Source organism: Elgaria multicarinata, chromosome 6, assembly GCF_023053635.1.
Source record: "Elgaria multicarinata webbii isolate HBS135686 ecotype San Diego chromosome 6, rElgMul1.1.pri, whole genome shotgun sequence".
Lineage (NCBI taxonomy): Eukaryota > Metazoa > Chordata > Lepidosauria > Squamata > Anguidae > Elgaria > Elgaria multicarinata.
In genome coordinates, this window is record NC_086176.1 from 98,473,291 (window position 1) to 98,761,648 (window position 288,358).

The 288,358-nt window shown below is 41.7% G+C and overlaps 3 protein-coding genes across 5 annotated transcripts; 2 read left to right on the forward strand and 1 right to left on the reverse strand.

The window, feature by feature from the left end:
* The first annotated feature begins 5,667 nt into the window (after positions 1-5,667).
* On the forward strand, positions 5,668-66,440 carry FYB1 (FYN binding protein 1). Its single transcript, XM_063128131.1, has 19 exons — positions 5,668-5,696; positions 17,569-18,778; positions 28,379-28,511; positions 31,454-31,503; positions 32,968-32,987; positions 35,013-35,059; positions 36,140-36,257; positions 38,125-38,281; positions 41,462-41,606; positions 42,513-42,535; positions 46,547-46,619; positions 48,114-48,251; positions 49,324-49,352; positions 51,124-51,193; positions 51,701-51,809; positions 56,039-56,201; positions 62,179-62,212; positions 63,639-63,670; positions 63,796-66,440. The coding sequence occupies exons 1-19, from the start codon at positions 5,694-5,696 to the stop codon at positions 63,813-63,815; spliced, it is 2,574 nt and encodes an 857-aa protein (XP_062984201.1). The 5' UTR covers positions 5,668-5,693; the 3' UTR covers positions 63,816-66,440.
* A 6,549-nt stretch (positions 66,441-72,989) lies between these two features.
* On the forward strand, positions 72,990-157,444 carry RICTOR (RPTOR independent companion of MTOR complex 2). Of its 3 annotated transcripts, none has more exons than XM_063128132.1 (39): positions 72,990-73,055; positions 73,239-73,286; positions 92,087-92,184; positions 100,511-100,575; positions 103,087-103,218; positions 104,904-104,967; positions 109,914-110,040; positions 111,863-112,032; positions 113,050-113,117; positions 113,329-113,396; positions 116,673-116,755; positions 117,580-117,667; positions 119,448-119,538; positions 119,990-120,056; positions 120,147-120,227; positions 122,681-122,781; positions 124,269-124,431; positions 124,769-124,870; positions 125,518-125,564; positions 127,071-127,206; positions 128,629-128,676; positions 129,365-129,567; positions 130,213-130,339; positions 131,095-131,259; positions 131,805-131,881; positions 131,986-132,064; positions 133,943-134,052; positions 134,166-134,253; positions 136,436-136,528; positions 137,741-137,847; positions 139,377-139,606; positions 141,633-142,662; positions 144,977-145,157; positions 145,477-145,561; positions 146,595-146,828; positions 147,257-147,415; positions 148,002-148,125; positions 150,228-150,366; positions 150,713-157,444. In XM_063128132.1, the coding sequence occupies exons 1-39, from the start codon at positions 73,007-73,009 to the stop codon at positions 150,785-150,787; spliced, it is 5,202 nt and encodes a 1,733-aa protein (XP_062984202.1). In that variant the 5' UTR covers positions 72,990-73,006; the 3' UTR covers positions 150,788-157,444. The 3 variants fall into 3 exon arrangements, with proteins under 3 accessions (XP_062984202.1, XP_062984203.1, XP_062984205.1); XM_063128133.1 differs by having other exon boundaries at positions 129,368-129,567; XM_063128135.1 differs by lacking the exon at positions 128,629-128,676 and having other exon boundaries at positions 129,368-129,567.
* A 7,439-nt stretch (positions 157,445-164,883) lies between these two features.
* On the reverse strand, positions 164,884-197,129 carry OSMR (oncostatin M receptor). The gene is made up of 17 exons (XM_063128791.1): positions 197,060-197,129; positions 194,885-195,054; positions 192,655-192,814; positions 190,372-190,638; positions 187,725-187,860; positions 185,895-186,049; positions 183,163-183,305; positions 179,515-179,677; positions 176,800-176,876; positions 175,625-175,847; positions 174,454-174,639; positions 172,945-173,046; positions 170,866-171,039; positions 169,570-169,734; positions 168,567-168,654; positions 166,803-166,860; positions 164,884-165,364 (listed from the first exon to the last, which is right to left on the reverse strand). The coding sequence occupies exons 1-17, from the start codon at positions 197,127-197,129 to the stop codon at positions 164,957-164,959; spliced, it is 2,745 nt and encodes a 914-aa protein (XP_062984861.1). The 3' UTR covers positions 164,884-164,956.
* Between the last annotated feature and the right edge of the window lie 91,229 nt (positions 197,130-288,358).

Below are 288,358 nucleotides of genomic sequence, written 5' to 3' on the forward strand. Positions count from 1 at the left end.
GGGGCATCCAGATAGGATTGCACCCTATGTCTGGATCTAATCCAATCTGTCTAGCAATATGTATTTAAATGTGAATATTTGTATGGAATTTAAATACACAGAGAGAGAGAGAGAGAGAGAGAGAGAGAGAGAGGTTGATTAATGTAGCAATGGGAAGAGCAGTCTAGGATGTGAACACTTCTGAAAATGACAAGGACCAAAAATCGTCTCACCCATCCCTGGCAGTGCCAACAGGGCAGAACTTGGGGTAGAAGTCCAGGGCCCCACTTAGCAGAATGAACAGGAAGGGGCCCCAAGGTTAGCATGATTGGCTGACCACATTTACCATCTAAAGAGGTGTGTGTGAAAGCGTGCTCTATAGGGCCATTATTTCCAGAGTCTAACATTACTTAACTGCACCATTGGTTTCAACCCCTCCGGGGGCTTCTGCCCTTTTCTGCTATTCCAGTTCTGGTGCCCCATCGCTGTTCCTTGAGGCAACCCTCTTCCAGAGCTTGAACATGCTCTCTCCTGATCTTCCACCTGCAGATTAGCAAGACATAGGGAGGCAAGGGACCCAGGGGCACTGCCACTGGAAGGACGGAGCGGAGGGACGCTACAGATGCTAAACTGAAAAAGCAGAAGCTTTTACCAGGAAAAAACCCACGCCCATAAACACTCATCCTGGGAGGTATTTGAGATGTGGTTGCGGTTTGGAGAGGAAATGGGAGGGGAAAGGGAGTTGCTGTCAAGAAACAGCAGCAGCAGCTCTGGTGCAGGCTGGGCATCATCATCATCAACAACATCATCATCATCATCATCATCATCATCATCATCATTATCATCATTTTCAGAGCATGTGCATTTTTGATCCAGGATGCATATTAGGGGTTGGATCCAGACTTAATCATGTTTAAAATATATTCATTGCAATCACTGGGACAGAAGGTGGCCAGGTGGCCTCTTTTGCAGAAGGCAGTCCTCTACTTGAAGGGGTGTCCATGGACAGTCCTCTGTTTAAAGGCATCCTCTATTTGAAGGGCTGGCCAACCCAAGTCCAGTTTAAGGTTAAGGATCCAGAAGAAGGGAGAACAGAGACCACAGTTAACCTGTGGCCAGCAGACTGAGCATGTACAGAGCCCACCTAGTCACATTTCTTCCCTACAATGGTGAGATGTATTGTATTTCCATTTAATTTAAAATCTGGCAATTCTTTTCTAAATGTGCATCTCTATCTATAAATGAACACATGCCAATTTGATGCAAATCACTGTCCTCTTTTCTCCTCATTTTCAGTGATGGAATTCCTCTTTTTTTCTTTTTTCTTTTTGGCAATATGTCAGTAGCCACACTATTGGTACTTAAGCTAATCATGACTAAACTTGTCCCATCAATTTCAGTGGGTCTCTTCTAAGCATTCCTTAGACTGTAGTCCTATGCAAGTTTTAGGCAAACAACGAATTTCAGCAGGTGTCATGTGTACGCATGCAGCACCAGGCCGCCAGGTTAAGACTTTCCTCTTTGCCCGGGCATATGGCGGTACATCTTAATCACCCACATGTTTAGTTTTTTTAATGGTTTTTAATGCTTTATGTGTGTATGTCCTGTGTTTTAAAATTTTAAATTTTGTATACTTGTTTTTATCCCAATTTTAGAATTTCTGTAAACCGCCCAGAGAGCTCTGGCTATGGGGGCGGTATATAAGTGTAATAAATAAATAAACAAACAAACAACAACACTGTCCTACATGCTGGGTGGGAATTTTAGGACTGTTTTCTGCCTAAACATGCATAGGATTGTGTAGGGTGACCATATGAAAAGGACAACAGGGCTCCTGTAGCTTCAACAGTTGTATTGAAAGGGGAATTTCAGCAGGTATCATGTGTATGCATGCAGCACCTGGTAAAATTTCATTTATTTATTTATTATTGCATTTATATCCCGCCTTTTTCTCTCTAAGGAACCCAAGGCGGTGTACATAATCCTCCTCCTCCACTCCATTTTATCCTCACAACAACAACCCTCTGAGGTAGGTTGGGCTGAGAGTCCGTGACTGGCCCAAAGTCACCCAGTGGGTTTTCATGGCTGGGTGAAGACTAGAACCTGGATCTCCCAACTCACAGTCCAACACTTTAGCCACTACACCACACATTCCCTCTTCATTACAACTGTTAAAGCTGCAGGAGCTATACTAGAGTGACAAGATACAAAAGAGGGCAGGGCTCCTGCAGTTTAAACTGTTAAGATGGAGAGGGCATTTCACTAGTTGCTGCATGCATACAAATGACACCTGCTGAAATTCCCTCTTCATCACAACTGTTAAAGATGCAGGAGCCCTGACCAGGAACTAGGGTTCCTGGTCAACAGTTGGTTGGCCACTGTGTGAACAGAATGTAGGACTAGATGGAACCATGGCCTGATCCAGTATGGCTCTTCTTACCTTCTTATGTAGGGAACAATATATTGTTGCTGGGAAAATCGCAAAAAAACCCTCCCCAAGCTACTATGAGGATTTGGATTGCAGCTAATCTCAGAGGAAACAAGGAATTCTGAGGAGAGTAACAGATGATATCAGTGTCACTGCTAATAAAAACGTGCTGGAGGTGCATCCCTATGAGCTCTGTCTCCAGTACACCACTGGTCAGGCTGTAGTCCTGTCCTATGACATCATACAGTCCGCAGAGAGCCTGGTGGAGGGTCATTCACCCCCCACCCAGAAGACATTCCCTACCCCTGCTTTACAAGTTATATTTGTCTGTGCCAAAGAACTGGAGATCATCTTGAGATCATCTTTGGAGGAGATGAGGGGGGCTGTGTGCCCCGGATCATAGCAATGTGTTCCCCCGCCGTCCATCCTTTGCCTGCCTTCCCTAATCATCTGTTTCCTTGGTCATGGTGGACAATTCTGGCAGGACAGCAAAGAGGATATAAGATGGTTATATCCTGTTGTTAGATTATAACAGTCAGGTTATATCCTGACTGTTAGAGCAGTGCGACGGTGGAATCAGTTACCTAGGGAGGTTGTGGGCTCTCCCACACTAGAGGCATTCAAGAGGCAGCTGGACAAGCATCTGTCAGGGATGCTTTAGGGTGGATTCCTGCATTGAGCAGGGGGTTGGACTCGATGCCCTTGTAGGCCCCTTCCAACTCTGCTATTCCATGATTCTATGGTAATGCTGCACAGATGGTGCTGACTGGGCACATGTCTGTCCCCTTGTGTGAGGTCAACATGGTCTCCATCCCCTTTTTTAAACTGTGCCTGAACCTCTTCTGCAACCTGGCGTCTTGCAGCGAGGCACAGAAAGGGGACAGGAGATTCTGAGAACGGATGGCTTGCGCCATCTCTGGGCAGACTCCACTGCTTGTTTGGATAAGGAAGAAGAGGGAGGTTTTGTCTGGATCAGGAGGAGGGGGAGATTTGTACATGGTACATTTGGCCACATTGTGCACTGCGAGTGGCCAACTGAAAGACTTTAGCAAAAGCTCCTTTATTGGCCTGGAAATACCTTTCTCTCTCTCCATTTCTTTCCTCTCATTCTGGCTACATTTACCTACCATTATAGCTGTCATACAATTTGATGGGCTTGCAATATTTATTTACCCACATACCTAGCAGTTTCCTCGCTGGAAGGACACAGACTGGCTTCATTAGAAGTCCTTAAAATATCATATCCCAGTTTTAAGACCAGAGATCTTGGGTGCTTCCAGATGACACTGTTGTGGCACCATCACCCTGACACATACACAAACTTTTACAGACTGAGGGGGTGGGAGGAAGCGGTCCAGACGCCACTGTCTTCTACTTATGACCCTCCCATGTTTTCTGACCACTGCAGAAAAGGAGAACATGATGGAACAACTTCTGATTACTAGATCTAGTAGGGCCTCCACCTGGAAGGCCCCCTTGACTACATAAGGGGAAGTTGGTTTTGTGTTTCTTAAAGAGTAGCACCACCCCCATTCCAATGCCGCATGGCAAAATGCTGTTGAAACTGGAAAGAATTTTAAAAACCATGTGTGGCATGACATGAGGCTCTGGCCGTAGCTAGACCTAAGGTTTATCCCAGGATTGTCCTGGGGTCAAACCTATTCATCTAAGTGCCACACAGGGCATCCAGCGCTCAGGCAGGGGCAAACCCAGGATGATCCTGGGATAAACCTTAGGTCTAGCTACGGCCTCTGATTTTCAAGGAAAGGCAAAATCATCATTATCATCATCAATCATCCAATGGGCATGCCCATACTTTGGATGTGCCTAAAGGTAGCTCTTTGTAGAATAGCAGGTTGCTGTTTCCTGAGACAGGACCTCTTTGGCTGTGGCACCCAAATGTGAAAGAAACCCCCCAAGAGAGGTCCACCTGTCTCACTACTGCTCAATTTTAGAATGGCAACAAAGGCAGTTTTATTCCAGCAAGCTTTTTCAGGAAAAATCTAAGCCGACTTTTATGCTGATATTGTCTTTTAGTCAATAATTTAATATCAGCACCATTCAATCCATTTTAAAATTATGTTATTTTCTGTGCAGTGAATGGCAGTAGCTCCCTAGGGATTCAGGCAGGAGTTCTTCTCAGCCCTGCCCAGAGAAATGTCAAGGGCAGAACCTGGGGGGGTCTTCTTCAGTGTGCAAAGCATCTGGTTTACTGCAGAGCTAGAGCCCTTCTCTGTGGATAAATTTGTTGTTTTATTATCCTGGGTTGCTTTTATATCGATTGTAAGCCACCATGACTATTTTAGTGCTCCTGGGTGGGAAGCTCTGAGCGTTACCGATTGCAAGACGTTGTGGAGCCCTTCCGTCTGTACCTCTTTCACTGACTTTCTGTGGTAAGGAAAACAGATGGGAGAATGCGGGAGGGTGGCCAGTGGAAGACATTGTCATCTGATCCGTCTACAATTCCATCAGCGAGGCAGGGCAATTGCAAGTAAAAGGCTCATCTGGAGGCAGCCTCTGTTGGGAAGGCAGGAAGCTTTTCCAGATGAGGCTGTTAATCTGCTATATCTACTGCTGGTTTCATCTCAAAATTGAGATATGAGCACATGAAATGTGTCTCCTTTCCCACTTTCCTGCAGAATAACCTCTAGGTGTCACTGTGGTACAGTGGAATAGCACAAGTGGGAAACATGTCCCCCCCCCCGCCCGCAAATAATGCTGCATTTTCCCTGCAATAAAAAAACTTGCCAAAAGTTCTGTTTAAAAACAGAAGTGAAACTGGAGGGTCACATCGTCATCTAAAGATCCTGTAAACAACCATGTGTAGGGAATGATGAGAGCACAATAAATACCTTGTGTAGAAAAGCTCAGGATATAAAAATGCTGAAGAAAAAATAAAAATAAACTACAAATGCAAGGGGGGATTAGAAATTAAAAATTAAAATATTAATGAAAAAAGAGTGCATTGTGTTTATTAACATAGTGCTCTTCATCTAGAGACTGTATAGCCATTTGTGTACATATTTTCACAGTCCCTTAACTTCCTAGACTTACAGTCCTGCAGTTTATTTTCAAGTTGCTGCTACAAACCCTGTTCAATGCCACATCATAAATAATATGCAAACTATGGATGGTACTGTTAGGTTTTCCCTACGAAGGCTGGATAAAAACCGCTTGACACTTTCAAAATAGGAAGTTCTGGGCGAAGGACAAAGAAAATGTTCCTCTTGTGACACTACATCTTTGAGCAGGCATGAAAGCACACGCCAAGGAGAGTTCATCAGCCATGGTAAGTCCCAGAATTTTATGATTGTTTCCATTGCTTTCACTGAATGAGATATAAAAACTGAAATGATAAGACTGTCATGAGCGTTTTGCAAACTGTTCATGAGTGACCGACAGTGCCTGAATTTCATTTCCATATCTTTGAAAAGCCAGCTGTCTGGTGTACTAAGCAACCACGCTCGGCTTCTTTCTTTGTTTCTTTCTTTTTCCCCACAATACCAGCTCATCAAGCTATACTGTTTTGGAGCCACCAGGCCAAATGCTTTCCCACCAGCCATGTACTCTGGACTGGTAGGTGCTTCCTGGGTGACAACATTGGTGTTTCTGCATTTCCAAGCAGGCTCCAGAAACATGTTTCTCAAGACCCTGGTGGACCACCAGACATTGGTGGACTGCATTTGACTTGATAGGTCACACTTTGTAGTGAAGACTGAGAGCAGGGCTGGATTAAGGCCAGCTGATGCCCTAAGCAAAGCCCAATAATGGTGCCCCCTTGGCCCTTCCATTGCTTAGCTCGTTGGTTTCTGTTCACCACTCTGCTGCTAAGATCATCTTCTTGGCTCGCCGCTCTGACCAAGTAACTCCACTTCTGAAATCTCTTCATTGGCTTCCAATTCACTTCAGAATCCAATATAAACTTCTCTTGTTAACCTACAAAGCTTTTCACTGTCTAGCTCCTTCCTATCTTTCCTCTCTCATCTCACACTATTGCCCCGCTCGTGCTGTTCGCTCCACTAATGCCATGTTTCTCACCTGCCCAAGGGTCTCTACTTCCCTTGCTCAGCTTCATCCATTTTCTTCCGCTGCCCCTTATGCCTGGAACGCTCTTCCAGAACATTTGAGAACTACAAGTTCAATCGCAGCTTTTAAAGCTCAGCTAAAAACTTTACTTTTTTCTAAAGCTTTTAAAACTTGATTTTGCTCAGACTTTTATACTGCCTGTTTGGTGCATTCTCTTCTGCTCCTTATTGTTTTATTATGATTTTATTAGAATGTAAGCCTATGCAGCAGGGTTTTGCTATTTTATTGTTTTACCCTGTACAGCACCATGTACACTGATGGTGCTATATAAATAAATAATAATAATAATAATCTGGCAAGACATTAAGACTCAATAAGTGCTGAAGGTGAAATAAGACAAACTCAGTTTTCTTCAAGGCCATCCCCCATGCCAGAATACACAACTATATTAAATATAAACTTTTTTTTAAATCATATTTACTTAACAATAAATAGCAGCAAGCAATCTAAGCCAATTACTTACTTATAACTAGGGCAACGGGGGGGGGGGATTCAAATTTTCATCACTGTTTTATGCATTTTTTTTAACAAAACTGTTATAAGGTAAAATGCAAATGCAAAAATTTATTGAAAACTATTTTTAATCTGGAATTCCTTAAAATTAGATGGCTACAGCTATGGTACCGGTACTCTGTGGTGCCCCCTTCCCTTGGTGCCCTAAACACGTGCTTATATTGCTTAAAGGTTAATCCAGAGCTGACTGAGAGCTAGAGATGTGTGTTCTAGGTAATCTAGATGTATTGTAGATGAATTTATTTTGCGTTTTGCATTGTTGATGGATTTAAGGAAACGTCTTGCATGTGTGAAATGCCTTCACAGTGGTTGTGGCCGAAAAGGGATGGGGTGTGTGAAGAAATGGATGGTGGTTTTTCTGCTCTTATCATCAGTGTCCACCATAGTCTGTGGTTAGCAGGGTATGACAGAACACGGTGAACTGTGAAATGTTGAATCAGCATGATGGAAACATGACTGCAACTCGGGCAGGCATCTTGTTCATGGCCACACTAGACTTCGTAGAGGAGATGGACAAACAGTCCCCTCATGGCTTATTTTCCACTGAAGCTGCAATCTTGGGCAAAGAATGGCCGGAGGAGACACTGGGCCAAATCCGACTCTCTGAGGGATAGCATGGCCATTTATCAATTGCCAAAAAAGCAAAAAGAGAGGAATTGCATCACCAAAAAAACCAAAACAAAACAAACCCCAAGTATAAAATGACACCAATTTGCATAACGTTGGCAAGGACTAATTTACGAAGAGTTATGAAAATTTAGAAAGAATGGCAACAAATCATTTATATAAGAATATGGTAATGTAAGGCTTATTACTAGAGATCTCCCAGACCAGTATTCTTTTTTAAAAAAATTGAGGCTTGAGCAGTGTAGACATGCAGCAAATTTTGAAATTGCAAGAAAGTTCAAAGCTTGAGCTTTAATAGCAAAACACTACGTTTCTTGGCTCCATGGCAAACACAGAAATCTCACAATACCCTTTGCATTCCCATCACTGTCACTGCTGCCACCCATAGCCAACATGGCAGTCCTGCTAAGGCTTGCCCAGACTTCCCTCCTGCCTGGGATAACACAGCACTTGGAAGGAGCAGGGTGCACCCACTTATGAGGAGCCCTGTCTACTTGCTGCCCTTGTTCATGCAGGCACATGAACAAGGAAAATGGGTGGGAGGGTGCTGTTGCACCGTGTCCTGCTTGTGGGTTCCTGGTCAACAGTTGATCGGCCACTGTGTGAACAAAATGCAAGATTAGATGAACCCTTGATCTGATCCACCATGGATCTTCTGATGTTCTTATGAACCCGATATGCAGTGGAGTTTTTTGCAGACTTTTCTGAAGGAGGAAAAAATCCTATTCTGTCATTGAGTGGACAACAGAATGAAAGATACCTGACAATCTGCAAAACACACATGGAATGGAAACATCCTCCAGCTACAACTCCCATCATCCCTGAACATTGGCCATGCTGGCTGGGACTGGTGGGGGTTGAAGTTCAAGAACATCTGGATGGGCACATGTTCCCCACCACAGTCATAGGGAAATGGTTTGATGTGGCATTTAATAAATAAACAAATATTTTCTTTTGAAATACTTATTTAAATGTGTATCTTAACCTGTTTAAACTGTGGCATTGCCACTTTCAGAAAAGGGCACAAGCTATGTTTGATCTATGCATTCATCTGAGAGATGCAGATCAGGTCCTTCATGGAGCAATTTGCAAGGTTCAGATTCCTCAAGTTTCCCCATGAGCCACTAAAGCCACAGACCAAAGTCTCATAATGTCTCAGAAATTAGGCCTTTCAATAGGGGTGCATTCAGCTATAAGCCACTGCGTGTGTATGAACTAGCCCTTTGGTTGGTCTGCAGCAGCAATTGTGTACAGACACTTACTCACTACTCCACAGTAGAGAGGAAGAAAGCCTGGATGCTACTGCAACTTAAAAAAAATGTGGGGAGAAAGATATCTTGTGGGGAGGTAATTTTAATGCCTTGGATGTCAAACTATTTAAGGCTCAAGAGGTGAAGAACCTATGCCTCCCCCCCCCCGACGTTATTAGACTTCAATTACCATCAGTTCTAACTGGCATGGCCAATGGTTGGGGATTATGGGAGTTGTAGTCCAACATTTGAAGGGCCACAGGTTCTTTACCTGTGTTGTTGTGGTCCCATCAGCCAGGTGATGTGCTGTGCTATAAAAGTTCCCCATTTCCCAATGGTAATTATGGAGGCCTTCATGATCCCAATGTATTTAAATCTACTTTGCATTTGGTTAGGGCAGGAAAAAGGATTAGTTATGTGTGCGTGCATGATAATGGGCAAATGAATGGCCGATACCAAAGTACAAGTGATTTACATGTGCAAATTTAAGAAGGTGTAGAATCTTGTTATTCTTCTGAGGCAAATGGACTTCTCTCCTTAGGCAGGGTTACAACCAGAGGTCAATGGAGTAATGATGGTAATATTTAATATCTATGTGGCACTTGAAAACAATTCACATTGACGTTACCTCAAGAATCATTACAAAACAATTTGGTAATTGTCTGGAGCTGTTAAGATCTGTTTGCTGCTGCCCCAAGTGGGGAACTATTGAAATGCAGGTGGCCGCTTCTCGGTACTTTCAGGCCCTGGACTGACCCTGCCCACCCAGGATGGCCGTTAGATTCTCCTGGACAGGAAAGAGTATAAAAAAGGCTTCCTGTTCCAGCCTCACTTCACTTCAGCAACAAGTTCTGGTGTATTTCTATACACTTGGTTAGTATTTTGACCTTCCTCCTGCCTTACTGTTTAATCCTGACTATTGACATCTCCCATAGTTCCTGGCTCACCTCAGACCTTGACTACAACCCAGCCCTGACAGTAATGTAGGCCAGCATTGTTTCTCCTGGATTACAGATGATGGAAGCTAAGTCTACACTACTGTTTTATAGCAGAATTGGAAGTGCACTGATAACTGTTGGGGCACAATCCACGTTCCATATACAGCTTCGTAGTGTTATACCTTGCTTCTTATTCCACATTTGTAATGATTTAACACAAGGTGTAGATCTAGCCAGACTGAAGCCAAAGTATGCAAACAGGGTCGTTCTTCTTTGCTGTTTTTCCCCAAGTGTGTAAGAGTGCAGATTCAGCATCCAACATGTGTTGTCTCGCCTTGTCAATTTCCTTGTATGTTTCATCTGTAAAAGGGAGCACTGAAGTGGAATAGTAACATAGAAGGAAACTGATAAAGCGAGATTGCATATAGGCTAATTTGTGCACAGTTGCAAAGGATGGGGGGAAATGATACTAAAAGAAAGTAGGAACCCACGTTAGTGCACCAAAGGGGGTGAGAGACAATAGGCAATGTAATCTTATCACTATTATGGCCTCCACCTCACACCTTCAACACTTCCCTGAGTTTCCAGCAAGTCCAGAAATGGAAGTTATTGTCCCCATTTTTTTCTGGCTCCTTCTTGGAACAGTTTCTGCAATTGCACTTTTTCTTTTTCTTTTGAAGTGTTTCTGAATTGCGCAAATAGGTTCCTACTTTCTCTTAGTATTATTTTCCCCTGTCCTTCGCAACTCTGTGCAAATTAGCCTATGTTCAGTCTCATCTTCTAAATTTTCTTGTACATTACCTACTCAACCTCAGCCATTTGACAGATGAAACCTACAAGGAAATCAACAAGGCAAGATTATACATCTGACAGCCAATTCTGCAATGTTGTGCACTTGTGAAAGAACAGCGGGGCAAGTACGACGCTATTTGCATAATTCTGACACACTTATTATTATTTTTAAGAAGGTGGCGAATGAAGTAAGTGCTCTGGAAAGGAGTCGTGGTTGAAGTGGGGAGCGGTCCAGGATAAGGAGACAAGGCAGGGTGGGCTGCAAAGGACACTGGGATACGTGCAGAGAGTGGGCTGGAGGACTGAGAGGGAAACAAGCCAGGATGAGGCACTACATGCCGGATAATCTTTTGGGAGTAATGTGGTTTGATATGCAAACAACCAATCCAGAATGGCTTATCTTCCAGGTTGGGTTAGTGTTACATTAGCATGAGTGTCCAGGGATACCACCCAGTATTTATGGGTTTACCTTGGTTATTAGCTGCCTTGAGCTCTTCTGAGGCAAGGCAGTATATAAATATTTTAAACAGATAAACAAATGTTGTGGTATACAACTTTTTATGCATAGCAACATGCAAGTTGGGCTGTAGGTTCACCAATACTATACAAAAAGTTCCACTGAACACAGTGAGATCTGCTTTGAGTGGAGGCTGTTGACCCCAATGTCATTGGGGTGGTGAATCTGCCCTGGTTTTCAGTCAGAACCAGTCAGAACTCTAAGGGAGTTATCCAAAAAGCACCTTGGGATAACTCCTTTAGAATTCTGACTGGTTCTGACTGGAACCCAGAGCAGATTCACTGCTCCATTGTCATCAGAGCCACCAGCCTCCACTGTCTACTTCTGAGTAAAGAAGGCTACAAATTAGACATGTATTGCAGCCAACTGTCATCTGCTTATGTTTGAATGAAACCGGGAAGTATGCTTTGGATGGCCTCATCTGAAGAATGGAGTCCTGAATCACAAGCTTGTGGTATTACAAGGGTTGTCCCCAGAACTTTAGCTGGTATGAATCAACGTAACGCTAGTGATACTAGCTGGACTATCCCATGGACTGTGTAACTGACGACACACAATGAATACTCTTGCATATTCTTCTTCTGTGGCAGTAAAGCAGATGGAGAGAGGGAGAAGTTCAGTGGTGTTGGTTAATCCTGTGTCTTCCTCTTTCCCCTGCCCCTTCCTTCCCCTCTTCTTTGGGTCAGCTGACATGGGGACCTGAGGGGAAATAACAGTATGTGAAAATCTTTCATTTGATTAGGAGGGACGAAAACAAAGAGGTTGCAACAGCTTTTTTGTTCTCAGAAGGATGAAATGATCAAGGGATTGCCATATTTGTTTTCTGAGGGGACCCAACAAGAAAATGTTGACTTTCAGCTTTATCATCTAATCAAGGACAAGCAGCATAAGATTCTAGTCCCTTTCCCCCCCCCCTCCCCAAAGAAAGGAAACATATGCCGTAAAGGGTGCACTGAACTTCCCGTTCCTCAAGGAAGTGGGAGTGTGAAATAGTATAATTTTACTTTTAAAATGTCCAAATGTGTATGTTGCAAACCTCAAATATTAACCAATTAATGTGCCAGTGTGGTATAATGCCTAAGTATGAGAACTAGGGCCAGAACAGGCAGGATAAATGTGTGACTGGGTTTAACAGGTCTTTTCTTTTACAATAGCAGGCATTGAGAGTGAACTGAATTATTACCTTTATTATTAAATTTATATCACACCTTTTTTCCTCTTGCAAGGAACTCAGATGTCTTACATTGTCCTCCTCCTCCTCTCCATTTTATCCTCACAACAACCCTGTGAGGTAGGTTAGGCTGAGAGTCAGTGACTGACCCAAAGTCACCCAATGAGCTTTATAGCTGAGTGGGGACTAGAACCCGGATCTCCCAAGTCCCAGTCCAACACACTCTGGCTGTAGGAAGGAAGATACATTTCTTTAAAGTTCACTCATCAAAGTTCCATGGGGGGATCTACACTACTGCTTTTAAAGCGCTTTAAAGTGCTTTGAAAACATTTTGAAACCTGTATATGCAGTGTGTCCTGGGCCCCAACAGTTGTCAAAACTGTTATAAAACACTTTAAAGCAGTAGTGTCGATCCCCCCCATGTCTCTACATAGCAAGTTGTGTGTTTGAAAAGTGAACATGGAAACTCACCTTCCTACAACACTCTGGTCTATAGCTTTCAGGGATCTATGCTGATGCAGCTTTCCATTGATCCGAATCATATGAAAAACACCTTAAAACCCTACTTTAAAAAAAAACACCTGCGAACAGCCCTCTTTTCCTTTACCCGGCTCTCATCTGCCGAATAATGATACTGTATGCAAAACCTAGCAGCAAGACAATGGCGTATTGTTTTAGCTGTAAAGCAAGGTGAGGCATGCAAAATACTAGAATGGCAACAGGTAAGAAAATTCCTGCACTTAGTTGTTAGCCTTGACAGATGTCATGTGACTGAAAAGGGAAGAAAGAGCCTGCAAATAGCTGCTATTTATGGCATTTATGTCCCTACCCTCCTCTAAGGAGATCAGGGTGGCATCCATGTGTGTGTCCGGTTCAGGGCTGGAATCAAGGGTGGGTAGGGTTGGGCACCTCCCAAGGGCCCACACCTCAGCAGGGGCCCACTGACAAACTCCCCACCCCCAGAGTTGCTTCTCCTCTTCAGCATTGCAGTGTGCTTGTTCAGCTGCCTCTCACTCAGGCCCAGACAGTGGTGGTAGGGAGGAAGAGAAGAGGAGGAGGAGATGCTACCGCCTACTTGATCCCTGGCTCTCTGCCTGTCATGCAAACAAGTGGTGACATTGATGCGAAAAAGAATGAGGAGCAACAGCAGCTGGTGAAACGGCAGTGAGAAGGTAGAGGCTGTTTGGCACTATCACCCTGCCCCCCGCCCCGCCCCCCCACCATGGCTTATTTAAGCCAAGGTCAGTTGTGGTGTATGTCTGTGACCACTTTGAATATTCAAGCCGCAAGTGAGGCTTGTGTTGCCCGAACGTGGCAGAGGTGGGTTCCCAGAAGAGCTTCTTATATAAAAAGCCTCACGTCCTTACTTGACGCTTTATCTGCAACTTCTCCCTGGCTCAAGAAAGTTTTCATAGAGATTCCCCCCATAACATCACTTCCATCCATGTAGCTGACACTTCTTTAGATGAGCTAACCACTTGGATGAGGCCATAGCTAGACGGGGCGATATCCCAGGGATCACCCTGGGATCATCCCTGTGCATCTACATGACACAAAGGGGATAATCTGTGTGTGTGTTTTCCCCTGTTTTGTTTTTACTTTTTGAATTAAAAGCCAACGTCAATCTTAAGTTGGAGCAGAGGAAGAATGCTTAACATCTCCACCTCCCCAAGCTACTTTCTCACTTATGGGGATGGGAGTGGGGGAGGGGGGAAATTCTGTAACTTTTCTCCATTACAGGAAAATTCTGTCTGCTTTGTGGCTTGACGTGCCAATGTAAAAGCAATTATACGCAACTTCCTAAACAGTTGCTTACCCCTCCTGGCGGTGGGGGTGCATGGGGGGGGGGAAGTCCCTCATCGCCCTGAAATGCTGCAGCACAACTCCCTTGCCTCCTAAAAAATAATTTAAAGAAATAAGCAAATCGGAAAAGAAATAAATCCTGGGACCTAGCCCTAAATATATAAAGTAAATGGAGAACTGGAAGAGCTGCAGCTTTTTCGTCTCTCAGAAATCACATGGGCCTGGCAGTTTCTTCCCAAAGACAGCCCAGGCCATCTGAATCGACAACATTTTACTTCCTTATTCTACCACCCCCCGCCCCACAACACACACATATCTTACCCAATACATGGCAAGCATTATAAGAAGAGAGACTTCCTTATCTAATTGGAGTATAGGGAAGTTCTCCTGCTACAGATCTCTGCCTGGAGGAGACAAAGATGCAGTTCTTCTGTAGGCTGTAGGTGAAATTTGAGGACACCCACACAGGTAATAATAATAATAATAATAATAATAATAATAATAATAATAGACATAGCTCTAGATTTTTGCATGCTGCCCACTTTTAAAAGGGCAAGGAGGTCCAGGATTGGCACTATCAGGGTTAGTTTCCTTTCCTTTGGATGAGAGAGCCTCAACATGGCATTTTTGCTGTATTCACAAATACATAAGTAGAATGTAAGTGGAGGCAAACTGCAGGGCAGCCCTACAGGGCAGCAGGTCCACTACCCCCACATCAGAGTTTTCATTTCACGAGGGAAACTGGTCTTTTGGGCAGAGGTTCCAAAGAACCTTCGGGGATGGGGGGCGCAAAGTCTATAAACATGGCTTGCAAAACCTTGGGCTTGGGGGCTATATCCAGCCCACTTAAGAGCCCAACCCAGCCTTCCAGGTTTCCCATAAGGCCATGTCCAGTTGTTTGGTAGTTTCCTGGCTTGTGTTTAGTTTCCCCCCCTCCATTCTAAAAGTCTGAAATGCCTTTCTGAAGGCTTAGGCCCTGACTTCACGTCGCCACGTTTTCTCCACTTTGGTGGAGTTTTCCAGTTTATAATCTGCTTTGAACTGTGAAGTACTCCCATGCATCCTGCTTTAATTGTGCTATAAAGACAAAAGACCCGACCTATTTTGATACTCCTTTAAGAGCGAATCATTTGTTGTTTTCCAAACGGCCACTGGGGGCGCAGGAGGAGGATTTGATAGGTTTAAACTACCAATTCAACAAATGCTTATATCTGGGTAAGTTTTAAAGATGAAAACATCAAAATTGGCACAGTAATAGATATTAAGGAGAGCTTTAAGCATACCAAATTTGAATCGGATTGGGTCATCCATTGATTTTTTACATTTCTCTCCCTTAACCCCTTTCCTGGTATGCAAAGGATCTTAGCTGCCACCCGGGGTGTGATTTAGCTAGCAGCAGCAGCAACAACAACAACAGCGTTACGCTGTAAGGGATAATTCGAGGGAAACAGGTACGTGGGCTGAAGTTAATAGAGAGATGCAAATTCAGAAAGAATTGCTGTATTTTAGATTGAAATGCAATACATCTCACCAATAGCAGGCAAGAACTGTGACCGGGTGAGTTGTGTGCTGGCTCAGTCTGCTGTCCAGGTGCCTGCTGTGGATGGACAACTTCAAGGGCGCCTGCTGCTCTCTCTTCTTAAGGTTCTTTATCTTTAAATCAGAGTTAGACTGGACATCCTTCAGATGGGGGACCCCTTTAAACAGAGGACTGTCCTTGGACAGCCCTTCAGAGGATTGTCCTCTGTAAAATAGGCCACATGGCCTATGATTGACCCCTCCAACTTATCAATCTAGAGGTAAGACTAGAGTGGTGGAAGTGATATTCCTGGCAAGATAATATTACTAGGAGTGTGCACGGACCCCCCACTCCGCTTCACTTTCAGATCCGCCATTTTTGGATCGGGCCGCTCCGCACCGCCCCCACTCTGCCTGTGCCCACTCCGCTCCGCTTGGAGCTCCGGATCCGGATCGGAGCTCCGTTTCCCCCCCCCATAGGGGGGGTTACCGGGCCCTGCCGCCATCGCCGCCCATGCGGCGACGGCGGCAGAGCCCGGTAAGGGACCAAGGGAGAGGGGGACCTTACCTGCCTCCGTCCGTGGTCCGTCGCCGTCTTCAATTGAGCCCACGGTTCCACCAGGAAGTCTGGGCCGCAAGCAGCCCAGACTTCCTGCTGGAACCACGGGCTCAATTGAAGACGCTGACGGACCGCGGACGGAGGCAGGTAAGGGAAAGGAGGGCAGGGGGACAGCGGCAGGGCCCAGTAAACCCCACTTACCTTTCCGGCGGAGCTCCGGATCGAGGCGAAGGATCCGCCTTCACCTCGATCCTCTTCGCCACGCTCCGCCGGCCCCCCAATCCTCTTTGCCTCCGCCTTAAGGGCAGGCGAAGCCCCCCGCTCCGTTCCTGCTTCTACAGTCCGATTAGAAGCGGAGCACATCCCTAAATACTACGTTTATGCAAACCCATGCCCTCTTTTTTTCTTTTTTCTTTTGGTGATGTGCAAGTCGCCACTCTCATCCCTACTCCTGTACCATTCATGTCAAGAGTTTGGCCCGTAGCTACTGCTAAGCGTTTGAATACCTTGCAACCCCAAGTCTGGTCAAAGGCTCATGTACTGCTCCAGCTGTGCACATTTTGCATGGAACATAAGGCAGTCAGGTGGACGCTGCAAGAAATAATGCTCAGTTGCCATGGCCCATTTCTTTCAGATTAAGGGGGCAATTGAGGGTGCTTTGCCCAAACACCTCCCTTCCTCCACACATCCTGGAACTCTACCTCCATATTTGGCCAGGCAAAATTCTTTCTTTGAACCTTCCTGTGGAAAACGTCTGTCAAAGCAAAACTGAGGTTGAAATCCTCATTTTTCATAGAATCATAGAATAGTAGAGTTGGAAGGGTTCTAAAAGGCCATTTAGTCCAACCCCCTGCTCAATGCAGGAATCCACCCTAAAGCATCCCTGACAGATAGTTGTCCAGCTGCCTCTTGAATGCCTCTAGTGTGGGAGAGCCCACAACCTCCCTAGGTAACTCAGGATACACATGCACACCAACAAATAGAGTATTGCAAGCGTATAGGACTGCAGAGTTTTAGTTTATAGGCCTGTCGTTTAGTGCATACATTTTTGGTAACCAAGAGTTTAAAATACACTTCCATGTTCCGCAAATATAAGGGGAAGAGAGAGGGAGAGAAATTATAGCACTCAAAGCAAGGACAGATCCAGTCAGCAAAAGTGCTCTTGTCTGCAATAAACGGCTTGAAATATGCATTAACCACAACGAGTATGTAGCAAAATGTTGAAGATCTTTAGCCATACAGGAAGCTAAATGCTGAGGTATCTCTAACCAATCAAGAGCGACATAAGCCTCAAACCAGAAGAGCCCTTCAAAGTACAGTATATGTGAACATTGCAGTGAAAGACTTCTCAGCCTGCTTTCTTTTTTATCTTCTTTATGTGTTGCAGGATGGCAAGACAAATGTGAAGACCATCATGGCGAAGTTTAGCAACAACGCAGCTGAGGAGGTTCCCAGCCGGCCAATCAAGGTTGCGGGGCAGCCTTCGTTGGCCACAAACTCTGCATTTGGGAAATTTGCTCAAATGGAAAATGCTGGTGTGCTTGCCAAACCCAGCAGCTTTGCCAAACCTCCGCCTCTTAGGCCCCCTTTGGAGACGAAGCCTTCTCTTCAGAGCTCACTGAACAAGGACCTGAAGCCACCCTCTTTGAAGGGCAGCCCTGTGTCCAGCAAAGTGGCTGCATTGTCACTGGCAGTTAGCAAAGAAGCTAAAGAAAGACCTCCGTTCCCTAGGCCTTTGGGCCCCAAATCAACGGAAGGACTAAAAGAAGAACCCAAGCCACTGTTCCCAAAGCCTCCTGAGAACAGGTTGCCTAGTTTATTGGGCCCCAAATCGACGGAAGGACTAAAAGAAGAACCCAAGCCACTGTTCCCAAAGCCTCCTGAGAACAGGTTGCCTAGTTTGATACCTCCAAAAAATGAACTGAAGCCTCATACAGGACTTAAGCCAAGCGTTAAGGCTGAAACCCAAGAAAGTACGGAAAAGCCTGTGTTTCCAAAGGTAGCTGGAGTGAAAGAAAAATTCCTCGTTGCCTCACAGGACAATTCCACCAGACCTCTTACAAAGCCAGCTCCTAAACCCAAACCAGGCCTACATCCCAACCGCCATGAAGAGGACTCACACATAAATCCCTTTTTGAATCGGGTGACTCCAGGCAGTGGAGCCCTCAAACCCAAAATCAGCACTTTTGGATCAAACAAAGATAACGAGGAAAAGAGCATTAATGGGACTAATTCTGCTTCCTGCCCTTTTCCACCTTCGAAACATGCCAGTAACCAGAGCAACCTGTCTCAAGTTCTCGCAAAATCTTTGGGGCAGCAGAAAGAAGAAGCCAAGCCAAGTGTGGCCAATAATATTTTCAGAGCGAATCAAGAGAATTCTGGGTCAGCTTCTGGTCCATCCCCTCTTAAATTCACCGGTCCATCCAGAGTGGTTACGACAGGACCTTGGGCAAATAATTCTGAAAAAGAAGAGAAAGACAAGACTTTGCCAAAACGAAAGGCAGTGCCTCCACCATTCAAATTAGGCCCAGCACCGCAAAAACCCAACAGACCTCCAGTGGTTAACCTGGAAAGATTCCGAAAAAATAATGGAGAAAGTGAGTAGTTCCTCCCCTATTTACTGTTTATTTTAGAGAAGGCAGAAGCCCCTCTGTGTTAGTATAACACAGGCCTCCCCAACCTCTAGATGTGCTGCCATGCTGAGTGGGTGGTGGTGGTGGTGATGGGTCCCATCTAGAAAGGCCAAGTTGGGTAGGGCTGCAATAACACGATACACATCTTGGATTTCATCGTGTTCTATTGAATAGTAGGGAAAACTTTGTAGTATTGATGAGCATTCTGTTTGCTAACTGGACAAAACTGGCCATTGTACACATATGTGTGCAATATTACCCTGGGTGCACTTTTTAAACAGGAAAGGATGCTTCTTTGATTGTGATCCTCAAAGTAGGGAGAGTGAGGAGGGTTGCCTCACCCTTTCCCCACTGGCCATTTTCTTGCTCCAAATCCCCTCAGGGCTTTCCCTTCTCTAGAATTCCCAGTGTGTATTTGCATGCATTTGGGACGCTACAGAGGAAGCAATTTTGAGGAAATAATGGGACAGAAAAAGGGTTAAGCACATCCCCTCCTGCTCTGCTTCACTGATGCCCCATCATCACTCTGCAAACTGCTGTTTAGAAGGGGCTGTTTGGGTGATGATACATGGGTCTGTGGTGCAATGTCTACTTCGGAGCACAGGCAGGGACTCCAGGTGCAGGGGTGGGGTTATTTATCCCATTGCAAGAGCCAGTGTGGTGTAATGGTTAGAGCGTTGGCCTGGGAGTCAGGAGGTCTGGGTTCTAGTACCCACTCAACCTTGGAAGGTCACTGGATGAATTTGGGCCAGTCACAGACTCTCAGCCCAACTTTCCTCACAGGATTGTTGTTGTGAAGATAAAATGGAGACGAGAAAGATTATGTATACCGCCTTGGGTTCCTTGGAGGAAAATGGCGGGATATAAATGCAAATAAATAAAATAAATTGGAAGATGCCATATTTTGCTCACATTTTTCCTTTTTGATGGTGATGAAAAATGCAAAAGCAGTATTGGTATAGATAGTAAGAAGACATGAGTGAAATGGTATTGGTATAGATAGTAAGAAGAGATGAGTGAAAATACTGAAATTCTCTCTTAATTTTAACTTAAATTTAAATTTTACTGTTCTAACTCTGTATTTTAATCTTATATCAATTTTGCTGCGTGGTTTTATCCTAGTTGTGCTTTTTATATACTGTATTTTGTAATTGTGCTTTTAACCTGTTGGTTGTTTTATTGTGGTTTTAATTTTTGTGAACCGCCCAGAGAGCTTCGGCTATTGGGCGGTATAAAAATGTAAGAAATAAATAAATAAATAAAATGCCCAGCTGGTGTTGAAAGTATTTTTCAACATGTTGAGAAAACGGGAGGTGGTTCAGCCTTTCTGAATGTGTAGCTGGGTCCTAACTTGCTGTTTTCAAACCTCTGAAATACTTGAGCCTTTGGTGGCCAAAAAAATAGAGCTGCTACCTTTTTTCTTGGAAGTGCTCCTATACCTGTAATAGGTGCAAGAAAGGTAGAAATTCAGCTGGTTCAGCATTCCCCCAAAATTGTACCCCCTTATCAGGAAAAGTTACACCTGTTGGGTTTTTTCTTTTTATACTTAAAAAGTGCTATATCAGTGATCTTAGCCAAAAGGCCAAGATTATGTAACTAATCAAGTAGCCTTATTTGCAGTGGCTGCTAAAAGGATTAGAGCAAGGCTCCTGAAACCTGTCGCTGTAAATTGTGCACATGATGAACTGATTTGAGTGGCCTGTTCAACTTTTTTCTTCTTCTCTGTGATGGTTTTTCTTTTGTTGCTGTTGCACCAAGATTGTAAAAACCTATGGTTGTATACAATAACATTGGACTGGCTATATCAATGTAAAGTATTCGTTATGGTAATGATGATTTTATTTATTTATTTATTTATTTATTTATTTATTACATTTCTATACCGCCCAATAGCCAAAGCTCTCTGGGTGGTTCACAAAAAGCTTTGGGCGGTTCATTTAACGCTTTGCACTATTTTATCTTGGAGCATTATCTCAGATTCAATATGCAGACTTTGTTGTAATTCAACTTTTCTTTCTTTTTTTCTTTTAGCACACATTACTGTACTTATTAAGGGTTGTTGGACCTCTTTCTATAAGATTCCTAACATTTCTTCATTTTTACCTACTGAGATAATGGGAAACATGTGATTGAATCTTTTTGTGTTTTAAAACAACAAAATCCACACTGGTCCTTATCCAGAGTGGGCTCATGGCATGGGTGGGGTTCATAGAATCATAGAATCATAGAATAGCAGAGTTGGAAGGGGCCTACAAGGCCATCGAGTCCAACCCCCTGCTCAGTGCAGGAATCCACCCTAAAGCATCCCTGACAGATGCTTGTCCAGCTGCCTCTTGAAGGCCTCTAGTGTGGGAGAGCCCACAACCTCACCAGGCAACTGATTCCATTGTCGTACTGCTCTAACAGTCAGGAAGTTTTTCCTGATGTCCAGCTGGAATCTGGCTTCCTTTAACTTGAGCCCGTTATTCCGTGTCCTGCACTCTGGGAGCATCGAGAAGAGATCCTGGCCCTCCTCTGTGTGACAACCTTTTAAGTATTTGAAGAGTGCTATCATGTCTCCCCTCAATCTTATCTTCTCCAGGCTAAACATGCCCAGTTCTTTCAGTCTCTCTTCATAGGGCTTTGTTTCCAGACCCCTGATCATCCTGGTTGGGGTGAGGGTGAGGATTAACCTCCCCCCACCACACACACACTCTTTTCCCCAGTCATCCCTGCCCCAAGATGATGATGATGATGATGATGATGATGATGATGATAATAATAATAATAATAAAAATTTCTTGATTATTCCATCTTGATCAAGGCAGGGAACAACAATAAGCGATAAAATACATAAAACTGAATTAAAACATAATATACGTTGTTAAAAACATCCTAAAAAACATCCTAAAACATTCTAAAAACATCTTAAAATTCCACTGGATAGACCTTTCCTCTTATTAGCCCTAAGTGGAAAAGCGTATGGGCACTATTGTTTGAAAAAGTTGAAAATTAAGAAATGAAATGACACATTCCCAACATTTCTAGTTTGGCCCTGATTCTATTAAACATTCTAAATTCTCATTCCACGTGAATTATTGTAAGGTTTTGCTTTTCTTTCTATCTCTTATTATCTTCTTGTCTCTTTTCCTGTCTCTCTCTCTTCCGGTCTCTCTTATTATCTGTACTCTGAGCTCTTCTGCTCTCTTCATTTTAATCTTAATTTTTCTTTTGCTTAATGATAAACCTCATGATCACAGATTGATAACGAATAAACTAATGACAATAAACTAATGACAGTGTATGGTTATGGACATGGAATATGATGTCACAGTACGAGGTCGTGGTCATTACCTTAGATGTCTTTAAAAGGGAATTAGGCAATTCATGGAGGATAAGTCTACCGCATATACTAATAGTTGACTGAGCTGGTGTGTTCTGACAAGGCCACTAAGAAACGAGGGGGGAAGTGTCAACATGCTTGGGGGAACAGCAAGGTTTATAGAAGTACAGAAAATATTTAGGGGTAAAAACCCTAGAGGTCAGGGGAACCCTAAAACAACTCCATGGTGACTCACCCTGTGCACGGCCACAGAATGCGGACTGACTGTTGCAGGGCAAAACATAGACAACGGTGGAGGAGAGGGAATGTAATGGAGGATCCAAAAATAGGGCATGGCTGGCTGGAACCCTGAACAGAAGCATTTTGTTTTAGGTCCTCATTATCGAACATAATAGTTAAATGGAATGTCCAGGTTCAGAGGACCTATGCTACTGAATGCCAGTTCTTTAAGGCAACAGCAGGGGTAAGATTATTGCCCTCATGTCCTGCTTGTGGGCTTCTCAGAGGCACGTGACTGGGTAATTGTGGAAAGCAGGATGCTGGACTGGATGAATCTTTGGTTTGATCCAGCCAAGCAGTTCTTATGGGTTTGTGTGTATGTTGATCATAGTACACCTCTATGGATGGAGGGTGCTCAACATTCTGGATGGGGTTGCAGTCCCCGTGAAGGAACAGGTTTGTAGCTTAGGGGTTCGCCTGGAGTCAACTCTGCCACTTCAGGCTCAGGTGACCTCGGTGGCACAGACCGCCTTCTTCCAGCTTCCGCTGGTGGCTCAGCTACAGCCCTATCTGGATACCCCATATCTGGTTTCAGTAATCTATGTTCTTGTAAACTCCAAGTTAGATGACTGCAAAGCACTCTAGATGGGGCTGCACTTGAAAACTGTTCAGCTTGTGCAAAATTCAGCAGCCAGATTAATAACTGGGACCAGAAGGTCTGAACATATAACATCAATTCTGGCCTGCTTGAATTTGGCTGCCTGTATGTTACCGAGTCCCATTCAAGATGTTGGTTTATTTATTTATATTTATTTATTGCATTTCTATGCCACCCAATAGCCGAAGCTCCCTGGGCGGTTCACAAAAACTAAAACCATTCAAAGTAAAAAACAAACAGTATAAAAACATGATATAAAATACACATTAAAAAGTGATTAAAAACATACCACGCATGATTAAAACATCCTTAAAACATTCTAAAAATGTTTAACCTATAAAGCCTTACACAGCTTGGGACTGCAATACCTGACAGAGTGCCTCTCCCAACCTGAACCTACCCAGACACTACGATCAACATTTAAGGTTTTCCTCCAAGTGCCAGCAACAAGGGAGAGGGCCGTTTTAGTGGTAGCCCCCAACTATGGAATGATCTCCCCATTGAGGCCCACCTGGAGCCTTCACTGTCATCTTTTTGGCATCAGGTTAAGTCTGCCCCATTCTCCCAGGCATTTGATGGGACATTTATGTCAGCTATCTTAACAGGTATAGTATTTTATTGAATTTGTTTTTAGTTGCTTAAATTGTTTAAAATTTTGTATATTGAAATTTTATGCTGTATTTTATTATCTTCTGAATTGTTGTGAACCACCCAGAGAGCTTTGGCTATTGGGTGGTATAGAAATTAAATTACTACTACTACTACTACTGCTACTACTACTACTACTACTACTACTAATAATAATAATAATAATAATAATAATATAGTTCACACATAACATTAAGCCATGGTGTGGTTTTTTGAAATCTAGCTTGTTGTTGCGTCTGAAACCATCCCCACAAATAAACCATGGATTGTTAACCAACTATAAACTACAAATAGAAGACATGGTTTCTTGTTGGCTTATGAAGTCTGGCTTGTTTAATCCATGGCTTATTCAAAACTCAGAATCTTGATTTATTCCTGGCTTATTTGCACTGCTGTCTGCCCTGAAAGAGAAGCAGAATGGTGAACAATGCAGACAGGATAAAAGAATTAAAACACCATGTTAAAATAATTATGATTTTTTAAAAAGAAACACAGTTCTGATAAAAGTACAGGCGGTCACTCAAGGAAGGTTTCCTGTATAACAATGTTTTGAGGAGGCGCTGGAAGCAATACACAGTGTTGGTGTCTGCTTGACTTCCAAAGGCAGGGAATTCCATAGGAAGGGGGCCATCACACTGAACGATCTTCTCTGGGTGGACTCCAGTCAGGTCATAGGTCCATGGAGCATGCGCTCTGATGACCTTAGTGACTGGGCAGGTTGGTAAGGGAGAAGGCGCTCTCCCAGGTATTGTGTTTCCAATTTGTTTAGGACTTTGTACACTAGTACTAGAACCTTAATAAACCTGGCCTGATAGGCAGCCAGTGCAGTTCCCTCAGCAAAGGAGTTTCATGTTAATAATAATAATAATTTATTTCTTACCCCCCCTCTCCGATTGAAAAAGGACAGCTCCTGACAACAGCCAAGCTGCTGCATTGTACACTAGCTCCAGTTTCCGCAACAGCCTTAAGGGCAGCTCCACATAGAACACAATGCAGCAATCCAGCCTTGAGGTTACTAGAGCCTATACCACTGTGGCCAAACTATCCCTATCTGGGAGAAGCCATTGCTGGTGAACCAGCCAAACTGGTAAAAGGTACTCCAACCCGCCGCAGTCATTTGGGCCTCCAAGGAAAGTGATGGACCCAGGAATATCCCTAGACTATGAACCTGATCTTTCAAGAGGAGTGCAACCCCATCCGAAATAGGGCGACCAAGTTTGATTCAGTCCTATAACCAGATCGAAACTGAGACTGGAACGGGTGTTTTAACCAGGCCAATTGCAGGTATTCTAAAACAAAAAGGCATGATTAACCGACACACACACATATTATGTAAAAGACACAATAGACGTGTGTTTCTTACTTAGGTGTCAAAACTGAAAGACATACATCTTGTAAGAAGTGAAGCGTTGGCATCAAAATGCAGCCGTCTGTCTCCTAAGTAACGTGCAAGACAAAGGAAACTTCGTCAAAGACAGCCATCTGCTGAATGCAGATAAATAGGAAATGAATGTTGTCATTTAAGCAACATTAGGGAGCATTTAAAAAAAAAATCTGGTGTGCAAACATACAACTTCTAAATTGTTTGGTCAAGTGTCTGAAAAAAAATTCCTCCAGAAGTGAACAAAAGGAGAAGGGGAAAAAAGAGGAATTAAATGTCATTAATGAATGCCCTGCTACTTCGCTGTCACATCCACTGTTATCAGCCAGAGCTCAAGAGTACATCATAAATAGGAACAACCCTAGTCCAGTCCCAAGAGATTTGGGTGAAATAAAGAGATTTACATTCAAACAGCATCTCTCCTTACCCTGTCTTCATGGGGAAATCCATGCATACATTGGTATCCTTTAATGGAGCTATAAATCAGCTGCCTGAGAGCCCAGGGCTAAACTGCAGGCTGCCTTAGATCTGTAGCATGCAGCTGGTCCTCATCAGGGATTTTTTGGCAACAATGGATGCCCATTGGCACCATTAGTGGTTTTGTTTTCCCTTTATTTTAGCCCCTGCGTGTGCTAGTGGGGGAGGGAGGAGGGAATTTTGAAGGGGGGCAACGTGGGGATCGCTAGCATGTAATGTATTTAATGTAGTGTTTGTTTCTGAGATAAGGAGTATACAGATTTTGTAAAATCTGTTCCATCTCTGTTTCGCAGATTGTCAGGGTCCTTTCGTTTCATCATCCGCTCATTGCTGGAATTGGATTTTTCCAATTCCCTGAATTTGCGCACTTGCGCCAATCCCCCCCCCCCCCCCACAAATGCACATTTTTATGCTTTAGTCTATGGGAGAAATGTGCATTATTGGCCAGTTTTGTTTTGTTTTAATGTATTTTTCTTCAACTAAAGTTGTGTAAAATTCCAAAAAGACAAAACCTAGTCCACAGGAACCTATGTGACTTGGGATAAAGCCAGTCCGCTGTGGAATCCGTGGGTTGGATTCACAGAAATCAACTCATTTGATCCCATTGCGTGTTTCTCCAACATCGCTACCCAAGATTAAAAGCAGAATAATTTATCTGAAGGAAGGGGCCAGGTTTGGAAGTGCTCATATCTCCAATAGGATTACCCTTCTGAGGAAGAAGCTATATAAGCTTGTATTCCTAAAATAGCAGTGGGGACTTCCAGCCAATGGGGTTAATCCTGCCCATGGAGGTTCCCAATCTCACTCATAGAGGATTAGGTACGTTCTGTGAGCTCCTCTCCCCAAGACCTGGCCTAGAAGCTCCCGGGGGCTTGGGAAGGAAGTCTCCAGGTTATCTCTGATTCATGATCTAGGACATCAAACATGTTTTCCAGTTCACATGTGTGCAGGGGCACTGGCAGGTATTTTCAAAGAGAATCGACCTTGGCTGGGGAATGCTTAAACCTTTATGTTTCCATCAGTTGTTTCCAGCAAATCCCATCCCCCAGCCAGTTTTCCCTGTACACAGCCAAACAAGTATGGAATATGCTGGGGATAATTAGTGATATTTAGAGCTTTTCTACACGAGGCTGTTAATTGTTGTGTCTACTTTCAGTTTTGTTGTAGAATTGAGATCCGAGCTCTCCACAAAGAGCTTTTCCTTTCCTGTTTTTCTGCTACATAACCTCTAGGTGGAGCTGTGCTATAGTGGAAATGCACAAGTAGAAACGGCGCTTTCAGAAATAATACCTTTATTTCCCCATTCTAAAAAAAACCTGGGAAAGCGCTCTGGAAAAACAGAAGCGAAACTGAAGGATCATGACATTGTCTAAAGAACCCATAAACAACCAGGAGTAAGGAGTCACGAGTGCACGATAAATGCCTCATGTAGAAAAGCCTCATGTAGAAAATAAGTAAGCTTTCCCTTATTTATTTATTTATTTATTTATCATATTTTTACTTTGTTCCTCAGCCAAAAAAAATGCTCCCAGAGCAGCTTGCAATTAATCAGCAAAGAAGGCAGTCCTTGCTCTCAGGCTCACAATCTAAAAAAAGACATGACACACAAGGAAAAGGAGAAGGGGAGGGAAGAGGGGGGGAAAGAGAGAGAGAAATTAAGGTGAACTGCAGGAGGGCTGGTGGAATGGTCCTGCTCTCTCCTCTCATCTCCCAAAGGAGGGCAGATCAACTAGAGCAGGCAATGCTGTTCCTTCTTCCTGCTCCTGTCCCGCCTCTTCTTCTTCCCCACACAGCCACGATATCAGTTAGCCTGGTGTGTGTGTGTGTGTGTGTGTAGTCCAACTGGAGCAGGTCCTGATGTTCCCTCTGCCTGCATCTGTCTCGCTCACTTCTTCTTCCCCACCCTGCCTTCTGAACTGATGATTCTCCCCAAAATCTGCTACTTGTGCCCTTGCATTAGTATTATAGGGCAAAAATGAAATCACCATTTGCTTTGTAATGTTCACCCTGAAAACAATGGTTCCACAATGTTTTCAGCAAGAACCAGCTATGAACAGTGCCAATTGGCTAGTGACTGTGATACCGCCTTAGCACTGGAGCGAATTTGCCCAAATGTTTAAACGTATTTCTTTCTTTCTTTTTCCCCTTGAATAAGGCAAAGGATTTACATACACATGGTGCTTTAAAAAGAAATAATTAAAAGGTGGCCAGCCTACCTAAAGCAGAGGTGATGGGCAAGGATGATGTGTGTCTCAGCATTTGACTTGATAAAAGTATGTCTGTCAGGCAGATTGCAAAGCTAAAAGCTTCATCCCACATACCTGCTTCTCTCAGATTATCCCCGTAGTGCTAAGCTTTCGTGGTGGTGGTGGTTTTTGCTACTGGGTGACAGCAATCCTTTGCATACCAGGAAGTGAGTTTAAGGGGGGAAATGTAAAAAATCATTAAAAAAAAATCAACGGATGACCCAATCCAATTCAAATCTGGTATGCTTAAAGCTCTTCCTAATATCTATTACTGTGCCAATTTTGGTGTCTTTATCTTTAAAGCTTACGCAGATGTAAGCATTTCTTTAAAATCCTGCCCCTGCGGTGGCTCGGAAGATACGCTCAAAAAGTAGGGGCTAAATACGGCGAATCGTTTGGCTTTATTGCACAATTAAGGCAGGATGCGTGGGAGTACTTCACAATCAAAGCAGATTATAAGGTGGAAAACGTCTGAGTCCTTTGCATGCAATTTGCATTGATTGCACGGTGGTGTGATAAAGCTCCACGTTCAGGCTGTGGGTGAAGAACTCACTGTGACTTCTCCTTAAACATCATGTCGGTCTGCCCTCACTCCATTTTGTTTTTGTTTCAGGCTCTGACAAAAGTGTCCCCCCTCCACTTCCACCAGCTCTTACCCCACAGCCGCCACTGCCTCCGCCACTGCCTCCTCCGGGTTCCCATCCGTCAAATCAAGCGCCAAGTCTTCCCCGAAGAACCAAGCTCAGGTCTGAATGTGAACTCTGCTTCTGTTTACAGTCTTCACGTGATTTAGCGGGAAAGAGGGGAAATCTCTGATCTCATCTCTGTTGAACCATCGTCTGCATATACTCATATTAAAGTACCCTATCTTTGGCATTCACCAATAAGGTTGCTATCCTTGAACCTCGGAAAATGTATGGAAGTCAAACTAGGGGCTTGTCTATATGCGCTGGAATAATAATAATAATAATAATAATAATAATAATAATAGATTTTTTTCTTACCCGTCTCTCCATTCTGATCGAGACGGGGAACAACAGTAAATATAAAATATGTATAGCTGAATTAAAACATAATATACATTGTTAAAACATCCTAAAATCGTTTTAAAAGCATCCTAAAATTCCAATGGATAGACCTGCTGGAAGAGATCAGTCTTAATTTTATTTATTTATTTATTTATTTATTGAATTTATATACTGCCTCATAGCCGAAGCTCTCTGGGCGGTTTACAAAAATGCATGTAGTTCCTTTTTGAGAAACAAAGGAGTTTCCTTTAACACCAGTGGCAGATAGGGAGGCAGTTCAGCAGTCAAGACAATTGGCTGCCACCACAAGGAGAATGAATGGGCAGTGGAATTCCCACTCTTGCATGAATACCAGTCTTCCTCCATCCTCTGGTGCCCCCTGGGGTGGAGGAGATGGGAAGTCCAACCCCTCTGGAGAAAACCAGGTTGGGGAAGGCTGCTGTATACCCTGGGTGCAATGGTGGAGGTACCAGTCAGCACCATACAAGCAGATTACAGGCCATTGCTGTTAGTGAGAGAACACCGATCCAGTCAGCTACTGCACCTCCACCAGCAGCTCCTGGAATTCCTGTCCTCTTATCTGTTATTGCCCTTTCACCATACTCACAGGCCTTAGCTAGACCTACCTTTTATCCCACGACGGAGGAGGGAAGATCCTGCGATGTGTTTATCGCGAGATCCCTCCTCTGTCTACACGTGACACGCGACAACCTCAGCAGGAGAGGCATCGCGTCCGCCATTTTTTTATTTTTTAAAGAGGAAGGAGTGCACGAACGCTCATGTGCTAAAGGTAAGTGGGTTTTTTTAAAAAAATTAAATTCCCGCTCCCCCCACCCTACCCCTGATGGGCGCAGCGCTCGGCTCCACATAGAGCCGGGTCAACCCGCGGCAACAGGACACACATTCCATGGTCGCGGGCTCAGCCCGGGATCATGAAAAAAATGGGGCCAAAGTGTAGGGCGAGATCCCGGGGCAAGGGAGGGAACATCCCTCCCTGATCCCGGGGTTTGCCCCGGGATAAAGCCCCGTCTAGCTAAGACCACACTCAGTGGCAGCTGGAGGTAACACTATGCAACTCTTACAAACCAATTATCAATTGGCTTGCTGTACCCGAAAATTGCTTTCTTGCATAATGGAAACATTTTGGTCCAAATTTTGAGTATCAAAATGACAGTATCTAGTGATCAAATTTTACATGTTTACTTCAGAAAAACCAGTTTCAGGGGTAAGCATGGCAAACCTGCAACTCTCCAAGGTCTTTACTGTACCCCACATCCTGGATGTTCTGATGCCCCCCAACTGCTCCTAATTTCACCCCCGCGCCTGTTAGAGATTTGAAGGCATGGAACAAAATGAGAAAAATTGGGGGGAGGCTTTGGTTTTGTTTTTTACTCCCTCCCCCACCCCCGAAGTCTGGATTATTATTTTTTCCTGAGAAATTGGAAGAATTGAACAGCTTTGGGTTAAGAAATAATTTCTTTTAGAATTTAAGACAAAGTGTTTCTATATTGTTACCAGTTTTTACTCCCCCCAAAATGATTTCTAAAAACTATGTAATAAGAACACTTTTATAGAAGGACTAGAGAGGTAAAATTTCTGGGGGGAAATGAAGCCATAGGGGAAAATGTATTTTAATTGTCTCTGTAAGATTCCCAGCATATTTCTTTCTTTCATTACTTATTAAAATTATTGATCTAAAGCATATTGTACTGCTAGACATTTATGCTCAGTTTCCGAACATGTGAGTAGAGTCACCATTGTGCAATTTTTGACAGTTTGGGGTTTGTTCTATAGAGTCCTGTGTTTCTGATGCTGTAGCAGTCATTTAATGTAGCTCTAATCTATTCAGATAATAATTTCACATTTACTGAGTTTACTTTTAAACATTTTTAAGTATAATGATTAATTTTATGAGCAAACTGAGTTATACATAAAAAGAACTTTAGGAACAGAAGTTTCTAAATTTCTGCCCTCCAGATGTTTTGGACTACAATACCCAGCATTTCCAGCCATTGGCCATGTTGCCTGAGGCTGATGGGAGCTGAAGTCCAAAATATCTGGAAGACACCAGATTGGGGAAGGGTGTCTTAAAGAAACAAATTGACTTTAGAACTGTAAGTAGTGCTACGAAATGAGTATTGGTTATTTTTCCATTTCCCCCCAAATTTCCATTTTTTCCCCTGGAAAAAGAAAAGCTTTTTTCCCCCACCGCCTCAAAATTTCTGGAGATTTTACGTCTCTACTACCTGAACCTCTCCACTCCCTCCTACAGAGATCCTCATACAGACCGTTTTCCCTCTGCCACTGCTAGTAGTGAGGAAGAGCATTCTGGATCAGCGTTGTGGGACTGCTGTGCCTTTAATGGCTGCAGTGGCAGGCAGAATTTCAATAGGGATAGCGTTTCCAAGCATGGAAGTGCAATGATGCGAAAATGCTCCTTGTTGAATTTCTGCCTGTCAGTGTAGCTGTTAAAAACATAGAAACCCTGTCAGAAACAGGTGTCAAGTTCAGCCTTATTATAAATAGGCTCCAGAATCCTTAACAATGGTTTCCTCATTTGGTACTACTGCTTAGGGTGGGCTAACACTCAAAAGAGCATAATGGGAATTTCGACTGCCTATTTTTCTTTTTTAACATGTCTACTTTTTCCATTTTTGCAGAGTCCAAGAAAATGAAGAAAACTATGACGATGTTGATTTTGCTCCAGAAGGTAAGTCGAATCCTATTTAATTCACTTTGGGAAATAGAACATTATTGGGCAGGACCTGCAACAAAATGTTGCAGTGTGAAGTGATCCTGTTCAAAGTTCAGCCAACCCCTCTTACAGGATACTTCTCCATTCCCTTCCCTCTCCCTTCCCTGATTTTCCGGCTCCTCTTCACCCATAGCAGCCAGCATTCATTTGGGCTGTCTTGGGTCTCCTCACTCCACCTTAGGGTTTTTTTCTAAAGATTTTTTGTACTTCTGCCAACCTTGGGGTTCCCTCAAGCCTGCTGATACTTCCCTTTCAAGTGTGGTTATATAAGAATAGCCAGTTCTTATACACACACACACACACACAGAGAGAGAGAGAGAGAGAGAGAGAGAGAGAGAGAGAGAGGCTGGCTTCACACATAATGCTAAGCCTCAATGGTTGCTAACCACTATGCATAGTAGGTTATACAAACAGCCCACTATGCTCATTCTGCAGAGTGTGGGTTTTCGGGGTGGGGTGTTTGGCAGATTAACTAATCGTGTGTGGCAGAAGCATCCCACAGAAGACACACAAATCCATCAATGGTTCCATCAGAAAATAAACCATCATGGTTTACCATGTTCTGCGAACCCAGTCACAGTCTGAGATTGCACATCACGCTAACCCACACTCAGTGGTTAAGTGTGGGTTGTTTGTTGAACCATTGATTGTTTGTTGAACTGTGGGTTAGCATTCTGTCTGAATCCAGGACATCTTCCACAGGGTGGCTTCTTAACCATGCAGTGTAGCTTATTTTTCTCGAAGAAGCTACCTAGCGAACCCAGGTTTCCTGTTGGGTCGTTCAGGGTGGTTAACACCCCAGTGATCCCAGGCCAGATCACTGTTCCCCACAGTTGTTCAGCTGGGCTGTGGGGAATAGTGGGAGGGGCACTCAAGTCTCCTTGAGCCATGGATTGCCCAGATGTGATTTACACTATATCTATTAAGAGGTGGTTCTTGTATGCTCAGTAAGGTACAAGCATTAAAGTCAAGATTTTGGGATTTGAAATGTATACTATATAAGATAAGCAGCTGTCACAGTTCATATTCATCTGCTGCAGTTTCATATTCTATAGAGCCCAGTATTTTCAATTAGATCAAAATTCATGCATATAGAAATACTCATCTTTGTTCAAATCTAGAGAGGGCAAAGGCACATTATGCTGGGAGTTGCTATGCTGTAATTATAGCCGGACATTATTACCCTTTTTCTTCGATTCTAAGACGCACTTTTTTCCCCATATAAACATCTCTAAAAATGGGGTGCGTCTTAGAATCGCGGGTGTCTCTTAGGGGTTTTTATTCTGTTGGTGGTACTGAAATTAGTGTGCGTCTTACAATCGATGGCGTCTTACAATCAAAGAAATACGGTAAATTATGTAGCAAAACTTCCCTGCAAAAGAAAGTTAACCAACACTTTTTGCCTTTTTGATTCCTCAGGAACTGGAAATCTAGATGAGGTAGGTATTACCTTTCATAACATGTAAATGTACTGCAACATTTGGGGCCTTCTCTGTGGTTAACACTCTCATTATAAAATATCCTCTCTAGAGATATTCACTTGGTGACTATCCTCCAAGTTAAAACCAGTATATTCTTTTGAGCTTTTGGTGAGTAATATCATGATTTTTAAACAAATCTTGATATTTTTTGTTGAGTAATAGTGCCATTAACTTATTTTGTAACTGGAGCTTCTGTTACTGGTGTGTGTGAGAGGGGGGGGGGCTTTCATACATGTAAGTTTTAATCTGCCACTTTACTGAGGCTTTTGTTTCTGGATTCTTTCTTGGATTAAGATTGGATCCTTTACACACCTTTTTTCCTGGGGTTTTCTTCCTCTGCCCTTCTATATGTTCCATTACGCAACCACTAGCTGGCACTATGATATAGCAAAATTGTGCAAATACACCAAGATTTCATGCTACCATTCACCGAAATACCAGCCTTTCCTCATTAGAAGAAAACCTGCTATACTGGTTGCAAAGAATGGGAGAAGCCCTGGAAAATGACAACATCATGTAAAGCACCCTCAAACTACCATGAGTGAGGAATCAGGAGTGCACAGTAAATGCCTCGCATATATGGCTGAGAGAGAGAGAGAGAGATGCAAAATTGCACAACAGCAAAGCAACATGAAGGCTGTAGATCCACTATGGATGTAGTCAGTTTTAAGTTAAAATATTTAAGAAAGATATTGAAAGAAAGATTGTTTCAGTTTAAATGGTTTTCAAATGGCATGAGGTTAGATCCAGGTTTAGTCATGCAATTAAAGCAGGCTCAATGAAATCGATGGGATTTCTGTTAGTCATGACTAACTTGTCCAATTTATTTCAGTGGGTCTATTGTAAACATGACTAAGTTTGTATCTAATCTTATGGTATATTTTGTATTGTAAGAAGTCTTGAAGAACTTGCAATGAATCATAAGAACATAAGAAGAGCCATGCTGGATCAGACCAAGGGTCCATCTAGTCCAGCACTCTGTTCATACAGTGGCCAACCAGCTGTCAACCTGGGATTCACCAGCAGGACAGGGTGCAAAAGCACCCTCACACCCATGTTCCCCAGCAATTAGTGTATATAGACTTACTGCCTCTGATACTGGAGGTAGCACATAGCCATCAGGACTAGTAGTGAAGGTACAAATGTTTTAAATAAATAATGAATGGTAAAGACATAGATTTGTAATAGGATGAATGCATCCTAATTTGTCTTAGTCCGGGCCTGCACAACTTGTGTCCCATAAAGCCCACAGACCATGCTTTATGATCTATGATAGAATGGGGCAACTTGTGGCACCCTTGGCCTTTTTACACACACACACACACACACACACACACACACACACACACACACAGATTTGCTGCCAAAATTCGGTGGTGTGGCAGCAAAAAAGATCTGATTTTCCTTATTTTGAGAAACACAACAGCAAAAAAGGGCAGGGGCAGTGGTGTGGCACCTGTGGCGTCCGGAGGGGAAATTGGACCCTGGACATACAAATATTACCAACCCCAGGTCTGCAAGGGGCTTGGCAACCCCCCCACACTTTGTATTTACAATCCCCAATAGGACTGAGGAGAATGGAGTATGAAAGCAGGGAGTGGGGTGGGAAGAGGCAGTGAATGAATAAACGATTGAATGAATGAAAGAGGGCAGAACAAAGGGGTGTGAGGGGTGGGTACGCCCCAGCAGAACCCATCTCACAACATATAGGCATTTATTTTTTCCTGGGCGATATTTGACATATTTGAGTATATGAAAATAATAATCAAGTACTAAGTAAGAGCTCATTTGAACATCATTGTCTCTGAAATGATCAAATAACCCCTATATTACTCATTGAACTTTACCTGCTAAGTCTTTTAACATTTAATGTTTTTTTTTTTAATTTGACACACCTGAACTGGATTTTCTTCTTCTTCCTAATTCAAGTATATTTTGTATCAGTGAAGACTGAAATATCTATTTTTCCACCTTTTGATATAGAGTCAAAACAGCGAAGGGGAGATGTATGAAGACATAAATGACATGAGGTATGAAATATGCAGCTCTACAGATAGAGCGGGTCCCTGTTTATCAAAATCCCACAACTAAAACTAGAGGGAGACTAAGGGGCTGTCTGTACGCGACGAAAGCCCCGGGGTGGGTGCGCAGCAGCGCAGCGTTGATTATACGATGCAGAAGCCACCGCACAGGCATCCTGGGGCTTCCTCCTGAAGCTCCAAAGGAAAAACGTCAGGGAATTGTAAGTAGCCTAGCTACAGTTATCCATGCTCTGTTAACCTCTCGTTCGGATTACTGCAATGCGTTATACGTGGGGCTGCCTTTGAAAAAGGTCTGGAAGCTTCAGCTGGTACAAAATAGGGCAGCGTGTTTACTAACAGGGATTGGCCAGCAAGACCACATCACGCCAGTCCTTTTACAACTTCATTGGCTGCCAGTCCAGGTCCGGGCCCGATTCAAAGTGCTGGTATTGACATTTAAAGCCCTAAACAGTTTGGGGCCAGGTTATTTGAAGGAACGCCTCCTCCCATATGTACCTGCCCAGACCTTAAGATCATCTACAGAGGCCCTTCTCTGTGAGCCTCTGCCAAAGGAAGTGAGGCAGGTGGCTACTAGAAGGAGGGCTTTCTCCGCTGTGGCACCCCGGCTGTAAAACGAGCTCCCCAGAGAGGTCCATCTGGCGCCTACACTGTACTCCTTCTGTCGCCAGCTGAAGACATTTTTATTTTCTCAGTATTTTAACACCTAATTTAACTTAAATTTAAACTTTGCTGATTTAATTCCGTATTTTAACCTCTATCAATTTCTGCTGTGTGGTTTTACCCTGGTTGTGCTTTTTATATTGTATTTTGTATTTGTGTTTTTAGATTGTTGGTTGTTTTACTATGCTCTTCATGGTTTTAATTTTTGTGAACCCCCCAGAGAGCTTCAGCTATTGGGCAGTATAAAAATGTAATAAATAAATAAATAAGTGTACATGTCCTGAAAATTGTAACTCTCACCCCTGAAAAATATGTCATATCCACCACATAAATACATACATACACACACTATCACAGACTGAAGAAGGACCTGTTGTTGTTATTATTATCATTATTATTATTATGCAGACCTACACCTCGAGACGATGAAAGGAAAAAGAAGGAGGAAAAGAAAAGGTCTGATCAAGAGAAGAAAGAACAAAAGGAAAAAGAGAAAAAAGAGCAGGACATCAGGAAGAAGTTCAAAGTAAGGGCCTTCTTGTTGCAGGTTCTGCAAATAATAACTTGAAGAAGAATACATGATATATGCCACGGTGGAACATGGGAGAGAGCTTTCTGTGTTGTGGCACCCTGGCTGTGGAATGCCCTCCCCCTGGAGGCCTGACTGGCACCAGCACTGGTTTCATTTCAGCACCCGGTTAAGGCATGGCTTTTTAACAAAGCCTTTGATGGCTAAATCCACCATTCTGCACACTGTCTTGTTTTAATTGGATTTTACTGTTTTAAAACTTCATACTGGTTTTAACATATTAATGGTTTAATTTGTTTTAGAACTGTATATTTATTGTTCTATTTTATATGTATAGTTTTATCTGTACGCCGCCCTGACATCCTTGTGATGTAGGGCGGGATATAAATCTTTTAATAAATAATAAATAAATTAGGCATTTTTAATCTCTGCAAAACTTACGGTACCATCCTGTGCATGGCTACTGGGAAGTAAATCCCATGGAATCCAGTGGGACGCATTCTCAGGAAAGTGTGTACAGGATTGCAGCCTGCATAATCAAATAGTTAGTTTTCACCGTCTGAATAAATTTTATTTATTTATTATTTATTAAATTTATATACCGCCCCATAGCCGAAGCTCTCTAGGCAGTTTACAAAAGTTAAAAACAGTGGACATTAAAAAAAAAAAGTATACAAAATTTAAAACCATCAAAAAATATATAAAAACAACAGTATAAAACAGTATCCATTTTAAACAACAACAGTTCTGGGGTCCATTAAAAAACAAACAAACTTAACATATATTGTTAAATGCTGTTAAATACCTGGGAGAAGAGAAAGGTCTTGACCTGGCACCGAAAAGATAACAATGTTGGTGCCAGGCGAGCCTCATCGGTGAGATCATTCCACAATTGGGGGCCACCACTGAAAAGGCCCTCTCCCTTGTTGCCACCCTCCGAGCTTCCCTCGTAGTAGGCACTTGGAGGAGGACCTTAGATGTTGAGCTCAGTGCACGGGTAGGTTCATGTCGGGAGAGGCGTTCCATCAGGTATTGTGGTCCAAAGCTGCGTAAGGCTTTATAGGTTAAAACCAGCACCTTGAATTGGGAGCTGAGCATATCTGCCAGGAGACTTAAAATGGGATGATGACGATATTTGGAACTTCCAGTACCGACATACAGGTTCGTTTCAGTAGAACTCAGGCTGAAGTTGTTGCATGTGAAGGCACACAGCTTGCACTTATGCTGGCTGCAGTTATGAATCAGCCTGGGGGAGAAACTGTAGTTAGCGAAAACAAGCCAGCTCTATAAACTATGTTTTGAAGCTAGGTTCCTTCTACCAGTGCCAGCTCCGGGCTTTTGAGGGCCCTTGGCTACTTTCCACCAGCATTGTCTTTGGGTATTCTCGCTCCTCATCCTTTTCCTCATCATTGCCGCCACTTGCTGGTTGATTGCAGGTGAACAAGCAGGTTGCAATGATGAAGAGAAGGAGCAACACCAAGGGGCTCTTGTCAGTGGGCCCTGGGCATTTGGCAAGTGCCCGACCATACCTACCCTTGACGCTGGCCCAGCTTTCTATTAACCATAGTTAAGATTAACGGCAGTGTGTCCAGATATGTTACAGCAAGCTCTGATTAATCAAGACAGGACAGAAAGCTTCTAAACTCCTTATGGCCAGACTAGAGGCGCTGCAGGGGATGCAGGAGCCCAGGGGGAAGGGGGGGGCTAGGCTCATTCTCAAAACAAACTATGGTTTAGCATTACATCTGAATCAGTCCAATCTTTTCATGGTGGTTTGCCTGAATCTCTCCCTCTACTGAAGTATTAAACCTAACCACATGCCTAATGCTTGTTTACACCCCTATTTTATGCTCCTTTTGTGTAGCTAGTGGGTCCCATTGAAGTCATTCACCAGGCACGAGCTCGCCAAGACTTCAAAGGAGGGAAGAGTGATCTGACAATCAAACAAGGGGATCCAGTTGAAATAATCCGCATCACAGACAATCCGGAGGGGAAATGGCTGGGAAGGACCAGAGGCTCCTGTAGGTCTAAAGTACAGAAATTAAGTGAATTTATGCTAATATGTTTAATTAATTCCTTCTGAACACAAAAGCTGAATTCACTCAATCGCTCGCTCACTCACTCTGGATAATCTGAAATGTCCCTAGGAAAGCGTTGTAGGCTCATGAATATTTATTTGTTTATTCTAGGGGTGTGCACGGACCCCCCGCTATGCCCCGCGGGCCGATCCGAAAATTTCGGATCGGCCCGCTCCGCGCCGCTCCGCCCATAGTCCGCTCCTCTTCACCAAGGAGCTCCGGCTCCAAATTGGAGCTCCGCAGTGGAGGGGAGTGGGGCCAGGTAAGGCCCCCCTCTGTCCTCTCCCTTACCTGCAGAGACCAAGGGGGAGGGGGGCCTTACCTGCGTCCATCTGCGGTCCCTCGGCTTCTTCAATTGAGCCCGTGGCTCAACCAGGAAGTCTGGGCCGTGCGGCCTAGACTTCCTGGTTGAGCCACGGGCTCAATTGAAGAAGCCGAGGGACCACGGACGGACGCAGGTAAGGGAGAGGAGGGGGGGTTTACCAGGCCCTGCCGACAGCGGCAGGGCCCGGTAAACCCCACTTACCTTTCTTGTGGACCTCCGGATCGAGGCGAAGGATCCGCCTTCACCTCGATCCGCTCCGCAACGCTCCGCCGGCCCCCCAATCCTCTCCGCCTTTAGGGTAGGCGAAGCCCCCGCTCCGCTCCTGCTTCTCCGGTTCGAGGAGAAGCAGAGCACATCCCTAGTTTATTCATTAAAATCTGCACACTCCCCTTCTGCGTACAGTAAGGCATTCCAGGGGTGCAGTGCTTAACCAGGTTTAGTTCCTTTGGGTGGAGGTCACGGCAGGCTTGTTGGCATTTTGCAATATTTGGTGTTGTAAATATTGGTAAACAGACAAGTTGAGCGTAGGTGGAAGCACAGCTTAAACAATCCAACACAGAGCCAAAGTCCATGGCTCCCATGTCAGCACCCTAAAGATGCTGCCTTCACACAGAGTCACCTAGATAACAACATCCTTAGCTGGGATGAGAGAAGGCCCAGCTTGGTCTCCCTTCAGGTAATTCCCAGCGAGCGAAACTGCTTCCTTGGGACTTTCTATGCAGTACATCTTCTAAACCCCATAGTGGCTGTGCAGTGTGGCTGTGTTGGTTATACAATGCAGCCGCCGACTCGCAGCACCGTGGGGCTTTTACATGAAGCTGCGCTTTAAAAAAAAGTCAAGGACTGACCCTGACTTTTTTCTTCAAAGCGAGGTCACCATGGCCCTTCCGTCGTGTGACCTCACTCTGATGTTCAGGGGCAAATGGTGACCCCCAGATTGGTTGCCAGAAGCTGGACAGAGAGCAAGGGGGCAGGCCCAGTGAGCTGAATGGCCACCAGAAAGCCCATGCTGCCTCCTGCCATCAGAATTACCCACTGCCAACCCATTGCAGCGAAACTGCGGGGTTCAGCAGCAACGTAGTGCCGTGAAGGCAGGGCCAAGATGAGGCCTTTATTGGGCAATCAAACTGCCTCAATCATGAGAACTTACCTGAGATCCAGATGTCATTATCTTCCATTTGCAAACCCCCCCCCCCCCGGGTTTTCCTTAAAATACGCTCTGGAAAGACAAGGCGGATTCACTGCACAGTGCCTTCTGAGTGCTGTCTGGAAGCACGCTCAGAAAACTTGAGGAATCCCCAAGGTTTGTGTTTTTGTTTTCCTGCAGACACGGAAGGGCTCTGTGTTTTCTAGCAATAGTGGCTCTGAGGAAGCAGGGTTTAACCATTTACCCTGCATCGTTTCCGATCTAAATCTCTCTTCAGGTATTCACTTCTGAACACGTGAAAAGGCCTTTGGGAGTGCAGGGGGCTGGCAACTGCATTAAAGTACACACAAAAAGCTAGATCTCCTGCATAATGGGTATTTTAGCCCTCACTGAAGTTGTAAATTTGTTTTTAGGCAGCCTTGCTTTAGGCTGCACGTGAGCACTCACATGACTCAATAATTCCCTATAATATTTTTTTAAAAAACTTCGCATTTTTTTTAAAGCTAGGATGTCTGCAAGTAGGGTTCTAGCCTCCCTGACAGGCTGCCTTTTTATATTCAGGGTTTTCTTATTTCTGTTTTTTGTATGGAAGAGCATTTGATCACATGAGCCCCACCTACAATCTGTGGTACAGCCCAGACACATGTACCACTTTCGTGAGAATGAATCGTCTGCAAAACCAGGGCAATCACTTTTCCTATTTACATAATTTATTCTGCTTGTATTGAATTAGCAGAAATTCACTTTCCTTATAAATAGAGTTTTGGTTTTGGACTTGCCATTAGGAATTGCCTGCAGGACACTATGAGACGACTATTATTATTATTATTATTATTATTATTATTATTATTATTATTATTTATGATGATAATAATAATAGCTCTCTGGGCAAAGCACTACAATTCACAAAATAAATAAATACAAATTACAACATTATAAACCATTACATAACATTACTTGAAAGGTTGTCACACAGAGGAGGGCCAGGACCTCTTCTCGATCATCCCAGAGTGCAGGACACGGAATAACGGGCTCAAGTTAAAGGAAGCCAGATTCCAGCTGGACATCAGGAAAAACTTCCTGACTGTTAGAGCAGTATGACAATGGAACCAGTTACCTGGGGAGGTTGTGAGCTTTCCCACACTGGAGGCATTCAAGTGGCAGCTGGACAACCATCTGTCAGGGATGCTTTAAGGTGGACTCCTGCATTAAGCAGGGGGTTGGACTCGATGGCCTTATAGGCCCATTCCAACTCTACTTTTCTATGATTATAATAAAACATAGTCTAAAAAATTTTAACATGCAAAACTATTTCTACATCGTGATGCAGCTATCTGCAGTATTCAAGGCAGTAAGCCTGTGTGCCCCAGTTGCTAGGGTACATGGGTGGGAGGGTGCTGATGCACCATGTCCTGCTTGTGGGTCCCTGGTTGACAGCTGGTCGACCACTGTGTGAAGAGAGTGCTGGACTAGATTGACCCTCAGTCTGATCCATCATGGCCCTTCTTATGTTCTTAACTTACTTTCTGCTTTTGGGTTCTCTGGTGTATTTGTTTGTTTAATGCAGATCTTATCCTGACTCACTGTGAAGTTCTAAAATTAATCAACTACATTGTGGTCACCAAGTGTTCTGTGGGTTTTTGCTTTTTAGATGGCTACATTAAAACGACCATGGTGGAAATTGACTACGATTCCTTAAGAAGAAAGCCACGGCCCTTCATCAGCGTTCCGCTGAAGCAGCCAGACAGTGACCAAGAAGTGTATGACGATGTTGGAGACCAGGACAGCATGAGCAGGTATGTCAGAGAATTATGAACCTAGATGAATGGATGCTGTGTGGTCATGCTACAGTTGCTGACACTAGTGTGACTTGTAGTGCTGTCCAGCTTCTTTATTAAATTAGTACTCCACCTCCTCCAAAAATCTCTGGGTGCTGGGTATTATTCTCCGGCCTTTTATCCCTACAGTAACACTGTGAGGTAGGTTAGGGTGAAACAGAAAGAGAGACTGACCAAAGGCACCCAGTGACCCAGTGTTGTGATTTGGACTTGGGGGTCGCTGGTCTATCTTCAATGATCTCTCCACCACACCACACTGACTTTCATTTATCGCCTTTCTATCCAAGGACATTCATAGCAAATATACTATAACATTAAGATGTAAGAAAATTAAAAATAAGTATGAAGAAAGATGAACAAATCTAAACAAAAACAGAGGCCATCTGTCAAGAGAGAGAGAGAGAGAGAAAGAGAGAGGTAGAACAATAGTACTACCCACAAAAGCTCCAGCTGAATTGCAAGAACAATTTTAAAGACATTTAATAGTGCATCTGGGGCTCAGCAATGAAAAGGCCTGATGCACTTCCTTAGGGAAGGTATTCAACAGTAGAGGTGCCACCACCAAGAAAGCCACCTCCCAGGCGCCTTTAAATCTTACCTCTCAGAAAGAAGTCACCTGGGACAAGGCCTCCCCAAACGTATTGAAAGGTTCATACAGAAGGACATGATAATTATGAACCTGGCTATGAGTACAGAAAAGTCATGTGCAATCCTATGTGTGTTAACTCAGAAGTAAGCCCAACTGTGTGCAGTGACACTTACTCCCTAGCAAATGTGTTTAGGATTGCAACTTTTTGTGTGTTTTCAAGGATGTGTTTCTTCGCCTTCAACCATTTTTTCCCATTTTTGTTTTTATGCTCAAAGTGGAGGTCAAAGTGCCACAGGAGGTAAGTTCTACTTTTATTGCCATGTTTTGATGTGAGAAACGAAATCGATTGATTTGTCTGTCTGGCAGCCAGTTCCCAAGATACCAGCACAATCTAGCATGACCGAGAAATGGAACTCAAGATGCAGTTATGACCCAAGGTCACAATGAAAATCAGCAATTAGCAAGCCAGCTATCTACATTACAAAATAAATCCCCAGACCAGCCTTCCCTAAGCTGGTGCTCTCCAGATGTGTTGGACTACAACTCCCAGCATCCCCCAGCCAACCATGCTGGGAGTTGGGTGGTCTTACACATCTGGAGATCACCAGCTTGGGAAAGGTTGCCTCAGACCTTCCTAATACTTCCTTCAGTATCCATTTCTAAAACTGCCTTTTTAACACCAAATAAATGCCACTTTCAAGATGAGGAAGTTGAAGTTACATTTACCTGAGAAAACAAGGCCACAATTATTGATATACCTGCTCTGTATGTAGTTTGGTTCTTCCAAGTGAAATGCATGATGGGATTGGAATGATGTACGTGCCTGAATGTGCTGTATTGCTAGAACTGCTATAACAGGAAGGAAATGCTTAATTGGAATTTCTAACTGTCAAGACCTCTTGACATAGTAGAAGACAAATAAGCTAGCTTGATAAGGAGGACTGACCATCCAGGTCAATCTGACATTGCCAGAAGAGTTATGGGCCATCTGTTGATAAAGTGTAATGAAAAGTTTTCTTTGATCTGTCTTGGTTTTGCTTTAGAACTTTGCTAACTGCTAATTGGTTAAGATGCCACTATGTATAAATATACCCGCTTTTCACACTTCCAGTTGAGAAGTTCTTTGTCTGTAGGACTTTCTCCATACAGCTGTATTACGCTCAATAAAACAGAGTTGCCTTACAACCAAAGTGGATTTTATCTTTAACATACCTCAGACTCTCTTCCCCCTTCAGCACCATGCTGATCCAAAAAATCTTGCCCTGTTCAAGGTGTAGACATGAATAGCTTTATTCTTCAAAGGGAAATAAAAGGAAAGACCCAGCCAGGTTGTAAAGCTGAAGTTACAGGCTTTAACTGTCTCCTTAAAAAAAAATACCTCAGATCTGGTGATAACAACTGAACAGGAGAGTTATGTTATCATTTGATCAGGTTTTCCCCCAAACTTTTGCTGTTCTTTTTGTTTCCCCCTCCATTTTCACATAGCATGACTAATATACTTCACCTGTATATTCATGCCCACTTATACCGACTTTGCAGCCATGGGCCTGAGGTTGTCGAACAACTCCCCTCAGGAATTGTTCCTCTTAGCTTTCATTCCAGAAAAGCTATAAAAACCTGCCTTTTTGTTTCCTTCCTGGGATGGCTTTTCCGAATGGCTTGTTATTCACGGTGTTTAAATTCTGTTCTTATTGATGCTATGTGATTATAGCTTTTCTTTTCTTTCTAGTTCAATGTTCTAAGTCACTTTGTTTGCACACATGGTGGAAAAGTGGGATATAAGTATTAGCAATAAACAATTGTATTAGGTTGGAGTGGCATTTCTAGTCAAGTTCTAAGGTCATATACAGGGCTGTAGATACAGGGGCCTTTGGAGGCCTGGCCGTCTGGGGGATATTGCAGGCTCTCTTCCTGAATGTGTTTAGCATTTTTACATAGCATGACTCATATTTCACCTGTATATTCATGCCCACTTATACCTACTTTGGAGTTATAGCCTTGAGGTGCATTTTAGGGCACAATTCTATGCATGTTTAGACAAAAAAAAAAGTCCTTCAACTCCCAGCATGCTGGCTGGGGCATATTGGGAGTTGTAGGACCTTTTTCTGTCTAAACATGCATAGGATTGCGCCCTTATTTCTGGAGATATAAGGTAAAGTGTGTAGGCTTTTCCTTCTCTAATACCTAATTGCTCCTTAAGGATTGCAATTTAGGTTGCAAACCTATATCCACTTAACTGGGAGTAAGCCCCATGAGGGTGACCATTTATGTGTGTCCAAAAAAGAGAAGAAATACATCACATGCACCCCAGAAAAAGGGCACAGGTTTGTATAATATTTGCATATGCTATTTTTTGTGCATATACCTACAATACTTGCTATAATTTAAATAGAAATACAATACAGTGGGGAAGACTGTGTCCAATCTACCTGTGTGTGTGTTCAATCTGCCCAGCTGTTCATTGCTGTTGGGTACCTTCAAGGCAGCTGCTCAGCTGTCATTATTATTATTATTATTATTATTATTATCATCATAATCATCATCATCTTTAAACCTAATTTGGACCAGACAGCCTTTCAAATAGAGGACTGTCTTCTGTAAAGTAGGACACATGGCTACCTTACGTAGGGACTCTCTTTTGAGTAGACCTGTATAGGAATACACTATATGTAGTCTGTTTTTATGGTTTTAAATTTTGAAAATTGGTTTTTAAATGTTCAATATTTTTAATCTTTGTAAACTGCCCAGAGAGCTTCAGCTATGGGGCGGTATATAAATGTAATAGATAACAACAACAACAACAACTTTAAATAACTTCTGCAAACTGGGCTGTGAATCCGTTCTCCGTTTCAGTCAGAACTAACCAGAATGCTAAAGGAGCTCTCCAAGGCTCTGAATCCTAGTTCAGTACCTTGGATAGCTCCTTTAGAATTCTGGCAGTTCTGACTGAAACCCAGAATGGGTTCACAGCCTCACTGAAACTGGAGCCAGCAGCCTACACTGCCTTGGGGTTCTCCAGAGCATGCTTATGGCTCCCTCTTGAGCATGGATGCCTCACCTCAGGCCCCTGCTCTAGTTGAACTGTCCTCTCCCCACCCCAGGGACATTATTACCATCTGCCTTATGGGAAGGTCCCCAGAAAAGAGAGTTAGGCAGGCAGGTGACAATCACCTCAGGCCTCTGCTCTGACTGGACTGGCCTTGCCTTGCCTTGCCTTTCCCCACAGGGCTTTCTACCATCTGATTGGACAAATGCCTGGAGGAGAAGGCTATCAATGGCTACTATTCCTGAAGGTTACGTGCTACCTCCAGTATCAGAGGCAGTAAGCCTGTATACAACGGTTGATGGGGAACATGGGAGGGAAGGTGCCACAGGCAGCTGGTTGGCCACTGTGTAAACAGAGTGCTGGGCTAGATGAACCCTTGGTCTGATCCAGCATGGCTCTTTTTATGTTCTTATCAATTGCCTTTTGAGACAGATCCTTATGAGTTGAAATTTTTAATATTGTTTTATACTGGTTTTTATTCATGTATTGTTGTTTTACTTGTAAGGCATCTTGGTAAGTTTTATTGATTGATTGATTTTTTATTACATTTCTATACCGCTCCATAGCTGAAGCTCTCTGGGTGGTTCACAAAAATTAAAACCTCAAGGTACAGCATAAAATTAAAACCTCAATACAGAATTTCATCTTGAAAGGTGGTATATAATAATTCTAATCTTTAAAAATAGATAGCTTACCTGTATTTATATGTTGGCTGTTCTGCAGTTTCTGACATGGTTCATACAATGCAGAAAGTTCACTGTGGGTTGTTTAACCCATGCTGGGTGTGTGCACCTGCCATTACGAATATGCAACCCCAAATGGGTTTGTGGAGTGTTGTCCAAACCAAACCACCCTCAGTTATTTGGGGTTTAAACAACCCTTCCATAACCCTTGGTTTGTAGTAGGGTTATGTGGGGGTTGTTTAACCCTTGAATATCCTTGGGTAGCCAGGTTCGAATGACACAACCCAACCCCACTGGGCATTGCATATCCATAAACCGCCCAGAGAGCTTTGGCTATGGGGCGGTATATAAATGTAATAAATGATAGTAATAATTATTATAATGATAATAATGGCAGCTGCACATACCTGGCAAGTGCTGTGGATCATCATGGGTTAACCAACCCCCAGTGAGCCCAGCATGGTGTATCTTGTGAACCGGCTCATTCCTTGCTCCCTCACTGCAAATTTCTGGCTACAGGAATAATTTATTTTATAGAAGCTAAGCCCTGGTTTTCTCCCTTTTTTCTCCCAATTTAAAGTAGGATTCCCACCTCCTCCTCCAGCTGATGACATTTATGATGGAGTTGAGGATGATGACGATATTCCAACAAGGTAAGTATGAAAAGCCAATAACATAACAAAAGCAACTTCAGAATTCTACCCATCTTGAGTGAACTTGGTGGTGGGGTGGGGGGAAGTTAAGGTAGCTGTTAATTGAGCGGGGGGGGTGAATTTTAAAAGGCTGTGACAATAATAGTTGTACATGTGCTTGATTTGATCATAGAATTCATTTCTTTGGTTGCATTTTTTGTTTAAATAAATTCTTATTGCAGCCAATGGCTATGCTGGCTAGAGAGGATGGGAATTGTAATCCAAACACATCTGGAAGGCACAAGGTTGAGGAAGACAGTCTTACTGTTTTCAGCTGCTTTACATCTGTTTGCACTTTGGGGCTGCATTCAGGTGTTATATTTTACAGCTTCTCTTTTATTGAAAGCAGAAATCAAGAAGTCAGAATCTCAGGTTGGCTTTCAGCTCATTAGCACAGCATGGACAGATGTTTGTGTGGCACAAAAGCAGCTACAGATCTGAGTCTCTAATTAAGATTATCCATACATTATGTATTCTTCCCTCATAGATATTCACGTTGATGCCAATTTAACCAACTACATGAACAGCATAGTGTCTGTAGGATCTGTGTATTTAGTAGCCATTGGCCCTTTCTGTAACTCTGGCTTTAAAATTATCATTTCCTTTTTAACTGCATTTCTTGAAAATAATTTAGACCATATCCCAGGTGAAGTTCAGCATGACTGGGATTTCAGCTGCACTTCAATGAGGAGTGAACAGCAATTAAAAAGTGCTTATCTTTCACTGGATAACAGTCTAAGCTGCAATCCTATGTACACTTACTTGCAAGTAAGTCCTACTGAACTCAGTCCTATGAACATTTCCTTGGGAGTAAGTCTCATTGAATTCAGTGGTACTTACTTCTGATTATACAAGTTGAGGATTGTGCTGCAAATTGTTTTTTAAGGAATGCAGTACAACTACAAGAATACTTTTTAAACCAGGGTCACTTTCCTTTGCCACTTAGAACTGTTTTACACATTACACAGTGACAAATCCCAGTTGCTACCAAGAGCACACTCAGGAGCGAGCCACATGCATTTTTCACAAGTATCTCTGTATATCTTCCAAATCTGCATGTGTTGCTTTCACACATTGCATTTTTAGTTGCACTACATTTATACTTCACTTAGCAAACCCAATTCTGGCTATATATACTGTTGTTATACAAGGGTTACCCACAGCAAACACATAAGGTATGAATGTCAAACACAAAAACCCATGTACAAATGTCTGGGGATGTATCATGTCCACCCTTCACAGATTTTGTGGCAGGAAAAACCAGTCTACCCACTGCAGTTGGGCTTTCAGTGTTATGTGCGGAGCTGTCTTGATGTGTATTCCTGAGGACTTATGGCTCTGAGGAATGTGAGGACTTTTTTTTTAACTACTGCGTGTTAAATGCACTAGGCAAAAGTCCTTTCAAACGTTTTGCATTTCATTCTTCAATGTGATAATTGCATGCATACTCCAAAGGTCTATGTCGCAGGGTGAAGATAGGACTGACTCCTGGCCCCGAGGGCTTTTGAAGATTTTAAAGGGAAAAGATTACCAAAAGAAAAGTGTACGAGAGACAACTAAAGACAATGTGACAGAAGATAATGGAGGTTCCCCGTAAGAGACTGCTGTGAAAAAAAACAAAAAAAAAACACTTCACTAAAACTAATAGCTAATATTCTTGTTGATCATGTGCTACTAACAACTTCTCACAGCAGTCTAACCAGCCACATATCAAACCATAGATCAGATAACCCAAGCTATGGAAACATCACTCACCTCTGAACTTTGGGCCATGTTCTAGCCTTGACTACCTCTTGGCTTATGTCATACTTCTGTATCAGTTGAGGCACCATGAGGGAAGACAAGATGTTTGCCTCAAATTGCATTATGGGTGCCATTGGAATTGGAAGCAGACAGATCTGACCATTGGAGCACAATCCCCTGGTCACACTAAACGAGTTATCATATCGTCTGAACCCAGGAAAATGCCCTGGGTTCAGACAATATGCTAACCCACGGTTCAATAAGCAGCCCACACTCAACCACGTTTCACCTTTGACTTCCTTTCACTCTGTCCATAGGGCATCCTGTATTTGAAAACAGGTTCGTTACCCCCTGCAGGGTATGTGGATTCTCAGCTTTTTGCTCCTCAACCTGTGGCCTAGATTCAAGCTGGAGTACACATAACATGGATGACCTGTTTTATATAATAAACAATAATAATACATATATCTTTGGAAGTATTGAAAACCAAGGTACTTCATACTAGAAGAGTTTAGAGAGAAATAAGTCCTACAACTCCCAGTATTCCTCAGCCATCATAGCTGGCTAGGGAATGTTGGGATTCGTAGAACCTATTTCTGTGAAAACATGCATAGGATTGTGCCTTTATAAACCGCAATGTGAAACAAGGACCCAGGGAATTAGGTGATGGCAAATGGCAAAGCAACCTTACTGCAGTTAAGCTGGATTGGGAGGTTGTCTAAGAACACTATGTGCACTGCCCAGAGCTCACGTCAGAAAGCAGGCCTAATGGGAGCAAAGCAATCACGCCAACAAGTGACTAACAGATAAGAAATCCTGCTGCCATAATGATGTGCTTAGCCATATCGTGTGATTGTTTGTAGCCTGAAAGAAGAAATGATGGTGATTAATGAAGGTTGTTTGTTTGTTTCATTTCGAGCAGAACTTCTTCCACAAGGCAAACAGGGAAGGGTACGTAGTAATATCAAAGTGTTCATCTATTTTTAGATTGTGACTGAGCTCCTCTAACCAGGGTGGGCTGCCCCCTCCTGCCCCCAAGTCACTGAATTGTGGACCCCATGTAAATGCAAATTCAAAATCCCTGGGGCTTCTGGGAGAAGAATTATATATTAAAATGTGGTGTGCGCTCCTAGAAATTGCTGCCCCCTCCTGCCCCTGTGTCATCACTGCTGAATTGTGGGCCCCGTTTTAATACTCCCAGAAATTGGCCCCCAATTCCTCTGAAGTTTCCTATCCCAACAAACAACACCTTAGAGAAGCTGGAGAAACCCACAATGGTTTCAAATGAGTTTGGATTTCTATGAATCTGACCTCTGGTTTCCACAGCAGCCCCACTGTTTCTGTGTTGCACAGTTCCGTAGACCTTTTTTTTTTTTTACTTGGGGGTGGGCTTTGCGCGAATGCGCACTAGCACAAGTGCAAATTATCATGAATGCACGTTAGCACAGGTGGAATGAAATTCTCTACATCGCTTAGAAATCCTGACTCCATCGATGAGTGGACAGCAGAATGAACGATGCCAGAAAATTCACAAAATGGACAGAACAGATTTAACAAAATCCATACACTGAAGTTTTCTTCTGTATGGGACCGCTATCCCTTCTCCTTCTTGTCCTCCTCCCTCCTGCTCTTGTCTGGTTATCAGAAAATTCTGTTTGCCCTCCTAGCTGCTGATTAGCATCAGAGGGAAACTTCCATTAGCACCCATGGGAGCTTCCCACATGAGCCAATGAGCAGCTTGTGGGGGAATGGTATTCCTTGGGGCTGCACCATTAGAGGGAAAGGATAACCCAGCCATCCAGCCATGGCCAGGATCCTGGTTGTCCAAGCCTGCTGGTTCCAGTTATAAAAAGAAAGATCAGGGCTGGACCTTATCGTTAGGCAGAATGAGGCAGATTCCTCAGGCAGAAGATGCTGGTGGGAAGAGGGTCTCCCAGGCATTCTTCTTGTGCTGCCTTAGCTGTTCCCTTCTGTTGGAGGACAGAGCTGTGTGTGCCATGTGGCTTGCCCTGCACCCTTTCAGCTAATCTCCTGCCTCCTAGTATGGTGGAGGATGCTGTCCCATCGCCAGTGTTGAAGTAAGATTCAACTGCCAGGCCAGTCAGCTTCTGTGTATGGAATTGTGGAGAGGGCACCGTCTTGTCCACAGCTTCAAGCAGCCAAATATCTTGGGTCAGCCCCAAACACAACTCCAAGGGAAGTGATTAGCGTTGAGTCTAGTTCTGCCCAGAGACGGTCAGGAGGGAGGCTTTTGAAAGTGTGCATTGACCGGCTTAATTTTAACATTCAAAGGCAGAAAATGGCAGCAAATAGCAACATGACTGCGTAATATTCAACAAATTCTTCAAATTCATTTCCCAGCCTCCTCTTGTTTTAGGCTTTGACATGATGAGCTTATCAACATCTACTAATGCCCCTTGGCAGACACACAGGCCACGATTCAACCCAGAGTTATACACACACCATAAGCCAATGGTGGTCCTGAATTCAGACAGTTAAGGCTTAGTTGATGGAGGCAGCAAGTGAACCTGGGATGATTTTTAATAGACGCTTGCCTCTTTAGATTCCGAAGCCATTAATATTAGAAAAATCATATAACATACTGGTTTATCATTGTCATGGCATGCCATAATAAGAGAAACCGCTGCTACAAAACATTACCAGATACACAATGGATGGTTATATATTTATTCTTGATGCTTAAGAACACTTTCTGTTTTAGATTCTGGAGACAGTGATGTCTACGATGATGTGGAAACAACTGACTTCCCTCCACCACCAAAAGAACTTAGGTGAGGGAACTTAGATAAAAAGGATTCTTTGGGGTTGTGGGTGGGGAGCTGGTTGAATTGCTGTAAAGTACACCTGTCCTTTAGCCAGGCTTTAGTTGACAAAGGCACAAATAATGTTTTAGGGGTGTTGGATACTGCAGTAGAACAGCTTTTTCTGGGTTGTGTGGATTCTGCAGGCTTGCTGAACAGTTTTTTTTTTAATTTTGGGGTGGATTTGCAGCACATTAGTACTAATGTGCACATGCACTAAGGGACATTAGCACTAATTCGCGCAAGTGCTAATGCACTTTAATTTGCACATTCGGAAATTGAACGAGATTCATGTACATCCCTAAAAAAAATTGGATTCCATCGAGGAGCAGACAGTGGAACGAAAGACGGAATGGATTTAACAGAATTTGTACATTCCTATAATGTTTCAGAACTGCCTGCAAAGTTATCAAGTCTACATACTGATGATCTTGGGGTGTTTTTGTTTGTTTGTTTCTTTGAAATTTGTTACTTTAGTTCAAGAACAAAGTCCCTGAGCTTTGTGAAAGCCAAATCTGATGACCGTGATTCACAGAAACTTAAGAAGTTGGAAAAAGAAGAGAGAGATTTCCGGAAAAAGTTTAAAGTAAGTGTTTGTTTGTGAGCTGCCTTTTGGTTGATAGACCCTTCAGGTAGCTAACACAAAACAGGGCACTGAAACCATTCTAAATACTAAAACAGCATAAAATGCCAACCCGGACATCTAATTTTTCACAAATCACATAATCAGCCTTAAGAATATAAGAAGAACCATGCTAGAGCAGGCCAAGGGTCCATCTAGTTCAGCATCCTGTTCACACAGTGGCCAACCAGATGCCCATGGGAAGCCGACAAGCAGGACACGAGTGCAACAGCACCCTCCCATCCACACTCCGCAGCAACTGATGTACATAGGCGTATCGGCTCGATACTATGGACAAGGCTTTCAAGAGGAGGCCCAGCTCCATCCAATGCAGACACAACTTCCATCCCCGAATCAGCAGAACCCTTAACCAACAGCAGAACTTCCAATCATATCTGGATTACACAGGTGTTGCACATGGCTTCCAGCTTCCCCCAAACAGATTACTCATTTCTTCATGATGACTCCAAACCAGCAGCCTTTGAGTTTTGTAATATGCAAACCGCTGAACTCCTTCCCTAAATACTGGAGTAAGTTGTGCAGAGCAATCTGAAACATGTTTACATGGAACAGGGGCGCACAACCTTTTGGCTCCGAGAGCCTCATTCAATGTCAGTTGTGGGCAGAGGGGCCAGGTATATGTGTGTGTGTACACATGCACAGACCTTCTGCACCTGCACACGCACACACACACTTCTCTACCTACACACACAGTTTTCACACACACTTAGAAGATCTTCTCTTCTGCTGCTCCCAGACTGTGGAATGGCCTGCCAGAGGAGACTCGTCAACTTAACAGTCTACTAGCATTCAAGAAAGCTCTAAATACTGATCTCTTCCAGCAGGCCTATCCAGTGGAATTTTAAGGTGTTTTTGAAATGTCTTTAGGGTGTTTTTTAGGATGTTTTTAACAATGTATATTATGTTTTAATTGAGTATTATGTATTTTATCATTTATTGTTGTTCCCCGCCTCGATCAGAATGGAGAGGCGGGTAAGACATAAATTTATTATTATTATTATTATTATTATTATTATTATTATTATTATTATTATCACCATCATCCCTCTGAGGTTAATGGGACTAGCTAGAGGGCAAGTTGTTTTGACATTGGTGGGATTTCTAAGCAGACTTACTTTTGAGCATGCAGTTATGCTTAACAATCTACTTACTTGGAAAAATATCCCACTGAAATAAATAGGACTTAAGATTAGACTTCTGAGGTCAGGTTGCTGTCATCAAAGCCTACTAGTATGTGTCCGATTGAACTCAGTGAAATTTATTTCCTAGTGGCCACATCTAGGATTAGACTGTTGATTTAAAACGTTGCATGATGTAAACTGACTACAAAGCTTTCTTTTTTTAAAAAAAAAAAAAAAAACTGTCTCAGAGAATAAACATTTATCTTTATTTCCCCTGGGGAAAAATATGTGAAAGTGGAACATTTCCCTATTCTAAATACTGAAAATCAAGCTCATGTTGTGACTACAAGGGGATGTTCTTTGGCTGTCTCAGGAGAGTTTGAGGGCTTGATCCAGAGGAAGTGCAAATCCAATGATTAAGATAGCCTACATTATTTATGTAGCACTTTTCGGTCAGCAAAACAGTGTGCAGTTCTTGAAAGTACTGTGTGCCTTCCCTGTGTGCCTGCCCACTTGCACCTGCCCACCCACTGGGTGACCACAGGTGGGCTCAAAACGGGATGTATGTGCTTCATTTTATGCCCACATGTAGTCACCCAGTTAATCAACCACACACAGAAGAACAGACGCATCTCCAAAATGCAAAACCACATTTCTCTCCTCCAACACTCATTTCACAGAAAGCAAACTGCTGAGACTGGGAGACGTTGCACCCAGAAGCGTTCTTAGAAGTAAGGATGCTTCTGGAAATGGGTGCTTCCCTTTGCAGTGAGCTCGCCTCCCACATAATTTGTATAATTAAACCAAAAATAAATTTAAAAAAAATCCGGAGGGGACAGGGAGCCTGTTGGGTGCCAAGAGAGGTGTCAACTGACACATTGGTGTCCACACTGGAGCTCCTGGCTCTCAGCTCTCTAGTCTAAGCCACAAGGCTTTTCCCTGGCTCCTCTCTGCCTAGCCCATCATTGCCTGGAGATCCAAGATTTTTGGAATTAAGCAGCAACAACTCGCAACCCAAGGAACAAGCAAACATAAGACTTTTGTTTTAAGGTCTTTCATTCCACGGTCTACCTGGAACATCAAACAGGCTAAGAATATAAGAAGATCAGGCCAAGGGTCCATCTAGTCCAGCGCTTTGTTCACATAGTGGCCAACTAGTAGTCAACTAGGGACCCACAAGCAGGATACGGTGCAACAGCACCCTCCCGCCGTGTTCCCCAGCAACTGGTGTACTTAGGCTTATTGTCTGAGATACTGGAAGTAGCACATAGCCATCAGGACTAGTAGCCACTGATAGCCTTCTCCAGGAATTTATCCAACTCTCTTTCAAAGCCATCCAAATTGGTGGCCATCACTACATTGTGTGGTAGTGAATGCCATAGTTTAACTATGCACTGTGTGAAGAAATACATCCTTTTATCTGTTATGAATCTCCCACCAATCAGTTTCATGAGATGACCCCAGGTTCTAGTATTATGGGAGAGGAAGAAAAATGTCTCCCTATCCACATTCTCCGTTGTTGTTTATTCGTTCAGTCGCTTCCGACTCTTCGTGACTTCATGGACCAGCCCACGCCAGAGCTTTCTGTCGGCTGTCGCCACCCCTAGCTCCCCCAAGGTCGAGTCTGTCACCTCCAGAATATCATCCATCCATCTTGCCCTTGGTCGGCCCCTCTTCCTTTTGCCTTCCACTTTCCCTAGCATCAGCCTCTTCTCCAGGGTATCCTGTCTTCTCATTATGTGGCCAAAGTACTTCAGTTTTGCCTTTAATACCATTCCCTCAAGTGAGCAGTCTGGCTTTATTTCCTGGAGTATGGACTGGTTTGATCTTCTTGCAGTCCAAGGCACTCTCAGAATTTTCCTCCAACACCACAGTTCAAAAGTATCTATCTTCCTTCGCTCAGCTTTCCTTATGGTCCAGCTCTCGCAGCCATAGGTTACTACGGGGAATACCATTGCTTTAACTATGCGGACCTTTGTTGTCAGTGTGGTGTCTCTGCTCTTAACTATTTTATCAAGATTTGTCATTGCTCTCCTCCCAAGAAGTAAACGTCTTCTGATTTCCTGGCTGCAGTCAGCGTCTGCAGTAATCTTTGCGCCCAGAAATACAAAGTCTGTCACTGCCTCCACGTTTTCTCCCTCTATTTGCCAGTTATCAATCAAGCTGGTTGCCATAATCTTGGTTTTTTTGAGGTTTAACTGCAACCCAGCTTTTGCACTTTCTTCCTTCACCTTTGTCATAAGTCTCCTCAGCTCCTCCTCGCTTTCAGCCATCAAAGTGGTGTCATCTGCATATCTGAGATTGTTAATGTTTCTTCCTGCAATTTTAACTCCAGCCTTGGATTCGTCAAGCCCAGCACGTCGCATGATGTGTTCTGCATACAAGTTGAATAGGTAAGGTGAGAGTATACAACCCTGCCATACTCTTTTCCCAATCTTAAACCAGTCCGTTGTTCCGTGGTCTGTTCTTACCGTTGCTACTTGTTCGTTATACGGATTCTTCAGGAGGCAGACAAGATGACTTGGTATCCCCATGCCACCAAGAACTTGCCACAGTTTGTTATGATCCACACAGTCAAAGGCTTTAGAATAGTCAATAAAACAGAAATAGATGTTTTTCTGGAACTCCCTGGCTTTCTCCATTATCTAGCGGATATTGGTAACTTGGTCTCTAGTTCCTCTGCCTTTTCTAAACCCAGCTTGTACATCTGGCAATTCTCACTCCATGAATTGCTGGAGTCTACCTTGCAGGATCTTGAGCATTACCTTGCTGGCATGTGAAATAAGTGCCACTGTCCGATAGTTTGAACATTCTCCACACCATGCATAATTCTGAACAACTCTATCAGGTCTCCCCTTAGCCTCCTTTTTTCCAAGCCAAACAATCCCGTCTGTTGTAACCTTCCCTCAAAGGTATTGATAGTACCTTAAGTGTAGGGTATCTTGAAATGTTTGTAAGAAGGAAGGGAAAAAACGTGAAGTGGTGATTTTAATTTTATCTGGTGTATAATTTTTGTGTGTGCGCCATCAATCGTTGCTTTGTGTTTCACAGTATGAAGGCGATATTCGAGTTCTGTTTACTACAACCATAGCTCGAGCGCCATCTCCAAAGAAAAGAGGCGCCAAAGACTTGCAAGTGAAGCCAGGAGAATCTGTTGAGGTTATTAAAAATGTGGATGATACTAAAGTCTTGTGTAGAAATGAAGAAGGAAAATGTAAGTACAAAAATACACCTTCAGGCCTCTCCCTTGCTCTGTGGTCCATGGATAACAAGATGTTGACAGGTTCTTTGTGCATCCGAGATCAGTGGGAGCCAGACTGGCATTACTAATGATGGCCCAGATCACATCCAGATCAATCATAGAACATATTCTGACCAACTGCTTCAGGTCCCTAATGTTTCTATAATTTTATGTATCCTTGCTAGGGTCCATATTCTATTGTTGATTTTGTATCCGGGACATACCTTTTAAAGCAGGGTTTAGGAACTCACTGAGGAGTGAATGAAAACACGACTTGTTAAAAGTAAAACCACAAAATGCTTTTCAGTGTACTTTAGTGCTATGTATTTAACTCAGATCCACTTGGAACAAAGCCATGGATTCTTAAGTGAGATGTGAATAGTTTCAGAGGCTGCATAAGTAACAGCAGAATAGAGAATTAGAAGATGATGCTACAGACATGATAGTTGAGGGGGAAAGCAAAAGGAACAGATATAAGCTTTCTATAATTGGAGTGAGTGTTCTGTTATGCAGTTTTGGGCCACAAAATTGGAAAATTATTGGAATGCAGAGGTTGTGATAATTGTGTTAACGATAATAGCTACATTGCTGCCTTGATCATATCCAGGATTGAACAAGCAGTAAAGACAGATCAACAACATCTATGCATGTATAAAAGCCAGTTTCCAACATTCTGGCTCATTCTAGCATGACCAAGACATGGACATAAGAATAAGACTGTGCATATTACATAAGAACATAAGAAGACCCATGCTGGATCAGACCAAGGGTCCATTTGATACTGGAGGTAGTACATAACCATCAGGGCTAGTAGCCACTGATAGCCTTCTCCTCCAGGAATTTATCTAACCCGCTTTTAAAGCCATCCAAATTGGTGGCCATCACCATATCTTGTGGTAGTGAATTCCATAGTTTAATTATGCACTGTGTGAAGAAGTCCTTCCTTTTATCTGTCCTGTAACTCCCACCAATCAGCTTCATAGGACGACCCCGAGTTCTAGTATTATGAGATATGGAGAAAAATGTCACCCGTTCCACGCTCTCCTCACCATGCATAATTTTGTACACCTCCATCATATCTCCCCCCTTCTTTCCATGCTAAACAATCCTCCCCTTCCCTCACTGGGGAGATGCTCCAGCCCCTTGATCATTTTACTTGCCCTTTTCTGCATGTTAAAGGAGCAGGGCTACCGATAAAGGTTTATGTTTGATTTTGAATGAACATGAGCACTAGAGGCAAGGAACAGCCTCCAGTCTTCCTGAGTTCACCTGCCATTCTTTGCAGTGGAGAAAATAAAGTGTTGATCTTCAACGCCACTTCTGCAGCGAAGGAAAACTCTGCAGATTATCCTTGTCAGTTGTGGTCCGTCTCCATGGACAGGGACCCACAGTAGGATGAAATTCATATTTCATTTCTCCAGGGCCCCTGAAATATATGCACCCTACGTGCAGACACATCCCCCTCACTGAAGTGCTAGACATGCTGCTAGGTAGGTCATTTTTTCTATAGATACCAGCTGTCAATATTGTAGGGGAATGTTGCACCCTGACCGATGTGGGTGAATTAATTCTATCTTAATTGCTCTAGTTAAGAGAGCTTTCTTCAGTCTGATGCGTTCTAGAGGTTTTGGACTACAACTCCTATCATCCCTGACTATTGGCAATGCTGGCTGAGACCGGTGGGAGTTGTGGTGCAAAGCATTCTGGAGAGCACCAGGTTGGTGGAAGGCTGAATTAAAAGGCCACTGGACGGCCCTTGCTATTGACTGCCTTTATTCAACATCTGTGCTGAGTGGAGGGTGATTTTAGCCTGGTTTTCCGAAGTGCCCCCCCCCCCCCCCCCAGTCCTGCATTTGTAAGCCTGTTTGTTATCTGTCTCTGTCCCCTGTAGGGGTTTGGGTTTTGGAATGATAGGAATGTTGAGCGGGGCTTGTGACCTTTCACTTGATTTGTCTACAAAGCTCCAGGAGTAGGCAGTTTTCCCTGGGCTGCCGCCGCTTCTGCCTTTAGCTTTCGGCTACAAGCCTTTAAGTCACAGAAGTCTTTTCCCAGGGAGAGATGCTGACCCTCTCCCCACCTTACGAGCTGCTTTGGGAAATCTTTACCAGTGTGAAACTTGTGAGGAAGCTGGATGGATAAGGAGGACAGTCTTCTATTTGAAAGGCTCTCAGAGGACAGTCCTCTATTTGAAGGTGTCCTCTATTTCAGCCTAAAAGACCATAACCACAAGATTTGTTATCCATCCACACTTAGCACCTGGACAGCAGACTGAAGAGGCAGGCACACAGATCACCTCTTCACAGCCTCCCAAAGTATTGCATTTCTATTTAAAGTATAATAATTACTTCTGAATTTGCATTTATACAAATGTATCAAGTAGCCTATGCAAATGTTGGCACATCACTGTCCTCTGTTAACCTCTCTTTTGGCAATGCATAAGGAGCCACCCTACTTTCTCCTTTCACACAACACGCTAAACAATAATGGTTTGTGTTTTCTGGAACAATCCATGATGGGTTAGCGTGTTGTCTGTGGGATGTTTCCTCTACCCAAGAGTGAGTTATTTCCCCCAAATAAGCCACCCTGAGAACCCACAGTCTGCAGTAAGGGTTATTTTACTAGGGTGGGTTAGTGTGTTGTCTGACACACAGCGTGAGTTTTGGAGATTGCCTACAGAGCTGGTTAGCAACAGCGGCCGAAAATGCTGCTGCCGCTCTTCTCTTCTCAAGAGATCTCTATTTCTGCTGCAAAGGAAGCTGGGATACCTGCCTGGCTGAGAGGACTACAGGAGGAGCAAAGGAGTGAAATAAACTAGCTTGTTTGCCTGATTGTCTGACAGCAGCACAGTAGGTTGTTTGCATAACCACCTATTTATTTATTTAAAACATTTCTTGGCCACCCTTCAGGGCAGAGGCCCTCACAAGGCAGCTTACAACAATAAAATATATAAAATGCTATGGGTTAGTGTGATGTGTGAACCCAACTATTTTGACCTGGTTTACATGATCGCAGAGTGGTTAATAACCCACAGTAGCTTGTTAATCACCCTGAGTTTGCATGCTGGCCGGATTTACATAATTACCCTCACCATCACAGCTTGTGACATCTGAACCCAGTGAAGGTGGGCGATTGGGGTTGTTAACAAACCACCCAAAACCCAACCACCTGGGTTCGGATGCCCCAATAAGCTGTCCTGGCGAGGGTAATTATGTAAATCCAGCCAGTGTGCAGCTGACATGCACCAGGTGGTTAATAAGCCACCATGACTATCATGTAAAGCCATAATGACTGTCATGTTTACATGATAGCCACCTGCTATCATGTAAACTGGCCCAGTATCTTCCTGGACAAGGTTTCTTCCAATCCAGGTCATTGGGATGGTCAAAGGGGCAAATTACTCAATATATGCACACAAAATTTGAAACCTCAAATGACACATGTTTCAGTGGGTTTAGCTCCACCTTCTCCAATGTGGTGCCCTCCACTACACCCCCCATCATCCCCAGACAACATGGCAGCCACACTGGCTGGAAAAGGTGGGTGTTGTAGTCCACTACATATGAAGTGTGCCAGGTTGGAGAAAGTTAGTTTAGCTTTTGGTGTTTGAACAATATTGCAATAACTGCTTCGCTTCCCTTCTCAAAAACTAACACAAAAACTAAAAACATGGGTTGTCTTTAAGGAAATTGTGTACTACCCCTCGAGAAGAGTTCACTCTAAACAATACTCTGTGTGTGTGTGTGTGTCTGTATGAGAGAGAGAGCTTAATACTGAAAATCAATAATTTTCTCTAAAAGGCTTGCTAATGGCAAAGATTATCATTATGCGAGACAGGAAAGGGGATTAGAATACACTAGATATGAGCTCATTTCCCCAAGGGAGTTGTAGTAAAGTTGTGGTATTGTCCCTCTTTTAAGGGGAAGTCTTCCCTGTCTTGAAATGAATGACAGGAACTCAGGTTTCAAAGGCCACCGAGGGAGCTGTATTATCAGGTTCAGAATGTTTGCCTTGCAGTTTTTAAATGCAACTGCACGGAAGGAAAGTGCTATTCATTACTCTTGTTTTTTTCAGATGGAAAACTGAGTCACAAAGGCTGTAACACATAAGCCAAGTGTAGTCCTTTTAAAAGTCAGTTTGCATGTTTTGGAGAAAATTGAGTTTGGGGTCAATGGAAACACTGAAGTGTATGAGAGAGCAACTGACAAGTATCAGGTTCAAGCCCTAATATAGTGAGATGATAAAATTGACAAGTGGGATTTTAACACATACAGAGGTGATATTTATTTATTTATTGCATTTGTATACCGCCCAATAGCCGAAGCTCTCTGTACTGATATTGATCTGTACTGCTGAAGAAAGTTAATGGCGGACCAGCGAATGGGCGCAATTGCACACTTGCAAGCAACAGAAAAAATAAAATTGGGGGGGGGGGACCCAAACAAACCCATTCGCATATTTCCAAAGCACCGGGAGGGGAGGGGGAAGGTTGCGAATGGAAGCACTGCCGTGAAAAGGGGTAGCAGTCAGAGAGGGGTGGGAAGCTAGAAACGTTTCCCTCCATGGCGCCAAGGATACAAGAGGTGTTGTGACACAAAGTCAACATTCAGGGAGCAGGCTGGAGGACTAAGGGGGACTAACTGACTCTGGCCTATTTTCAGGGTGGCTTATCATGAAGTGCAAATCAGCCTCTAATGTTTGTATCTGCTGACATCCTCTCTCACACAATGGGCTGGATCTAGATTTCATCATGCTTAGGGTATACCCATTTAAATAAATGGGACTTAAGCTAGTAATAAGTAATGTGCCTTTGATTACAATGCATCTATTCTAAGCATGACTGAGACTGGGTCTGCGCACTCAAACAATGCACGTTTAACAAGCCAGGAGTAGTTTGTGAACAGGTGAGAACAGGTGAGCACCCTGGCTCCTGCCTGCACCCACTTTGCTAAAGAACTGAGGAACACCCTGTTCCTGGGTTGTTGTTGTGATGTGTGAACCTGGAACTCTGGGTTCTTTAGGGTTAAACAACCCAGTTTTAACACATGGTTAACCCTAAGAAACCCAGAGTGCTGGGTTCATGTTATCACAATAACCCAGGAATGAGCCATTGTGGATTACATTTGAGTAAAAGCAGAAGTGATGAGCACACAGGAGGCAGCTCACTTGCTGCCATGTAGCCCACCCATTCCTGGGTTAAACAACCCAGAAATTGGCATGATGTGCGAACTGGGTAAAGGCATGGATCCAACCCACGTTTTTTAATTCTATTTATTGATTTTTCTATCTTCACAAAGTGGAACACAGAGATAGCAGCAGCAGCAGCAAATGATTTTAAGCACTAAATGCAGACTGGAATAAATGAGTCGTCTGTTTTTTTTGTTGTTTTTTTAATGCAGTAGCGATATGTATCTCTCTGGGGAGGGAGTTTCGAAGGTGTGGTGCCACCACCGAGAAAGTCCTATTCCTTAGTGTTGGCCAATGTAATGGTGCTTGCTGGAGGCCCAGAGAATAGGGTCTAGAAGATTAATCATAATGCTTAGGCAAGCTGTTCATATGCAGAGCTGTGAGAGAGTTACATAAGTCATCAAGTGATGCGCATAAAATATCAGAAACAATCCATTTCCTGATTTCTAGACATTACATGTAGAAATAAAATTCTGAATCCATGAAGGTGAGGTATTAACTGATTTTTATTCCACAAATGAACAGTTTATATATCCTATTAGCATCTAAGATCTTCCATCAAGCTACTGTTGGTTATTAACCAGTCACTTTCAGTTCCAGCTAAATTCCAACACATCTCGTAGGGTCAGGATGAAATCCAAGGATAACACATGACATTTTTATGTTATAATTTTCTTCTCCTGGTCTCAAGGTTTTCACATAACTGAGAAGAGAGATGTCAGCTTAACACTGAAAATAATTATGTACATATAATTTAATTTTACAGATGGCTATGTTCGAAGAAGTTGCATAGTTGACGAGTAAGTGCAATGTATTCATCTTGAAACTTACTATGAGACAGAATTGTCAAAGAGTAATGAAAACAATAGTTGTGGTTGTTTTTCTTAAGTGTTAGAGAAAATGAATACTTTTGTGTACAAATGCTGATAAATAACTGCTTTATTTAAATACACAGAAACAAATGCATTTTTCAAAGTCTAAAGCCAAGTGTTTTTCCTGATGTCTTTTAATAAGGACACTTTCATATTTTATTGACATATTATATCGGGAAATATCCACTGAGAAATTTACATCATTGAAATGAATGGCAACTGTGCAAGTTTTATTTCATTTCTATCCTGCCTTTCCTCCAAGGAACTCAAGGCAGCATGAATGGTTCCTCCTACCCTCCATTCTATGTTCACATAAAAGTAGGTTATACCAGGAGATAGTGTCCCTGTTTCCCTGGAATGGTAGCAAATTATGGACTATTTATTTATTACATTTCTAAACTGCCTAATGGCCTAATCTCTCTGGGTGGTTCACAACAATTAATTAACCCACAATTTGATGTGGTGCATGCCCAGTGTGCTGAGCACATTGTTAGCTGCAACCTACAACTGAATGGAGGTTAACTTTGAGGTTTTTAACCCAAAATTAACTCGTAGTGTCTGGGTTCTCACATTACAAAGTAATCAGAGGTTGCATAATCAGAATGAAGGTGGCACGTTACCCTGGCAAATTGTGGGTTAATTAATTAACCCGTGGTTTGCCATCATTACATGCAAACCAGGCCAGTGACTGGCCCACAGTTACCAGTGAGCTTCATGGCTGATCAGGGATTTTAACCCGGGCTTTTCTGGTCCTAGTCTGACACTGACCATGGCACCATATTCTTGCCCTTCTTTCAGTCATTTCAACATGGTGTGCCTAGGAGAATATCTCATTAGCTGTTGCCCAGTGTCTTCTTTCCCAGATGTTTAATCTTCAGAAACATCCCTTCAAATATTTAAATTGTTTCTAAACAAAATAATTCCCTTTTTGATGTGTGCTGAATTATAGTGGGATTTAATTCCAAGTAAACATCTATAGGGGTGTGCTTAATTTCATTTTACCAAATTTGAAAGCTTAGTGCTTTTGAAGAGCCGTAATTCAGTGGTAGACCACATGCTATGCATGCAGAAGAGGGGGACAATTTTGGGAAACAAGCAGCTGAAGGAGAAATGTTTAAATTTTCTTTTGTGGGGCACAGTGATTGATCCAGACCATTTGCACTTACTCAAAAGTAAGTAACACATTGAGGGGGCAGCACACTACATGATTAATGTAATATTTGACTCTTGGTCAGTGTAATTAGAAAATACTGAGCTAGATAGATTCAGTATAAGGCAATTTCCTATGCTCTCAAATATATATGAAATAATTAAATGATTTTGATTTTTTCCCTTCTTTCTCTTAAATTGACAGAGATGATGAAATCTATGATGATATTGCTGATGGTACGTTGCACATGTCAAAGAAAATTCTAATAATTTGGGAACAAGTCAATTTTCTTTTTCTTTTTATTCACAAAGCTAGGTAGTTTTTAGACAAAACTGACATTTTCATTTTTCCCCTCCCGCAGGCTGCATATATGACGATTAGCTCCAGACCTCTTCTCAGCGTGAGCTTCTGGATCTCCAACTGGTTGATATAAGCATGAAATGTATTACTTGTACTGGTTGCTGTACAGGCACAAAAATATTTGGTTAAGCTATTCCACCAGTTCCTGGACTATGAAGTAGATCTCACAATAGAAGCTGCTGCTGGGAAACTCCAACTTTATTTGACTGGCACCACTTCCTCCTCGGTATGATGCAGAAGACTGTTAAATCATTGGAGCAAACATCCACTTCTATTTTTGCCACTTTTTTGTTTTGTTCCACAAAAGCATACTCTCTTTAATATTTCAAAGATGAAATCAGGGACACTCTGGTGTACTTGTAACACCCCTGTTCCCATGCCAAGGATCGCTACCTGAAGTGCCCAGGGCCCATTACAGATTTTCTTTCCCTGTGGTACATTGTGTTCATTTACTCTTCAGTTAGTTCTGCACTCGTTTCACAGCATCATCAGATGAGCATTTTGTGGCACACATGCGACCGGCCACTCGCTGATCTTCGCGGGACATTTTGACGATGCTGCAATCCTCCCATGCGTTTCCCGCTCCTTCTGTCGTTTTTCTCGCTTCAAAATACCACCTGAAAAAGCCGATTCTTCTGGCTTTAATGCTAATTGGCACTATTTCCTGCTGTGTGCAGGAGGTGTTGTGGCATAAAAACACCCCCTGAATGCTTGCTTCCTCTTCCTTCCCCATGTGAAGAAAGAGGAAGCTGTTCATCCCTATTATGGGACAGAAGCAGGAGGCAAAGTAATGGTAGGAAAATGTGATTTCTGCCCCCACCCCCGATGATGACGTCAGAATGAAGAAGGTGCATCAGCAAACTGACCACAACAGATTTATTTGTAAAAAGAATGTTAACGATGTGTCATCTCACGAAGGGTCTGGTGGTATGTATCACCCAACAGCGTCAGTTCAAAAACACATTCAACACATTCCCACCTTGGGAATGTTTTATACAAAGGCAGATTAATGCTTTTTTACACTAAGAAAAATAAATCAACTTTTACTAGAGAGGTCATGGGCCTGGCTTTGTGGAATGAAGCAACCTGTTCGCATTTTCCTTCCGCGTGCATTTTGCATGCAGGCGCATTAGATGCATGCATGTTAATATTTATGTTGCACACACACAAACCAGTTTGCCTGCTCAGTCCTCAGAAATTTAATGTTTAGAGATAGGGATTGAAACTTGAAGAATTCTACAGCACGTGAGTTTAAACTAATAACAATTTTAAAAGGCATCCCCAGTACATCTCCCCAAACAGGAAAATGGAGACAAAGGGAAGACAGATAGCAGAGAACAGGGACTGGACCTGATAACAGATAAAGTGGCAATTTATCCCCGCATAGCTCCACTCCCTCTTTTCCTTTGATTTGCCTCTCTTTCCTAGGTAAGAAAAATAGTGAACACTTTTAGGAGATCCATTAGCTTTTTTAAAACTTCAGATCCACTTGGGGGAGAATTGTAACAATTTTGCCTTAGTCTACTGCAGCAAAAACAATGAAGAGTCTTATGGCCCCGTAAAGACTAAGTGTGTCATCAGAAGAGCTTTTCATCACATGCTCATTACTGCCTATTCACGGTTTTTACGCATCCTTTTCATGACGTCTGTCTCCCGCTCCTGGTCTTTTCCCCGCAACAAAATAGACCCTGGTAAATCCAATGTAATTTTTTAAAAGCGAAACTTTTAAAAAGTTTGCATGTATAGTTCCTCTCCATAGGAATACACATATGGAAGCCTCTAGCTGGGTTGTGCTACCCTCACAAATAATAATAATAATAATAATAATAATAATAATAATAATAATAATTTTAAAAAATTAGTTCTTACCTGGCTCTCCATTTTGATCGAAGCGAGGAACAACAGTAAGTATAAAATACATAAAATACTGATTAAAAACATAGTATACATTATTAAAACATCTTTTTAAAAAATCCTAAAAGCATCCTAAAATTCCACTGGATAGGCCTGCCAGAAGAGATCAGTCTTTATAGCTTTCTTAAATGCTAAAAGACTGTTAAGTTGACGAATCTCCTCCAGCAGGCCATTCCACAGTCTGGGAGCAGCAGAAGCGAAGGTCCTCTGGGTAATACCTGTCAGCCCAGTTTTGGTTGGCTGAAGGAAATTCTTCCCAGAGGATCTGAGTGTGTAGGGTGGATTGTATGGAAGAAGGAGATCCCACAGGTAGCCTGGACCCAAACCATATAGGGCTTTAAAGGTGATAACCAACACTTTATACTTCACCCGGAAAGTAATTGGCAGCCAGTGAAGAGATTTTAAAACTGGTGTAATGTGGTCCTCCCTAGGTGTACCATTGACCAGCCTGGGATAGTTTTGGTAAAGATGTAGTAGCCATTGCTTGTGTTTTTAATTGAACAATAATGAATGTAATTTAAGTATTTGTTTTTCTAATTATGTTTTCTTTTGTGCTGCATACTGAGATTCTAGCATGGAACTGTTGACTTAACATAGCAACATGCTGTTATAATTATCTAAGAAACCTGTGTGTGTTTTTGGTGTGTGTGTGTTATTAATTGTATGCTATTCTGTAGATTTTTGTTCTTTTTATGATTTGGAAAACATTAAAGCATTTCTGGGTTTTCTAAACTGCAGACTATTAAAACTGTATCTCTTCACTCGCCAACATTCTACAAACGAGAAGGATCTTGGAATTGTTGTAGATCACAAGCTGAATATGACCCAACAGTGCGATATGGCTGCAAGAAAGGCCAATGCTATTTTGGGCTGCATTAATAGAAGTATAGCTTCCAAATCACGTGAGGTACTGGTTCCTCTCTATTCAGCCCTGGGTAGGCCTCATCTAGAGTATTGCATCCAGTTCTGGGCTCCACAATTCAAGAAGGACGCAGACAAGCTGGAGCGTGTTCAGAGGAGGGCAACCAGGATGATCAGGGGTCTGGAAACAAAGCCCTATGAAGAGAGACTGAAAGAACTGGGCATGTTTAGCCTGGAGAAGAGAAGATTGAGGGGAGACATGATAGCACTCTTCAAATACTTAAAAGGTTGTCACACAGAGGAGGGTCAGGATCTCTTCTCGATCCTCCCAGAGTGCAGGACACGGAATAACGGGCTCAAGTTAAAGGAAGCCAGATTCCAGCTGGACATCAGGAAAAACTTCCTGACTGTTAGAGCAGTATGGCAATGGAACCAGTTACTTAGGGAGGTCATGGGCTCTCCCACACTAGAGGCCTTCAAGAGGCAGCTGGACAACCATATGTCAGGGATGCTTTAGGGTGGATTCCTGCATTGAGCAGGAGGTTGGACTCGATGGCCTTGTAGGCCCCTTCCAACTCTGCTATTCTATGATTCTATGTTAACCAGTAGACAGGCATCATAGCCACTGCTTTTAGAATGCGTGCTAAAGCCTGCTTGAAAAGGGCTGGGGAAAGTAGAAGCAGAGTAGGCCTGGTATGGTTATCAGGCAATGGGGCAGGCAAAACTCCGAATTGGCTCCGAATGACAAACCTTGGCAAATCGGAATGCTCACCTCGAATCCAAGCCCAACTTGATTACGTTGCCCTCTGCTGCATTCAGACTGTAATCTGAGCCAGAGAAAAACTCCTCCTTCCCTTCCACCAAGGTGTTGAACATTTTTAGCCTGAAGTCCGAATTCAGTTTTGGAGAAGCCCTTGGGAGCCACACTCCAGAGTTGGGTGGAGCCGAAGGCAAAGGGGTTCAGAGCCAAAAAATACCAGCATATTGTATCGTAAAACTCTTACTGCCAGTAAGTATGCCTTAAGAAAGGAATTTCAACCATTTTAGGATGGGGGAAAAACTGCCCAAAAAGCCAGGAAACCACCAAACGATCAGTAGCTGGGTCAGGGAAAGGGGGCATGGCCATTAGAGAAACCCAAGTGGGCTGAATTGGTACTGAGGTAGGCAGGATTTGGTCCCTGGGCCCAAGTTTCTACACCCTTGCCTTCCACCAAGAACTCACTCATCTCCCACCCTCAAGCATCCATTTAACACTTTCTTCCTCCTCCCCTTTCCCTTACTTGGCTGTGGTGATGGAGAAGCAGCAGGAGATCCCTTCGTCTCTCTGCCTGGTGCATGGGTTACTGTTATTGCATTAGGGTGTATGTCTCTGATGCAGAGAGCGCTCTGCCTGTCACAGGTGCCATAACCTCAGCAGGCAGATAAGGAAAGTTGGGGTGGGTGAGGAGAGAGACTTACTGCTGCTGCCTCAATAGGGGCACTCAAGCTGGGGTCTCCCCAGGGATTGGGGGCATGTATTTGGACCCTGTTATGTCATTGGAGTACAACAGCATCCAAAATGGACTCATATTTGGGCTTGTAAGGAACAGTGAAATTTTGCAGCTGTTAGCCGAACCCAATCCCAAATCAAAGAGAGGTGAACCCATCACTAGGCATAGTCACACTGCACACGGGTGCTACTTGCAGCCAAATGTGTGTTAAAAATTTCCATGGTCAATACAACAGGAATTCCCTTCTAAAACCAGGACTATGGGACATCACACATGCTGCATTTTCAAAACTGGAAATTAATGTCTGGTTGAGAGATAGCGAAGAATGGGCTCCAACAGAAGGCCAGCAAGAGAAACAATGTCCATTTTCCCCAGGGGGTGTCTATACGAGGGGAAAGCCCCGGGCTGGCTCCACAGTGGCGCTGTGTCATTTATATGGTGCAGCAGCCATTGCAGAGCCATCCCAGGGCTTTTCCCCAAAGATCCGATATAAAAAAGTCGGGGACTTTTTCCTGTGGAGCAAGGCGACGTCGGTTCATCTGCGTCTGTCGCCCTGCTCCAAAGTTGCAGTGGAGGTGTAGCCAGCTGATGGTGAGCCCTGACTGATCGCCAATGGACCAGACAGGGGGGAGGGGAGCAGCGAGCTGAAAGGCTGCTGGAACATCTCCATGCTTCTTTGGCATGGGCAGAAGGATGCTCACACCAGAAAAGTGGGTAAAGGTAAAAAAAAGAAGTTTAAATAAGGTTTTTTTTAAAAAAAACGTGGGGGACACACGGATGGGCCATGGCACCCGTGTAGTGATTGATACACAGTTGTGCAGTGGTGCATGGGCACGGCGGTACACAGGACAGCGGTGGCAGTTCCTTTAGATGCAAACCCTGCACTTGCTCCTTAACATAGGAACAACCCACAGGAGCACAAGTGCAGGGTTTTGAGGGATCGTGGTGTCAATATGCTGTCGTCAAGATGACTACCAGGAAACCATCACATTAGCCAAGGCCTAGGTATAAAGCCTCCAAGAAAGAAGCAGTACTAGCCTGCAGTTCATCAGCCAAAGTCTTAGTAAACTGAAAGCTTAGAAAGGGTTTTAGATAAAACAAAATCAGGCTATAATCTGATGGAAGATATTCTAATTGAGTCATCATGAGTTTAGTATGAGTCATCATATGTTATTTAATCAAATTAGCATATGAGTTGTTTAATCTGAGTACATGAAAGTGCTTTCCACAGTTGTTTACACCAGAGAGGACAGAAGGTAGATCTTCAGTTGTTTTATTTATTAAATTTATATACCGCCCCATAGCCGAAGCTCTCTGGGCAGTTTTGAACATCAACTCCCAGCATTTTTGACCATTAGCCACACAGGCAGGGGTACATGGGAGTAGAAGTCCAAAACATCTGGAAATCTACCTTCTGCACACACCCTGTTTACACAAACTGCACATGGCAACCTATGGGCCACTTATATTCTACAGTGAATGCCCAACATTTGGTGGACATTATTAACCTTAGGTGGATTTTGTGAATGCTTGAAAATTGGGGGTTTATTTGATTGATTAAAGCTTTATTTGATTGATTAAATCTACTTATTAACATGCATGAATTTGCACATGTGCAAAAGCTGTATTTATGAAGCAAAACATATACTTCCTTGGTGTTTACAAGATGTTGTTGGTGGAGAAAAGGTGCAAGCAAGCAAAGAGGGTTCAGTAAAGAATCAAGGAAAATGTTCAAGCCCTCTGGAGTGCTACAAGATGAATTTGGCTTACCTCTCACAGTGGCCTGGCAATATCTACAACTCCAGCATAGTATCAACAACATATTAAGCCCAGATGCATTAGCTGTCTCAGATGCTCCAGACCTACTTCAAATGGCATAGGTTGTGACAGACTTGGGGTGCAATCCTACTGGATTGCCACCCACTAGACAGAATCCTCTTATCTCAGAGGCTTCCAAGAATCCTGTGCCCTGCTCGGCTGCTGTTAGCAGGACGGGAAGAGCGAAGGGGGTGATTTTCGTATCGCTGTCCTCCTTTTCAACAGTTTTCATTAGATAGTCCTCTCAGCCCGTCTAGTGGAGTTGTGCTGCCAGGACCAGAGCTTGAGAAGCTTTAGGATCCTGCAGATCCACCCCTTTATTGCTCTCTCTCCACACTGGTTTTGATCATGCAAACCACCCCGTTGCCCAGGGGCCATAGGACTGCTCCATTAAGAAATTCCTGTATGGCTTGGTTCGAGATATCCTATATGGGATTGAAGGGAATGCAGAGTTAGAAATTTAACTAAAGTCCTCCTGTTGGAAAGCAGCCTTGAAATATGTCAAATCATCTAACATAGATCCCAGGCTGCAGCTTATACAGCGAAAGACATTATACAGGGCACATTGGACCCCTGAACGATTCAAACACCTGGGCATCTCTAGTGCATATGTTATAGAGTTGCCCAATAGTGATATCCTTCTGGCTTGAGGTCCTAATTAGGATCAACATGGTCCTGGAAACTTCACTCAATGTAAAAGATGCCCATGCCTTAGTACATACTGGACAACTGGGACTTGTAAGAGAGGCATGCTGCATGGTTTAGTAGGGCCACACTAACAGTTAAGTGTATTACTCTACAACACGGGAAAGTAAAGAAAACCCTGAATATACACAATTGGATTCAAGATCTATTGACCTTAGCTGCCCATGAAAAGGCATATTACAGCAAATTGCTAAAAGAAAATACATTCCAATTAATGTGGGGAAATGTAATTATATGCAAAGTAATGTGATTTGTTGCAATACCAGTGCAGGGCAGTAAAAAGATGTGCTTGATAAAACTCTTTTATTTTGAAGTTATATTTTTATGTAACTATTAATTTAGCCAACTTTTGCTTAATGATTTTATTTATAGACCTGAAGTCTTTACTCTTTAAATAAGGATTATGTGAAGGAGAGAGGGGGAAAGGGGAGGGAATGGAGGTGGGAGGCAGAGTTTAATGGTTGCATTTTATTAGAAAATGAAAAAAAAATCTATCCAGTCGTTAACAACAACAAGGGATCGTAATAAGGGTGGGGAAAAGCCAAGATTTATCTGTATAAGAAAAAAAACGTGCATTGTCTTTTTAAGGTACAACAGCATGAAACCTATGCCACCATGGTCAAGCAGGGGCATGTCTACATGAAGGGTTTGCCCCAGGGTGACTTCACAGTAGCGGCACGTCATCTACATGATGCAGCCGCCATTGCGAAGCCATCCGGTAGCAAACCCTAGAAACTCTGATCCAAAAAAGTCAGGCACTTACCCCGACATTTTTGGCAGCGGAGGCTTGTCACAGCCCATGGTGTCCCCTGATTGGTTGCCATGGGCTGGACAGGGAAGGGGGGAGGCCCAGCACCTTTGAAAAAGTAAAAGAAAATATGGGGGGAGAGGAACAGGGCTGTTTTCCCCCCCCTTTTTAATTTTATTATCTGTAGCTGTGCAGCTGCGCAACTACAGATAATAAAATAAAAAAATGAGGAATGGGCAGTGGTTTCTGGCTGCCATGTTCCTCCCCACCCCCATTTTTACTTTTTTTTTACTTTTACAGAGTGGGAAAGTTTGCACTTGCGTTCCTTCCCGTGCAGATGCCGGGAAGGAATGCAAGTGCGGGAGCCAAAGTGCCACCGTCAAGACGGGGCCCAGAATTCTGTAGGTTTTTGAAACATTATTTTAAAAGCCCAAACCTTGTTCACCAGTAACAAAGATGGCAGGAGCAGTGTTCCCTCTTTCCAACTGCTTTTAGCTCTTCAGGGAACTATACTACAAATCTATTTTATCTGTCTTGACTCTGTGCATTAGAAAGTATGTTCCATTAGTGCAGTCAACACAGAATTATGCTGAGTGTAAACAGGAAGCATTTGACATTTTTCAAAGAAAAACCAGTCACTTTTCAGAGTAAAACCGCACCCTGAGAAGTGTGAAACGTATCAGATACTATTACATGTCAAAGTTGTGTACTGGATTTGGTGGCTTTTATCGTTCTTTTTTTTTTAGACACCATTTGTACAACACAAAGGGCACATTCTACATTTCACAGTCTTCTTCTCTCTCTGTATAACGCAGGACAACCATTTCAAGTATGGTTGCACTATCGAGTTGTGTAAGGGGAGTAAGATATTGTCAGTTTTATTTTCAGTTCCTGTTCTAAGTATACCTAACATGGAATTTGCCTTTTTCGCAGCAGCTGCACAATAGGTTGACATTTTCATCGCGCTGCCCACCACAACCCCAAGATCTCTTTTCTGGTCATTCACCGCTAGCTCAGATCCCATCCGCGTGTAGAGGAAGTGAAGACTTCCTTCCCCCAAGGGGCATGGCTTTATTTATTTATTTATTTATTTATTACATTTCTATACCGCCCAATAGCCGGAGCTCTCTGGGCGGTTCACAGGAGCTCTCTGGGCGGTTTACCAACACCGAACCATATTTGCCATTTCGGTGCCCATTCTCCCCGTTTGGACAGAGCCCCTTTGGAGCTCCTGGCAATCCCGTCACGTTTTAGCCATCCAAAATAATTGGGTGTCATCAGCAAACGTGGCCACCTCACTGCTCCCCCCTAATCCTAGATCATGTATGAACAAGTTGGAAAGCGCTGGTCCCAACACAGATCCCTGTGGGACCCCACTGTTTACAGTCTTCTTCCTCCTCCTCATAGCCGCCCTACACACACGGTGGCTCGGCCGCCCCTCCCGCCTCCATAACGGGCGAGCTCCTTATTCGCCGCCCAACACCGGGTGTCGTCGTCTTCGCCGCCGCCCGCCGGCCCCTCTTTCCCCCTCAGCATCCGCTCCGAGAGCCCTTTTCGGCTCTCCTGAGGGAGGCGAGGCGAGGCGGGCCTCGAGCGAGTAACTAAGCAAGCGGCTTCCTCCCCGCTCTCGCGAGATCGGGCGAGGTTTCCGGTGTTGTGACTGCGGGTCTGTAAACATGGCGGTGAGTCTCCGCGCCCGCTCGCTGAGGCACCTCCGTATCCGAGGTGAGGAGAACCTGGGCTCGGCTTAGGGCCGGGAAGGGAAGGGAAGGGCGGGGAAGGCGGCGGCGGGTCTCCCGGTGGCCTCACTCCCGCCTCAGCCGGCCGCTCCACGGCCAGCCCTCGACTCGGCTCTCTCCTCCCATCTCTAACCAAATCTCCTTTTCTTTTCTCACATTCCCCGCACAGGCCGGAACGACAGCGGCGAGGAGAACGTCCCCCTCGATCTCACCCGAGGTAATGGAGGGGCCCCGGGAGGGAACGGGGTGGGGGCCGCATAGCGAGCGCCTCCCTTGCCGCCCTCCTCCGCCGTGTCTGTTTCCTTCCCCCAAATCCTAATGTGTGATTTCAGAATGGGAGTAAATGGAGCCTGGGAGTCGAGGATGGGGTGGGAGGGAGGGAGAGGGGGCGCCTTTCTGGGAATCCTTCCTTGATTTTAGAGGGAGGGGAGAGCTAAGGAAGGCGTCCACGTATCTCTGTGGCAGCAGCCACCCCGTGTCTTAAAAATACGGAATGGGGAACACTCCACATACCCAAAGGCTAAGAGCCCATGCACACTGCTCTGGGGAAAAGCCCCATTGAGCACGCTGGGTCCTACTTCTGAGTAAACATGGGCAGGATCAGTGCTGCAATCACTGGGGGAGTCAGCCCTGTTCCATTCAGTGAGTCTTCTGGGATAAAGATGTAAGGATTTGCCTGCCAGATTAATTCTTTTCCTCCCTGCAAGGGCCTTTCCCCCCCTTCCTGGGTTAGTGCTTTGCTCCTCTTTCCAGCTCTGTAAATGAATCGGTGGCTGACAAAGCAGGATCCAACCGCTACAGTGTTTCTCTCTGCCCTCCCCCTCCCGCCTAGGTTTATCACTTATCCATGGAGATGGGCGTTATTACCCTTCTAAATTGAAATAATTTGGCGTTAGCTTTGAATGGTGAAAAGAATAGCAGGGAATGGAGCCTGGTAAAAAAATGATAAAAAGCAAGCAGGCAGTGTAAGGAAACCACAGGCTCCACTATAGAAGCGCTGGAGTCATGTTGTTGTTATTGTATGGGAAAAGGAGAACTCGTAAGGCTCATGGGGGTGGGGGTGGCGGCTCTGGTGAGCTGTTTCCTGAGGCAGTCTTGACACATGGGGGAAAGGGAGAGGGGGGCATAAGAACAACAAGCAGCTGATGGATTATTGGCAGGTATGTTGCTCTCTCCACCCCCTAGACTTGTTTTGTACAGCTTACCCTGCTGCAGGTTCATTATTTACCGTCTGCTGGCTGCAGATGGGGCTGTTAACAGCATTTGAGCTTTGTGCGTTGATATAGCTAGCAATATGTAAATTCCAGCAGTCTTCCCAAAGGCATCCTGTTCCCTCCTACTCTCTGCTTGCAAATTGATTCTGTGTTGTCAGTGATCTGCTTAGAAATAGTCCATCACTGCCTGAGCTTGTTGCCTGCCTGTCCCTATAGGCAAACTGACTTCAAATATGACTGAATGTAGTCCTTAAGATAAAGTGGTGGTTATAATTCTCATCATAGTGACAGTTTTGAGCGACCTTTGGATGCTTCCTATAGTTGTCATAGAAGATGTTTCATAATTCAGTTACAGGCATTTCTTTTTTGTGTACAGGAGAAATGAAAATATACAAGCTTGTATCAAAATATGCTGTATATGAATTGTTGATCTGTTGTGTAAATATAGAACAATTAGCTAGTATACAGTAGAGCAATTATTTCATTGCTTGGTTTTACTTTGTTGTTTATTTACTTAGAACATTTATATTCTGCCTTTCAATCAAATAATCCCAAGGCATAATACACAGAGAGATCAAAATAATATATACGTACATACAGAAGGCAGAGGTCAGAGTGCTTCTCTTCAGCTCTGCAGTCCTTGGGCATCTAGTTGGAACAGAGTGTTCTTTCTGGGTGGAAGTGGGAAGACAAGCTCTCTACAGCTGTGCCTTCTTTGGCCAGTGGATGGGGCCAAGCCAGTCTCCCCTTTGCCATGATATTTTTCCTCTTGAGGCAAGAAATGAAACCTCTTACTAGCCTGTAGTCCCCTTACCAGTGATAGAGGCCAGAATGTGCTTCCCTTCAGTTCTGCATTCCCAGGGCAATTTTACAATGATCTATTAATATGTTAACAGTGTTTACATTTTAGATACAACACCGAGTGGGTATATTTAATAGGATTAAGAGTGCTGCATGTTATGGCTGCCAAATCCTTTGTATGGCAAATACTTAGGTATTTTATCTTAATGGCAGAATACTTGGGATACATACATTAAAATGATCTGTTTTCACAAGAGAATAAGATAATGCTGAATAAACTGGCCAAATAGTATGCAATACAAAGGATAACTGAATACCAAGGTGAAAGCCTATTATAGAATTCACTTTGCTTTCAGTCTAGCATTCAGTTCTGATTGTTGGCCAGATGATATCCATGTTATTCACCCTATGCATGTAGTTCTTCTGGACATTACTGGAGCAATGTAGGACTGGATCACAGGAAACCAGTTCCTATGCTACTGTAGCAACATCTCAGTTGGGACTAAGGCCATTTCTACACCTGCCTTCACCCCCCCCCCCCCCCCCGGGATCGTCCCACTGCACCCAAATGACACACAGGGGATCCCAGGAGCAGGCAGAGACGATCCCTCCATTTTCCTAGGTATAGAAAAGGCCAAAGTTGCATTATTTATTTATTTATTATTTATTTAAAACATTTGTATCCCGCCCTATATCATTAAGATCTCAGGGCAGCATACAGATAAAAGCATACAGTATAAAACAATAAATATACACAGCTAAAAACAAATTAAACCATGAACCAAGTTAAAACAATGTATAATTTAAAAGCAGTAAAACAGTTAAAACAATGTGCCATCTTAGTGCATTAGAAGATGGAGGGGCTGCCTAGATGATCTGAAAGCCCCGTGGTGGGTGCACGGTGGCGCTGTGAGTTAAAAAAAGTCAGGGCCTTTTTAAATTGCCATCTAACCTTGCATCACAGCGGAGGTGTTCTTGGGTGGATAGAACCTCAGATTGGTTGCCATCTCCCAGGGCATGGGGCAGGCCTGGCGGGCTGAATGGCCACTGGAAACCCCACGCTTTCTCTGTGTCAGGATTATCTTCTGCCACCCCACAGCAGAGGAAGTGTGCAGTGTCTTTAAACGTGGTGGCAACCCGGCGCCATCTAGGCAGCCCTTGAGTCTAATGTAGACTCCTAATACTGAAGTTCAGGGTTCCAATTAAAAGGAGATAGACCATTCTTGAGAAATACATAGCAGTATCCAGTTTTTGTATTATTTCGACTTGCTGATTGGGAAAATGAAGCTTGTGCCATCTGCATGCTGTGGTTGATAGTTTGGGGAGTCACTGAGAATTCCTTACTTATTAAGGAGTTTTTATTTATCTTGTGCCCATGTGAGCCTGCTTGCTCTCATGTTGTTTTAGGACTGCTGTTACCACAACAAATAGCTACATCACTTTAAGAATATGTGACATTCTGTTGTCCCATCTATTTTTCTAAATTTGCATCAGTAGATTAGCCTGTATATGCATTTTCTGTGAAATATATTAATTTACCTCTTCTGTTTGTGTTGTCATAACTTTTCTAAAACTAACCTAGGACTAACTAGCCTTAATGCCTGTCTCTTGATATCTTAAAAAGAGCACTGCTATCTTTATGTTTGTACAGTGATCCTTGGATAATAGCCCCTAAATGCATTCCCAGCCTCTGATCTGTTTTTACTTTCAAGAGGTGAATGGGAGGTTGAAAAAAACTGAATATGATTCAGCAGCATGTGGCAGGATGGAAAGCTTTCCTCCTCTTTATAATCCCTGGATAAGTAATCCATGTAAACAATAGCAGAGTTATATCTCAATAGAACTCTTGCATTGCTTCACACATGATGTGAGAATTGTGGTAGAGTACCTGCTAGTGACTTGTACACTTTGCTTTGCTTCTATGGCTTTATGCTAAGAAGGAATATAAACATCTTTGCTCTTGGCACGTGGGTGTCTTCCTCCTACTTCAGGTCTTTCTTCAGTTTAGGTCCCAAAAGCAGAGAAAAAAGATGTTAGTTACTTGCACATTCCCCCATTATTCCATGTCATGTGCAACATTACCCACAATTCCTTCAAGCAAGCCGACATAAAATATGACCACGTTGAATGCAACCCATCACCCATGCATTGTGGCCTTCCAGATGCACAGAAATCAAGGTTTATTGAACTGCTGTTCAGCAGACATGCCTGGCAGGTGGGCTGCAATTAGCATGACGGAACAAAAGTTTTACAGCCCTTTCTGAGAAAAACACAGGAACCTGTGAATGGCAGAGAAATACTAAAGAAAAAGTGGCTGAAAGAACCTGCAATTCCTTGTTCCTGTAGAGTAAAGTAAATTCAACCTCTGAATATTAAATGTGTAAACTAGCTTTGAGCTGCTTGTTTTTATTTAGCCCTGGAGAGATTTACATTGGTTTCTTTAAAAAGAACCAAGAAGTCCTGTTTTATTTTATTTCTTTAATTTCTATACTGCCCAGTAGCCAAAGCATCACAGTATAAGTTAGGTTAATTGTATCAACTAACGTTTTTAACATGAATGTAGAAGATTGATTGATAAGGGGTCATGCAGGAAGCTACAGTTTTGTTGTCAAGATTTGTTTATCTAAATCTGATCACCTGGATATCTGTCACATCAAGACCTTGGTAGTTACCTTGCCCAAAAAGTGAACATAAATATCTTGTCCAAAATATGAACGTAAATTACTTCATAGGTTAAAAATATACCAATCTGTTTATTTCAGTGTGAGTACTATGACTCCTAAGTCTCTTAAGGTTTGAAATTTGCATGATGAGCCCTGAAGACTTTGATATGCTCCAAATGAGTGATCATTGTTTTATATTGTGAAGTGTCCTATCAGGAACTATGGACAGGATTTTAAAAATGTGGTTGAAATCAGTGTCCAGGAATCTCTTCCTGACAATCTCATTTGTGGACAAGGAGAATGTAAGGAACTTCTCACTCAAATTATCTGTGCTTCGCCGACAACTGGGTGAAGAAGGATGGGTGGGTGTCTTGCTCATTTCAGGCAGGCGCGGGGAGAAATCCCTCCCCTCTCTGGAGTTCTAAGTGTGTGTGTTTCAGGACTCAGGGAAGGCTCATACGGTAGCTAGCTAAAATATGTGGACTGATGACTATTATTATTGTGAGTTTCTTACTGGACCAAGAACCCAGAAAGTCATCATAGGCACTAGGCTCTATATCGGCCATTCGCAACCAGGTGCCTCCGTATGTGTTGGACTACAATTCTCAGAATCCACTAGAATTGTATTCCAAAACATCTGGAGGGGGCCAGGTTGGGAAAGGCTGGTCTAGGAGATGCTATCCTGTGGCAGCATTCAGACAACACATTCTCACACCATATTTTGGAAGATATGGAATGACTTACGTGTGTGCGCGCTCCTTACTTCTTTTGTGCTTTTGGCTTCATATAACACTTCTTGGTTTGTTAAATCACAATCTGCTGTGGGATCTGAACTAGTAGTAGTTTATATAATGTTTTCAGAACATTGGTTTCTTCAGTGGAAGCTGATGTCCCCAGAATAAAACACACTTTTACCTCCCTGTTGTTTACCAAGACAAAAGTGGCAAATAATTTTGTTGTAGGTATTGTGTGGTCAGATGCTTCTCAGATTTATCTAAAGCATTTCAAAATATATGCATTATACTGTGAGTTGATAATAGAACAGTTCCTAGGTATGCGATGAAAGGAAGAAGTCTTTTTCTGACCTCGTATCTCTTCCATGTTGTTCAGAAAAGGATACTGAGTTTGAAATCAGGTGAAATTTGTTTTGTCATGTTTGTTTGCAAACAAAATAACAATTCAGAATGTTTTGTCCAATGTTTCCTGTTTTCCTCTTTGCTTTTCTTCTTTGGCCTAGGACTCAAAGCTTCATTGCATGCCATAAATGCATATGGCTGTTTTGTTCAGTGTGTGTGCTTATTGTTTTGCTAGGCAAGAAGATCAGGAGTTAAGTTCTGTACCCTACGTAGATGCTATCTCAAGAAGCAGAATCAGTAATTGAACTGCAGTATATGCTTTATTATTATTATTATTATTTATTTATATAGCACCATCAATGTACATGGTGCTGTACAGAGTAATTCTTGTTTCTTCAGTTCAGGGCATGACTAAATGCTTCTTAAATGTTGCTTATTGCATTTATTAAATCTAAAACAATAAAAAGTGACTAGAATTTGTGGATTATCTGTGAGATGCCTTATTGCAGCTCCAGTGGTGACCTTGCAAATCTTTAGCATGGGAGAGCATGTTTGGGAGCACATTAAAGAGTTCTGTTAGGGCTTAGAATATATTTAAAATGTTACTATCTCTGATCAGTTTTGTAGATCCCAGCCATACATGGACTTATTTATTTATTTATTTAGAATATTTATATACCGCTCCCCATTGAAAAATTTCGGAGCGGTGTACAAGGTAAAATGAAAATAAAAACAGAATAAAACAGTTAAAACAAAATTTAAAAGAAGCAAAAACAGAAATCCAAGGCTGCATGTTAAAGAAAGGCTTCTTGGAATAAAGATGTTTTCAGAAAGGAGTACAAGATTGGCGCCTGCCTGACCTCCAGAGGCAGGGAATTCCACAGGAGGGGCGCCACCACGCTGAAGGCTCTTCCCCTGGTGGATTCCAATCGGAGGATGGATCTAGGTGGAACTACCAGGAGCAGGCCCTTGGATAACCTCAGTGACCGGGCAGGTTGGTAAGGGAGAAGGCGCTCTCTCAGGTATCCTAGTCCCAAGTTGTTTAGGACTTTGTACACAAGTACAAGAACCTTAAACCTGGCCCGGTAGCGAATAGGCAGCCAGTACAGTTCCCTCAGCGGAGGAATTACATGTTGGAAAGGGGCAGCGCCAGACAACAGCCGAGCTGCAGCATTCTGCACTAGCTCCAGCTTCCGGAGCAGCTTCAAGGGCAGCCCCACATAGAGCACGTTGCAGTAATCCAATCTTGAGGTTACCAATGCCTGTACCACCGTGGTCAAGCTATCGCTGTCCAGGAGAGGCCATAGTTGGACTTGAGAGAACATTTCATGTTTCTGGGCACTATAGTGACCAGGAATCTTTTTCCAGGTCTTGACTGTTTCAGTGGTAAGAGAGACAAATTCTAAATGTGTGTTCCTGATGAAAACTCTGTAAAAACCAAATGTGGCCTGATATAATGCCAGCTGACATGAAAGTCTGCTTTAAAATTAATAGGCTGAGCAATGCACAGTAGAGGGCCTCAGGACTTTTTAGAACTCAAACAGCTGAATCTATATGCTATAATTCCAGTTTTAAAAGATTCTTCATGCAGTCCATACAGTCTAGCCAAATATGCCCTTTTGTTGGTGTAAATAAAATGGTTGTACGGTCATGCTTATCTTTGAAGAGAGAAATTGTGGGATTTATATTTTGTATAGATGAAAGTTAAAAGCAATTAAATTTTATATGGCTTAAGAACTAACTTTCATGTAGTGTTACGGTTTTTAATCTATTTTATCTTGCTTTTCCACCTGAATGGTCAAAGATGACTTACAATGAAATACTAAAAACTATTGTGAAAACAGTTGAGGTCTATTAAATTATTGTTTAAAAGGATAACCAAAGGAAAAAACCCATAGAGATCGAAAGTATTCCACCAAGGAATATTGTTAAAACAAAATGATAATAAGCTGCTTTGAAGAGAGTGTTTAAGAGAGATATTAGATACAAGAGATGCCACTAGTGGATGCCAACATCTTATTCACCTGGAAGATAACTATAGCAAGGCCCCATCTCGAGATCTTAATAGCAAGTGAGGCTAGTAAAAGTGTTTTCTAAGATATTCCACACCCAGGCTGTTGGGGCTTTAAAGGTCAAAACTGCTATGAATTCAGTCCCCAAGTGAATCAGCAGCTAGAGAAGCACTCAACTCTGGAAGAATACGGTATCAGTGACTAACCCCAGTTAGACATTATGCTGCCATTTCTTGACTAATTCTGAACTGTCACTAAGGGCTGCTCCATGTAGATATCATTAAAATAATGCAATCTAGTAATTACCAAGGCATGTACAGCTGTGGCACGGTGCCGGTCTCTCAGGAAAGGGTGCTGTCAGTAAGCCAGCTGAAAATGGTAAAAAGCACTTTGAATGACTACTGCCTCCTGGAAATCCAAGACTGTTTCCCCAAATGGCATACCTGATCCTTAAAGGAGAGTTTGTCCTCATCCAACACAGGTGATACATAATATCTCCTGATCACACAGACCACCTACTTACCATAAACATCTGCCGTATCTGGGTTGAAATTCAGTTTGTTTACTCTTTCGGTCAGTCACTGGTTTTAGGAAGTCATTCGAGGAATTAATTGCCATACCTGAATCAGGTCAAAAAGATGCAGAAGTGGATGTCATTAGCATTCTGATGACACCTCAAGCCAGTCTCCAAATAATTGCACCCAGCAGTTTCATGTAGTTTAGCAAGGGAAAGAACCCAAACCTTATGGAATGCCTTAGAATATATCCAATGAAGAGGAGCAGCAGTCTCTTACTATGACCTCCTTGTGTCTTCCTCAGAGGTATGAGTGGAACCAATGTAGTGCCTCAAGCCCACAAAAGCAGTTCAGAAATGATATGATATGTTGATATGATCAAAGGCCACAGAAAGATTCAAGAGAACGAATGGTCACATTTTTCCTGGCAAATGTTTTTGTTTGCTTCTTTTATTACATTTATATCTTCCCTTTCCATTATGAAGAGCGCTTAACTGGCTAAGAATAATAAAATACAGGGTAGAACACAAAATTAGAATAAAAACAAAAGCAAATAAATTAAAACACACCCATAAGCAAGGAATACAACACCCACCAGTTAAACATACTTCAGGAAACAAGTTGGCTTGAAAGCCAAAAGACTGTCTGAATAAAAACATATTTGCCTGCCAGTCAAAGGACAACAAGGATGGAGCTAGCCTTGCCCACACCCTTGGCAGGGAGTTCTAAAGTCAGAGAACAACCATCAAGAGGGTTGTTTCCTTGAATTTCTGCCAAATGTGCCTTTGATGGTGGTGGGACAAAAAGAAGAATCTCCCCCAATGATCTTAAAACTTGGTCAGGCTTATATGCAAGAATGTGATCTTTCAGATAGTCTGGACCCAAGTCATGTAGGATTTTAGTTATAACTAATACTTTGAATTATGCTTGGAAATGGACTGGTAGCATGTGAAGCTCTTGGCAGTTATATTGTAACTGGTCCTGGTCAATAGTCTGAGTGCAGTATTCTGGACTAGCTGAAGTTTACAAATATTTTTCAAAGGCAGCCCCATGTGGAATGCATTATAATAGTTCAAATGGAATGTAACTAAGGCCTGTGACAATTGTGGATGGATCTGCCAACTCCAGGAACAGATAGAGTTGATCCATTCATCTTCGGTATGCAAACACATTCCTGGCCGCTGCTAAAAGTTGGATATTCAGGTTCAGGATTAAGTCCAGGAGTACATCCAAAGTGAGCCTGATTATTCAAGGAGGCTAAGTCCATCCAAGACAGCTTGAGACCTTATTACCTGATCTACCTTTTGACCAAACAGGAATACCTCTTTCTTGTCTGGATTAAGCTTCCATTTATTTGACCTCATCCAGTCCATTACCAACATTAGGCACTGATTTAGAACTTGAAGTTTCCTTGGATTTAGATGGAAATGAGCAAGAGAGATGGGCATAATTGCCATACTGGTGGCATCAAACCTTGAAATTCTGGATGACTTTTCGTAGTGGATCTGTGAATATGTTAAATAGCATGGGGGACAAGATAGAACTGCAAGGCACACCATAGGCCAATATCAATGGTGTTGAGAGGTCCTCCAACATTACCATCTGAAATCGGCCCTCCAAGAAGAACAGAGCTTCCATAAAATTGTGCCTTCAAGTTCTGTCCAAGAAGGATACCATGGTTGATGTTATTGAAAGCTGGAGAAAAGTCCAGCAGAACCAACAGGGACATGTTCCCCTACCCTAACCCTAGTGTACATTGTACACCATGGTGACGAAAGCAGTCTCTGTAACCAATGCCAACTATGACAGCCTTTCCGAAGCTGGTGCCTTTTAGATGCTTTGTACTACAACTCCCGAGGTTTCCGACTATTGGCCATGCTGGCTGGAGCTAAAGAGATTGTAATCCAAAACGTCTGGAGGGCAACAGTTTGGGGAAGGCTGAACTATGGCATCCACATCAGCATGGTTACCAGCAATTTTATCTACAAAGTGTCATGGAAATTGGTCACAATAGGTGATTGAGTGATTGCATTTTCTTTTTGTGGGTCAGAATAGATTAATATTTTTATTAGAGGATATTTGAATTTACAAGTTAAAAGATAGACAGTGAAGCAGAATATATCAGGTGTTTGGTAGGTAGCAATAACAACTTGTCTATAATATGCCATGCATGCCCTTTCCATTGTGAAAGAATGAGAGCTCTAAGGATCCTGGCCAGGAGCCTTTGACTCCCTGAAGAAAAACCTCAGGTGATTCAAATGAGTTCTAGCCAGTGTTCAGTCAGGGTTATATTCTCTCTCTCTCTCTCTCTCTCTCTCTCTCTCTCTCTCTCTCTCTCTCCCTCTCCCTCTCTCTCTCTCTCTCTGCATATCATATTCAACTGAATTCATGATTTATTTTTATTTGTTTTTAAACTGTATAAACTAGCTTTCATTCACAAGGGAACCTAGGGCAGTGTGCATAATATTATAAGATGACAACTGCAGTATGATAACAGCAATAAAATTATATGAGAGGCATAAAAACTATTCAACCAGCAAACAAAGCAACAAATGATTTTAAAAATGATTTTTATTTTTAAAAACATCATTATTTAAAATGTCTGGGTAAAAAATGAATGTTTTCATGTGGTGCTGAAAAGAAAATATATCTCCTTCCAGAGGGCATTCCACAGTTGAGGCACCATCATGTATTTCTTTTCACTGATGGTGCTCGGAGTAGGGTCTCTGAAGATCTTAATGTACAGACATGATGATACAGGAAGAGGTGTTTCTTCAGATATTTGGAGCCCAAGATATTTGTAGCACATTGAATTGAGCTCAGTAGTGAAATGAGATGGGGGTGAGTGGGAATGTAATTCCATGAGAATTAGTGCAGCATTTCTTCAGATTCTTGGTCAACTAGTCAGAATGCTAGCAGCTGAATTCTTGATGTGTTGAAGTTTCTGAACCATTCCGAGGGGCAGACCCACTTATAACACATTACAATAACTCAATGAGGAAGTTACCAGAACGTGGATCACAGTGGCAAGATTATCTTTATCCAGGAAGTGATGTCATGTTATTTAAATATGACTGTTTATTTCTTAGTGTCTATAATTGCTAGTTACGTAAAATTCAGTTGGTGCTACTTTTACCAATCCAAGAAAAAATGAGCATGCAATTTTATATTAACTTGAAGCAATTTGCAGATAAATGCTCCTTTGACCCATTTCTCATTTTTATAAAATTTTGCCTTGTTTAAAATCTAGGCATATTTAATTTGAAAGCTTATTTAAAATTCAGGTGGCAGTTTGCATAATTGATACAGTAATGGATTTAATACATATCCTATTTTTTCAAGCTCCTTTTCACATCTTTGTGTTTTCACACAGTACAAATTGTGGTATACCCAAACTGATAATCTAATGAGGTTAAACAGGCATGCCAATATGTAATACTATGCAACACTTCTAAATTGAGAATCTTAGCTCTCTTGGTTGTTGAAGTACTCTGAATTTAAGACCTTGTGGAGAAAACATTGGAAATATGACTACAATCTAAATATATGATTACATTCTTTTCTGTACAATTTTTGAAATTCAACTAGTGTGCTTTTCAGGATTCTTTGCAATCAGAAACTAATGATAGTTCTTAATATTAAATACTATGAGATGTAAATTACAGAGAAGAGTGAAAAGCAGTTTATGGTGAAGACCTTGATTATCCACAGGGTTATTTGCTAACATAGGTATGTTAATGTGGCCAGTCCTGGCTCAGTAGAACCTGAAACTGTTAGTATATATCCATTTCCCAACAACCTTCAAGATTGAATACACACTTTCTTTCCCCTTATATATAAATCCTCAACTACACACTGATACGTATTATACACATGCACTGCAATCTGGGGATGGATAGGTACTGAAGTCGGAGAGAGCACTAATGAGAAAGTATTAACTCCTAACGAGTTTCTGGATGGAGGAGACTTCAGAGCAACCAGCAGAGTGGGGGAACTAGGGGAGGATACTGTGAAGTTTGCGGAGGGGATGGGAGAAGGACATTTGTGTTGATGGGAAATTAAGAGGGGCTGTACTAACGCAACACATTTTTAAAAGTTTAGTGTGAATGTGAAAGCTTTTCTACAAATCTTCAAGGACAGTATGCAAGAAAATTGCTTTAATGGTTTTGATTGAGGAAATTGCTTCAAGTTACATGTTCATTGCAAAATGTAACTGTAAAGCATGCACAATGTTCTGATATTTTTTCAATGACTCTGTAGGATGCCATTACAATTTATTAGGCTTTACAAGATTAAATTGTGCAACATAGAACTAGGGATGGGTGAGAAATTTATTTAATTGAGGGTATGTGATTTTTTTTTAAAGATTTCCCAAACCAAACACAGAAACGAACATAATTTATGGACAGAAATCTGTAAATTTTCGGTCCTGCAGTGCATTCCATGAGAGAGAAAAGCACATATTTGAAAACTGTGCAAAAATTCAATGTATACATTTCTAAAATGAAAGTAAAGATGCTCTAGTTAATGAAGGAATGTGCCCATTCATGAAAGATGTGCACAAAAATAAGTATAGATCCCCCCATAAACTCCCCTCACATAAAACTTCAGATGGAACCAGCACAGAACAGATGTGGAGGTAGAAAAAGGAGGAACTCTATGGAAATGGTCTTAACAGAACTGCTGATCCCTATATAAAACTGGAAATACTCTAAAATTTCTCTCAATTTTATGTAGTTTGAAAGGTGACTTAGCTGCAACACCTGTTAATTGGGATGATTGCCCATTTGTTTATTTAAAGTACTTTTTGTAATGGTTTTCCCTTGCTCAAAACAGTTCACAGAAAACCAAACCAATTTACATGAGTAACATTGTGAGAAGAAGAAATTGGACCAGTTTGTATGTCACAGTGGCAAATTGTGGGTTATTTAAGCCATGATTTGCAGAGATGCATTGCTGTGCACGAGCTGTATCCACTTTCTGTAAACTAACTCCAGTGCAAACCTTGGACCGCCTGGATTATTTAGCCCCTAAACAACCCAATGGTATAGGTTTGTGTGTCAAGCTAACAACCTCTGATTGCGTTGATTGGAGGTTGCTTACAGAAAGTGGTCACAACTTACACATGGTGGATATCCTGCATCCCTGCAAATAATGGTTAAATAACCCATGGTTTCCTACCATGATGTGCGAACCAGATCAATCAGTTCTGGCTTTGGACCTTTTCCTTCTGAATTTTTTTTTTTCTAAAATGTGTAATATGAGATAAAGTTCTTGGATTTTTTTTAATTTCTCTTTTGGGTCAGATTATAGGACTGTTAGAAATTTCCAAATTTGCACTTGCATGCATATGTTGCTTTGTACCAAAGACTGGCAAATGGTCCCCAGAACTCACAATGGAATTTCAGCCATTTTTTGATTGACCCCCACCCCCCCAGGCATCCATGTTGTAAAAGCACCTTCTACAGCTGCAAAATTCAAAATGTGCTCATCAACCTAAAAAGGTTGGGAGGGGGGGCTGATATAGCTTGAAGATTTTTTTAGTTAAAATTGTGTCTAGCATTAAAGAATGATAGTTTCTGTGTATACTGTAAAGTTCAATATTTTCAGTGCTATGAAAGTTAATTTGATATCCAAATGTGCTTCAATTGTACTGAATGAGACTGTTTCTGCCTAAATAATACTTTATTTTGTTTATTATAAAATTTGTGGGTTCTATTTTCAGGCTCCCCCCCCCCCCACTTCTCATATGGCAATAACTAAGATATTGAGCTGAGGTAGGATAAGGTGTAGAGGTTTGTAGCTATTTCTGATATTGGGTATATTCACATATTTGCTTGTATAGAACTAAGGCTTTTAAGGTTGCAATCCAATGCATGCCTAGTACAGAATAGAACAATGAGACTGCTTACTGGGACTGGCCATTTTGAACATATTACTCTAGTAAGTTTCACTGGTTGCCAGTCAGTTTCCGGGCTGGATTTAAAGTGTTGGTGGTGACCTTTAAATCCTTAAGCAGCTTAGGACCAGTCTACTGAAGGAGTGCCTTTACCGGTATGTTCCTGCTAAAATTATCTTTAGATTATTTTCTGTCGGTGCCTCCTCCCACAGTAGTGCGATGATTGCCTTTGAGGAAAGAGCCTTCTGTGTAGTGCCCCTCCCCCCCATGGAGTACCCTTCCCAGGGAGATCTACCTGAGGTCTTCACATTATATATTTAGACGCCCACAGGCATTAAACTCCTAATCTGTTGCTCTGATTATTAACTTTATTGCTTGCTCTTTAATATGTTGAATGTTTCACTATTTTGATATTTTCATTGTTGTATTTATTGTTTGGGTTATTTTATTGTTTGGGGTTTTTTTTATCAGTGAAAATCTTCCCAGGGGAATTTTCCAATTGGGCAGTATGTAAATTTAATAAATAAAGGACACAAATGCGCCACTAAGCAGAGTAGATCTTACATCTAAGTATACACGCATAGGATGTTTTCTTTAATGTATACTACCTCGGGATGGTATTTTACCCTAAAACAGGGATGCATAAACTTTTCAGCTCTTGAGGGCCACATCCAGCCCTGAGGGCCACATCCATTGGTGAGAGGCTGCACATGTACCAAAATAATTCCATATTGCCCTGGTTATTAGAGATCTCAATATCAGTTTTCATTGTTTTCATTTCCTCAAACATGCCCTCCCCTATGCCTCCAATATCATTTCATTAAAATTTCATTAAAAGTAATTAAAGTAAATTTATTTAATCTTTATTTTATTTCAGTGGAATAGATTTGATTTGTTTAAACATCATGTGCCACCAGTTCCTCATTTTAGTTTAATTCCCCTCCACCTGCGTCATCAATCTCATTTTGTATTCACTTATTAAAATATAGTTCACTCCAGTCTGCAGCAGCAGCAACAGCACTGACACTTAGAGGGTCATAGAGACCTTGCACAGCAGCTACTAGAGCATCTCTTAGAAGGCACTCTGGTCTCCAGCATTCAGAGGACTACTAGCCTTCTGAGACTGGCTTGCTAGAACAGCTCTAGCAATAACAACAGCAACAAAAACTAGTGTGATGTAGTGACTAAAGTGTTGGACTGTTATCGTGTTGAAGAATGGTACAAGGAGATTTGGGATATTGCCATTAATGATAAATTGACATGTAATATAAAAGTAAGAAGAGGCATAACAAATAGAATGAATTTGAGGGAATTTGGAAACAGTTCCTAGTATATGTGTTCTCTAAGGGAAGTGGAAAACCACCACCAGAAGAAGTAATGAGATTTTGGAAGCAGGAATAGATCCCAAAGGGTGAAGGGGAGCAACTGTATTGTATTGTATTGTTTTATTATGAACAGACAAATTACAAATGTTAATAGATAACATAGATAACATCCTCCTCCCTCCCAATCCCTTTTCCTTTTGTGTCATGTCTTTTAGATTGTAAGCCTGTGGGCAGGGACTGTCAAGAAATACTTTTGTAAGCCGCCGTGAGAGCCTTTTTTGGCTGAATGGCGGCATAAAAATCCTTAAATAAATAAATAAAGATAAGCTTTGTTTTATTTTTTGTTTTTCTAAGCTTGTTTTGATTGATTGTTTATGTTGATGTATTTTAATTTGTGTTAATAAAAATTATATATATATAAAAGTGTTGGACTGGGAGTCGGGAGATCTGGTTTCTAGTCCCCACTTGGCCATGGAAACCCACTGGGTGACTTTGGGCCAGTCACAGACTCTCAACCCCACCTACCTCACAGGGTTGTTGTTGTGAGGATAAAATGAAGAGGAGGAGGATTATGTATGCCGCCTTGGGTTCCTTGGAGAAAAATGGTGGGATATAAATGCAATAATAAATAAAGAAATAACAAAAACCAGTGGTGAATTCATCAGTGGGACTTGTGTGAGGGAATGGGTTGCTCTAAATGTGGCCTCAAAATGTTTAAATTTTAAAAATGCTCTAATTTTCAGAAATGCCAAATAATACAATTATATATGCTAAGTTATAATTAATGCATTTGTGTTGTAAAATCAGTAAATGTTCAAATTTGGTAAGAAAATAAATATTATATATATTTCTATTAACCCCCCCCCCCAAAAAAATGGGGGGGGTGTTTCTGGAGGGGGAAAAACCTGGCAAAGAAGTTTATTTTTCATGACATCAAAATATTCAGAAACTGAACATCTCTAGTTATGCTTGCAACATGTTCTGTTTATTAAAGGTTCTACTCTGTAATGTAGTTTTGTTTAGTAGAGTAGTCTTTGTACATACAAGCAGGGAAAGGGACCAGAGATACCTGGAGAAAAGATCCAGATGTCTTGAGCATTCTTTATAAAATGAAATGCTGTGTGGAGAGGGCTTTTGAAGAAATGTACCCCATCCAACGTTATAAGAAGCTGACTTATACCTGATCAGATTATTTGTCCCTCTAGTCCAGTATTATCTATTCTTAACTGCCAGAGGCTCTCTGTGACCTCAGGCAGAGGTTTTCCCCATCCTGCTACAGACCTGAACCTTTTAATTAGAGATGCCAAGGACTAAACCTGGGATCTTTTCCATATAAACTATATGCTCTGCCACTGAGTTACAGTCCCATCTGAATTGTGTTATGTCTTCTAGCCATGACAAAGGATATTTTGCTTGCACATGTAGGGAGGAAGTTGTTTTTCTCCAGGATGTGATGATGGGGAGGGGTGAGGATATGTTTTTTTTGTGATTAGGCTTTTTGTTTTGTTTGTAAATGCTTTGGGGCCAGACTTCATTAGGGAGGCATGCGAAACCTCACCATAACATGCCATATATATGTTTTTTCAGTGATTGTTAAGGTCTCTGAAGAGGGTTTTTTTACTTACCCAGAGAAGAAAAAACATCATTAACTTTTGCTTGACAAACTCATTTGACCAAGTTAAAATGTTTTGCTTTTGAGGAGCTCCATCGAGGAAGCATCTTGTTTTTTGTTCATAAAAGCAATGAAATGAATTGTTCTTCTTCGTGGTCTCTGTGCATCACACATTATGGGCTCTGCGCCTGCACAGAGCTTCATTTGGAATCTTCCAAAGCTGAGGAATGTATTTGGCGGGAACCCTCCCTCCCACCGTCCTCTGCACATGTGTAGTTGGGTTCCCGCCTTCCCCTCAGTTCTCTTTCTACCAACTAGCAGTTAGGTTTTTTTCAGGACTTCACTCCGTGTCTTGAATAACTTCAAATCACTTCCATAGTCAAACTCTTTGAAAGCGAGGGTAGCTCTTGCCAGTATTATGCTGAAAGCACAAAACAAAAGAATAAGAAATTATATTTCCAGTGATGCTAAATTATAGGGAAGCAACTTTTCCCATCTATTATATACCCTTGAAATTAAGGGTTATAACAAACAGTTAGTGGTACTTATATACCAACACCGTTCTCTTTAATCTTCCTTTGCTTGTGGCTTGTACTACTTGCTCTTTAACTGGACAAAATGTTCTTTAGAAAGGTGCTTTTCCCTGTACTAATCCTGAACTTTTTGAATCCTATATGGTAACAATCTCTTCCTTGTCCAAAGAATGATTCCCCCAAATTCTGGTATGATGTGAAAGGAATTTCAACCACAATAGTGATGTTTAATGGTTTTTCGTACATTGCTGATTGTTGAATACTTACACTGCCACTGCCTCATAACAGTTGGCTACAGGCGTGAATTAACATAAAATATAAGTTGGTGATTGTTTTGCAGTCTTTTAATTTGGTTAGAATTGTTATTTGGCCCTTTTGGAGCAAAACCCAAAAGAACCAAATCTGTAAAGTTATAAAATTAAAGCATAACGTTCTCTTCCCCACCTCCATAATGGAGTGAACTTATTTATTCAAATTGACAACAAAGCTTCACAAAGTTGGATTTAGAAGCAGTTTGTTGAATAACACTGGGATCTGTTTTCTGGATCCCTATGCAAGGTAGACACCTGAGAAATGGTGGGGGGGAGGTTGTAGGGAGCATACATGAGGAAAAAAGATTCTACATTGCAGAAATTGGAGAGTGATGGGGATGCCAATGGAAGGGTAGAATTGCCATGCTCATCCTTGCTCCCCCTCCCCACCTCCACCTCCCCACACATGAAGTTCTTACATGTAAGTGAAAAACTGAAAAAAGGCTAGGGAAATTCCTCAGTTCTTTCCTGTGAGTCTCAACTAAGGACTAGAAACCTTTTGTGAAGTAGATTAGAATGGTTCCTGATTTGGAGCTGGGAGGGGTAGTCTTTGGAAAAGATACACCCTCACTGGCAGGTGCTTTATTACATGACAAGTATGTAACCACATCAGAAGTTTTGAACTATTATGATTGCCTTGTTTCTGAATCTATCCTTTGCTTATGAATATACTGCAGTCACAATCTTGTATGCATTTCGCATATTTAAATTTCAAACGTAATTTATGGCTCTTTAGTCTTGAGACAGTTATGACTCATTGAGGTTTTGTATTGAATAAACATACTTCTTGTTTGAGCAAGGGGATCATTCTCTTCCTTGTCTTGGAGCTATTGTCCTGCTACGAGGACATAGGCGGCTTTCTTAGAAACGTAATATAGTTTAAGGGCACAATTTGGTTGATGCATGCTGGGAATTGTAGGATTTTCTGTCTAAACGTGCATAGGATTGTGCGCTATGTCAAGAAAGACTGTTTCAGTCAACTGTCACTTGGAGGAGGTTCCATAGATAAAGTTTCCATAAATTGTGCCTACCAAAGCCATTTTTTTTCTTTTGCAGACCCCTCTGATAACCTGAGAGAGATACTCCAAAATGTGGCCAAATTGCAAGGGGTTTCAAATATGAGAAAGCTAGGCCACTTGAATAATTTTACTAAGGTAAGAATTTTGATAATTGTTTAAGCATTTGTATTTTTGTTTGCATCAAGTTTATAAAATGAATCAAAGAACAAAATTCATGTTATGAAAATCTGTTGTGGATTAATGATGTATTAATGAGATGATAAAGTGATCAGCGTTAGTTAAGGATCAATGCACCATTTCATGAATGCTAGCTGGCTACCTTCTAATTACTTGGTCATTCATGAGCTTAAGCAAGAATTTGAATGAATGAACCATATTGAATCATCTTGGACAGAAAAGGTGAGTTCATATTTTTGGGGGAAACATTAGCATAATTCATGGATTATCATTTCAGATATTGATGGAAATAGGGTGGTTGTAAGACTTTATCAAAAGGACAGAAATACTGAGCATGTCATATAAAGATATTGGCATACTAGAAATACTTAAGCATGTTACTTTGGATAAAGATATGTATGAGCAACATGAATTACCACTGACACCCATGAGTGTCAGTGGCAATTATTTAGAATGAAGTGTAACCCTTCATTCTAAATAATAATAATAATTGGTTGTAATAAGGAATAAATAAGTTTCCCATCACACTGCAGTTTATAGGGCACTGTTATATAAACTATTAATAAAGAACCTGACTACAAAATTTGTTGGACAAGTTTCGATTGGAAAGCATGCAGGATTTCTTCAGTCATAAATATATTGATAAATCACCATGGGTTGTTTGGAAGCAAGAGTGCTAGGCCCTGCCTCCTTGTCCACTTCCACTGTGCAAAGCAATTCAGGTATACCACATCTCTAGGTTGTTCTCCATGATGTGCAAACCTAGAACTCTTGAGTTGTTAAGGGAGAAATAACCCAGAGTTTGAAACTGTGGTTTGCTCTTAGTTTAAAACTCAGGATTGTCTCTCTCTCAACAACCCCAGAGTTCTGAGTTTTCATGTCAAAGAGAACAAGCCAGGGACAAGTGTCCCTGGGTTATTTAGTGCAGTGGAAGTGGGCAAGCAGGTGTGGGCCAACTCACTCCCTTGCTCTCTTGTGTTCCCGAATAAAATATGGTTAATCGTGGGTTTAATCATAGGTTGCTCATTATGTGCAAAGCAGGTCAGTGTTTTGGGTATAATTCAGTTGAATTTTTTTTTCAATAGGGGTTTGCCTCTCTTTAAAGGCTAAAGTTAATCTCTAATATTATTTTATTGTATTTTAATTTTCTGTGTTTTGAATGGGGATTTTCCTGTTGTAAAAACATTTATTTATATTTTGATTTGGAATTATTCTATACAAGTGAGACCTGCACCCCCACCCACAAGAGGAGTGCTCCTTTTCAGGACATTTGGAACAGGAGTCTTGATATTCAGACCTCTCAGGGTAGGGGAAATTTCAGGAGGGCGGAAGTGGAAAAGTACATCTTCCCCCCTTTTATATCCCCACTGAAGCTCAAATATTCAGCTTCTGTCTTGCTATTTACTGTGTAATCTGTACAGCACCATGTACATTGATGGTGCTATATAAATAAATAAATAATAATAATAATAATAATAATGCACTTGCACATCAAGTAGGGTTTCTTTTCTTAGAGATACATATTATATCACCCCTTTGAATAAATGTAAGGGATTCTCTCATTTATGTAATTCTCTGTATATCTCTGTACTTCCATCTCCCCCCCCCCCCCCCCCCCCGCGGAATCATTATGATGCCAAGTATAAGAACTATTCATTGAAGGTGGCCTCTTAACTATGGAAAATACTTGAACAATTTCTGGCTTAGCTGAATAATTATGATATCGTTTAAAATATGTAAGCTTATGTTTTGTCACTGCTTATATAGGTGTAGGTAGCCACAATCAATCTCATTTCACTGGTCTATTTATCTGTATTATATGGTTTTGGGATCACATGTTGTAGCATACTTTTTTTAAAAAAAAATTGTTCACTTAAAAAATCAAATTTGTGAACTACAGCAAGATCCAGACTAAGGATATGTATGTTGGGCACTTCTGTGAAATCTTGCTAGCTGCATTTTGGGAAATTATGTATAACATGGAAATAGGGGGTGTGGGGGTGGGCAGCGGGAAAGCACTTTGAACTTTTATTCTTTTTATCCTGTGTTATCCTCAGACAGCTTTCATTGAATACAGGCTAATAGCTTTTCAGAGCTCTTGTGTGATGGAATTCTTTGAAGTATATACCAAGAACTAAATCTTCTATTTAGGGGAAAGACAGAGGGAACTAGTGATGTGATCTCTCAAACATGTGAGTGTCACACAGTTGTGTCTCTCACTTGACATGATTTCACTATATTAAGTAACAAGCATAGCTGACTGCTGACCATCAGAAACATAAATATATTTGTAGAATTGTTTTAGCCCATTTTTATGACTAACAAGCAATTGTATACCTTTTTTAAAATTGTACTAATTCCTTAGATAATGTTTAAGCAAATACAACTAATATTATGAGTCATTTCACATAGACAGTTACTTGTATGCTAGAAAAGTGCAAAACAGCTAGAGCATGTATGCAATTAGATTTTGAGTCTTTTTGATACCAGAGGGCAAAATCCAACATGCATATGTCAAGAAAACTGATTTATAGCTTGTGTATCACTTCCTTTTCTGAATCAGTTTAGTCTCATCATTTGTGAGATAAGTATTCTTCAGACCCCTGTAGTGACATAATCTCTGTCATGAAAGTTGTTGGTGTGTCTGACAGACCTACTTTAAAAGACTTTTAAAAGACTTTAAAAGACAGCCAAATTCAGTTCCTAAACTATAAATACCCTCCTCTTTGAATTGCTCTCCTCATGGTCTTATTTCTGATATAAAGGCAACAACTTTAGTGATTTTCCGGAAATTATATTGCCAAACAAGAAATCAAGCAATTTTTGAAAAGTCGAAACCACATGCAGTATTTCATATCATTAAATAGAACTTCTGCCTTATGCAAACTAGTGATGTTCTGTGAAGTTGTTATTGATGTCACAGTTGCTTCACTTGAAATAGAGCAATATACAGGAACCTTTTCTACACCCTAGCAAGGCTATTTCAGCCAAAAAAGGGCTCCTAGCGTGGCTTATTTGTTTATTACATTTCTATACTGCCCACTAGCTGAAGCTCTCTGAACAGTTCACAACAATTAAAACCCTAAAATACCACATGATACAATATGTTAAAACTACAGTATAAAATAAAAGTTAAAACTAAAATAAAACATAGCAGCAATCTAAAGATTTTAAATAAAGTAACAGATTTAAAACAACAAACTGAAAGACTAAAACACCTAGGAAAATAAAAAGGTGTTCACCTGGTGCCAGAAACAGCACAATGTAGCCTAGCTACAGTTATCCATGCTCTGATAACCTCTCGTTTGGATTACTGCAATGTGTTATACGTGTGGCTGCCTTTGAAAATGGTCCGGAAACTTCAGCTGGTACAAAACAGGGCAGCCCATTTACTAACAGGGACTGGCTGGCGAGATCACATTATGCCAGTCCTTTTACAACTTCATTGGCTGCCAGTCCAGGTCCGGGCCCGATTCAAAGTGCTGGTATTGACATTTAAAGCCCTAAACAGTTTGGGGCCAGGTTATTTGAAGGAACGCTTCCTCCCATATGTACCTGCCCAGACCTTAAGATCATCTACAGGGGCCCTTCTCCATGAGCCCCTGCCAAAGGAAGTGAGGCAGGTGGCTACTAGAAGAAGGGCTTTCTCTGCTGTGGCACCCCGGTTGTGGAATGAGCTCCCCAGAGAGGTCCGCCTGGCGCCTACACTGTACTGCTTTCGTCACCAGCTGAAGACCTTTTTATTCTCTCAGTATTTTAACACTTAATTTTAACTTAAATTTAAATTTTACTGTTCTAACTCTGTATTTTAATCTTATATCAATTTTGTTGCATGGTTTTATCCTGGTTGTGCTTTTTATATTGTATTTTGTAATTGTGCTTTTAACATGTTGGTTGTTTTGTTATGGTTTTAACTTTTGTGAACCGCCCAGAGAGCTTCGGCTATTGGGCGGTATAAAAATGTAATAAACAAATAAATAAATAATAAATAAACAATGTAGCTGCCAGGCGAGCCTCTCTGGGAAGCTCATTTCACAACTGAGTATCACAGCAGAAAAGGCTGATTCTTAGTAGCCATACAATCACTTCCTTTGGCAGGGGATCCTAAAAAAAGAGAGCTGAAGTTGATCTTAGGGTCTGGGCCGGTATATATAGGAGGAGACAATCCTTCAGGTAACAATGGCCCCAATCAGCTTTGATTTGGGCCTGGAAATGGACTGGCAGCCAGCGTAATAGGATCACATTGGCCAGTCCCCGTTAACAATCTCTCTGTCCTATTTTGGACCATCTGAAGTTTCCTGATAATTTTCAAAGGCAGCCCCACATATAATGCATTGCAATAATCCAGACTAGACGTTATCAGACAATGGATAACTGTAGCCAGGCTATCTCTATCAAGATAAGGACAGAGAAGGATAAGTTGGTATATGAGCCTAAGATGATAAAAGTGCTCCAGGCCACCAAATCCACCTAGTGACAATATGGGATTATCTTATTTTATTAGGAAATTTAATATTATTATGATTATGTACATTTATATACCGCCCCATAGCCGAAGCTCTCTGGGCAGTTTACAAAAGTTAAAAACAGTGAACATTCAAAAGAAATATACAAAATTTAAAAACATAAAAGCATAAAATACATACAACAAACAGAGAATATCCATTTTAAATATAATCCATTTAATAATCCTTTCCACAATTTAACATATTTACAGTGCCCAATTTGCAAATGAATGTTGATTCCCCCCCCCCCAGGGTATTATAAGATCTAAACACTATTGGTAAGCATGAAAGCCAGTTTGGAGGAAAAGTTTTGATGTATTGATGGAGCAGGTGACATTGACTAGGTTCAGATGACACATTAACCCATTTATTTATTTAAAATATTTATATCCTGCTCTATATCACTAAGATCTCAGGGCGGCATACAGATAAAAACATACAGTATAAAACAATAAATATGCACAGTTGAAAACAAATTAAACCATAATCCAAGTTAAAACAATATATAATTTGAAATTTATATTCTGAAATCTCTTCATTGGCTCCCAATTCATTCCAGAATCCAATATAAACTTCTCCTGTTGACCTTCAAAGCTTTTCACGGTCTAGCTCCTGCCTATCTCTCCTCTCTCATCTCACACTATTGCCCCGCTCGTGCTCTTCGCTCCTCTGATGCCATGCTTCTTGCCTGCCCAAGGGTCTCTACTTCCCTTGCTCGGCTTCGTCCATTTTCCTCTGCTGCCCCTCATGCCTGGAATGCTCTTCCAGAACACCTGAGAACTACCAACTCAATCACAGCTTTTAAAACACAGCTAAAAACTTTTCTTTTCCCTATAGCTTTTAAACTTTGAGTTTGTTCTGACTCTATACTGTTAGCTTCACCCTTCCCGGTGCCTGTTTACACTTCCCTGTGCCTGTTTGCATTCTCCTTCCCTTCTTATTGTTTACTACAACTTTATTAGATTGTAAGCCTATGCGGCAGGGTCTTGCTATTTACTGTGTTATCTGTACAGCACCATGTACATCGATGGTGCTATATAAATAAATAATAATAATAATAATAATAATTTAAAAGCAATAGATGCAGTTAAAACAGTTAAAACAATGTGCCAGTGAGTTTAACCATCAAAGGCTTTGTTAAAAAGCGATGTTTTTACTTGGCGTCGAACCCATCTAACCCATGATAGGTTAGATAAACTATGATGGTTTATTTGACCCATGATGGCATAGTGTGTGGTCTTTGAGCTCCCCCCCACACACCACACCAATAAGCCACCCTGGGAACCTATAGGTTTCAGTAAGGATTATTTTAGCTATTGTGGGTTAGCATGTTGTCTGTCATGATGGCATGGGTTACAGAGATTGCCTACAGAGCCGCTCAGTAAGAGCGGCCAAAAATGCTTGGAAATCTGCAGAGGAAGCTGGGATACCAACCAGGCAGGCAGGAGGACTACAGGGGGAAGAGGGGTGAGCAGGAAAAAAGAAAATAAACTACGCTCTGAAGATTATTCATCCAGTCGTTTGTTGGAGCATATTATTTTTTATAAGCAACCATGGGATAACATGACATGTGAGCCAGCTGATTGGTTGCGTTTAGTTGCTTCAGTTAAGTGGCTCATGTGCTTCCTCCTTCCTGTCTCTTTTTCTGGTGCAGCCACATGGAAATCAGGAGCTTCCACTTCCATTTTAGTTTAGCATGTTTCCAAACCCTAAATTGTTAAATTTAAACTATGATTAACTAAAACAAACTAACTTCATAAGCTTGTTTGAAGTACTTCTTCTACCTAAACACAATTAAAATGAACCAGAATTTGTTTGGGTTTTGGCAATGTGACAAGCTGCAATTAATCCCAAATGGAAGTAAAAGATTTTGACCTTGTGGCTGTGCTGGAGGGTAACAGGTGAGTGAGAAAGGTTGAGGTTCCATGTAGCTCATTCTTGTAATGCTAAAGTATGGTTGGCATTGCATCTGAGCCAGTCTGTTGGGCTATGCATGACTGAAGGCTGATTAAAACAGTACAAAAGAATAGCCAAAAAGTTGGGGCAAATCTAAGGACAAGAGCTCCAATCCTGAATTTTTTTTTATGAATGCAGGAATTTGGCAGCATCCAAAGAGCTGTATCCAAGTTTCATTGAATGCCAGGAATTCTTTTAGAGGATTGTCATTCCCCTAGGAGTCTCAGTTTTATGGTGGGTTCAAAAGGAGAATAAGACTTATGAAGGAATTTTATTCCGGTGGCCAGTATTCTAGAAATCCTGTGAATCAAACCAGTTAAAACTACTGTACTTTTTACCTAGAAGCCTCCAACTAGAGTTCTTAATATTGTTTTTAGAAATCTAGCTTCAACAAGAAGTGACCTATACATTTCCATGGACAGTGAAATCTGGGGGGAACTTGAAAAGTGGCTTCTTATGCAGTCTGAGGAGCTGCTGATAGAAGCAAAAGCCCTGGGGAAATGTATGTGGCCAAAGGGGCTTTGGGATCATGCTATATGATGCTGAAACAGTCACCTCCTGGAACTTGCCCTTCTGTGAGTGAACAGTGAAATAAAGAAGACAGTTCAACATATCAGAAACCAACCTTTTAGCACCACATAGATTTGTAAGGTCCCACATTGTTATTGTTTTACTGGTCAACTGTAAACATTGCTGTAAACCAACATCCCGTTTCCCCTTTTCAAAGTGTTTATACTAATTTGACACAGTTTTTCTCCCCAGTGAAAATGTTCATAAATTAATCTTTGATATATAACCTTAACTCTCTTGTGCAGTGCTGAAAAAATGCCTTTCACAATTTCCACCCTTTATGTGAAAACGAGAGCTACTTTTCTATGCTTTTAATAGTTGAATCATTTTGAAACAAATGTTACCCATTTTGCCAACCTGTATTTACAGACATGTAAACAAAAGTGGCAGCAGTCACTCTTGCTTTTAAATATAAATGTTTAGAAAAGCAGTAGTGGCCACAGGCACTCCAGAATGAGTGTTACAGACATGATTGGATAAGGATGTGAAACTATTGTCATGAAACTCAGACAGTGGTAGGCTTCGCATGATCATGGTGGTAAAAGAAGCCATGCGTGTGGCTGCCATTTGCATAATTACCTGTGATGCAGCATCAAAACCTAGTGGATGGCAGGCGTAGCTTCTTACCAACTCTACAAACCATGACTAGCAGGTTAGAGGGTGGGTACAAAGCTAACCCACCATGCACCTGGTTTGGACAACATGGCAACCCATGCTGCATCGTGGGTAATTATGCAAATAGGGTCTGCATGAAGGAAGACAAGCCACGATGGCTTCTTTTACCCCTGTGATCATCTAAATTCAGTCTGTTTGTGATTTCTGTCCTTAGAGACGAAGAAGAAAAATAAAGTAAGCGTTGTATTATTTTTAAATTCTGTGTCTAAACTTGACAAGCTTGTAACAGTTGGCCATTCATTTTAAGGTAATTAAAGAATGCAAGATACATCAGAAAAGGGGTATCTTTAAGCAAATTTTCAATAATTCTAATTATCAGTTGGCTAGCCTCTTTCTGAAAGATTTTTATTATTATTTTAAAGGTGACTAAAATAGGATAAGGGTACTTACTGCCACTTGGTCATTTCTTTCTCTGTTTGTGATATTTTGAAAAATGCTCAGGTTCATAAATTTATTAGGAATTTACCAGGAAGACAGAGAAATTTGAGCAGTGAGAGTTTTCATTGTTAAGCAGTGTTTTCCTTTTTAAGGAATAGACTACTGCCAAAAGAGGTTAAAATATACACTTTTATTTGCAGCTTCTTTGTAATGCTGGTCATACTGAAGAAAAATTAGGTTTTACTTATGAAGACATCATCATATGGTAAGAACTCATTTTTTTTATTTTTGATCATTGTTTGGAACATTCATAAATGATAACTTAATAGTTTTAAAGTAACATGTATTTTAATCAGCATTTTGAAGGTTGATACAGTTAAATTATGGTTCAAGAAGAGATGAATCAGTAAGCCATCCATCTGACCAAAGCCCTGCCAACATGAGCCAGTCAGTGTGGGAGGAACACCGGAGGTGATTTGGCCCCCTGTTAGTTCTGAAAAAAGCAGTTTCAGTTAGATGGGCCTCTCAGCCTGTTCTGCTGACTTAGCAGCAATGGGCAGGGTTGGCGACAGAGAGGCTGTGGGATCCTTCAGATCCACGTCTCTCTCCTCTCTGCCCATTGCCTTGTTACTCCCCCTCCGCAAACTTACTGTTGCAACCTCAGAAGAGCAACTGCCACAGTGTTTTTCACAGAGGTTGTGAATGTGTGGGTGGGGTGGGCTGTGGGTGGGGAAACTGATCTCTGATTCCCCTTCCTGAGGTTGTAGCCATATCTACAGCCTCAGGAGAAGGTATCTGCCATATGCTATGGTCCCTGGGATGCTCTCCTCTGCAGAGTACTTATTTCCTAGGGCTGTGTATCAGAAATATCTCAGCCATGATCAACTCTCAGGATTTGGTGGGAGACGCAGTCAGGGGCCCCTGGCCTAGATTTAGGCTGGATGCCTTTTCCCTCATTTCCTGCTACTCGTGTCCAACCCAACTCTGACTGGCAGAGAGGCCTAATCTGACTTTGACTCGTGTCTCAACTGTGCACATGCAGGATGTTCCATGCCAGGTGTTCCCATCAAACAGTTATCTGTTGTACAGCAAACATGTCTGCAGTTACTTGACTGAAAAGTCAATTTTAATAAATTGATTTCTGAAAGATAACCCTTATGTTAAAAAAAATCATTGAAGAAATACATGTTTTATTTAAAAACCATAACCAGACAATAAATGTGGTGAAACTGACTAGCTAATTACTGCAAAAATATGCTATGATCCTATCATATGCCCACAAAAAGAAATATATTGATAATATTTTATAGATGCAAAGATAAAAGGTTCTTCTGTAATAATAGAAGAAAAGGTCTGGAAAAAACCCTCCTCACATGTTCTCTGAAAAGCCTTAATACTCATGCTCTATAAATTTGCTGGTCGGAAGAAATTCCTAATTTTCTTTCCTTTTACTACTAATGTGGACTAACGTTCACAACTCATTTCCTGCTAGTTTCAATAGTGCTACTTCAAAATCAATGAGAATTTAGCTATTGTTACTTATAGCTGTTAAGTGCTATTGTGTACACAAATAAAAATAGTGGTGTCTTATTCACATGGACAATGAAACCAGCACAAAATGTATCTAGCTGACCTCAGTTGGATCACTTGAATGTTTTAATATTTCCATTACATTGTTCCAATGTTTTTGTCTTTTTGTGTTGTGGGCATTCAATGGGAGTTTAATATGGAGGAGGATTATAAGACATGACAGCAGATTTAACTCTTTGTTTTCATTTTTGTCACAAGAACAATGAGTCCAGACAATAGAAACACGCACCTTCTATAAAATCGAATGTAATGATTAAAGAATAATTCCATTAGCAGATAGCTAGAAGTATTATCTGTTTCTGAACTCCCCCTCCCCAGCCATAAAAAAGAATGAACTCCACAGTCAGAGCCAAAGGGCCTAAGGCTGAAATAGCTACTGAGGTAAGCAAAAAACCCTAAACCCCTCTAAGCAGTGAGTGCAGAGGGAAATATCCTCCCTAACCCTGAAAGAGGTGAACAATTGGCCTCTGTTTGTGCAAGCAGGACCATCCAGCTGAGCCTTTGAGAAGTTTAAGCACTTAGCACTGAATTTTTCTCACTAAAGAAGTTTAGAAAACAGGAAGTATTGGGCCACACACATTTTAAACCCCCCCCTCCTACCCCAATTCAAATAATGACATCACAGGTTGGGATGGTAAGTGTTGTTTAATGTTCTCTGAACTGTTGGTTGAATTTTACAAATTGGCATTGGTGGAAGAAGCCAGACAGCTTTGAAGTGCAAACCAAATTACTTGTTAATCTGTTTAAAACTTTGTGGGTTTGGAACTGTATAACTCTTTAAAAGGAGGGCAGCTATTTCTTTGCTACTCTCTTTGTGGCAGGAGGCAGTCTAACTTGCTTTCAACATTAACATTTTGAACAAGGAGTAAACAGTTATTTTATATCTTGTTCTTTCTGTGTGGTTCTTTTTGCTACCTTTAGTTTAACTATGTTTATTACCTTGATTATGTGTTTGTTTATTGGATTTTTATCATATTTAACAGATTCATATGTTTTTTATATATTCTAAATTGCTTTGTGAAGGCCTTGAAAACCATGATATTTATATATATATATGAAGGAGAGAGTGGCTAGCTATGTATTCAAAGCACCTAAAATGAGGTGGAGAAGGTGTAATCTGTTTTAGCAAATGGGACACACTTGCATATTTAAAGCCTGAGTGATCTTCTCATCGTTTACATTATAGTTTGCGGTTAGCTTTACTGAATGAAGCAAAAGAGGTGCGAGCAGCCGGGCTACGAGCCCTTCGATATCTTATCCGAGATTCCAGTACTTTGCAGAAGGTGTTAAAATTAAAAGTGGATTACTTGATAGCCAGGTAACAAAAAAATAATATTAATTGGAATTACTCTACGTTTTCATGATTTGGATAATGTCCTGTCATTTATGTCTCTCTTGAACAGAGCCCAAGCATCATTTTGGGCTTGACCTAATGAAGGCATTGTTTTGTTGCTGTTTTGATTTTTGATTCTCATGGACAGACATGGTTGTAAACATTTTGGGCAGTACTGCCACTGTGCTCCTGCTCAAACATTTGTGCAAGCAGGATGCTTGTTTCCAGATCAGTATAGGTCAACAAAGCTTTCTTCTGCAAGCTCTGTTGACTTGTCCCCACTTAGGAAATGAGCATTTTCTGTTGCTTCTAGCTGCTCCTGGAACCACTAGCTTTCCATTGCCCTAGCTCTGTATCCCACTAGTCAGTGAAAAGATTGGATACTGCCCTTTCATAAATTAAACATCACTTTAAGGGTTTATGTTGATTTTTTTCTGATTATTATGTGCCTTGACCCTCCCATCAGCTGTCCCTCCCTCCTGCCTATGATTAAGGAACTCTAGGACTCATATTTCTTGAGCGAGTCACATATTGGCAAGCACACATCTCTTTGTCTCTCAAATAGCAAGCCCTAATTTAATTGTCCAAGTACACTTCCTCTCTTCTAGGGAAGAGTCTGGGCCAGCAATTCACTGTTGAGAATATTACTTGTTCTGCTCTATATTGCTTCTCTGACTCCAGCAAATCTCACAAGATCTGGGTAATAGATTTATAAATACAAAGGGGAAAACTTTCCATGTATATCCCCAAGTATGGTCTACAATTTAGCCTCACTTTCTCCTGCATGATAATAGGATTGCGACCTGGGCTGTCCTGCACCCGCCTCCAGGATTTTGACATTCTGGTGAAGTGTACCCCTCCCCCCATGGTTGGGGCCTGCTCTTAAGCCTTTCATTTGATCACATCTGGACCTGTTAATCAATTAAATTGTGCATTAGCACCCAAGGAGCCCTGCCTTGTGTAACCCAAAACAATTAGTGTTTATCTTTCCAAAATAACCTTATTTTAGTTAGGAATTGGAAAAGCAAGGCTGATTACTAAATATTTATTGTACAGCCTGGTTCTGTTGCTGAAAGACAACTAGCTGAATGAAGGATTGCATCTGGGCTTAGGTGTCTATACAGGGTCATAGCATCTAAATGAGAGACTGAGAATTGGGAGATTGAATGAGAAGAGATCTGATGCAACTAGCTGTTCACACTATTTTGCATCTGTCTCTAAAACTTGAATCTCACCATTGCATTCTCTAAAATAATTATGACTTGTTTCCATTGGCAAAAGCAGTGGAGTTCTGCTCAGGTCACTTTGGGAGGAATGGATGGTGGTTATCCAATTTCCTCCTCCCCTCTTCAACCCCCAGTGCATATTCCTCAGGACTGCCAACCCTACAGAGCAGGTATTCAGGTGGTTTAGAAGACTGCAGGGGGAGGAATTGGTGATAAACATCTCTTCCACCGCTTCACCAGCTGAAATGCTCTGTTGGATCAGAAGCCTTCTGTGGGAAGAAGGAACCTTTTTGTCCATGGGAGTCAAATTCTGGACCCAAGCCAATGAATATTTCTAGGAAATGATTTCTACATGATAACTTTTCAATAACGTGTATTTTACCCTCTGAATCCTAATTTAAAGAAATTAATGTATTTAATAAACATTTTTGAAAATCGTTTTAGGTGCATTGACATACAGCAGAGTAATGAAGTTGAAAGGACACAGGCACTTCGTTTAGTCAGAAAGGTACGTAAATACATGGCAGTATAGTGAAATTTTACACTAAATTGCCCCTTACCAAATTACGTATGATTGTAGAAGAAGTGGTAGAATGTTACAAGCACCTTGCTGCTTTAATGTGTGAAAAGGCCCTCAGACATGCTAAACTACAGTTGATATGTTGCAAACATGGTTATAAATATGGAAGCAGAATGTAGAAATAAGCCCAACAATTTAATTGTATCCAAAATTTATATGAGCAGAAGGCTGCTTGTTCAGTGAGGTTTTCCTGTCTCTCTTCCCTTTGTCCTCTCCCAGAGCATCTTGTAGGAATCTGGCCCCCCTCAAGGAAAGCTTGAGACATGGGAGGTGGGAATTAAAATCTGGTGGAGGCAGCTTGTGAAAGTGGAAAGCACTCCATAACATTTGGGTTCAACCTATTGTATTTAATAAAGCAAACTATTTTGGATTGGGGAATTAAAAACTCTCTTGTGTTCAAACTCTTGTCAGCTTGATATCCCTGACTCTTCCAATCATCCTAATAATGTCTTGAGCTACTAACAAAGTATTGAAATATATATTTCAGTTCAGTTATCAATTTGAAGCAGTAAGCCAAATCACTTAAAAAATCATTCCAGCCCATCCGCTAAAGCAGGGGTAAGCAACACACAGCCTTCATCCTCTTGTACGGTGCCCAATTAAAAACAAAACAGAGAGGCCAAATCTAGCATGGTTTTAAGCTAAATTTGGCCTTTCTAAGGTTCCATAATGGTTTGCTGCCAAATTTTTGGTGCCAAACTGTTGATTTGTTTTGCCACCACTGTACCACTGAGTTCAGCAGCAGTAAGTGTATACTACTTCATAGGTATACTTACTTGAACCTTAAGTTCTTCTTCTTTGTCCCCACCAAACTGAGGCAAGATGGGTGGCTGCTAGAGAGAGGGCCATTTCAGTGGTGGCATCTCTGATGTGGCAGAGTCTCCTCATAAACATCTGCCTGGTAGCATTTTCAAGATTTTCTTTTTTTAAAAAAAAAATTTTACCCAGATTTTAAAATATCTGGGCTCTCACTGTTTTAACTTGTAAACTGAGCTTTTATTTGCAAATTATGATTTATCTAATGGCCTGTGATGGGGCATTTATTTCATTTATTCTTGTCAGGTCCAGTATCTTATTGTAATTATTTTAAATTTTAAATGTTTGAGATTTTATATTATGCTTTTATTATCTTGTATGTGTGTCTCTTTTTGTGAACCACGCAGAGAGCTTTGGCTGTTGGGTGGTATAGAAATGAAATGAAATAAATAATCACGATAATTATTATCTTAATGCTGCATTTTATTGTTTGTTTGTTTGTTTTTAATTAGCTTTTTAATTAGCTTCACTTTTAGTACTTGCCTGGTAAACCAGTCAGGGAACATGCATTGCTGGGTGGTCATGTAAGTGTAGTAGTATTCATATAAATCTTAGTAGTAGTGATAATAAAAGCACTAAAACCTTTAAAACTTACAAGATAAAGAAGCAAGCTCAAGGTGTAGCAATTTTTAAAAAAAAGCATTTTTCAATTAAGGGCGATATTAAAAAAGCTTCTTAATTTGTATGTTGCACTGTGTTCTGCCGTTCATTTGTGATTCTATTCCCCTAGTATCCTACCCATCTTCTCAGAAGGAGTAAGTTGTAAAGGTTGTTTTAAAGCAGTTAATTATTAAAAAATTAGTTGGAATTTCCCCAGGGCCTACTCTTCAAAGTCCTGAATATCTGGAAATTAGGACACTGTACAACAGGAGTGCAGAAGCAATTTCAGCCCATGGGCCAAATTCGGTTTTGGGGAAGCTCTCCAGAGGTGCATACAAGTGGTGGGCGGGGGAATAGAGATGGGACGAAAATGCAGAAGATATTGGCATATTTTAGCTTAAACTCTTACCGCCAGTAACTGAGGCTTAGGAGAGGCATTTCAACTTTTTAGGAAACACACTGTGCTAAAGCCAAGAAACCACCAAATAATTGGCCGTCAGGGGATGGGTGAGTGGCCCTCTGGTGAACCCTAGAGAGCCTGAGCTCCGCCACCCCTTGGTGGACAAGGTGCTTCAGAGTACATTTGAAAAGAGACGGAGCTAATTATGCAATGGGAGTTTGGCTTTTACCATTTTTTAACATATCAGATTATAGATGGTAAGCCCAAAGGAAATATTCTATTTCTAAAAACGTAAAGCAGAGAAAACCTGGTAGCAAAAGAGCCCTAGCTATAAGTAGTTGTTTGTTTGTATTTTCTTGCCACCCATGATGAGCTTAAGCTTGTTCATGCCTTCCATTCAAGAACATAAGGCCTTGTTTCTGTGAAAGAGATTAGTATACCTACTCTGTGTCTAGCGTAATGGTACAAAATAACAAGAATTGATTAAATTAAAGGTTCTCTCATTGTAGGTGGCGAATAGTGTGGGTTTTTCTTTGAAGTTCAGTCTGAAGGAGCTTCCTGTTCTGTGGGTAGCAGATCATGATTTACAATGCAACAGTTTCTCAAAAACATTCTTATAAATAAACCTTACATTTCAATGTTGTGCTAATCATCTCATATAGACTTAGTATTGAAAGGTGATCTCCAAATGCAACAAAATTGCTCCCTCCTTCCTTACTTCCTGCATTTAGCACCTTAGAGAGAGATTTTAATTGCTTCAAAACACATCTGAGTGAGTTACTTTCTCAGGACCAAATTAGAACTGAAATTAGATGCTTCTTTATATGAACATAAGAAGAGCCATGCTGGATCAGACCAAGGGTCTATCTAGTCCAGTACTCTGTTCACAGCTGTCAACAAGTAACCCACAAGAAGGACATGGGTGCAACAGCACCCTCCTGCCCATGTTCCCCAGCAATTGGTGTATATAGGCTTACTGCCTCAGATACTGGAGGTAGCACATAGCCGTCAGGACTAGTAGCCACTGATAGCCTCCTCCAGGAATTTATCCAATCCCCCTTTAAAACCATCCAAATTGCTGGTTGTCACTACATCTTTGCACTTAACATGCATGTTTTAAACAATGCAAATGCCATGCACACCCTCCCAGCAGCTGCTAATTTTGGGGATTGCAGCAGGTGGGGAAGACAAGTTCAACCCTTTTCTCACCTCTCACAGTACTGACACAAATCACTGTTTTGAAACTCCCTTGGGCACCAGTGAATCCCTGCCCTCTGGACTACTATTTGCATTTTTAGAAAACACATACACATTACATGCAAAGGCAATTAATGCTATTCTGGTTTGACCCTCAGGCCGGATCTAAACCAAGCAGGATATCACACTTTAAAAATGTTTTGAAAACTGTATATGCAGTGCATCCTGGGCCCCAACAGTTGTCACTACTGTTTTAAACCATTTTAAAGCAGTAGTGTAGATCCTGCCTCAGTATAGTAAAGAAAAGAAGAAATTTAATGCATCACTTTTGTTTATAGCTTCCATATAAGCTGTTCTGTTGTGTCATATTTACTGCTTAATATTTCTCATAATTGAGATTTCTTTGCTTGAGTAAAATATATATATAAAGTTTATATTAACATTCCCTAATTTAGAGAGGTGGGAAAACAATTATAGCAGCCAGGATTACTTAGGCCTAATCTACACGAAGCAGGATATTGCACTATGAAAGTGGTATATGATATGTGTCAATGGGCCCCAACAGTTGTGAGTGCACTTCAATACTGCTATAAAGCAGTAGTGTGGCTCCTGCCTTTTATATACCACTTTCATAGTGGTATATCCATCTTGGTGTAGATTAGGCCTTAGTCTCAAATTTTTGGAGGGTTTGCTGGGCAGATGATCAAACAAAGCATGATTTGTTTTCTCAATCCCTGGGTTGTTTTCTTCTTCCTTTACCCCTTCCCTCTTGGTATCCCACATGCTTTTGCAGCGCTGTTGTACTGGCATATAGAACAGCTGATGGTTGTTGTGGTGGCTTACTCAGGGGAGGACAGAAGGTAGCTTTGGATTTACTGGTAGATGTCTGGGTGATTTGCAAGAGTAGCTAATGCCTATTAAGAACTAATGAAACTGCGAGCTCAGTTGGTTCTCAGAACAAATTCCTGGGCTGAGTTTGTGCCCAGCAATACCCTGTTCCTTAATTGTAACTGGCCCCTAAGATGCTATTTTTTCATTTGATTCTGGTTGGTGGGACTTGGGCTTCTATCAAAAACCAATGGAGAACTTTTAAGCGTGCAGTGTGCCCACCTCGCTCTTGCCTAACGTTCTTACACTGAATGTATTTGCATAGGAGTGCAGTCTGCATACTCTGATTTTTGTGGTGTACAGATTGTAGGGATCAGGCCTTTGTCCATTGTGTTATAAGTGCATAGGCATCCATTGTGCAAATGTCATGCAGGGTAGAATGGAGAAACATAATCCTTCTCCCTCTCCTATGTATAGAATTATATAGAGCTTGTGTGAGAACTGTGGTGATATGCTTATCTTAGAAAATGCATGACTCCTGGGAACACTTTGCGAGCTCTGTGCTATTCTCATGTACTCAACTTTGTCATACAATTCACTCTCTTTCTGAACATTTCAGGAAAAGAGGCTCCACTCTTGGTGGCATCGTTTAACTCTGCTTTAGAAGCAGCTTGTGAGTTCATATCTGCTACTACTCAGTTTCTATGAATAAATGGAAAAAGAAGGCCTTAAGACATTCTGTATGGTCTTGGAATAGCTCTTTTTTCTGACAATGGCTTCTTCCCCTTTATAGGCTACAGTATAAGGCCATCTATACCTTTGTAGAAAGAAATTATTGAACAAGAATGTACAGCTAGAAGAGCAGAATTCTGAGCAAAAAAAAATTCAAGTGGGGGGTGAGGTAGAAAGAAGAGTACAAGCAGGTAACAGAACCATGAGAGTTGTTCCATAATCCTAATGTACATGCAGTATGTGAATTCCTATAAGTCCAGTGAGAAACTCAACCACTCTTTTCCTTCACATTTCTTTGCAGATGATCACTGTGAATGCATCATTATTTCCTAGTTCAGTTACCAATTCCTTGATAGCAGTTGGAAATGATGGCCTTCAGGAGAGGGACAGAATGGTTCGAGCCTGTATTGCTATAATCTGTGAACTAGGTAAGAATCTCGAAAGGCTTTGTAGTTAAGTATCATATGTCAACCCATGGCAATCTTATTTATGATATCTAAACTAGTGCTTGTATAATCCAAGTGTCATGTAAGAAACATTAGGCATTCTGTGGAGTGGGGGTGGGGGGGGGTGGGAATAGGAATTCGGAAATAGCAGATGAATGTAAGAGCATAGAAATGATCTTGCTCAGTGAAACCAACAGTTCACCTGTTCCAGCTTTCTGTTTTCAGGAGTGGCCAACCAATGGGGTGCTCAGAATAGGAGAGGATTGAGATTGAGAGGACTGATTAACATTTTCTGGTAATCAGCAGTCTAGTGTTTCTAAACATAGAGGTTCCTTCCAAGGTTGGAGCATCATCTCCAACCTCAGAGGGGAAAATCTGAGCCATCCTTTGGTCTCTGGGCCGCTCACCTGTGGACCATAGGCCTGCTCTCTTTGGCTCAGTTTGGATTACATGTTAGTCCAACAGTGGACTATTTAAGCATCTGTCGGGCAAAGAATAACCAACGGAGATAAACAACAGTTTGCAGAGTTGACTACCTGCACAACCATTGGTCATCACGTTGTGTGGCATGTTCCGTTGATTATTTCCCTTGCCAACAGAGTTGTGAGGCAAGAGCAGAAGAAACCCCAGCCGCTTTAGCCCAGCAGGGCTCCATCAGCAGGGAAAATAACCCTGTGCCGGCAAGCACTTGGGGAGCCTTGCTTGTGCCATCCCTGGGTGCACGTCCCTTGCCACCATCCTCCGCCACCCTGATCCATCTGGAGATAGGCTCAAGGGAATAGAAGGAGCCCCTTCCATCCCCTCAATCCGATCCCCAAATGGATCGCGGGGTGGGGGGCGTGAAGGATGCCTCTGCAGCTGGGTGTGAAACGTCCAACTGCAGGAGAAATTCATCCACTGGTTTTGAGGCTGGGGCTGTGATGAGCAGGACGGATTCTTCCACATCCCATTTCGTCCCCATTCACAAGAACAGAAGGGCAATCCTTTGCTGAGGCAGGAGGGATGGGGAATTGGACGTGCAAGTGGGCGTAGCGACAGTCAGCAGGTGCGTCACCTCCAATGACGGGAGACATGGCGCGCCCATTGCTGATTGATGGTGGATCATTCCCACCTCCTGTCAAGAGGAGAGATGGCTCTGTCGGGGCTTCTTTCTCAGACGACAGCCACTGTGAAAGACACGCCATGGCCGTCGCCGGAAAAAGAAGCCCCGGCGGAGCCATCTCTCCTCTTGACAGGAGGTGGTAATGATCAGCCGTTGCAGCTGTTGCTCGGCAACGGGTGCGCCAAGTCTCCATACGGTGCACCTCTCCTCCCCCTCCGCTCCTTTCCACGGTATGGTGGAGCCCCAGTAAGGTAAGCAGTAACCAGCACTGCCATTTGGTGGGGAGGGATGACAATTCAATGGAGTGGAAATAGTCCACTCCATGGAGCATCAGAGCAGCACTTCCATGTCGGCCAAGAGTGCCCTGCAAATAACCATCCGTGGAGCGGACTGTTTCCACTCCGTGGACTAAAGTGTCGTCCAAACGCACCATTTGTATGTGTAACCAGTCTCTTGTCCTGCATATGCGGTGAAATGACTATATAGCTTAGAAACATTTAGGAAATTTAGATTATCTATTTCATCTTTAAAAAATGAATTCACAGTATACTTAAATTTTAAATAGAGTTTTAAGCTAAACTGTTACCTTATTGTTATTGGTATGAAACTTAATATATAAATCTGAATTAGATTTTAGTGTTTCTGTAAATGTAGATGGTGATGTTAAATATTTGCATTAATTGATTAATTCTCCTCTTTCAGCAATTCAGAATCCAGAAGTAGTTGCTCTTCGGGGTGGTCTAAGTACCATTTTGAAAAATGTGATCGATTGTCAGTTAAGCCGTATAAACGAAGCTCTCATAACGACAGTCTTACATCTTCTCAATCATCCAAAGACTCGACAGTATGTGCGAGCAGATGTAGAATTAGAGGTAGGAACTTCATTTTCTTCAAAGCAAAGTACTCTTGCTTTCTCATTTTGAGTCGTGAAGAAATTTTTCATGAATTTGACTCCTGTAAAATACTAGCATATACGTAACATCATACTACCTGATTAGCATTATGCCTAATAGAGAAACTTGTTTAAGGAAATAGTTTGTACAAATATTTATAGGGAAAGAAATATCTGCACAAGAGAATTTTTGAACTTTACGCTGTACAGCACCATGTACATAGATGGTGCTATATAAATAAATAATAATAATAATAATAAGATATGGCTTTTTAACACTTAATCACTATACTTGATTCATATTCGCATATACAGACCTGTCCATGTCTTGTTTATAAATATGCAGCTATTTGCATAAACTTAAGTCAGGAGGCAAAATGGTTCATAACACAAATGAAAGAATAATACAACTTCCAGCAGAGGATGGCTTAGATGGATATTCCTATGATGATAATGTGAATCTACTCTTTATCTCTGTCATTAGTTTTCTGATGGGAGTGCTTGTCTACTAAAATGTACTATGGCTAAAAGTGGCAGCTTGATCCAAGATTGTCAGTTTGGTGTATATCAGTTGACAATTGGACTGACAGAGTTTGCTCAGAGGCCAGAGATACACAGTCCAGTATTATTCCCTTTCTGTGATTTTCCCTTTGCCCAAAATGAATAAGCAGCTAGGTGGATGGGTTAAATGTAAGGAAACCATGCTGGTATGTTATAGCTGGACAGCAACATGCTTCAAAACTGGACAGAGTAAGTGCATTATGCTCTCCATATTGTTTATATCATGCATGTTTTCATGTTAGTCCAACACATCCTTCTAAAGGCCCTAGATTGGCTGTATTTTGTGCCAGTTCTGTTAACAAGTGCTGATGGGCAAAAAATGCAGACCCTCAATAGGAAGAGACAGTATTTTCCCCAAAAAACTTTAAAGTGGATAACAGTAAGGATGGAATGATGGTACTGGAAATTACTCCAATCTTTTGCTTCCTTATTGTAGCGGATTTTAGCCCCATATACCGACTTTCACTACAGGCATAATCCAGACACTGCAGAAGGACAGATGAAGTAAGTATAATCATCATTGGTTGCAACTTAGTAACAATGAGGTTTAAAATGCTTATTCTGTTCTTGACGAGGGCTTTTATAAATTCCACTGTTCCCAGACTTGTAAATTTGGGAGTGTGCTCTCAACAGTAATACATTTTTTAATGGACAGTAAAACATGACTAACACAGTCTAACTTCAGTATCTTTTTATAATATTGTTTTTATTACAGAGAGGACCGAGAAGCACGGCTTTCTGCTAGTAAAATGGGAATTGTTGCGGCATTTCGATCATGGGCAGGTAAAGCCTTTGTTCTGACTTTGATGTGTATGTTAATAAGTGTTATAATTCTATACTTTGGAAGGTTGAAAAAGGACAATTTGCTACTGGATACAAAAAAAACCATCTTAGATAACTCTGTCTCTCCTTTGTTTAAAAGGAAATCTGTAGCTTTTATAGCTGCAAAGATAGGCTTCAAAGTGTATGCGTAATGCCTGGTGAAGCCTCTAAGGGAGCAGTCCTATGGACTTCGCTCTTGCTACTCAGAAGCCCCAATACTTGGAGGCTTCTGAGATTCTTATGACCTGCCGGGCTGAAGCCAAGCAAACGGGAAGAGCAGAGGAGGTGATATTTACTTCCCTGTTCTTCATTCTTTGCTTATTTTGCTAGGCAGACATTTTTCTGTAAATGAGGACTCTTCGAGGGGGAGGTAAGGAAGCTGGAGGAGGCTCAGGATAAATCGAATCCTGGCCTCTTTAGTCTCCTCCCCTCTTTGCTAATCAGAATGCCCCCCTCTCCCCTTCTCCAACGTTGGTTTTCCAGCCTCGCAGAGGCAGCTGGTGTGGTTCTTTCCGTGCCGGAGTCGGGGGAGGATCTCTAACTCCCTCTTCCTAGGTCGGAGTGGATAATCTATCTCATCCTATGGTCCTGGAGATGCTCACCCAGGGGCCATAGGATTACTCTCTAAAACCAGAGGCCAAGAACGTCTTTTAATGAAATTAAAGGTGAGCTCAGCATGAAATACTAAATTTCAGGGTGCAATACTACCACCATGAATAATGGTGGGGATCACATGGTCTTTGTGGGTGTCATATGTGACCAGGACCCAAGCATATTTTTATGGGTGGAACAGTACATACTTGTAACATTGCCCCCCTTCCCGACACACATACATACTACAATCTCATCCTATGCATACAATCACTGGAGTCATGACAGAAAAGTTCCTGTTCTATTCTGAATTTGATTTTCTACATTTCTGAAATTACACCATGGACAACACTGAGCCTATGAAGTCTGTTGACCTGTCACCACGTGCCTAATGTCAGAAGGTGAGGAACCTTTGGTAGCTTTTTTTTTGTGTCAGACCAGACAAAACTGGGGAACATTTGAAATAACCCAATGGAAAAGAGAGAACAACTCTCAGAATGTAGAAAATATAGTTTTATTCTTCAAAGTAGCCCAATATGTCTCTTTCCTAGGGCACATATTTTTCAGATCTCTGAAAAAAGATGTCTCAACCAGTCACAGGATTTATTCTTCAGGACATCTTTTCAGAGATCTTTGCAGGCTATTTATATATTTTAACCCCTCAAGAAGGCCGAGGGGTTAGGCTGCTTTGTAGCTATTTTAGTTCTTGGGCAAATGTATGTGGAAGAATGCTGTAGATTGCTGAAATTTTCCTTCTTGCTGGAGGAAGGTGATCAGTGTAATACCTATTTTTTTTAAAAAAGATCTACCGTAGATGGAGACAGGAAATTAGAGTCTGTTAGCCTATCTTCTGTTCTGGATAAATGGATGAAAAGCTTTATTAAAGCTATGATTATTAAATATGCAGAAGACAAGAAAATAAAGTGAAGAATTGGTATCAAACATGGGTGCCACCTCACCAGTCTTTTAGAATTCTTTGACAGTTGACACATGCACATCAATGGCACACACACTCATCATTAAGCCAATAAACAAGTGGAGTTTTTAAAAAATGACAAAAAAGCAGGTAAAATATTAGCAACGTAAAGTGTACCAAAAGTATAAAAACAAGATCAGGCAAGTCTCCATGGAGACTTGAAGGCTTGCCAAAACAGGAAGGTTTTCATACAGCAATAAAAAGTCATCAGTTGGGTAAGGGAAAGAATTCCACACTTTGGGGGCAGCCTTGGAAAAACCCTCTTCACTCCCACCAAATGCAAATCTGAAATTGAAAGGTCTCACAAGAGAGACTCTCAAATACTTTGGAGGAGAAGGTAAAGATTTTGGAACTTTCTAGTATACAAATAGACGACGAAGAGAGATACGACAGAGATTTATGAAATACCCACTTCATACATCTCATAATTTTGCAGTTCATTGTCACAAGGTATGGTTATGGCCATTTGCTTAAGTGCCTTTGAAAAAGGATTAGTCACGTTCATGGAAGATCCAGGCCTATCAACTGCTGCAAGCGATGATATTGAAAGGGCACTTTCATATTCAGAGGCAGTGTATCTCTGAATATAATATGCTGGGAGTTGACAACAGCGGAGGGCTGCTCATGACTGGTTTGTAAGCTACCCAGTAGCATCTATTGAATTCCTCTCTATTCAGCCCTGGTTAGGCCTCATCTAGAGTATTGCGTCCAGTTCTGGGCTCCACAATTCAAGAAGGACGCAGACAAGCTGGAGCGTGTTCAGAGGAGGGCAACCAGGATGATCAGGGGTCTGGAAACAAAGCCCTATGAAGAGAGACTGAAAGAACTGGGCATGTTTAGCCTGGAGAAGAGAAGATTGAGGGGAGACATGATAGCACTCTTCAAATACTTAAAAGGTTGTCACACAGAGGAGGGCCAGGATCTCTTCTCGATCCTCCCAGAGTGCAGGACACAGAATAACGGGCTCAAGTTAAAGGAAGCCAGATTCCAGCTGGACATCAGGAAAAACTTCCTGACTGTTAGAGCAGTGCGACAATGGAATCAGTTACCTAGGGAGGTTGTGGGCTCTCCCACACTAGAGGCCTTCAAGAGGCAGCTGGACAAGCATCTTTCGGGGATGCTTTAGGGTGGATTCCTGCATTGAGCAGGGGGTTGGACTCGATGGCCTTGTAGGCCCCTTCCAACTCTGCTATTCTATGATTCTATGATCTAGCTGGCCACTGTGAAAAAATAGCATGCTGGACTAGACAGACGCTTCCTCTGTTCCATTATCTTCAACTATTGGGTGCTATAGAAATGCAATAAATAAATAAATAAATAAATAAATAGTCTAGTGGAGATTCCCACATAATTCATGATCTCACCATGGCCAAGATTATTTTGGGTTTGAATTTTATAACCTCCAGTCAGAGAGCCTCTTGCTCTGGGCTATACCATTCTACTGTTCCCACAATAAAGGAACCCATTTTTACAGGTCAAACAAATCCTGTAACCTTGGTGCTGGATTATTTTGGGACCGTTCCATGTGTCATTAACTATCAGTTCCAGAAGTTTCCCATTTAATAATGTCAGTGTGACTAGGAGCAAAGCCACATGATCAGTGGGTATTGGCATACTAGTAAATCCCTCATGTTACCATTATGTAATTTTGCATTTTGTTTTGGTTTTAGGCATCATTAGTTTATGCAAGCCTGGGAATTCTGGGATCCAATCTCTTATCGGGGTGCTGTGCATACCTAACATGGAAATACGGGTATGTGTTTTACTTTTACAGGAAGAATTGTGAGACTTGTATGCTCCTTCATGGGTGGTACTCGGTTCATGTGCTACTGTTAATATAGGTGCATTTATATTGTGTGAAAGAGTGTCAGAGGGTGGGACCGCTTGGCCCTCTGGGGACTCTATTTCATTTTTTATAAATCACTTTTGGTTTTAACTATTCTTATAATGAATTTGAAACTTTAGATGCAACCTTCTCTAGTGTGGGCATGTTGCCTGCATACAGAAGAATCACCCTCACATTCAATAAAGCCTGGTTCCACTCTTTCATCTCTTTGACATGTATCTGCTGAGCACACCAGGCCCTCATGGGGATTGGGAAGTTCACCATCTTCCCATCCGTTGCTCCCCTGAGCCTTGTGCAAGATATTTGAAGCTGGAGCTTATAACTTGCACACACATCCATATTCCTCTAATGGCCTGTTGTGCTAAAATATGTGCATGTACTGAGAAGAAAAATGGATCGGTTAAGCACATTGATGTTCTTCCCACATAGGCACTGTATCTGCAGAAGAATGGGCAACAGCTTTTGTTTTATTTAAGAAAAATCTTAAATAGAGCCTAAAACCTAACTCTTCCATAAAAATTTTAATTGCTCTAAACATTTTTTTAAAATAAAATATTTCTGAAGATTTGAGGTTTGTGATGGAAGTTGAGCAATCCTAAAAGTTGTGCCCATTTTTTTCTTTTAGTATTTTAGATGTTTTCACTTACTTTTAAAATGTGACTGCTAAGTTCAATACTCATTCTTACATTTCTGCTGATGCTTGGAATCCTATTTTTTTTTTATGTTTATAGCGAGGACTGCTTGAAGTACTTTATGATATATTTCGCCTCCCTCTTCCTGTTGTGACAGAAGAATTTATAGAAGCACTTCTCAGTGTAGGTCAGTATTGAGCTTTCAAGGGGAAAGTGTTTTATTTTATTCCCTGAGATAACTTATCAGGTGCATTTCTATGCCCACTTCTTCAGATCATAATGGGGCTTGTGCCTGAACATCTGGCTGCTGAATTGCAGCAGTTAGAAGCTATTTCTCAGTGTGACCTTGAAGGATGGTTTTAAATGGATAGACCTATGACACATGCATATGTAATATAAATGGAGTCCTCTACTTTTTACACCTTGCTTATTTTGCTTCTAATCATTATTGTTACATCCCCTACCCCTCTTTCACAGTGGGCAGTATCCAAGGGGTTGCTGTCCACTTGCCAATTCTGTTTGGGAAGTGGAAGACAGAGATTTAGCACTTCCAGGAGCAACTGGAAAAGAGTGGAACGCTTGCTTCTGGAACAGGGCTCGTCAGCAAAGTTTGCGTAAACTGAGCTCTGCCGACTTGTCACAATCCCCAAAAATGAGCATTTCCACTCATTTCGGGAGTTTTCTATAGGAAGTGTTAAGTCTCAGTTGTGCAAGTGGTGGGTCCTGCTTGCCCAACAGGATGCTTGGGCAATGGCCTTGTTGGATATTGCCCAGAAAACTTCTAAGAATGTTTGTAGTTCTAAAAGTTATTTTTCTTTGAGTGTTAGTACATTTTGGGTGGGTGGGTGGGGGAAATGCCTTTAAATTTCTGTTAACATTAAAAACTTTTCAAAACTTTAGAATCATAAAAATGTTTAGCAGACTTTATTTTATAGAGTTCCTCTTCTTACTAAGTTTTTAAATTGCTAGTTTCCTTTGACAGAAGTCTGTAGTGACTTTGAAAATGTAGTGTGTGTTTTTAAATTCCCAATGTTTTATTCTTAGTCCAAATTTATCTGCCATCGTTTTTCTCTGTTCTCATTCTGCACAAGTGCAGAGGCACAAATGTGCACTCTGTATTTTTCCCTGCAACTGAATTGTAGCTGAGCAGAATGCAAGTATAACCCCCTTTCCCACTAGCTGCATTCCCTCACATTGCCCCTGTGCAACCTCAGTTACCATTTCTTGTCACCAGAATCATTCATTTGTGCATGTACAGTGTAACAAGATTTCCCTTCTTTTGTACGGTTTTTGCTCCCAAATTCACAAGAAGATTTCTCCTCCCAATTATCAGGGATCTGCTCCTGCCCTCTCCAAAATCTACTTTGATACCTAGGGAGTCTGTATTTAAGACATCCACTTCAGAACAGAGGAAGTAATATGTACTGCAGGCACATAAAACTGTTATACATCCACAGAAGAGAACTGAGAATAAAATTAAAATCGGATATCTCAAGGATTCTGGTTTCAGGTGCAAACAGTTTTGTAGACATCTTGGCATTAACGTAATCATTTAAACCTAAAGGTGTCTTTCATTTAATTTTATTTTCCTTGTATTTCTTATGTCCTTATAGTATATTTCTGTTTGTGACATTTTGTGTATCTGCTGTGCATGTGTATGAGTGAGCACGGAAGGAACGGTCAGTGAGCAAGAAAATCAGGGGACATCATAAAGGCCGAGCAGCAGTTTGAAGTGCTTACTTTTCCCCCCTGTCCTACAGTGTTCACTTTCACAGGTGCACCGCATAGGTGTACTGTAGATGTGCAAATTGCAACAGTGAAACAGAGAATAATAAAAATAATAAATAATAGTTAAATAATAGTTAAATTAATAAATAATAATAAATAATAGTTCAATTAAATGAAAGTTCACATGGAGCAGTGGTGCAAACGAGCCCTAATATTTTCACTTGGTCGCTTTCTTGTAGATCCAAGCAGGTTTCAAGACAGTTGGAGACTTTCTGATGGCTTTGTAGCTGCGGAAGCTAAAGTTATATTACCTCACCGAGCCAGATCCAGGTACTGATTTATCACCAAAAGAGTAAACCAAAACAAAAAATGACAACCAGTTTATACATTTATAGATTTATTTTTTAAAACTAAAGATTTAAGTGTGTGTGTATAAATATAAACAAGCAGATTTTAAAATGTGAAAGCTATATATGAAATAGTTTATACCAAAACATTTCAAATTTGAAATCTGTTTGTTTATGTATTTATAAAACATTACTTTTCAAAATTTAAATCTATAAATGTATAAACTGGATGTGCTACTGGTGATAATTTCTTTTGTTTTGGAGTGTTGTATCATAGATTATTGATCTATGATACAACACGGTTATTGAGCGGTATAGAAATGCAATAAATAAATAAATGGCCTGCATCTTGGTTGGTTCAAAAGTGGGTGGTAACATGAAAGAAAGAGAGAGTGAAAATGTTGATCTTGTTTTTTTCTTACACATTTATCTAGGCCTGACCTCATGGACAATTACTTGGCACTGGTTCTCTCTGCTTTCATTAGAAATGGACTCTTGGAAGTAAGTTCAGATTTTAATTTAAATGCTGAATAGTTAACCTGTACATCTGTGAGATGGCTATAATAGAATTTTACTTCTTATTTACTCTAGGGTCTAGTTGAGGTAATCACAAGCAGTGATGACCATGTATCTGTCAGAGCAACAATATTACTGGGAGAACTTTTACATATGGTAAGAGACTTCATTTCATTTATTTGTTGTTCTTTCCCTCAAGTCATTAGACCTAGACTTCCTCTCCCAGGATGGGAGACGAGAAAATAATTTTAAAAGGACTGTTTTGTCTAGGGGAGAATGCAGGTGTCCAATATATGCAATTTCCTGGATCTTTGCAATGTGCTTTTGAATTAGTAAAAGAGGCAGCAGGTTATCAAATGAGCTTTCAGCTCCTCCTTTCTGTTATGACCAAAAGCTGTTTCCTGGCTTGGAACTACGTGATGGTCTTACGTAATTTGCGTAAGGATGGTTTCTCCACAGTCCTACCCTCTGTAGACTTGCCTTCAGTGCATTGCTGGAGAATCCTGGATGGCTATCTAATGTGACAGCCTGAGGGAACATAGTCGAATCTTGTAGTGGCTTAAGAACTCTCTGTACTAGAATAACAAGGTAACCCCTTAATCATTCAGCAGAATATTAATTTTGTATCCTTAGAATTGACAGCTATAAAGTTCATGGCGCAAATAGTGTGCTGTCTCCTTTAATTAACAGAACAATTTTTTTGGAATTGATTTTCTCAGAGAATTGTTAGAAGTATTGTCTACAAGGCTCGCCTGGCACCAGCATGGTTATCTTTTCGGTGCAAGGTCAAGACTTTTCTCTTCTTCCAGGCATTTAACAGCATATGCTGAATTTTTTAACTGACCAAAGAATAGTTGTTTTAAACGGATATTGTCTGTTTTTGTTTGTTTTTTATGGTTTTAAAATTTGTATATTTGTTTTTAATGTTCACTGTTTTTAACTTTTGTAAACTGCTCAGAGAGCTTTGGCTATGGGGCGGTATATAAATGTAATAATAATAATAATAATAATAATATGCTTACAATAAGCGCAAGCAATTAGAAAAGGAAATGCTTTTATTTCTTTAATTAATCAACTTCTTAGCTGCAGTTCAAAACAATAGTCTTTCCAAGGCAGCTTACAGTATAAAAACAATACAATTCAACAAACAATACAGTTCAACAAACATTAAGAAAATATAAATAATTTTAAATAAAACCAGTTACAATAAAATAGTTTCCAGATATCCACCTGCAGCAAATACCATTAAAAATTTAATTTAAAGCCTGGAAGAACAGATATGTTTTAAAACCCTCTTAAAACACAGCCACAAATGGGGCCAAACATATATCTTGGGAGGGAATTTCATAGGGCAGGGGCCATCTCTCAAAAGGCCCTATATCTAGTGCCCAATGACTTTACTGAGCTTGGAGTCCAGCCAGCGAATAGGGTCTCTGAAGACATGGGCAGTTTCATATGGTGCAGGCAGTCATTCAAATTGCTTCTCTGTAGTTACACCCACCCTCTGGAAAACCCTCCCTCGAGTGGTTTGGGAGGCGGAAAATGTAACATCTTTTAAGCGCCTCCTGGAAACATATCTTTTTAGAAAGGCTTTCCCTGGACTATATCTTATTCTGGTTTTATATGATATTTTCACATTTTTAAAGTTTTAAATCTTGACTTGTTATATGTTATGGTTTTAATTTTAAACTGCCCAGAGAGCCTTGGCTATTGGGCAGTATAAAAATGTAACAAGTAAATAAATAAAAATATTTATTTATTTATTTATACAAAATAATTTTAGGCCATTGTTAAGGGTAGAACTTCTCAATGTGGCATGCAGGTTAGAAAAAACATATAAAAATATACAAATTGGCAATAAGTAATTATACAATAAAATACTATAAAACATTATAAAAACAGATTACAGCAATAAAACCTGCAGCCCATAGATCATAGAAAGACACCCAAAGTAGATGGATTGTCCGACCAACAGGGTCACACTACTCCTATCCATTTACCAGCATAAGTTACCTGGGGTGACTAAGCCAGGCCTGATCCCAGATTGGAATGGATAAATAACCTGGACCCAAACTGTGTAGGTTTGGAAAGGACAAAGGCAGCACTTTGAATTGGGCCAGAAACACGTTTGCAACCAATACAGCTAGTACGGGATCTGTCTGTCTAACCCACACAAGGATTCAGCTGGCCATATGCTGTATTAGCTTAAGTTTCTGAGATTCCTTCAAAGGCAGCTCCACATAGAGCATCTTAAAGTAGTCCAGTCTGGATGTAACTAGGACATTTATGACTGAAACCAGGTCTGAATTTCTTGGATAGGATTGCAGCTGAGAAACAAAATTGATAAAAGGAACCCCTTTCTACTCCTGTCTGCTTCTGCAGAGAGCAGTGAGTCCAGAAGGACCCCTAAGTTATGAATTTTCCTTATAGCTGTTTTCAAATGCAGTATTTACTCTTTAATAAGATTTTGTATTAGCTGAGTTGCATGTGAAAAGTCATTTGATTTTTTCAGAGCTGTATTTGTACCCCATTAAAGGGAAATAAGGTTTTCACTGGGTGTAGGGACCTGGTTCTGTTGCAGAGTCTGTGAATCTTCTTCTCTTTTTCAGGCAAACACCATCCTTCCGCATTGTCACAGCCATCACTTACACTGCTTACCAACATTAATGAATATGGCAGCTTCTTTTGACATTGTAAAGGAGAAGAGACAGTAAGCATAATTTTTGGTAAAATGCTGAAGATAATGTTAAGTCATGAGTGTCCATTCAGTATAGCTGTAAGCTATGTCATATTACAATATGTTACTTATTCAAATGGATGTCCTTAAAGGTTTTATATATTTGGAATTATAGCTCCCATTATCCCATGAATATGGAGCAGTGAAAACCATAGTATAAATACTTTTGAAGGAACACCATATCTGAAAAACTCTCGGTGTAACATAGAAACTGGAGGAAAAGTAGGGGAAAACAAAAGAAAAGATAAAAACAGAAGTGCAAGGTTTCTCTTTCTGGTCAGGTAAACTAAACTGTCCTGTACTGACCCTATCTGCATCCAGTTTGCTTCCCATACAAGTGGGTAGATCCAAAGAATTTCCTTTCACATAGTATCTGTCACAGCAAGTAACTCATTCCCCAATTCAGAGAGTGAAGCCTCAAAAAGCCCCATTGTACCTGAGAAGATGGGTAGAAAAAGGAGTAACAAAGCCATAGTAAATCTTCAAGCTTTGTCCCAAACAGTTGCAGTATACACAGTACTTGCAGTGTACAGATAGTGAAGTTGCCATGCCTAGACGTTGAAAGTAAATTGACGTAGCATTGAACGGATTTTTATATGCCTAAATTCTGTTATTCATGTCTGGGTTTCTAATTGGGAATTGTATCAACTTTCTAAGCCTGTGTTCTCTGAATTGCAGATGATTTCACTGCCATGTTTATTGTTTTAGATTTAGTAATATGTGTGTTGACTTAGGTTTCTTTGATGCTTTAAAACAAACATGTCCTTTGCAAGCTTTCCCTAAAAATATTAACATTTGTCAGTTCTGTGGAAAAGGTCCTCAATCCTGAGCAGTTATAATCAGTGGGAGGTTTACCATTGATTTCTAAAGTAAGATTGAGCCCAGAATTACTAGCTGAAGAATTAGGGTTGTAAGCAATTGACAGAAGACTCCTTGAACCAGCCAAGACTTTTGTTAGCAGAACAGGGAGGAAAGCGATTTTTGGTGATTCCCCCGCTCTCCTGCACCAACTCCTGCACTGTTCCGAAGGGCCCTGCAACTCTCCCGAGTGGATTTGGGAGGGTTGTGGAAATAATTGAAAGTCGCTTCCCTTCCTGTTCTGCTGATGGAAGCCTTTGCTGGATTCAAGAGCATTCGGTCAGTGGAAATACACCAATTATGGATCTGTAACCAGTAATATGGGTTTTCCAGAAAAAATTGATTTGGAAAATTTTCTAATGCAGGTTAGGTCCTTTTGCATAGGAAAAGTTTCATCCTAATGCCCTAGAGCTGGAGTGAGAAACTTGCAACAGAGGATGCTGCTGCTAATGCCTTCATTAAGCCTTTAAGAAATGTGTTGCCACAAAGATCTTTGAGAAATATACAGTGTCTGGGCTTTTAGATCATTACTAAGGGCAGTAATGTTACAAAAAAAATATTGTCTGATAAATTTTGATTATATGAACATTTTCCCTTGGTAGGCGAGCCAGTGCTGCACTAAATTGCTTAAAACGCTTTCACGAAATGAAGAAACGAGGACCTAAACCTTACAGCCTTCATCTAGATCACATTGTTCAGAAAGCCATGTCAACACATCAGCGAAGGGATCAATATCATGTGCAGAAAGATATCTTTAGTCTGAAGGTAGAGTAATTTTACTGAAATGTCGGTTCTCAGAAATGTGACTTTCCATGTTTTGTGTACAATGCTTTGAATTGCAGTTATTGTTTTAACCTGGATTTTCCAATCTCGATTGCTATGAATTCTGTATCTAAATGAATATCTCTCTGGGGTGTTGAGCAGGTGGGGAGTCTATTTCGCTAGAATTTCGCCCTTCTGCTTGGTTGTGTTTTTTAAATAATCAACTGTGGACATACAGTTACAGCTTGGTAAAATGAAATACTTTACATTGCCTACTAATGTGAAGGTAATCTTGCAGTAAAAAGAACTTCCACTTCTCCCCTTTCTTCTGCTGTAAAAGGACACAGAGGAAGCATTGTTGATGAATCTGAAAGATAGCCAGGTTCTTCATCACAAAGAGAATCTTGAGTGGAACTGGAATCTGATAGGGACCATACTTAAGGTAAGCTGTGAAATGAAGTTCTAATTAACTTTTAAGGGAAGCATTTAAATAATGGAATTGGTATGGGAGCCAGTGTGGTGTAGTGGTTGGGGTTTAGGACCGCAACTCAAGAGTTCTGGGTTCTAGTTCCCATTCGGCCATGAAGCCAATCATGACCTGGCTCACATAACAGGACAGCCCACCACAGCTTAATTTATCTACGAGGCTGTTACGTTATGCCATGCACATGCAAGCTTGCTGCAGCTTGTCATGTTCTGCGAACCCAGGCAATAGGAGTTGTTTGAGAGTTAGACAGCACTCAAACAACCCATAATTTGTTTATTTTTTGTCTAACCCTCAAACGACCCCTGCTCTCTGGGTCTACATGACACTACAAGCCATGGCAAGCTGGGTGCCTGTGGGCACCCAAGCACAATGCAACAGTCCCTGCAGGTAAATTAAGCCACAATGGGCTGTCATGTCATGTGAACCAGGTCACTGACTTTCAGCCTCACCTACTTCACAGGATTGTTGTGAGGCTAAAATGGAGAGGAGGAGGACATTTAAGCTGCCTTGGGTTCCTTGGAAGAGAAAAAAGGGTGGGATATAAATGTAATAATAAATAAATTTGCAATTCTTATAATGACGTTTTATCTTTTGTTTTCTAGTGGCCAAATATTAACTTAAAGGTTAACAAAGACGAACAGTTGCACAGGTATGTAACTACTGTGTGGAGAAAAATCAGATCCAGAAACATTTTCAATATGTCTTGGAAATAGCATGTTCCTAAACTGTAAAAATACAAAGATAGCTTTTTTTCTTTTTTCTTTTGCTGGTCTGTGACTGTAATAAATAACAATGAATGAAAAGATAGCTTTTTAGCTAGTAATGGCTACATTGGAATAAATGTAAAAACAATTGTGTACTCATGTCGCTCCAAAATGTATTTACGATTGGGCAATATTCTGTTGTAGAAAGTGTTTGATTAATCAGCAGCTTCCCCATTGAAAATTCCCTGCGAATGAAAGTGTTCATTGAGTTGATACAAGATCTCATTTTGAAAGAATATGTGCAATAAACTTATTTTTTCATTTCACCTACTCTTGATAAAATATGATTTGCAGACAATGCATTTTAGATTCAGAAAGCAACGCATCAGTCCAGTCTGACACATAAGAATTAACAGATGTAGACTGAGAAAAAAGAACAATAGGCTGTGAATAAATAGGTCATGTATCAGAAATGAATCCCAAATGTGGGCCACTAGAATTCTGGTAGTTGGTTTAGGACAGTGTAATAAGTACGGGTTTAATAGGTAGGGAGTTTGAAGTGATAGATGAATTCTGAAGGCAAAATGTAATGTCTTTGTAGGATGCTGCTCAGTGCAAATACTGGACTAAATGGACCCCTGGTTTGATCCTGCAAGGCAGTTCTTACTGGCTCTGGCAACAATCAAAATTGTCCACATGTATATCCACAGGGCAAAATAAAAAATCAAGAATCAACCCATTCGTTTGTAGCTTAGTTAATTTCAGTGACTTGGAGTCATTAATGCCTATTATTATTATTATTATTATTATTATTATTATTATTATTATTATTATTATTATTTTATCCATTTGATCATCAACCCTCTTGTGGGATCAGGACAGGAATGACTGAACGTAATTATTTTTATTAATTTATTAGGACGTGTATATCCTATCCTTCCAGTACATTTGTACAACTTAGTGTAATAATCAATGAACCAATGCAGTCACAAAATCAACATATAACTTACAAACAGATAAAATTACGACAGATGCGGTGGGTAAAAACAACTAAAACAAGGGTTTGCCAGGTGACAGTAATCAACCTGGCACGTCAAATATACTACTGGGATATTATTATTTTTTTAAAAAAGGTTTAACCATGTGACAGGAAGCAGAGGTAAACCAAACTAATCTCAGACACGATGCTCAACAAGCTAAGTGCACCTACAGAGAGGGCTCCCTCTCTTTTCCCAATAAGACATGCCTTGGTGAAACACAGGGAAAACCCTCACAGCAGATCTCAGGGAGATGGAGAACTGTGAGGAGAACTTAATAAAACTGCGGCATTTGAATGGATGAAACTATTTGGCTGTATTATAGATAAAACACTGTAAACAGGCAGTAATGTACACGTTTGTCTGAAACCTGCAACGATTTTTTCAGCACCTCATTCTTCTGTTTGATACTAGGTTTGTACGACGATTGATGTATTTTTACAAGCCTAGCAGCAAGTTGTATGCCAACCTGGATCTAGATTATGCAAAGTCCAAACAGCTTACAGTTGTGGGTTGCCAGTTTACTGAGTTTCTTCTTGAATCTGAAGAGGTAAGTTTGGTGTTGTTTAGGCATAACTAACAATTGGTAGCATCTTGTACTCAAACATTACTTTGGGAAAGGATTTTTCATATTCTAAAAAAAATCTTGGAAGGTGTTTCATTAGATTGTGTCTTCCAAGTGTCATGAAAGTGCATTAGGAATATTTATTTCTGAACCCTAAGATTCAGGCCAGGAAATATGGGTTTACTGGCTTAAATATTAGGGTAGGTGTGGAGTTTATAAAGTTTATTGTTTATCCACAGGTTATAATAGTAAGTAATATGAAATGTATTGGTAAAAGCCCCAAAACATTAAAATACATCAATAAAAATCGGAGCAAGTTCTTTAGATAGTCTTTAACCTTCCCTTTATTCTTACACCCCAGGAGTTAACCAGATAAGCTACATCAAGTGGGTGTCTAGTTACCCTAGCTTTTCCATTGGGGTTGAACTCACTCTGGCTATTGAAGCACTAGCTGCTGCCACCTACCAAATAAATGGAGCAGTAGGTCTATTTCAGTTTTATATGGGGAGAGATCTCACCTCCAGTTTCCAAACTCTGTCCATCCATCTCCCTAGAGCAGGGGTTCAGAATCTCTGGCCCTCCCAGAATCCCAATCTGGCTTGCTGGTTTTTCCTACATGGCAACTTCCCCTGGCCCTATCCCCAAACCATCAATCTTAGTTACTGGCAGTAAGAACTTTAAGCTACAGTATGCTGGTATTTTTCCCTCCTTGCCTTTGCCCCACCCTGTTTTCCCTTCGACCCCATCCACAACTGGAATGCAGCCTCCAAAATTGAATTCAGTACTTGGGCTGAAAGAGGTTTGACACCCCTGACCGAGCTGGTATTTGGGATGGGGGAGAAGTTTGTTCAGTTCACATTTTAATGCTAATGTACCTAATTTGTACAGTATAACTAACTTGCACACAGTTATAATTCAATACCCACCGTTTTCAAAATACTGTGATGCATTTTGCCAATCAATAGATTCATACAAAAATGTGTGAACTAGTGAAAATAGTACACAGAAGCAAATTTTAGAGGAATTGCTTGAAAGACAATGCAGAGCTGATGTGGACAGGAGACAAAACAAACTAACGACTGAAAAATGGGAAACTGAGCAAAACCAAAATTGGGAGATTCATCTGTCCCTAACTGGTATAATAGGCTCATAGTTATCACTTCCATTCTGTAGAAGATTCATTTTAAGAGACAGTAGTGCACTCAGGAATCTCTCTACACTTCTGACAAAGCAGCATGGACATCAGGAAGCACGGTTAGTTAACTTTGTTTGATGACACTCAACCAAAAGGCTAGGTTTTATATTTATACAATCTTGCCTGCAAAAATGACTCACTAGCCTGACTTGCTTCAGAATATTGGGTGGGGGTGATACACAGGTCAATCAACATGCACTTTTGCCCCTCAGGAAGCAAGACAGGAAGGAAAGAAGGAAGGAAGGCAGGTGCAACAAAAGGTAGATACAGACTTAAAATTATCTAAAATTTCTATAGTCTATTCCATTGCAGCTCTGATTCTCTGTGTCATGCAAAGGATAACAAATCAGCATTTTTCTTTTTACTCTCCCACGGTTTTTTTGGCTTTGTTTTGTTTGACAAAACGCAGAACTTGATGGGAGAGGAAAGTCCTGAGGGTGCAAGGACACTTTTGTAGAAATATGTTTGTGAATTGCATCACTCTTCACTTGCCACTGCTAACTCTTAGAAAGCTTGGACAACCTGGGGGTTGTTTACTGTTGTGACTGCCGTAATCCCCGCAGCAATGGCTTTCAGTTTATGTCAAGATCATCTGAGGGCACTATCACAGCTGACTCTCAGTTCTTATATTGGAGGAATTCTAAACCCAAGTCAAAGACTTCTTTAAAACAAAAACAAACAAAAACATTTTCCAAGCACTGTTGCATTTAGGCTTCTTTACTGCATATCCTTTATCTTACTCTTAAAGCATAGCATTTTTTTTAATAGTCCACATATATTCCAATGTTTTCACAATAAAGTTTTTCCTCTGGTCTTAATTTGCTTGGTACTGGTCTATTTGACATTTCCTTGCTTTGTGTCAAGAGAGATAAATGTTTCTTTTTTTCAATGAGGGAAAAAAAATCCTGCAAAAGAACTGAAGTACTTCTGTTTTTTTCCATGTCAAAGCAGGAGGGACATGGCTACCTTGAAGAGTTAGTGAAAGATATTGTACACTGGCTTAATTCTTCTTCTGGAATGAAACCAGAACGCAGTCTCCAGAACAATGGGTTACTTAACACTCTTAGTCAGCACTACTTTTTGTTTTTTGGTACGCTCTCCTGTCATCCCCATGGAGTGAAAATGCTTGAAAAGTGTAACGTGTTTCAATGGTAAGCATTGTCTTCAGTTATAAAAATGTTTTGAAGTTCTTGGGTTCTGGAATCTTAAAATTTATGAATTGTCTTGCAGTACTCTAAATTTCTCAAGGATGGAGTGTATTAAACTATAGCTGGAAGTGGGTTGTTTACATTAATTTTTATATATTGGGGATAAAGATGGTGTTAGATTTGACATTTAAACACTGAGAGTGCAAACGAACTATCAAGAATATAGTAATATATATTGACTCTACACATTTATAAAGTTTAATCTATAGATCATGCATAGTGTCATTTTTCAGGTAAAAAACTTTCCATGGTGAAAATAATGTATTATTGACTCCCTCTTCTTCAATTCCATAATAATAATTCGCATCAGCCTATCAGGCCATATTTCTCGCATTTTAGGATATACTAAGCAACAGCAATAAAAAATGCCCCTCGCTCAAGGAACTAAAATTTGACTGTGGAAGATGTAACCAATGGAGAGGCAGGGAAGGAAAGATGAAGGGATTTTTAAAACTCAGTCCAATTCTCTCTCATAGACTGACATTCTCAGGAACTCACTTTCCAGGTTACTACTTTAGATACCTGTAGATGTGCATATCTTAAAAGGATTCCATCCATCTCTGTTCAAATGTTTCCTTGTTTTTTCAGTCTCCTTAATCTTTGCTCCTTGAAGAACCAAGATCACTTACTCAAATTGACAGTTTCTAGTTTGGACTACAGCAGAGATGGATTAGCGAGAGTCATCCTTTCTAAAATCCTAACTGCATCTACAGACGTAAGTGACATGCAACTCTTCTAAATAGCTATGCTCTGGACAATATATAAATTTGGTTTGGTTTGTCCTTGTTTTCACAGGTTGGTATAGTAGATAGAACGTCGGGTTTGGATCAGAAACGCCTAGGTTCAGATCCTTCCTCAAAGGCTTTCCCTTGAAGCTAACTTTGTGACTTTGTGCCAGTCGCTTTCTCTCAGCCTATCCTACCTCCCAGGATTGTTGTGATAATAAATGTGAGGAGGGTGGGGCTTGGAGGAAGGGAGAGATAAAAATATGAATAATGGGCAGTATCCAGTGGTGACTGCCTGTGAACAGCCAGCCCCACCGATTTTGTTAACAGTGGAGATTTAGCGCGTCTGGGGGAAAGCCCCAAAATGAGCAGAAATGCTCATTTTGGAAGGGGCAGGTCAGTGGAACTCCCTTATGCAATGCTGGCTGCTTGCAGAATGGAACTGGTGGTAGGCCCAGTTGGATACTGCCCAGTGTTACATATAAATCTAGGAAACATGAAGTACAGATTGAGCTCTTTCTCTATATATTTTATAAGTATGTGTGTGCATGCTTTGACTATAAAGAATTGTGCTCCAGAATGTCATGTCTTTTTATAATTTGGATTTGGCATTAACTTTAATGGTATGCTGATTACAGCCATATAAAAATGAGACAAATTGTCTGGGTTTGTATATACAAAATCTGCTTTTTGCTACCATGTTTCTCTTGCTGGTTTTCCATTATTCTGTTTTTTTCCTTTGTAGAGCTGCAGGTTGTATGCCACAAAACACCTGCGAGTACTGCTCAGGGCTAATGTAGAATTCTTCAGTAATTGGGGAATCGAATTACTAGTCACCCAGCTTCATGACAAATATAAAGCTATCTCTTCTGAAGCACTTGATATCCTCGATGAAGCATGTGAAGATAAGGTGGGAATCCTTTGCCCCTTTCCTCACTCTCTATGAATGCATGTATCAGTTCATTAAGAAATAAACAACTAAATTTTCTACAGTGATTTTTCTTTGCATGATGTAAAAATTGAATGTTGCTTATAAAAATGAACTAATGTGTTATGTTGACTTGCTCCAAATGTGATTGCAAAAAGAATGAAAACTAGGAGGAAACTATGAGTATGTTCATAGATTTTTCAAGGGCTGACTAAGGGCTAAAACCAAAGTTATGTGAACAGATTCCTTGAGCAATGGCAGTTTCTTTCCCCTCTTCCCACCCACATGCACCCCCCCCCCCAAGATCTTCCCCAGAGGAGTAATTCGGTCCGCTGGTGAAAGGACACTGTTGGATACAACCCTGTCTCTCAGAATAGGAGAATAAGCACAAATTCCTAAGGAGTACAATTTACTGTTGACCGTTTGCTGCTACCCTCTCACTGATGAGAGTGAGTTCCAGTGTTACCATAAATGAAGTGCAAATTGCCTTCCTCGAAACCATAATTCTACCCACCCCTCTCTTTTAGGCAAACCTTCATGCTCTCATTCAGATGAAACCAGCCCTCTCTCATCTCGGAGACAAGGGTTTGCTTCTGCTCTTAAGGTAAACATTAAATATGTTACTCTGGATGAAACAAGCTATTTAATTTGCATTTTGATAATATGTGAAAATATTTACAAATGCTGTATCATGGCATTTTTTTTCAGATTTCTGTCAATTCCAAAAGGGTTTTCCTATTTAAATGAACGAGGCTACGTGACAAAACAAATGGAGAAATGGCAGAAGGTACCGCTTCACAAATCCAAATCATTCTCTGGGTTTTGTAATTTGAAATGTATCCTTTTCCTACGCTGACATTTTGCTTTGCTAAAGCCAGCCCTGCAGTGACAAATATTTAGGAGCAAAATCAAACTAAAGTTGAGTGCTTCAAAGTCTTATTGATCTTCATAGGAAAAACTTTACACTCATGTTCAACTCTCCCAGGTCTTTAAATGGTTATATTTGGGTGGATTGTGCTGTAGATTTGTTCTGTGTGTGCTAATTGTCTGCCCTAGATACTCATTTAGAAGGAAAGCTGCTTATAACATTTTTAATGTAAAGTTTTACACATTTTAAGTGCCTGGTCCTGAGAGGATAAACTTGTAAGCATGCTTAGCTTACAAGTTGCCCTATATTTCCTAGGCAGAGATTTTGCTGCATGCTATATGTAGTTGCATTAATTAACCTTAATGCTTACTGAAGGTCTTAAATGTTTTGTATTTACTTTCCTAGAATGTAAGCCTCTGGACCGTCATCCTCATGACAGGGCAGCTTCTACCCCCTTCATCTGAATAGTGAATTATTTATTTTATTTAAAACATTTCTTGGCCACCTTTCAGGGCAGAAGCCCTTGCAAGATGGATTCCAACAATAACATACATAAAAATGGTTAAAATATTAAAAGCATTAAAACCATAAACGCAATAAAACCAGCAACAGCAACAGCAATGGCAATAGCAGCAAAAAAAGTCGTCATGTCACAAGAAGGCCACAGTAAAATAATATGTTTTCAAAGCCTTCTTAAAAGACTGCAATGATGGAGCGTGGTGGACTTCCCATGGGCACTTGTTCTAAAGATGTAGGGCCACTGCAGAGGAGGCCCTCTCACATGTGATCTCCCACCTAATTGCTGTCATGGATGGGCAAATGAGAAGGCTTCTCTTAAAGTGTGGGCAGGCTGATATGGGTGAAGGCAGTTCTTTAAGTAATTCAGTCCCAAACTATTTTAAGGGCAAAACCAGCACTTTGAATTAATTAATACCAAGCAGCCACATAACTGATCGGTTTGCCCCTTCCTATCTTCACCTAGTAGTTTTTTCTGCCTTCAGAAGATGGGATAGGGACTTGGAGTGCTCTCAGATCTATGATGATATTGGGCGGGGTTAGAGTTTCTGAATTTAAGCATGTTCTTAACGTTCTTCTGAGCATTATGAGATGCTGCTTTTATGTGCCTCAGCATATAAACCACTGGTCTGTGATAACTTAAGTGTTAGATCTGCAGATATTGGAATTGTGTTTTTCCCTCCTTTGAAGATGGCTACAGGGGAGGAACAGCAGACAGGAAACAGTTAAGCATCCCCTCTCATTCCTTATGACAAACTGCTTCCATCCAAAGCTGCTATCCCATAGAAATATGAGCAAAAATGGTCACCATGCAACATGTAGTTTTGCCCTTTCGAAAGAGACAGTCTGGGCCAAGAATGGAAAGGTTGATCCTTTGGCTGCATGGCATGACGCTTGCATCACTTCACTTACTGAAAGGGGGTAGAGATTAACCCATCCTGGAAGGCAACTGTTGAAATGCTATGGAAAGGAAATTCACAAGAAAGTCCCACATTTCTCACTTTTATAGAATAACAGAGCTTATTCTATACAACTGTGACGCAGATAATACTCTACGAAATAGATCTGAAACAAAAGTCTTTACATTGTAAAGAAAGTAACTTGTGACAAGAAATATTTTGATTCTGAAATTCTTTTTGCATTTTTAATGAAAAGCACTTTTAAAATCTGCAGTATTTCCTTTGTGACTTTTCTCACTTGGATCTTGACATAATATTGTACTATAAATATGAACATTTGCTCTTTCTGCTGAACTCTGGTTTTTTTTTTTTATCACCGTAGGAGTACAATTTAAAATATGTCGAGTTGATAGAAGAACAACTTAATGAAGCGCTTACCACCTATCGCAAACCTGTTGATGGCGATAATTATGTTCGTCGAAGCAACCAAAGGTAAGCTAATTTACAAAGAATCTGGATTGGCTTCTTAAAAGAATGGCTATGTGGTTCATTTTGAAAATGTCATAATTAATCCTATGCAAACAGACCATTTTTCTTTCTACCAGATTACAGCGGCCACATGTCTATCTGCCAGTTCACCTTTACGGCCAACTGGTACACCACAAAACAGGCTGCCATTTGTTGGAAGCTCAGGTGAGGAAATTTAATATAACTGATTCAAAATAAAGGTAACATTGTATTATGTATATTACAAATGTCTTACAATGGTTTGTTGTTGTTGTTGTTTTGCATTTACTTGGCTATTACTGGTTCAGAGTTGTGCAGCATATGCTATCCTATCAAGGCAATTTTTCTTAGCTTTGTAGTTAGAACCATAACAAGTCAAGGGAATCAGGAATTCCTAGGTCATGCATGCATACTTGCTCTATGAAATAAACACTTGCCAGCACTTGCCACGTTAACTTTTCTCCCTCGGGAGTGTGTGTATTTTCTGCCTTTTTTAACTAATGGAAATAATAGTGGTTGAGAATGTATAGAGTTCACTTAGAGGACGGAACGAAAGTACCTCTGTTTCTTGCTATCTGGCTCCTGGAACACAACAACGTAGGGACTTGCCTTATACTGAGTCAGACAATTGGTCCATCTAGTATTGTCAGCACTGACTGACAGCAGGTCTCCAGGGTTTCCAGCAAGATTTTTTTCAGCCCTGCCTGAAGATGCCAAAGGATTGGACCTGGTACCCTGTGCTTGGAAAGCATGTGCTCTGCCACTAAACCATGGCCCTTCCATGGTAATCCAAGCCCAGAGGTTATTTGACCCACAGAAACGTGGAAGTCATCTCCTGCAGTGGAACTGCTTTGCTTCTCTGATGCTCCTGTTGCCTTGTAGCCTTCCCGTCTCTGTTTCTTACAGGCTGTGAATGTATCCTTCCTGTGTGGTGTTTATCTTTTAGATAAAACTAGTTATAGGATCATTCTTTGATGTACCATCAATATAAGGCACCAGTCCTTCAAAATGTTTATATTTTCCAAATTGATACATTTCACAGTTACAAGTTCTTAAGGCGGAATAAATTCTTATTTCTTCAATATTGCACTTGGCTTTAGTAAGTAACCTCATGACTGCATACAGTTTTATCTGCAATTTAATATATATTAAAATTATGAGATTTTTGCAGTTCACTCTCTTCATGGGATGATGTGGGAGCCCAACTTAGAACTTCATATAAAAAGTGCAGAAATAGGGAGTGCTCTGTTTTTGTCCTGTCCCCCCCCCCCCCCATGAATGTGTTTTTCATATCCATCCAATCATCTTCTTGTTTCCCCATGTATGGCCTTCTGGGGTAAGGCATAAGAAACAAATTTGCAACTTCTGTAAAAACAGTAGCTCAGTTCAGACAACACGTTTCTCAGTGGTGGTTTTAGAACTCCATGGTGGAGTTTTTACACAACCGTAGAGAAATGTGTCGTCTGGCAGGAAAACTCAACACAACAGCAGAGGGTTTTTTGGAAAATACTCCATGCAGAATATCCATGCTGTGCAGAAGAGAGTTCCTGCACAACTGTTGTGTTGCATGTTGTGTGGTGGGCTCCGTGGAGTGTTGCAATGCATTGAGCTAAGTTGGCTACAGAGTTCTCTGGCAAGAGCAGTGAAAGGAGGGAGTGCCGCTCTAGGAGAGCTGCTGGGATTGTTTTTTCAAAGCAATGGCTGATGGGATACTATCGGGAGCACCGCAGGAGGAGGGAGGGAGAAGGAACTGTCAATCAAACTTCACAATGGATTTTACCCAACTCCACAGTAGCCCACAGTCACACAACAGTGGAGTTAGAATATCTTGTGTGGGGAGTACCTCCTAAAAAACTCAACCATTGAGTGGAGTTTTCACACTGCATTGACTAATGTGTTGTCTGAACTGAGCCATTATCAACAAGTTCTGAGATGCAACAGCAAAAGTAGCTGATTGGTTCCAAACTGCGCAAGTTAGTGCTGCTCTTTCCTTTATATGATGCAGTTCTCAGCTGTGTTAATTTTTCCGCAATGTTAATTCAAAGCCACTCTCAGTTGAAGGAAAAGAGAATACTGACGAGCCTTTACACCATTTGAGCTATATGTCTTTTACAAAGAAAAATGAAACAGCGGCTTATTTACTGACTATAGTTGTTTTAATTGTTCCAGACATATTTATTCAGTTTGACTTATATACTAGTACTCTCATTTAAATGATTAGTTTTTATGTAACATTACAAAATGTCTAACCTATTTTTATTTTGCTTTGAGCACTTAGGTAAGCTGGAAAAGCAATTCAGCAATTGCTAAACAAATTAAACGTGATCTATTGAAACTCCTTTGTATTTTTTCTTCTTATTCTTTATAGAGTATTGTTCCTGACCTGAGTTACACTGTTCGTTCTCCCATGCTGGATAAATGGGAAGGGATTAAGCAGTTGAAAGCAGCTGTCTGGGCACTGGTTAGTTATATATTTCCATCATGGGTTTTTCTATATTTCTGCATCAATAAATGTCAGTAAGGAGCACCTACTTGAATTGTTAAAGTTCTGGGGTATTATGTATAGATGGGTAAAAGAGCATTAGATTACTTAATGTATTTAATGCATGTTCTGTCTTTCCACTACAAATAACTCTCAAGGCAGCTAACAATAATAAAATATAAGGGGAAAAATCAAAATTTAATTAAAACATATACACGAACGATTAAAAACACAAATAAAGAAATAAACTGCACCTACCACTTAAAAGCTACTTCAGAAAACAAATTCATTTTAAATCTGAAGTTTTTCTGAATAAAAACATCTGCTTGCTAGCATGACAACAAAAATGTAGCTAGCCCAGCTTCCCTTGGCATTGAGATCTAAGGACAGGGAGCGACCACCAAGAAGGCCCTTTCTCATGTTCCCGCCAAATGGACTTCAAATGATGGATCTTAAAATCTGGGCTCACATGAGAATGCTAAGCACTTAATAAACATTCTTTGCCTAAATTATAGTTTTGTCTTGGCTGCTAGTAGTGTAGCATTTCTTTTCAATCCAAGAAAGCACCTGGGATGCCAATATCAAAAGGTAAAGGGTTGAGAGTGTTAGTGTATTCCCTCATTGTCTATGATGGCCTTTGCCAACCTGATACCCTCCAGTTTTAGACTACAACTCCCAGCATTTTTTACCATTTGCTGTACTGGTCGGGGCCGAAGGGACATGAAGTCCAAAACATGTGGAGTTCAACAGGTTTGGGAAGATTGCTCTATGAGTTGGAGCCAAAAGTTGCCTTCCTCTATTGGAAGAAGACTCCTCCTCCAATAGCAGAGGGAACCTTTGGATCCAACCCTATAATCCTAGCCAGATTAGCCGTAATTTGTGTTTTGGTAAGAGTGTGATAATGAGTCAAATAAAAGTATGCTAAGGTGATTTAAAGGGCATTTCTGTATTCATTGGAAAGTTGGGAGAGTAGGTAGACTGTTACATGGTGCAGAACATGCTTGATTCTAAGTTGGCACCTGTGAAATATTCATCACAGGTGTAGCTAGAGAAGGTATGGCTTTTATATAAAATACCTTCTTTATAAATCAAGCACTAGCTCAATATCTCTTCATCATATTTTATTGTGTCATCCATTTTTGGTGTCTGAACCAATAGCGACTTTGAGCATAAATTATATTTACATTTCAGGGTAATATTGGATCTTCCAATTGGGGTCTGAATTTGCTTCAAGAAGAAAATGTGATTCCTGATATAATGGCACTTGCCCAGCATTGTGAGGTTTTATCTATTAGAGGGTAGGTATATCTTGAAAGCCGCCTTTTAAAACATCTACAGGCTTTTTTGTTTTGTCTGGGAATCATTAAAACAATTAGATCTTCAGTCTGTAGTTTCATTTTTCACAAATGGCCCATTATTTTAGGAGAAAAAAGGTACATCATAGTGAGAAGGTCTGGAATGTATATTTTAAATTATACTCATCTTTTAATTAACATTTTAATTAAAAACAAAACGAAGTTAAAAGATAAGAATCTGTTATTTTACGTTTTGCATTCTAATTTGAAAATGAATGGTCTGTATGTTGCAATAGTAATATTGGTCATTGATTTTGCACTTTCGCTGTCTTTCTGGTGTACCACATACCATTGTTTCCAACAACCATCTTAAACATTGTACTTCTATTCCTTCAAATAGAAAAATAAGGTTAACTTGCTTGGCACCCCCCTCGCAATATAATGGTGGCAAACAACGGGTTAATTAATTAATCCACAATTTGACACAGCGTGTACCGCTGCCATGTTTAATATTCAACCACTGTTCGGAGTCAGAGATTATTCCTTGACATACAAACCCAGGCAATATGGATTAATTGTGGATTAAACAACCCACAACTAACCTAAGAACAATTTGTAGGTTAACTGTGGGTTACTTAACCCACAATTAACCCATAGTGTCTGGGTTCGCATGTCAAGGAATAATCTCTTATTGGATCATTTGAAGGCATGCAACCCTGGCAAATTGTGGGTTGATTAACCTATGGTTTGCCGCCATTTCATGTGAACTGGGTCAGCGTCAGAAAACAAAGACTTTGCTCATATTAAATTTCTGGTTCTTGTCTGTATCCACTTTAATGAATGAGACACCTCAGAGCTACTAGTTGTATGTGAACCTGTTGACCTGAATTCCAATGAACAGTTTGGCATGCTTCAAGCCTATTGATTTCAGTGGACTTAAGCATGCCTAACTCGGTGTTGGATTTAGGCCATTGAGTTTTACAGCCTACATTTTCCAGACCGGCTAACTCAAAGAATTGGTTCTCTACATTTCACAAATAATTATTTACATGGCCAAAAAAAGTCCTTATTTTCAGGGGGAAAATACAAAAATGGATTTTCTATAACCTAACTACAACTAACTAAAATTAATAATAGAAAACAAATAAAGGGTTTCGTGTGGCGCAGAGTGGTAAGTGGCAGTTACTGCAGCCGAAACTCTCCCCATGGCCTGAGTTCAATCCCAGCAGAAGCTGGTTCTCAGGCAGCCGGCTCAGGTCGACTCAGCCTTCCATCCTTCCGAGGTCAGTAAAATGAGTACCCAGCTAGCTGGGGGAAAGGTAACTGCGACTGGGGAAGGCAATGGCAAACCACCCCTCTACAAAGTCTGCCAAGAAAACGTCAGCGAAAGCAGGCGTCCCTCTAGGAGTCAGCAATGACTCAAGTGCTTGCATGAGAGGTTCCTTTCCTTTCCAACTACAACTTGTGGCCTGTTGAACTTAAAATATACGCCTGTTTAAATTGGATTTCTGTTTGTTTGTTTTTAAATATAGAACGTGTGTCTACGTGCTTGGCCTAATAGCCAAAACGAAACAAGGTTGTGACATTCTGAAGCATCACAACTGGGACGCAGTGAGACACAGCCGTAGGCAGCCTTGGCCAGTAGTCCCTGATGACATGGAGCAACTCTGCAATGAACTCTCCTCTATTCCCAGCACACTTAGTTTGAACTCTGAATCTACCAGTTCGAGGCACAATAGTGAAAGTGAATCTGCACCATCAAGTAAGAATCAGCACCGTTAATAAACCTCTTCCTCCTTCAGATAAAATATACAAATTTTGGTTGTGATCTCTGTATAGAAAACCAATGACTGCATTCACACATCACTTTAAACCAGGAATCCTGGCTTTTTGAACCTGTTACGAACAATCTGGGTAGTAGTACACTCAACTCTTTCATTCCTGCTTTGCTCCTTCTCAAGTGAGTGATTGAACGAGCAAAGCTTGTATAGCTTAGTATGATGCCCAAACTCAAGATTATGGTTTATTGTGTCCAAACAAAGATTTGTAAATCAATAGTAAACCTTGGTTTAAAGACTGCTTATATCCCAGGTTCAGGTTACACCCTATCAATACCTCTCATATGAGCAAGAGGAGGTGACACCCCGGTTGTGGAATACTCCCCACTTGGAAGCCCAACTGCCGCCGATGCTGGCTTCATTTCGCCGCCAAGTTAAAACATGGCTTTTTATTAAAGCCATTGAAGGCTAAAATTATCCAAGGTTGCACATAGTTTAAATTGTTTTAATTGTTCTTATTGCTTTTAAACTTTTCCACTGGTTTTAGTTTGTTAACGATTTGATACATTTTTAGCTGTGTATATTTACTGTTTTACGTTGTTCTGATTTTATCTCTATGCTGCCCTGAAATCCCAGTGAGATAGGGCGGGATAGAAATGTTTGAATAAATAATTAAATAAATAAACTCTGAATCCACTAACTGGAACAATGCTCAAAATAATGACTCAGGTGAGCATACTCTAACAATTAAGAAACAAGGTCTCTATGAGCAAATGCTTAGTGCCGAATTTATTATTTATTTATATATTGGTATTTGGGTTCAGGGCCAGAACCAAGGCCAAAAGGCCTTTCATATAAAAATCCCCTCCTGTCCTGCTTGAAACAATATCTTTAGAAGTCCAGGGTGTTTTTGATTGGAAGAACAGCCAAGCATGCACTCCCCCAGCTGCACTGATATTTCTGAAAGTGTTGTTTGGCTTTTCCAAGGATCTGAGGGCCAAACTGGACAATTCATGCAGTTCGCAATTGTTTTTAAAAAGCAAATTGCTGGTGTAGGCAGGGCATGCATGTGATCTTGATCAGGACCCTGGTATGAGAGGCATTTTAATCCATGCCACTGTCCCTATCCACATCAGTGTACTTCAAAACAACCATTATCGCAATGGCTAATGGTGTGCATGGAATCTCATCTAGTTTGATCCTGAAACGCATTTTAAGATGAGAATAATATCCAAGTCTTTCAGCTGCTGTTTAAATCTGTCTTTTAAATCTCTTTGTTGCTGCTAGGTTTTATTCTGGTTATACCTTTATATTGTGGTTTTAAGCTTCCATATTTTATATTTTAAGTTGTACCTTGTGGTTTTATTTTTTGTGAGCTTCCCAGGGAGCTTCGACTGTCTTAAGAAATATTTTTGTAAGCCTCCTTGATAGCCTTTTTGGCTAAAGGGCGGGATAAAGGTGCTATAATAAATAAATAAAATAAACTATTGGGTGGTATAGAAATGAAATTAATTAATTAAATAAAATCCTGTGGGGTGCTATACATGAAAGTTTGGATTGCTGAAGAAAATCTCATACATAACTGCTATTGAAATATCACCAAATGTTGTTCAGTGCTGTTGCTGAGATGGGATCTAGGATTGCAAGTTGCCAATATTTTGGTGCTTAAGTTTTTTAAAAAAATATCTTGTTCCAGGTTGTATTTTTATCTTAAAGAAATATACAGTATCCTTATAAAGTAAAAGGATACTTTTAAGTATTTCCCTCCAGTGGTAAGAACTGTATTATCCTTGTGATTTTTAAATTATTTTAAGAAATGTGGGTTAGATCCAGACTTGGTGGTCTTTAGAGTAGACCCATTGAAATCGAAGGGACAAGTCATGGCTAAACTTGTCTCATTGATTCCAGTGGGTCTACTATAAACATGTGAGTAAGTCTGAGACCAGCCTAGTGTGTTTGGTTTCCCCTTTCATAGATCAAAAGCAATGCAAGTCTTTCTTTTGGTTTCAGGCATGTTCATTATGGAAGATGACAGGGTTGGCAGCACCTCTACTAGCACGTTTTTCTTAGATATCTCTGAAGATGCGGAACAGAATCCCTATGACCGAGCTGGGTCCTTGAAGGATAAGGATCGCAATCCCTTCCCCTTTTTTTCTTCCAGCAGGCTTGTGAAGAATCGCATCTTAAATTCCCTTACCTTACCCAATAAAAAGCATAGGAGTAGCAGTGATCCTAAAGGTGGCAAGCTATCTTCCTCAGAGAGCAAGATGGGCTTGAGGCGAAATCGTACCGTAACTGAGCCTTCCAGCAGCATGGATTTTACCCGGGGGGAAGACTTTATCCCAATATTTCGTGTGCCTAAAATTCACACTCTGAAACTAGAAACTTCGTTTGTCGGGAGTAGGCACAGCGAAGATGCAGATAGCACCCCAAGTATTGGCGAAAATGACCTCAAGCTCCCAAAAAGCTTTGTCCATGAAAACCACAGGGAAAACAGCAGCCGAGAGAGGCTCATAGGAGAGGTTTCCACACAGACGAACTTCAAAAGTCGTAGCTTGAGTTTCAACACGGATACCACAACCAGTGGCATAAGCTCAATGAGTTCAAGCCCTTCAAGGGAAACGGTGGGAGTGGACACTACAAATATAGACACGGACTGTGGAAGTTTAAGTACTGTGGTGAGCGCCAAGACAGTTAAAACAATGCAGTGTTCAAACCCACAGTCTAACCACCTTCCTCTCTCAAAATCGAATTCTGTCTCCCTGGTACCACCTGGGTCCTCGCACACACTTCCTCGGAGAGCACAGTCACTAAAAGCCCCGTCTCTTGCAACTATAAAAAGCCTGGCTGACTATAACTTTAGCTACACGAGTTCCCGAGACGCCTTTGGATACGCAACGCTGAAACGCTTGCAGCAGCAAAGGATGCATCCGTCTTTGTCTCATTCGGAAGCCCTGGCTTCTCCAGCAAAGGACGTTCTCTTCACAGACACAATTACTATGAAGTCTGGTAGTCTAGACTCTCGACTAACACCAAACAGGTAATGCTTATTTCATCAGTTTTTCTACAAAACATAGCTAGGATTTGTTCTCATGGAATAATGAAGGGGTGAAAACATATCTCATGAATCCAGCTGACAGGGGCAGTGGCAGCTGGTCCTATTGGGGATTGGTAGGGCAGAGGGCAGGACAGCTATCCAGAAGTGCAATCAGGAAATCACTGTAAGCAGAATGGGGGAGGGGGTTTGCCCTTTATTACAAATAAAGGGCAAACACATACATTTAACTTCAAGTTTATTAATTCAAAGGAAAGGATTGCAGGCAGGCGGGTCTCCGACCCATACAGCTACACAGAAGAACTCCTTGAGCTCACATGTCTTTGCTTCATTAGGAACGCACTGCACAGAAGAATGTAAACTGCATCAAGTAATTTCAAGTTCATAGGTGCAACTCAGAAGATGGGGAAGGAGCGACCCACCCAACAACACAATGAAACACTCCTTTGAACCCATTTTTTATTATTATTTGTTTGCTCCACCAGCAAACAGTTACACTGAAAAAGGCAAATTGAGGCAAGAAACTTCAAGATCATGAATGCAAAGCAATCAGAAAAATAGAGGGGGGGGGAGAGAGAAATGCAGTGATTAGGTAAAATAAAGTAGTGTTGGGAACTCTCATGAGACCACACAATTGCTTCCACTCTCCTAGGGTCCTGGTTAAAGAAAGAAAGAAAGAAAGAAAGAAAGAAAGAAAGAAAGAAAAGAAGAATGGGGAAAAGTAGAAGAAATAAGCAAAAGCCCTAGCACTTACCATTTCTTATCAGTTTTAATGTTAGGTGCCACTTAGTTTTCTTTATAAAAATGCTCAGAATTCAATTTTTACTAATATGAATTAATAAAAAGACAAGGGATTTTGCTAGCCTAAGTCCATATTTCATGATGTCGCATGTGACAGTGTTGGAGAAGTGCTGTGGAAGATTTCCATTGATGTTCCTTATGACAGTGTTTTGACTTTAAAGGCAGCCAAAAATAGTTTTAGATAGATAGATAGATAGATAGATAGATAGATAGATAGATAGATCAAAACACACAGCCCTTTAAATTACTGGTCTTCTCAATCAAATATTTAAATTGAATAAAGCATCTACATGACTTGCCTTGAATTGAGACATTAGTGCATCACCAGTTTATATGCACAGATCAGAAGGCTTCTTCTGGTCTTCCAACTTTCTTGTAAGACAGTTCCTTGTTACTTGTTATCTGATCCATATAACAAGCGAGATTTACCTTGGTGCCAACTAGTAAGATAAAATTCTCTGGGAATCAGACAGCACCAAATATAATTCAGGGAAGACTTTCTCAGTGAACTAGAACTGAACCCTAGCCTACAATCTAAGTTGTAGAACTGTATAAGAAACAACCCCTACCCACTCAAAGCATCAGTCATAGAATCATAGAATAGCAGAGTTGGAAGGGGCCTATAAGGCCATCGAGTCCAACGCCCTGCTCAATGCAGGAATCCACCCTAAAGCATCTCCGACAATTGCTTGTCCAGCTGCCTCTTGAAGGCCTCTAGTGTGGGAGAGCCCACAACCTCCCTAGGTAACTGATTCCATTGTCGCACTGCTCTAACATTCAGGAAGTTTTTCCTGATGTCCAGCTGGAATCCGGCTTCCTTTAACTTGAGTCCAAAGTAATGATTTAAATCAGGTTGTCAGGAAATTTGGTGGGATGTGTCTGAACTGGTAGTTGAAAGGGTCATCTAAAGTACTTCCTAAAGTTAGCATTAGAACTGAAACAGAGCCAGAGAGATAAGAAATACAGATGAGCCTGAACCAGAGTTGTACCTCTTGAAAATTGGGATAACTTCAGAATAGCACCCACTTTAAATCAATAATCCATGCATAGCCGCATGTGTTTCTCTTGCTCTAAACAATATTTCCTTGAAGCATTTTTAAGTAGATAATATACTAAGAGCAGTATCCAATGCTGCCTGTGCAGTTAGGTGACCCACTGCTAATGCAACAGGAAACTAGCGCTTCATAAAGCACCTGGGAAGACCAGAAACACTTGTTTCTGGAAAGGGCAGTTTAGCGGGGCTTGCAGAAGGCAGTTCCACTGACCTGTCCCATTTCAGAAACGAGCGTTTGTTTCTGGGGTTGCTTTCAGAAATGCTAGTTCCCATTATACTCATGGTATGTCTCGTGGGTGTGACAAAAGTGGAGGTATTGGATACCGCCCTCAGAGGCAAATAGTTTATGCACTAAAATTGGCCATATTTGAACAATACTGTGCTCATTATTAGAGATGTAATTTTCAAAGTGTATATTGGCTAGTTCATTGTATTTTGTTACAGGTTCATGAGAGCTTTAAGTTATGCATCATCTCTCGATAAAGAAGATTTATTAAGTCCTATTAACCAAAACACACTTCAGCGTTCTTCTTCTGTTCGTTCCATGGTGTCCAATGCTACTTATGGCAGCTCAGATGATTACATTGGGCTTGCTCTTCCAGTTGATATCAATGAAATATTTCAGGTATGCAAACAATGTTTTTATCTTAGATGATTGCATGTTTATATGAGGGAATTTGGTATGTACGATTCATTGTTCTGATGCAATTCTGCATGCAACTCATTTTACTTCCTTTGCAACATCTACGGCATGGTGCTGTGAAGGAGTGAGAATGATGCAATTTGCTGAACTTACAGATATATTGATTGACTTTAATAACATTTTAAAAAATCCCTTAAATTGTTAGCTGCAGTTCCTAAATTCACAAATTGACCAGTAGTAAAAGGGACTTGTTAAATTCCTAAAAACTCATCCGCATAATTTTTTATTTGAAATGTTTCAGGTAAAGGAAACTCCTTATTTCCAGAAAAAAACTATACCTTCATTTGATGACCGAGGTGCTCGAGCCTTAGCCCAAGATGCTGGAGGTACCCTTTCTTCTTTTCCAGTCTCTCTTGGGTAACATCAGCCTTCCCCAGCCTGGTGCCCTCCAGATGTTTTGGACCCCAACTCTGAGCTTTTTATTTTTAAGATGTTATCCCTGACTGTGGGTTTTTGAAACATATGATTTGGAGTGTGATTCGCAATGACTCTTACTTGCACAGATGTCTTCAAAACGTGCTGTTGATTGTGCCAGAAAAATAATTGAAAATGAAATGAATCAAAGTGTCATACAAATAACATGAAATATGGGGAAGTAATAGAACTGTGCTATGGTATGGCATTTCTACACAAGTTTACTAAGCAAGCAGTCCTATGACCCCCTAGGCAGGGTCTGGGGCCCATAGAATAGTTTGGATTGCTAGATCCGAGGTCAGAGACAGCAGTCCGACCTTGCAGCCAGGAGTCTGAGCTCCCATCCCAAACAGTGCAGAGAGAACAGGGCCACCTGCCTCTCCGAGGTCACAAAAGCAATTGCGGAGGGAAATTAAAGGGGGTGTTCCTGTGGGTGAGGAAGGGAAGGAGGCTGCCGAGGCTAGAGGATTCCTGGTAAGCTGGCCTCCCCAGTCTGTCTAGCTGAAAGGCAGAACGGGAGGAGTGCAGAGATAATCACCTCTGTTCATTGGATGCTGTAAGCTTCCAAATTGGGAGGCTTACAGTCACCCCACAGGATTATGCCCTAAGTTTTTTCCCCCTTTTTCTTAGATTTGCACACTACACACCAATATTGGGTCAGTAATTTTGATAGGTCCAGAATTGCTTCTTTTTTGGTGGTGGAAGTGGAGAAGACGTTGAAAATTTGAAATTGAAACTCCTCATTGATTGTTATTAATTTATATTTAACTGTTTATTTGGCCACAGTTTAGTTCTGTTGGATAAGTGAATATTTTAAAGATGTGAGCTTTATTTTATGCAGTACTAATCAGTAATGTCACTCTTCACAGAAGTTGTGTATTTTGCTACAAACTGGTATTCGTCATTCATTTCCTTTTTCTATTGCTTGACTTCATGTATCTCCAGCTTTGCCATCTGGTTCTACCGAGATTGTAAAGAGTCCCTTCCAGATGCTTCGTCAGCAGATCAGTCTTACGGAGATTATGAACACAAGCCGTTCAGATGCCTCTCAGTTCCTAGAAAACATGGAAGACACTGGGCTCCAAGAGCACACTGAAGATAATTGTCTTTATTGCGTCTGCACATACATCCTGGGCTATCAGCATAACAACAAAGAGAACTCTGCATATAGTCGCACAGGTTAGTACCGCTAGATCTCCTTCAGTCAGACATGTAGTAATTTCTCTTCACCTGTCTTCCAGCTCATCTTCGTGTATAATGGCATGTAGACTGGAGGGCTGATGGAGCCTGCTTCTGGCTTCTGATGCTTCATCAAACAAATGCCCAGACTATGTTTCATAGCTATGAAATCGAGACACCTACATTGAAATTAAATGATGGCTAACATTCTCTGCTGATGCTGTCAATGTACATAGTACCCACATCGTGAATTAATTAAATTAAAATTATTTCTTTGACTAGCCATGTTCATGGGAACAATAGTCTGCATTTGCTTGAATCTTCTTTGTTTTCACCCATTATAATTTCTAATTATGTGAGCTATACTTTTTCTTCTACATAAACCATTCAATATGTCTTGTATCTATTTATTTTTTTATTTTTTTTAGAATTTTCAGACATTCCTTATTCTGACTGGTGTGGAAAGTCCATGCATAATCACTTGGATGTGGTTTCCCATTCCTCAAAGTTTTCTGGGATTTCGGGATGTAGTGATGTTGCATCCCATGGATCAGCTAGTAGCACCAAGAGTACAGATCTTGTCATAGGTAGTAATTGTATTATATGTTGCACTTCTAATTCTCTGATTATTGTCAGGAAGTTGGATACTATCACCAGAGTAGAAGATACTTGCACTCTGATTTTGCACATTTGATATGGAAGTATTATTACATCAGTTGAACATGCTCCTCCCCTTACTCTGCTTAGGATTGCTACCTTATAAAATGTTGCCAAAATAATATTTCTGCCACACATAATTTGTGTTCTCTTGGGGGACCATTCAGACATTACACATTCTCTGACCTTTTCCTTCTTCTCATCTCCTCCTCCTTTCTATGCCTGGTGAGATCAGGAGTGGAGCTTTGGGCTCTCATAGGTTATTCACTGCCTATGGTCACTATCATGTGGAAAAATGCACACCCAAACCGGTAGAATCAGAGTTCTCCCTTCACCCTAGATATTGAACCCATTACATAGGGATGAGGAGCAGTAACAAAGAGAAGTAACTCTTTGGCCTGTATTTTTAAAAGAAAATATGTCAAGCGTTGAAATGTTGTGCAGCGATTTTCATGTAACCATACAGATGTGGTCACCTTATCAGGTTTACGTATTGCCAAATTTATTTTTCTCAAGGCGTAAAGTCCATCCCAGATGATACCCCAGTATGTCGCATACTACTGAGAAAAGAAGTCTTGCGATTAGTGATCAACTTGAGTAGTTCAGTGGGAACTAAAGGTCACGAAACAGGTCTCTTGACGTAAGTAACACTGTCTTCTTGCTACATCTCTAGCTCCCTACAAGGAGTTAGTGTACCTGGCAGTACTGGATGAGAGAGGCAGGAGAAAGTGCAGAAGAAGAAGAAGCTGCCACAGGCACCACACTGATTAGTTTCCGAAGGAGCTGGGAAAGAGCTGGGAAAGAGCTGGGTGATCTGGCATTGTCAGATCTTCAGCTGTTTAGCTGTATGCCCAAAGAGGAAGCAATGGGAATGTGATAGAAATCGCATAACTCAAAGACTCGTATTAAGAGCATAGTGTTGTTTTTTGCCATATTTTGCCTTGAAGGAGTCTGGAGTTCTGGACTTTTCTCACTTGTGAATCCAAAGTCATTAACAGGTTTGAAGGGCTTAGCAACTGGGGGAAACACTCCCTTTGGGACTATATTAGAGCCATAGCTCATCAGCCAATTTTCACCCCTTTCCCCAAGTGGCAACCCAGAAAAGTTTGTTGCTACCGAGGATTCTAGAGTTGAACAGTAAAATCGTTTTTCAGTCATGGCTTCAGTAGTTGAATCCTATCTTAGGGCTTTGTCATACATGAACCTTGAATGTGAGGTTGCTGTCAGCAACTGCAAAGTTCCAACTGTGGCAGTCTGTGGTAAGATTAGAGATGTGAATGTCCAGGAGGCAGAATAGCGGGGAGAAAAGTTTTTTTTCTTCCCAATTACCTTCCCCCCCCCTTTTTTTTCCCCCTGAAAAATTGAACCATTTTGGGTATTCTTTTAGAATGATGAATCAAATGTTTAGGACAGGGTTTTCGTATATTGCTACCCAACCTTTTACTGATAGCCAGTCAGGGAAGCTTGCAGTTCCCAACATGTGGCTGGAGTTACTATATTGTAATTTGTGAAGAAAATGTGCATTCTTAACAGTTTTGGCATTGTTCTATATGGTCCTGTGTATCTGGGCTTGTTCTGGATAGATAGAAGAGTTGAAGAATGTAGTTCTAAAACCCATCTGTGAGAGAAACGCTATGTTCTCCTGCCCCTGTTGTCACATGCAATCGAATGATGTGAGGCTTGGATCTATGAGACTCACTGCCACTTTTTAATAGTCTCCAATCAGGCATCACTGTAAGGGAATGCTGCCTCCTCAGCTGTAAATATTTTAACTGCTTCCACCAAAATTAAAACCCATGATACCAGAAAGAAACTCAGTAGCTTGGTTCCTGTAGCACTAGAGACAACCATAAAGGTTAAATTAAATATGGCTCGATACCATTCCTCATAGGTAGGAGAGTCACCCCAAGCTAACTAAGCTCTCAATATCTTTTTCTTCAGAGCAGATTTCCCTAAACTTCATCCCAATTAATTCTTCACAAACAGGAACAGATGCTGTGCACCATCTCCCCCCCTCCCACCTGCATCTTCCTGCATCTTCTGGCTTTAGATGTTTCAGGAACTACTTGCTAAAGGACGAAGATGTATTATATAAAAACTGATTTTTCTCATAAAATTATCATGTTAGGTATATTAAATGTAAAGTATAGTATATTCAGACAATAATTGCAAATTGACTGAGTTACTTTAAACGTTTTTAACATTAATGATAATTTTATGAGAAAACCAAATTATATGTAATAGACGGTATGTTCCTAAAGTAACAAAATGACTTTAGTTCTGCACTAAACGAATAAATAGTGCAGATTTTTTTCAATTTCCCCTGACGTTTCTGGTTTTTTTCCCAACCCCACCTACCCAAAACTTTTTGTCTCCATGGCTTCAAAACTTTTGGAAAGGTTACAGATCTATCTTGCACGTTAAGTTAATTCCAGATCAGCTTTTGTCCCAGCATTGCCAATGTATGACAGACATTTGGGCTATCACATGCTGCAGTGGTGGTGAGAATATACCCGTTGATGTTTAGGTTAGATTCCTTCAAGGCATTTCAGTTTTGTATTTGTCTGTCCATTCTGTATTATTTTTCTTTCCCTTGTACTTCAAATGGTTATCTCCTGAGGCTTCATCGTGGAACATCAGAGACATGTATCCACTTCCTTCCAGGCTTACGCTGTAATATTTTGATGAAATATTTCTTTAAATGTATCATGGGAAATAAGTTGCTTTCTTCTTTCTGATTAGAATAAAAGAGAAGTTTCCCCAAGCATTTGATGACATATGCCTTTACTCTGAAGTGTCCTACTTGCTAGCTCATTGCACGTTTCGATTACCATCTCGACGGTTCATACAAGAGCTCTTTCAAGATGTACAGTTTTTACAGGTGAGTAGCAGTGAATTTGAGTTAACTCTGTGATTGGATTGTTTTCCAAGTATAAATTGTCTTGAGCGCTCTGTGCTAAGGGTTTTGGAGAAATCTGCAATAGATTCAAATGAATACAGATTTCTGTGAATCTGACCTATGGATTCTGCAGCGGACCAGGTTTTTCCAAGTCATACAGATTTTCCAGATGAGTGAACCATTTTTATTTCTTTGGGGCGGATTTGGGCAGATGTGTATAATCAGATACTGTCAGATGTGCAGACAAAGGAATGAAAAACGCCCGACAGTCCACAAAACCTAGACAGAACAGATTTAATGAAATCCACACAACTCTTATTTCTTCTAGATGCATGAAGAAGCAGAAGCTGTTCTAGCAGCACCAGCAAATCAACAAACAGTTAACCCATCAACGGAATCCTGACCATTTGTTTTCTGTGGTTTTCTAAATATGAAGTTGCTGGTAGCCTTGGGTAACTTCTCATTGACTGGGCAATGACGAGAGAAGCATTATCTTCTGAATTGTTCCAGGAGTTCAGGGTACATGTAATTGGAGTGTGGACTACAGAACAAGTAATTGGAGTGTGGGCTACAGAACTTGGTTCCCCAGCTATCTGAGCCCTATGGGGAATTGTTAAAACAATGAAACTAACAATTACCAAGATATGCAAGAAGAACCAAGCACCGAACACTTGCACAGGTTTTCATTTCACTTATTTTAAATGCAACGTCATAATAATAGAGGACAAGTGTGCAGGGCCATGTTTTTACATGGTTGGCTTTTGACTTCCATTCTGGACAAAGAGTGATGCCTTGCTTGTTTATCCTGAACCTCGGAGTCAGGGTATCTTAGGCTGTACCCCATTGTCGTCAGTGGAGCATGCTCTAACCGTGGACATCAGGGGATTAACTACAGGCCTTCCGTGATAGTTTTCTTAATTTTTGTGAAACACTACTTGGGAAATTTCTGATCTTGGAGACAGAGAATCCTCAGTAATTTGGGGCAGTCTTAAATTATTTTATTGTTATAATAGCAAACATACTTGTTAGCAGTTTTGTTGCAGTTACATGTAACGATGTGTTAACTAAACCAATTAAGGAATTTCACTACAGTTTGATTTTAAAAGAACAAGTCACTTATCAATCCCCTGGAATCAGATTTTTTCCTGTACATATAATGCATGTTGTTTTGGTGGGGTTTTCTACATTAATGCTCATCCAGTATGTAAATTGGTTGTCTAGATGTATAACAAGCATGACTTCTGTCAGATAAGGGTGCATACTTTATCTAGTAAAATTAGAAAATATATACCTATTGCTGCTTTTCATCAGGAAAGATACGAAACAATTTCCACATTCCATGGCTTTAACTTTTCTATCATTTTGCTTCAGTCATACACATGGAAGGTTAATTGCAGGATAATACCAATAATTGTAGTGGAAAGCCTTAAACATGTAATATTAAATTGACTGCTATTTTGCTTTAATCCAGAGTCCTTTCAGAGATCTTTTGCACAAATTATGTGATGGTGATAATGCATAGGCCAGTTCTCTCCACACCCTTAGTGAGATTCCTAAATTTCTATAAGTGCAGACTTGAAACAAATGCATCTTGACCCCAATACTAAAAGCCTCCACTAGTATGAAATATATGCAAACTTGTACATATAAATGACCAATCACTTTCATTGCAAAGGCTGTAGTCGGCTGGTGGTTACTCTATAACTTCTTGTGTATGAAAATAGTTCAGCTGGACTGTACTGGGAAGACTGTGTCCATCTACTTTTACCTCCCCTCTTGCTTAAAAGGAATTAATGCAAGGATTTGCTTGTCGTTGTGGAATATTTCAATTTTGCATATACCTTATCTGAGCTCTCAGTACATGTGCTAATAGGTATTTTTTGTGGTAGGAATTTGTTCTTAGAGGCATGTAATGTAATATGAAAACTAACACTGTCTGGGTTTTCTCTGCTGCCACACCTAAAATGGTTTTGCTCCATTTCCAGTTGAGGGAAAGAAGGTAGACTGATGTAAAATAAATAAAGGGAATGCCATCGCTAGGTTCCTATTTGCCTCAGCAGAAGACTGGCAAACATTTGAAGCAGACCTCTTTTTTTTCAAACGGCTTCTTTTTGTGGTTTCTCCTGAGTGCCTTTTTTGCCTGGACTCCCCACCCTTTCTTTTCCTGTCGGGTTGAAGAATGAGTGCTTTCTACGCCAAGTTGTTCCTGACATCTGAAACGCTTGGATGTACAGTGACTGAATCTGTGCTGGTTTTTCTCCTCCCCCAGTTCCCATCTTTGGCTGCCAAGTAGTTCATTCCCTGTTCTTTTTTACCATCTCACCTCTAAGCCAATCTGAGAGAGCTCTAGAAAGAGTTTAGTTCCAAATCAGACATTTGGCTCTACTCATGACTAAGCTCCCCCGCAGCCAAAAAATCAGCCAGTTGACAGTTTTCTCGGAAAGAAATTCAGGCAGGGCGGCTCTCCCCACCTTACGCAAATGGCCAGAGATGAGGCCTTGAGGTTCTTCTTATGTAACTAGCAGGAAACATGGCAATCTTCTGATACGTTTCCCTGTATGGAGTGTCTCCTGAGCCATCTTTGAAGAATACTTATTCTCACCTCATTTGACTTGGTGATCACTTAGGACCTAAGAGGAGTGGGCACAGATTGGAGAGATATTGAGACCTTCCTTCCCATATTACGATGTCTTGTTACTTGTTTTTTAATGCCTTTTTTATTTTATTTTTAATAAAATCTTGTTTTTTTCTAGTTTGGTACTTTTTGAACATTTCAACTAGGAGGCTGCAGGAGGGAACTAAATGCAGTTTTCCCCATTTCCCCAACTGTGACTCTTTTCCTTGAGCTATGGAACAAAGCCCTTTATATGGAGTGGCAGCAGCAGCAATGCAGCAAGACAAACTTGCAAGTAAGGACCCACTTGGCTGTTTCTTCCTTTCCTACAGTATTACTTGGCAAAAATGCTTTCATCGCTCCTTCACAAGAACTCGCTGTAACTTAATTTATGTAATATCTGGAAGGCCAGGACTGGAGGTCCCAGCAAGATTTAGCTCTTGATTCCCCCCCCCCCCATTTCCACCGGGAGCATCTTAGATATTTGTGGGGGAGGGGAGGTAGCAGGAGGGGCTTCAGCTGCTTTAAGGTCCACCTTTTAACCATATGAAATTCATTCGTATCCAACAGTATTTACAGAGAGATCTTTTGGTCTTAAATGCAACTGCTTTGCAAAACCAAAATACCAGCCACAGTAGACCAGATAGTGGTATAAACGCCAAAGGACTAATGTACTCCCAGCAAAAACAGAAAAGCTGATCAACACTACCTCAATTAGGATAATAGAGTAATAAGGTATTTAGATTGTTAACTCTAGGTAGAGTTAATCCATTAACTCTGTATTTTGTATTTTGCTTTCATGGCAAAAGCAGATGTGGGTGTATATCTTTTTTTTTAATGTATATCTAATAAAAGAAAATCTCCAGATTGTTAAGATTTCTGACTACAGCTTTTAGTAAAGAGAAAATTAAAAAGAAAACTCAGCAATGTGTTTATGCATCCACTCAAATAGCAATGCATAGATAACCAAAATGATCTGCCACTCTTTTTAAACACCAAGCACTTTGGCTTCCATCCAAAATATGGCACCAGAAGGGCTGACCTTAAGTGTGTGGACAGCAGCAGCATCACCCAGAAAACTGCAAAGTGATGCCAAGTAAATTTTACAAATGCATAACAATCTCATCAGATCTCCAAATGTTTAGAGCAGGAGGTGGACAACTTCAAAGAGTCTGGGGATCTATTCCCACCTCCCACCGCAGGATCCATACCCCACTCCTGCCAAATTGTTGTGGCGTCAAAAAAGCCAGAAACCCCGGAAGAGCATGATTGCCATTAAGATAAGGTGTGTGCCCACTGTGTGCCTTGTTTTAAACAGGCTGTGGGGAGGGGGACACACACGTGTAGAGGAGATAATAATCAGAACTGAATGGCTTTCATATGGCATTTTATACTTAATTTAATGCACTGGATCAAATATACTCTGGAACTTGACATTTGGGCGTTTGTATGTTTTGTATTGAGCATACTCATTGGTTAAGTTCCACTTAAAGTCAGTCACTAGCATCTCTTTCAATCACCACTCCTGTACCATTTTTGACCCATGAAGGCAAATTCGGCTGAACATCCCTTTATTTATTTATTTTACTGGAGAGCCTCCTGCGTTCTTAGAGTCCCAAGGCAGGCAGAACAAACAGAATGATCAAGGATCCCCTCGTTGGCTGCTGTGTGTGTGTGAGGGGGATCCGTTTGGCCTAGAGTGTCACACATTGTACAGGCCTCACTCGGGTGCTTTGTAGAGGAATATCTCCATGAGCACCAAGCCCAAAAGCTCAAGGCATGTTCCCCAAAAAGTAAGACGTGGGCCACGTACGGGAGCTCTGCGCTTTCATCACACCTTGGATTTATGTGGGCAGTGCAGAATGTGCTTCTCCCATTTTAGTTCCCTGCTGCCAGTCAGATGGGCGCAGGACTTTGGGCTTGACTCAAAAGTACGTCTGGTTTGCATTAGAGATACCGGTGCCTCCTGTCTTTGCAGAAACCCCTGTGTGAATGACCCCTGTTGACATAGCGAAGTACATTCACAATCTTAATGCTTCAGAAGCAATCCTTACGCTGTGCAGCATGTGACTAGATCTTAGGGGTGGGGTGGGATATTTGGACTGTGTGTGATAGAGGGGGTTATTTGAACATTAAATCTTTGCAGAGGCCCTCTCCAAATTCTATTTTTAATTTTTTGGGGTGAAGGTGTGGTGGATAACCAGTGTCCCAAACGGCTGCAAATGACAAAATTATTTGTAATTGACAACCTTTCCTGTCTTTGTTCAATGCAATCCAAATATAAGTTTTCTATGACAGAGAATTTAGTGAGAAAAATAGGTATTGTGCTATAGCCTTGCTGATAGATGAGTTCCTCAAGTTCATTATTGCCGTCTCTATCAATATATACATAGCAGTAACCTGATTTCAAGAGAGGCTTAGAAAACCTTTAACTCTAAGTCTTTCAGAGGTGAAATAAGCAGACAATGAATTGTCAGTCCCCTAGGAAAATGGACTTGGATCCTTTGTGAGGGCATCAAACGTGTAGAGAGCTGGATGTATTTGTGTGTTCAGCCCACCCCCAACATTATATGAGCACTGGGTCCACCCACTCCAGTCGGGAAGGCTCACTGTGGTCAAGAATGGAGGGGGTGGAGCCAGCACAGGCAGAGAAGTTAGGGGCCTGTACAGTGCATGCCCAGAGCCCTGCATGCCCTGTGCTTCACGTATTCAGACTGAATAGGGCTGTTCAGAATTTGCTTTCCCAGATATTCTAAAATACTTGCAACAGAAAATGCCCTTCAGGTATCATAATTGCTATCAGCAGTGCTTTCCAGTAACCGTCCACAACCTCATGCCCTTCAGATGTATTGGATTTCAACACCCACCATCCCCAGCTCTATCTGGAGGGCATCAAGTTGAAGAGGGCTGCTTTACAGTATAAGTGAAAAATAGGAATATTTGGAGGTTATTTGATGATGACCCTATCAATGATCAGCTGCTTCTGTTTCCAGCAGCCTACTTAAGTTAATGGGCCCGTTCGCATGTCACTACAAGACACCGTGGGTTAATTAAGCCTTGGGTTGTTCTAGGGTTATGCGAAGGTTGCTTAATCACATAACCCGTGACGCCTGGGTTTGCACGACACAACAAGCCAGAGTGCCCGCCCACTGGGCTTGCATATTCAAAATGGTGAGCTGCAGTGATCATGCAAACTGGGTCACTGTACAGTGGTGTCCCACTTGTAAAGTGAATGTAAATTTCAGAGAAAGAGGGCGTGATTCAACCAAAGTGAGTCACTTTTAAGTCAAAGAGGTGCTTAACTTTAGCTGAATCTTCCCTTAAACTTGTTAACCCTTTTTTATATTGTTATGGGGAAAGAAACTTATTTTGAGATTATCTCCTGCAATAACTCGTTATCTAACCCTCCTGCTTGCCCTCTTGTACAGAAAAACATGACACCGTAGACGGGCAGCATGTGTTTTGCAATCTTTTTCAGTTACCGTACTTTAATATTATGTGATGACTAAAGGTATGCTAGTGATGATGGGAACATGGTAGAAATCCTTCTTAGCAATTCTTTTCTAGAAATCATAAGTGCACTCTTGATTTTAGGTTAATTATTTAGATTTATCTTCTTAAAACTCCAGACATATTTTTAACTTTTTTTTAAAAAAAAACACCAGTAAAAGGTAAAGAACGTGGTTTTTCTTTTGACCATTTTTGTAAAATAAGTGGATAGCAATGCCACACAGCATGCAAAAATTGCACTTTTTTTTTTTTGCTTGACTTGCTTGTAAAATAGACACTATTTAATTCGAAGAGAAAATTAATTTATGCCAAAAAAAAAAAGAAAAAAAGTAACTTGCCATTTTTTGACTGCGTAGGTTAGACTAGCACAAAATGCAAGAACTTGGGCTGGGAGGGGGGAAGAGGACAGGATTTTGTAGGCATATTTGGGGAGTGGGGGAGAGATGTGCTTCGAATAGTGGCTGCCAATTATCCAAATTATGCGTTATTGCAGATTATGTAAATTAATTCTGAGGAGGGGAAGAGATTATGAAACTTCAAGACTCATTGTCCCTGCCCCTGTGTGGTCATATTTTCTTTTTTATATATTTTAGTTGACGAGCTGCTACATATTTCGAAGTTCTATTGTTTGTAGGTCACTGAATGGACATTGGAATCTGATTTATATTGTATACCTGTAACATAGAAAGAAAAAAAAGTATTTATATATTTTCTGTATGAATATTTCATTGAGCTGTGTATAATTTTAAAGAGGCTTTGTCCCAAAATGGTTCTGTTCAACTTGATTCTTTTTTTGTTGTTTCTTTTTCTTTCTTTTTTTGGTTTGGATTTTTGTTTTGTATAGTGTGTACAGTTCATGCCTATGAACATTAAAAGCCTCCTGAAGCATTATCTTATCAAAGGGATGCATTGTTAATAAAATGGACTTAAACTGCATACAGTTGTCTTGTTGTCTTAAAAATGAATGTCAACGTGTCCAAAGCCCCTTCATGTAACATGGTTTTCCTGAACACCCAACCTTGCTGGGAACATGGGTGGGAGGGTACTGTTGCACCGTGTCCTGCTTGTGGGCTCCTGGTTGACAGCTGGCTAGCTACTGTGTGAACAGAGTGCTGGACTAGACAGACCCTTGGTCTGATCCAGCATGGCCCTTCTTATGTTCTTATGGCAGATTTGAGCAACAAAGTCTTAGGGCAGTATACAAGGCTGCCACTGCGCTTCCGCTGAGTATGTTGTACCAGTGGGGACCACTACCAGCACAACAGGGAGCAACCCCAGAAACGAACCAAAACCATCAACAGGCTAGGTCAACAGAAATCCCTTCTGATACCTCCATTTTAAATGGTCTTAACTTTGGCCCTTCATTCACTATGGCTATATATACACACACACTGGCTGAGTTCGGACGGAACGGTTGTTTCCAATTCTGTTCCTATTACCCCCTGTCTCTTTATTCCCCAAAACATTTTATGTTTAAAAACTGTCCTGGAGTTTTCTTTCTCTCCGCTAGGTGGCAATGCAATATAATACCATATTTCTTTGATTCTAAGACACACTTTTTCCCCATATAAACATCACTAAAAACGGGGTGCATCTTAGAATCGTGGGTGTGTTTATTATTTCTTAGAATCAAAGCTTTTTTCTGTTGGTGGTACTGAAATTAGTGTGCGTCTTACAATCGATGGCGTCTTAGAATCGAAGAAATACAGTAGTACCACTTGAGCTGGTAAAATAATGATTTAATACAATCAAAAATTTTCAGCATTAAGGTTTTTATCAGAATCTAGTCCCAAAAGCTTTCAGTGGTATATAAATTCTAAGTCTCTACACCAGGAGTGGGCAACCTAGTGCCTTCCAGAAGTTTTGGATGAAAATTCCCAGCCAGCATGGCCAATGCCTGATCTGGTCTAGACTATAGAGGGGTGTGTGGAAGCTTTTCTCAGCCTATGGGGCCAGGTTGCCACACTGGAAACTGCCCAAGGGCTGCACGCCGTTAGTGGGTTAGGCCAGGACCCAAAGTGGGCATAGGCACCCCACTCTCAACATTCAAACAGGCATGTTTGGACACACCAGCTTCCCCTCAACTGATCTATGCTGAGATGGGGAAGGGGGATTTCTCTGCTCACTGCTGAGCAGGGGAAAGATCTCATCTCGGATCAGCAGGTGATCAGAAATGAGACCTTTTGCCTAGGGAGAGAAAGTGGGGCCCAGAGAAGATGCTGATGGGCAGGATGGGTTTCTCCATGCCTGCTCTAGACAGAAACCCCCTTTCCCTTGAAGGCTGCTGATCAAGGACAGCTGCCAAGAAATCAGCTTGCTATTTTAGAATAAAGAATTCAGCCATGGATTCTGGAGTCAAAGGGTGTTGAACGTTATTAGCGGTGGTGGTGGTGGTACTGTGCTTCAAATAAACTAAGGAGTTCACAGGGCTCACAATCTACATATTAATCAGATATAAAACAAAGGGACAGAAATAATCATGATTAGAATATGCAAAGGTAATGCAAAACTGATAGCAATTAAGTCTTTGTCTCCTTCTTGCCTTTCCACCCAGAAAAGGGGCCCTTAGGAGAGCAACCCAGTAATAAAATCCTTTAAATGGTTTAAAAATTCCATTAAAACTTGAAAAGCTGTTGAAGGAAAAAGTGCACCAAGCAGAATTAAAGGGCCTTTGAAGCAAAATAGTCATAATCTGCTCTCGGAAAACCCACAGAGGAAGAGCATTCCATGTATGACGTGAAACATCTGTATACTCCTTCCCATGTATGGAGATCAAGGGGTCCTAGAATGGGTATCTTTGCTGCCTGATGTTAGGGATGAGAGAGAAATTCATCTCTTTTGTATTTTAATGCAAGCTTAATTTGCATTTCCCAAAGCAATACATGAACCTGAATCTATCTATCTATCTATCTATCTATCTATCTATCTATCTATCTATCTATCTATCTCCTTTAGAGTTCTGACTAAAACCCAGAATGGAATCACTGCTCCACAGAAACTAGAGGCCAGCCTCCATTGCTTCCTTCCCTAATTATATGGAACTGATTGCACACTGTATTCTTATTGTGTCGTAGCTTTATTTGTTAATGCGTAGTATTCTGTGAGCTGCTTAGTTAACATGGTTCTTCTTTTGTAATTTAGTTTACAGTTTAAAAAGTAGGAATGAAATAGCTTGAGCTGTTCCAAATTGGATCAACTCTCTGTGTGTGAATATGGGTTTTTCATAGTCAAAGTAATGGCATTTAAGAGCTAAATCTGTAATTAAGGCTATAATCTTACTCAAACTTTTCCTGAAAGTAATTCTCACTGAATTCAGTGGTACTTCCTTCTGAGTGGACATGCAGATTGTGCTGTAAGAATCTGGTCCCAATTCAGCCAGAGACGGTCATGTGGCTTCTGTGGATGTTCATCTGAATGCCAAAGTTCATGAACACCTCTTTTTTCAGTGCTGGAAACGTCACATTCTCCTCCATTCCACATTACATTCTTGTGTTTTACCTTGTTCTGATCACAAACTAACACTGATGTTTGTTTTCTGACATTCTTGATACTTGCATTTCTGAAATTTGTTAATATTGCTGTACATGTGCAGTCTGCACTTTTTCCATTTCTTCTCTTTTCCTCTCTGCCCATCCTGGAGTAGTTTGCACATAAACCATTGTTTAAAAATCGATGGGTGTTGGGGATGTGCAAACGTACTGCCTGCTGCACACCTGCCTCTTCCGCTTTACCCCACAAACCACCATCAGCTCCTGCTGTTTTAGACATTTAAACCGAGACCCCAGTGGTTAATACAACAACAACAACAACAACAGAAATCATAGGTTAATTGTTGGGTTGTTCAGCCCCTAAACAATCCAACACTCTGGGTTTGGACATTATGCTCAGCAGGCACTGGGTTGCTGAGCTAACGTGGAAAAGGCAGGCAGGACGCACACTTTCTCCCACCCGTGCACCACACTCAATCACTCAGTGTGGGTTAGCATGTTGTGACCAGTCCCAAAGGCAGAAGCAGGTGCTATAGCTCCTCGGGGGTTAATTAACCTATAATGGGCTACTGTGTTGGGCAAATCAGGTTAGTATGTTCTTTTCCAAGTCCCCTTCGAGCTTGCTGATCTAGTTCCCCATTTGAAACCATCTCCAGCTTGCTATGCGTCATTGTTGCTTCTCACTACTATAGCCAAGTAAGCTGATCAGAGCTTTCAGGGGAAACTGAATGATTACGCAACATCTCAGCCATCTTGAATGGTCAGAACAATCTCTTCTCTTTTTTTTACAAAGGGAAGGATGTGACACATATGTGCATTATGCAAGACTTCTGAGCAGTACTGGTGGGAATCTACACTGGTGTTATTCTAACGTTTTGAATGGGTTACTGTGACGCACAGCGTCACGTGACCCTGGGTCTCCAATGTTGTAAATGAGTCGTACTTACAGGTTCTATTTCTTAGTTCCAGCGTGGCTACAGATTCATGTGCCTCGTTCTACCGGTAATTTTCCTCTCCCAACCCAGAGCTGCTGGGTTTGCTCCGCCCACTTCCTGTTCTCCTTCCTTCGCCCCGTTTGCTATCTTATTTGCTACAGCAGAGAAATCACACCAGCGTTATACTGACAATTGCATTCAAAGGACTCAGAAGTTTCCCACCTTAGAATCTGCTTTTATTGTGAAGTACTCCCATGCATCCTGCCTTAAAATTTGAATCAAATTGGGTCATCGGTTGATTTTTTATGATTTTTTTTTAACATTTCCCCCCTCTTTGCAAAGGAGCTGAGGAGCACTCAAAGGGTTGCTGTAGCTCCGTTCAGGAAAATTAACAAGGGTCTCTTGGTCCCAGTCCAAAACTCATGACCAGCGGGGCTTAAATGCAGCTGCTGCTAAAACTTTTCAATTTGGTCTCCCATCCAAACCCTGACCAGACCCAACCCTGCTTAGCTTCAGCAAAGTGGCTGGCTCCTCTGCACTCAGGCTATTCCCTAGGACCTGCATTAAGATGTTTTGGGAGGGGGTTTGTGTGTGTGCTTATGACTATTGCCCTGCACTGCTGGCTAGGAATGAGGCAGGCAGTGGGCGGAGCCAACCCAGCAACTCTGCTACGCTCAGAGGGAGGGAAGAACAACGAAAGGATTTAACAATGTGCCCTGCAGTAATGTTACAGCTAAACGTAAGTAACGCTAGTGTGCCCCGTGATACAGAGAACCGATACAGAGAACCACGTTAGAAAGGGACACTAGCAACGTTATAAGACTAGTGTAGATCCGGCCCTGGTCTCATCCTAAGAATATGCAGTATAGATGAAGTGGTCTGCCAGAGTCTCTCTTTCTTTGTAGCATTCAGTGCTGTCCATCTGCCAGCAGAATGCAAACTACTGATGGAACTTATTCCCCTTCTCCCCCTGCAGCACCTACATGACTCACTTAGGGCACGTGTGAGTGCAGGGGAGAATGGAGCAAAGAGAAGTCCCTTTGTGTGAATGGAAGCATGCTTGTTCTAATCTCCCAGTCTTATTTCAATTTAATGTTGTCAATTAAGGGAGCAACCTTTTGCATGTTTAGATAGAAAAAAGGTGTAGATCTCCCAGTACTGGGAGCTGTAGGCCTATTTTCAGTCTAAACATGCAAAATATTGTACTGGTTCATCTCTATTCGGCCCTTGTTAGGCCTCATCTTGAGTATTGTGTCCAGTTCTGGGCACCACACTTCAAGAAGGATGCAGACAAGCTGGAGCGTGTTCAGAGGAGGGCAACCAGGATGATCAGGAGTCTGGAAACAAAGTCCTATGAGGAGAACCTGAAAGAACTGGACATTTTTAGCCTGGAGAAAAGAAGATTGAGGGGAGACATGATAGCACTCTTCTAATACTTAAAAGGTTGTCACACAGAGGAGGACCAGGATCTCTTCTCGATCATCCCAGACTGCAGGACAAGGAATAATGGGCTCAAGTTACAGGAAGCCAGATTCTGGCGACATTAGGAAAAACTTCCTGACTGTTAGAGCAGTACCACAATGGAACTAGTTACCTAGGGAGGTTGTGAGCTCTCCCACACTAGAGGCATTCAAGAGGCAGCTGGACAACCATCTGTCAGGGATGCTTTAGGGTGGATTCCTGCATCGAGCAGGGGGTTGGACTCAATAGCCTTATAGGCCCCTTCCAACTCTACTATTCTATGACTCTTGAAGTCTTAAACTTCATTTAATGTAGTTTTACCAAAACCTGCCATTCCCCACCCCACAAACAACAATAACACACAAATTACAAATCCTAAAATCCAAACTCAACTCTAAAAACATTTTCAAAGCCATCAACACCTATGCAATACTCATCCTCACATACTCATTCAGAATCGTACACTGGTCACACACTGAACTCGAAGAAATAAATAGACTCAATCACACCAAACACCGCATACTCCATCCCATTTCATGCATTGAAAGAATAACAATCAGCAGGAAAGGAGGAAGAAGTTTGCTGGACATTGACACAATTCATGCTAAACAGATAAAATCGCTCAGAGAATTCTTTCACACTAAAACACCCTCATTCATTAACCCACAGTGGCCTGGTTCAGACAACACACTAAACCATGCTGCTTAACCACAAAATGTTTAATCCCCTTAACCATTTTGTGGTTAAGCAGCATGGTTTTTTAGCATGTTGTCTGAACCAGGCCAGTAAAAGCAGATAACTTAGCACTCCACAACTTACATATCCCTCTTCATTATCCAAAGTTACATGGGATACATGAGTCAACCACTGGCAAATGTACCTTGCTTTGACCTGCAACAGACACAATGGACCCATTCAGAAGACACCTTAAACCATGGCTTTAAGTACAGTGGTTAACCCAGAAAGCCAGGCCATGTTCAGAAGACACTTTAAACCTGGGCTTTAACCACGGTGTATAAGGCTTTTTTCTTTATTCACCATGGTTAAAGCCATGGTTTAAGGTGACTTCTGAAAGGGGCCACTTCTGCTGCACTCTAAGACTTGCTTGGTAGTGGGGCGGGGTGGGGCAGGGAGATGGGACATATGGAAGACATGGAAAGCTCTGACCAGAGTCAAGTGTACATGCACCAGTTTATAGCAAAAGTTATAGCAAGCAGGGCCTGCAGTGGTACACTTGCAGGGTCCCCACAAGTCATGTTTATTTCAGCACAATGTGTTGTTGATGGCCAACTCAAATATTGGCTCTTTGGTTGCGCATAAATTTGGCTGATTAGTTTTCATCTGACTGCATTTCCCCATTTCTGTTCAAGATGAATGTTTCAGGAATATCCCATATGATTTAAGATTCCTTAATTTGTAGCGTGGCGATGTGGAAGATGTTTCCCATTACTTCTTTCAAGGCTCGATTTATAAGGCAGCAAGGGTTAACTTTGTTGTTGTTTCAGCTTTCTCCTTATTGTATCTTCCAATCAAATCAGCAGAAAATAGAGTTCTTGATTCCCAAAGGAAAGGCGGATCCATTGCTCTTGCAGCAGAAAGATAGAGGCAAATCTTAACTTATTCATGTGTTAGACATGCTGTTGTTCTTTGCATTGATGTTTTGTTATAATCTGTAGTGAAGTTAATCCATTGCTGCAGCTCATGAGGATATACTATGAAATAAAGGTGTAAGAAGGTACTGATGGGTGTTACTTTTAGTGTCACCAGGCACTGCCCAGAATATTGAATTCACATGAATTCACATTCCTACCCACAGGGAACAGAGTTTAAGAACTCATTATGTTGTAACAGATTCTGACAGTCCATTCACACATGCAACACCATAAACAGTGTGGCTGTATCACCTGTAGCAAAGTGCTCTTTAAAAACGTGGTCATTCTTATACCTGCCACCCATCAATATGTGACAAGTAACTAAGTTATGTACATGTACGACAATTACGCTTGCTTTAGGATTTCTTTTGCCACGTCTGTGTGTGTTTTGGTTTTTACTGTACAGTTGCACTTAATTGATTGCTTGAATCTCCACCTGATTTAGAGGACTGTAACACATGAACGCTTATGGCATAATACATTTGCTCATCTTTAAGGTGCCACAAACCTCTTTTGCTGTTTTTTGCTGCAGAAAACGCTAACATAGCTGCCTTCCAAGAAACTGTTTTAATCTTGAGCATCTCATTGGGTGCTTAGCTTTTGAGTGGAAAGGTTACTTAGAACTATTTTAAATAAAGAAATGTGTGAACCGATCGTCAGACAGAAAAGGGACCATCCCTTTCCTAGCCTAATAAATTTGTACATTCTATTATTGTGGCTTTTTTTTTCTCCCCTTCTAATAACAAAAGGAGTAATGGTTCAGTTTAAAAAAAAGATGAAGAACAAAGAAGTCAAGCCATATAAATAGCACCTTCTCCATTTTTGTTTTCCCCCCACACTTGTATTGTATGGGTTCAGATATTTAAAATGTCCAGCTAGAACATTTACCTCGAAGCAACTCTTCTATGGATCTCACCGCTGTGCAGCAGTTAAATGTGTATTTTCATCAAATACGGGTGTTTTTGTTTGGGGTCCTGGGGACAGCTGGGGTTTGTAAGTTGACCACTCAACATATTGCTGCGCCGCAGAAAATGTTGCTGCTTCATGAGAGATATAATTTAAATTGCCGTGAGCCGTTTCTGATGAGCAGCTGATGAAGAAGCTGGCAAGTGGCTGGTAGGACGTCAAATGTGAGCTGGGTTCCTTGCTTGTCACTTGCTGCACTTGTGGACTCGGGCAAAACTTTGGATCATACAACCCATTTTCAATTAGCACCATTCCTGACGCCGGCTGCTTTAGAAGGGAACCTGGCTGCTGCTTCTCCATCACAATTAATTTGTCAGGAGTACTGTCGCTGATTTCTAGTAGTCCAACACTCATCTGCAGAACATACAGACAGCAACTGAATTAAACCTTGACTTTATTTACGTTATTTTATTTAAACTGAAATTTAGGTGATACTTAAAGGTAATTTTTTAAAAAAAATATATGAAAGGAGAGTTCATGTACTTAAAAATAATGCCCAAAGGACAGATATCAATAGAAGACGATGACCTCCTATTCCACCTCTGCTAATGGAAGGTGCTTCTACCTGATTTTTTTTAGCAATCCCTTTAGGCTCCAACAACACAGCCCACCCATGCAGAGGGTCACTGGACTCTCAGAAGAATATTTTGGGGTGACATTTGGGAGAAGAGGAAGAGCTGGCCTGGAACCAGAGTTGCTCATGTGGGAATGGCAGGGCTCCTTCCATTGGCAGAGAGTACTGATATAAAATGGAGGGTCCCCCTAGAGGAGAGGGGTGAGCTGGCAATGTTCACCCACCCCTTGCAGTCCCCAGCACCAACTGGCACACTGCTCTGGAGGGTCCTCCAATCTTCTAGAGCAGAATTTGGTGGCCATTTTGGGGGGAAATCAGAAAAAAAAATCTCTCCCCACCCACATCCACCCTTACAATCATCCAGTTTCACACCACACAACTCTCGAATCAAGCCACTCATTTTTACTTATAAAAATGCAAACGAATGAATAAAGTGATAACATGAAAGAATGAGAGGGATTGGTTGTTATTACAGAAAAACACAGAGCAGACACAACTTGTGAAGTCCAATTTGTGTCTGCTGATGGAATGGCATTTTGGACATATAATAAGAAGTGACTCATTAGAAAAAACAATAATGCTAGGGAAGGTAGAAGGAATAGAGGAAGACCAAATGAGAGATGGATTGACTCCATAAGGAAGATACGGACATGAAGGTATAAGATCTGAATAGGGTTCATCTGGAGGTCGTTGATTCATAGGGTTGCCATAAGTTGAAGTCAACTTGAAGACACATAACTAACTAATGATGGAATGGCAACCACCAGCACTGGATTCCCCCACTCCCTGGAACTTCCCGCAACAAACCCCAAATCTGCTTAGAAGGGTTGGGGGGCAGGTTTTGGGGGCTGCAGGAGGAGAGGATGGGAAAGACCCGTTGCATGACATTGAACGTAGCTCATAAGGTTTTACCCTATCCTGAAACTGCAGAATAACACACACTATCTTACTCCAAGACATAGCAAACAATATCTACTTTCAATAAATTTGTCTGAGGACCTTCCCAAGTCCTTTTATAATAAGTTAATTCGGGCATAAGTACAATGGTCTAGATTATCTGATAGGATTCAGAAACTTAGGGGGGGAAACCCACTCAATTAACTGCTATGCACAACATGCAGAAATTGCACCCTTTTTGTCACTAAGATGACACTTAAGTGATTTTGAGAGAGAAAAACAGTATACAGCTATTGGATTTTGCTAGTGATTGTATCTTACCTTTGACATCAGAGTCACATCAGGACGGGGGATTTCAGGGAACAAGCGATTCTTCACACTACAAAAATAGGATTTGGGTGGGGGGAACAACACTGATAAAGAAGATGGAGAGCACGCAATGTCAAAGAACTAAATCCAAAGCAGCCTTCAGAGAAGCAGTTCACACAATTGGAAAAGCAAGTGCAATTGAACACTTGTTGGGTCAATACAGGTAAAAGTGTACCTACAAATAACCATAGCCTATCCCATGTGTTCTGCTCAGAGACGTGGAGGGGTGAGAAAGTGTACCTGGGCAGGGCCACACTGCCAATGGTTAGTCACTGAGCCAGTGTAAGAAACTGGGATATGAACAATACATTTGCTCATGCATGAAACCCTTTGTCCAAACTGGGAAACTATGGTTACTACCCCCAGAACATGCCAAGGTATCAAATTAACTTCAAAAGATGGCTTAGTATCCTGGCTTGTTCCAAAGCTGCTAACCATAGTTTCCCAATTCAGAAACTATAGTTACTTGGAGACATCCTGGTTTAATTGCAGCCAGCATAAAGGGATTCCTGCATTGAGCAGGGGGTTGGACTCGATGGCCTTGTAGGCCCCTTCCAACTCTGCTTTTCTATGATTCTACAAGTGAAGGACTTACATACGCGGGCAAAAGACTTGTTCATATCTTGGTTTATTAAGCTGAGATATGGTAATCTGACAATGATTAGCTGATGTGATGTGTAAGAACTGAAACGAACATTTAAGGAAGATAGAGGGAGCAATATACAACTGTGTCATCGGATTGTTATCCAACTTGTGATCTGTGACCCACAACAGGGTCATTCTTATCTGGAGTGGATTGTACCAGCAATACCTCAACCATCTTTTGGAAAGAAAAGGTGAAACATGGGCTGAGGGAGTGAAGCGGAGAAAGCAAGAAGGAAGTTCTAAACAGACATATTAATTTTCTTTTCTGTTTTTAATTATAATCTTTCATTTTGTGTGTGTCATGATTCCATTGCAGACACCATTCTTAGCACATATAGGCAAATATTGCATGCAGTGTAGTTTGTCAGTGGCCTTCAACCATACAAAATTCAAGATCCATCCTTGAACCACAACCTCCTCAATTTTTATTCTTCAGTTTTTGCGTTCAGACCTTAAAAATAGCCCAAATGCCTTAGGTTTTCAGAAAAATTTTCAGCAGCATCAAACTCCTTTTAGTTATTTTTTTTAGCAATGTTTTTTTTTTAAAAAAAATGCCTATTCACATGGAATTAACATGCCCTTAGTTATATCATCACACATCAAAATATGATTGACTGTGTAGTTGTGCAATGTCTTCCTCTTCACTATATGATGCATGATTGGTTGGGCTTACCCATGTGACTAATACAAGAAGAAAGAAATAGTACCACAGGAAAAATGGAACTAAAGGTGAATATTCACACAATAAAAGTGTTTTCCAAGAAATATTTTATCTCTTTGGAGATTTTTTTTTTTTTTTTAGGCCTGAACATCGAAACAGATAAATATTCAGCACAGCCTAATAAAAACTGAGTGAGTCCAATTTTGAAGGACAAATCTTGGATTCCTGCATAATGTTCCATTAGTGAGCATCCCATTCCCATGAATAATGTAGTGTGGGAACTTGTCCTCAGAATATAAGGCAGAGTAGGCAGTGTACAAAGGCTTAATAAGACAACGGGACTTCCAAATCTGCTTTTTTTTACTAATTACTGTTTGTATAGAAAACAGTTTGCTCCTCTAAAAACTTACCAATCACTTTTCCAGAAGCACATACAAATTAGAAGTATTAATGGTACAACCGTTAGAGGCAGAAGGAGTTGCAAGAACCATTTTCCTACTGAAGAAAAAATAGATATGTATTTAGCATACAACGTTATGAATAGAAACATCACCTTCCCCAATTTTAAAATGGTACAAAACAGAGTATTTTCCAGTATTGTTTTAAGGTAGTATTCAGTATGTATTAATTTATTACATTTCTATACCACCCTATAGCCCAAGCTCTCTGGGTAGTTCATAAAACATGACTTAAACCATGAAATACAGTTACATAATAAAACATATAAGGACCTTACAATGTTAAAACAGAATAAAACCAGATGAAAACCAAAGTAAAAGCCAGCAGCAGTGCAAAGACCTTAAAACACACCAAGCCAACTTAAAGAAAAAATGGAAGGGCTAAAAATCCTGGGAGAAGGAAAAGGTATTTATCTAGTGCCCAAAAGGCTACAACTTGGGTGCCAAGCATGCCTCTCTGGGGAGGGCACTCCTCAGCGGAGGTGCCACCACTGAAAAGGCCCTCTTACTTATTGACCACCTGTTTCACCATATTTGGCGGGGGCACCCACAGAAGGCCCTCTGAGAATGACCTTAAGATCTGGGCAGGAACCTATGAGAGGAGCCCTAAGCTATTTAAAACTTTAAAAGTTAATACCAACATTTTGAATTGGGCCCAGAAACAGACCTGAAGCCGGTACAGTTCACAAAGCACCGGTGCAATATGAACATATCGGCCAGTCCCTGTTAACCATCTTTCTGCCCTATATTGGACCAGCAAGACCAAATGAAGTTTCTGGACTATTTTCAAAGCCAGCCCCACAAATAACACGGTGCAGTAATCCAAAGAGCAGGGCTAAAATAGAAGTGCAGCGTTTGTCCACAATTGCAACAGCGCAAACGCCTTTTTTAAAAATATAGTTATGTTAAAACAGACACTTAAATCAATTAATCAACCAGAAGTTGTAGGACTTACTGTCAGATTGTGTAGTTGCTTGCGAATAAATGCCTGTTTTCTTCGGCCAGGTAACACTGTACGCCTGAACGGTAAGTTTGTAAACTGTGTCAGGTTCCAGGCGTTCCACTGTGAAGCTGCTTTGCTCTGGATCTGTAATATTGTATCTGCATACCGTGGAATTATCTGCGTTCAAAAAAGCAGAAAATATGGCAACAAACAAGATAATGCAGCCCTTCAACCTCCTCCTCCAAGACTCATTAAAAGAAAAGAGAAAACAAAGACTTCCCTAAATCATCCTACAGTCACTTGGCTCACTCACTCAGCTCCCACCTTGACCAATACATTCCTGCTATTCACTGTCCGTCCCTGCAGTTCTTGTCCATCAGTACCAAAGACAGACTTGCACATGTTAATGACTTAAGCATGAACTGAAACACAATGCTTCTTAGCAACATTGGATCACACATTCAGCTTCCAGTTAAACAGGCCTGACCCACATGAACTGGGCACCTGATATTATATCTGAGATTTCTCTGTGTGTGTGTGTGTGTCTCTCTATCTCATACACCCCCACCCCATCACTATCATTATTTGATGGTGTAGTCATCCAGCACTGTACATACAGCTGTGAACTAGCCTGCTGATTTCTTTTAACACGTAATCAGTGGTGCACTTACGGCAGGTGCTCAGGGCAGAATGAACAGGAGGACCTCCAAATCTAGATGTAGCAGAGCTGTATGTAAGTGATGTAATACATGTAGAGCAGGTGGGCAAACCACTTTGGGCCACTTTCAAACCCCCTGGGCCATACTCCAGACCGCGACGGAGGCAGGTAAGCCCTCCTCCCCCCTTACCTGGCTTCGCCGCCGTCGCCGCACAAACTGTGGCGGCGGCGGCACCACCAGGTGAGGGCCCCCCCTTACCAGCGTCCGGATCTCCGGATCAAGGCGAACCGCTTTGCCTCGATCCGCAGCTCCCCCAACCCGATTCAGATCTGCCTTTGGCGGAGGCGGATCACGTCGCTCCGCTCTGGATTTGGGGAACCGAAACGGAGCAGAGCACAGCCCTACTTAGAATGACTTCCTTGTTTCTTAGCAGGGCTCAGTCTCAATTCTTAACTGGAAGCCCTGACTCACAAGTTCTTCCCTTTCCTCTTGGTCCTAGTTTCATTTCCCCATGAAGATTTCTTCCTTTGGATTACATCTCATCTTTCCCTCTGCTTTCGAGCAAAGCTTTCACTCCCTAAATGACATCTGACTCAATATTCACATGTCACTGAGCGATACATTATTCTGGAATTCCCGAGTGAGTTACCTGAAAATATAGGTTCAATGTTCCCTAATGTGCAGTTTCCAGATTCCTTTTTCACATAGAGTATGTAACCTCTGATAAAACCGGGTTGGGAATCTTGCAGAGAAGACTTCCAGGTTACTGAAACTGAATTGGAAGTCACTGTAGATATTTTAAGGTCAAGGTCCTGATTTGGCTCTGGAAGAAAGGAAGTAGATAAAATTGTTATACGCTTCCTGTACTGCTAATCTTCAACCTTGACATTATGGTTAGATTTTCATTTACTGTTCATGCAAGTTTGCTTTTTGAGAATTGGGTATTACAATTCTCCCACCCAAAAACAAAATTGGGCCAACTCTTTCTTGTGAGGCCTCACCGACTAGCTACAGAACTGTGAAGCAGTCATTTCTGCCCAGCCCACAACACCCCACAGCCCCCTACGTTAGTGTTAAGTCTCAGAAATTCTCCTAAACTACATCTCTTTGCAAGCTGTACCTGCTAAAACTCCCTTACTCAACTATGGTACGTGCACGATATCTCTTCTCTTTTGCATATGGTATCCTCTGGAAAACCCTCCTTCGTGTGGTCCAGGAGGCGGGAAACGTAACATCTTTTAAATGCCTCCTGAAAACATCCCTTTTCACATAGGCTTTCCCTGGATTTTAACTTAGCTAGTTTTACATTGCCTTTTTAACTTTTAATGTTTTAAATTTATCTATACTTGTTATATGCTATGTTTAATTGTGCACTGTCCAGAGAGCTTCAGCTGATGGGCAGTATAAAAATGTAATTAATAAATAAATGAATAAATAAAAACTAATCAATCCAGCTCATGGTCTGTAGGCACAGGATGCAGCAACCTTGCTGAAGCTAAACAGGTTTGGGCTGGTTAATGCAATGGAACCACCTGGGGACCGCATGTATGCCGACTTGGTTCAATTGCTTGGAAGAAGGGCAGGATATAAATCTAATAAACTGGCTGTAGCCTAAACTTTCATTGGTTACAGTACAGCGGCTAGAGCCTACTTCACCTAATGCTTCTACAAACACTCATGCAAAAGCATTTGTTAGGGCACAATCGAGTCGAACCAAACCCCTTTGAAGCATGTGCTTAACTGTGCTATCCCATACCAATCCACTCAAAGGCAAGTCCCACTGAGTCCAATGGGACTCAGGTAAAAGCATACAGCATTGCAGCCTTTGTCATCCATTGGCATCAGTGGGACTTCAAGCTCCATCACATATGCTGGATTGTGCCTTGATGTTTCTTAAAAAGGGGGGGGGGGGAAGGAGGCTACAATTTGTTTTTAGCTTTCCTTCCCACTACTCACAATGCGAGGGAAGTAATTTAGAGCAGCTTCAGGTCTGGTCTAATTGTTCCCAAATTGGGGGCATAGTCAAGAACTGGGAGAGCTTTGGATCCTACGGATCCCCTCTGTGCATACCATGCCCCTGATCCCTTTGCCCCTGCTCCAACATTAGAGAAGTGAGAGATGCAGATCTTTCTTCAGGAACAAGAAGGTAAAAAAAAGTGCTCTTCCAGGGACCATAGGATTGCACCTTCAAGTCCGGAGAGGCTTATTTGTTGATTTGACTACGAAAGATAAAACTGTTCTGGATTTTCCCTACTTTTCGTAATAATTACAGAGAACATGGTTTCCTAATGGACACATTTAGGATGTAGTTGCAGCAGTTCTTTTCTTAGTAACACTGGGTCGATTGTCTTTTGAAGAGGAGAATTCTCCAAATCCATGTGCTAACTGTGTTCCTGTCTAGTTTCATTCCAATAACTTTATAGAGTTGATATAGAGCTCAATTTGCACCCCTCCATTTGCACCATTTCAAAATGTTGACCAACGTCCAGGATGAAGTGGAAGCACAGGTTACTTTAGTAGCAAGGGGAAAGTGTGTGTGTGTGTGTGTGTGTGTGTGAGAGAGAGAGAGAGAGAGAGAGAGATGGGGGGAGAATTCCTGGAACATGAATTCTGCTCTGTTCATGAAAGGACAATTAGGATCTAAGCCAACTCCTATAGACTTTCTGTTTTCAAGAGACTCACTTAGCATGTACAATTTCAACATGGTCAAACAGCACTGCTGGCTTACCCAATTCTTTAAGGTATTTCTCCTTCTTTTCCAGTAAATAACTTCTATCACCTTGTGTTCCATACACCCTGAAACTGTATCTCACCCCGGGCCTGAAAGCTTCTAGAATATAATACATATGGGTAAGCATGAATAGCAAAGGCGAAACATCAGATTGCATTTACTGTATAAAGCAAGTTATTTTATTGAAGGACGTAGTAGCCCAATATCCAATGCAATTCTCATTGTTAATAACTAGCATTGTGAATGAATTAAGCAGAGATCTGTGTAAATTAATGGATAGGTTTTGATGTATGGATAGGTTTTGATGTGAAATCTTTTCTTTATCCCCCCCCCTTCAACATTCCCACGTTTTCACCATTTATAACCATAAATATTCTTCCCATATACAAAAACTGATAACTGTCCAATACACGATCAGGGCAGCTTACTCCGCTGCTGGATCAATAAAGCTTCAGCACTAGGCTTCGTGGGCTGACATGTTTTTAAAAAGAACTTCTGAGCAGCTGGAATGTTCACAATATTTCCATAACACTCAGCAGCCAATCCAATGGAAGAGGTCATTTCAATTAAGGAAAGCCAGAGCTCTAACAGCCAATAACCATGGAGGGTTTTTTTACGTCAATTCTTTTCTCCTGTCAAATGTATCTGATTTTGGAAGTAAACTGACAAAGCTAATTATTTTCCTGTATACTCTCATCTTCCCTTTAATACAATAACCCGTTCATGTCTCTGCCACAAGAATAAGTGAATGAAAACATTTCTAATATGGCCTTTAGTTTTCCAATTTAGGCCATGGCTAAGACGAGGGGGTTGGAGGGCGATGATTGCGTGATCGTCGCCCTGGTTTACGCAAGGTGCGTGACATTGCGGCTGCCATTTTCGTTGTTGTTGTTAAAGGAGAAGGAGCGCATGAGCTCTTGTCAGAAAACAGGAGAGGTTTTTTTTTAAAAAAACTCCCCCTCCCCCCACCCCACCCCACCCCCATGCTTTTTCCACAGTCTCGGGATCATCCCGAGACGCGGAAAAAGCGGGATTAAAGGGTAGGGTGAAATCCCGGGCCAAGGGAGGAATCATCCCTCCCTGCTCCCAGGGTCCTCTGTGCATCATGTGGATGCACAGGTATGATCCCGGGATATAGGCCAGGTCTAGCCATGGCCATAGTTTATAAGTTGGATGTAAAACACCAAGAAAAAAAACCCATTTATTCTGCAGCTCTGAAATTGGTTGGGGGAATAGTCCACCCCTGATAAGGACGTTTGAGATGACAGGGTCCTTGCTGAAGGGGGACAGCTTCTCTTTCCCCCATGTAAGTCAACAAAGTCACCACTCCATTTATTTGCACAGCGAGGTGGAAAACTGAACACCCAGGCTGTGAGAGGCAGTGAGAACTTGGCAAGTTCTTCACGGTCTTATGGGCATCACATGGGGCAGGGGGGTGATACCAGCTCTATCCCAATAGTGTCCTCAGGAATTATTCATTCAGCAACAAAAGCGTATTCTTCTTACCAGATGAAATGAGAGCACTGGAATCATTTCGCCCAAACTTCATCCATTGAAAATCACAAGGGTGAGACTTTGGGACATTGCACCAGTCAACAACATAGCCATCAAACTTGCTTTGAGGCTTCCAAGAAATATATATGCTATTTGCTGTATTGTTGTCTGTCGTTTCTTTGCTTGAACTCATTTCATCTAAATGAAAACAGTAGATTGCAGTATTTAAATTAGTGCAAAAATCTATACCTAAAAGGTGAGAGTTTTGTTAACTGTGCTAATATTTGTACCTTTTTTGAGATACCTGTTGCTCTGTTGGTCCCAATGAAGAAGTGATAACATGAAACAAGAACCAATGGAACCAAGAAGCTACCTTGTCCTTCCTGTTCACCAGTCCAGACCCCACCCAGGTCAACCCTATGCAGTGGCAACCACAGTGTTCCACAAACAGACCACAATATGGGCACCGAGCAACTCTCTCTGGGAAAGGCATTGGTGCCACATCTGAAAAGACCTCTCCTTAGTAGCCACCTGCCTCACTTCAGAGAAGTGCCAGAGAAGGGACTTTGAAGCTGATCTCAGGGTTTGGTCAGATGTATATTGGAGGAGATGTTCCTCCAAGTAACCTGGCCCCAAGTTGTGTAGGGCTTTGAATGCTAATACCAGCACTTTGAATTGGGCCCAGATTGGGAGCCAGTGCAAATTGCCCTGCATGCAGCAAGTTTTGAGATTCTCTCTTTTCTTCACTTTACTCTCCCTTCCATGATTCCTGGAAGTGTGACCTGATAGTTTTCTGAATAGGAAAATTTCCTCCAGGGCTGGGGAGGCTAGGAACTCTCTCTCTCTCTCTCTCTCTCTCTCTCTCTCTCTCTCTCTCTCTCTCTCTCTGTGTGTGTGTGTGTGTGTGTGTGTGTGAGAGAGAGAGAGAGAGAGCTATTTTGCCCACACTTTAATGTTTTCATTGCAAAGTGTAAACTTACACATTCAGGAGAAAGTCCCAAATGTTCAGCTAATCAGAAGAATGCAATAAATAGGGTGCAGTTATCAAATGAATTTAACAAACAAGGAATTTTGGGCAAACAATAGAGGTTCTACTCTTTCTCAAAACAGGCAGGTGTAATATTGTTTCAATGGGGTGTGGGGAAGAACAGTACATTGGAGCAACACATCTAAAGGTACAAACCATTCTCTTCACTTCCCAACATAATCACTGAGGGAGAGGATGTGTTTACAGAGTTCCTTGCTGAAACACTGATTTTGTAAGAATGGTTATCAAGAAGAATGGATGTGTAGTTCTTTGTTTCAATCATGAAGTTATTCTGATTAGACACAACAGGTTCCTCTAAATTTTCCAAGAATATCTCATATCTCTTAATTTTTCCATTAGCATGAAAGCTTGGCGATTCCTGTGGGGAGGAAAACAAAACCTCTCAAAATACATTCTGAGTCTTCTGGCATCTACACTATATTCTTTCAGACACCACGTGAAGACTTTTTATTCTCTCAGCATTTTAACAGTCTATAAAATTAATTTTAACTTTGCTGTTTTAAATTTGCATTTTAAATTTGTATTTCTGCACTGCTGCTGATTTTATCCTGGTTGTGCTTTTATATTGTATTTTATATCGTGTTTTTATACTGTTTGTTTTATACTTTGAATGGTTTTAATTTTTGTGAAACGCCCAGGGAGCTTTGGCTATTGGGCGGTATAAAAATTTATTTATTTATTTATTTATTTATTTATTTATTTATTTTATATACCGCCCCACAGCCGAAGCTCTCTGGGTGGTTTACAACAGTTATTGCAAAAATGCAATAAATAAATAAATAAAAGATGGCAGCATTTTGCTTTGCAACATGGCAAAGTCCCCATTAAAACACACACAAACACACACACACACACAAAACAAATCTGAAGAAATAAAATTAAAATCCGGAGGAGCAGGAAGCCTGGTGGATGCCAAGAAAGGTGCCCAACTTGGAGACTCCGGATTTAAAAGAACTCAATCAAAAATATATTTGTAGCTTCCCTGGGTCCTCACATAACTAAACGATAATGAAAACAATGATTTGAAATGCACACTGCAAAGGTAGAGCACTTTTTAAAAAACAGAAACGACTTTTAAACATTTCCACCATCATTAGCAAGAAGAAGAAAAACCATTGATAAGAACTACCTTTTGTATTTTGCTTTTTTTTTGTCTCACATCAGATGCATCCTCTACGTTTTCACTAGTGACAATCAACAAAGGCTCTGTCATCCCCCTGCCAGTTCTCTGAAAAAACAATAAGCCTATAACCTGTCCCCAGCCTGTTTGTCATATCTTCCAGCATCACTGATAGTATGATCAGGCTTACCTTCCAGAACACAGTTACATGCCTTTTGTTTGAATCCAGGCTAATGTCTCTCCAAATGTCCAGCTGACCTGATGGAGCTGCAAATCAAAGCACATATAAAACACAGCTGTATCATTGGGATTGCAGCTCATCTGATCAAACGTAGGTGGAGACAGGACAAGCATCCTTTCCTGCTAACTTTGCAGACCTCAGGATGACTTCTTCAAATACTTGAACAGTTGTCGCACAGAGGAGGGCCGGGATCTCTTCTTGATCATCCCAGAGTGCAGGATACGGAATAATGGGCTCAAGTGACAGGAAGCAGGATTCTGGCTGGACATCAGGAAAAACTTCCTGACTGTTAGAGCAGTATGACAATGGAACTAGTTACCTAGGGAGGTCGTGGGCTCTTCCACACTAGAGGCATTCAAGAGGCAGCTGGACAGCCATCTGTCAGGGATTCTTTAAGGTGGATTCCTGCATTGAGCAGGGGGTTGAACTCAATGGCCTTATAGACCCCTTCCAACTCTACTATTCTGTAATTCTTAATTTCAGGAGCAATATGCAGCCATGAGGAATCACCTGCAAAATAACGTCACGTGCATGCTGCCTACCCTCCACACCTACATCAAACCATGGCAGCTTTACAATTCATTGCATTGGTTCACATTCCAGTGTTCTTAGGAGCCCTGGACAATTATCTTGCACAAGCCTCTTTCTACCCAGGTTACTTTATGCCCCAATTCTGCTGCTGCTCCATAGTCAGGTACATTTGGAAGAAGGGTATATGTGTGGAGTTCATGTTGACTGAGGAGGAGGGTTGCTTTTTGCAATCTTTCCTTGCGAGCAATCAAAAAAGCTCAAGGGGTGTGTGGGAGAATAAAGCTCTCTCAAAGGAAGATAGCAGAAAGCAAATGAAAACTAAGTTCACCCATCACAACCTTCCACGTCACAGAGAGACTTCCAGAATTAATTCTAACTCACGAACTTCACTGAAGATTTTTCGGTGTTTGGCTGCTATTGTAGACGAATCAACAGATATGCAAGCGATGTGATGTGCAAGATACAGCACTCCAAACAAAACAAATGACCACTAGTAGTGCATCACCCAGTTCATGAACGTTTATAGATTAAAAACAATATTCTAAATAGAGTATCAAGCTTTCAACAAAGACGTTCCACAGAAAGCGTATCAACATTTGCTCCTGATGTAGGATCTTGGCATCCGAAACGCTGAGCTTTTTTGAACCTTTTAAATAAAAATCTTATTTTTTGACAATACCATAAAAAAAAAACCTCTTTATCCTACACAGCACCAGAGCCAGTCTCTCTTTTCATATCACATTTTTCAATGTGAAATGTTTCAGTATAAAACACTAGATTCAGTCACAAACAGGAATAAGCTACAATACCACTCAGTTTATAAGTGGTATTGCAAGCATACTCTTGTTTATGATTGAAGCTAGTGGTTTATAAGGAAATGTTTCACACTTAAAAATCTGTTTATATATGTATATGTTTATTTATTTATTTTTAATCCATAGACATTTATAAACTGGATGTGCTACTAGTGGTCATTTGTTTTGTTCGTAGACTTGAATTAATTCTACTATCAGCTTTGGCTGATATGCCAGCTGCGTCCCTTCCTAGAGTCGGAAGACCTAAAGACAGTAGTGCACGCGCTGGTAACTTCGAGGCTCGACTTCTGCAATGTGATCTACCTTTGTGCCTAGTCCGGAAACTTCAACTAGTTCAAAGTATGGCAGCCCAGCTGGTCACTGGTACACCTAGAGGGGACCACATTACACCAGTTTTAAAATCTCTTCACTGGCTGCCAATTAGTTTCCAGGCGAAGTACAAAAGTGTTGGTTATCACCTTTAAAGGCCTACATGGTTTGGGCCCAGGCTACCTGCGGGATCGCCTTCTCCCCTACAATCCACCCCGCACCCTCAGGTCCTCTGGGAAGAATCTACTTCAGCTAGCAAAAACTAGATTAACAACTGTTACCCAGAGGACCTTCTTTTCTGCTGCTCCCAGACTGTGAAATGGCCTGTCGGAGGAGATGCGTCAACTTAACAGTCTTTTAGCATTTAAGAAAGCTATAAAGACTGATCTCTTCCGGCAGGCCTATCCAGTGGAATTTTAGGATGCTTTTAGGATGTTCTAACAACATATCCTATTTAATCAGCATTTTATGTATTTTATACTTATTGTTGTTCCCTGCCTCGATCAGAATGGAGAGGCGGGTAAGAAATTAATAATAATAATAATAATAATAATAATAATAATAATAATAATAATAATTTGCACAATCAATTGCATGTTTACTCAGAATTCAATCTATCATCTGAGAATGGCTGATCTGCTGGATCCAAAGCTTCTTCATTCCCTGAGAAGCTCTGGGCAGGCCGGCCCTGCCATTAGGTTGCTGAGTGGTGGCAGCAAGGTGTTGGATAATAGAGCTATATGAACCATGACCTGTGCCCCTAAGCTAGGCTGCTACCTTCAGGTGTGGGGGAGGATACTGTCCCATCCCCAGTGTTGAAGTAAGGTTCAACTGCCAGGCCACTCAGCTTTTTTACATGGAATGGGATCAGGCACCATCTTGTTCTTCACTTCAGGCAGCAAAATGTCTTGGGCCAACCGTGATCCACCATTCTGGTGTTTATACTTCCCCCCCTGACTGAAACCCACAAGACGGAATGGAAAAAATTCTCAAAGTACAGCATTCCTACCGGATTCGTTTGTCTGGATAATTAACCATTTGTTCCATTTGCTCCATTTCCAGAAGGATCCATTGGGTGCACTGCAGCGTACTTTTAGGAAATAGTTTGTGTAAGGTTGCAGCCCATCTAGGCTAATGTGGGGATTTGTAATACAATGTGCTGTAACATTGCGCTGAAAAACATAAATATTAAAACCGTTACTGGTCAAGTGCCTCAGCCTCCGGGCACTATTTTGTCTCCAATGTTGTTCCAACATCTTTATGAAGCAATTGTGAGTAGTTATTAGTAGATTTCGGAGAATGTGTCATCAATATGCTGATAGTACTATATAAGGTGCCAGGAGGCACACAACTACTCCAAACACCAATAAAAAGTGATAATTATCAAATAACCCATTTATTTACAATTTGTAAAGATATGTAAAACAAACTGATGTGTTTCAAGGTGGTTAACAATCACGATATTGGGTACTATAATAACCAATAATATATACTATACATGAGAGAGTACAATTATAATACAGTCCAACACTATTACAAACTTTTTTAACACTTAGCACCTGAGACAATACCATCAGAATAATATATATACACAAATAGGGTTTCTTCTCATTTTCTATTCTTTTCAGCTCATATTTTGAGAAGTTAATGATGCATCAGTTCTCTTGCCCATTATCTAGAGTACCATTTGCACCTGTTTCGCTGTGCCGTGCATTGTTGGATCCCAGACAGTTGGCAGCTAAGGCCTTTGGCAAGATGTCAAGGCCAGCCAAAAGCAGAGAAGGGAGCTATCTGTGTTGGGCTGGTCGCCCGCTAATTATTGAGGCTGGTGGCTTTCCAGTCGACAAGAATCTATGAACTCATGGGACCATCCTCACAATGGGAGGGATCGAGGGGATAGTATTTGATTCCATGGGACTCTCCCAAGGCAGAACCTCGCTATAGGCCAATCTGCAACTGGTGCTGCAGGCCACGCTGTTATCATGTTATGTTTGCTGCTGTTCTTATCTTGATAAGACTATGGGGTTTCCAGTAGCTAAAAGAACATATGCTTTGAATGTATTGTTGTGCTTTTTCTTGCTTTATTAACATATTTTAGATAAATAAACTTCCCTTGACCAATTGATATGTTCATTGCCTCTGATGATGATGATGATTGTAAGCCTATGCGGCAGAGTCTTGCTATTTACTGTTTTACTCTGTACACCACCATGTACATTGATGGTGCTATATAAATAAATAAATAATAATAATAATAATAATAATGATGATGATGATTTATTTATTTGTATCCCGCCTTTTGCTCAATATTGGGCCTCAAGGCGGTCTTACAAAGTTTAAAACAAACATTGTAAAACCTAGGAAAAGAAATGTAAAAAAAAAAATGTTCAAAATGCACAACAAAATTACTAGTCATTAACATAGATGGACAACCAAATTACTCTCCAAAGGCCTGCTGGAACAAACAAGTTTTAGCCTGCTTCCGAAAGTCCATCAAGGAGGGAGCCAGTCTAGCTTCCCTGGGAAGAGAGTTCCAGAGCACTGGAGCAGCCACCGAGAAGGCCCTCTCTCATGTTCCCGCCAAGCATGCCTGTGAAGATGGTGGGACTGGAAGAAGGGCTTCTCCAGAAGATCTTAAAGCACGGACAGGCTCATAAGGGAGAATACGGTCTTTCAAATAACCTGTACCCGAGCCATATAGGGCTTTATAGGTCATAACCAGCGCTTCGAATTGTGCCTGGAAACAGACTGGAAGCCAGTGGAGCTGTTTTAACAGGGGAGTTGTATGCTCCCTGTAACCAGCCCCAGTCAACAATCTGGCTGCAGCTCTTTGAACCAGCTGGAGTTTCCAAACACTCTTTAAAGGTAGCCCCACGTAGAGCGCATTACAGTAACCCAATCAGGATGTAACTAAGGCATGCGTCACCGTGGCCAGGTCCGACATCTTTAGGAATGGGCGCAGCTGGCGCACTAGCTTTAACTGTGCAAATGCACTCCTGGCCACCGCCGAAACCTGGGCATCCAGGCTCAGGGCTGAATCCCGAAGTACACACAAGCTGTGGACCTGTGTCTTCAGGGGGAGTGTAACCCCATCCATGAATATCTAAAAAGGACCATTGCGTACTGATAAAACAATGGGCAAAACAGAGGCCATGGATGTTCTGAACCAGAACCTGGATGCAGTCATGGGCTGGATGAGGGCTAATAAACTGAAAATGAATCCTGATAAGACAGCAACCCTTTGAGTGGGTGGCTCTCAGGTCCAGGAATTGGGTTGTTTACCTGTTTTGGATGGGTTACACTCTCTCCAAAGGAAAAGGTACATAGTTTGAGGCTACTCCTGGTTTTATCTTTGTCAGTTAGCCTCTGTGATTCAGAGCGTCCATTACCAACTTCAGCTGGTGCAACAGATACACCTGTTTCTGGATAGTCTAGCCATGGTGGCTATGACTGTTCAAGGCCTAAGCAATACCTAACAGACTGCATTCACCTGTACATACCTAGCTGACCTCTACGATCTTCAGAGGAGACCTTGCTGGTCATTCTGCAACCAACACAATGTTGTCAAATAACATCTCAAACGAGGTCCATCTCAGTATTGGCACCCACCCCCTGGAACACCCTCCTCCATGTGGCTAAAAAGCCCGTCTAGCGAAAAATACAGCAGCTGGATGACAGGATATTTCCGTCATTAAAGATTGCACCCTTAATGATGGAAATATTCTTCTAGCATTATGCACATTGGTTTGCTCTTGTTGAAAGCACTGTCCTTTTTGTGTTTATAGGTATTTATATAAGAATTAAGGCTTATTATCAGATAACTACCAGACCAATTTTGCTCATTTTTGTTTTAAACTGAAGCTTGAGCAGTGTAGATGTGCAGAAAATTTTGAAACATTGAAAAAGTTCAAAGCTCAAGCTTTGGGCAGATCAGGAAGGGAAAAGAGAGAGGGTTGAGACAAAGGGGAGGTTAGTGAATATGCCTCACACTGTGCATGTGATGCAACATGTGAGACTGTGTGTGTGTGGATGTGCAATAATGCCTATTCCTGTGAGCTCTTAAGAGTGTTGGGCCAATGAAATGACAGGCGCTGAATATTGGGAAAGAGGCTGAAGAAAAACCAATTGGTGACAGAAGAGGAGGAAGACGAGGAAGAAAAGCTGAGGAGAAAGAGTTGAAAGGACATCAGAGGTAGAAGAGAAAGAAAAATCTTACATCACATGCTTTCAATCTCAAACTTCAAGAAATGGTGAATGAAGTATTCTAAAAAGTACATTCTCAGACTACTAGACCCCATGGTGACAAAGGATTTGCATAAGTGTATGGCAATAATCCTATGCACACTTAGCTCCAGTATTTTCTAAGAAAGCAAAAATAAGATTGTACTGAATGATAGTTCTGTGGCATCTTAAAGACTAACAAATTTACTGTGGCATAAGCCTCTGCAGTCTAGAGCTCTACTTCCTCAGATGCATCTTACACATATGGCTCTAGTCCATGAAATGTTATGCCATAATAATTTATTCGGTGTTCTGGGGCACCTGAAGATCAACAAATGTTGTTTTGGCTTTTACAAGCTCCCATGGCTGTCCTCCTGAAAAGGAAAGGGTGGAAAAAGGCACATACATCTTTATTTTAATAACAGATGCTTCTTACCTGTTCATCTTCCACACCAGGAGAAGAGATGTAAATTTGGCACAATAGAAATGGCATTGCCTTTATACAGTTTATATGCCAGTACAACTGGATGCTGGTAGCATTTTTAGAACTTGAGAGATGAGACGGGACCTCAGGACGAACTGGTTTAAAAAGAAAGAATGAATATAAAAACTTCTGAAAGAGAAATTCAAATAACTTGTATAGTAATGGTAGTAAAAAAATTGTTTATTTATTATAACATTTATATCCTGCCATTTTTCCTCCAAGGAAACCAAGGCAGCTTACATAATCCTCCTCTTTTCCATTTTAACCTCACAACAACCCTTTAAGTTATATTAGGCTGAGAGTCAATGACTGGCCCAAATTCACTCAATGAGATTTATAGCTGAGAGGAAGCTTGAACCCAGATTTCCCAAGTCCCACCACACTGTTGTTGTTGTTGTTATCATCATCAATTTATAAAGCACCATAAACGTACATTGCATTGTACAAAGAGAAAAACACTAAAAGAACTCCCTACCTGAATGGCTTACAATCCAGAAAAATAAAAATAAAATTTTAGAAAATTTTAGAAAATTAAAATTGAACTTACTGGCTCTCGCTTAGAAGCACCTCACTAAACTCTTCACAGAACACCAGATCAAAACTAGAAATATCATTGAAGTTTGTAAAACCCCAGGCTTGGATTATCAACACTGGGTGTGTGTGTATCCAATTAAACCCTCCCACCACTGAACACCTTACATCAGTAATAGCGAAGGGGGGGGGGTGACTCCCTCTCCATCCCGCAACTCCCTCAAAATCAGCTGCAGAGGACTGGGGTACCCCCCCAGAGGATATTTTGGAAGGCACGAAGAGCTGCAGAGGAATGGACAGGAGGGAATGCCCACCTCAAATACAAGGTGGGCATTACAAAGCTTTCACCCTGCACACAGACATACACAGAGGCCCTTTCTACACCTAAGGATTATCCTAGGAAAATAGAGGCATCGTCCCTGCCTGCTCCTGGGATCCCGTGTGTCATTTGCATGCACAGGAATGATCCCTGGACGATCCCTGGAAAAAAAGGCAGGTGTAAAAACGAACTGCTTCTCCAGCTCAGGTATTAATCCAAGCCAACTAAGAAATCAACTAATTTTCTCTTTCTACCCATCCACCTGCTCACCCACTTAACTGGCTCCTGCAGCTTCAGCAGCAGGACAGAGCCTATTGCATTTCCCAGCCCTCCGGGCATCTGGTTCGTGGCCAAGCACCCGGAGGAGGGAAGTAAAGAATCTCACATCCTTCTGCTGCACTGGAGCGGCAAAAGTAAGGCAAGGGAACAAACAGGAAGTCTGTGCATTTCTGAGCATTTGTCACTTTTGCTGAGAAATCCCGTCCCAATCAAGACTTGAGGAAGTACCCATCAGTAGAGACAGCTGTTTCTGTTCAAAACAGAGAGAAGCTGGATACCTATGAAACCCATTTTTATTTAGCCTTCACTGCTAAGGATGGACTGCTTTGAATTCCAGTCAACCCAAATCAACATTACCATTTAAGTTGTAGTGATTTCTGCTACCTGAACATTCCTGGTATGCTACGCCTTGGGTATGAAGAAAGTAGATCTCCAGATGTTTTTGACTTCAACCCCCTGCTAGAGTTGAATCATAGAATAGTAGAGTTGGAAGGGGCCTATAAGGCATTGAGTCCAATCCCCTGCTTAATGCAGGAATCCACCTTAAAATGCATACCTGATAGATGGCTGTCCAGCTGCATCTTGAATGCCTCTAGTGTGGGAGAGCCCACAACCTCCCTAGGCAATTGGTTCCATTGTCACACTGCTCTAACAGTCAGGAAGTTTTTCCTGATGTCCAGCCGGAATCTGGCTCCCTGTAACTTGAACCCATTATTCCACGTCCTGCACTCTGGGAGGATCAAGAAGAGATCCTGGCCCTCCTCTGTGTGACAACCTTTTAAGAATTTGAAGAGCGCTATCATGTCTCCCCCTCGGTCTTCTCTTCTCAAGGCTAAACATGCCCAGTTCTTTCAGTCTCTTCTCATATGGCTTTGTTTTCAGACCCCTGATCATCCTCATTCAAATATTTGGAGATCAATCTTCTGGGCTATGCCACTCTAACTTTGTTGCAATTGTTCAGCCCAAAGGGACCCTAAAACTTGGATCTTTGGCAGCCCTGGTGATGGAGTCAGTTTTAGACTCTCAATTTAATGGTCTTGTGAGCCTCATTTAGATAGTAGTGTGTTATACTTCACTGACTACAAAATATGGTAAGTCAGCTCTGCTGTGTTTGGGGGCCCTCCTGCTCATTCTGTTGTTGTTGCTCAGGACATCTGCCCCCAAATCCTGCTTTGATGGCACCAGTGGGTAACCCATGTCAAAATGGGGAAAAACAGGGGAGCAATTCAGAGCACTGGGGGTTCTGCATTTTCATCTGTTAAATTAACAAAAGCATTTAACTATGTCGTCATTTGCTTTCCTTCTGTTAGTGTCAAAGACAGTATTAGCCTTTAGTCACTGAGTGAATAAGATGGGCGGGGTGGGTGGAGAGATCGTGCTTGTTGAGATCTAGCAACTTGGGATTTCAGCCTGTCTTATAATTTTCTACACAGTGTAGAACTAGAGCATGTACTGCTCAATGCTTTGGAGATGTCAAGATATTACTTATATTTTAATTCAACATTTTTGACCCACTTGCAGTATCAAAATACTGGTGGAGAAAACAAACACTAACCTCTGTTGGTTACATCAAAAAACAGGTGAGTATCTTTCTGCCCAAGACAATTTTTGTATGTCAGGCTTAAATTGTATAACACTTGTTCTCCAATCTCAAATGAGCATGAATTTTGGCACATGTCACTGCAATTGCAATACGTTTTCGAAGAAGACCTTTGGAAACAGAAGGTAAAAGGTAAAAAAGGACTCAGTTTATTCTTCTTTTCAGTGAGAAAAAGGATATCAGTGAAGAGTTAAAGCTTCACAGTAGAAATATAGAAACCAGTGTTTTGAAATGCAAACTTTGTCACCACCCTGTTGTGAATACCTCCCTCCCTTCCCTCACCAGTCTTAACTATTTTATTTATTTATTTAATTGCATTTCATAGAATCATAGAATCGCAGAGTTGGAAGGGCCTACAAGGCCATCGAGTCCAACCCCCTGCTCAATGCAGGAATCCACCCTAAAGCATCCCCGACAGATGCTTGTCCAGCTGCCTCTTGAAGGCCTCTAGTGTGGGAGAGCCCACAACCTCCCTAGATAACTGATTCTATTGTCGCACTGCTCTAACAGTCAGGAAGTTTTTCCTGATGTCCAGCTGGAATCTGGCTTCCTTTAACTTGAGTCCATTATTCCGTGTCCTGCACTCTGGGAGGATCGAGAAGAGATCCTGGCCCTCCTCCTATACCACCCAACAGCCAGAGCTCTCTGGGCGGTTCACAAAAATTAAAACCATTCAAAGTATAAAACAACAGTATAAAACCATAATATAAAAGGCAGTGTTTTGCTATTTTATTGTTTTACTCTGTACAGCACCATGTACACTGATGGTGCTAAATAAATAAATAAATAAATAATTTGTCTACAAGACGTACTGATGGCAACCAAAATGGATGGCTTTAAAAGGAGGTTAGACAAATTCCTGGAGGGGAAAGCTATCAATGTCTACCAGTCCTGATGGCTATACACTACTTCCAGTATCAGAGGCAGTGTGCCTATGTTGCTGGGGAACATGGGTGGGAGAGTGCTGTTGCATTTGTGCCCTACTTGTGGTTTTCCTGTGGGCAGCTGGTTGTCTGCTATATGAACAGCATGCTTGACTAGATGGACCCTTGGTCTAATCCGGCATGGCTCTTTTATGTCCTTATATTGTTAACCAGGGTTTAAAATTCCCCCTTAACCAGGGTTTTACAAGTCCACTTCAAAGTCTGGTTTCATATTCTGTTTAAAGCAAGAATGCTAGTTAGTATCAACTGTAGTTAATAAGAAGAGCCATGCTGGGATCACATCAAGGGTCCATCTAGTCCAGCATTCTGTTCACACAGTGGCCAACAGGCTGCCCATGGGAAACCCACAAGCAGGACATGAGGGCAATAGTACCCTCTCATTCATGTTTACAGCAACTGTTGCTGTTGTTATTATTAATCGTCAAATATGTTTAGCATCAGAGCAGATGCAAAACCAGACCACAATTAAAGCAAATGAGATGGTGGGGGGAATTTGTGCCAGAGAGAGGATGAGAGAGGAAATGCACATTTCCTAAATTGCAAATGATGGTTTGCAGAAAGGAAGTACTGCATCTGCCCGAGGCCACCGTGAACCTAACTATAAACTCAGGACCCAAAGCTTGAAGGGATTTCCTCCATTCAAGTCCTTTGTGCCAATAATTAATTAGATAATTAATTTGATCCAACCTTCTGATAATCTGTTTTTGTCTTCTACCATCAATTTCTTCAACATCCTAGAATATTTCTTCTAAAGGTATCCCACAGTGCCTAACATATGGTTAATTCCTAAGGATTTCTCTTAACATCATCTGGACTTTAAGAATGTTTCAAGAATATTTACCTATCAGACAAAATGAAGTTTGCTCGACAGTTTTTAAGATTATTGTAAGTTTCTATTTGACCAGGGTTCCAAGTACACTTTAAGTTCACCATGTCTTGTGTTTCGCAGGATAGATCTTTGGGTATATCAGGTTGTCCTGTTGAAACAAGGCTGGGTTATAATGTTTCCTTCTTTCATTTTATTCTTACAAACACTTTTAAAGAAAGTTAAGGGTGGTGCCATAGCTCAGTGTGATAGCGCATGTGCTTTGCATGCAGATGTTCCCAGGTTCGATCCTGGCTTCTCCAGGTAGGGCAAGGAAAGGAATCCAGTCTGAAATAGCTGCTGCCAGTCAGTGTCGACAGAACTGAGCTAGATGGACCAATAGTCTAACTCAGCATAAGGCAGCTTCCTATGTTCTTATGCACACCATCCATGACCAGAGCATCATTTCAATCCCCACCAGAAAATTACAAGCCAATGAGTCATAGGTCACCACCCCACTACCCCTGCTTACTTCTCACCAGCAACAGAAAAACACTCAATAGAAATGGTCCTTGTTTGCATTGTGCCTTGAGAACAGAGATGTGGAACATTTTTGAATCTGAAACCAAAATTCAATTTCAAAGAAGCTCTCAGGGGCACATCCAGTGGTGGGTGGGGTCAAAGGCAAAAGTGGCCTGAGCCATAAATACAATAAATACCAGTAATACTTTGGTTAAAGGTCTTACTGCCACTAACTAATCCTTAGGAGAAGCATTTCAGCCTTTTAGAATAGGAGATATGCAAAAGCCAGGAAACCATCAAATGGTTGGCGCTCAGGGAAAAGCCATGTCTCTCAGGGGAATATCTCAAAAAAGGAAAAGGAGCAGGGGGGAAAAGGCAACCAAAATGATCAAGGGGCTGGAGCAACACCCTCCAAGAAAGCACTGTTTGGGACTTAATTGGGGTGGGGGAAAGATGGCTAACAATACAGGTATAAAATTATGCATGGTGTGGATTATGTGGATAGAAAGAGTTTTTCTCCTTCTCATATAATACTAGAAGCCATGATGCTGAATCACCCTATGAAACTGAACAGTGGACGATTCAGGACATAGAAACGGAAGTACTTTTCCCCCCACACAATCCATATTTAAACTATGGCATATACACCTCCAAGATTTGGCGGTGTCCACCAATTTAGATGGGTTTAAAAGGGGATTAGATAAATTCATGGAGAACAAAAGCTAGCAATCAGAATAAATCACACTGGTCTAGGTGGGTCAATGATCTGGCTTAGTAAAAGGCAGCTTTGTATATTCAAAAAGCACCAGATGGTGTTCGGTTACAACATTAAAGTCTCTGTACCCTTTTTGTCTAGGGATGTACAGGAATTTCATTTTTGTTCACAAATCATGCAAACATGTCACGTTCCCAATCCCGAATGTGAGCAGGAGCACTGTTTTTCGAGAAATTACCACAAATTCCTGAATTTGCAATCACGTTCAAAAAATGTGTAAAAAAAAAAAAGATGCATTTTCACGCTTTTTAGACAATGGGAAAAAGTGTGCCTGTTTGAAAAATACACACAGAAATGCATACTTTCCCCATTTGAAATGAACTCTTTTTCTATTCTAACAGGCTGAAAAACAGGTCAAAAATGCAATCAGGGGCAAACTGAAATGAGTTTCAAAACGATCTGAAGAACAATAAAATGATCCTCAATAATTAAACAATTAACCTGCCTCTCCCGAGAAAAGGGAAATAGAATTTAATTCTCTCATTTAAATAAGAGTCAGTTTAAAACACCAAGGTTAACTACAAGCCTATCCGAACAAAACTGTCTTTATCTGGCGGTGGAAGCTAAATGGAGAATGGGTCAACTGACTATCGCAATTCAGGGGTGTTGTCAGGAAAGGCACTCTTATGTATTCCAACTAAGAAAAGGACCTCTCGGTTACATCTTAGGGCACGATAAAATGGGAGACGTGGTACTTTAGGACAGGGGTCGCCAAAGCTTCCACAAAGCTTTTCACTTTCTGCACTCTTCCAAATATATATATATGACCAAGATATTGCAATTTTCTTCTTTTGATGGTATTTATTGTTTGTTTGTTTACACTTAGCTATTTCTCTCCTCTGCCACCTCTTCTTGACTAGCCAGGCCCTCACAGCAGCCATAATGCCACAAACTCCACGGGAGCCATTTTGTGGAGGTGACCTCAGTGGCTTCTCAAATTCCCAAATGTGCCCACTGGTCCCCAAAAGTTGGGGATCGCTGCTTTAGGATATGAGCTCTGGAACGCTCTTCCAGAACATTTGAGAACTACAAGTTCAATCGCAGCTTTTAAAGCTCAGCTGAAAACTTTTCTTTTTCCTAAAGCTTTTAAAACTTGATTTTGTTCTGACTTTTATACTGTTAGTTTTACTCTACCCTGTGCCTGTTTGGTGCATTCTCTTCCCCTTCTTATTGTTTTATTATGATTTTATTAGAATGTAAGCCTATGCGGCAGGGTCTTGCTATTTTATTGTTTTACTCTGTACAGCACCATGTACATTGATGGTGCTATATAAAATAATAATAATAATAATAATAATAATAATAATAATAATCACAAACATGAAACCAGCCTTTAAGAATAAAACATGTTCTTCTCAACAAAAACACCAGGTATTTTATGCTTACTGGTCACATAAAAGTATGTCAAATCATTGTCCATGCTGTCAGAGAAATTACAAGCCACCAGGATGGGATCTGGATGTGAACGTGGAACATTTTCTTCAGTAAATGTTATTCTTTGTTGCCTTGGAGTGTTAATTATCTTGTAAAATAAATAAGAAGTTACATGTTTGTTTTTCTTCGCAATGCAGCAAAAAGTGACACTGGAACCTTCTTCAGCAATCTTGGACCTTGGGAAAATGTAACTATTGCTGTCAGACAGGGCATTCAGGCCTGAGCAAGGTGACAGAAAAAAGATTCAGTTCTGGTTATTACATTCTACAGAGGTCTTGTGGGAGTTTGCTTGTATGGTGAAATGCATTTGGATACAATGTTAGACTGTGGAGGTTGAAGCGAAGGTATATAATAATACTTAACATTAACCTAGTGCTTTCCGGTGTTCAAGCACTTCCTTTATGCGAGAGGGAACCCTGACTGGACCAGTGTGTTTAAAAACACACACACAGAGAAAAGACATCACACCAGTTTTAAATCTGAAAAAAATGGTAACACTTGTCCAATCCGATGCCACTTGTCCATTCTCCAAAGCAGCTACAGGGGGCTGCTAATCAGTAATACTAATTTTAAACAATAGAAGAGAGAGCCTGATCACAGATCTTCCCCCATGATGTGAAATTTGGCTCTCAGGTAGTGCAGAAGGGGAAGACCTCTGCCTCGGAAAGCCACCATCAGATGAAATATACTGGGCGAGATAAACCAGCGGTTTGACTAGGTATAAGTAAGGACATATGAGAATTTTGGTTTTGCACACAAAACACAGAAGCATGTCCTGTCCGAAGCCCCCAGTGCAAGCACTTGTCCGCTATTTTTTTACATCAATTATCGAACACGTGCACGTTCTTCTCATTCCCAAGTCCCAGTTCGATTTGCGCAAATTTCCTAATTTGTGCATTCCTCAGCAGACTACAGCCATTTCTACACCTGCCTTTTTTCCAGGAATCGTCCCGGGATCATCCCTGTGCATGCAAATGACACACAGGGGATCCCGGGAGCAGGCAGGGACAATCCCTCCATTTTCCTGGGATAATCCTTAGGTGTAGAAAGGGCCTGAATCATCTCAGCTTTAGTCTATGGAGGAAATTCTGGGAGATTGAACAGCAATCGCAAAAAGGAATCAGGCACGAGACGAGTGGCGAGGTGACGTACGAAGAATCCTAGCGATCTCGAACATCACTTGTTCGCCATCCCTAGCCATCAGGCAGAGGTGGAGAACTTGTGGTCCTCCAGATGTTGTTAGACTCCCAACTCCCATCAGCCCCAACATGGGCATTGGTTAAGAATAATGGGAGCTGTAGTCCAAAACCATCTGGAATGCCACAGATTCCTCATACCAGGCATAAATTGAAATTACTATAAGCATTATGTGCTATCGGTATTCTTTATAATTATTCTAGAGCTTTACAGAGCACAGGAGGTTATATACCTGCCCTGAGTGGCTTACAATCTGTCATTTGAGATGGGAAGACAAGGAGGGACAAGGAGGCCCAGGCACATAGGAAAGAATATGCATTATTTCACTGACACCTACTTATTCTCAGGACTTTGGAACTAGGTGTGTGTGATAAAGGCTCCATGAAACCCAAGAAGGGATTTGAAGGAGGAGCAAAAGGTGGCATCATGGTGGTGTTGTGGGTGGTTTATGTGGGTTACTTGCAATTTCTTTCATGGAAGCCACTTCCTGTGACTCAGGATGCAATCCTATGCATGTTTAGACAGAGAAGGACCTTTTCCTGTATAATACATGCATTGGATTGCACCCTCAATTATTTATCTGAAGGCATCAAAAAGAAACACCCAATTATCCATAGACACAAAGTGTCTGTCTTCATAAAATGTTTTCTTAACAGGAAATTTTGGAGTGCACAACAGAATGAGCAGCCAATGGGTCCTCCCTGCAGCACCTGCACCCTCAGCATTTGCTCTGGATGGTAGGGGGACCCCCTGGAGTTCATTTTGAGAGAGAACAGAGGTTGCCAGGGGGAAGAAAAAGTCCCATCAAGCCTGCTCACACAATGTTTGGATTCCACCCAATATCTGTGGGTTCTTATGATTTTACTAAAAACTGTTGATTTTCATTTCACCAGAAAATATCTTATGTTTTTAGCTCAGTTTGTAAGTGCAGTAAACATGCTTCACTGGAAATGCTATGCGAGATGTATTCAACTCTGATGTTTCCTCCAACCTGCACTACGTTATATTTCATGCTTTACATTGACAACATCTGCTTACCATCCACCTTCCCCCATGGACTCCAATTACTCCAATGTTCAGAACGTGTCACCCTGCCCCTGACTCTTACTCCATGTATCACACACTCTAACCGTACTTCAGAATACCAGCTCCATTTCAGAGGTTGATCTGATTTATTGAGAGTTGTTCCATAATTCTCCTAAAAAATACAAAATGCAAACAAGGCAATTGGAAAGGAACAGGGAACAATGAGACAATATATACACGGGGCTCATATGATTTCAATGTTTCTATCCAAAGAGAGAAAACTAAAACTTGGAAGAAAGACTCAGAGCTGCTTCAGACGTGATACTGATTGCAGACAGATGAGGACTCCACTTTTTGTTCCCTAAGACTGTCATGTTTGAAATACAGCTTTCACATCGGTCCATCCAGATATCACAGAGAAGCTGCAGTTTGGCTGTCGGAGCCAGGCTGCAGGGTCACACTCCTCTTCGTCCTCTGCTCTTATTCTTTCCTCACTTTCTGGTTCACAAGAACCACACCATTTTTTTTCTTTTTTACAAAAGCGCTACATGGCTTTGGTCCCAAGTACTTGAAGGAATGTTTACTCCCATCTCAACCTGCCCATGTGGTGAGACCATTGAGCAAAGCTCTCCTCCAGGTGCCTCTGCCATCTGAAGTAAGGCACAAAGCAGTATCAGAGAAAAGGTCTTCTCGGTGGTGGCTCCTTGTTTATAGAGCTTCTTCCGCAGAGTGGCTCCTCTGGCATCTTCTCTGCTATCTTTTAGGCACTAAGAGCTGTGGTTTGTTTCAAAAATGAAACATCTTCAAACTCCTCTTGCATATGAAAGAAGGGGGGAAGGGAGAGTTCAGTTAGAATCAGGCCAAATTGTGTTTAAAGAAAATGTTTAAACATAAATGTTTAATTATGTTTAAAGAAAATGACTGTAACTCTGTCAAACCAGAGGCAGAAGTAACCTTCTGAGGCAGATTGCTAACAGGGCAGAAAACTGCTAACAGGACAGAAAATGCAAGCAGGCATAGAATCATAGAACCAAAGAATAGTAGAGTTGGAAGGGGCCTATATAATAAGGCCATTGAGTCCAACTCCCTGCTCAATGCAGGAATCCACCCTAAAGCATCCCTGACAGATGGTTGTCCAGCTGCCTCTTGAATGCCTCTTGTATGGGAGAGCCCACAACCTCCCTAGGTAACTGGTTCTATTGTCGTGCTGCTCTAACAGTCAGGCACGCAAGCTCTGAACCACAATTTGCCTTTTGGAACATCTGGGAGTTCAAACAATTGTCTGAGTTCTAAGCGCAAACCATGCTTTGGAGGAATGTTTGAACTGAGATGGTGGCTCAGTTCAGACAACACATTTCTCAACGGTGGTTTTAGAACTCCACAGTGGAGTTTTTACACCACCATTGAGAAATGTAACGGTGGAGTTCACGTAACGGTGGAGTTCTTTTGGAAAACACTCCACACAGAAAACTCTCCATACAGAATATCCACGCTGTGCAGAGGAGAATTCCTGCACAACCATTGTGTTGTATGTTGTGTGGCGGGCTCCGTGAGTTCTCCATTGCATTGAGTCAACTTTTCCCACTGGGTACAGAGTTCCCTGGCAAGAGCAGCAAAAGGAGTGAGTGCCATTCTAGGAGAGCCACCAGGATTGTTTTTTTTTTTTTGCAGCAATGGCTGATGGGATACCATCGGGAGGGCTGGGGGAGGAGAGAGAGTGGAGGAACTGTCAATCATACATCATGATGGAGTTTACTTATCTCCACGGTAGCCCACAGTCACACAACAGTGGAGTTAGAACATGTTGTGTGGGGAGAGCCCTCTAAAAACTCAAACATTGAGTGGAGTTTTCACACTGCGTTGACTAATGTGTTGTCTGAACTGAACCAGTGTTTAAGCATAATTTCAAGAGAAATGTTTGCATCATCAAAAACAAAGATAGAGACGTGTAAGGAATAAAGTGTACTGAGGAAATACACTCCTCTGCACTTAAGGCAGGCTAAGGAATAGGCATTGTGATTAGACTGCATTAAGAATCTTGGCTTAAGAACCCAACGAAGAACAAGAGCTATCTCCAGTCTGCATTCAAATGCTTTGCTGTTTCTAATGCAGACTTAAAAATGTGTCTTCAATTACAAGTATAGAAGGGTCTGTGTATGTATAAAAAAACTGTGCCTTCGCTTTACCTTGATTCTGGAAATTACATAAATTAAAGAACCTTATTTTTCAGAAAAATACTTACAGAAAAGACAATATTATTCTCTTCAGTTCTATAGACTTGGATATTAAAAACCACTTCTGTTCCAGATAGATTTGCTTTGGAATCATCAGTAACATCCCATTCCACTAATAGCATCTGAAGAGGAAGGTCCATGGAAATATTAAGGTTTGTAAGTTGAAGTACACTGTTACCTTAGGGAGAAAAGAATGGATAGTTAACAGGGAAAACAACAACAACTCACTTTAATATTTCAGAATCTGTGAAGCAGTTTTATATTTACATAGAAATATTTCCACCAGCTTTGGTGTAACATTGGACCCTATATTTAGTTATATTTTATAGCATTTTTATTCATGCATTTCTTTTTCACAGTTTTGTATTGCTTCTATCTTGTAAACTGCCTTGAGAGGGATCTATCCTTAACAGCCTAAACATCATTTTAAATTAAACAAATCAATTCTGGTGGCCAAACTACACGTGACATTAGACACCCATGGCTCACCGTTGAGCGTACAATTTTTCTTTCACAAACAGCCATGATGGCTGGGAATAGTGGGAGTCGTAGTTCAACTACTTCTGAGGGGCACTAGACTGGGAAAGGCCATTATACACTTCCTACGAATGCATTTGGATGACTTACCCTGACTTTCAGGCCGGCTAAAACACAGCACCACACACAGAACTGCCACCTGCAATACCAAATGGTCCATTTCTTTTCTTTGAATCCTGTGCTTAGACACTTTATCCATTATCTTCAGCAGTCCAGGACTATTGTTTTCAAACAATATTACGAAATAGACCTAAATAAAAGCAGATTGGAACAATCAGTGGATGCTGTCTAGGGCAGGTGGAGAACCTCAGGCCCATGGGAGAAATTCAGCCCTCCTGGGATTTCAACCCAGCCCTCCATGGTTCTCTATATGGCTCCACTCCTTTTCCCTTAGCCACCAACCATTTCCCGGCTTTTGCACAGTTTCCCCTCAATTCTAAAAGGTTGAAATGCCTCTTCTGAAGCTTACTTGTAGTAAGAGCTTTAAGTTATGGGATTCGAGTTAACACAGGCTACACCAGCGCTTTCCTGGAGCCCTACATTAGGCTGCTTTGCACATTAACAATAAGCCAGGATTCTTCAATAAGCTTGTGTGTGCTGCTCGATTGCTCCCGCATGGCTCCTCCTACCAGCAGGAATCTATCAAGTCTGGAATCATAAGCCAAGGACAAGCTTTACGGAAACAGCAAGAGCTTTTCCTCTGAGCTATGTAAGATGCTTTTGCAAGTTCAGGCATAATCCTGTGATGCCAACAGAAAAACCGCTCCTATGTAGCTAATGACATTATCCACTTGGCATGATATATTCTCCTTATAAGGATATCAGCCTAGTTCAACTGTTGGGAATAAAATGACAGTATGGTATAGTACAGGGGTGGAAAATGTTGTTGCTCTGTAGCCATTCTAGATGCCATTTTATTTTATTTTAAATTTTGGTGCCATGGGTGGGGGAGAGGCATGACCCATGGAGGGGGGTAGTGGGACAAAATGCCCTCTGCATCTCCTGGAGTTGCCCACCTCTGGGACAATGGCTAGGGTGTAAAACAAGGATCAGGAGGACCTGGGTTTAAATCCCCACAAACTTAATTGCTCAGTATCTCTCAGTTCATTCCACCTCATGGAGTCGTTGTGAAAATAAAACAGAAAAAGCCCATCTACACTACCCTGAGCAGGAAGCATGGACAGATAGATATGGCATTGAGAAAGAACATTTCCAGTTCTTTCTGTATTTAATTACAACAACCTTCTATTTGCACCAGTTTCTGATATTTCTACCAAAATATAAATGTTTATTTTTGATTCTTAAGCAATTTCCCTGCCTATTATACCACTGCACAGACCTATTACAGCTGCTCTTGCAATAACACAACACTTTAAGAATTTACATCCAAAACAAGTTTAAGAAGTCACACAGCAATTCATAGATGCAGATCACAGTCAATCTGTGTATAAGCTACTGGCACACATCCAGTAGCACATCTAGGTGGCCCTGCCAAGAGACTCCATCTTAACATGGCCATATGCCCATTCAGGCCACCTTCACACAGGAGTTATCCCCACCAAGACTCCATAGAATCCTCCTGCAATATACATACATGCATACATACATACACATGAGTGCTGTTTTCTCATGTCACATTCCTCTACCTTCCCCCTTCACTTGTATGGTTTCTGTCACTTGTACAGAAGGAACTCTCAGCATCTGCCTTTTCAGCATGCCGGATTCTGTCTGACTTGCGACAACCAAGCATAAGTGTGAACAAGTGGATAACTGAGTTGCTCAGGTAATGGAAGCCATACCCAGCAGAGCAAGCTGGAAAAGCAATATCACATGCAAGGTGGTGAGAGTGGGTGCACAACTCAAACCTAGTAGCACTTTTGGCTGCTAGGACTGAGATAAACCCCGCTCTGGCAAGCCTACCAAACCTGCATAGCTCGGCAAGCCTCTTGCACCAATGACCTTTCATCTTATGAAACAAAATGCTGACAGACATTTCTCTATTTGGGTTTTGTATAATGAACAAGACAGGAAATGGCTGCAGGCGTACACCTTTGTAATGTTTCAATGGCCATATCAAATGAGTTTGAATGAACAGGTCTTGGGAGGCTTGCAAGGTTTATGCTTCACGATAGATATTCAAGGATATACAGAACCAAGCTAGATGTTATATGGGAGGCACATGTAGCAGTCTTGGAATGCCTTTTTTAAAAGAACAAAATTATAAGCGGCAGCAGAAAGCTGTGGATTTGATCCGGGGAGCGGTAAAAGTGATGCTTAGCCCTTTCCCCATAACCACTTTTCAAATCAGTTTGGCCTCACCAAGAACAGATGCAGGTAGAAAACACTCAGAGAGGAAAGGGTTAAGAGCCTTTCTCCACCACTGTTTTTCTGCTCAGACTGGCAGCCTCCTAGATCAGCTTTTCATGAAAACAAAACAGGGAGATGGTTCCATGCAAGACACACCCCTAAGACTGCATCATATGGTCAATCCAATCTAGGACCATCTACTTTGAAAGTGGTTCTCCAGGAACAAAGGGAGAGATCTTTCCCAGTCTTTCAATGAGAGCTTCGAACCTTTCAGCTAGAGCAAGGGTGGGCAACTTGTGGCCCTCCAAATGTTTTGGGGTACAACTCCCATAATCCCTCACCTTTGGCTATGCTGGCTAAGGCTGATGGGAGTTGTAGGCCAAAACATTTGGAGGGCCACAAGTTGTCTAACCCTGAGTTAGAGAAACCAAGAATCCTACCTAGCATGGGATCTACAGATGCAAAGGAAATACTCTATTTCTGAGCTATCACTAGGGTTGCAGACATTTCAACTGGCCCTGGCCAGATCTACACCAAGCAGGACATGACACTTTGAAAACATTTTGAAAACTGCTTATCGAGTGTTCCCTGGGCCCCAACAGTTGTCACTACTGTAATAAACCATTTTAAAGCAGTAGTATAGATCCTGCCCCTGCCACTGTAACTTTAATGCATGCAGGAATAAAGAGGGTCAGGCTTCTCTCAATGCTTTTATTGCCATGCTGCTAAATTTCTGCATGTCAAGCTGCTACTTCAGAAATAGTGACTAAACAAAGAGGAAATGGAAAGAAAGCATAAAATAAGTGTCTTTTGGAAAATAAAGGAATACATAAGGTAGGATGACCATATGGAATACTAGAGTGACCGGATACCAAAGAAATCGCCAAGGGTCGAATATATGTGACACAGAAAGATTTGTGATCCCCTAAATTAAAGAGAGAGAGAGAGAGAGAGAGAGAGAGAGAGAGAGAGAGAGAGAGAGAGAGAGAGAGATTGAGAGATTTATTTCAAAGCTGCCAAGGGATGCTCCAGTTTTGATTGGAGAAGTAGCACCGGGGGAGATGGTGTTTAACTCTTCTCCTTGCCCAGTGTTTCCAGACTAAATCCACCCCTCTGAAGGTCCTATTTGCCCACTAAGGGAAAAAGACAAGCATGGGACAGGTACATCTCCCCCAATCCCACCACAGGGTTAACAGGAGAACTCAGCAAACAATATGGAGGAAGAGTTAAACCCTCTCCCCCAACACCAGAATTGCTCTGATCAACATCAAAACCACCCTGCCAAGTAAAGCACTGTGCAAAGCAAGAAAAGAATAATCTTTTTATTTATTCAAGCCTCCCCCAGCCAGGTGCCCTCCAGATGTGTTGGAGTTCAGCTCCCATCATCCCCAGTCAGCACGGCTAGGGGGTGACAGCACCAGGATGGAGAAGGCTTGTATCCCATCTATTTCCCTGAGCAGGAACTCAAGGTGGAGAGCAGATAAAATCAGTAATATTTAAAACAATCTTAAAGACCCAAATTAGTAAAGATTGGTAACAATTTGCAAGAGCAGCAACTAACCATAAAATCAAAACCAGCAACATACCACATCCCTGTTAATTCTCTCAAATGCTCCTCCTTATTCTCTTTTTGTTGCACTGTGGAAGCCTGCTTTTAATTTCCTGTTTCTCCTTCTTTCGCAACCACACCAGTCAGGAAGAAATGTTATTGTTGGTTGCTGTTGATCTCATATGTTGCTGGCATTGTGAAGATAATAGCCCCAATGCCAGTAAGGAAGAGCCGACAAACGAATAAATGGCAGGAAAGGTTCCACTGAGGCAAATCAGATTATGAGAAAGAAAATGGGAGGTTTCACTAATGAAAGTTCTTGTGGTTTATATTTTTAATACTTCCCCTGACCGAAGCGATGTAACACAGGAAGCTGTCAGACTATCTGGCTATCTAGTTTAGTATTGCCTAACTACACCAGCATTTGCACTCTGGATATGTTGGACTGCAATGCCCATCATGCCCAGCCATCGTGGCTGATCTACACTGATGGACAGTGACTCTCCAGGGTTTCAGTCCTTTGCAGACCTGCTTAGATGCTACTCAGTTCTGGTACTCAAAACAAATTCCTGGGCTCAGGTTTCTTTAATTCCAAGACCCTGTTCAGACGACACACTAAGCCACAGTTGTATGAACTGTGAACCACTCCTAATCACGGTGTCTACATAACCACAGTTTAGGGTGACCATATGAAAGGACAGGGCTCCTGTATCTTTAACAGTTGCATAGAAAGGGGAATTTCAGCAGGTGTCATTTGTATATATAGAGAACCTGATGAAAATCCCTCTTTATCACAACAGTTAAAGCTGCAGGGGCCCTGCCCTCTTTTAAATCTGGTCACTCTAGTATAGCTCCTGCAGCTTTAACTGTTGTGATGAAAAGGAAATTTCACCAGGTTCCCCATATATACAAATGACACCTGCTGAAATTTCCTTTTCAGTACAACTGTTAAAGATACAGGAGCCCTGTCCTCTTTTCCTATGATCACTCTACCACAGTTTAAACACGCTTACTAACTATTTACTGCAAAAGAGTTAGCAGCCTAACCATGGCTCAGCATGTTGTCTTAACAAGCCCATTGTGTTATGTCTTTTTCACCAGGCTCTATTTGGTGTGGGACTTCTGTTTTAAAGATGTCCTTTTGTATCAGATCAGAAATCTGTTTGTCCAGCGTTTTTTCTAATAGCAGCCAGCCAGATGCTTCTGGGAAGTTTACACACTCTTTCTCCTAACTTTAAAGCTGCCTCATAGGTGTATGGTGAGACTTTCTCCCAGGTAGTTGTGTATGGGAACACAGCCCAGACGATGGATCTCCTGCATCACATCTGTTTTGGGGCTTCACATCCAAACTTTTCCTTTGGAAACCATATATTGTTGCTGGGAAAATTCATTTCCACACTGTCTACTGTGAGGATTATATCTAAGCTCAGAGGGGAAGTCCGAGAGAGGTGGCAGATGACATCAATGTCTACAGAAAGGAGCAAGGGAGTACAGTTCCACCCCACTGCAAAATAAGCCATATGCTCCAGATTCCCAGCTTTCATTAAACAAAAAAGCAAGTCTCTAGCCCTTGTAGAACTCGAGATATGAGGCAAATTGTACAGCCAGGATTCTTCATTTTGTGAGAAAATTGCCTGCTCCCAACTTTCAGTGTTTTTAACCAATGAAGGAAGAATGAAGTCATAGCAATAGTTATCACACCCATTGTCTGTTTGTGTTTTCCCTTTTGGGTGTATTAAGATTGCTGGCAGTCTTCCCTGTTATAAAATAATTGTAGCTTCATTAAAAGCGAGAGAAAACAAATTTAGTGTAGCTGAATTTGGGCAGTAGCGTGTTGAGCAAAACACAAAAGGCAGAAGCAAAGACAAGAGTCTAACTCAGGTCTTGCTAATAATGTATGTTTCTGAGTTTATAAACATTTTAAAAATTACCCTGACAATAAGCGAGAACAAAGTTCATCACTATTATACCCATATTGCAGGAAGCAGGGTGGTGGCTGAGAAAGTGTAGGTTACAACAGTCCTGCAAGTTTCTCCAGTGTTGCTATTTCCAGTGTGTATAGGGGTGGGAGGTGGGAATAGAGTAGTGAATGACAACTCTGCAGTGTAGCCCACTCCTGGTGTGTTAAGTGTTTCCAGGAAATGCAGATAGGGCTGTAAAGTTGATTGTAGCAGCACTGCAACTTAGTAAAGGGTTGTTTGTGTGTATATAACTTTAAGAGACCCTGCCATTTTTTAGCTTTATTTATTTATTTATTTATTTATTACACTTTTATACCTTCCCACAGCCGAAGCTCTCTGGGCGGTTCACAAAGGGTTGATAAAGCCCAAGTGGAACCTCTCTGTCATCTCTCTCTTAGTGCTGTCCTTGTCCCTCAGAAGTTAGTGTTTTCTCATGTACTGTAGTAATAAATAACCCTGTAAAGAAGGTAATGTGCAAATAGGTGACCCTATGGAAATGAGGACAAGGCTCCTAAATCTTTAACAGTTGTATTGAAAAGGGAATTTCAGCAGGTGTCCTTTGTATGCATGCAGCACCTGGTGAAATGCCCTCTTCATCACAACAGTGAAAGCTGCAGGAGCCCTGTTCACTTTAGTTTCTGGCAGGACTCTTGCAGCTTTAACTGTTGTGATGAAGAGGGCATTTCAGCAGGTGCTGCCTGTATACAAATGACACCTGCTGAAATTCCCTTATTAATGAGCTCCCTAAGGGGGTTCACCATCTACACTATATTCTTTCAGATGCAATTTTAAATTTGCTGTTGTATATTCGTATTTCTGCACTGCTGCTGATTTTATCCTGGTTGTACTTTTATATTGTATTTTATATCCTGTTTTTATACTGCTTGTTTTATACTTTGGTTTTAATTTTTGTGAACCACCCAGGAGCTTCGGCTATTGGGCAGTATAGGAATGCAGTAAATAAATAAATAAAATAAGTAAATAATAAAAGTGCAACCATACACAAAATCTGCAGTTCCAGAAAATCTATATGCAATTCTAGGAAAAATATGTAATTCCGTAAGAAAATTGTAGCAGTTCAAAATTCAAGGCATGCAAAAGTTGTACTGTTGGCTGGTGTAAAAAGTGGCGGATAACAATGTATCTTATGTGAATTGCCCAAAGAGCTTCGGCTATAGGGCGGTATACAAATGCAATAAATAAATAAATGTCAAAAGCAAATTGAGTCGCCACGCTCTTCTAGAATCCTAAACTCAGATCAAACATACCCATTTCTCCTCCCCCTGCTAAAGATACACTCCACTGACTTGATTGCTGCTCTGTAAAGCTGCCTTCCTCAAATCCAGACGATTTGAACTTCAACTCCCATCATCCCTAGCCCAATGATTAAAGGCACAGGAGTCGCGCTACGGTGCAAGTGGGGAGAATATTCCGAATGAGCTGTCCTGAAGGGCGGGGGGAGAAGACGACGGAAGGAAAGGGGCCCATCGGATTTAGAAAAGAGACTCAGATACTCACGGAGCCTGCAGCCTGAGAAAACTTCCAATGGGGACGGGATGGAGGCCCCGCGGCGGCAACGTCCCACTTTACACGGGGAACGCATGTGGGGAAAGCCGGCGTGAGAGTCCGAGGACACGCTCCGCCCTTCCAACGCCTCGGGTTTCTCTCCGCCTTTAGTCTACAAAGGCTATGAGGGGGAGGAAGAAGAAGAGTCCTGGGGAGGAGAACGAACGGCTGGAGGGATAAAGACACGAAGCCGCGGCCACGCCGGCCTCCCCGCTCGTTCCCCGCGACCTCTTTTGTTGTTTGAGGGAACGAATATCGTGGGGACGTGTCACGTGTACTTTCGCGGTTCGGTGTCCCCACCCAATTTCTGATGGAATGAGCTGGAGTTCGGAGGAAAGAGGGAAGGAAGTCGGCGCTTGCGAAAGCTTTCCTGCCACTCCTCTTACGCGTCGTTCAGCTGAGGCTGGAGGTTTTTTTCCTACACAGAAGGCGGTTTTCTGGGAAGAATTCCCCCTACTCGCCTCTGCCTAGCGCCGGGAGGTGAGCGCTCGGCTTCGCTCTCTCCGTCCTCACCCGCTGACGAGAAATCCCGAATAGGACCCAACAGGCACGCAACGGACTCACACGTGCAACACCAGCCCTTCATTTTAAATAGGTGTTGGACTGGGACTCGGGAGATCCAAATTCAAATCCCCCCACTCAGCCTTGAAGTTCGCTTGGGTGACTTTTGGCCAGTCACTCTCAGCCTAACCTACTTCACAGGGTTGTTAGGACAACATGGAGAGGAGGACCATGTAAGCTGCCCTGGGTTCCTCTGGCACGAGGAAAAAGCTGAGATATAAATGCAATGATAAAAATAATAATATGCAGCCTTTCATTTTATTTATTTATTTTTTAAAAACTATTCAGTATAGCTAGTTAGGCATGTACAGATACTCATTTAAAATTATTATTATTAAAAATATTCTTTTCTATAATGAAATGGTGCTTATTTCCATGTAAATGTGTTTGGCAGTGGGGTAGCAGAAGCAAACTTTTTATCGCTGTTGTCATGATGGTGTTATGATTTCAGTGAGTTTAAAATAGGGGTGTGCACGGACCCCCCGCTCCGCTTCACTTGCAGATCCGCCATTTTCCGGATCGGGCCGCTCCGCCCCGCCCCCGCTCCGCCCACTTCCGCTCCGCTCCGCCCGGAGCTCCGGATCCGGATCCGGAGCTCCGTTTCCCCCCCCCCATAGGCTTGCATTGAAAGCTAAAAAATTATACAACTTTTTTTCTGTTCAAGTTAGAAACCTCATGTTTGGCACCATGACACCTCATGGGGATATACACACGCATGCCAAGTTTCAAAGCAATCCCATCATCCCCTGATTTTTGGCGAATTTTTGAAAATCGGGCACCCCACACACAACATCCCTGCGAGGTGGGCAGGGGAGGAGGGAGGGAAGGCAGGCAGGCATGCAGCTGGCATTTCTGGGGGCATAAGGAAGTGAGCCAAGGATAAGCCAGTAATGCATATAAAATGGAATAAATCAATAAATAAACAAAGGAGGGGTGGAATTAAAAGCAGCAGTGTTGCTCAATAAACAGCAAGAAGAATTTTTTTAAAAAGGCTATATCTGTCTTTTACCAGCAATAGGGGGACGTGCCCGGGGGAGGGGGAAGTAGCTGCCAGTTCAAGACACTGACAGCCACCAACAGCTCCGAGAAGAAGTAAAACGCTCACTTCGACTCAGAACAGGCATTGCTCCACCACTGAAAAGTGACCATTCACTTCAACTCATGATAGGCATTGCTCCACCGTTTTACTCTCTTTGGAAGGCTCTATGGCCTTCCAGTGCAGGAGAGAGTGGGGGCACGTCCATGATGAGATGCCCTAGGGGAGCTCATCCCCTTGCACCACATCGATTCAGTTGTTCCCCAAGGTTAGGGTGGGGAGCAGTGCTGTGTTTCTATCTCTTATTCTTGGCTTAGTATATGATTTCAGGTTGTGTTTGTGCATTTGGTGGGGCTACTGTGTTAAAAAACACGGGGAAAAGCCCGTTCAGATGAAGAAAGAGAAGTTTCCCAGAATCCCAAGTTACCTGTTTTGCCTATGCCCTCCTCCAACTTTGGGATCATCATGACCGGGAGCTGACTCTGCCCCTCAGCCCTTTGAAAAAGGTATTTTTCCCGCCGATTTTTTAAAAACTTCTACCCCGCGACCCGTACGATGCAGAAAGTTGAGAGTGGTCTCAAAATGACCCCCATCCACGACTCTCTGTGCACAAGAATTTTCAGAATGATAGCTTAACCCCCCCCCCCCAGTTATCCCCGATTCTTTCCCTCAATGCAATCCTATGGGCGAAAAGCTGAAAACGCAGTTTGAGCCGTGCGGTTGACCCGATTTTCACAAAAACATTGCACGTGAACCACAGCACGCAGAAAGTTGAGAGTAGTCTCAAAATGACCCCCATCCACGACTCTCTGTGCACAAGAATTTTCAGAACGATAGCTTAAACCCCCCCCCCCCCCAGTTATCCCCGATTCTTTCCCTCAATGCAATCCTATGGGCGAAAAGCCGAAACGCAGTTTGAGCCGCGCAGTTGACCGATTTTCAAAAAAATATAGCACGCGACACGGACAACGCAGAGAGGTGAGAGTGGTCTCAAAATGACCCCCATCCACGACTCTCTGAGCACAAGAATTTCCAGAGCGATAGCTTCAAAAACAACGTAGTTATGCACGATTATTTGCCGCAATGCAATCCTATGGCGAAATGTTTTCAAGATGGCGACCGGAGCGCTCCGCCTGAACTCGGAGCTCCGAAAAATGGTCGCTTCTCTTCGCCTTGCTTCTAGGGGGTCCACGGTCCGCTCCTACTCCGCCTCTGGGTAAGGCGGAGCAGGCCAATCCGATAGTCCACATACAAAATCTACACCAAAGAATGCCAGCTGCTTGTAAAGTAAAATATGTACATTTTCAGTCTTGTGTGTGTGTGTTGTGGTGTTTATTTCCACAACAAAAAAAGACCTGCTTTTTTAAGAATCACGTGAAGGTCATAGTCTTTAAGACATTTACATGCTCCTGATCTTCATGTTTCTTTCAGAAGACCACACAGATAGTTAGCTGCTTGAAAGCCCAAGAAAGAAAAATCCTCTGAGATGTAGCTAGATGGTGCAACAGATTAATACATTAAACTTCCTCAATCATTGAGCAATGTAGGTTTTGCGCTTCTCATGAAATGTGTTCTACCAACATAAAATAGTAAAGTATCACCTTGTATTAGCATATTCCATATTGTACTCCCCAAATTGAATATGGTTAGAGCATTGATTGTACAAGGAAGTTAAAAACAAAAGCAAAGAAAACCCCAAACACTTCTGAATACTTCTGAACTTTAATGGCATCATTAAAGTTGAGTTTTACAGGATTCTGTAAAACCAGGCTTGAAACCACTTAATCAGTTAATGGTTGGGGGAAAACCAGAGCAAACAAGTAATATCAAAAGACATGATAATCGGTGCCTGGCTAGAGAACACCTAGGCCTAATCTACACCAAGCAGGATATTCCACTATGAAAGTGGTATGAAAGCGATATATAAAAGGCAGGAGCCACACTACTGCTTTATAGCGGTATTGAAGTGCACTGACAACTGTTGGGGCCCATTGACACATACCATATACTGCTTTCATAGTGCTATATCTTGCTTGGTGTAGATTAGGCCCTACATTACTTTTCATACAACCTAACTTTGGCCTGGCTGTTTCCAGGGCACAATAAGAGAAACTCTCCTCCCTGTAGGAAAAGAGCAGCCATGTACATCTGGGCTTATGAATAAAGAATTTTAGAATCTTGACTGGAGAGGGGTTAAATAGTGCTTTACAACTATTGATACCAAATAGTTGGGAATTGGGCTGTTTCCGCTTCCCTATTCCCCACCCCAGGACTTATTCCTCCCACTCCACGGATTCATAGATTGACTCCCAACTTCATCTCTGACACATTTGAACTGGAGTGGCATGACAGTGGTTCAGTCTTTCCAGATGAAACAGATGCCACCTGGCAAATTCAGATCCTGCGAAAACAACCGATGGAGGAAGTGGCACTAGTAGGTTATTTCTCTTTACCTTTTTATTCTAATTCTTGTGTGTGTTGTATGTGTGTGTTGAATTCATCTCAGACTTTAGAAGCAAATCATTTTTTAAAACAAACATACAAACAATCCCTTCAAAGAAATGAGCTGCATATTTTAGCACTTGAATGCATTTTGCATGTGTATAATGAGAGTGTGGTGGTTAAGGGCCAAAATGGACATTACTTTAAATCCAAATCTAGCCATCATGTCTTTCCTCCCCCGCCATTAGGTTAGAGTAGGTTCCCCAAACATCCATGAAGCTTACTGGATGATCTTGGGATAGTCTCACACTCAGCAGAACGTATGTCAACACGTGGCTGTGGGGATAGTGATGGGATGGTGAAACACTCTAAAATATGTGCCAGATTGACACTGCTAGTTAGCTAGGAGTGCTCAGATGAATCTATTTCTAATCCAAAGTAGTTTTGCATATATTCATTCATAACAACTTTTATAATCAAATTCAATTTATCATCAAATTCTGGTTCATGTGAATAATGTCTTTTGTATTTTTCTGCCTTGATTTATTATAATTCTGAATGCTTGGACTATTGCATGTAGGGGGGGAGTGTTAAATAGAGTGTTAATTTTCAAAAATTTCAAAATAAAATAAAATTTGAAAAAAGTAAAGAAAATGCAGGAGCCACACTACTGCTTTACAGCAGTATTGAAGTACACTGACAACTGTTGGAGCCCATTAACGCATACCATATATCGCTTTCTTACCACTTTCATAGCGTTATATCCTGCTTGGTGTGGCTCATGCCTTTTATATTCCATTTTCAGAGTGCAATATCCTGCTTGGTGTAGATTAGGTGTAACGGATATAGGAATGTTCTCTTTGTGTCACATGCAAACTGGGCCCAGGTCAAAAATAGGGAAATGTGGTTCACTATCTGTTTTACTAACCAGGATCTTAAACCTGGTTTATCAGTACCAATACAAAGCCAAAATATTCAGACCAATACAAAGCCAAAATATTCAGATGACGTCTTAAATAAGTCTTTTTCTAATGTTTCTTTTACATTTCAGGAGAGCTATCAGTCAAAATTAACTGGTCGTAACAATCTTCTCCTTTGGACCTGGATGTCAGATCTGCCTTTTAATTGCACCACACACTATGTCAGGATTCGCTGTCAACTTCGTGGGAATGGATTTGATGGAAGTTCGTGGAGCGAATGGAGTGAAGTTGCAAGTATTCCTGGTAAGAGAACGCTGCTGAGAACAAATTTGGAAGACCACGATCAGGCTTGCACATTTGATAAGATACTTTTCGTGTGTAGTGGTTTAACAGGAATGACTGCTCAGATTATGCTTTTGCCCACTGTACTGTTTACCAAGAGTTGCTGTGACCTTGTGCTGTTTTATAAGTGGATCAAAGGCCCTTTCTACATGTAGGATTTTTCCAGGGATCATCCAAGGATCATCCCAAATGACACGCAGGGGATCCCGGGTTCAGGGAGGGATGATCCTGGGATAACTGAGACCTCAGTTATCTCTGTTTTACCTGCGGTCCAAGGACAATCCTGAGGACCACGGGAGGTGTGGGTGCCCGTTTGGCTTCTTCTCTCTTCCCTGCAAGTAGCGGGGGTCATCAGAGGTCAGGAGCTGGGACGGGGGGAGTCCAGGGCCATTGGGGGTGGGGTGGGGAGCAGGATCAGGGCTTTTTTTTTTTTACTTTTTAATTTTCACTGGAGCGTGAGTACACTCCAGCTCCTGCAGCTTTTAAAAAATGGCCTCCTCCACTTGCATGATGTCCCTCCTCCCATCCTGGACGTCGCACTGGCCATTTGGACACAGGGAACGATCCCGGAAGAAAGTAAGTCCGGGATCACCCCCTCCCTCCCTCTACACCCATATGGTGTAGAAGGGGCGTAAGATTGTACTTTAGATACCCATTTTTGCTGTTTTAAGATATTTGGATGTTAATGGGAGAAATATGAATTTTTCTGGTTCAGAAGTTGTGCTAACAGTAAGGGTGCTTCCAGTTTTTTTTTGTGGGGTTTCTTCAGGTTCAAGCTGTGCTGATTCCACGCCCCCCCCTAAAAGGTGCAAAGCAAAAGCTCAGAACTCAGCCTTTCCCCATAGCTGCCTCCAACCCTTTTAGGACGCCTTTCTACAAAGAGCCTCTTTGAAGGCTGGTTCAGAAGTGATATAAAACCAAGATTTGATATAAAGTGAGCAAACCTTGCCTTGTGTGTGCCTCCTGCCCTCATTTCCTTCCTAACTCCTAGTTTGTGGCAAACTGTACTTTGCCCAATCTGCATGTAATGACAAACTGACCCTGTTGAGATTATTATTATTATTATTATTTATTTACATAGCACCATCAATGTACATGGTGCTGTACAGATAACACAGTAAATAGCAAGACCCTGCCGCATAGGCTTACAATCTAATAAGTTGTAGTAAACAATAAAGAGGGAAGGAGAATGCAAACAGGCACAGGGAAGTGTAAACAGGCACCGTGTAGGGTGAAGCTAACAGTATAGAGTCAGAACAAACTCAATATTTGAAGGCTATAGGGAAAAGAAAAGTTTTTAGCTGAGTTTGTTAAGTGTTTTGAACTAAATGTTATGGCTTTGTATGTCGTGTGAACCATGACTTAGGCCTTAGCCTAAGCATTGAGCAGGGGGTTATTATTATTATTATTATTATTATTATTATTATTATTATTATTATTATTATTTATTTATTTATATAGCACCATCAGTGTACATGGTGCTGTACAGACTAAAACAATAAAATAGCAAAACCTTGCCTCATAGGCTTACATTCTAATAGAATCATAATAAAACTATAAGAAGGGGAAGAGAATGCATCAAACAGGCACAGGGTAGAGTAAAACTAACAGTATAAAAGTAAGATCAAAATCAAGTTTTAAAAGCCTTATAGGCCCCTCCCAACTCTACTATTCTATGATTCTAGACCTAAGGATTATCCCAGACAAATGGAGGGGTAGTCCCTGCCTGCTTCCGGGATCCCCTATGTGTCATTTGGATGCCCAGGGATAATCCTGGGACGATCCTGGGATATAGGCCTGGTCTAGCCATGGCCTCTGTGTGTCGTGTGAACCATTCCTAACCATGGTGGCTACATGTCCATGGTTTAAACATGCTCACTAACCATTTGCTGCAAAAGGGCTAGCAGCCTAACGATGGCTTAGCTTGTTGTCTGAACAGGCCCACTATGGTTTGCACCAGCTATAGTTTTCCTGCAAACCCATGTAGCATGAAAAGAATTAATTTGTATTTTGTCTCTACCAAGCCAGGATCTTTTATGATTTCAGCAGCCTTCTGTCTGATAATGCTATAACATTCAGACTATATTATTTGTTTATTTATTTATAACATTTCTATACCACTCCAATGCCAAAGCTTTTTATTATTGTAAATCTTTAAAACTGAATTGGCTCTCAGAAAGAGAGGCAGTGCTAAAAGAAGGAGCTTCACTTAGTATTCATTTCCAAAACAATATTTTTTGGAAGAATTGATGAGTGGTAAAACATCATCCTAGATGGTGTTTACTATTAATTCAACAGAATTAATAGTAAAATAAAACAGAAAATAGTAAAATAAAACAGAAAATAAATTTGCTTTCATCCCAAATTGCCATGACTTTAGGTGTATTTGTCCAACAACTGCCACCCCCACCATGAGTACACACATTCATATGTTTTGTGACTTAGAGAAGACAAGTGAGGATCTGCAACATTTTGTTAAAGAGAGCGGGGAGAGAAGGGTCAGGAATCTCCCCTAATTTAAGTTGAGTTACAGAAACGTTTGCAAAGCAGGAGATAGCCTAGCTACAGTTAGCCATGCTCTGATAACCTCTCGTTTGGATTACTGCAATGCATTATACGTGGGGCTGCCTTTGAAAACGGTCCGGAAGCTTCAGCTGGTACAAAACAGGACAGCCCGTTTACTAACAGGGACTGGCCGGCAAGATCATATTACTCCAGTCCTTTTACAACTTCATTGGCTGCCAGTCCAGGTCCGGGCCCGATTCAAAGTGCTGGTATTGACATTTAAAGCCCTAAACGGTTTGGGGCCAGGTTATTTGAAGGAACGCCTCCTCCCATATGTACCTGCCCAGACCTTAAGATCATCTTCAGGGGCCCTTCTCCGTGAGCCCTTGCCAAAGGAAGTGAGGCAGGTGGCTACTAGGAGGAGGGCTTTCTCCGCTGTGGCACCCCGGTTGTGAAATGAACTCCCCAGAGAGGTCCGCCTGGTGCCTACACTGTACTCCTTTCGTTGCCAGCTGAAGACCTTTTTATTCTCCCAGTATTTTAACACTTAATTTTAACTCAAATTTAAATTTTATTGTTTTAACTCTGTATTTTAATTTTATATCAATTTTGCTGCGTGGTTTTTATTCTGGTTGTGCTTTTTATATTGTATTGTGTATTTGTGCTTTTAACCTGTTGATTGTTTTACTATGATTTTAATTTTTGTGAACCGCCCAGAGAGCGTTGGCTATTGGGCGGTATAGAAATGTAATAAATAAATAAATAAATAAATTGTGGTTTTGTGTAAGGCTTTCTGCAGCTGAGAGCTTATGCTTCTTTTCCCACCTCTGGGGAAAATATTTGGAAATCTTTGCTGTTTGACTGTGTGCTTGGGGTTTGCTTCCCTTGAATTTAATAGCCAGCAGGTATTGTGAAGCCTTACTTCTGCAGTCTATGGCCTAATCTACACCACGCAGGATATTGCACTATGAAAGTGGTATGTAAAAGGAAAAAGAGCCACACCAAGCAGGATGCAGCACTATGAAAGCAGTATGAAAGCGGTATATGGTATGTGTCAATGGGCCAAGCGCAAGGAAAGGCGAAGTCCTTAACAAACAACCATGTAATTCTAAACAAAAAGTTAAGGATATATATACAGTAGAACAATAGTATTTAATGTACAAGAATAAAGTTAAGATTAACAATTTAATGTTGCATTAAAAGTGCACGTGCATATTGCACAAAAACAAACGTCTAGCAGAAACAATGTAGAATAAAAAGGCCAAACGCATTTCAACACAAAGTCTTCGTCAGTGGCCAATGCGGGCTGCTGTATGCTCCCTGGAGATTTAATTGGGCTGACTTTACAATTCCCACAGTTATGTGGTAGAGGGTGTCACTCCCATATGAAAATAATGCAGGGCCTCAGCCTTTTCAAACCGCCTAGGTGGTGGTCTTTACAAAAACCCTGTATGGGGCTTGCTTAGGAATAATTCTTAAGAGACTGTAAAATGTGCCACCAAACAGTTATAAAGGTGCAGCTGCTCAAGTGATTACCTAGAGAAAATAACCAAATTTTGCAGATCTTTCCTCTCTTCACTCCTGTCCTTCTGCCCTTTTCATTACAGGAAAAGATACAGGCTCTACCACGCAAATGTATCCAATAGACCGAGTGGTGCAAGTAGGTTCCAATGTGACTTTCTGCTGTGTGTGGAAGAAGAGACAACATGTGATTAGTGTGAATTATGTTGGCTGTCAAACTGCGCCATGTTGGACTGCCCCTCTTTCCAAGCGGAGCGCCTTAATCCACATGGACAATGTCAGAGCTTCAATACAATCTGGGAATAATGCATGGTGTAATTTACGAGGATCTGGACACATCCTTACTGGAACCGTTCTATTTGTAGGCTGTAAGTATATAGAATTAATTGGGTGAAGGGGCACTACTGCAGTGTGGGAATGTTTGGGATGTGAACTCCTTCTGTTTTGAAATAGGTGGCTTATTCTGAGCCGAATGCAAATCCCCTCTGATGTTCTTGCCTAGCTTGTAGTAAACATCACTAATAGCGAGTCTTTCATGTGGTTTCCTTGCAGCCCAGGAAAATGAACCCTTGCAAGGCGGGGGGGGGGGGGCAGCAGAAAATATTTGCCAGTCACTCCCCAACAATATGTCCTTGTGATGGGAGGCATGGAATGTGGGGAGGATTTGTCAACCTCAATATTAGGTCCTGGATGCCCCTGAGCATACTCAGCAGTGTCACTTCCAGCAGATGGGATGTAGTTTCCTAGACCTCCCACCTCAATTCATTGGATAGGGAAAGCTCAAGAAAAACCCAAGGGCACTTATCCTCAGTTCTCTCTGTGAGTCCCCCTACCCATCCGAACTTACCCTTGCAAACAAGAGCATCTGAAGCAAGGACAGTTTGCTGGAGACTGATAAGACCTTGTAGGCTCCACACCGAACACCTTGGAGAATTCTTCAAGAAGGCTTAGAAAAGCCAAAGTCACTACATGGAAAACTGGGAAGGAAGAGCTGGCTCATTGCTACTCTTCTCTTCGTTCTTTGCTTGGATACAATGTAAAGAATTTAATGATGGTATCATCCCTCTTCCAAAATAAGAGGCCAATAATTTGAATTATTACTGAATTATGATTAAAGCAGCATTGAGGGCAAATTGTAGAACGGTTACCAACCGTGCTTCTCTAGACACGTCTACAAACTTTCAGATGATCTCAAGATGCACATTTGTTTTAAAGGACCTTTCCATGTCGGCAGTAGAGTGTCTGGCAAAAGGGGACTTGGTAACATGCCCACCCTCAAACAATGGAGAATTTATTAAACACAAGCAAGTATTTAAAAGGTACACTCATAACGTTGGGGAAAGTAACTTGTTGGAGTGATTGTCAAGCAAGTACAAGCACAGACATCAATTAGAACCTTTAGAGCCTGCAGAGAGGACCTGATTATGGGGAAATTGGCTTAGTTCCCTCTGAGGCCTAATTTGAGGATTGTGGAGCTTAAACTACTCTTAGTGTGAGAGGTCAAAGAGGTAAATCGGAGTCCCGAACTCTCTTGGAAAGGAAAGGAAAGGAAAGGAAAGGATTTTGGGACTCAATGGCCGGATTCACACAACATGCCTAACCCATCATGGGTTAGTGTATTGTCTGAATGCAGCATGTTTTCCGCAGGGTTGGGTTATCATGTCTGAATGCAGTGCAGTTTCTGCACGTTGGCTTGTTAACCATGCAGTCTGGTTTATTTTTTAGAACAAGCCACCTTGAGAACCCGTGACTTGTTGTTGGTTTGTTTAGAATGGTTAACACGCCGCACTGCACGGTTAACAAGCAGAAAACATGCTGCATTCAGACAACACCATAGCCAGTGGACCTGTACATTCCTAGGTGCACTCAGTTTGATTGGTCAGTTCTGTATGCAATAAATGAACAATCACACACTTGAGTGTAAACAAGAATTGTGCATAACAATCATGTATCATATCAATGTTTATATTACTTTCCTCAAAGCTTTGAAGATGCCCGTAGCGTAGAGTTTAAGAAGTCTGTGCCTATACATACAACTGTTTTTTCTTCTTCTTTCCCCACTGCTACAGACCCCCCCCCCCCCGATGTTCCACGGAACTTGAAATGTAAAACAGTGAATTCTAAGGAAATAAGATGCAAATGGAGACGGGGAAGATCCACTAAACTGTATGGCCCACGGAAAATAAACTACTCATTATTTGAACGGTAAATATATTAGAAGTAGAATGTTTATCTTTATAATTTGCAGAGACATTTTATGAAGTTCTTGTTGGTTAGAGTTTGCCATTTGGTTTAGTTCATTTTTAGGTCTACAGTGTGTGTGTGTGGGGGGGGGGGGGCAACACATGGCTCAGAGAGAACATGGGACCCCCAGGGGGATTTTAGCAGCTCCCTCTGGGTCCCCTTCCTCTGTGGCATGGCACCACTATAGCTACACTGCCTGATTCCCGTCGAAATTGCACTCCTGCCAAGCAACTGGTTTGGAAAGTTGTGGGAAGTGCAGTTCTGCAGGGAAACAAGATCCATACTCCCCTCTGCCCTCTTTCCTAGCAGAATAGTTGGTTCTTCAGAAAAACCGGATGCACGAAGATCACATGCCCTGTTTTTCTGCAGAATTGCATTCCTGCCCAGTGCATGCTACTCCTCTGCTGCTTCTTATTTTGCCCAGGCTAAACATAATCCACCCACTTAAGTCCTTCTCTCACCACAGGGGAAAATCTGCCAAAGCCCCTTTTCTAAAACAGTCTCAGGAGTTTCAATGCGTCCCAATATTTATTTATTTACAATAGTTAGATACCACTCCCCATTCAAGAATTTCGGAGAAGTGGACAAATAGAATTAAAGAATAAAAACAGAACATTCAAAGTACATTTTCAAAAGAAACAACGTGCAAATAAAACTGCGGCTAGTCATTAAAGGAAGGCTTCCTGGAACAATGTTTTCAGGAAGTGCCGGAACGAATACAAAGTTGGCGGCTGCCTGACCTCCAGAGGCAGGGAATTCCATGGGGGGGGGGGCTACCACGCTGAAGGGTCTTCCAATCGGATAATTGGTCTATGAGGAACCATCAGGAGCATGCCCTCATATGACCTCAGTGACTGGGCAGGTTGATAGGGGAGAAGGCACTCATATTCAGCTTCAGGAACAGATCAGACTAACCCAGGGAGGGGTGTCTTTGAAACTGCCATCTGTTTTCTGGAGATCTTCCTACATGTGCAATTCCTCTGGGAAACAAGACACATGCTCCCTGTGCACCTAGTTTCCCAGCAGAGTCGCCGGGAATGCAGTCACCTGGCAACATCTGAATGAAGCGTGGTCACATCCAATGGCTGGTAGCAGTGGCAGCTGGGATGGGGGAGGCGTGTGGCCCCCAGGGGCTTCAATGTACCTCATTTCTGTACAGAGCAGCTTACGTTACTTCTAAGGTCATGGCTAGATGAGGGGGGTGGAGGGGGATGATCTCACAATTTTATAACCGTGAGATTGTCCCCAGGGCGCGTGACGTCCCAGGAGGAAGAGGACGTCACGCTCGCCATTTTGGATTTATTTATTTTTTACTCAAGATGAGCACTTGAGTGCTCCTTCGAAAAAAATGAGTATTTTTTTTAAAAAAACCCCAATCTCCCACTTCCCCCACCTCACCCCCGATGGGCACAGAGCTCCTGAAGAGCTCTGTGCCCCATGCCCGGGTCCTGGCTCCTTGCGGTTACTAATGAGGAGCTGGGACAAAACTGTGATGGTGGGCTACACGTCCTGCAGTCTCAGGATCATCCTGAAACCATGGGAAAAATTGGAATTAAAGGGTAGGGTGAGGGAGGGATCGTCCCTCCCTGTTCTTGGGATGCCCTGTGCATCATGCGGATGCACAGGGATGATCCCGGGATGATCCTCGGGATATCGCTCCATCTAGACATGCCCTAAGTCTGCACCAAATATTATTCATTTACTACCACTTTCAGTAGAGTCTACAATGTTTACCAGAAGCCAGTTAGATGATGTGAAAATTTACGTTGTTTGATTTTTTAAAAGCCTGATAGGTGCTATTGCTTTTGTGGCTGCTGTTGTTTCAATCCATCTCCTGCCTTCAGCTGTAGCTGCTGGTTCTCTTTTGTGGATTCATCACATGAGTGATCCTACCCAATCAGGAATCCCATAGTGAGAAGGATGCTTTGATACTACATAGCCAATCAGAATTGGCTGTGCGATGATGGCACTGAGGGCAATTTAAACCAATAAAAAATGCTTAAAACTGTTAAGACTTTCAGATCCTTTTGGTGTTTGTGAAAAATATTGTCCATGTCAGGCCGATCAAGTTAACTTAATAACTGTGACGAAGCCAGGATATGTATAAACAAGCTCTTCCCTTCATATAAGCAGGGAAACAAGCCAGGAAGCCACCATGAATCACGGTGCCTGTTATGTGTAAACTGGGAACGCTGGTTCATGGCATGAAAATTGGTTTACGAATCCTGGGCTTCTTTGGAAACAAATGTTCATTTGCAATGACTGTACCGGAACATAGTAAGGGGAAAAGAACAGGAAGCACATATTTTAAATATGGGTAGTTAAGGAAAAAGTGACTATTATGTAATCTGGGTCTTTGTGCTTTCGCATAGCCAGTTCTGATATACTCCAATTAAAGGCTTTGATTTATGCTTCATTTATACAATGCACCGCTTAGATTTTAATAATCTGTTTTTTTAAAAAAAAAACTTGCAGAATATCTGGGAAAAATATCACATGTACAGGAGAAAGAGCAGATCCTGAGCGTTACCAATGTATTTTCCCAATTCTCAACAGTCAAGCAACATATGACTTCACAGTCCAAGCTTGGAATCATCTTGGCCAATCAAACACTTCTCTTTTATTTAATACACAAGTGTAAAGATAAGACTTCATGTGCAGCAGTGAGAAAGAATTCGACCATTTCAGAAGTTTCTGTTGAGTAATCAAATCGTCCTAACCCTAAAGATATATGTAACCAAATGAAGTTTTAATACAGTTCGCATAAACCCTTCATCATGGAGGCTGTTATACTCAGGGTACAATAATATCACTACTACTACTACTACTACTACTACACTACTTCTTCTTCTTCTTCTTCTTCTTTTTCTTCTTCTCCTCCTCCTCCTCCTCCTCCTCCTCCTCCTTTTAACCCAAGTACAAAATGCACTCAGAACCTCTGTGCAGTCTACCAACAGCTTTACTGGATCAGACCAAGGTCTATTTATTCCATTGAAATGGGCTTTCAACGGCCAATATCTGTGCAATATCTATACTTTTCTGGATCCTTTATGCTGTTGGATATTCAAATCGAAACTTATGTTTAATTGGTAAACCTGCATCTGGACTAGGTGTTGATGGATTGGTCTGTTTTCAGGATGCATTCCCTCTTTTTGCCAACATGTAAGTGGCCACCCTACCCCCTATGACAGTGGCAGGAAGAGAGGCTGCAGTTGGCTAGTCCAGAGGAATCAGGTGACCTGGACAACCAATAGGGGCTCTGCTGGCCTTATACGAGAAGCCACTTAAGTTTGGTGCTCCAGTCTTAGCCACATGTTGCTTGATTAGCTACACAGATTCCTGCACCTTGCCTGCCTTTCAAAATCTGACCCTCTGCTTAGCAGAGACCACTGCTGATGCCTGGCTTGGGGACCCTTTAATTTTTTTGTCCTGGCCCAGTGCTCTGAGAAGCACAAGGCAGGGATGTTGTGGGAGTTCAAGCATGGGAGGTGGGTAGACTACTTCCAAGACCCCATTGGCCGAGCCACCCATCACTTACCAGAGTCTTTTGCAAGTGCCAACACAGTCCATGAGCACCTGGTGGTGCCCCGTCCTCCTAGAGAGCTGCCATTCTGGCAGAAATGGTGGCTTGGGTATTTCCCTCTTGACCAGATACAAAAGAAGACAGGGCTCCTGCAGCTTTCACTGTTGTGATGAAGAGGGAATTTCACTGGGTGCTGCATGCAAACAAACGGCACCTGCTGAAATTCCCCTTTCTATGCAACTGTTAAAGCTGCAGGAGCCCTGTCCTCCTTTCCATGTGGTCACCCTCTCTTAGACAGGCTTAGGGGCTGCCTTTTATGCAACATTAATTTCTGGACATACCTGAGCTGCCATTTCTATGCAAAATGGTGGCACGCTTGCCAATCCGTCCTGCAGCTTGTGCAGTGCAGCTCGCACAGGCATGCAGCTACGGTGCAGGAGACTTGGCGAACGCCCTAGCACCAGCTGGTGGAGCCAAGCTTCCACTTTAATTTCCCATAATATCCCTGTTGTAGCGTGACTCTTGGGTATTGGGGAAAATGAAAAGGACATCTTTCAGCCACCTGGTGCTGCTGCTAGCCACCACTGCTCCCAGATAAGCCCAGCAGGGCCCTCCATGATAGAAGGGGAGCTCCTCAAGACGAGCAAAACGGGAGCTCCTCAAAGCCCTCCAACCTGCAACTCAAAGCTTGTTCTGACTCATGTCATTATTGAACTGCCGAATTCCCCCCCCCCATTTGTCTGAAAATTCATGCATATTTTTGTGTTTCCCCCTGCCGCCAAATGTACGAAGCAATTGTGCACGTCTTTGAAATGTATGTATGAGAGCTAGTATGACACAGTGGTTAGAGTCTTGGACTGGGACTCGGAAGATCCACACAAGATTGTTATGAGGAAAAAAATTAGAGAGGAGGGGGATCATGTAACCCATCTTGGGTTCCTTGCAAGAGGGGGGTGGGAAGTGGGGTAAATGCAATAAAAATGAATAAATACTTCTTCTTCTATTACTTAAAGCATGTTTGTACACATTTTTAACAGCACACATTTTCCTTGCACATTTTTCAAAGAGCCCATTCAGAAGACACCTTAAACCACTGCTTTAACCATGGTGAATAAAGCAAAAAAGACTTATTTTTTGTGAACTAGTGGGTTGTTATTTAGTGAACTACTTGGGGATTATTTTATTTTTAAAAAGAGAGAGTACAGTATTTTCTAAGATAGATAGATAAATAAATAAATAAATAAATCTACAAAATTAGAACAGAACAGTGCAGAACAGGTGGTCCTAGCCATTTGTACTTTAAATGAACTATGCAAAAGACATGTCATCAGTCTGTACCCATAAGTCTAAGCATGGCTGAGTCCATGAATGTCAGATTCTCATTTCTCAATTCCCTGACTGAAGTTTGTTTCTTGAGAAAAACTCCACGTGAAAATTTGTACACAGTTACATATTTATTTTTCCTAATGTGCACACTTCCCCCCCCTAATTTCTGTATATTTTGCAAGCATTTCCCCTTATATAATGTGCTTTTATTGCATATTTCCTCAATATACGCATGATTGCAAAATTCTGAAAAGCGTGGATTTCAGTGCACGTTTTGCATTCTGGTCTGCCTATAGGTTCCGCCAGTCCAAATTTGATAAATTCCTTTGAACGTTCTCCTGGCGGGTTTTATTTTTCAAAATACAAAACATGCCATCAAGAGTGGGGGGAAGTGGAAAACTGAATCGAGGCACTGCTTTGGGGAGGAAAAGTGTCATAACATTCTTCTGGAACAATTTCCCCAGTGAACAGTGGGATGTTATTTAGTGAGCTACTTGGGGATTATTTTTATTTATTTTTTAAAAAAGAGAGCAGTATATTTATTTTCTAAGATAAATAAATAAATCTACGAAATTACCACTGCAGAACAGGTTGTCCTAGCCATTTTCACTTTAAATGAACTATGCAGAAGACATATCATCAGTCTGTACCCATAAGTCTAAGCATGGGTGAGCCCATGAACATCAGATTCTTATTTCTCATTTCCATGACTGAGGTTTGTTTCATCAGAAAAACTCTACATGAAAATTTGTACAATTTTCCTTAATGTGCACACATTTTCCTAATGTCAGCATATTTTGCAAGCATTTCCCCCTTATTTAGCAGATAACACACTATGGCCAGATCTACACCAAGCGGGATATATGTAGCACTATGAAAGTGGTATGAAAGTGGTGTAAAAGAGGCAGAAACCACACTACTGCTTTATAGCGGTATTGAAGTGCACTGACTACTATTGGGGCTCATAGAAAGCTCCTTCCAATTATTGTTTTATTACACACTCGTTACCGGGCAGTCACGGAGTTTGCTCTGTCGAGGTAGCTAAGTTTCTCTTGTTAGAGAGAAGACAGCTGGAAGATTTAATGTGCGGAGACAGCCAATGACAGCAAAGATAACCAGAAACCACAGAAGGCTTGAATTCTTCAATAACATTTACTGAGGTTTTAACTTAGGTTGATAAATATATTTACAGCATACACGGCACATAACATAATACTCACAGCAACAGCGCATACACAGGAGAGAAGAAAGAAGCATTCAAACACTGGACATATATGTACATCAGATTATCTGTACAACCAATTTAGCCACTAATTGGCAATCAAGTCACCCCACAAAATGGCCTGCCAAAGTCCAGGTGGTTGGCCTTGACATTTAACAATCTTCTGCAATATCTTCTTCTGTGGGCGAACCTAAAACTGTGGATAATGGAAATCCAATTCCGGACATGCTCAGGTCCCTCACATGATGTTGTCTGCCTCCCGCGCCCCTTCTGGCCTTCCTTGAGCGACAAAAAAACCCATCCCTCACTAAGTCCATTTTTTTTAAAGCACGGAATCACTGCTCTCTCCTGCTGTGTGCAGGAGAAGTAGCATCATTAGAACAGCGGACTTAATGGGCCTCCCGCTCTTTGTGTACTTCCTCTTCTTAAAAAGAGGAAGTAACTGAGCAACGAAAACACGGGTGGAGAAGGGAAGGTAGGGAGCGTGTTAACCACTGGTGTGACAGAGCTTAGACTCATACCATATACCGCTTTCATACCTCTTTAAAACCACTTTCATAGTGCTATATTCTGCTTGGTGTAGATCTGGCCTATGCAATGCAGTTGTCGCTGTTTCATGAGCAATCACCTGATCCTCCAGCTTGTTGACTTTTGAGTCCATTTGTTTAAGATGAGTATCAGTTCAATACACAGTCCCCTGTAGAGCATGTATAGAATCCAAAATCGGCTGAAGTTGATCTAGTAGCTTTCAGTGGCGCCATAATCACAGCCTCCATTGAAACACAACAGGTAATTATATGAAAACTAAAGCAAAAACAAAGCCAGTGTAGCGGGGAGGGGGAATTAAGTAACTGAATAACAAGGCAGTTTGGAGGCTTTTAAAAGCTGATAGTTGGGAGTGAAGCAAGAATGAACTGACTATGCCGCCAACTCTAACCACAAATCATTTTGCATTATTCCCAAAGCCTGGTGGAATACATATGCATCACCTCAGCACCTCACCTCCTATATTGGTGTGACTTGGCTCTGGGTTATTCAACTGATAAAAATTCCAAAGAAGAAAAAAAGTGAGATAATAAATTGAGAATCCATGGATCAGCAATCCTTGCCAGTGGTTTGGGAAAATGATAATATAAAATACATAAGATACTGATTAAAAACATCCTAAAAACTTCCTAAAAGCATCCTAAAATTCTACTGGATAGGCCTGCCGGAAGAGATCAATCTTGATAGCTTTCTTGAATGCTAAAAGACTGTCTAGCTGACGAGTCTCCTCCAGCAGGCTATTCCACAGTCTGGGAGCAGCAGAAGAGAAGCTCCTCTGGGTTACGGTTGTCAGCCTAGTCTTTGCTGACTGAAGTAGATTCTTCCCAGAGGACCCAAGTGTGCGGGGTGGATTGTATGGGAGGAGGCAATCCCGCAGGTAGCCTGGACCCAAACCATGTAGGGCTTTAAAGGTGATAACCAATGCTTTATACTTCGCCCGGAAACTAATTGGCAGGTGAAATTTAAACCTAGCACCCTACTATTCCTGTCAGTTTGAGCATGTGTACACCACAGGGTATAGAGGGAGGGAGGGAGAAGGAAACCAGACTTACCGGCTTCCGCGATCCTCCCCCAGCATCTAGACTGCCACACGACATCACAGCCCCCTTCTTTTAGAAACAGAGAGTAGGAGCATAACTGCAGTCCTTTGCAAAAGGTAAGGGGGAAAATCCTGAACCCGCACCCCACGCCCACCCTGATGGACGTGGACTGCCCCACGCAGCTCCATGCCCATTTTACGGTTTCTTCTACACACGGGAATGGTCCCGGGACCATGGAAAAGTCAGATTTCCCACAGTTCCTTATATCCCAGGGAAAGCCCTTGGTCATCCTGGGTTGCCCCCGGGATCCACTGTGTGTCATTTGGATGCACAGGGAAGATCCAGGGACTAACCTGGGATATAGGGCTGGTATAGACATACCCTTAGAGAAGGCTTGGGTATGTAGGCCTCCACTGTGTTCATTTGTTTATTAATTCATATCCTGCCTTTCTGCTCAGGGCAGCTAACAGTAAAATCTGAGAAAGTGTATACAGAGAAAGCGTGGTAACAGCATTTAATATTGGATGCAATAAGCACAAAGTAGAGCCAGTTATAAAAACAAGTTCAAATTAAGTTACTTTATCAGTCCTTATATGCACGTCTTCAGAGAAGGCTATCTGTCACTGTTTAACTACAAGCGTCCCATAATAGTGGGCCTTACTCTTTCATTACCTTTCCTACTATAATGTAACACACCTTTTCCTCTTTATTTTTATGGTATGGGGCCTCTGAATCTTCACATGGCTTAGGGCCTCAGCATGTCTTAATCCAGCCCAGAGCATAGGAAAGGCTGTTGGGGAGCTTTTAATACATTCATAGATTTTTCTTAATATGAGCTGCCTTTTTAGGCGTCAGTCACACAATAGGAAATTCTGCCCTATATCCCTTCTCTCTAATACTTCTATTTCTAATCTGCCCTGTATCCACTATTTCTAATCAAACTTCCTGACTGTTAGAGCAGTACGACAATGGAACCAGTTACCTAGGGAGGTTGTGGGCTCTCCCACCTTAGAGGCATTCAAAAGGCAGCTGGACAACCATCTGTCAGGGATGCTTTAGGGTGGATTCCTGCATTGAGCAGGGGGTTGGACTCGATGGCCTTGTAGGCCCCTTCCAGCTCTGCTATTCTATGATTCTATGATTCTGTCATCACTGCTTCCTTGAACATGTAATGGTTTCCAAAAGAAATGGTTTTGGGATGTTCTTTTTTATCACAATCCTATATCGTGTCACAATCTTTGGCAGAACAGAGTGAGAGCCAATGAACGAATTGTTTTGCACCCTTTAAAAATGCTCACTTTGATGCTAGAATCCCCAAGAGCTAACCACAATCTTGCAGAGTCCCTTCCAGACCCAGTGTGACAATACTTGCTTCCAGTTCTTCTACTGTCCTTGAGCAAAAGCTGTTTTCTTGTGAATGAAACACGTGTTATGTCCAACGCAAGATTTGATGAACTGTAAGTCCTGAAAACGGTCTCTCTTGAAATAGTTCTGTGATTGCTGATGATTTTGAAAATGATTAGATTTAAGACAGCATAAAGAGTTCATTTGAACATGGCATTCCCATGGTGTCTTCTGTCTATACTTTCCTTCGCCATCGCAATGTGGTTTATCAGCAAGAGATGCTCAAGTTGTAGAAAAATAGACATTTTAAAATATTTTTTGCTGGCAGAAGTGTTGATCTGCCAACAGCGACCTTTATTGTTTCAACACTACGTTTGTATCAAGTCTCTGTTTTCTTCATTGCTGATAACTGGGAAGTGTTTCCATTTGAGAAGTCATGCTGTAGGTTTAAAATAGAAATTGTCAGTAAAATATTAAATCAGGAGAATGAAAAACTCTCACCACAGGTTGTCCCCAGCTGGTTGTTCTATAGGCATCCCACAATGAGGAGGGGGGAGGCTAAATCCCCCTTCTACACCCATGTTCAGGTCCTAATCCATGAAGTTTCTGTTTCCTCAGAAAAACTCCACGTGAAAATTTGTAGACAGTTACATAGGCACTTTTCTTAATATGCATATGTTTTCCTAATGTCCGCACATTTTGGAAGCAGTTTCTCCTCATGTAATGTGTTTTTGATCGTATAATTCCTTAATATATGCATTTTTTGTATATGCATTTTCACACATACACACACACACACACACGAATGCATTTTTTCATTCTGGTTTTCTTATAGGATCAGCTTGTCCAAATTTGGTAAGAGGGTACAAAAAATTGTGTCTGATAAATTTCTCCTAAATCCCTGATTAGTAGTCTAAAACTTGTCCACAAATGCACAGGCATGGATCCACTGGGATCATACACCTTTCAAGAACATAACGAATAACATTGTTTGATAATGTACCATTTCTTTTCTTCTTTTTCATTCTTAGAACATTTCCCTCTGAGGTGATCAATCCTCACAGTGAATTGTAAAAGAATGTGGATTCACCGAATTTCCTCCTATGTATTGGCAGTAGCAGGTCTGTCTATTCTAATCCACTTGGCCCACAGTCAGGAAACAGGTTGGTGTGAACTGATACCCCTTGCCTTCTGTATGCTCTTACGGTTTCCCTCCATGCTCTCCTTCTCTTTGCATTCTACAGTCATGTGAAAAAGAAAGTACACCCTCTTGGAATTGTATGATTTTACATATCAGGACATAATAACAATCATCTGTTCCTTAGCAGGTCTAAAAATTAGGTAAATACAACCTCAGATGAACAACGACACATGACCGTGTCATGATGTATTTAACAGAAATAAAGCCAAAATGGAGAAGCCATGTGTGAAAAAGTAAGTACACCTTATGATTCAATAGCTTGTAGAACCACCTTTAAAAGCAATAACTTGAAGTATTCGTTTTCTGTATGACTTTATCAGTCTCTCACATCATTGTGGAGGAATTTTGGCCAACTCTTCTTTACAACTTCAGTTCATTGAGGTTTGAGGGCATTTGTTTATGCACAACTCTCTTAAGTTCCTGCCACAGCATTTCAGTCGGGTTGAGGTCTGGACTTTGACTGGGCCATTGCAACACCTTGATTCTTTTCTTTTTCAGCCATTCTGTTGTAGATTTGCTGGTGTGCTGTTGCATGACCCAATTTCGGCCAAGCTTTAACTGTCAGACAGATGGCCTCACATTTGACTCTAGAATACTTTGGTATACAAAGGAGTTCATGGTCGACTCAATGGCTGCAGGGTTCCCAGGTCCTGTGGCTGCAAAAAAAGCCCAAGTCATCACCCCTCCACCACCGTGCTTGACAGTTGGTATGAGGTGTTTGTGCTGATACGCTGTGTTTGGTTTTCGCCAAACGTGGCGCTGTGCATTATGGCCAAACATCTCCATTTTGGTCTCATCTGTCCAAAGGACATTGTTCCAGAAGTCTTGTGGTTTGTTCAGATGCAACTTTGCAAACCTAAGCCATGCTGCCACATTCCTTTTAGAGAGAAGAGGCTTTCCCCTGGCAACCCCTCTAAACAAACCATACTTGTTCAGTCTTTTTCTAATTGTACTGTCATGAACTTTAACATTTAACATGCTCGCTGAGGCCTGTATAGTCTGAGATGTAACTCTTGGGTTTTTTGCAATTTCTATGAGCATTGCACGGTCTGACCTTGGGGTGATTTTGCTGGGACGTCCTCTCCTGGGAAGATTGGCAACAGTCTTGAATGTTTTCCACTTTTGAATCATCTTTCTCACTGTAGAATGATGGACTTTAAATTGTTTGGAAATGGCCTTATAACGCTTCCCAGATTGACGGACAGCAGCAATTGCTTCTCTAAGATCATTGCTGATGTCTTTCCTCCTTGGCATTGTGTTAACACACACCTGAATGCTCCAGACCAGCAAACTGAAAAAACTTTGGCTTTTATAGAGGTGGTCATACTTGCTGATGATCAATTAATCACAGGCATTTGATTAGCAACACCTGTCTGCTACTTAGCATCTTAATTCCTATGGAAGCAGTAAGGGTGTACTTACTTTTTCACACATGGCTTCTCCATTTTGGCTTTATTTCTGTTAAATAAATCATGACACGGCGTAATATGTCATGTGTTGTTGTTCATCTGAGGTTGTATTTACCTAATTTTTAGACCTGCTAAGGAACAGATGATTGTTGTTATGTCCTGATATGTAAAATCATACAATTCCAAGAGGGTGTACTTTCTTTTTCATACAACTGTTTATTTACACTATATCACATTGTTTAATCATTGTTTAATCAGTTGCCCTGCCCGGATTTTTTGTGAGCATCCATCAACAAAATGAATTGATTATTGTATATGCATTCTTTTGCAGTACTTGGGGAGCAATAATACACCACCCTAAAAGTGTGCTGTGCCAAATTGCATGCAATATAAGGCAATTACACATAGGAGGAAGTGTGATATAAAGCACAAGAGATACTCAAGTCTTCTTCCCCTTCCGAGTCTTGTACTCTTGCACAAAGCTAACAGGCCTTTTATCATGGCTAATCATAACTCCTGGTTTAACCCAGCCAGTCCTCCAGATGTAGCTGTTTTGGGGCCTGCATCCGTCCCTCCAAATGACAGCCCCGATAGATGTGACAGCCAGGAGTGCCTACTGTCAGCTTCGGCTGATACTCCAGCTGCACCCCTTCCTGGAGTCAGAAGACCTAAAGATGGTAGTGGTAACTTCAAGGTTTGACTTCTGCAATGCGCTCAACATAGGGCTACCTTTGTGCCTAGTCCGGAAACTTCAACTAGTTCAAAATACGGCAGCCAGGCTGGTCACCAGTACACCTAGGGGTGAGCACATTACACCAGTTTTAAAAACTCTTCACTGGCTGCCAATTAGTTTCCAGGTGAAGTATAAAGTGTTGGTTATCATCTTTAAAGCCCTACATGGTTTGGGTCCATGAGGGATCGCCTTCTCCCGTACAATCCACCCCACAGACTCAGGTCCTCTGGGAAGAATCTACTTCAGCTAGCAAAAGCTAGATTAACAACTGTTACCCAGAGGACCTTCTCTTCTGCTACTCCCAGACTGTGGAATGGCCTGCCGGAGGAGATCCATCAACTTAACAGTCTTTTAGTATTTAACAAAGCTGTAAAGACTGATCTCTTCCGGCAGGCCTATCCAGTGGAATTTTAGGATGCTTTTAGGATGTTTTTTAGGAAGTTTTAACAATGTATCCTATGTTTTAATCAATATTTTATGTATTTTATACTTATTGTTGTTCCCCACCTCAATCAGGATGGAGAGGCGGGTAAGAAATAAAATTATTATTATTATTATTATTATTATTATTATTATTATTATTATTATTATCGTTCAGCATTCTGGCTTGGGATCATGACATCTGAGGACCGCCTCTTTCCATATGTTCCTGTTCATACCCTCAGGTTCTTTTCTTTGGTGGCCCCTAATTGCAACTTCCCCCCTTAGAGAGGTCTGCCTAGTCGACTTTGTTGTCTTTTTGGTGCTGGACAAAGACCTTTTTTTAAAAAAAATTCCCCAGGCCTTTAAAAACAAATTAAACTGTTGCTTGTTTTATTCTTATTTATACGTTTAATGCTGTGTTCTAAACTCATCTACAAGTCCCAACATTCTTCAGCCAACTATGCTGGGAGCTGTAGGCCTCTTTTTGCTTTGGTCTAAATCTGCATCGGATTGCACCTTAAATGGTGCTGTATGACTATCAACACCAAGCCGTTCTGAATTTGGCTGTTCCTTCCCCCCACCCCCAGGGCAAGTTCCTCCCACTCCACAGATTCATAATTTGACAGCAAACTTAATTTCTGACACATTGGTCCTGGAGTGGTATGAGTGGTATCAGCCTTTAAAGATGAAATAGGCGCCACCTGGCAAATCCAGATCCTGCGGAAACAGCCAATGGAAGAAGTGGCACTAGTAAGTTGCCTTTCTTCTGATGCATTCGTGTGTGTGTGCCTGTGTGTATGCAGAGAGAGAGAGAGAGAGCATGGTGTAGTGGTTAAGGACTGGAACAGGATTCAGAGCATGGTCTCCAACTTCGGATTTAGAGATGCAAACTATCCTATGACCTGTCAGGTTCTGTCTAGGGGCCGTAGGATTGCTCCCTCCAGCTTTTAGAAAACTAAATGAGAGTGATCCAGTAATAAAACATGAAATTGAAACAAAGGTCCTAAACTGTAGCAGAAACATATCCCAGAACTGGGCTCCTAATACTCAAAAGCTGTTTATTAGTCTTTAAAGTACCTGTTGTATTTGAGAACAAAAGGCTTCTGTGTCAAATGGCATGTGTGAATCTGGACATTTTAGAGTTATGGAGAATGATTTGATGAATGTACTTGAAATGATTTCTGCCTATATTTAAGCATGTTTCCTTTGAAGAAGGTTCATTTGAAATAGTGTGTATGGTAGGACTCCAGTGTAATGTAGTGTAATGTTCTTGGCTTCCTGCATGACAATTCCTAGACCACAGTTCTTGGGTTCATAGACCTCAGTTTAGGAACCATGAAACAAGCATTGGATGCATATACTTCTTCCTCAGTACATCACCTCGACCAGGAATCATGGTTTATAACCAACCTTGGTTGGTTTAACGAGCCACCTTCACAAACCAGGTTGAAGAAACTGACCAGAGTTTGTCATAAGCTCCAGTTCATGGTGCGGATGGCTCAACAAGATCCAGGGGAGCAAAATTCAATGCTACCAAAGTAGTGCCCTGGGCTGCACAAAAGGAGTAGTAATGGAGACTGCAAGATTCCTTCCTGCTTGTGGCCATCTTGCTGAACCATGGTTTAGTGAGAAGTTTGCCTTGGGCGAATGTCCAAAGTAGGGAAATGTGGCTTTCTGTCGGTATTATTATCCAGGGTCTTAAAATAGATTTGTCAGTATCAATACAAAGCTAAAATGTTCAGGTCTTAAATAAGTCTTTGCATATTAATTCTCTTACATTTATAGGAGACCTATCAGTCAAAATTAACTGGTGGTAACGAACTCCTCCGTTGGACCTGGAGATCACAAGTGCCTTTTAATTGCACTACACACTATGTCAGGATTCGCTGTCAACTTCGTGGGAATGGATTTGATGGAAGTTCGTGGAGCGAATGGAGTGAAGTTGCAAGTATTCCTGGTAAGAGAATGCTGCTGAGAACAAATTTGGAAGCGCCCAATCATTGTTGTGCATCCGTGCTGAAGTACAGAGTGAATGGCTTCCTGGCTCATGCTGTAAATCCTGGCCCTATTTGCCAACAGGTGCCATGACCTTCTGCTACATGATGGATCAATCTAAGATTCCACCATAGACACTTTCATAACTGTTGCTAGAAATATGAAAGGTAATGAGAGAAATATGGAAGATTCTGGTTCAGAAGACTAACATGAAGGGTGCTTCTAGGTTTGTTGTCTTATCCCAGGTTTAAGCTGCACCGATTCTTTTCTTTCCAAAACTGGACAGAGCAGGAGCTTCCACTGTCCACTTCTCAAAGGCCACATTCCAATGGTAGGAGGGGCCAGAGGTAAAAGGGGTGTGGCCAAAACAACCAAAATATTACCATAAGAACCTCAGGAGAGCCTTGCTGGATCAGACCAAAGGTCCATCTCATCCAGCATTCTGTTCACACACTGGCCAAATAGCTGTCGACCTACAAGCAGGGTGCTGTGCAACAGCACATTCATACCCATGTTCCTCAGCAACTGTTGTACATAGCTGTTGTACATAGGCACACATAGCGGCAATCTCAACCAATCTGATGTTTCCTTGGGGGGGGGGGTGGAACCTGGTACAGGAACAATGAAGGTGTGGTCTTTATGTCAGTTCTGTGCTGTCATTGACTGTATCCCCCAAAGGCAGTGTCTGATAGGTTCACATCACTACCACTTCAAACATAAATAAAAACATTTAATTTTAAAATGGCTCACCACATCTCTCCCCATGGGCTGCTTTCTGTCTGTGGGGCTACGATTTGTCTATGGGGCAGGGCCAGGCTGGACAAGAAGGAAAGGGGAACAGCCACCACAACCTTCTTCACTTTGGGGAGTCCCGGACCTGTGCGCCATGGTCTGGCACGGGCTGCACCACTCGTTTCAATGGTTCCTTCTCAAAACTGTTCTCCGCACATCTGTTTTGGCCCACTTTCCCATCATTTCATGGGCCTTGCTTAGCAAGAATTCCTAAGGCTCTGTGACTATAAAAGTATTCAACAGTGCAGCTGCTCAACTGATTCCCAAGGAAAAATGACCCAATGTTGTAGATCCTTCTCCTCTTCACTCCTGCCCTTTTGCCCTTTCCACTGCAGGAAAAGATGACGGCTCGACCACAACAATGTATCCTATAGACCGTGTGGTGCAAGTCGGGTCCAACGTGACTTTCTGCTGCGTGTGGAACAATGAGCAACGTCTGGAGAGCGTGCATTATGCTGACTGTCCAAATTACATGTGTCAGAATGCCCCTCTTTCCGAGCGGAGCATGTCGATCCACATGGACAATGTCAAAGCTTCAATACATTCTGGGAATAATGCATGGTGTAATATACTGAAGCTACAAGGATCTGGTATGACCTTGACTGGAACCGTTCTATTTGTAGGATGTAAGTATTCAGAACAAATTGGGTGATTGCATAGTGCTGTAGTGATGGGCACAATTTTTTGGAGTTTGAACATCCCCACATGTCAAATATAGGGCTTCCGAGCTGAGCATACATCTTCTCTCAAGCTGTTGTAGTAGCTTTGTTAGCATCACTAACAGGCAGCCTTCACCGTGGGTTTCTTTGCATCCCAGGAAAACTTACTCTTGCAAAATGGGGCAGCACAGAAGATTTGCCAGGTTTCCCCTCACCACCACATATCCTTATGAAGGGAGGCGTAGGAGGTGTGGAGGACTTTCTGGAAATGGGAGACGCCTTGTCAGCCTCCATCTTAAGCTGGAGCATACACTCAAGAGCATGCTCAGAAGTGCCACATCCAGGACACACTTACACTTCCCATAACGTAATACATTTCTGTGCATATTATTCCCAAATCTATGCATGCCTGTTAATATATGTTGCAAACTGTATCACAAAATTCTGGAAAGTGTGGATTTTAGTACACATGTTTGTTCCATCTCGAGGTTTGACTTGGAGAATAGCTTTGTGGTATTGAAGGATGGGTGTGTGTGTGTGTGTCTCACTAATATCTCTATAGGCTGTCTAATCCACTTGAGCATCCAGACTTGTAGTAAATATCTATTCAGGCCTAGGTTGTCTTTGTGCATGGATATTTTGTTCACTATGTGTGCTACATTGTTAGTTTTATATATGGGTTGCCTACTCAGGGTAGCTTTTGTTTTAAATGGCTAGAATGATTTTTCTACAGGGAACACCACTTCAGTTGCAAGTAGTTGGCTCCACTGGAGAACCGATTGGTCAATGGAGTTGCACATCCCTAGAAGCAGTTTACTAAGTCAGTGCTGAGCTCTGTAGATGGAATATTGATCAGGTGGTCCAAAGTGATATAATTATACCTGTTATATTTTATGGTTTTCAATTGTGCACTGCCCTGAGAGCTTCAGCTGATAGGCAGTATAAAAATTTAATTAATTCAATAAATAAATAAATAAATAAATAAATAAATAAATATACTTCAGTGGAAATTTATTCAAATTAATCAGTATCGTAGAAATAATTATATTACTTACCTGAAAAAGGTGAAGATAGTTGTAGTGTTAGGTTCAAAAACTATTGGAACCAACTGTTTCTTTTTCTCCTCATCTGCTACAGACCCCCCTGATGTTCCAAAGAACTTAAACTGCAATAAGCTGAATTCTAAGGAAATAACATGCAAATGGGGAGAGGGAAATTCCACTAATTTGTTTGGCAGTCGGAAAACGAACTACTTCTTAACTGAACGGTAACTCTATTTTTGTCAGGAGAATATTGATCAGCTGGTCCAAAGTGATATAATTGGCAGAGGCGTGTTACAAAGTCCTGTTTTGGGAGGTGCCATTTGCCACTTGGTTAAATGGCAAATGGTACCATAGTAGTCCACACAAAGGAGTAACCTCATGAAAACAAAAAGCTAAAGGCTTGTTGTTGTTGTTTTATATTGTTCATGGTGCTGAATAGTTCACATATGCATGATTACTCTTTACTGAGAACTATGATATATAGACAGAGAAATGTGTAAGAAGGCACGGGAGAAGTTGAATGTAAGGGAGCCCTGGTCCACAAAAAGTTAGTTGCCGTTCACATCAGTGAGACTAGAGGTGCTGGTGACTTTCACTAGGCTCAGGTTCAGAAACAAGCTTCAAGGACTCAGCAGTGCTCACCTCTAAGGACAGGTAAGTATGAGAAGCCTTTTAATTAAATTCTTAGCTGGGGAAGGCTTCTCAGATGAAGACCAGACTCCAGGTAAACCTGGGATGGAAGCCAAAGCTGACCCCCCAAGGGGATCCTCTTAACGCAAGAGTTCCTCACATAAGAGTCAGCTTTTGTCCCCCACCCCCGGTTTCTTGGGGAAACCTATTTAAAGCAGTCCCCTAACAAACCAGCACAGAAATTCTCTATTGTTTTGCTAGGGAGTTGCAGATAACTGCCCCTTGAGAGGAAAATTGGAGTGTGGGGGTGGCTGGGGGAGAAACCCTCCACAGGGGACCCTCAAGGTAAGATGAGGTTTTATCTCTTACAACATTATTCCTCTGGGAGCTCTTGAAAACACACACACACAGCAAACCCAGGAAGAAACCTCTCCCTTGCTTTGCTGTGGTTGGTGGGTCAATGTTTTCATATATTTATTTACTGAGCTGGAGAAGACATCCCAGGCAAAGAGCTAACTCGATTCTGTTAGCCACAGGGTCCCCCACAGAGGAGTGGGTGTTTGCCCCCTACCCCCAGTTTTCCTAGGGGCAGATATTCAAAGCAGTCCCCTCACAAACCAACACAGAACCTCTATTGCTCTGCTACAATGACAACGTACTGCTCCACAGTGGGGGGGGGGGGATGGAAGGCAGAAAATGCACTCCCAAGGGGCCCTTTTGGTAAAAGTGTCTTCCATGGGGGATTTTTGTTTCTCATTGCATTATTCCTCAGGCAGCTCTTCAGAACACCCCCAGGCAAAGCCAGGAAGAAACCTCTCACTTGCTCTGCTGAGGGGTTGCTAGGCATGAAGAGCTGTCCAGACTGATTTGGGAATGAATTCAGCTATTCACTGATTTTGGGGTAAATACTTCTGTTTTTGTGCAAGTCATTCAGATGGGAGCCAATGGGAACACTCTCATCTCTAAATGGAACACATTAAACCATATCTTAGATTGTAATTAATATTCTTTCCCCCCACATTTCTTTAAAATATTAAAACTACCCCTTTCAACTAAAAGCCATTTCAATGGTATGAAATTCACAATAATAATAATAATAATAATAATAATAATAATAATAATAATAATAATAATGCTTGACCACAATGTCGATTTCAGTTTTTAAATCTCACTTATTTCTTTTTTCAAAAGCTTATCAACCGTAGTGTGATGATCCCAGCCTATATTTTAATTTTAAGGTCCCCCACCCCAGCTGGGTTTTCCTCTCCCTGTCCTGTCTGTTACTGTGTTTTTAGAATGTAAGCCATATGGCAGGCTGTCTTGTTTTGTTTTATTCTGAACATTGATGGTGCTATATAAATAAATAATAATTTGTTGATAGAACACATGAGTCATCCTACCCAATCAGTGATCACATAGTGAATAGAGTGCTGTCCAGATGCTACATAGCCAGTTAGAATTGGCTGTGTGATAATGGCACTGAGGGCAATATAAACAACAACAACAACTTAAAAAGAATTGAAAAGTTGAAGACTTTTGGCACTGCTGAAAATGTTTGTGCAAAACATTGGTTCATAGCATTAAAGTTAGCTCAGTAATCCTGGCTTGTTTGGAAGAAAATGTTTGTTTGAACTGCCCATTCTGGAACAAAGAAAAAAATGAAGGGATAGTTAATGAAGAGGAAAGAAATATTTTAAATATCGACAGATAAGCAAAAGCAGACTATTATATTCTATAATATAATATGGGTCATTTGTATTTTTATAGCCACTTCTGATATATTACAATTGTATGCTACTTCAGCAGATGACAGAGAGAATTGATTTATTCTTTACACAATTCACTGCTTAGATTTTAATCACCCCTTTTCTTTTAAATTTGCAGTGTTTCTGGGCAAAATATTACATGCGAAGGAGGAACCGATAGTGAACATTACCAATGCGATTTTCCAATTCTGAATGATCAGACAAGATACAGTTTCACAGTCCAAGCTTTCAATAATCTTGGCCAATCTGAAGCTTCTTTTGATATGGAAGTGTAGAGATAAGTCTTCACATTCAGTTATAAAGAATTGATCTATTTTAGTAGCTACCATTCAGTAACTATCTCCCCACTGTAAAGAGCTGTTACTAATTTCAAAACTTGTCTTCCATTCATACATTTAGAACTTATTAAATGATTCTTCTTTTCCATTTCTTAATTAGGATTAATACAGAGCTAGTTGTAATATTCAGATTAATCAAATAGGGATATTGTATTTGGAGTGCTGTTCATTTGTAGTTGAAATCAACAAAACAGTAATTGACAAATAAAATTTTAACGCAGCTCATGTGAATACTTTGCTACAAAACCTGTTATGCCCAGGGTTATGCCTCTCCTTCTGAAGGACACACTGAAGTCAGAGGGTTGTTGGATGCAAAGTCAGACCTCTTCACCTCTCTCTCTCTCTCTCTCTCTCTCTCTCTGTGTGTGTGTGTGTGTGTGTGTGTGTGTGTGTGTGTGCGTCTCTCAGGGCATTTTTACATTAAGGGGAAATTTCATTTTTTATCCAGGGCTGTTGTGCTTCCCGCTTTGGGGTACAATTCTTAAGGGCTCCATTACATGGGCAGAGAGGAACAACCATGTAGTTTGAATGGAATATAACTTTTGCTATACTCTCTGTGTTACATTCTCCCCTTCCCTCAGATATCTTTTCTGACTGTATCTTCACTCATTGCAAGCTGCTGTTGTTGTTAACAGGGCTTGCTACTGGCTGGCCGGATGGCTGGCTTTTTTTAATTTCAATTTTTTTAAAAAAGCTTGTGTATAATAGTCGCAAGTTTCTCTACTCTAAAATTAGGGTGGGTGTTGTGGCAGTGAACACTACTTTGCCCATTTACACTTCTCACTTATATACATTAGGAGCTCAACCTGAGCAAAGAAAGTATTCATATCCTGCTCTGATATCAAACTACCCTAACTGTACAACTCCATGTAAAATCTCAAGAATGATAAGCTTGTTCAAAATGAAGCTGAAAGTCCTCAGGGAGTGCAAAGAGTTCATGCAGGAACTTCTCCATAAACTCTGCCAGGCGTATCCATGCAGACTGTTTTAGAATCCCAAGAACATGCAGGTTCAATCTCCAAGAATTATTTTCCAGTTGGGCAATTTTTTTTTTAATTCTTTTTTTTAAAAAATAAATTATTTTATTTTTATTTAAAATGATAGAAAAATAAGGAATGAATACAAACAATCCCCTAACAATTAATATCAAACCAACATTTATGTGAATGTGTATAATATACAAAAAGGAGACAGAAAAAAGAAAAAGAAAGAAAAACAAAGAAAACCCCAAATCATAAATGTGCTGTATTCTTTCATTTGTTGTTACAATGTCCATATATTCAGAGCTGAAGCAGGCATACATTGCTGTACATTCGGATGTGAAGCATATTGAACGAATCTCCCCCATATGTCATCAAACAATGTTGCTTCTGATTTCCCTTGAATTTGATGTAAGTCATTAGTTATTTTTTCTGATATTGCCACAGACCATATATTTCAATACCATGCAGATAAATTCAAATTGTCCCATTTTTTTCCACTGCTGCATGATTGTTTGACGAGCAGCCGTCAACAGGAATATTATTTTATTTATTTATTTTTAATACTATTTTTATTGATTTTCAAGTAAGGACAAATACAATAAATACACAGAGTAAAAGAAAACACTCAACAACAATATAGATGTTCCCATAGCACCACTATAAAAAAAATAGGGGTGTGCACGGACCCCCCACTCCGCTTCACTTTCAGATCCGCCATTTTCGGATTGGGCCACTCCGCCCCACCCCCACTCCGCCTATGCCCACTTCACTCCGCTTGGAGCTCCGGATCCGGATCGGAGCTCCGTTCCCCCCCCATAGGGGGGGTTACCGGGCCCTGCCGCCATCACTGCCCATGCGGCGATGGCGGCAGAGCCCGGTAAGGGACCAAGGGAGAGGGGGACCTTACCTGCCTCCGTCTGCGATCCGTCGCCGTCTTCAATTGAGCCCGCGGTTCCACCAGGAAGTCTGGGCCGCAAGCGGCCCAGACTTCCTGCTGGAACCACGGGCTCAATTGAAGACGCTGACAGACTGTGGACGGAGGCAGGTAAGGGAGAGGAGGGCGGGGGGGATTACCGGGCCCTGCCGCCGTCGCCTTAAGGGCAGGCGAAGCTTCCGGCGGAGCTCCGGATCGAGGCGAAGGATCCGCCTTCACCTCGATCCTCTTTGCCACACTCCACCGGCCCCCCAATCCTCTTCGCCTCTGCCTTAAGGGCAGGCGAAGCCCCCCGCTCCGCTCCTGCTTCTACGGTCCGATTAGAAGCGGAGCACATCCCTAAAAAAAACCATGGGTGTTCATTCCTTCAATAAGCACTTTGTACAGAAAAAGATGCAGGTTAAGTTAGAACCGCCGACCAAAAGGATTCCTGAGTCATTGGGGGTCTAGGTTCACCAGGATTCATATTAATAAATGTGAAAAAGTCCAACCAGTATTCCACAAATGTGTCTGGTGTTATTTCTCCTCTTGCTAACCTGCTATGTTGTGTCAATTTATCAGTTAAAGCTAGTTTCCAAATCTTATCAAACCAGCGTTGATGGTCAAAAGGTCTGTCGCTTTTCCAGAATTGGGCAATTTCCCACCTGGCTGCAACCAGCAAATGGGTAACATTATTAAGACTTTACATTTCAGTCCGGTATTAAGTCCTTAATTATTTTCCAGTTGGGCAATTCTAGCAGATAACACACTATGGCCAGGTCTACACCAAGCAGGATATAGCACTATGAAAGTTGCATGAAAGCAGTATAAAAGATGCAGGAGCCACGCCACTGTTTTATAGCGGGATTGAAGTGCACTGACAATTGTTGGGGCCCATGACACATCACATATACCACTTTCATAGTGCTATATCCTGCTTGGTGTAGATCTAGACTATGCAATCCTGCCTTTCTTCTCAGGGCAACAGTAAAATCTGAGAAAGTGTATATAGAGAAAGCATGGAAACAGCATTTAATATTGGATGCAATATGCGCAAAGTGGAGCCAGTTAAAAAAAACAAGTTCAAATCAAGTTGCTTTATTAGTCCTCATATAAACATCTTCAGGGAAGGCTATCTGTCACTGTTTAACTACAAGCGTCCCATAATAGTGGGTCTTACTCTTTCATTACCTTTCCTACTCTAACGTAATATACATTTTTTCTCTTTATTTTTTGTGGTGTGGGGCCTCTGAATCTTCACATGGCTTTGGACCTCAGCATGTATTAATCCCGCCCAGAGCGTAGGAAAGGCTGTTGGGGAGCTTTTAATATATTCATAACAGTTTCGTAATATGAACTGCCTTTTTAGGCGTCAGTCACATAATAGGAAATTCTGCCCTATATCCCTTCTCTCTAACTACTTCTATTTCTAATCTGCCCTGTATCCACTATTTCTAATCAACGCATCATCACTGCTTCCTTGAACATGTAATGGTTTCCAAAAGAAATGGTATTGGGATGTTCTTTTTTATTACCATCCTATAACGTATCACAATCTTTGGCAGAACAGAGTGAGAGCCAATGAACGAATTGTTTTGCACCCTTTAAAAATGCTCACTTTGATGCTAGAATCCCCAAGAGCTAACCACAATCTTGCAGAGTCCCTTCCAGACCCAGCGTGACAATACTTGCTTCCGGTTCTTCTACTGCCCTTGAGCAAAAGCTGTTTACTTGTGAATGAAACACGTGTTGCGTCCAACGCAGGATTTGATGAACTGTAAGTCCTGAAAACTGTCTCTCTTGAAATAGTTCTGTGATTGCTGATGGTTTTGAAAACGGTTAGATTTAAGTCAGCATAACTAGTTCATTTGAACATGGCATTCCCATGGTGTCCTCTGTTTATACTTTCCTTCACTGTCGCAATGTGGTTTAGCAGCAAGAGATGCTCAAGTTGTAGAAAAATAGACATTTTAAAATATTTTTTGCTGGCAGAAGTGTTGATCTGCCAACAGCGACCTGTATTGTTTCAACACTACATTTGTATCAAGTCTCTGTTTTCTTAATTGCTTGTAACTGGGAAGTGTTTCCTTTTGAGAAATGATGTTGTAGGTTTAAAATTGAAATTGGCAGTAAAATATTAAATCAGGAGAATGAAAAACTTTCTGAATATCCTCTGCAACCTCCTCTAAAAACACAGCTTCAGCATGAAATGGGGAATATGCGAGAAACCATTGCCACCAGTTGTTGCCGTAGGCTTTAATGGGTTAGGAAAACTTTAATAAGTTTGGAAATGTTGGACAGGATTTCACCAATCCCATCTAGGATTGAATTCCTTAACAAGACTGAAGTGAAATACTTCACTTGTTTTCACCAAAATTTGGCAAAAATACATAGTTTTCCTGAACAAAAAAAAGGCCTATTTAATTCCCTGTAATTGTGGCAATTCTTGCTGGATCAGTGTGAAATTTGGCACAAGCAGATAAGGGATGCCAAGTTTCAAATTCTGAAACCAACAATTCTAATGCCTATGTTCAGATGAGGTTTAGGACACAAAATTGACTTGAGGCAATGATTTGAGGAGAAAAGATGTCATAACCTTCTCCTGGAACCATTTTCCTGAGAGAAGTTCTTTGAAGTTGCAAATATTGTTCTTTCCCTTATTTGCCTGCATCCTGAATTTGCTCTTAGCCCAGTGGGATATTAGTTAGGGAACTACTCAGGGATTACTTCTATTCATAAACATAAAGAGCAGTATATTCATTTTCAAAGATAGATAAATATATAATTAAATAAGTCTACAAAATTACCAACGCAGAACAGGTTGTCTTAGCCATTTGTACTTTAAATGAACTATGCAGAAGACATGTCATCAGTCTGTACCCATAAGTCTAAGCATGGGTGAGTCCATGATTGTCAGATTCTCATTTATCTGACTGAAGTTTGTTTCCTCAGGAAAAACTACTTGTGAAAATTTGTACACTGTTACACAGACATTTCCCTAAACGTGCACACTGTTTCTGTAACGTTCACCCATTTTGCAAACAATTTCTCCTCACGTAATGTGTTTTTGCTGGCATTGTTCCTTAATATATGCATTTTTGTGTTCACCTTCCATCAGTATATGCATTACACACACAAATGCATTTTGCATTTTGCTTTGCTTAAAGGATATGCTGGTCTAAATTTGGTAAGATCGCACACAAATTTTGGGTCTGATGAATTTCTCCTAAATCTCTGATTAGTAGTCTTTCTTTGCACCTCTTGTCTGAACAAACACTTGAGTGTGAGACATATTTTTGTTGAGTTGACAAGAAGTAACCAATTTTGTCAAGGCTGCTTCTACCTGTAAGTTCCCCAAAGAAAATGTAAGCCTAGAGGACAATACAAGACATGAAGTTTGGGAACTTCCAAAACCTGTTGTCCTCAAATGCACTGGCACGGATCTACTGGGATCATACACCTTTCAAGAACCTAACGAATAACATTGTTTGATAGTATATCATTTCTTTTCTTCTTTTTCATTCTTAGAACATTTCCCTCTGAGGTGATCAGTCCTCATTGTGAATTCTAAAAGAATGTGGATTCACCGAATTTCCTCCTACGTATTGGCAGTAGCAGATCTGTATATTCTAATCCACTTGGCCCACAGTCAGGAAACAGGTTGGTGTGAACTGATACCCCTTGCCTTCTGTATGCTCTTACGGTTTCCCTTCTCTTTCCATTCTATGTCTTCACTATATCATATTGTTTAATCAGTGCCAGTGTCAAAGACTGGCATACTGAAGGCTCACACCCCAACAGAGGGCGCATTGACAACAGACTCCAGCCCTTCTCCTCCTCTTCAACATTGCAACCTTCTCCTTCACTTGCCTCCTTCTATGGCCCAGACGACAGTAGTGATGTGATTGAGAGCAGTAGATGCCACTGCCTTTATGCTCATTGGCACGTTGCCTGAGAAGGAAGCAGTGAGGAGGAAGAAGAGGAGCAAGACATGGGGACAACATTGGTGAGAAGAGAGACTTGTTGTGGGAGAAGTGACCAGTAAGCACATCTTGCCCAAGGGGTCTCCAAAACCCGGAGCCGGCCCTCTGTTTAATGAATTTATTAAGGACTGAATATTAACATTAGGTCTTGGAAGATTAAAGTATGATTGTGTGCAATTGTTAGCTGCCTTGAGAATTTGTAGAATTGGGTAGATATTTAATGAAGCCTTTATTTAACTGTGTTTGCTGTTGATAAGGTTTTATTTATTTTGCAGCAACAAGGATTTCTAAGTGAACAACTTTCTTTTAAAGGGAGGTTTCTAGATCCTGAAAGTGGACATTCAATGTCATGTGTCAAGGTTTCAAATTTTTAGTACTCTGGTTTGCTGGATGTAGAACTTGGGTTGCCCTGGCCAGACTTTTTGTAACCATCGATCTACAAAATGAATTGCTTATCATATATGCATTCTTTTGTACTACTTGGGGAGCAATGATACACCACCCTAAATGTGTGTTGTGCCAAATTGCATGCAATATAAGGCAATTACATAGGAGGATGTGTGATATAAAGTGCAAGAGATACTCAAGGATTTCTCCCATTCTGACACCTTAGCTAGACCTAAGGATTATCCCAGGCAAATGGATATCCCCTGTCTAGCCATGGCTTGAGTCTTGTACTCTTGCACAAAGCTAACAGGCATTTCCCTAGCTAACATATGATAATTCCTGGTTTAACCCAGGCAATCCTTCAGATATAGCTGTTTTGGGGGGCTCCATCCAATATAGTTCAGCACTCTGGCTTGGGACCATGACATCTGAGGATCGCCTCTTTCCATACGTTCTGCTTCATACCCTCAGATTCATCATCTGAGTTCCAGCTCCAAAGGCCTTCACATCTCTCTACACTCAGTGGTGGTTACTCGTGAGTTGCTCTTTCCTTCAGTGGGCCCTAATTTAGGGAATGCCCCTCCCCCTTTGATAGGTCTGCCTAGTCGACTTTGTTATCTTTTTGGTGCCAGACAAATATTTATTTATTTATTTATTTATTACATTTGTATACCGCCCAATAGCCGGACCTTTTGATCCTCCCAGGCCTTTAAAAACAAATTTAACTGTTGCTTGTTTTATTCTTACTTATATGTTTAATGCTGTGTTCTAAACTCATCTACAAGTCCTAATATTCCTCAGCCAACCATGCTGGCTAGGGAATGCTGGGACCTGTAGGCTTCTTTTTGCTTTGGTCTAAACCTGCATCGGATTGCACCTTAAATGATGCTGTATGACTATTGACACCAAGCAGTTCTGAATTTTGGCTGTTCCTTCCCCCCACCCCCAGCACAAGTTCCTCCCACTCCACAGATTCATCAACTGACATCCAACTTAATTTCTGACACATTGGTCCTGGAGTGGTATGATGGCGGCTCAGCCTTTAAACATGAAATAGACGCTACCTGGCAAATCCAGATCCTGCGGAAACAGCCAATGGAAGAAGTGGCACTAGTAAGTTGCCTTTCTTCTGTTGCATTCATGTGTGTGTGCCTCTGTGTGTGTGTGTGTGTGTGTGTGTGTGTGTGTGTGTGTGTGTGTGTGTGTGTGTTTGTGTATGCGTAGAGAGAGAGAGACAGCATAGTGTAGTGGTTAAGGACTGGAACAGAATTCAGAACACTGCCTCCAATGTTGGATTTAGGGATGCAGACGATCCTATGACCCTTCAGGTGCTGTCTTTGGGCCACAGGATTGCTCTCTCCACTTTTTAGAAAACAGCTTTTAGAAGTGCCTCAGGGAAGGGAAAGGAACAGTGTATACTTCTAAATTACAGATACCGACCTCTTTGCTGTGAATACACGCTGTTCCTTTCCCAAATCTCTGTGTTTTTTTGAAGTGCAAATTTCCCTTATTTGAGTCTTCTGTTGTGGTTAACACCTCCCTGAAGCACTTTCCATTTAGATAACAATCAGGGAAAGTAGCCTGCAGTGCAATACACATTTACCTTTAACAGAGATTTTGTAAATGGGGTTGAGTGGGAAATATTTTTAAAAATTACTAAAAATCAGTGGATGAACTGATGTGCTTCATACTAGGCATGCCTAAAGCCCTACTTAGCTTCTATAATGTTGCCAAGTTACATATCTTTAACTGTAAAAATGACAGCGTATTTTAAATTTTTGTTTTTAAAACTTCACACTTTAAAAAAACTCCTAAACATCAGTGGATGAACTGATGTGCTTCAATGTTGGCATGCCTAAAGTCCTCCTTAGAAGCTATCATGTTGCCAAGTTACATGTCTTTACCTATAAAAATGACAGAGATGAATGGATTTTTGTAAAAAAGGGGAATGGTTGAGTGGGAAATATTTTTTAAAATTACTAAAAATCAGTGGATGAACCAATGTGCTTCAAGCTAGGCATGCCAAAAGCCCTATTGCTAAATTACATGTCTTTAACTTTAAAAATGACAGTGTATTCTTAAAAAATAATTTTAAAACCTAATTTTTTTAAAAAAATCCTTAAAATCAGTGGATGAACCAATATGCTTCAAACTTAGCAAAGATGAAGCCCTACTGAAGTCCTATCAAGGTGCCAATTGCACTCTATATGTGCTTGGGAAAGGGTCCGAATCTCCAAATTGGTCCAAATCAATTCAGACCAATCCGATTCCATTCGGATCAATTCAGACCTTCCCCGATCCACTTCAGATCTGTTTTAGGGAGGTCCAAATCATCCCAATACTGTTTGGATTCAGGATTCAGATCTGACGCAGTGCACAGCCATCACACACACACACACACACACACACACACACACATATAGTTTCAAACTATGGTTACAACAAGCATAATAAAAACAATACTACGACAAATCATACATACAAGGTCAGAAATTTTGCTCTATACATTTGAGCTGTAAGAGCAAAGTTGACCAATGACAATATGACATATGATGAATGTACTTGCAGTTATTTCTGTCTATATTTAAGCATGTTTACTTTGAAGAAGGTTCATTTGAAATAGTGTGTTTGTGGTAGGACTCCAGTGTAATGTAGTGTAATGTTTTTGCCTTCCTCCATGACAATTCCTAGACCACAGTTCTTGGCTCCATAGACCATAGTTTAGGAACCATGGAACAAGCACTTGATGCATATATTTTTTCCTCACTACATCATCTTGGCCAGGAATCATGGCTTATAACAAACCTTGGTTGGTTTAACAAGCCACCTTCAGAAACCAGACTGAAGAAGCTGACCAGAGTTTCACATAAGCTCCAGTTCATGGTCTGCATGGCACACCAAGATCCAGGGGAGCAAAATTCAATGCTACCAAAGTCATCCCCTGGGTGGCACAAATAGAGTAGTAATGGAGTCTGCAAGACTCATTCCTGCTTGTGGCCATCTTGCTGAACTATGGTTTAGTGAGAAGTTTGCCCTGGGCCAATGTCCAAAATAGGGAAATGTGGTTTACTGTCTGGGGTCTTAAAACAGGTTTGTCAGTACCAATACAAAGCTAAAATGTTTAGGAGACTTCTTGAATAAGTCTTTGCATAATAATTCTCTTACATTTATAGGAGACCTATCAGTCAAAATTAACTGGTCATAACGAACTCCTCCGAGTGACCTGGAGATCACAAGTTCCTTTTAATTGCACTACGCACTATGTCAGGATTCGATGTCAACTTCGTGGGAATGGATTTGATGGAAGTTCGTGGAGCAAATGGAGTGAAGTTGCAAGTATTCCTGGTAAGAGAATGCTGCTGAGAACAAATTTGGAAGCGCCCAATCATTGTTGTGCATCTGTGCTGAAGTACAGAATTAATGGCTTCCTGGCTCATGCTGTAAATCCTGGCACTATTTGCCAACAGGTGCTATGACCTTTTGCTGCTTAATGGATCCATGAAATGAAAGTTTCTGGTTCAGAAGTTGGGCTAACATTAAGGGTGCTTCTTGGTTTATTGTTTTTCCCCAGGTTCAAGCTGCACTGATTCTTTCCCCCTCCCCTCCCCGAAGAGGACAGTAAAAGCCCAGAGCTAATGCTTTCATTGTTGCTGCCTGCAATCCTTTTGGTACTCCTTTCCCTTGAGTTGAGGTACAAAGAAGTTTGCAAAGCACAAAGATGATGTAGGCTTGAGCCTTCACTCTGTTTTCATGTCTCCCCTTTCTCCCAAATTTTGGGGACAATGTTATTGAGCCAGTGATGCGCTCCAGGTTTTAATTCTAACCCGTCAGAACACTAAAGGAGCTATCCAAGGTGCAAAGCAACTCTGGGTAGTGCAAAGCGTCTTGGGAAGTTTCTCTAAAGTGCTGAGCGGTTCTGCCTAAAACCCTGGGTGGATTTACCTCCCTACCAACATCTCCCATTTGGGCAAAGATTTGGAAATCTTTGACCTTTGACTGTTTGCTTGGCTTCCCTTGTTGGATCCTGGATTGGATCTGGTTTTTCTTTTTCCACTGTTTTTACAAGTACCTAGAGACCTGAAGAAATTGAGGAGTCAGCAGAACAAGTATTCTCTTAAATGTCAAGGTCTCAGCTGGACACTTATAAAATTATTAAATTATTGTCTGGAAGCATTTTTTGCAATTAATCAATTAGTGATTGCATCATTGTACAGGGCTATCCGATTTAAGTAGCTGTGTTCTGTATGTTTCTTACTTCCCTCCATCTTGATGTATGATGCTGTATATTGATCGTCTGTGAGTATTTGTGTGTGCTAAATTATTTGAAATGCCAGTAAAGGATTTTATTTTAACTACAAAAATCCTTTGCCTCTTTTGAGTCTTTGCTGTGTCCTAAACTGAGAGCCGCTGCTACTTCTGCTCAACTCAGGTTCAGAGTGTGATTTTCCATTTAATAGCCTGCAAGTAGGGAAAGGGCTTGTGCTTTCCTTCTGTTTTCATGTCTCTCCTTTCTCCCCTATTTTTTTTTTGGGGGGGGGAAGCAGAGTGAAGGCTGGTGTCTCTGATGTCATTAGGGGAGTGAATCTGCTCCAGGTTTAGTCAGAACCAGTCAGTGGATTTAACACCCCACTGATATTGGAACAACCAGCCCTTACTGGGCAAGCAATATATTTCTGCATGCTTTAGGGTTTCCCTGGATGCTCAGAAAGTCCACATTTTGTTGTCTTAGTAATCGGCATGAGGACAACCAATAACCCCTTAGAGCAGAGTTGTAGCATGTCTTTCAGCCCTATGGCCAACTTCCACTTGATGCGGCTCTCAAGGGCCACATTCTAGTGGTAGGAGGGGCCAGAGGTAAAAGGGGTGTGGCCAAAACAACCAAAATATTACCATAAGAACTTCAGAAGAGCCATGCTGGATCAGACCAAAGGTCCATCAAGTTTACTATTCTGTTCACACAGTGGCCAACCAGCTGTCAACCAGGAACCCACACACAGGGCACAGTGCAACAACACTTTCCCACCCATGTTCCCCAGCAAGTGGTGTACATAGGCATACTGCCTCTGATACTGGAGGTATTACAAGTAGCGGCAATCTCAACCAATCTGATGTTGCCTTGTAGGGTGATTGGAACCCGGTACAAAAACTGTACAGGTGTGGTCTTTATGTCAGTCCTGTGCAGTCATAGGTTGTATCCCCCAAAGGTTCACATCGCCACCACTTAAAACATAAATAAAAAACATGTCATTTTAAAATTGCTCACCACATCTCTCCCCATGGGCTGCTTTCTGTCTGTGGGGCTTCTTTTTGTCTATGGGGCCGGGCCAGGCTGGACAAGAAGGAGAGGGGAACAGCCACCGCTGCCTTCTTCACTTTGGGGAGTTCTGGGCCTGTGTGCCATGGTCTGGCACTGGCTGCACCACTCTTTTCAATGGTTCCTTCTCAAAACTGTTCTCCGCACATCTGTTTTGGCACACTTTCCCATCATTTCATGGGACTTGCTTAGCAAGAATTCCTATGGCTCTGTGTCTATAAAAGTATTCATCATGCAGCTACTCGATTTTTCCAAGGAAAAATGACCTGGTGTTGTAGATCCTTCCTCTCTTCACTCCTGCCCTTTTGCCCTTTCCGCTGCAGGAAAAGATGACGGCTCGACCACTAAAATGTATCCTATAGACCGTGCAGTGCAAGTTGGATCCAATGTGACTTTCTGCTGTGTGTGGAACAATAAGCAACGTCTGGAAAGTGTTGCTTATGCCGACTGTCCAGATTTCGTGTGTCGGAATGCCTCTCTTTCGGAGCAGAGCATTTTGATCCACATGGACAATGTCAAAGTTTCAATGTCATCTGGGAATAATGCATGGTGTCTTATACAGGAGGTACCAGGACCTGGTTTTGCTGCTATTGGAACCGTTCTATTTGTAGGATGTAAGTATTATGAATTAATTGGGTGATTGGATAGTGCTGTAGTGATGGACACAATTTTTTGGAATTTGAACTTCCCCACATACCCTTGCAAAATGGGGCAGCACAGAAGACTTGCCAAGTTTCCCCCTCACCACCGCATGTCCTTGTGAAGGAAGGCACAGGAGGTGTGGAGGACTTTCTGGAAATGGGACACGCCTTGTCAGCCCACATCTTAAGGCCTGCACACTCAAGAGCATACTCAGAAGTGTCACATCCAGTACTCACACTTTTTGAAAGCAATTTCCCATCATGTAATGTGTTTCTGTGCATACTGTCCCCAAATATATGTCTGTTAAGATATGTTGTGGATTGTATCACAACATTCTGGAAAGTGTGGATTTTAGTGTACACGTTTGTTCCGGAACAACACATATAGGTTTGGGAGGTGTGAATTGGGTAAGTTCATGTAAAAATGCAGACTCAACAAATTTTCTTTCCATCTCTAGGTTTGATTTGGAGAATAGCTTTGTGGTATTGGAGGACGGGTGTGTCTGTGTCTCACTAATATCTCTATAGCATCTCTGTAGGCTGTCTTATCCACTTGAATTGCTGTAGTAAATATCTAGGCCTAGGTTATCTATGTGCATGGATATTTTGTTTACTATGTGTGCTGCTTTGTTAGTTTTATATGGGGGTTGCATACTCGGTGTCGCTTTTGTTTTAAATGGCTTGAATGATTTTTCTGCAGGAAACACCAGTTCAGCTCCACTGGAGAACTAATTGGCCAAGGGAGTTGCACATCCCTATATAAAGTTTGCTAAGTCAGTGCTGAGCTCTGTAGATGGAGTATTGATCAGGTGGTCCAAAGTAATATAGAATCATAGAATCATAGAATAGTAGAGTTGGAAGGGGGCTATAAGGCCATCGAGTCCAACCCCCTGCTCAATGCAGGAATCCACCCTAAAGTATCCCTGACAGATGGCTGTCCAGCTGCCTCTTGAAGGCCTCTAGTGTGGGAGAGCCCATGACCTCCCTAGGTAACTGGTTCCACTGTCATACTGCTCTAACAGTAAGGAAGTTTTTCCTGATCTCCAGTCGGAATCTGACTTCCTGTAACTTCAGTCCATTATTCCGTGTCCTGCACTCTGGGATGATGAAGAAGAGATCCTGGCCCTCCCCTGTGTGACAACCTTTTAAGTATTTGAAGAGTGCTATCATGTCTCCTCTCAATCTTCTCTTCTCCAGGCTAAACATGCCCAGTTCTTTCAGTCTCTCTTCATAGGGCTTTGTTTCCAGACTCCTGATCATCCTGGTTATATTTATATTTATATTATACCTGTTATATTTTAATGTTTTTAATCGTGCACTGCCCTGAGAGCTTCGGCTGATGGGCAGTATAAAGACATATAAATAAATAAATACACTTCAGTAGAAATTATACCAATTAATCAGTATCATAGAAATAATTATATTACTTACCTGAAAAAGGTGAAGATAGTTGTAGTGTAAGGTTCAAAAACTATTGGAACCAACTGTTTCTTTCCCCCTTTTCCCCTCATCTGCTACAGACCCCCCTGATGTTCCAAACAACTTAGCCTGCAATAAACGGAATTCTAAGAAAATTACATGCGAATGGGGAGAGGGAAAAGCCACTAATTTGTTTGGCCATTATTCAACGAACTACTTCTTAACTGAACGGTAACTCTATTTTTGTCAGAAGAATATTGATAGGGTGGTCTGAAGTGATATAAGTGGCAGAGGCATGTTACAAAGTCCTTTTTCGGGAGACACCATTTGCCACTTGGTTAAATGGAAAATGGTACCATAGTAGTCCACACAAAGGAGTAACCTCATGAAAACAAAAAGCTAACGTTTGTTGTTGTTGTTGTTGTTTTATATTGTTCATGGTGCTGAATATTCCACATAAGCATGATTACCCCTTACTGAGAACTATGGGCATGTCTAAACCACAAGAGTGTAGGGGGGGGATTGTGGACTTACTGGCTTCAGCGATCCTCCCTGGGTGTCTAGATGGCTGCACAACAACCTGGAAGGACATCGTGGCTGCCATTTTGTAAAAACAACAACAAGAGAAGCGCACTTGTGGTCCAGTGCAAAAGTAAGAAAAAAAGACCCGTCTCACAATCTCCATCCCACCCCTGATGTGCACAGACTGCCAACATGCAGCTCTGAGCCCATTTTACAGTCCCCAATACTCACGGGGAGGGCAGGACAACACGGGAGCAGCGGGGACATGGGTGCGCTCCATGGGATGGTCCTAGAACTGTGGGAAAGTCAGGTTTTCCACAGTTCCTGACATCCCGGTGTAAGTCCTTGCTAGTCCCAGGTTACCACCAGGATCCCCAGTGCATCATGTAGATACACAAGGATGATCCAAGGACTACCCAGGGATATAGGCATGGCATAGACATGTTGTACTGTATAAAGATAGGGAAATGGATAAGGAGGCGGTGGAGAAGTTGAGCATAAGGGAGCCCTGGTCCACAAAAAGTTAGTTGCCGTTCACATCAGTGAGACTAGAGGTGCTGGTGAATTTCACTAGGCTCGGGTTCAGAAACAAGCTTCATGGACTCAGCAGTGCTCACCTCTAAGGACAGGTAAGTATGAGAAACCTTTGAATTAAATTCTTAACTAAGGAAGGCTTCTCAGATGAAGGCCAGTCTCCAGGAAAACCTGGGATGGGAGCCAAGGCTGACCCCCAAAGGGGATCCTCTCAGCCCAAGAGTTCCCCACATAAGAGTCAGCTTTTGTCCCCAAGCCCGGGTTTCCTGGGGAAACCTATTTAAAGCAGTCCCCTAACAAACCAGCACAGAAACCAGGATGAGTCACCATCCTACCCAGTCAGGGATCACATAGTGAATAGAGTGCTGTCCAGAAGCTATGTAACCAATTAGAATTGGCTGTGTGATAATGGCACTGAGGACAATATAAACAACAACAACAACAACAACAACAACATAAAAAGAATTGAAAAATTGTAGACTTTTGGCACTGCTGAAAATGTTTGTGCAAAACATTGGTTCATAGCATTAAAGTTAGCTCAAGAATCCTGGCTTGTTTGGAAGAAAATGTTTGTTTGAATTGCCTATTCTGGAACAAAACAATAATAATGAAGTTATGGGAAATGGAGAGGAATGAAATATTTTAAGTATGGATAGATAAGAAAAATGAGACTATTCTATTCTATAATATAATATGGGTCATTTCCGTTTTTTATAGCCACTTCCGATATATTCCCATTTATGCAACTTCAGCAGATGACAGAAAGCATTGATTTATTCTTTACACAATTCACTGCTTAGATTTTAATCACCCCTTTTCTTTTAAATTTGCAGCCTTTCTGGGCAAAATATTACATGCGAAGGAGGAACCGAAAGAGAACATTACCAATGTGATTTTCCAATTCTGAATGATCAGACGAGATACAGTTTCACAGTCCAAGCTTTCAATAACCTTGGCCAATCTGAAGCTTCTTTTGATATGGAAGTGTAGAGATAAGTCTTCACATTCAGTTAGAAAGAACTGATCTATTTTAGTAGCTACCATTCAGTAACTAACTCCCCACTGCAAAGAGCTATGTTACTAATTTCAAAACTAGTCTTCCATTCATACATTTAGAACTTATTAAGTGATTCTTCTTTTCCATTTCTTAATTAGGATTAATACAGAGCTTGTTGTAATGTTCAGAATAATCAAATAGTGATATTATATTTGAAGTGCTGTTCCTTTGCATTTGAAATCAACAAAACAGTAATTGACAAATAAAGTTTTAACTCAGCTCATGTGAATACTTTGCTACAAAACCTGTTATGCCCAGGGTTATGCCTCTCCTTCTGAAGGACACACTGAAGTCAGAGGGTTGTTGGATGCAAAGTCAGACGTCTCCCCACCTCTCTCCCCCTATATCTTCCTGGGCATCTTTACATTAAGGGGAAATCTCATTGTTTATCCAGGGCAGTTGTGCTTTCCGCTTTTGGCCATAATTCTTAATGTGCATCATTACACAGGCAGAAGGGGGCAACCATGTGGTTTGAATTGAATATAATTGGCCTGCTACAGTTCAATGGCAATACTTGCAGTTGCAACACCTGCTGGAATCTAGGATTTGGTACAGCTGCTTTTACAGCTTCACAGCCTCCAGTACTGTTATAAACTAGGGGTGTGCATGGACACACACACCCCAATCTGCTTCTGTTCCAGATCCACAACTTCCGGATCGGGTCCACTCCTCTCCGGTTCGCTGTAAAGCTCCGGATCGGAGCTCCGCTTTCCCCCCCATAGGCTTGCATTGAAATCCAAAAAAGCCTACAACTTTTTTTCTGTTAAAGTTAGAAACCTCAAATTCAGCACCATGACACCTCATGCATGTATACACATGCATGCCAAGGCTCAATCCAATCCAAGCCTTCCCTGATTTTGGGGGAATTTATGAAAATCGGACACCCCATTTTCAGACATGGACTGTTCTCCAACATTTTGACAGATAAAAACTTGGAAGTAGGCACATCCACATTCATGCCAAGTTTCAAGCAGATTCCATGATCCCCTGATTTTTTGGGGGGGCTTTAACCTCCAACGCAGCACCCCTAACCCCAATTCAAACACCCCTTTCTATATCTCCATCAATTTTCACGTTAGAAACCTCAAATTCGGCACCATGACACCTCATGCACGTATACACATGCATGCCAAGACTCAAACCAATCCAAGTCTCCCCTGATTTTTGGGGAATTTTTGAAAATCGGACACCCCATTTTCAGACATGGACTGTTCTCCGACATTTTGACAGATAAAAACTTGGAAGCAGGCACATCCACATTCATGCCAAGTTTCAAGCAGATTCCATGATCCCCTGATTTTGGGGGGGGCTTTAACCTCCAACGCAGCACCCCTAACCCTAATTCAAACACCCCTTTCTATATCTCCATCAATTTTCATGTTAGAAACCTCAAATTCGGCACAATGACACCTCATGCACATATACACACGCATGCCAAGACTCAATCCAATCCAAGCCTCCCCTGATTTTGGGGGAATTTTTGAAAATCGGACACCCCAGTATCTCAGGGATTAAAGCAGCAGACAGCTTAATGGGGCCATTTCAAAGGAAATCCCAACATGCCATGAATTGGGGAGTAGATAACCCTAAATATGAATCTTCTTCCACACTTGAATAATTGAGTTGGAACTTCAAAAAGTCTAAGTGAGCGCAGGAAGGACTTGTCCCCTGAGACAAAGCAAGACACACACAAACCATCCCTGCGAGGTGGGCAGGGGAGGAGGACAGGCGGGCAGAGAGCCAGGCAGAGATATGCCATAGATCTAGTATGGGGGAGTCAGTCCCGGCAGATGCCCCACCACAGCAGCACCCCGGGGGGGGGGGGGGGAAGGCAAGCAGGCAGGCAGGCAGGCAGCAGGCATTTCTGGGGGCATAAGGAAGTGAGGCAAGGATGGTTTGTTTCAAAGCCAGCAGTAAGTCATGCATTGCAAACCATCCCTGCAAGGTGGTCACAGAGGAGGAGGACAGGCGGGCAGAGAGCCAGGCAGAGATACGCCATAGATCTAGTATGGGGGAGTCAATCCCGGCAGATGCCCCACCACGGACTTGCCCGTTTGATTTTCACAGCAGGAGAGGCAGCCTGCTTACTGGTGCCAGCCTGAGCGTTCCCTTGACCACCACTGCTTTCAGCACGCCTAGCCACAGATGTGCGCCTGCTCCCTCTTCTCAGGATGATAATAATATAATACTACTACTAATACTACTAATAATATATATATTTGGGGAAATGGGACAAGTGTGTATGCTTTGCCCAAACTGGATTTGAAATGCTCAAACTGTATTGGCTTTTTTTGCACTTCACAAGCAGTGCACACAGCACACTCACACAATAACACACAGTCACACACACAGTCCAAGTAACACACACACACACACACACAGAGAGAGAGAGAGAGAGAGAGAGAGAGAGAGAGAGAGAGAGAAGAAATAGAGTTTTTTTGTATTTTTGTGGTATATATATATATATATATATATATATATATATATATATATATATGAAAGAAGGAAGATGAAACACAGTCAGGCTTTAAGAGGGGGAAGGGGCGGGGGAGCCAACCAACCAAACACTCCAAAAATTAAAAAAAAAGTTTATATAAAATCAAAGTAAGGGAAAAACACAGAGCAAACTAAGCAAACAGTCAGAAACAAGCAAACAAACACACACACAACCCAAGATAAATCCTAATCTAATCTCCTCCAACTCCAAGCACAGCAGCCGCACCTATAACTAACTCCTCTCTCCATGAACGCCAACCCACAAAGAGGCACAAAGCAGAAAGCTCTCAGGGTGTCTCTGCCTTAGTCCCCCCTCAAATGCTGGGATTGGAGGATGCTTCATGAGGTCATCACTTCTCATCAGGATTGGGAGTTGAATCTGCCTCTCAGCACTTCAAAAAGGTACCTCTCCCGCTTTTTTTTACCCTATTTTAAAAAAAAGTATAGCAAGCAAACCGCACCATGCAGAGTGCTGAGTGTAGGCTCAAAATGACCCCCAGCCACGACTCTCTAAGCACACGAAATTTCATAAAGATAGCTTTAAAAACAACACAGTTATCCCCTAATCTTTTCCGCAATGCAATCCTATGGGTGAAATTATCCAAAATGGCGGGCGGATCGCTCCGCGAAAAGAGAAGTGTTTCTCCTATGGCCTCTTCTCTTCGCCATGCTTCTCCAGGACCCCGGTACGCTTCTACTCTGCCTCTGGGCAAGGCGGATCAGGCCAATTCGCTTCTGATTCTCCGATTCTAATCGGAGCGGAGCACATCCCTACTGTTAGAAACACTTATAACAGCTGAACTGACACATCGATCTACAACCCATAGCAGTAAATAAATATGACACTCACAGTTTAAGATAGGAATGGAATAGTGAATTGGAATGTCCTATTTTGCCTAAACAATGGACTGTTGCTCTAGCATCCATATCTGAAGCTTCTATGGACCTTAGGCTACATCTTATTCAGCAAAAATTTATTTATTTATTTATTACATTTCTATACCGCCCAATAGCCGGAGCTCTCTGGGCGGTTCACAAAAATTAAAACCATTCAAAGTATAAAACAACAGTATAAAACCATAATATAAAATACAATATAAAAGCTCAACCAGATAAAAACAGCAGCAATGCAAAATTACAAATTTAAAACCATGTTATTTAAAATTTATAGATTGTTAAAATGTTGGGAGAATAAAAAGGTCTTCACCTGGCGTCTAAAAGCATATAATGTAGGTGCCAAGCGAACCTCCTTAGGGAGCTCATTCCACAGCCGGGGTGCCACAGCAGAGAAGGCCCTCCTCCTGGTAGCCACCTGCCTCACTTCCTTTGGCAGGGGCTCACGGAGAAGGACCCCTGAAGATGATCTTAAGGTCCGGGCAGGTACATATGGGAGGAGGCGTTCCTTCAGATAACCTGGCCCCAAGCCGTTTAGGGCTTTAAATGTTAATACATGCACTTTGAATCGGGCCCGGACCTGGACTGGCAGCCAATGAAGCTGGAAAAGGACTGTCGTAATGTGGTCTCGTCGGCCAGTCCCTGTTAGTAAGCGTGCTGCCCAGTTTTGCACCAGTTGAAGTTTCTGGACCGTTTTCAAAGGCAGCCCCATGTATAACGCATTGCAGTAATCCAAACGAGAGGTTATCAGAGCATGGATAACTGTAGCTAAGCTATCTATGTCCAGATAAGGGCGCAGCTGGTATATCAGCCTAAGCTGATAAAAGGTGCTCTTTGCCACTGAGTTCACCTGTGCCTCAAGTGACAGTTCTGGATCCAAGAGCACCCCCAAACTACGGACCCGATCCTTTAGGGGGAGTGCAACCCCGTCCAGGACAGGGCAAACATCACCTCGCCAGACAGAAGAACCACCCGCTAACAGTACCTCCGTCTTGTCTGGATTGAGTCTCAGTTTGTTAGCCCTCATCCAGTCCATTACCGTGCCCAGGCACTGGTTCAGAACAGTCACTGCCTCACCTGGGTTTGATGAAAAGGAAAGGTAGAGCTGGGTATCATCTGCATATTGATGACACCTCAGTCCACATCTCCGGATAACCTTCCCCAGCGGCTTCATGTATATGTTAAACAGCATAGGGGATAAAATAGAGCCCTGTGGAACCCCATGGCTTAGGTGCCACGGCACAGAGCAATAATCCCCCAGCACCACCTTCTGGAATCGGCCATCCAAGTAGGAGCGGAACCACTGCAACGCAGTACCTCCAACTCCCAGCTCAGACAACCTATCCAGAAGGATACCATGGTCAATGGTATCGAAGGCCGCTGAGAGGTCTAGGAGAACCAACAGGGTCGCACTCCCCCTGTCTCTCTCCCGACAGAGGTCATCCCACAGGGTGAGGCAGTTTCCGTCCCAAAACCAGGCCTGAAACCCGATTGAAATGGATCTAGATAATCCGTTTCATTCAAGAGTGCCTGGAGTTGTCCTGCCACCACCCGCTCAAGCACCTTGCCCAGGAAAGGGATATTAGCCACCAGCCTGTAGTTGTTAACATCCTCCGGGTCCAGGTTAGGCTTCTTCAGGAGTGGTCTAATTGCCGCCTCTTTTAAAGAGGCCGGCACCACTCCCTCTCTCAAGGAGGCATTTACAACCTCCTGGACCCAGCCGGCGATCCCCTCCTTATTTGATGTAATGAGCCAAGAGGGTCAAGGGTCAAGCACACAGGTGGTCGACCAGACTTGGCCAAGCACCTTGTCCACATCCTCGGGCCTCAATAACTGAAACTCATCCAATAAAACTGAACCGGACGGTGCTCCGAACACCTCTACTAGTGGAGCTGCATTAAGTGTGGTGTCCAATTAATGACGAATCTGAGCGACTTTATCTTCAAAGTGCCGTGCAAACTCGTCACAGCGTGCTACCGAGGGTTCCACCATCTCTCGCCCTGGCCCAGAGTGTAACAGGCCACGAACCACACGGAAAAGCTCCGCCGGACGACACTGAGAAGATGCAATGCTGGTGGAAAAGAACTGTCTCTTTGCCACCCTCACCGCCACAGAATAGGCTCGATAGTGAGCTCTAGCCCGTGTTCGATCAGACTCAGCACGAGTTTTCCTCCACCTGCGTTCTAGCCGTCTCCCCTCTTGCTTCATTGCCCTCAGCTCAGGTGTATACCAAGGAACTGACTGGGCTCTGCTCAGAGGGAGAGGGCGCTTGGGCGCGATCGTGTCAACCGCCCGAGTCATCTCTGCATTCCACAGAGCGACCTGGGCTTCGACAGGAGCACCAGCCATACCAGCAGGAAAATCCCCCAGAGCCCTCTGGAATCCATCGGAGTCCATTAGCCTCCGGGGGCGGACCATTTTAATAGGCCCCCCACCCTTGCAGAGGGGAAAGGCTGCCGAAAGTCTAAACCTCAATAGGAAGTGATCTGACCATGACAAGGGGGTAGATGTTAATTCCCCCACTTTCAGATCACCATCCTCCTGCCCAGTTGAGAAAACCAAGTCAAGTGTGTGTCCCTTTGCATGTGTTGGACCGATGACATGTTGAGACAGCCCCATGGTTGTCATGGCGGCCATGAAGTCCTGAGCTGCCCCAGATACAGGAGCCTCAGCATGGAAGTTGAGATCCCCCAGAACCATCATCCTGTTCAGGTTTCTTTTACTCCACAACGCCTTTTCGGTAAAGGTCTGTTTGAGTCGCACAATTGTTGGAGATGTGATACATATAATACGCTGGTAACATCAAGGCTCGACTTCTGCAATGTGCTCTACATAGGGTTACCTTTGTGCCTAGTCCGGAAACTTCAACTAGTGCAAAATATGGTAGCCAGGTTGGTCACCAGTACACCTAGGGGTGACCATATTACACCAACTTTAAAATCACTTCACTGGCTGCCAATTAGTTTCCAGGTGAAGTATAAAGTGTTGGTTATTACCTTTAAAGCCCTACATGGTTTGGGTCCAGGTTACCTGCGGGATTGCCTTCTTCCATACAATCTGCCCCACACACTCAGGTCTTCTGAGAAGGGTTTACTCCAGTCAGTCACAACTAGGCTGGCAACTGTTACCAGAGGACCTTTTCTTCTGCTGCCCCCAGACTGTGGAACGGCCTGCCAGAGGAAATTCGTCAGCTTAATGCTCTCTCTGAGTTTAAGACATCTGCAAAGACTCTTCCGGCAGGCCTACCCAGATGAATTTTAAATCTAAGATTTTTTAAAAGTTGTTGTGATTGTGATTTTAATATTGTATTGGTTTTATATGCCCTTTTAACTAATTTTATGTATTATATTTTATTTAGTGTTTTTCCCCACCTCGATCCAGAGGGAGTGGTGGGTAATAAATTATTATTATTATTATTATTATTATTATTATTATTATTATTATTAAAAACATATGTTTTGGCAATGTCCTGTAATCGTCTCTTTTTGGGAGGAGGTCATAATAAGGACAAACTTTGTATTGAAACCATCTATAATATGGAACAATGTACATGTCCTCCTAAATTACCTACCAGCTTCTTGGAAGTTAACACATGGTAAGCGCAGATGGATCTTCAGGGCCCTTATGACAGCCAAAAAACTTATACTATCACATTGAAAGGACAAATGCTACCTCCCATAATGCAATGGATTGAGGACGTAATAACACAATCAACTTTTGAACGGGTTTTATATAGGCATAACTTGCGAGTGGATAAATACCTGGATATCTGGTCTGCTTTTCTTGAAACTTATGCATAACGCTCTCTCCCTTTTTGAATGAACGGTACGCATAATGAAAAATAATGATACTCCTATATATGTAATGTGTTTTTTTCTTTACACAATGTATTTTCTGCTCTGTTTTGTTGATGTTAACAATAAAAAGGGGGGAAAGTTCTAACCCATGTCTAAAATTCCCCCAGAAAACCAAAATTACTCAATGTATCAACCATAAACTTCCAATGCATCTTATTGAAGGCCTTCTCAGCATCCAAGGAGAAAATGGCCACATGGTCAGTTCTTTCTGTGCTTAAAGCTGTCAGATCCACAACTATTCTCAAATTATCAGCCCCCTGCCTATTTTTTAATAAATCCCACTTGATCTGGTCTGACCAATGTTGTAATGACATGTTGCAATCTATCGACTCAAATTACCATTAATATTTTAATATCAACATTTATTAGCGAGATCAGTCGTTAATTAGCACAATTAGAATGGCCCTTGCCAGGCTTAGGGATGGCTGTAATATAAGCATCATTTAGAGATGAAGAAAGGAAACCTGCTTCAAATCTATATTTGTAAAGCTGGTAAAAGTGTTGGAGCTTGAAAACCAGAAAACGTTTTATACCACTCAATTGGGAATCCATCTGGACCTGGGGATTTCACATTGTTCCTACTCATAATTGTTTTTGTAATCTCTTCAAGTCTTGTAGGAGCCATGAGATGTTGCTTTTGTAAAGAATCTAAGCATGGGAGTTCAACCTGAGCAAAGAAAGTATTCATATCCTGCTCTGATATCAAACTACCCTAACTGTACAACTCCGTATAAAATCTCAAGAATGATAAGCTTGTTCCAAATGAAGCTGAAAGTCCTCAGGGAGTGCAAAGAGTTCATGCAGGAACTTCTCCATAAACTCTGCCAGGCGTATCCATGCAGGCTGTTCTAGAATCCCAAGAACATGCAGGTTCCATCTCCAAGAATTATTTTCCAGTTGGGGAATTCTTTTTTTAAAAAAATTCTTTTTAATTTTTTTTAAATTATTTTATTTTTATTTAAAGTGATTCAAAAATAAGGAACAAATACAAACAATACCCTAACAATTAATATCAAACCAACATTTATGTGAATATGTATAATATACAAAAAGGAGACAGAAAAAAGAAAAAGAAAGAAAAACAAACAAAGAAAACCCCAAATCATAAATGTGCTGTATTCTTTCATTTGTTGTTACAATGTCCATATATTCAGAGCTGAAGAAGGCATACATTGCTGTACATTCAGATGTGAAGCATATTGAACGAATCTCCCCCATATGTCATCAAACAATGTTGCTTCTGATTTCCCTTGAATTTGATGTAAGTCATAAGTTATTTTTTCTGATATTGCCACAGACCATATATTTCAATACCATGCAGATAAACTCAAATTGTCCCATTTTTTCTACTGCTGCGTGATTGTTTGACGAGCAGCCGTCAACAGGAATATTATTAAGTCTTTACATTTCAGTCCGGTATTAAGTCCTTAATTATTTTCCAGTTGGGCAATTCTAGCAGATAACACACTACGGCCAGATCTACACCAAGCAGTATATGGTACTATGGAAGCAGTATAAAAAAGGAAGGAGCCACACTACATTTTTATAGTGGTATTGAAGTGCACTGACCACTGTTGGGGCCCATTGACACAGACCATATACAGTTTTCACAGTGCTATATCCTGCTTGGTGTGGCTCCTGCCTCTTATATACCACTTTCATTGTGCTATATCCTGCTTGGCGTAGATTTGGACTATGCAATCCTGCCTTTCTTCTCATGGCAACAGTAAACTCTAAGAACGTGTATATATAGAAAGCATGGAAACAGCATTTAATATTGGATGCAATATGCGCAAAGTAGAGCCAGTTAAAAAAACCAAGTTCAAATCAAGTTTCTTTATCAGGCCTCATACCCTCATCATTAGAGAATGCTATCTGTCATGGTTTAACCGCAAGCTCCCCCTAACAGTGGGTTGTATTCTTTCATTACCTTTCCTACTCTGATATAATATACCTGTCTTCTCTTTAATTTTATGGTGTGGGGCCTCTGAATCTTCACATGACTTAGCGCCTCAGCATGGCTTAATCCAACCCAGAGCACAGGAAAGGCTGTTGGGGAGCTTTTAATATATTCATAACAGTTTCTTAATATGAGCTTCATTTTTAGGCGTCAGACACACAACAGGAAATTCTGCCCTATATCCCTTCTCCCTAACTACTTCTATTTCTAATCTGCCCTGTATCCACTATTTCTAATCAACGCATCATCACTGCTTCCTTGAACATGTAATGGTTTCCAAAAGAAATGGTTTTGGGATGTTCTTTTTTATCACAATCCTATATCGTATCATAATCTTTGGCAGAACAGAGAGATAGCCAATGAACGAATTGTTTTGCACCCTTTAAAAATGCTCACTTTGATGCTAGAATCCCCAAGAGCTAACCGCAATCTTGCAGAGTTCCTTCCGGATCCAGCGTGACAGCCCCTGAGCAAAAGCTGTTTTCTTGTGAATGAAAAACGGCACATGTTACATCCAACACAGGATTTTATGAACTGTGAGTCCTCAAAACTGTCTCTCATGAAGTACTTCTGTGATTGCTGATGGTTTTGAAAATAATTTGATTTAAGACAGCATTTGAACATGTCATTCCCGGGGTATCTTCTGTTTATAATTTCCTACTCCATCACAATGTGGTTTAGCAGCAAGAGATGCTAGTTGTAGAAAAATAGACATTTTAAAATATTTTTTGCTGGCAGAAGTGTTGAGCTGCCAACAGCCACCTGTATTGTTTCAACAGTACATTTGTATCAAGTCTGCGTTTTCTTCATTGCTGGTAACTGGGAAGTGTTTCCATTTGAGAAAAGATGTTGCAGGTTTAAAATTGAAACTGGTAGTAAAATATTAAATCAGAAGAATGAAAAACTCTCAGAATGTCCTCTGCAAACTCCTCTAAAAATAAAGCTTCAGCATGAAACGGAGAATATGCGAGAATCCGTTGCCACCAGTTGCTGCCATAGTCTTTAATGTCGTAGGAAAACCTGAATAGCTTTGGAAATGTTGGTCAGGATTTCACCAATCCCATCTAAGATTGAATTCCTTGACAAAAATGATGTCTAAGACATCACTTGTTTTCACCAAAATTTGGCAAAAATATATAGTTTCCCTGAGCAAAAAAGGGTAAATTTGCCAATTTCCAGCCCTATTTAATTCCCTGTAATTGTGGCAATTCTTGTTGGATCAGTGTGAAATTTGGCACAAGCAGATAAGGGATGCCAAGTTTCAAATTCTGAACTCAATAATTCTAATGCCTGTGTTCAGATGAGGTTTGAGACACAAAATTGACTTGAGGCAGTGATTTGAGGAGAAAAGATGTCATAACCTTCTAATGGAACCATTTTCCTGAGAGAAGTTTCTTGAAGTTGCAAATATTGTTCTTTCCCTTATTTGCCTGCATCCTGAATTTGCTCTTAGCCCAGTGGGATATTAGTTAGGGAACTACTCAGGGATTACTTCTATTCATAAAAATGAAGAGCAGTATATTCATTTTCAAAGATAGATAAATACTGTATATAATTAAATAAGTCTACAAAATTACCAATGCAGAACAGGTTGTCTTAGCCATTTGTACTTTAAATGAGCTATGCAGAAGACATGTCATCAGTCTGTACCCATATGTATAAACATGGGTAAGTTCATGAACATCAGATTCTCATTTCTCATTTCCGTGACTGAAGTTTGTTTCCTCAGAAAAACTTGATGTGAAAATTTGTACACAGTTACACAGGCATTTCCCTTAACGTACACACTGTTTTCCTAACGTTCACACAATTTGCAAGCAATTTCTCCTCACGTAATGTGTTTTCGCTGGCATAGTTCCTTAATATATGCATTTTTGTGTTCACCTTCCCTCAGTATGTGCATTTCACACACACACACACACACACACACACACACACACACACACATTTTGCATTCTGCTTTGCTTAAAGGATGTGCTGGTCCAAATTTGGTAAGATTGAACAAAAATTTGGGTCCGATAAATTTCTCCTAAATTCCTGATTAGTAGTCTTTCTTTGCACCTCTTGTCTGAACAAACACTTGAGTGTGAGACAGTTTTCCTGAGTTGACAAGAAGTAACCAATTTTGTCAAGGCTGCTTCTACCTGTAAGTTTCCCAAAGAAAATGTAGGCCTAGTGGACAATACAAGACATAAAGTCTGGGAACTTCCAAAACCTGTTGTCCTCAAATGCACAGGCATGGATCCACTGGGATCATACACCTTTCAAGAACATAACCAATAACATCGCTTGATAGTGTACCATTTCTTTTCTTCTTTTTCATTCTTAGAACATTTCCCTCTGAGGTGATCAGTCCTCATAGTGAATTCTAAAAGAATGTGGATTCACCGAATTCCCTCCTACATATTGGCAGTAGCAGATCTGTATATTCTAATACACTTGGCCCACAGTCAGGAAACAGGTTGGTGTGAACTGATACCCCTTGCCTTCTGTATGCTCTTACGGTTTCCCTTCTCTTTCCATTCTATGTCTTCACTATATCATATTGTTTAATCAGTGCCGGTGTCAAAGACTGGCATACTGAAGGCTCGCACCCCAACAGAGGGCGCATTGACAACAGACTCCAGCCCTTCTCCTCCTCTTCAACATTGCAACCTTCTCCTTCACTTGCCTCCCACTCTGGCCCAGACAACAGTAGTGATGTGATTGAGAGCAGAAGATGCCACTGCCTTTATGCTCATTAGCACGTTGCCTGAGAAGGAAGCAGTGAGAAGGAAGAGGAGGAGCAAGACATGGGGACAACGTTGGTGAGAAGAGAGACTTGTTGTGGGAGAAGTGACCAGTAAGCACATCTTGCCCAAGGGGTCTCCAAAACCAGGAGCCGGCCCTCTGTTTAATGAATTTATTAAGGACTGAATATTGACATTAGGGCTTGGAAGATTAAAGTATGATTGTGTGCAGTTGTTAGCTGCCTTGAGAATTTGTAGAATTGGGTAGATATTTAATGAAGCCTTTATTTAACTGTGTTTGCTGTTGATAAGGTTTTATTTATTTTGCAGCAACAAGGATTTCTAAGTGAACAGCTTTCTTTTAAAGGGAGGTTTCTAGATCTTGAAAGTGGACGTTCAATGTCATGTGTCAAGGTTTCAAATTTTTAGTACTCTGTTTTGCTGGATGTAGAACTTGGGTTGCCCTGGCCAGACTTTTTGTAACCATCGATCTACAAAATGAATTGCTTATCATATATGCATTCTTTTGTACTACTTGGGGAGCAATGATACACCACCCTAAATGTGTGTTGTGCCAAATTGCATGCAATATAAGGCAATTACATAGGAGGACGTGTGATATAAAGCACAAGAGACACTCAAGGATTCTTCCTGTTTTGAGGCCTTAGCTATCCCAGGCAAATGGCGGGGTCGTCCCTGCCTGCTCCTGGTATCCCCTGTGTGTCACTTGGATGTACAGGGATGATCCCAGGACGATCCCAGGATATAGGCCTGGTCTAGCCATGGTCTGAGTCTTGTAGTCTTGCACAAAGCTAACAGGCCTTTCCCTAGCTAACATATGATAACTCCAGGATTAACCCAGGCAATCCTTCAGATGTTGCTGTTTTGGGGGCCTCCATCCAATATAGTTCAGCACTCTGGCTTGGGACCATGACATCTGAGGACTGCCTCTTTCCATACGTTCTGCTTCATACCCTCAGATTCATCATCTGAGTTCCAGCTCCAAAGGCCTTCACATCTCACTACACTCAGGGCCTTGCTAGACCTACCAGAAAATCCGTCTGGGAGGCGGGGCGACAGCGCGCTACAGCTAGCACGCGCCGTCGCCCTTTTCCACATGTAAGTCGCAATGGGGCAAGGGGAAACCCTGTCGCGTCCGCCATTTTTGTTTAAAATTTAAGGACCTTGTACGCAGGAGCGCACCGCTGGACAAGGTAAGTGCTTTCTAAAATAAATATAGGGTCCCCGCTCCCCCTGCCCCTGATTTCCCCCCCAATGCCTGATGGCCCCCCTGGCCGCTCGCTCGCCTGTCCTCCCCCCTCCCCGATGCCCTGTCCCCCGTCCTTCTTCCCCCATCCCCCGTCCGCCATGTCTGTGCCCTGTCCCCCGTCCTTCTTCCCCCATCTCCCGTCTGCCATGTCCATGCCCTGTCCCCCGTCCTTCTCCCCCCCCTCTCCTGCCGGGTCCGGCCTTTCCCCCGGCCCCTATCTCCCACCCCGTGATTCCCCCCCCAGCCCGATGGGCACAGCACTCAGTCCATGGCTTCTCCCGGCTACTCATGAGTAAGCGAGCAGCCGAGGAAAGCCACAGACCCTGCTAGACTTTCCACAGGCCGGGGCTGTGGAAAAGCTGAGCTATAAGTGAATCCGCTTATCTTGGCTTAAGGGATGCGTCAGCCCAGCCTGACCCAGGAATTCCCTGTGCATCATCTGGATGCACAGGAGGGAGACCGGGCCTCACACCGCTCTAACACCTCGTCTAGCAATGGCCCCAGTGGTGGTTACTTGTGAGTTGCTCTTTTCTTCAGTGGGCTCTAATTTAGGGAATGCCCCTCCCCCTTAGATAGGTCTGCCTAGTTGACTTTATTATCTTTTTGGTGCCAGACAAACATCTTATGATTCTTCCAGGCCTTTAAAAACAAATTAAACTGTTGCTTGTTTTATTCTTAATTATATGCTTAATGCTGTGTTCTAAACTCATCTACAAGTCCTAACATAAAATCATAGAATCATAGAATAGCAGAGTTGGAAGGGGCCTACAAGGCCATCGAGTCCAACCCCCTGCTCAATGCAGGAATCCACCCTAAAGCCAACTATGCTGGCTGGGGAATGCTGGGAGCTGTAGGCCTCTTTGCTTTCCTCTACACATTCATTGGATTGCACCTTAAATGATGCTGTATGACTATCGACACCAAACAGTTCTGAATTTTGGCTGTTCCTTCCCCCCACCCCCAGCGCAAGTTCCTCCCACTCCACAGATTCATCAACTGACATCCGACTTAATTTCTAATACATTGGAACTGCAGTGGTATGATGGCGGCTCAGCCTTTAAAGATGAAATAGACGCCACCTGGCAAATCCAGATCCTGTGGAAACAGCCAATGGAAGAAGTGGCACTAGTAAGTTGCCTTTCTTCTGTTGCATTTGTGTGTGTGTGCCTGTGTGTATGTGGAGAGAGAGAGAGAGAGAGCATAGTGTAGTGGTTAAGGACTGGAACAAATTCAGAGCACTGTCTCCAACGTTGGATTTAAGGATACAGACTATCCTATGACCCTTCAGGTGCTGTCTAGGGACCATGGGATTGCTCCCTCCAGCTTTTAGAAAACTAAATAAGAATGATCCAGTTATAAAACATGAAATTGCAACAAAGGTCCTAAACTGTTGCTGAAACATATCCCAAAAGTGTCTCAGGAAAGGGAAAGGAACAGTGTGTACTTCTGAATTACTGATATAGACCTCTTTGCTGTGAATACATGCTGTTCCTTTCCCTAATCTTTTTTTTTTTATAATAATAATTTTTATTCATTTTCAACACTATATAAACATAGATAAACATTTCCAAAATATAACTGAAACAAACACAATAAGAAAAAAAATACATCAAATATCTGCTGCATACATATTGAATAATTGTTGAGTACAAATATCAAAAACTATTACATATGCCTTATCACACTACAACATCTTCATTCTTAACATAAAAGTGCACCCCCCACCTCGGGATCATTCTTGAGTCCAAAATCTAATCATTTCTTCTGCTGGTGGTTTCCCACTTCCCTTAGTAAACACGAACACTAGGAACTGTTTCCAGATTCCTTCGAACTCATTTATTTTAGTTACGCCTTTTCTCCACTTAATATTGCATGTCAGTTTATCATTAATGGCTATGTCCCATACTACTTTATACCATTCCTCAATAGAATATTCCCCTTGGATCTTCCAGTTCCTAGCTATCATCAATCGTGCTGCAACCAACAAACTCGATATCAGCTCTATAGTTCCTTTTCCACACTTTATATCTTCAAATAGTGACAGCAATGCTATTTTTGGTGTTTGTTCTATTTTCATTCCCACTATTTCTTCAATTTCTGAGAACACCATCTTCCATAATCTTTGTACATATTTGCATTGCCACCACATATGTAAATACGTTCCTTTTTCCCCACATCCTCTCCAACAATTTGCTGAATGTTGATCACTTATCTTATTCAATCTAACCGGGGTTAGGTACCACCTCCATAAAATTTTAAAATAATTCTCCTTTATTCTTACTGATAAACTTCTCAACACTCTTTGTTTCCATAGTCCCTCCCAGCTCTGTCGCCCTATTTGTATCTTCAAATCTGATTCCCAAATCATTTTCTCTGTATTCTCTCTAAACTCCTTCTCTAACAATATTTTATATATTTCACTCATTAATCCTTTTGAAACTATACTACCTCCTTTTCCTTTCTCCTTACTTACTACTAATTCTTCAAACCTCGTCATCTTTCTGCACATTCTATTATCTTTAATCCACTTTTTATTCCATTGTTCTAATTGACCATATTCTAGCCAAGATAGCTTCTTCTCCTTTAACAAATTTTCCATATCCTCTCTTGTTTTAATATCTCTTACCCAATCCTTTAATTTTATTTTATTTTTCTCTTTTAATATTTTACATAATCTGCCCTTTAGATCCTCTGGGAAATTCTTTAACATTATTATCGGTGCTAAGGGAGAGTTGCTCGGAAGCAGCTTCCCTTTAAATTTACTCCAAATTTCCCATTGAGTCCTCAGGAGTGGATTATCTATACTTCCAACCCACTTTCTTCCTCCATCTTTAAAAAAAACATTCTCCAGATTCATCTCTACCTTACTTATGATTTTTTCTTCCATCCAATATAAATCTCCTACTCCCATAATTGCTTCTACAACATGTCTTAATCTATTTGCTACGTAGTATAATTTTATGTTTGGGAGACCCATTCCCCCCTTTTTTTGGCTTAGGTACCAATTATTTTTATTCACTCTTGCTCTCTTTTCTCCATTGCAATATTTATTAATAATATTTTGCCAACTTTTTATCTCGGTTTCTGATATTTTTATAGGTAGCATCCTAAATACAAAATTAATTTTAGCTAATATCTTCATTTTTATCAAAGCTATTCTCCCAAACCAAGATAAATTTAATCTTTTATATTTCTCCAATTTCTCTAGTACCTCCTTCTTTAACCTCGTTAAATTTTCCCTTTCTAAATTCTCTAGATTTTTTGTAATTTTAATTCCCAAATATTTAATCTCGTTCTTAACTTTCAATTCCATTCCCTTAAATTCCCAATCCTTTTCTTCCTTCTTAGTATAGTTAAACAACATCATCTCTGATTTAGACCAATTTATTTTTAACCCTGTAATTTCCTCAAATTCCCTCAACTGATATTTAATTCTTTCTAATTTTCTTAATGGATTCTTAATGGTCAATAAAGTATCATCCGCAAACATGTTTAGCTTTATTTCCCTTACCTCTCCAATTCCTTCTAATTCTTTATCCTCCCTTAGTGCCTTCGCCAAAACTTCCATAACCATTACAAAAAGGACCGGCGAGAGCGGACATCCTTGTCTTGTTCCTCTGGCTAGTCGTATCTTTTCAGTAAGTCCGTCATTTACCACCACTACCGCCGTATTTTGGGAATATAGCTGTTCTATTACATTTTTAAATTTATTTCCAAATCCCAATTTATCTATAATACTCTTTAGTGCCTGCCAGCTCACACAATCAAAAGCTTTAAAAATATCTAATGCCATAATACCTGCCTTAATATTTGCTTTTTTTATTACATTTATTACATTTAAAACTCTACCCACTAAATTATGCATATGTCTTCCTACCACAAACCCACATTGATCTGCTCCTATATATTCTGCCAAAAATTTATTTAGTCGTTTGGCCATAATAGATGTAAAAATTTTAGCATCCTGATTTATTAAAGAAATAGGTCTATAAGAATCGGGATTAGTCAAATCTTTATCTGGTTTTGGGATCAGAATTATCACTGAATGTTCCCATGATTCAGGTATCTTCTCTCCTGATAATATCCTATTATAAAGTTCCATTAATTTTGGAACTAAACAATCTTTGAAGACCTTATAATATTCTGGACCCAAACCATCTGCTCCTGGTGATTTACCCACTTTTAACTTATCAATAACCTCTTCAACTTCTCTTTGAGTTATTACTGACTCCATTAACTCCTTATATTCTGATTTTATTTCCTTCTTTATAAACCTTCCAATATACTCCTCCACCTTTTCTTGTTGAATTTCTTTACCCTTGTACAATTCCTGATAAAATTCCTGAAAATTTTTTATTTTAGCTTTCATTGCATGACAATAATTCCCTCAGCTATCTTTCAACGTTTCTATCCCATTCCTCCCTTTTTCTTTTTGTGTGAGCTTGGCAAGCAACCTCGAGTTCTTATCACTGTTTTCAAAATATTCCCTTTTCATATACATTAAATTCTTTTGAATCTCTTCTATATTTAAGTTTTCTAATTGTTTCTTCTTAGCTTGTATTTCCACTAATTTATATTTATCTTTACTTCGCCAATATCTTTCCTCCAAGTTTTTAATTTCTATCTCTAACTTTTCCTGTTCTGCACGTTGTTGTCTTTTTAAACTACATGTTTCTCTAATACAGATTCCTCTTGCTACAGCCTTCATGGTGTCCCAAATGACTGACCCAGCTGTTCCTCCTTTTTCATTAATTTCCCATGACTCCGACAGTTCCTTCCGAATTTTATCTACTATTTTATTGTATTTCAATATCTTTGTGTTCAACTTCCATCTATATGCCTCTTTATAATCTTTCTTAACTGTAAATTCTAAACTTAACAAGGCATGATCAGTTACTTTTATTACCCCCATTTCCATTTTACAAATCCTCGTTGCAAAGTCTTTTGAAACAAATATATGATCTATCCTGGAGTATGTATGATGAACTGGGGAAAAGTATGAAAATCCAGGCCTATTCCCGTTAAGTAAGCGCCACGAATCTAAATAATCATTTTCTTTTACTAATTTATTCAATATAGTCATATTGTTCCTCTTTTCAGCATTAGTGGGATTTGACCTGTCCCTTTTATTATCCATAACCATATTAAAATCCCCAGCTAATATAGCATACCCCTCCTTAAATTCTTCTATTTCTTTAAACAACTTTATAAAAAACTCTCTATGCCTCTCATTTGGGGCATAAACATTAATCAAAGTATAGACCTTTCCCTCAATTTTACCTTTTAACATAAGATATCTACCCTTATCATCCTTTTTTACCTCTTCTAATGTAAACCCACTTTTTTTAAAAATCAAAGTGGCCACTCCATTTTTTTTTGATGTCCCTAATGACTTTTCATAATAGGCTAACCACTTTAATTTTATCATATTCGAATTCTCGGAGCCTTGGTGTGTCTCTTGGATCATTATAATATCTGATCCCTCTTTATTAAGCATTTGTTCTATTCTCTTCCTTTTCATGACTGCCCCTAAACCTTTAACATTGAGTGTTGATACCTTTATCTTTTTATCCATAATCACCCTTTTGAAATCTCTTCCGATCCCTTGTGCTCAGCAGTTCAAACTTGCTTACATAAAAACACAAACTCCATACATAAAACCCCCACCCTCCTACCCCAATCCCTCCTCCCCTACCTTCCCCCCCTCCCCACCCCCCCACTCTAATCCCCCCCATATCCCCGTGAGTCTAGTACTCCAGCCATCTACTTTAAAGGGGGAGGGGGGAGGCAGTGCTGTGCCTGGCCGGCAGGTTTCTATATTAGCATTTCTATTTGCAATTATCTCCAAACATAATTAACAATTCTCTTACTCTCCAGATGTCCCAGCCTCATTCCCTCCCCCACCCACTCCAGCCCCATCTGCTTCCCCATCCAGACCCAGCCTCTTCAGCAAATCTTTACCTTGATCCAATGAGGTTACTCTGTGTTCCCTCCTCCCATATGTAAATCTTAAAAAAACCGGGTAACCCCATGCATAAGGAATTTTATTCTTCATTAATGTTTCCGTTATTGGTTTAAGACTACGTCTCCAATTTAATGTGCGTTGAGAAAGATCATTGTAAATTTGCACTGGTTTGCCTTTACACTGTATCTGAACCTTAGATCTCAATTCTTTCATAATTTGCTCTTTTTTGTAATAGTTACCAAATTTCACCAATATGTCTCTAGTCCCTTTGTAGTTTTGCTCCCCCACACGGTGGACTCGGTCCAGATCCGATCCATCTATTGGTATGTCAGGCATCAGCTCCTTGAACCAGTTCACGATAATTTCTCTAAGATCTTCTCCTTGCGTCTCCTTCAGCTGCTTTATTCGAAGCGAAGATCTACGAGATTGATCTTCCAAGGCAATCAAACGCAATTCCCATTCTTTAAATTGTATATTAATTGATTTTTCGAAAGCCTCTTGTTTCTTCTGGTCCAGATCCGCTTTAGCCTCTATCTCTTTGATCTTATCCGAATTTTCCATCGCTTTATCCGCAATAGTACGCATTTGTTTTCTGAATTCACTCATATGCTGATCCATTTTTTAAAAAATAATAATGTTATTTTCTGCTATAATAGCCTTGATTTCCATTAAAGAGGGAGGTTACTACCACTTTCTTTTCCCCCTTCAGCCATGTTTTTTTCTTTATTTGGTATTGTATCCAAAGAGACTGGGTCTATATCTTCCTCTTCCTGTTCAACTCCAGGGGCTGTACTTTCCAGGAAGGAGAGGTAAGCCAAATTATGATTTGAAGGTTTCTTTTTTTGTATATTAAGCTTTTCCCAACTTTTGATCTTTTTTTTAACGTTGGGCATGGGTCCCTTCTGGGTAGGGCATAAATCTTAGAGTCCAACTCTCTTCCTTAGCAACTTATGCTGGCTTCTCTATTATATAACACTCACAGCTCCTTCTTCACGAGGAGGGGGGAAATATCCAGTTCACAACAGCATTCACTAGAGGGGATCAGATTTAATCATTCACAGTCTCTCAGCATCCCACATCTCCCTCACCGAATGCCAAATGCAGCTTTTTTCGCCCCTTCACCCCCCCTTCTCGCCACGCCAATAAATCCAATCAACCACTTCCACCTTAGAAAGCCAGCATTTCAATCGTTCCCATGTGAGATAAAGATGAAAGGTTATAACACAAATCAATGTCCAGCAAGCGTAAATTCCTTCTTTTTAAACTGCGTCAGAGTCAGCGTTTACTTTACTTTCACTTTTGATAGAGTTGCCGTTTAGACAGACATTGCATTAATCATAGCTCATCTCACCTCCCTTCTTCAAATCTCTCCACTTTCCCAGCTCCTGTTGGTTTTATAATCATTTTCTGTCAGTTGCTCAAAGATTTATGCCCATTAGAAGAGAGATAATTGCCTTTTCCGGCAAGCGCCGTTCAGAGCCTCAGAAGAAACCCGCCATCGCTCAGGCTGCCAAGCTCCGCCCCCTCCTTTCCCTAATCTCTGTGTTCTTTTGAAATGCAAATTTCCCATATTTAACGCTTCTGTTGTGGTTGACACCTCCCTGAAGCACTTCCCGTTTAGATAACTATCAGGGAAAGTAGCCTGCAGTGCAATACACATTTACCTTTAATGGAGATTTTGTAAATGGGGTTGAGGGGAAATTATTTTAAAAAATTACTAAAAATCAGCAGCTGAACCAATGTGCTTCAGACTAGGCATGCCTAAATCCCTACTTAGGTTCCATAAAGTTGCCAAGTTACATGTCTTTAATTGTAATAATGACAGCGTGTTTTAAATTTTTGTTTTTAAAACCTCACACTTTAAAAAAAATATTCCTAAACATCAGTGGATGAACCGATGTGCTTCAACGTTGGCATGCCTAAACTCCTCTTTAGAAGCTATCATGTTGCCAAGTTACATGTCTTTATCTTTAAAAATGATGGAGATGAATGGATTTTTGTAAATAAGGGGAATGGTTGAGTGGGAAATATTTCAAAAATTACTAAAAATCAGTGGATGAACCAATGTGCTTCAAGCTATGCATGCCTAAAGTCCTACCTAGGTTCTATCATGTTACCAAATTACATGTCTTTAACTTTAAAAATGACAGTGTATTCTTAAAAAATATTTTTAAAACCTCAAATTTAAAAAAAAATCCTAAAAATCAGTGGATGAACCAATATGCTTCAAACTTGGCAAAGATGAAGCCCTACTGAAGTCCTATCAAGGTGCCAAATGTCATGTCTATATGTGCTTGGGAAAGGGTCTGAATTTCAAAATTGGTCCAAATCAATTCAGACCAATCCGATTCTGTTTGGAGCAATTCAGACCTCCCCCGATCCACTCCAGATCTGTGTTAGGGAGGTCCAAATCACCTCAATACTGTTTGGATTCAGGATTAAGATCTGAAGTGGTGCACAGCCATCCATATATATATATATATATATATATATATATATATATATATTGAAAGAGTCCAATTTGTATTTCTTAGAAAACTACTTGGCTTCCCTTCCTTTGTGCATGAATTGAGGCCTTTATATGATGGCTACAGCTACACTTCCTTGCAGCTCCTGGTAGCTATCTCTTTTTACTGCTCTCAGATTCATATGTCACTCATTGGATGAGAGAGATGGAGAAGAGGCTACTTAGGCTGGGCTTCTCTGTGGAAGCTGTAGGCAACTATGGGCTCCAGAAGGCCCAATCTCTTGTTGTTCAAAGACTAATAGATCTAGATCTACAGCATTTAAGAACTGCTGCTAACAAATCTTGCTCTCCGCTGCTCTACAGTAATTTTAATAACTATGGACTCACTGCAGCTTCATATCTGTATGCTCCAAGTATAGGAGAGCATTTACCCTTGCTCGCTTTAATGTGTTGCCAGCAGCATTACTAGAAGGACGATTCTGTAAGATCCTGGTTAATGAACGGATATGTCCCTGTGGTTCTGGAGCAATATAATCTGTTGATCATGTCATTTTGCACTGTAACATGTATGAGGAATGCAGAAAAAAAGTTAAACTTTCCTTTATTAACAGCCTTTTCTGGATGTAGCCCCACAACGTTGGTATTAAACTGTTAAAGGGATGTGTCCTCCCATATTACTGAAAGGGTCTCTAAGTTTCTCATGACCTCAATGCAAATTAGAAAATAACATTGCAATCTTTCTGAGAGAAGCAACTCACCAAGCTGTGTTAGATCAATGTTCTTTTCACCCAAGGACGAGATCCAAACAGCCCTTAAGCACGACTCCACCATTCCAACGACAGAGGGTTCAAAAGCGCTTTATTGATTAGTAATCAAGGCCTGGTCTCTTCAAAGGGAGCAATCAGACAAAAGACATATGGAATATGGTACAGTATTAAAGCTTTCAAGGGGCAGGGCCCAGTAGCAGCATTAACCAATCAGAACATAACACTGAGGCATAGCTAATTATGCTAAACAGTCCTGTAAACAACACCTTTGGCCTGACAGTAAGTTACAAAGAGTTAACTTCGACACAGACAGCTGGAACCAGGACTCTTGTTTATATTAGTAATCAAGGATGCAAGGACGCACACAAGGAGACATTCTCATACAGGGCATTATGACATTTTGCTTGGTGTGCAATGGAGATTTTACAGTTTCCTGTTAAAAATGGAGGTGGTTCTGCTAACATTCGTATTTTGTTTTTATGTCACCATTTATCTATCCTTTGTATGTTTTTGTGTTGATTTTGCTGGTCTGTGACCGTAATAAATAACAATGAATTATATATATATATATATATATATATATATATATATATATAGTTTCAAACTATGGTTACAACAACCCTAATAAAAACAATACTATGACAAATCATACATACAAGGTCAGAAATTTTGCTCTATACACTTGAGCTGTAAAAGCAAAGTTGGCCAATGACAATATGACATATGATGAATATACTTGCAATTCTGCCTATATTTAAGCATGTTTACTTTGAAGAAAGTTTATTTGAAATAGTGTGTTTATGGTAGGACTCCAGTGTAATGTAGTGTAATGTTTTTGCCTTCCTCCATGACAATTCCTAGACCACAGTTCTTGGCTCCATAGATCATAGTTTAAGAACCATGGAACAAGCACTGGATGCATATATATTTTCCTCACTACATCATCTTGGCCAGGAATCATGGTTTATAACAAACCTTGGTTGGTTTAACAAGCCACCTTCAGAAACCAGGCTGAAGAAGCTGACCAGAGTTTGACATAAGCTCCAGTTCATAGTCTGGATGGCACACCAAGATCCAGGGGAGCAAAATTCAATGCTACCAAAGTCATCCCCTGGGCTGCACAAAAGGAGTAATAATGGACTCTGCAAGACTCCTTCCTGCTTGTGGCCATCTTGCTGAACCATGGTTTAGTGAGAAGTTTGCCTTGGGCGAATGTCCAAAATAGGAAACGTAGTTTACTGTCGGTATTACTATTCAGGATCTTAAACCAGGTTGTCAGTAGAAATACAAAGCTAAAATGTTCAGGAGACTTAAATAAGTCTTTGCATTCTCTTACATTTATAGGAGACCTATCAGTCAAAATTAACTGGTCATAACAAACTCCTCCGAGGGACCTGTAGATCTCAAGTGCCTTTTAATTGCACCACACACTATGTCAGGATTCGCTGTCAACTTCGTGGGAATGGATTTGATGGAAGTTTGTGGAGCGAATGGAGTGAAGTTGCAAGTATTCCTGGTAAGAGAACACTGCTGAGAACAAATTTGGAAGAGCCCAATCATTGTTGTGCATCCGTGCTAAAGTACAGAGTGAATGGCTTCCTGGCTCACGCTGTAAATCCTGGCACTATTTGCCAACAGGTGCTATGACCTTTTGCTGCTTAATGGAACCATGAAATGAAAGTTTTGGTTCAGAAGTTGGGCTAACATTAAGGGTGCTTCTAGGTTTATTGTTTTTCCCCAGGTTCAAGCTGCACTGATTCTTTCCCCCTCCCCTCCCTGAAGCGGACAGTAAAAGCCCAGAGCAGATGCTTTCAGTGTTGCTGCCTGCAATCCTTTTGGTACTCCTTTCCCTTGAGTTGAGGTATGAAGAAGTTTGCAAAGCACAAAGATGATGTAGGCTTGAGCCTTCACTCTGTTTTCATGTCTCCCCTTTCTCCCAAATTTTGGGGGAGGGCTAAGCACAATGTTATTGAGCCAGTGATGCGCTCCAGGTTTTAATTCTAACCCATCAGAACACTAAAGGAGCTATCCAAGGTGCAAAGCTACTCTGGGTAGTGCAAAGTGTCTTGGGAAGTTCCTCTAAAGTTCTGAGCGGTTCTGCCTAAAACCCAGGGTGGATTTACCTCCCCACCAACATCCCCCATTTGGGCAAAGATCTGGAAATCTTTGACCTTTGATTGTTTGCTTGGTTTCCCTTCCATTTAGTAGCCTGCAAGTAGGGAAAGGGCTTGTGCCTTCCTTCTGTTTTCATGTCTCTCCTTTGTCCCCTATTTTTTGGGTGGGCGGGTGGGGGGGGAAGCACAGTGAAGGCTGGTGTCTCCGATGTCATTAGGGGAGTGAATCTGCTCCAGGTTTAGTCAGAACCAGTCGGTGGATTTAACACCCCACTGATTTTGGAACAACCAGCCCTTACTGGGCAAGCAATATATTTCTGCATGCTTTAGGGTTTCCCTGGATGCTCAGAAAGCCCACATTTTGTTGTCATCGGCGTGAGGACAACCAATAACCCCTTAGAGCAGAGTTGTAGCATGTCTTTCAGCCCTATGGCCAAATTCCACTTCAGAAGAGCCATGCTGGATCAGACCAAAGGCCCATCAAGTCTACTATTCTGTTCACACAGTGGCCAACCAGCTGTCGACCAGGAACCCACACGCAGGGCACAGTGCAACAGCACTTTCCCCCCATGTTCCCCAGCAAGTGGTGTACATAGGCATACTGCCTCTGATACTGGAGGTATTACAAGTAGCGGCAATCTCAACCAATCTGATGTTGCCTTGTAGGGCGGGTGGAACCCGGTACAAGAACTGTACAGGTGTGGTCTTTATGTCAGTCCTGTGCAGTCATAGGTTGTATCCCCCATAGGTTCACATCACCACCACTTAAAACATAAATAAAAACCATGTCATTTTAAAATGGCTCACCACATCTCTCCCCGTGGGCTGCTTTCTGTCTGTGGGGCTTCTTTTTGTCTATGGGGCCAGGCCAGGCTGGACAAGAAGGAGAGGGGAACAGCCACCGCTGCCTTCTTCACTTTGGGGAGTTCTGGGCCTGTGTGCCGTGGTCTGGCACGGGCTGCACCACTCTTTTCAATGGTTCCTTCTCAAAACTGTTCTCTGCACATGTGTTTTGGCCCACTTTCCCGTCATTTCATGGGTCATGCTTAGCAAAATTTCCTAAGGCTCTGCGTCTATAAAAGTATTCATTATGCAGCTGCTCAACTGATTCCCAAGGAAAAATGACCCAGTGTTGTAGATCCTTCCCCTCTTCACTCCTGCCCTTTTGCCCTTTCCACTGCAGGAAATGATGATGGCAACACCACAGAAATGTATCCTCCAGTCCGTGTGGTGCAAGTTGGATCCAACGTGACTTTCTGCTGTGTGTGGAACAATAAGCAACATCTGGAGAGCTTGATTTATGCTGACTGTCCAAATCTCAGGTGTCAGCATACCCCTCTTTCCAAGTGGAGCAGTTTCGTCCACATAGACCATGTCAATGCTTCACTATCATCTGGGAATATTGCCTGGTGTTTTTTACAGAATTTAATAGATTTTTCAGAAGATGATACTTATGTAGCTACTAAAACCATTCTATTTGTAGGATGTAAGTATGCAGGACTAATTGGGTGATTGGATAGTGCTGTAGTGATGGACACATTTTTTTGGAAATTGAAATTCCCCACATACCCTTGCAAAATGGGGCAGCACAGAAGACTTGCCAGGTTTCCCCCTCACCACCACATGTCCTTGTGAAGGGAGGCACAGGAGGTGTGAAGGACTTTGTGGAAACGGGAGACGCCTTGTCAGCCTCCATCTTAAGGCCTGTACACTCAAGAGCATACTCCATTTCCAGGACACACTTCCAGGACACACTGACACTTCTTGAAAGCAGTTTCCCATAATGTAATATGTTTCTGTGCATGAAGGAAGGAAAGGAACCTCTCGTGCAAGCACTGAGTCATTACTAACTCTTGGAGGGACGCCAGCTTTCGCTGACGTTTTCTTGGCAGGCCTTATATAGCGGGGTGGTTTGCCGTTGCCTTCCCCGGCCGTTATTACCTTTCCCCCAGCTAGCTGGGTACTCATTTTACCAACCTCGGAAGGATGGAAGGCTGAGTCGACCCAAGCCGTCTGCCTGAAACCAGCTTCCGCTGGGATCGAACTCAGGCCATGGGGAGAGTTTCAGCTGCAGAAACTGCTGCTTTACCACTCTGCGCCACACGAGGCTCTGTTTCTGTGCATACTATTTCCAAATATATGCATGTCTGTCAATATAAAATAATAATAATTTATTTCTTACCCGCCTCTCCGATTGGATCGAGGAGGGGAACAACAGCAGCCATAAAATACATAAAATACTGATTAAAAACATAGCATACACTATTAAAAACATCCTAAAAGCATCCTAAATGTATCCAGCTAAAAGTATATGTTGCGAACTGTATCACAAAATTCTGGAAAGTGTGGATTTTAGTAGGGGTGTGCACAGACCCCCCACTCCGCTTCACTTGCAGATCCGCCATTTTCCGGATCGGGCCGCTCCGCCCCGCCCCCGCTCCGCCCACTTCCGCTCCGCTCCGCCCGGAGCTCCGGATCCGGATCCGGAGCTCCGTTTTCCCCCCCCATAGGCTTGCATTGAAAGCTAAAAAATTATACAACTTTTTTTCTGTTCAAGTTAGAAACCTCATGTTTGGCACCATGACACCTCATGGGGATATACACACGCATGCCAAGTTTCAAAGCAATCCCATCATCCCCTGATTTTTGGCGAATTTTTGAAAATCGGGCACCCCACACACAACATCCCTGCGAGGTGGGCAGGGGAGGAGGGAGGGAAGGCAGGCAGGCATGCAGCTGGCATTTCTGGGGGCATAAGGAAGTGAGCCAAGGATAAGCCAGTAATGCATATAAAATGGAATAAATAAACAAATAAACAAAGGAGGGGTGGAATTAAAAGCAGCAGTGTTGCTCAATAAACAACAAGAAGAACTTTTTTTAAAAGGCTATATCTGTCTTTTACCAGCAATAGGGGGACGTGCCCGGGGGAGGGGGAAGTAGCTGCCAGTTCAAGACACTGACAGCCACAGCTCTGAGAAGAAGTAAAACGCTCACTTCGACTCATAACAGGCATTGCTCCACCACTGAAAAGTGACCATTCACTTCAACTCATGATAGGCATTGCTCCACCGTTTTACTCTCTTTGGAAGGCTCTAATGGCCTTCCAGTGCAGGAGAGAGTGGGGGCACGTCCACGATGAGATGCCCTAGGGGAGCTCATCCCCTTGCACCACATCGATTCAGTTGTTCCCCAAGGTTAGGGTGGGGAGCAGTGCTGTGTTTCTATCTCTTATTCTTGGCTTAGTATATGATTTCAGGTTGTGTTTGTGCATTTGGTGGGGCTACTGTGTTAAAAAACACGGGGAAAAGCCCGTTCAGATGAAGAAAGAGAAGTTTCCCAGAATCCCAAGTTACCTGTTTTGCCTATGCCCTCCTCCAACTTTGGGATCATCATGACCGGGAGCTGACTCTGCCCCTCAGCCCTTTGAAAAAGGTATTTTTCCCGCCGATTTTTTAAAAACGTCTAGCCCGCGACCCGTACGATGCAGAAAGTTGAGAGTGGTCTCAAAATAACCCCCTTCACGACTCTCTGTGCACAAGAATTTCCAGAACGATAGCTTAACCCCCCCCCCAGTTATCCCCGATTCTTTCCCTCAATGCAATCCTATGGGCGAAAAGCCGAAAACGCAGTTTGAGCCGCGCGGTTGACCCGATTTTCACAAAAATATAGCCCGCGACCCGTACGATGCAGAAAGTTGAGAGTGGTCTCAAAATGACCCCCATCCACGACTCTCTGTGCACAAGAATTTCCAGAACGATAGCTTAAACCCCCCCCCAGTTATCCCCGATTCTTTCCCTCAATGCAATCCTATGGGCGAAAAGCCGAAAACGCAGTTTGAGCCGCGCGGTTGACCCGATTTTCACAAAAATATAGCCCGCGACCCAGACAACGCAGAAAGTTGAGAGTGGTCTCAAAATGACCCCCATCCACGACTCTCTGTGCACAAGAATTTCCAGAATGATAGCTTCAAAAACAACGTAGTTATGCGCGATTATTTGCCGCAATGCAATCCTATGGCGGAATGTTTTCAAGATGGCGACCGGAGCGCTCCGCCTGAACTCGGAGCTCCGAAAAATGGTCGCTTCTCTTCGCCTTGCTTCTAGGGGGTCCGCGGTCCGCTCCTACTCCGCCTCTGGGTAAGGCGGAGCAGGCCAATCCGCTACTGCTTCTATGCTCCTAATCAGAGCGGAGCACATCCCTAGATTTTAGTACACAAGTTTGTTCCATCTCTAGGTTTGACTTGGAGAATAGCTTTGTGGTATTGGAGGATGGGTGTGTCTGTGCTTCACTAATATCTCTATAGCAACTCTGTAGGCTGTCTTATCCATTTGTGCATCCGGACTTGTTGTAGTAAATATCTACTCAGGCCTAGGTTGTCTTTGTGCGTGGATACTTTGTTCGCTATATGTGCTGCTTTGTTGGTTTTCTATAGGGGTTGCATATTCAGTGTCGCTTTTGTTTTAAATGGCTTGAATGGTTTTTCTGCAGGAAACACCAGTTCAGCTCCAAGTAGTTGGCTCCACTGGAGAACCGAATGGCCAATGGAGTTGCACATCCCAAGGTGCAGTTTGCTTAGTCAGTGATGAGCACTGTAGAAAGATTACACTTCCTTAGAAATTATACCAATTAATCAGTATCATAGAAATAATTATATTACTTACCGGGAAAAGGTGAAGATAGTTGTAGTGTAAGGTTCAAAAACTATTGGAACCAACTGTTTCTTTCCCCCTTTTCCCCTCACTGCTACAGACCCCCCTGATGTTCCAAAGAACTTAACCTGCAATAAACTGAATTCTAAGAAAATAACATGCAAATGGGGAGAAGGAGAATCCACTAATTTGTTTGGCCGTTTTTCAACGAACTACTTCTTAACTGAACGGTAACTCTATTTTTGTCAGGAGAATATTGATCAGGTGGTCCAAAGTGATATAACTGGCAGAGGCATGCTACAAAGTCCTTTTTTTGGGAGGTGCCATTTGCTGTTTGGTTAAATGGCAAATGGTACCACAGTGGTCTACACAATGGCGTAACCTCCAGACAACAAAAAGCTAAAGGCTTTTCTTAGTTGTTTTATATTGTTCATGGTGCTGAATATTCCACATATGCATGATTACCCCTTTCTGAGAACTATGGGCATGTCTAAACCACAAGGGTGTAGGGGGAGGATCACGGACTTACTGGCTTCAGCAATCCTCCCTGGGTGTCTAGATGGCCGTGCAACGTCCTGGAAGGACATCATGGCTGCCATTTTGTAAAAACAACAACAAGACAAGCGCACTCGCGGTCCAGTTCAAAGGTAAGAAAAAAATTACCCTTCCCCCCACCCCACCCCCGATGAACACAGACTGCCACCGTGCAGCTCTGTGCCCATTTTACAGTCCCCGCTAGGGGTGTGCACGGACCCCCCGCTCTGCTTCTCTTCCAGATCTGTGATTTGCGGATCGGGCCGCTTCGCTCTGCCCCCGCTCCACCCATGCCCGCTCCGCTCCGCTGCGGAGCTCCGGACCGGAGCTCCGTTCCCCGCCCCCATAGGCTTGCATTAAGCTAAAAAAGTATACAACTTTTTTTCTGTGAAAGTTAGAAACCTCACGTTTGGCACCATGACACCTCATGGAGGTATACACACGCATGCCAAGACTCAAAGCAATCCCATCATCCCCTGAATTTTGGGGAATTTATGAAAATCCAACACCCCATTCACACCCCTTTCGATAGCTCCGTCAATTTGCACGTTAAAAACCTCAAACTCACCACCATGATAGCTTATCCAGGGATGCACACGCACGCCCAGACTCAAGGCAGTCCCATCATCCCCTGATTTTTGGCGGGGCTTAAACCTGCAGACATCTCAATGGGGCCATTTCAAAGGAAATCCCAACATGCCATGAATTGGGGAGTAGAGATAAACCTATGAATCTTCTTCCACACTTGAAAAATGGATTTGGAACTTCCAAAACTCCAAGTGAACTTAGGAAGGACTCCTCCCCTGAGTCAAAGCCAGACACACACAACATCCCTGCGAGGCGGGCAGGGGAGGAGAGTGGGAAGGCAGGCAGGCAGCAGACATTTCTGGGGGCATAAGGAAGTGAGCCAAGGATAAGCCAGTAATGCATATAACATGGAATAAGTAAATAAATAAACAAAGGAGGGGTGGAATTAAAAGCAGCAGTGTTGCTGAATAAACAACAAGAAGAACTTTTTAAAAAAGGCTATATCTGTCTTTTACCAGCAATAGGGGGACGTGCCCAGGGGAGGGGAAGCAGCTGCCAATTTGACTGGTCCTAGTGACCAGTCTTTTAAGAAGCAACGCTATCAGTTCAACTCATGAAAGCCATTGCTCCACCACGAGAGCTCTGAGGAGTAGAACTCTCACTTCTACTCATGATAGACATTGCTCCACCGGGTTACTCTCTTTGGAGGGCTCTGATGGCCCTCCAAGTACAGGAGAGAGTGGGGGCATGTCCACATGGGATGCCCTAGGGGAGCTCATCCCCTTGCACCACATCTTTTCAGTTGTTCCCCAAAGTTAGGGTGGGTAGCACTGCTGTGTGTTTCCTATCTGTTAGTATGATTTCAGGTTGTGTTAGTGCATTTGGTGGAGCTACTGTTTTAAAAAAACACTGGGAAAACTCCGTTCAGAGTAGAAAGAGAAGTTTCCCAGAATCCCAAGTTACCCGTTTTGCCTATCCCCTCCTCCAACTTTGGGATCATGTGATCATGACTGGGAGTTGACTCTGCCCCTCAGCCCTTCGGAAAAGGTATTTTTCCCGCTGGTTTTTTAAAAAATTCTTGCACACGAACCACAGCACGCAGAGAGCTGAGAGCAGGCTCAAAATGACCCCCATCCACGACTCTCCAAGCACAAGAATTTTCGGAAAGATAGCTTCAAAAACAACACAGTTATCCCCCTTTCTTTTCCGCAATGCAATCCTATGGGCGAAATGTTTCAAGATGGCAATCGGATTGGGCCGCGGAAACCAGAGCGCTCCGAAAATGGCCGCTTCTCTTCGCCTTGCTTCTAGGGGTCCACGGTCCGCTTCTACTCTGCCTCTGGGCAAGGCAGAGCAGGCCAATTCGCTCCTGCTTCTACGCTTCTAATCGGAGCGGAGCACATGCCTAGTCCCCGCTACTCACAGGGAGGACAAGACAACCTGGGAGCAGAGGGACATGGTTGCACTCCATGGGATGGTCCTGGAACTGTGGGAAAGTCAGGTTTTCCACGGTTCCTGACATCCCGGTGTAAGTCCTTGCTAGTCCCAGGTTGCCCCCAGGATCCCCAGCGTGTCATGTGGCTGCACAAGGATGATCCAAGGACTACCCAGGGATATAGGCATGACATAGACATGTTGTATTGTATAAAGATAGGGAAATGGATAAGGAGGCGGTGGAGAAGTTGAGCATAAGGGAGCCCTGGTCCACAAAAAGTTAGTTGCCATTCACATCAGTGGGACTAGAGGTGCTGGTGACTTTCACTAGGCTCAGGTTCAGAAACAAGCTTCATGGACTCAGCAGTGCTCACCTCTAAGGACAGGTAAGTATGAGAAACCTTTGAATTAAACTCTTAGCTAGGGAAGGCTTCTCAGATGAAGGCCAGTCTCCAGGAAAACCTGGGATGGGAGCCAAGGCTGACCCCCAAAGGGGATCCTCTTAGCCCAAGGGTTCCCCACATAAGAGTCGGCTTTTGTCCCCAAGACCAAGTTTCCTTTAAATTAAGTGATAATCTAAAGCACTATCCTAACAAACCAGCATAGAAACCAGCATGAGTCATCCTACCCAATCAGGGATCACATAGTGAATAGAGTGCTGTCCAGAAGCTATGTAGCCAATTAGAATTGGCTGTGTGATAATGGCGCTGAGGGCAATATAAACAACAACAACAACAACAACAACAACAACAACAACATAAAAAGAATTGAAAAATTGAAGACTTTTGGCACTGCTGAAAATGTTTGTGCAAAACATTGGTTCATAGCATTAAAGTTAGTTTAGGAATCCTGGCTTGTTTGGAAGAAAATGTTTGTTTGAACTGCCCATTTTGGAACAAAGAAAAAAAAATGAAGGGATCGTTAATGAAGAGGAAAGAAATATTTTAAATATTGATAGATAAGCAAAAGCAGACTATTATATTCTATAATATAATATGGGTCATTTATATTTTTTATAGCCACTTCTGATATATTACAATTGTATGCTACTTCAGCAGATGAATGGAATATTTTTAGTATGGATAGATAAGCAAAAGGAGACTATTATATTCTTTAATCACCCCTTTTCTTTTAAATTTGCAGCTTTTCTGGGCAAAATATTACATGCGAAAATACAGCCTATAGACAACGTTACCAATGTGGTTTTCCAATTTTGAATAACCAGACAAGATACAGTTTCACAGTCCAAGCTTTCAATAATCTTGGCCAATCTGAAGCTTCTTTTGATATGGAAGTGTAGAGATAAGTCTTCACATTCAGTTAGAAATAATTGATCTATTTTAGTAGCTACCATTCAGTATCTAACTCCCCACTGCAAACATCTGTGTTACTAATTTCAAAACGAGTCTTCCATTCATAAATTTAGAACTTATTAAGTGATTCTTCGTTTCCATTTCATAATTAGGATTAATACATAGGTTGTTGCAATGTTTGGATTAATCAAATAGGGATATTATGTTTGGAGTGCTGTTCGTTTGTATTTGAAATCAACAAAACAGTAATTGACAAATAAAGTTTTAATGCAGCTCATGTGAATACTTTGCTACCAAACCTTTTATGCCCAGGGTTATGCCTCTCCTTCTGAAGGACACACTGAAGTCAGAGGGTTGTTGGATGCATCTTCATCCCCCCCCTCTTTCTCTCTCTTTCTGGCCTTAGCAAGACCCAGGCAAATGAAGGGGTCATCCCTGCCTGCTCCTGGGATCCCCTTTGTGTCATTTGGATGAGCAGGAATGATCCCGGGACAATCCTGGGATATAGGCCTGGTCTAGCCATGGCCACCGTCTCTCACGACATCTTTACATTAAGAGGAAATCTCATTGTTTATCCAGGGCAGTTGTGCTTTCTGCTTTGGGGCACAATCCATATGGGCTCCATTACATGGGCACTTCTTTTCTTTTCTTTACCCCTCCCTCCCAATCTCCACGTTTAGAGCTGGAAAAAGGGCAGGAGATTTTCCCCTGAACCTGTGCTATGTTTCAGAGACTTCGCACAAGGTCAGGGATAAGAATCTATGCCTTGGAAGTGGAGGGTCCTGGTAATGACAAATGTTTTGTTGGCTGGTAAGGCCAACCAGAATTGGTTCATCCCTGGTGATGCCTCTGATATAAAACAACAACAACAACCCAACCCCCCAATTTTCTAGGGTTGCCCAGAAATGGCCTCTCTGACTTGACAGCCTCATTTGCAGTCCACAGAAGAGAGGCATTTGGGAGCTTTTCAGAGGTGAAATTCAGAGGTAGGGTACAAAACTGATGAGAGTTACCACAGTCCAGATCTCCTCCTGATGGCTTCCATTTTCCTTCCAAAAGTCCCCAGGTGATATATGATGAGATAGTGTCACTAATGGCAGCTGATGGAAGCAGAATCCTAGACCTATTTGCCAGGGAATTTCAGGCTCCCTTTCCCCCTCCCTATGCCCATCAAATTCATATTTTCCATAGAAACCCTTTTTCTCCATCTTAGCTTTACTTGTCCTTGCCCAGATTGAGAGAACGCAGCACCTTTAGGAGTCATTATAACAGCTAAAGGAATAACCTGGACAAAGTGAACCTGCCAACTGTTGCTCATGTCCTGGAAAAGTCCAAGTCAGACTACTGTAACATGCTGTACAATGGGCTGCCTCTTGAAGACTACTCTCTCAGAACACCTGCATGCTACCAATTCTCTTTCATTTTCCTCAAATGCTTCTTCAATACCCACCCTTTCTGTGAAGACTTTGGCAAAAAATAAAATGAAAAAATAAACTAGACCCTGTTACCCTACTGTAACTGAGGCCCTTTCTACACCTAAGGGTTTAGAGGGGATGAGGGGGAGGATTGAGAACTTACCTGCTTCCGTGATCCTCCCTGGGTATCCAAATGGAAGCATGACATCCCAGAAGGGAAGAGGGACGTCAGGCCCATCGCACCCACCGGTAGTGCCATTGCGCTCCAGAGAAATGTAAGTACAAAAAAAAGAGCCCCGACCCCACTGCCCTCACCCTCCATGTCCCTGAACTTCCCCACCCAGCCTAGCTCCTTCCCTCTGCTGCTCCTTGCTACTCATGGGGAGGAGGGAAGAAGCTGGGACGGGCGCCCACATTGCCCATGGTCCTCGGGATCATCCCGGGACTGAGGGGAAAATAACTGCAGGAGCAGTTATCCCAAGAGAAAGGAGGTGTCATCCCTGCCTTCTCCCTGGATCCCCTGTTCATCATTTGGTTGCAGAGGGATGACCCAGGGCTGGCCCATGGCAAAATCTACAGTGTAGTAAGGGCCTGTGTCTAAGCACATGTAACTGAAATTTATTTATTTATTTATTTATTTATTTATTTATTTATAATTCTGTAACAAAGCCTGGTAGACATCAGTTGGACAGAGTTCCACAGGTTGGGGGCCACTACTAAGAAGTCCCTTCTCCCTCATGTCCATGCAAACCCATGCCAGTTCTAATTACAAGACTTGACTTCTTGATTCATCACAGTTTGTGGGGGAAATGAAATGGGCTGAGGCTCCCTTTGGATCCCTTAGTTTTCAGTCCTGACTTCAAAATGGAGAAAAGCCTCAAGCTGCTTAGACACTATAGAGTACCAAATGATATCCATCTGTCAGGGATGCTTTAGGGTGGATTCCTGCATTGAGCAGGGGGTTGGACTCAGTGGCCTTGTAGGCCCCTTCCAACTCTGCTATTCTATGATTCTATGATCAAGGGACAGCAAAAACAACAACAACAACAACAACAACAACAACAACAACAACAACAACAACCAGGTTGTATATCCAACTGGTTACGTTGGGCACTTTGTCTTCTGGTACTTGCATTGAAGATGGGGAGAGTAAGCAGGGGCCTAACTGTATTAGGGGACCCTAGAGCTATCACAATTAGGTTTAAATACAGAATTTAGAATGGAGAGCCTTAAAGTGTATCTTCTTCTAAGACCTTAACTAAGAAATACCCCCAAATGACTAAAATAGCTGTGTGTTGCTCAAGACTCTTGGTAGCCACTTCATGATACTATGGATGCCCTGCTCAACCACTGGTACTGAACTCCAAGGCAGCCACTCACAGTTAGTTGATTCATTTATTTGTACAAATTTATATATCACTATTCTTAGGCCATGGCTAGACCAGGCCTATATCCCGGGATTGTCCCGGGATTGTTCCTGTGCATCCAAATGACACACAGGGGATCCTGGGAGCAGGCAGGGACGACCCCTCCATTTGCCTGGGATAATCCTTAGGTCTAGCTAAAGCCTTAGTAGCCATAAGGATGACCTCCAGAGCATGGAGTACTATCAGGACTGCTCCTCCTGAGGAACATAGTGACTAAACAGAGGTATAAAGAGTCAGATGATCCTTGACGTTATCTGGTCCCAAGATATGGACTGCTACAACTGTTTGCCGCCCCACATAACCCTTATTCTACTGTAATGGAAGATCTGGATTCAACTCCAGTTACCTACTGCAGTGGTTTTAAATTTTCTACCTCCGTGGTTTAGAGTCATGGCAAACTTCTCTCAACTGCTTCCGATCTGCATGCTGGTGCCAAATGACCACTCAGAAGTGTTCAGGGTTAACAGTCCCAAATCCAATGGAGAATATTGCCCTGAGATACAGCTAGAGGGCGCAACAGGTTAATGCATTAAACTTTCCCAGTCGCCAGCCTCTGTTGCATTCCTGTAAATTTCCATGGACTTTCAATATTCATCAGTGAGGTGAAGAAATCTAGGTCTTTCTCTTCTCATGAAATGGGTGTTCCACCAATATAAAATAATACTAAGATGCCATGCTTGACTAGTGTATCCCATAGTGTACTCCCCAAACTGCCTAAGGTTAGAGTCGTTAGAGTAGAATGAAGTTAAATAAATAACTGAACTAAACTCTTTCTGAATATTTTATGAATACTCACAAATAAGAAAGCAGCTTGGGTGATTAGAGAGGAGAAAAGGGTTGGAATGTTGTTCGGGGGTCAGAGAGTCCGAGACTAACAAATGTGCACACAGGAAGAGCCAAAAACAGGGTGTTCTTATGGAGAGGAACTGGGAGAGATGGCTAACTGACACATTATGAGGATAGCCATTCCAGATTCCATCCATGCTCATGGACATCCACCGGAGGTGTCAAGGAGGGGCAATTGATTCTCCTTGGGATAAGACATAGGCCATAGCTAGATGGGGATTTATCCCGGGGTGAACCCCAGGATCATCCCTGTGCACAGTGCACATGATGCACAGTGGATCCTGGGATCAGGGAGGGATGTTCCCTCCCTTGCCCCGGGATCTCACCCTCCACTATGGCCCTGTTTTTTCTGTGGTCCCAGGCTGAGCCCAAGACTGCGGAACATGTGGCCGGTTGCCGTAGGTTGACCCGGCTTTGCGGGAGCTGGGAGCCACTGCACCCACCAGGGGTAGGGTGGAGGAAGCGGGTGAATTTTTTTTAAAAAAATATCCAACCTTTTGTGTATGAGCATTCATGCGGTGCTGCCCCTTTAATTAAAAAAAATGGCGTGCGCAACGCCTCTCTTTCTGAGGTCATAACGTGGTAATGGAGGCGGGATCTCGCGTTAAACACAATGCAAGGGCTTCCTGTCGTGGGATAGCATGTAGGTCTACCTAAGGCCATAATCTCCAGATTCCCAGCTTTCTTTTTTAAAAAAGCAATTCTATAGCACGTGCAAAACGCAAGATATGAGGCAAAATGTGAAGCTGTTCTATCTATTCATTTTGTAAGAAACTAGCCAGCTCCCATCTTTTCATGTTGTTGTTGTTGTTTTGCCACTGCATGAATTCACAGCAATGGTTAACTCACCCACTCACCCACTATCTGAGTATGTTAACCCTTCTGGGTGTTTTAAGACATTTTATGGGTCTTGCTTGTTAGGAGGAAATTGCAGCCTAATAGTGCTCGCCTCACTCTTGTGTCCCACCATTGGCAAACTCACTCTCAGGAGTACTGTGCCCTGATGGTCCCCGTGCTACAATTTAGAATGGCCAGGAGCCAGGGCCTTTTCAGTGGATGGCCCCTGGTTGTGGAACAATTTGCCACCAGAGATTAGACAGGCTCCCACTGCCAAATGTTTTAAATACCTCCATAAGGCATTCTTACTTTCACAAGAGGGGTGGTTTAAATTTTAATGTGGGTTGGGTTTTTTTAATGGAAATTGTTTTATGGGTTATTGTAAAGTGCCATGGCACCAGAAATGGCGAGGTAGTGCTATAAAAATGTTTTTAAATAAAAATAAATAAATAAATACATATTTGAGAAATCTAAGAGTATATTCTGTAGCTGGGTTTGTATTCTGTGTATACCAAAAAACAAAAGAGATAGCAGCAAAGACAGGAGTCCATAATCTAACTCAAGTTCTTGTTAATATTTTCCCCCTGAGTTTATATATAAAAAAATTTAATTCTTGGCAATGTGTGCAGAGAAAGTTCTTCATTATTACACTCATATTCCAGGAGGCAGAGCTAGGGCTGAGAAAGTGCATGTTACGCAAGTCCTGCATAGTAGTGTGGTGTTGTTACTCTTATTGTGTGGTGTGG

Excerpts from the sequence above, each read along its gene's own strand:
- FYB1 (XM_063128131.1), top strand. Across the intron at positions 41,607-42,512 it reads GACCAGGACAGCATGAGCAG|TGGAGGTCAAAGTGCCACAG; the intron begins GTATGTCAGAGA and ends TTATGCTCAAAG. Across the intron at positions 51,194-51,700 it reads CCACCACCAAAAGAACTTAG|TTCAAGAACAAAGTCCCTGA; the intron begins GTGAGGGAACTT and ends TTGTTACTTTAG.
- RICTOR (XM_063128132.1), top strand. The coding sequence starts at position 73,007 with ATGGCGGTGAGTCTCCGCGCCCGCTCGCTGAGGCACCTCCGTATCCGA. Across the intron at positions 73,056-73,238 it reads GAGGCACCTCCGTATCCGAG|GCCGGAACGACAGCGGCGAG; the intron begins GTGAGGAGAACC and ends TTCCCCGCACAG. Across the intron at positions 73,287-92,086 it reads CCCCCTCGATCTCACCCGAG|ACCCCTCTGATAACCTGAGA; the intron begins GTAATGGAGGGG and ends TTTCTTTTGCAG.
- OSMR (XM_063128791.1), bottom strand. The coding sequence starts at position 197,129 with ATGCTGAAAAGGCAGATGCTGAGAGTTCCTTCTGTACAAGTGACAGAA. Across the intron at positions 195,055-197,059 it reads CATACAAGTGAAGGGGGAAG|GTAACAGTGTACTTCAACTT; the intron begins GTAGAGGAATGT and ends TTTCTCCCTAAG. Across the intron at positions 169,735-170,865 it reads CATTGAACCTATATTTTCAG|ATAATTCCACGGTATGCAGA; the intron begins GTAACTCACTCG and ends TTTTGAACGCAG.